The sequence below is a fragment of the Ranitomeya imitator genome, chromosome 4, assembly GCF_032444005.1.
Source record: "Ranitomeya imitator isolate aRanImi1 chromosome 4, aRanImi1.pri, whole genome shotgun sequence".
Lineage (NCBI taxonomy): Eukaryota > Metazoa > Chordata > Amphibia > Anura > Dendrobatidae > Ranitomeya > Ranitomeya imitator.
This window is the reverse complement of record NC_091285.1, coordinates 597,133,126-597,421,483: the sequence shown is the minus strand read 5'-3', so window position 1 is coordinate 597,421,483 and position 288,358 is coordinate 597,133,126.

Genomic DNA, 288,358 nt, shown 5'->3' with positions numbered 1-288,358 from the left:
GACCGCCATGTTACTGCTGCTGATCTGAGCTTAGGGAGAGGTTGCTGCCGCTTCGTCAGAAGCAGGGATAGCGTTAGGCAGGGTCCATTAACCACCAAACCGCTTGTGCTGTAGCGATTTCCACTGCCCAACACCACCTTCGGTGTGCAGGGACAGTGGAAGCTACATTTTTTTTTTTTCCCCCTCAGCGCTGTAGCTCATTGGGCTGCCCTAGAAGGCTCCCTGATAGCTGCATTGCTGTGTGTACGCCGCTGTGCAAACCAACTGCTTTTTTCAAAGCACAAATCCTCTTGTTCCTTCCTTTCTGCACAGCTATCTTTTTGGTTTGTACACACTTTTTATTTAATTTGTGCATCAGTCCACTCCTTATTGCTGCCTGCCATACCTGGCTGAGATTACTGCAGGGAGATAGTAATTGAAGGACACTCCCTGTTTTTTTTTTTTTTTTGTGGGAGATTAAGATTGACATTTCTGCTAGAGTGCCATCCCTGTCTGTGTCATCTCTCACTCAGTGGGCCATAGAAAGCCTATTTATTTTTTTGCTTGATTTGGGTTATAAAATCTACCTGAAAAAATCACTACATCAATCAGTGGGAGAAAAATATTGGCCTCAGGGCTTGTGTGCCACTCTTGACTCCTGTGTGCATCATCACTCACTCAGTGGGCCATAGAAAGCCTATTTATTTTTTTGCTTGATTTTGGTTCTAAAATCTACCTGAAAAAATCACTACATCAATCAGTGGGAGAAAAATATTGGCCTCAGGGCTTGTGTGCCACTCCTGACTCCTGTGTGCATCATCACTCACTCAGTGGGCCATAGAAAGCCCATTTTTTTTTTTTTTGCTTTATTTGGGTTCTAAATTCTACCTGAAAAAATCAATAAATCAATCAGTGGGAGATTAATATTGGCCTTTGGGCTTGTGTGCCAGTCCTAAGCGTGCCATCTCTCTCTCTCAGATAGTGGGCCATAGAAAGCCTATTTATTATTTTTTTTTTTTATTGGGTTTATAAATTTTCCCTGGAAAAAAAAAAAAAAGTGGGAGATTAATATTGGCCTCTGGGCTTGTGTGCCAGTCCTGAGCGTGCCATCTCTCTCACAAATAGTGGGCCATAGAAAGCCTATTTATTTATTTTTTTTTGGTTTTATAAATTCTCCCTTACAAAAAAAAGGGAGATTAATATTGGCCTTTGGGCTTGTGTGCCAGTCCTAAGCGTGCCATCTCTCTCTGTCTCTCAGATAGTGGGCCATAGAAAGCCTATTTATTATTTTTTTTATTGGGTTTATAAATTTTCCCTGGAACAAAAAAAAAAAAGTGGGAGATAAATATTGGCCTCTGGGCTTGTGTGCCACTCCTGACTCCTGTGTGCGTCATCTCTCACTCAGTGGGCCATAGAAAGCCTTTTTTTGTTTTATTTGTTTTCTAAATTCTCCCTGAAAAAATCATTTTATTTTCTTTGGTTTCTAAATTCTTCCTGAAAAAATCATTTTATTCTATTTTTTTTTTCCTAAAGTCTCCCTGAAAAAAAAACAAAAAAAAAACAAATCAGTGGGAGATTAATATTGCCCTTTCTGCTTGTGTGCCAGTCTTGACTCCTGGGTGTGCCATCTCTCTCTCTCTCTCCAATTGTGGGCCATAGAAAGCCTATTATTTTTTTAGCTTGATTTGGGTTCCAAAATCTACCTGAAAAAATCACTACATCAATCAGTGGGAGATAAATATTGGCCTCTGGGCTTGTGTGCCACTCCTGTGTGCGTCATCTCTCACTCAGTGGGCCATAGAAAGCCTTTTTTTGTTTTATTTGTTTTCTAAATTCTCCCTGAAAAAATCATTTTATTTTATTTGGTTTCTAAATTCTTCCTGAAAAAATCATTTTATTCTATTTTTTTTTTCCTAAAGTCTCCCTGAAAAAAACAAAAAAAAAAAACAAATCAGTGGGAGATTAATATTGCCCTTTCTGCTTGTGTGCCAGTCTTGACTCCTGGGTGTGCCATCTCTCTCTCTCTCTCCAATTGTGGGCCATAGAAAGCCTATTATTTTTTTTAGCTTGATTTGGGTTCCAAAATCTATCTGAAAAAATCACTACATCAATCAGTGGGAGATAAATATTGGCCTCTGGGCTTGTGTGCCACTCCTGACTCCTGTGTGCGTCATCTCTCACTCAGTGGGCCATAGAAAGCCTTTTTTTGTTTTATTTGTTTTCTAAATTCTCCCTGAAAAAATCATTTTATTTTCTTTGGTTTCTAAATTCTTCCTGAAAAAATCATTTTATTCTATTTTTTTTTTCCTAAAGTCTCCCTGAAAAAACAAAAAAACAAAAACAAATCAGTGGGAGATTAATATTGCCCTTTCTGCTTGTGTGCCAGTCTTGACTCCTGGGTGTGCCATCTCTCTCTCTCTCCAATTGTGGGCCATAGAAAGCCTATTTTTTTTTAGCTTGATTTGGGTTCCAAAATCTACCTGAAAAAATCACTACATCAATCAGTGGGAGATAAATATTGGCCTCTGGGCTTGTGTGCCACTCCTGACTCCTGTGTGCGTCATCTCTCACTCAGTGGGCCATAGAAAGCCTTTTTTTGTTTTATTTGTTTTCTAAATTCTCCCTGAAAAAATCATTTTATTTTATTTGGTTTCTAAATTCTTCCTGAAAAAATCATTTTATTCTATTTTTTTTTCCTAAAGTCTCCCTGAAAAAAAAAAAAAAATCAGTGGGAGATTAATATTGCCCTTTCTGCTTGTGTGCCAGTCTTGACTCTTGGGTGTGCCATCTCTCTCTCTTTCTCCAATTGTGGGCCATAGAAAGCCTATTATTTTTTTTAGCTTGATTTGGGTTCCAAAATCTACCTGAAAAAATCACTACATCAATCAGTGGGAGATAAATATTGGCCTCTGGGCTTGTGTGCCACTCCTGACTCCTGTGTGCATCATCTCTCACTCAGTGGGCCATAGAAAGCCTTTTTTTGTTTTATTTGTTTTCTAAATTCTCCCTGAAAAAATCATTTTATTTTCTTTGGTTTCTAAATTCTTCCTGAAAAAATCATTTTATTCTATTTTTTTTTTTTCTAAAGTCTCCCTGAAAAAAAACAAAAAAAAAACCAAATCAGTGGGAGATTAATATTGCCCTTTCTGCTTGTGTGCCAGTCTTGACTCCTGGGTGTGCCATCTCTCTCTCTCTCTCCAATTGTGGGCCATAGAAAGCCTATTATTTTTTTTAGCTTGATTTGGGTTCCAAAATCTACCTGAAAAAATCACTACATCAATCAGTGGGAGATAAATATTGGCCTCTGGGCTTGTGTGCCACTCCTGACTCCTGTGTGCGTCATCTCTCACTCAGTGGGCCATAGAAAGCCTTTTTTTGTTTTATTTGTTTTCTAAATTCTCCCTGAAAAAATCATTTTATTTTATTTGGTTTCTAAATTCTTCCTCAAAAAATCATTTTATTCTATTTTTTCTTTTTCCTAAAGTCTCCCTGAAAAAAACAAAAAAAAAACAAATCAGTGGGAGATTAATATTGCCCTTTCTGCTTGTGTGCCAGTCTTGACTCCTGGGTGTGCCATCTCTCTCTCTCTCTCCAATTGTGGGCCATAGAAAGCCTATTATTTTTTTTAGCTTGATTTGGGTTCCAAAATCTACCTGAAAAAATCACTACATCAATCAGTGGGAGATAAATATTGGCCTCTGGGCTTGTGTGCCACTCCTGACTCCTGTGTGCGTCATCTCTCACTCAGTGGGCCATAGAAAGCCTTTTTTTGTTTTATTTGTTTTCTAAATTCTCCCTGAAAAAATCATTTTATTTTATTTGGTTTCTAAATTCTTCCTGAAAAAATCATTTTATTCTATTTTTTTTTTCCTAAAGTGTCCCTGAAAAAAAAAAAAAAAACAACAAATCAGTGGGAGATTAACCCCTTCCCGACCTGTGACACAGCGTATGCGTCATGAAAGTCGGTGCCAATCCGACCTGTGACGCATATGCTGTGTCACAGAAAGATCGCGTCCCTGCAGATCGGGTGAAAGGGTTAACTCCCATTTCACCCGATCTGCAGGGACAGGGGGAGTGGTAGTTTAGCCCAGGGGGGGTGGCTTCACCCCCTCGTGGCTACGATCGCTCTGATTGGCTGTTGAAAGTGAAACTGCCAATCAGAGCGATTTGTAATATTTCACCCATTATAACGGGTGAAATATTACAATCCAGCCATGGCCGATGCTGCAATATCATCGGCCATGGCTGGAAATACTAGTGTGCCCCCACCCCACCCCACCGATCGCCCCCCCAGCCCCCCGATCTGGCCGGTACACTGCTCCGGCTCCCCTCCATCCAGTGCTCCGCTCCCCCCGTGCTCTTGTCCGCTCCCCCCGTGCTCCAATCACCCCCCCGTGCTCCAATCACCCCCCCTGCATTCAGATCCACCCCCCCGTGCTCCGTTCCACCCCCCCATGCTCCGTTCCAGCCCCCCCATGCTCCGTTCCACGCCCCCCGTGCTCCGTTCCACGCCTGCCGCGCTCCGATTCCCCCCCGTGCTCCGATCCCCCCCCGTGCTCCGATCCCCCCCCCCGTGGTCCACCCCCACCCCATCATACTTACCGATCCAGCCGGGGTCCCGTCCGTCTTCTCCCTGGGCGCCGCCATCTTCCAAAATGGCGGGCGCATACGCAGTGCGCCCGCCGAATCTGCCGGCCGGCAGATTCGTTCCAAAGTGCATTTTGATCACTGAGATAGATTATATCTCAGTGATCAAAATAAAAAAAATAATACATGACACCCCCCTTTGTCACCCCCATAGGTAGGGACAATAAAAAAATAAAGAAAATTTTTTTTTCCACTAATGTTAGAATAGGGTTAGGGATAGGGTTAGGGTTAGGGGTAGGGTTAGGGTTAGGGTTAGGGCTAGGGTTAGGGTTAGGGGTAGGGTTAGGGTTAGGGCTAGGGTTAGGGCTAGGGTTAGGGCTAGGGGTAGGGTTAGGGGTAGGGCTAGGGTTAGGGCTAGGGTTAGGGTTAGGGTTAGGGCTAGGGTTAGGGCTAGGGTTAGGGCTAGGGTTAGGGGTAGGGCTAGGGTTAGGGGTAGGGTTAGGGCTAGGGTTAGGGTTTCGGTATGTGCACACGTATTCTGGTCCTCTGCGGATTTTTCCGCTGCGGATTTGATAAATCCGCAGTGCTAAACCGCTGCGGATTTATGGCGGATTTACCGTGTTTTTTTCTGCGCATTTCACTGCGGTTTTACAATTGCGATTTTCTATTGGAGCAGTTGTAAAACCGCTGCGGAATCCGCACAAAGAAGTGACATGCTGCGGAATGTAAACCACTGCATTTCCGTGCAGTTTTTCCGCAGCATGTGTACAGCGATTTTTGTTTCCCGTAGGTTTACATTGAACTGTAAACTCATGGGAAACTGCTGCGGATCTGCAGCGTTTTCCGCAGCGTGTGCACATACCTTTAGAATTAGGCTATGTTCACACGGTGCGGATTTGGCTGCGGATTGGCCGCTGCGGATTCGCAGCAGTATTCCATCAGGTTTACAGTACCATGTAAACATATGAAAAACCAAATCCGCTATGCCCATGGTGCAGAAAATACCGCGCGGAAACGCTGCGTTGTATTTTCCGCAGCATGTCAATTCTTTGTGCGGATTCCGCGGCTTTTTACACCTGTTCCTCAATAGGAATCCGCAGGTGAAATCCGCACAAAAAACACTGGAAATCCGCGGAAAATCCGCAGGTAAAACGCAGTGCCTTTTACCCGCGGATTTTTCAAAAATGGTGCGGAAATATCTCACACGAATCCGCAACGTGGGCACATAGCCTTAGTGTTAGGGTTGGAATTAGGGTTGTGGTTAGGGGTGTGTTGGGGTTAGGGTTGTGATTAGGGTTATGGCTACAGTTGGGATTAGGGTTAGGGGTGTGGGGGGGTTAGTGTTGGAGGTAGAATTGAGGGGTTACCACTGTTTAGGCACATCAGGGGTCTCCAAACGCAACATGGCGCCACCATTGATTCCAGCCAATCTCGTATTCAAAAAGTCAAATAGTGCTCCCTCACTTCCGAGCCCTGAAGTGTGCCCAAACAGTGGTTTACCCCCACATATGGGGTATCAGTGTACTCAGGATAAACTGCGCAACAATTACTGGGGTCCAATTTCTCCTGTTACCCTTGTGAATCTAAAAAAATGCTTGCTAAAACATAATTTTTGAGGAAAGAAAAATGATTTTTTATTTTCACGGCTCTGCGTTGTAAACGTCTATGAAGCACTTGGGGGTTCAAAGTGCTCACCACATATCTAGATAAGTTCCTTGGGGGGTCTAGTTTCTAAAATGGGGTCACTTGTGGGGGGTTTCTACTGTTTAGGCACACCAGGGGCTCTGCAAACGCAATGTGACGCCCGCAGACCATTCCATCAAAGTCTGCATTTCAAAAGTCACTACTTCCCTTCTGAGCCCCGACGTGTGCCCAAACAGTGGTTTACCCCCACACATGGGGTATCAGCGTACTCAGGAGAAACTGGACAACAACTATTGGGGTCCAATTTCTCCTGTTACCCTTGGGAAAATAAAAAATTCTGGGCTAAATAATTATTTTTGAGGAAAGAAAACGTATTTATTATTTTCACGGCTCTGCATTATAAACTTCTATGAAGCACTTGGGGGTTCAAAGTGCTCACCACACATCTAGATAAGTTCCTTTGGGGGTCTAGTTTCCAAAATGGGGTCACTTGTGGGGGGTTTCTACTGTTAAGCCACATCAGGGGCTCTGCAAACGCAACGTGACGCCCACAGAGCATTCCATCAAAGTCTGCATTTCAAAACGTCACTACTTCACTTCCGAGCCCCGGCATGTGCCCAAACAGTGATTTACCCCCACATATGGGGTATCAGCGTACTCAGGAGAAAATGGACAACAACTTTTGGGGTCAAATTTCTCCTGTTACCCTTGGGAAAATAAAAAATTGCAGGCTAAATATCATTTTTGAGAATATAATTTTTTTTTTTTTTCATGGCTCTGCGTTATAAACTTCTGCGAAGCACTTGGGGGTTCAAAGTCCTCACCACACATCTAGATTAGTTCCTTTGGGGGTCTAGTTTCCAAAATTGGGTCATTTCTGGGGGATCTCCAATGTTTAGGCACACAGGGGCTCTCCAAACGTGACATGGTGTCCGCTAATGATTGGAGCTAATTATCCATTTAAAAAGCCAAATGGCATGCCATCCCTTCCGAGCCCTGCCGTGCGCCCAAACAGTGGTTTACCCCCACATATGGGGTATCAGCGTACTCAGGACAAACTGGACAACAATATTTGGGGTCCAACTTCTCCTATTATCCTTGGCAAAATAGGAAATTCCAGGCTAAAAAATCATTTTTGAGGAAAGAAAAATTATTTTTTATTTTCATGGCTCTGCGTTATAAACTTCTGTGAAGCACCTGGGGGTTTAAAGTGCTCAATGTGCATCTAGATAAGTTCCTTGGGGGGTCTAGTTTCCAAAATGGGGTCACTTGTGGGGGAGCTCCAATGTTTAGGCACACAGGGGCTCTCCAAACGCGACATGGTGTCCGCTAACAATTGGAGCTAATTTTCCATTCAAAAAGTCAAATGGCGCGCCTTCCCTTCCGAGCCCTGCCGAGTGCCCAAACAGTGGTTTACCCCCACATATGAGGTATCGGCGTACTCGGGAGAAATTGCCCAACAAATTTTATGATCCATTTTATCCTAATGCCCATGTGAAAATGAAAAAATTGAGGCGAAAAGAATTTTTTTGTGAAAAAAAAGTACTTTTTCATTTTTACAGATCAATTTGTGAAGCATCTGAGGGTTTAAAGTGCTCACTAGGCATCTAAATAAGTTCCTTGGGGGGTCTAGTTTCCAAAATGGGGTCACTTGTGGGGGAGCGCCAATGTTTAGGCACACAGGAGCTATCCAAACGCGACATGGTGTCCGCTAACGATGGAAATAATTTTTCATTCAAAAAGTCAAATGGCGCTCCTTCCCTTCCGAGCCTTACCATGTGCCCAAACAGTGGTTTACCCCCACATGTGAGGTATTGGTGTACTCAGGAGAAATTGCCCAACACATTTTAGGATCCATTTTATCCTGTTGCCCATGTGAAAATGAAAAAATTGAGGCTAAAAGAATTTTTTTGTGAAAAAAAAGTACTTTTTCATTTTTACGGATCAATTTGTGAAGCACCTGGGGGTTCAAAGTGCTCACTATGCATCTAGATAAGTTCCTTGGGGCGTCTAGTTTCCAAAATGGGGTCACTTGTGGGGGAGCTCCAATTTTTAGGCACACGGGTGCTCTCCAAACGTGACATGGTGTCCGCTAAAGAGTTGAGCCAATTTTTGATTCAAAAAGTCAAATGGCGCTCCTTCCCTTCCAAGCCCTGCCGTGCGCCCAAACAGTGGTTTACCCCCACATATGAGGTATCAGCGTACTCAGGACAAATTGGACAACAACTTTCGTTGTTCAGTTTCTCCTTTTACCATTGGGAAAATAAAAAAATTGTTGCTAAAAGATAATTTTTGTGACTAAAAAGTTAAATGTTCATTTTTTCCTTCCTTGTTGCTTCTGCTGCTGTGAAGCACCTGAAGGGTTAATAAACTTCTTGAATGTGGTTTTGAGTACCTTGAGGGGTGCAGTTTTTAGAATGGTGTCACTTTTGGGTATTTTCAGCCATATAGACCCCTCAAACTGACTTCAAATGTGAGGTGGTCCCTAAAAAAATGGTTTTGTAAATTTCGTTGTAAAAATGACAAATCGCTGGTCAAATTTTAACCCTTATAACTTCCTAACAAAAAAAAATTTTGTTTCCAAAATTGTGCTGATGTAAAGTAAACATGTGGGAAATGTTATTTATTAACTATTTTGTGTCACATATCTCTCTGGTTTAACAGAATAAAAATTCAAAATGTGAAAATTGCGAAATTTTCAAAATTTTCGCCAAATTTCCGTTTTTATCACAAATAAACGCAGAATTTATTGACCTAAATTTACCACTAACATGAAGCCCAATATGTCACGAAAAAACAATCTCAGAACCGCTAGGATCCGTTGAAGCGTTCCTGAGTTATTACCTCATAAAGGGACACTGGTGAGAATTGCAAAAAACGGCAAGGTCTTTAAGGTCAAAATAGGCTGGGTCATGAAGGGGTTAATATTGCCCTTTCTGCTTGTGTGCCAGTCTTGACTCCTGGGTGTGCCATCTCTCTCTCTCTCTCTCCAATTGTGGGCCATAGAAAGCCTATTATTTTTTTAGCTTGATTTGGGTTCCAAAATCTACCTGAAAAAATCACTACATCAATCAGTGGGAGATAAATATTGGCCTCTGGCCTTGTGTGCCACTCCTGACTCCTGTGTGCATCATCACTCACTCAGTGGGCCATAGAAAGCCCATTTTTTTTTTTTTTTGCTTTATTTGGGTTCTAAATTCTACCTGAAAAAATCAATAAATCAATCAGTGGGAGATTAATATTGGCCTTTGGGCTTGTGTGCCAGTCCTAAGCGTGCCATCTCTCTCTCTCAGATAGTGGGCCATAGAAAGCCTATTTATTATTTTTTTTTTTTATTGGGTTTATAAATTTTCCCTGGAAAAAAAAAAAAGTGGGAGATTAATATTGGCCTCTGGGCTTGTGTGCCAGTCCTGAGCGTGCCATCTCTCTCACAAATAGTGGGCCATAGAAAGCCTATTTATTTTTTTTTTTTTGGTTTTATAAATTCTCCCTTACAAAAAAAAAGGGAGATTAATATTGGCCTTTGGGCTTGTGTGCCAGTCCTAAGCGTGCCATCTCTCTCTGTCTCTCAGATAGTGGGCTGTTGTGAATTCTGTGGCTGAGTTCACTTCTGTGGTCACAAGTGGTATTGCAGTCTCTGGGCTTCCTCCCTCAGGTGTTTTGGTGAGCTCGTTGGCTGCCTTGCTATTTAGCTCCACCTGAGTCTGTCTTCCTTGCTCCTTGTCAATGTTCCAGTGTTGGATCTGAGCTACTGCATCTTTCCTTGGGCCTGCTGCTCTGCTAGATAAGTGCTTCTAGTTTGTTTTCTGTTTTTTTCTGTCCAGCTTGCTATTGTCTTTTGCTGGAAGCTCTGAGAAGCAGAGGGGTGCACCGCCGTGCTGTTAGTTCGGCACGGTGGGTCTTTTTGCCCCTTTGCGTGGTTTTCGTTTTAGGGTTTTTTGTAGACTGCATAGTTCTCTTTGCTATCCTCGCTCTGTCTAGAATATCGGGCCTCACTTTGCTGAATCTATTTCATTCCTACGTTTGTCTTTTCATCTTGCTAACAGTCATTATATGTGGGGGGCTGCCTATTCCTTTGGGGTATTTCTCTGAGGTAAGTCAGGCTCGTATTTCTATCTTCAGGCTAGTCAGCTCCTCAGGCAGTGCCGAGTTGCATAGGTAGTTGTTAGGCGCAATCCACTGCTGCTTATAGTTGTGTGAGGATAGATCAGGTACTGCAGTCTACAGAGATTCCACGTCTCAGAGCTCGTCCTATTGTTTTTGGTAATTGCCAGATCTTTGTATGTGCGCTGATTACTGCACGCTGTGTTGCCTGATTGCCAGCCATAACAGTACAAGGAGCCACACCAATGATTCCCAATAGAGGGAAAAAAGAAATCCTGACATCATTTTTTTTTCTTAGCTCTGTCTTCAGTCTTTTTTTTCCCCTAGACATTAGAGTGCTTCAGGACACAGCTGTGGATATGGATATTCAGGCTCTGTGCTCCTCAATGGATAATCTCGTTGTAAATGTACAAAAGATTCAAGATACTATTGATCAGAAATCGATGCTAGAACCAAGAATTCCGATTCCTGATTTGTTTTTTGGTGACAGAACTAAGTTCCTGAGCTTCAGAAATAATTGTAAGCTATTTTTGGCCTTGAAACCTCATTCTTCTGGTAATCCTATTCAACAGGTTTTGATTGTTATTTCTTTTTTGCGCGGCGACCCACAGGACTGGGCGTTTTCTCTTGCACCAGGAGATTCTGCATTGAGTAATGTTGATGCATTTTTCCTGGCGCTCGGATTGCTTTACGATGAGCCTAATTCAGTGGATCAGGCTGAGAAAAATCTGCTGGCTTTATGCCAGGGTCAGGATGATGTAGAAGTATATTGTCAGAAATTTAGGAAATGGTCAGTACTCACTCTGTGGAATGAATCTGCACTAGCGGCTTTGTTCAGAAAGGGTCTCTCTGAAGCTCTTAAAGATGTAATGGTGGGATTTCCTATGCCTGCTGGTTTGAATGAGTCTATGTCCTTGGCCATTCAGATCGGTCGTCGCTTGCGCGAGCGTAAATCTGTGCACCATCTGGCGGTACTGCCTGAGAGTAAACCTGAGCCTATGCAGTGCGACAGGACTATGACTAAAGTAGAACGGCAAGAACACAGACGTCTGAACAGACTGTGTTTCTATTGTGGTGATTCTACTCATGCTATTTCTAATTGTCCTAAACGCACTAGGCGGTTCGATAGCTCTGCCGTTATTGGTACTGTACAGTCCAAATTCCTTTTGTCCATTACCTTAATGTGCTCTTTGTCTTCGTATTCTGTCATGGCGTTTGTGGATTCAGGCGCTGCCCTGAATCTGATGGATTTGGATTATGCTAAACGTTGTGGATTTTTCTTGGAGCCTTTGCGGTGTCCTATTCCGTTGAGAGGAATTGATGCTACACCTTTGGCCAAGAATAAGCCTCAGTACTGGGCCCAGCTGACCATGTGCATGGCTCCTGCACATCAGGAAGTTATTCGCTTTCTGGTACTGCATAATTTGCATGATGTGGTCGTGTTGGGGTTGCCATGGCTACAAACCCATAATCCAGTATTGGATTGGAACTCTATGTCGGTAACCAGCTGGGGTTGTCAGGGAGTACATGGTGATGTTCCATTTTTGTCTATTTCGTCATCCATTCCTTCTGACATCCCAGAGTTCTTGTCGGACTTTCAGGATGTATTTGAAGAGTCCAAGTCTGATGCCCTACCTCCGCATAGGAATTGTGATTGTGCTATCGATTTGATTCCTGGTAGTAAATTCCCTAAGGGTCGTTTATTTAATTTGTCCGTACCTGAACACACCGCTATGCGCAGTTATGTGAAGGAGTCCCTGGAGAAGGGACATATTCGCCCATCGTCGTCACCATTGGGAGCAGGGTTCTTTTTTGTAGCCAAGAAGGATGGTTCGCTAAGACCGTGTATTGATTACCGCCTTCTTAATAAGATCACTGTTAAGTTTCAGTATCCCTTGCCATTGATTTCTGACTTGTTTGCTCGGATTAAGGGGGCTAGTTGGTTTACTAAGATTGATCTTCGTGGTGCGTATAATCTGGTGAGAATCAGGCAGGGAGATGAATGGAAAACGGCATTTAATACGCCCGAGGGTCATTTTGAGTATCTGGTGATGCCGTTCGGACTTGCCAATGCTCCATCTGTTTTTCAGTCTTTTATGCATGACATTTTCCGTGAGTATCTGGATAAATTCTTGATTGTTTACTTGGATGACATTTTGATCTTCTCAGATGATTGGGAGTCTCATGTGAAGCAAGTCAGAATGGTTTTCCAGGTACTGCGTGCTAATTCCTTGTTCGTGAAGGGATCAAAGTGTCTCTTCGGTGTGCAGAAAGTTTCATTTTTGGGGTTCATCTTTTCCCCTTCTACTATCGAGATGGATCCGGTTAAGGTTCAGGCCATCCAGGATTGGACTCAGCCGACATCTCTAAAAAGTCTGCAGAAATTCCTGGGCTTTGCTAATTTTTATCGTCGCTTCATCTGTAATTTTTCTAGCATTGCCAGACCATTGACCGATTTGACCAAGAAGGGTGCTGATTTGGTTAATTGGTCTTCTGCTGCCGTGGAAGCTTTTCAGGAGTTGAAGCGTCGTTTTTGCTGTGCCCCTGTGTTGTGTCAACCTGATGTTTCTCTTCCGTTCCAGGTCGAGGTTGATGCTTCTGAGATTGGTGCAGGGGCGGTTTTGTCACAGAGAGGTTCTGGTTGCTCAGTGTTCAAACCATGTGCTTTCTTTTCCAGGAAATTTTCTGCTGCTGAGCGTAATTATGATGTGGGCAACCGAGAGTTGCTGGCCATGAAGTGGGCATTCGAGGAGTGGCGTCATTGGCTTGAGGGTGCTAAGCATCGCGTGGTGGTATTGACTGATCATAAGAACTTGACTTATCTCGAGTCTGCCAAGCGCTTGAATCCTAGACAGGCCCGTTGGTCGTTATTTTTTGCTCGTTTTGATTTTGTGATTTCATACCTTCCGGGCTCTAAAAATGTGAAGGCGGATGCTCTGTCTAGGAGTTTTGTGCCCGACTCTCCGGGGTTATCTGAGCCGGCGAGTATCCTCAAGGAAGGAGTCATTGTGTCTGCCATCTCCCCTGATTTGCGGAGAGTGTTGCAGAAATTTCAGGCTAATAAACCTGATCGTTGTCCGGCCGAGAAACTGTTCGTCCCTGATAGGTGGACTAGTAAAGTTATCTCTGAACTTCATTGTTCGGTGCTGGCCGGTCATCCAGGAATCTTTGGTACCAGGGAGTTGGTTGCTAGATCCTTCTGGTGGCCATCTCTGTCACGGGATGTGCGTGCTTTTGTGCAGTCCTGTGGAATTTGTGCTAGGGCTAAGCCCTGCTGTTCACGTGCCAGTGGGTTGCTTTTGCCCTTGCCGGTCCCGAAGAGGCCTTGGACACATATTTCGATGGATTTCATTTCTGACCTTCCCGTTTCTCAAAAAATGTCGGTCATTTGGGTGGTCTGTGATCGCTTTTCTAAAATGGTCCATCTGGTGCCCTTGGTTAAATTGCCTTCCTCCTCTGATTTGGTGCCTTTGTTCTTCCAGCATGTGGTTCGTTTACATGGCATTCCTGAGAATATTGTTTCTGACAGAGGTTCCCAGTTTGTCTCGAGGTTCTGGCGAGCCTTTTGTGGTAGGATGGGCATTGACCTATCTTTCTCCTCGGCCTTCCATCCTCAGACTAATGGCCAGACCGAACGAACCAATCAGACCTTGGAAACATATCTGAGATGTTTTGTTTCCGCTGACCAGGATGATTGGGTGTCATTTTTGCCGTTGGCTGAGTTCGCCCTTAATAATCGGGCCAGCTCGGCTACCTTGGTCTCTCCATTTTTCTGCAATTCTGGGTTCCATCCTCGTTTCTCTTCAGGACAGGTTGAGTCTTCGGACTGTCCTGGTGTGGATTCTGTGGTGGACAGGTTGCAGCAGATCTGGACTCAGGTAGTGGACAATTTGACCTTGTCCCAGGAGAATGCTCAGCTTTTCGCTAATCGCAGACGCCGTGTGGGACCCCGACTTCGTGTTGGGGATTTGGTTTGGTTATCTTCTCGTCATATTCCTATGAAGGTTTCCTCTCCTAAATTTAAACCTCGTTTTATTGGTCCGTATAGGATTTCTGAGATTCTCAATCCGGTGTCTTTTCGTCTGACCCTCCCAGACTCCTTTTCCATACATAATGTATTCCATAGGTCGTTGTTGAGGAGATACGTGGCACCTATGGTTCCATCTGTGGAGCCTCCTGCCCCTGTTTTGGTGGAGGGGGAATTGGAGTATATTGTGGAGAAGATTTTGGATTCTCGTGTCTCTAGACGGAAACTCCAGTATCTGGTCAAATGGAAGGGTTATGCTCAGGAAGATAATTCCTGGGTTTTTGCCTCTGATGTCCATGCCCCAGATCTTGTTCGTGCCTTTCATGTGGCTCATCCTGGTCGGCCTGGGGGTTCTGGTGAGGGTTCGGTGACCCCTCCTCAAGGGGGGGGTACTGTTGTGAATTCTGTGGCTGAGTTCACTTCTGTGGTCACAAGTGGTATTGCAGTCTCTGGGCTTCCTCCCTCAGGTGTTTTGGTGAGCTCGTTGGCTGCCTTGCTATTTAGCTCCACCTGAGTCTGTCTTCCTTGCTCCTTGTCAATGTTCCAGTGTTGGATCTGAGCTACTGCATCTTTCCTTGGGCCTGCTGCTCTGCTAGATAAGTGCTTCTAGTTTGTTTTCTGTTTTTTTCTGTCCAGCTTGCTATTGTCTTTTGCTGGAAGCTCTGAGAAGCAGAGGGGTGCACCGCCGTGCTGTTAGTTCGGCACGGTGGGTCTTTTTGCCCCTTTGCGTGGTTTTCGTTTTAGGGTTTTTTGTAGACTGCATAGTTCTCTTTGCTATCCTCGCTCTGTCTAGAATATCGGGCCTCACTTTGCTGAATCTATTTCATTCCTACGTTTGTCTTTTCATCTTGCTAACAGTCATTATATGTGGGGGGCTGCCTATTCCTTTGGGGTATTTCTCTGAGGTAAGTCAGGCTTGTATTTCTATCTTCAGGCTAGTCAGCTCCTCAGGCAGTGCCGAGTTGCATAGGTAGTTGTTAGGCGCAATCCACTGCTGCTTATAGTTGTGTGAGGATAGATCAGGTACTGCAGTCTACAGAGATTCCACGTCTCAGAGCTCGTCCTATTGTTTTTGGTAATTGCCAGATCTTTGTATGTGCGCTGATTACTGCACGCTGTGTTGCCTGATTGCCAGCCATAACAGTGGGCCATAGAAAGCCTATTTATTATTTTTTTTATTGGGTTTATAAATTTTCCCTGGAACAAAAAAAAAAAAGTGGGAGATAAATATTGGCCTCTGGGCTTGTGTGCCACTCCTGACTCCTGTGTGCGTCATCTCTCACTCAGTGGGCCATAGAAAGCCTTTTTTTGTTTTATTTGTTTTCTAAATTCTCCCTGAAAAAATCATTTTATTTTCTTTGGTTTCTAAATTCTTCCTGAAAAAATCATTTTATTCTATTTTTTTTTGCTAAAGTCTCCCTGAAAAAAAAAAAAAAAAAAAAAACAAATCAGTGGGAGATTAATATTGCCCTTTCTGCTTGTGTGCCAGTCTTGACTCCTGGGTGTGCCATCTCTCTCTCTCTCTCTCCAATTGTGGGCCATAGAAAGCCTATTATTTTTTTAGCTTGATTTGGGTTCCAAAATCTACCTGAAAAAATCACTACATCAATCAGTGGGAGATAAATATTGGCCTCTGGGCTTGTGTGCCACTCCTGACTCCTGTGTGCGTCATCTCTCACTCAGTGGGCCATAGAAAGCCTTTTTTTGTTTTATTTGTTTTCTAAATTCTCCCTGAAAAAATAATTTTATTTTCTTTGGTTTCTAAATTCTTCCTGAAAAAATCATTTTATTCTATTTATTTTTTTTTTCTAAAGTCTCCCTGAAAAAAAACAAAAAAAAAAAACAAATCAGTGGGAGATTAATATTGCCCTTTCTGCTTGTGTGCCAGTCTTGACTCCTGGGTGTGCCATCTCTCTCTCTCTCTCCAATTGTGGGCCATAGAAAGCCTATTATTTTTTTAGCTTGATTTGGGTTCCAAAATCTACCTGAAAAAATCACTACATCAATCAGTGGGAGATAAATATTGGCCTCTGGGCTTGTGTGCCACTCCTGACTCCTGTGTGCGTCATCTCTCACTCAGTGGGCCATAGAAAGCCTTTTTTTGTTTTATTTGTTTTCTAAATTCTCCCTGAAAAAATCATTTTATTTTATTTGGTTTCTAAATTCTTCCTCAAAAAAATTATTTTATTCTATTTTTTCTTTTTCCTAAAGTCTCCCTGAAAAAAACAAAAAAAAAAACAAATCAGTGGGAGATTAATATTGCCCTTTCTGCTTGTGTGCCAGTCTTGACTCCTGGGTGTGCCATCTCTCTCTCTCTCTCCAATTGTGGGCCATAGAAAGCCTATTATTTTTTTTAGCTTGATTTGGGTTCCAAAATCTACCTGAAAAAATCACTACATCAATCAGTGGGAGATAAATATTGGCCTCTGGGCTTGTGTGCCACTCCTGACTCCTGTGTGCGTCATCTCTCACTCAGTGGGCCATAGAAAGCCTTTTTTTGTTTTATTTGTTTTCTAAATTCTCCCTGAAAAAATCATTTTATTTTATTTGGTTTCTAAATTCTTCCTGAAAAAATCATTTTATTCTATTTTTTTTTTCCTAAAGTGTCCCTGAAAAAAAAAAAAACAACAACAAATCAGTGGGAGATTAATATTGCCCTTTCTGCTTGTGTGCCAGTCTTGACTCCTGGGTGTGCCATCTCTCTCTCTCTCTCCAATTGTGGGCCATAGAAAGCCTATTATTTTTTTAGCTTGATTTGGGTTCCAAAATCTACCTGAAAAAAATCACTACATCAATCAGTGGGAGATAAATATTGGCCTGTGGGCTTGTGTGCCACTCCTGACTCCTGTGTGCGTCATCTCTCACTCAGTGGGCCATAGAAAGCCTTTTTTTGTTTTATTTGTTTTCTAAATTCTCCCTGAAAAAATCATTTTATTTTATTTGGTTTCTAAATTCTTCCTGAAAAAATCATTTTATTCTATTTTTTTTTTCCTAAAGTCTCCCTGAAAAAAAAAAAAAAAAAAAAAAATCAGTGGGAGATTAATATTGCCCTTTCTGCTTGTGTGCCAGTCTTGACTCCTGGGTGTGCCATCTCTCTCTCTCTCTCCAATTGTGGGCCATAGAAAGCCTATCATTTTTTTTAGCTTGATTTGGGTTCCAAAATCTACCTGAAAAAATCACTACATCAATCAGTGGGAGATAAATATTGGCCTCTGGGCTTGTGTGCCACTCCTGACTCCTGTGTGCATCATCTCTCACTCAGTGGGCCATAGAAAGCCTTTTTTTGTTTTATTTGTTTTCTAAATTCTCCCTGAAAAAATCATTTTATTTTATTTGGTTTCTAAATTCTTCCTCAAAAAAATTATTTTATTCTATTTTTCTTTTTCCTAAAGTCTCCCTGAAAAAAACAAAAAAAAAAACAAATCAGTGGGAGATTAATATTGCCCTTTCTGCTTGTGTGCCAGTCTTGACTCCTGGGTGTGCCATCTCTCTCTCTCTCTCCAATTGTGGGCCATAGAAAGCCTATTATTTTTTTTAGCTTGATTTGGGTTCCAAAATCTACCTGAAAAAATCACTACATCAATCAGTGGGAGATAAATATTGGCCTCTGGGCTTGTGTGCCACTCCTGACTCCTGTGTGCGTCATCTCTCACTCAGTGGGCCATAGAAAGCCTTTTTTTGTTTTATTTGTTTTCTAAATTCTCCCTGAAAAAATCATTTTATTTTATTTGGTTTCTAAATTCTTCCTGAAAAAATCATTTTATTCTATTTTTTTTTTCCTAAAGTGTCCCTGAAAAAAAAAAAAACAACAACAAATCAGTGGGAGATTAATATTGCCCTTTCTGCTTGTGTGCCAGTCTTGACTCCTGGGTGTGCCATCTCTCTCTCTCTCTCCAATTGTGGGCCATAGAAAGCCTATTATTTTTTTAGCTTGATTTGGGTTCCAAAATCTACCTGAAAAAAATCACTACATCAATCAGTGGGAGATAAATATTGGCCTGTGGGCTTGTGTGCCACTCCTGACTCCTGTGTGCGTCATCTCTCACTCAGTGGGCCATAGAAAGCCTTTTTTTGTTTTATTTGTTTTCTAAATTCTCCCTGAAAAAATCATTTTATTTTATTTGGTTTCTAAATTCTTCCTGAAAAAATCATTTTATTCTATTTTTTTTTTCCTAAAGTCTCCCTGAAAAAAAAAAAAAAAAAAAAAAATCAGTGGGAGATTAATATTGCCCTTTCTGCTTGTGTGCCAGTCTTGACTCCTGGGTGTGCCATCTCTCTCTCTCTCTCCAATTGTGGGCCATAGAAAGCCTATCATTTTTTTTAGCTTGATTTGGGTTCCAAAATCTACCTGAAAAAATCACTACATCAATCAGTGGGAGATAAATATTGGCCTCTGGGCTTGTGTGCCACTCCTGACTCCTGTGTGCGTCATCTCTCACTCAGTGGGCCATAGAAAGCCTTTTTTTGTTTTATTTGTTTTCTAAATTCTCCCTGAAAAAATCATTTTATTTTCTTTGGTTTTTAAATTCTTCCTGAAAAAATCATTTTATTCTATTTTTTTTTTTCCTAAAGTCTCCCTAAAAAAAAAACAAAAAAAAAAACAAATCAGTGAGAGATTAATATTGCCCTTTCTGCTTGTGTGCCAGTCTTGACTCCTGGGTGTGCCATCTCTCTCTCTCTCTCTCCAATTGTGGGCCATAGAAAGCCTATTATTTTTTTAGCTTGATTTGGGTTCCAAAATCTACCTGAAAAAATCACTACATCAATCAGTGGGAGATAAATATTGGCCTCTGGGCTTGTGTGCCACTCCTGACTCCTGTGTGCGTCATCTCTCACTCAGTGGGCCATAGAAAGCCTTTTTTTGTTTTATTTGTTTTCTAAATTCTCCCTGAAAAAATCATTTTATTTTATTTGGTTTCTAAATTCTTCCTCAAAAAATCATTTTATTCTATTTTTTTTTCCTAAAGTCTCCCTGAAAAAACAAAAAACAAAAACAAATCAGTGGGAGATTAATATTGCCCTTTCTGCTTGTGTGCCAGTCTTGACTCCTGGGTGTGCCATCTCTCTCTCTCTCTCCAATTGTGGGCCATAGAAAGCCTATTATTTTTTTTAGCTTGATTTGGGTTCCAAAATCTACCTGAAAAAATCACTACATCAATCAGTGGGAGATAAATATTGGCCTCTGGGCTTGTGTGCCACTCCTGACTCCTGTGTGCGTCATCTCTCACTCAGTGGGCCATAGAAAGCCATTTTTTGTTTTATTTGTTTTCTAAACTCTCCCTGAAAAAATCATTTTATTTTATTTGGTTTCTAAATTCTTCCTCAAAAAATCATTTTATTCTATTTTTTTTTTCCTAAAGTCTCCCTGAAAAAAACAAAAAAAAACAAATCAGTGGGAGATTAATATTGCCCTTTCTGCTTGTGTGCCAGTCTTGACTCCTGGGTGTGCCATCTCTCTCTCTCTCTCCAATTGTGGGCCATAGAAAGCCTATTATTTTTTTAGCTTGATTTGGGTTCCAAAATCTACCTGAAAAAATCACTACATCAATCAGTGGGAGATAAATATTGGCCTCTGGGCTTGTGTGCCACTCCTGACTCCTGTGTGCGTCATCTCTCACTCAGTGGGCCATAGAAAGCCTTTTTTTGTTTTATTTGTTTTCTAAATTCTCCCTGAAAAAATCATTTTATTTTATTTGGTTTCTAAATTCTTCCTGAAAAAATCATTGTATTCTATTATTTTTTTTTCCTAAAGTCTCCCTTAAAAAAAAAAAAAAAATCAAATCAGTGGGAGATTAATATTTACATTTGTGCTTCAGTGACAGTCCTGCGTGTGTGGCATCTCTCTCATTTGTTGCCACCAACAACAGAGTGTGTAACATTGTGCCTGATTTTCGTTGTGGTCTCACTCACCTGTAAAGGGGTAGCTAAATCATACTGAAGTTATAGCTCACTGTGTAATTTGTGTGACAGCAACAAATACCGTTAGTTTGTTTACGTTTTTAAAACAATGAGGAAGTATGGTGGAAGAGGTCGTGGCCGGGGGCGTTCATTGTCAGCTGGTAATGAGGGTAGTGGTAGTGGTGGAGCATCAGCTGGTCGTGGGAAAAAAAATATTGCACCTAAGTCTGGAGCTGTGGAGCCAGGTTCGTCGTCTGGCTACACAAGGCCTCGATCGCTCCCTTTTCTGGGAGTAGGAAAACCGCTTTTAAAGCCGGAGCAGCAAGAGCAAGTTTTGGCTTATCTTGCTGACTCAGCCTCTAGCTCTTTTGCCTCCTCTCGTGAAACTGGTAAATGTCAAAGCAGCGCGTCGTTAGTGGATGTTCACGGTCAGGGACAAGTCGCTTCCTTGTCCTCTTCAGCAAAAACAACAACAGAGAAGAATGCAGCAGGCGACACAACGGGTTACTCCATGGAGCTCTTTACACATACCGTCCCTGGCTTAGAAAGTGAAGCAGTTAACAGTCCATGCCCATTACAAGTTGAATCTGGCATGGAGTGCACTGATGCACAGCCACAGCCAGACTACTATGCTGGTCCTTTGACTCAGACCACAACATTGCCCTCGCAGGGTGCTGATCAAGAATCAGACCCTGATGAGACTATGTTGCCCCATCACGAACGCTATACCACCGACCGACACGGTGACACAGACGAAGTTGCACACGAGCTACAAGAAGAGGTAATAGATGACCCAGTTCTTGACCCCGATTGGCAGCCATTGGGGGAACAGGGTGCAGGCGGCAGCAGTTCTGAAGCGGAGGAGGAGGGGCCGCAGCAGGCATCAACATCGCAACAGGTTCCATCTGCCGGGCCCGTATCTTGCCCAAAACGCGTGGCAAAGCCAAAACCTGTTGGAGGACAGCGTGGCCATCCGGTTAAAGCTCAGTCTGCAATGCCTGAAAAGGTATCCGATGCTAGAAAGAGTGCAGTCTGGCATTTTTTTAAACAACATCCAATTGATCAGCGCAAAGTCATCTATCAAAAATGTTCAACTACCTTAAGCAGAGGACAGAATCTGAAAAGTCTCAATACAAGTTGCATGCATAGACATTTAACCACCATGCATTTGCAAGCCTGGACTAACTACCAAACGTCCCTTAAGGTTGTAGCACCCTCGGCCAATGAAGCTAGTCAGCAACGCAACATCCCTTCCGGCAGTGTAGGGCCACCATTTTCCGCACCACCTGCAGTATCTGTGCAGGTTTCTTTGCCAGGCCAAAGCAGTCAGGGTCAGGGAATCACCAGTTTCGTAGTAGGAAACACTGCATCTAGGGCACCGGTGGCAACAATACCATCTCCCACCGTCTCTCAGTCTGCCATGTCCACCGGCACCCCCGCTAGTTCCACGATCTCCAGCTCTCCAGTCCAGCTCACCCTACATGAGACTATGGTTAGAAAAAGGAAGTACTTAGCCTCGCATCCGCGTACACAGGGTTTGAACGCACACATACAGTGGGGCAAAAAAGTATTTAGTCAGTCAGCAATAGTGCAAGTTCCACCACTTAAAAAGATGAGAGGCGTCTGTAATTTACATCATAGATAGACCTCAACTATGGGAGACAAACTGAGAAAAAAAAATCCAGAAAATCACATTGTCTGTTTTTTTTAACATTTTATTTGCATATTATGGTGGAAAATAAGTATTTGGTCAGAAACAAAATTTCATCTCAATACTTTGTAATATATCCTTTGTTGGCAATGACAGAGGTCAAACGTTTTCTGTAAGTCTTCACAAGGTTGCCACACACTGTTGTTGGTATGTTGGCCCATTCCTCCATGCAGATCTCCTCTAGAGCAGTGATGTTTTTGGCTTTTCGCTTGGCAACACGGACTTTCAACTCCCTCCAAAGGTTTTCTATAGGGTTGAGATCTGGAGACTGGCCAGGCCACTCCAGGACCTGGAAATGCTTCTTACGAAGCCACTCCTTCGTTGCCCTGGCGGTGTGCTTTGGATCATTGTCATGTTGAAAGACCCAGCCACGTTTCATCTTCAATGCCCTTGCTGATGGAAGGAGGTTTGCACTCAAAATCTCATGATACATGGTCCCATTCATTCTTTCATGTACCCGGATCAGTCGTCCTGGCCCCTTTGCAGAGAAACAGCCCCAAAGCATGATGTTTCCACCACCATGCTTTACAGTAGGTATGGTGTTTGATGGATGCAACTCAGTATTGTTTTTCCTCCAAACACGACAAGTTGTGTTTCTACCAAACAGTTCCAGTTTGGTTTCATCAGACCATAGGACATTCTCCCAAAACTCCTCTGGATCATCCAAATGCTCTCTAGCAAACTTCAGACGGGCCCGGACATGTACTGGCTTAAGCAGTGGGACAAGTCTGGCACTGCAGGATCTGAGTCCATGGTGGCGTAGTGTGTTCCTTATGGTAGGCCTTGTTACATTGGTCCCAGCTCTCTGCAGTTCATTCACTAGGTCCCCCCGCGTGGTTCTGGGATTTTTGCTCACCGTTCTTGTGATCATTCTGACCCCACGGAGTGGGATTTTGCGTGGAGCCCCAGATCGAGGGAGATTATCAGTGGTCTTGTATGTCTTCCATTTTCTAATTATTGCTCCCACTGTTGATTTTTTCACTCCAAGCTGGTTGGCTATTGCAGATTCAGTCTTCCCAGCCTGATGCAGGGCTACAATTTTGTTTCTGGTGTCCTTTGACAGCTCTTTGGTCTTCACCATAGTGGAGTTTGGAGTCAGACTGTTTGAGGGTGTGCACAGGTGTCTTTTTATACTGATAACAAGTTTAAACAGGTGCCATTACTACAGGTAATGAGTGGAGGAAAGAGGAGACTCTTAAAGAAGAAGTTACAGGTCTGTGAGAGCCAGAAATCTTGATTGTTTGTTTCTGACCAAATACTTATTTTCCACCATAATATGCAAAAAAAAATGTTAAAAAAACAGACAATGTGATTTTCTGGATTTTTTTTCTCAGTTTGTCTCCCATAGTTGAGGTCTACCTATGATGTAAATTACAAACACCTCTCATCTTTTTAAGTGGTGGTACTTGCACTATTGCTGACTGACTAAATACTTTTTTGCCCCACTGTAGCTAGACTAATCTCGTTAGAGATGATGCCCTACCGGTTAGTTGAAAGCGAAGCTTTCAAAGCCCTGATGGACTACGCTGTACCACGCTACGAGCTACCCAGTCGACACTTTTTTTCCAGAAAAGCCATCCCAGCCCTCCACCAGCATGTTAAAGAGCGCATCGTCCATGCACTCAGGCAATCTGTGAGCACAAAGGTGCACCTGACAACAGATGCATGGACCAGTAGGCATGGCCAGGGACGTTACGTGTCCATCACGGCACACTGGGTAAATGTGGTGGATGCAGGGTCCACAGGGGACAGCAAGTTTGGGACAGTTCTGCCTAGCCCACGGTCTAGGAAACAATTGGCTGTAGCCGTTCGCACCCCCTCCTCCTCCTCTTCGTCCTCCTGCAGAAGCGAGAGCTCGTCCACAGACCGCAGTCGCACAACCACTCCATCCGCAGCTGCCACTGTTGCACACCAGGTCTCCCATTATGGGGCAGCTACTGGCAAACGTCAGCAGGCTGTATTGGCTATGAAGTGTTTGGGCGACAACAGACACACCGCGGAAGTTCTGTCCGAGTTCTTGCAGAAAGAAACGCAGTCGTGGCTGGGCACTGTAGATCTTGAGGCAGGCAAGGTAGTGAGTGATAACGGAAGGAATTTCATGGCTGCCATCTCCCTTTCCCAACTGAAACACATTCCTTGCCTGGCTCACACCTTAAACCTGGTGGTGCAGTGCTTCCTGAAAAGTTATCCGGGGTTATCCGACCTGCTCCTCAAAGTGCGTGGACTTTGCTCACATATCCGCCGTTCGCCCGTACACTCCAGCCGTATGCAGACCTATCAGCGTTCTTTGAACCTTCCCCAGCATCGCCTAATCATAGACGTTGCAACAAGGTGGAACTCAACACTGCACATGCTTCAGAGACTGTGTGAACAGAGGCGGGCTGTTATGTTTTTGTGGGAGGATACACATACACGGGCAGGCAGTAGGATGGCAGACATGGAGTTGTCAGGTGTGCAGTGGTCGAAGATTCAAGACATGTGTCAAGTCCTTCAGTGTTTTGAGGAATGCACACAGCTGGTTAGTGCAGACAACGCCATAATAAGCATGAGCATCCCCCTAATGCGTCTGCTGATGCAAAGTTTGACGCACATAAAGGATCAGGCGTCTGCAGCTGAGGAAGAGGAAAGCCTTGATGACAGTCAGCCATTGTCTGGCCAGGGCAGTGTACAGGACGAGGTAGCGGGCGAAGAGGAGGAGGAGGACGAGGAGGATGATGGGGATGATTATATTTTTAATGAGGAAGCTTTTCCGGGGCCACTGGAAATTGGTGGCGCGGCAAGGCCGGGTTCTGGTTTTTTGAGGGACACAAGTGACGTGGATTTGCCTGAAACTGCCCCTCAACCAAGCACAACCGCAGATTTGAGAACTGGAACTTTGGCCCACATGGCGGATTATGCCTTACGTATCCTCAAAAGGGACACACGCATAACTAAAATGATGAATGATGACAATTACTGGTTGGCCTGCCTCCTTGATCCTTGCTATAAAGGCAAATTGCAAAATATAATGCCACATGAGAACTTGGAACTAATATTAGCAACCAAACAATCAACTCTTGTTGACCGTTTGCTTCTGGCATTCCCTGCACACAGCGCCCGTGATCGTTCTCACACGAGCTGCAGGGGCCAGCAGACCAGAGGAGTTAGAGGGGCAGAAATCAGAAGTGGCATTGGCCAGAGGGGTTTTCTGACCAGGTTGTGGAGTGATTTTGCTATGACCGCAGACAGGACAGGTACTGCAGCATCAATTCAAAGTGACAGGAGACAACATTTGTCCAGTATGGTTACAAACTATTTTTCATCCCTTATCGATGTTCTCCCTCAACCGTCATTCCCATTTGATTACTGGGCATCAAAATTAGACACCTGGCCAGAATTGGCAGAATATGCATTGCAGGAGCTTGCTTGCCCGGCAGCTAGTGTCCTATCAGAAAGAATATTCAGTGCTGCAGGTTCAATACTAACAGAAAAAAGGACTCGTCTGGCTACCCAAAATGTAGATGATCTAACCTTCATTAAAATGAACCACAAGTGGATTTCAAAATCTTTTGCCCCACCTTGCCCGGCTGACACCTAGCTTTCCTATGAAAAGGTCTTGCCTGTGGACTATTCTGAATGCCTTTTCCAATCTCGTAATTTTCTGCACCTGATTGTCCAGCATACGACATGTTTACACCTCACTAAATGGCCAAACTCCCCACACGGGGCCGTGGTATCGACACTTGGCGACAGCACCCGTGAGAGTGCAGTTTGTCTGAAGAGGTGGGTGAGCCCGCTTTTGGTTGACGGCACTGCCACTGGGTCCCTCCTAGTACAATAAAGTGTCTCTGGCGGTGGTGGTGCGCACCCAACGTCAGACACACCGTTGTAATATGAGGGGCCCTGGGCCTGTACCGCCGGCCACAAGACAGTTTCCCCCCACCCCAGCTCAAACAGTGCTCTACCACTTGCAAAATTATCTCACAGCTCCACCAATGTTTAGTCTATGCGCTGACATCCTTCAATGCCTGCCACTGACAATACCATTGTATTGACATTTTTGTTATGTTAGGCCTTCGATGCCTGTCTGTGGTCACTCCTTCCACTAGGCCTCCACTGACCACACCACTGCTGCCCGTGTACCCCTGTAACCAATTTAAAATTGCCTACAGCCATGTGTTATTATTTTAGGCCTTCGATGCCTGTCTGCGGTGACTCCTTCCACTAGGCCTCCACTGACCACACCACTGCTGCCCGTGTACCCCTGGAACCAATTTAAAATTGCCTACAGCCATGTGTTATTATTTTAGGCCTTCGATGCCTGTCTGCGGTCACTCCTTCCACTCGGCCTCCACTGACCACACCACTGCTGCCCGTGTACCCCTGGAACCAATTTAAAATTGCCTACAGCCATGTGTTATTATTTTAGGCCTTCGATGCCTGTCTGCGGTGACTCCTTCCACTAGGCCTCCACTGACCACACCACTGCTGCCCGTGTACCCCTGGAACCAATTTAAAATTGCCTACAGCCATGTGTTATTATTTTAGGCCTTCGATGCCTGTCTGCGGTCACTCCTTCCACTAGGCCTCCACTGACCACACCACTGCTGCCCGTGTACCCCTGGAACCAATTTAAAATTGCCTACAGCCATGTGTTATTATTTTAGGCCTTCGATGCCTGTCTGCGGTGACTCCTTCCACTAGGCCTCCACTGACCACACCACTGCTGCCCGTGTACCCCTGTAACCAATTTAAAATTGCCTACAGCCATGTGTTATTATTTTAGGCCTTCGATGCCTGTCTGCGGTGACTCCTTCCACTAGGCCTCCACTGACCACACCACTGCTGCCCGTGTACCCCTGGAACCAATTTAAAATTGCCTACAGCCATGTGTTATTATTTTAGGCCTTCGATGCCTGTCTGCGGTCACTCCTTCCACTAGGCCTCCACTGACCACACCACTGCTGCCCGTGTACCCCTGGAACCAATTTAAAATTGCCTACAGCCATGTGTTATTATTTTAGGCCTTCGATGCCTGTCTGCGGTCACTCCTTTCACTAGGCCTCCACTGACCACACCACTGCTGCCCGTGTACCCCTGGAACCAATTTAAAATTGCCTACAGCCATGTGTTATTATTTTAGGCCTTCGATGCCTGTCTGCGGTCACTCCTTCCACTAGGCCTCCACTGACCACACCACTGCTGCCCGTGTACCCCTGGAACCAACATCAGAAAATATAAAAATAAGTATTTTGCTTATAAAAAAGAAAATACTGGAGAGATATCAAATGCAGACATTTTAACATTAAAAACAAACACATACAACAAAAATCTGGTACAGTACTAAAAATGGCCACCAGCTACAATAACTTTCTCCTGCAAGTAGTTAACTGAAAGGTTTTTTCAATTTTAAACACAGATATGGCATCCACCGAGTGTTGTCCTGTCGCGTCTTCTTTATATTATTGCCAAGAAGATGCAAAACAATGAAAATAATAAAATCATTATTTACCAAAAAAATAGAGTAAGTCAAAACCAAATTGCAAATAAACATTCATTACAAATAAAGAAGCAGGGCGCGTCCGAGGGTGAGTATATACCTAATAAGAATATAATCACCCTCGGACGCGCCCTGCTTCTTTCCGACAGCCTTCCTTCCTAAGAATCAGTCCTTCCGTGGTATAGAGAGAGGGTTTGTTACACTCCAAGGTGTTCCCCAGGTTGCCTTTCCTGAGCTTCGATCGTCCGGCTCTCGTTTAGTAGTTGTTGGAAACTACGCTGCATTGGGCCTACAAATTGGGTATGGGGTGTAGAGAGATGGTGTGTTCCACTCCAAGGTGTTCCCCAGGTTGCCTTTCCTGAGCTTCGATCTTCCGGCTCTCGTTTAGTAGTTGTTGGAAACTACGCTGCATTAGGCCTACAAATTGGGTATGGGGTGTAGAGAGATGGTGTGTTCCACTGTAGAGAGATGGTGTGTTCCACTCCAAGGTGTTCCCCAGGTTTCCTCGCCAATGCTTCGATCATCATGCTCTCGTTTAGTAGTTGTTGGAAACTACGCTGCATTAGGCCTACAAATTGGGTATGGGGTGTAGAGAGATGGTGTGTTCCACTCCAAGGTGTTCCCCAGGTTTCCTCTCCATTGCTTCGATCTTCATGCTCTCGTTTAGTAGTTGTTGGAAACTACGCTGCATTAGGCCTACAAATTGGGTATGGGGTGTAGAGAGATGTTGTGTTACACTCCAAGGTGTTCCCCAGGTTTCCTCTCCATTGCTTCGATCTTCCGGCTCTCGTTTAGTAGTTGTTGGAAACTACGCTGCATTAGGCCTACAAATTGGGTATGGGGTGTAGAGAGATGGTGTGTTACACTCCAAGGTGTTCCCCAGGTTTCCTCTCCATTGCTTCGATCTTCCGGCTCTCGTTTAGTAGTTGTTGGAAACTACGCTGCATTGGGCCTACAAATTGAGTATGGGGTGTAGAGAGATGGTGTGTTCCACTCCAAGGTGTTCTCCAGGTTGCCTTTCCTGAGCTTCGATCTTCCGGCTCTCGTTTAGTAGTTGTTGGAAACTACGCTGCATTAGGCCTACAAATTGGGTATGGGGTGTAGAGAGATGGTGTGTTCCACTGTAGAGAGATGGTGTGTTCCACTCCAAGGTGTTCCCCAGGTTTCCTCGCCAATGCTTCGATCATCATGCTCTCGTTTAGTAGTTGTTGGAAACTACGCTGCATTAGGCCTACAAATTGGGTATGGGGTGTAGAGAGATGGTGTGTTCCACTCCAAGGTGTTCCCCAGGTTTCCTCGCCAATGCTTCGATCATCATGCTCTCGTTTAGTAGTTGTTGGAAACTACGCTGCATTAGACCTACAAATTGGGTATGGGGTGTAGAGAGATGGTGTGTTCCACTCCAAGGTGTTCTCCAGGTTGCCTTTCCTGAACTTCTATCTTCAGGCTCTCATTAAATTGTGGTTAAACGGAACAACTGCATTTGGCGTACTAGTTGGTTTGGGGCCTACTATCGGTGTCTGCCGCTCCTTGCTGTTCTCCTGGTTTCCTGTCCTGAAATTCCGTTTTCAGGCGCTCGTTAAGCAGTTGTTAATGTTAGACTGCATTTGGCCTACTAGTTGGGTTGGGGCCTACTATCGGTGTCTGCCACTCCTTGCTGTTCTCCTCCACTGAACAAAGCTGTGCCGCCTGTTTACTACTGTTGCCAATTTTGAACTGCATTTCGACTACTTACTGATTTGGGCCTACTCTCTGTGTCAGCCTCTCATTCCAGTTGTCCTCCACTGCAATGCCCCCTGATTAGTCCTGTGTTACCAATTTTGAACTGCATTTAGCCCACTTTATTCTTTGGGCCTATATCTGTGTTTCCTCCTCATCCTGCCCATTGCCCAGCCAGTGATAGATGAGTCTGCTGGTACATTGACCCATAACGCAACATTTCCCGTGCACGCTACACTGCAAGATTGTGACCCTGCTGAAAGTCAGGTCCCCCTTCCCGCATACCATACCACCTTACACGGGGACAAACAGGAAGGTGCAGATGAAAGTGCAGGTTCCTTCATCAGGTGGGGGGAGGAATACTAGTTGGCGACGTCACTGGCACAGGGCCTCTCATGGTACGCAAAAGTGTTGCTGCCGGTGGGAGGCGCCCCCGCCGTGCAAACACACCGCTGTACTTTGAGGGGCCCTGTGCCAGTGCCAATGCCAACGAGTGGGCCCCCCCTGCTTGCTCAGGTTCACAGCACTTGCAAAGTTGAAATACTTACCTCTCCCTGCTCCACTGCCGTGACGTGGTCCAGATTTCCTGGGCCCACTAATTACTTGAACCAGCCCTACCCACCACAACTTTAGCCAAATGACCCCCAATTTCAAATGCCTTCCAATTATTATAAGGTAAATTACGCTTGACAAGCTTCATTAAGAAGAATGGATGGTTTTGACATTAAAATGGATACTCTAGGTGTTTTCCTGGCCCCCACTCACTGCCGACTATGCTGCCCCATTGACTTGCATTGGGTTTCGTGTTTCGGTCGATCCCGACTTTACGTCATAATCGGCCGATTTCACTCGACCCGACTTTTGAGATAGTCGGGTTTCGCGAAACCCGGCTCGACTCTAAAAAGGTCAAGGTCGCTCAACTCTACTCATCACTATTCACTATACACTGAAAGTATACAGGGTATTATACAAGCAAAAAAAGCTACTAAGCATGTGTGACCTCCAGCGCATTTGACCAATATTCTAAAAGAGAATCAAAAGATAGACAGTAAGTGCCATAACCAGTTCTTATAAAAATATATAGATACAAGAGTTTCCAGTTGAAAAATTGTTGTCTTTGGCTTCATCAGAGAGAGTGAAAAAATATACAACTGAAGGATAAGAATTGAGAGACATCCCACGGAGTAAATGACTTTTCCAAAATTAATCCCAAAGACAGGAAACCCCTGAAAGTTAAGTCATACTTGTTGTTTTGTAATATAAGAAGGCAAAAACTTACTTGCCAATCAGATTCCCAATTGTATAGCTCAATGGTTCCTAGCAGTTTGCGAGACCAGGTCTAAGTCTACTCTGGCTTATTCAACACAAACTAATATAGTAAATTACAGGGCAGCATAAAGATAAATATGCCAATCAGGAAAAAAATAACAAGAATAACAAGTATTGTACTGGAAATCATAAAACACATGAGAGCTCTGGCTTTCCAAATGTGCCTGAAATGTTATACTGCAATGCCATTAGAGAAAATAAACGAGCTTTCTGTGATGCTTGTCAGAAATAAATGCACTGAATTACTTTCTACATTAGACTTGGCTACAACAGGAATTGCAATCTGTTATTTAGAAGAGTGCAAATGGGGATTATGACTCACACATCCACATATATATATATATACAGTATATATATAGTAAGTCCCTACACTCAAGGTTTGTCTGAAGTCATAGGAGCAGAGTTTATAGTAGGATATTATCAGGCTTGGACTGGCCCACCGGAGAACCGGAGGATTCTCCGGTGGGCCCTGGCACTGAAACCTGCTGGCATACTGGCCAGCAGCAGCCTAGGGCCCCCACTGCTCCAGGGGCCCCCAGCCAGTGGCTATTGGGCCTTGAGTCAAGGGGTCCACCCTGTGAGAGTAGCAGCAGCTAGAGACAGGATACTGTTCCCGCTGCTAAAGCAAAATGAATATTCATGCTTCCCCACACCCCTATGGGTGTGGAGAGGAGTGAATACCATTTGTCTTTAATAGCGGGCAGTGTTAGCCACAGGATGCAGCTAACACTGCCCGCATATAAAGCCGCACCACACACACATACTCACAAAGTACCGCACACCCACACACACACAGCACTGCACCGCACACATACACACACGCAGGCACACAGACTCACAGAGCAGCTCACCTCCCGGCATCCTGCTTCCTGTCTGAGACAGCCCAGCTGGATGACATCATCATCCAGTGTGCTGCTGTCTCAGTCAGAAAGCTTTCAGGAATCCAGCAAAGAAAAGGCTGCTGGGATGAGCTGCAGCCTGCTGCTGCAGGGAGGTGAGCTGTGTTGTGTGCCTGCGTGTGTGTGTGCCTGCCTTTGTGTATGTGAGTGTGTGTGTGCCTGCGTGTGTGTGAGTGAGTGAGTGTGTGTGTGTGATTGTGAGCTGCAGTGAGCTGTGTGTATGTGTGTGGTGAAGGACAATGATATTGGTGGGGGGAGACAATGATGGAGGTGATGGGCAATGATGGTGGTGGGGGAAGACAATGATGGTGGTAATGGGCAATGATAGTGGAGGGAAGACAATGATGGAGTTGATGGGCAATGATGGTGGTGGGGAGGCAATGATGGAGGTGAGGGGAGGTAATGATGGAAGTGATGGGCAATGATGGTGGGGGAGACAATGATGGAGGTGATGGGCAATCATGGTGAGGAAGGGAATGATAGAGGTGATGGGCAATGAGGGTGAGGGGAGGCAATGATGGAAGTGATGGGCAATGATGGTGGGGAGGCAATGATGGAGGTGATAGGTAATGATGGAATGGGAGGTAATGATGGAGGTGATAGGCAATGATGGAGGTGATGGGCAATGATGGTGGTGGGAGGCAATGATGGAGGTGATGAAATGGGCAATGGTGGTGGGGGAGGCAATGATGGAGGTGATGGGCAATGATGAAGGTGATGGGTAATGATGGTGGTGGGGGAGGCAATGATGGAGGTGATGATGGAGGTGATGAAATGGACAATGATGGTGGGGGAGAAGGCAATGATGCAGGTGGTGGGCAGTGATGGAGGTGGGGGGGGAAAAGGCAATGATGGAGGTGGTGATGAGGACAATGATGGGGGTGGAGAGGGGCTACATTATTCTTTGTGGGGGGACTGTATTATTCTCAGGGGACTACATTATATTATGGGGGCTACATCATACTATGTGAGGGGGCTACTGTATACTCTATGGGGCGCTGCATTATTTTCTGTGGTGGGGCAGCATTCTCTCAGGGGACTACATTATATTTTGTGGTGGCTGCATTATACTATATGAGGGTGCTACATTATATTCTATTTTGGGGACTGTGTTATACCTGAGGGGGTTGCATTATATTTTGTGGGGTGCTGCATTATATTCTATGAGAGGGGACTGCATTATATTTTATGAGGGGGCTAAATTATATTCTGTGAGGGGGCTACCCCAACCCCTGCTACATAATTAAGACATGAACTACCTTATATTATATCAAAACACTTTTCGGACTGACAACCAGTCAGCCGAATAAATTGAAGAGATCCAGAATTTAAATTTAAAATAAGGCTTTATTCATGGACAACATATCCCGTGCCATAGTGCACAAGCACCAAAATTGAAGATGGGGGGGTCACATAAGTATAACAAGCTAAAAGCATATAGTGCCACATAGCAGAAAATAGTGCTGCATATAAACTTATTCCATCACACTTTAGCTGCCTAAGCATACACACAGTGGATCCAGATAAAATGAAAATATAGAGAACAGTAACAATAGCTACCTGTGGCTGACCCAGCGTCCCACCTCCCTAGGGGTGAGGTGGGACGCTGGGTCAGCCACAGGTAGCTATTGTTACTGTTCTCTATATTTTCATTTTATCTGGATCCACTGTGTGTATGCTTAGGCAGCTAAAGTGTGATGGAATAAGTTTATATGCAGCACTATTTTTTGCTATGTGGCACTATATGCTTTTAGCTTGTTATACTTATGTGACCCCCCCATCTTCAATTTTGGTGCTTGTGCACTATGGCACGGGATATGTTGTCCATGAATAAAGCCTTATTTTAAATTTAAATTCTGGATCTCTTCAATTTATTCGGCTGACTGGTTGTCAGTCCGAAAAGTGTTTTGATGTCTATTAGGAAGTGCCAGTAATATAAATGGGACAATGGTGATTTAATTACCTTATATTATACCCTGATATTAGCGTATTTTACTACACAATTGGTGGTCTTGTATCTATTTCTATGTAGCTACATAGTGGGCCCCAAGAATGTTTTTCTCTGGTGGGCCCAAGGTGCTCCAGTCCGACGCTGGATATTATCATAGAAAATAATCCAGAATATCTGATATTCTTGGACCTCTACATTCCTACTCATACCATAATAAAAGAATCTTAGAGTATTTGGGGTATATAATTAAAATAAGATTATAAAATGTATAATTCTCACTATAAACTGAAAGCACTTCTTCATGTCTTCCTCGTACCGCTCCAGCACTGGGCCACCATCGTATGACCACAACTTCTTTTTCCAAACATTTTATTGTTATTTTAACGTTTTAACTGGGAAGGGAAGACATGGGTGGGGAGGGGTGGTAGGGGTGGGATATAGGAGAGGGAGAAAGAAAACATAAGGACCTGCAAGTTCTTTTATAAGTTGCAAAATTTGTAACAGGTAATGAAAGCTTAGTATTGGGCAAATATAAAGTATAAGTTGCAAACTTTGTAACAGGTATACGACCACAACTTCTGACTGGAAATTAGAGGTAACAGTCACAAGCTGTTAATGCAAGTCTATGAGATCCTTGTTCTGGCTCTCATAGACTTAAATTGAGTTGTCGGAGCAAATGCTGGAGTGATTTGCAAGTCACAAACTGTAGGAAACTGATGGGAGAGCTGAATTCTGCAGCTGCTAAGTGTGGGTCTAAGTGCAGTAATCTTACATTAGAAGCAACACTCCAGTGCTACAAAAAAAAAACCTTTTTCATCAAGAACTACTCTCCACTAGGGTTGAGCGACCTTCACTTTTATAGGATCGGGTCGGGTTTCACGAAACCCGACTTTTGGAAAAGTCGGGTCGAGTGAAATCGGCCGATCCTATAAAAAAGTCTGGGTCGGGGTCGGCCGAAACTCGAAACCCAATGCAGTGCATTGGGTTTCCATGGTTCCCAGGGTCTGAAGGAGCGGAAACTCTCCTTCAGGCCCTGGGATCCATATTTAAGTGTAAAATATAGAATTAAAATAAAAAATATCCTTATACTTACCCTCTGACGCGCCCTGGTACTAACCGGGAACCTTCCTTCCTTAGAATCAGCCTTCCAGGACCTTCGGTGACGTCGCGGGTGACGTCGCGGCTTGTGATTGGCCGCGCGGCCGCCCATGTGACCGCTCGCGCGGCCAATCACAAGCCGCGACGTCACCCGCGACGTCACCGAAGGTCCTGGAAGGGCTGATTCTTAGGAAGGAAGGCTGTCGGAAGGAAGCAGGGCGCTTCCGAGGGTGAGTATATTCCTATTAGGTATATACTCACCCTTGGAAGCGCCCTGCTTCCTTCCGACAGCCTTCCTTCCTAAGAATCAGCCCTTCCAGGACCTTCGGTGACGTCGCGGGTGACGTCGCGGCTTGTGATTGGCCGCGCGAGCGGTCACATGGGCGGCCGCGCGGCCAATCACAAGCCGCGACGTCACCGCGACGTCACGGCAAGGTCCTAGAAGCGCGGATTCGAAGGAGGAAGGCTGCCGGTTAGTACCAGGGCGCGTCAGAGGGTAAGTATTGCAATATTTTTTATTTTAATTCTATATTTTACACTTTAATCTGAATTCCGATACCAATTCCCGATATCTTAAACATATCGGGAATCGGGATCGGAATTCCGATTCCAGATTCAAAAGATCGCCGACTTCATGGCCGACCCCCCACTGGGGTCGGGTCGGGTTTCATGAAACCCGACCTTGCCAAAAGTCGGCGACTTTTGAACAATTTCGACCCGTTTCGCTCAACCCTACTCTCCACCTAGGAGGTTTTTTCAGAGTAAATATTTTCTGTAACACCATGTCAATGTAAAGTGACAAAGAAGTTAGGATATAACAACGCTAAATTATTTTACAACTGGTTTATGGTATCAGTGAAGGTCTAAATCTCTATATCTGGCAACGATTAGCTTTTTAAAAGGGTTATGACTAGTGTTGAGCATTCCGATACTGCAAATATCGGGTATCGATCGATATTCGCTGTATCGGAATTCCGATACCGAGTTCTGATACTTTTGCGATATTGGATACCGGAATCAGAAGTTCCTATAGTGCAATGAGCAATATAATGGAGTGTGGGTGGTACGTGGGTGGAGACTGCGTGAGTGTGTGTGGGCAGGGTCTGTGCATGACCGTGGGGGGTCTGTGCATGCCTGCCGGGGGTCTGTGCAGCATTCGGGGCTCTGTGCGGCGTGCCAGGGCTCTGTGTGGCGTGCCGGGGCTCTGTGTGGTGTGCGGGGCTCTGTGCGTCTGTGCGGGGCTCTGTGTGGTGTGTGAGGCTCTGTGTGGTGTGTGAGGCTCTGTGCGAGTTTGCCGGGGCTCTGTGTCGCGTGACGGGGCTCTGTGCGGCGTGACGGGGCTCTGTGCGGGCTGCCGGGGCTCTGTGCCTGTGTGCAGGCATCGTCCGATGGGACTACAAGTCCCATCGGACGATGCCTACTACAGTGAGAGTGATTGACACATTAGCCAATGATGGGACAGTAGTAGTCCCATCATCCGGCTAATGTGTTGAATGAAAAAAAAAACATACTGTACATACTACATACATACTACATACATGCTACATACATGCTACATACATGCTACATACATACATGCTACATACATACAAAATACTACAAACATACATGCTACATACATACTACATACTACATACATACTACATACATGCAAACTACATACATACTACATACATGCGACATACATTCTACATACATACTACATACTACATACATACTACATACATGCTACATACATACAACATACTACAAACCCATAGAATGTAAATCCCATAGAATGTAAGTCCACAAGGACAGGGTGCTCTCCCCTCTGTACCAGTCTGTCAGTGTAAACCTGTTTACTGTATTCAATATCTATAACCCTGTATGTAACCCCTTTCTCATGTACAGCACTGTGGAATTAATGGTGCTATATAAATAAACAAATAATAATATAATAATAATAATAATAATAATAATAATACAAACATACATGCTACATACATACTACATACTACATACATACTACATACATTCATACTACATACATACTACAAACATGCTACATACAGTCTACATACATAATACATACTACATACATACTACATACATACAGTGCCTACAAGTAGTATTCAACCCCCTGCAGATTTAGCAGGTTTAATAAGATGCAAATAAGTTAGAGCCTTCAAACTTCAAACAAGAGCAGGATTTATTAACAGATGCATAAATCTTACAAACCAAAAAGTTTTGTTGCTCAGTTAAATTTTTATAAATTTTAAACATAAAAGTGTGGGTCAATTATTATTCAACCCCTAGGTTTAATATTTTGTGGAATAACCTTTGTTTGCAATTACAGCTAATAATCGTCTTTTATAAGACCTGATCAGGCCGGCACAGGTCTCTGGAGTTATCTTGGCCCACTCCTCCATGCAGATCTTCTCCAAGTTATCTATGTTCTTTGGGTGTCTCATGTGGACTTTAATCTTGAGCTCCTTCCACAAGTTTTCAATTGGGTTAAGGTCAGGAGACTGACTAGGCCACTGCAACACCTTGATTTTTTGCCTCTTGAACCAGGCCTTGGTTTTCTTGGCTGTGTGCTTTGGGTCGTTGTCTTGTTGGAAGATGAAATGACGACCCATCTTAAGATCCTTGATGGAGGAGCGGAGGTTCTTGGGCAAAATCTCCAGGTAGGCCGTGCTATCCATCTTCCCATGGATGCGGACCAGATGGCCAGGCCCCTTGGCTGAGAAACAGCCCCACAGCATGATGCTGCCACCACCATGCTTGACTGTAGGGATGGTATTCTTGAGGTCGTATGCAGTGCCATCCAGTCTCCAAATGTCACGTGTGTGGTTGGCACCAAAGATCTCAATCTTGGTCTCATCAGACCAGAGAACCTTGAACCAGTCAGTCTCAGAGTCCTCCAAGTGATCATGAGCAAACTGTAGACGAGCCTTGACATGACGCTTTGAAAGTAAAGGTACCTTACGGGCTCGTCTGGAACGGAGACCATTGCGGTGGAGTACGTTACTTATGGTATTGACTGAAACCAATGTCCCCACTGCCATGAGATCTTCCCGGAGCTCCTTCCTTGTTGTCCTTGGGTTAGCCTTGACTCTTCGGACAAGCCTGGCCTCGGCACGGGAGGAAACTTTCAAAGGCTGTCCAGGCCGTGGAAGGCTAACAGTAGTTCCATAAGCCTTCCACTACCGGATGATGCTCCCAACAGTGGAGACAGGTAGGCCCAACTCCTTGGAAAGGGTTTTGTACCCCTTGCCAGCCTTGTGACCCTCCACGATCTTGTCTCTGATGGCCTTGGAATGCTCCTTTGTCTTTCCCATGTTGACCATGTATGAGTACTGTTCACAAGTTTGGGGAGGGTCTTAAATAGTCAGAAAAGGCTGGAAAAAGAGATAATTAATCCAAACATGTGAAGCTCATTGTTCTTTGTGCCTGAACTACTTCTTAATACTTTAGGGGAACCAAACAGAATTCTGGTGGGTTGAGGGGTTGAATAATAAATGACCCTCTGAAAAGACTTTTCACAATTTAAACAAAAAATAAACAAAGAAATAACATTCTTTTTTGCTGCAGTGCATTTCACACTTCCAGGCTGATCTACAGTCCAAATGTCATAATGCCAAGTTAATTCCAAATGTGTAAACCTGCTAAATCTGCAGGGGGTTGAATACTACTTGTAGGCACTGTACATACTACATACATACTACATACATGCTACATACTTACTACATACATGCTACATACATGCTACATGCATGCTACATACATGCTACATACATGCTACATAGATACAATATACATACTGCATACATGCTACATACATTCTACATACATACTACATACATACATACATACATGCTACATACATGCTACATACATACACCATACTACATATATACTACATACATGTTACATACATGTTACATGCTGCACACATGTTACATACATGCTACATACATGCTACATACTACATGCATACTGCATACATACTACATACATACATACATACAAAATACTACATACATACTACATACATACATACATGATACATACATGCTACATGCATACTACATACATGCTATATGCAGTACATTCATACATTACATACAATACATACATACAGACATACAGTACATTAAACATAGAGTTAATACTCACCATTACTTGTCACTTTGTTCCCCGAAGCCAGTGTCATCTGTAAAAAAAATATGAAAATAACAAACAACCAATATACTCCCTGTCCGAAGAAATCCACGAGTGTCCCACGACGATCTCCCGTAGAGAACGGCAGCATCAGCTGATGCGACCGCTCTCTAGGGGCTCCAAGAACACAATGACAGAAGGAAAGTATCCTACCGCACTGTATTCCTCCACTGCTGTAAAAAAGTAGTCCCTAGTCTCACTTTTGGTATTGCTGTATGAGAAATTTTCCCACGCAGCAATTGCCATAAAGTGAGACTTTGTCCTAAGGTAACCTCAGTGATGCAGTGCAGGAGCCATTGTCTCCTGTCAGTGTGTCACTGAGGGTCCTATAGAGCAGTGACATCACTGACTATTAAAATAGGGGGACCCACCCAAAAAATGACATGGGTCCCCCTATATTTTATAGCCATAAAGGCTACACAGACAGCTGCGGGCTGATATTCATAGCCTAGAGAGGGAACATGGATATTGGCCCCCCCCCGGCAACAAATACCAGTCAGCAGCCGCCCCAGAAATGGCGCATCTGTAAGATGCGCCAATTCCGGCACTTAGCCCCTCTCTTTCCACTCCCATGTAGCGGTGGGATATGGAGTAATAAGGGGTTAATGTCACCTTGCTATTGTAAGGTGACATAAAGCCGGGTTAATAACGGAGAGGCGTCAATAAGACGCCTATCCATTATTAATCCAATAGTAATAAAGGGTTAATAAAACACACACACATTAGGAAAAAAGTATTTCAATATTCTTCATTTAACCATACTTACCATACTTCAGCGCCTGCAAAAAACTTAAAATAATAAACCGTATACTATCTGTTCGCCGTAGTCCAATTAATAATGAGTGTCCCACGATGATCTCCCCTATAGAACAGTGACATCGGGTGATGTCACTGCTCTATAGGACCCTCAGTGAAACACTGACAGGAGACAATGGCTCCTGCAGTGCATCACTGAGGTTACCTTAAAACAAAGTCTCATTTTATGGCAATTGCTGCGTGGAAAAATTTCTCATACAGCAATGCCAAAAGTGAGACTAGGGACTTTTTTTTACAGCGGCGAAGGAATACAGTGCGGATGGATACCTTCCTCCCGTCATTATGTTCCTGTAGCCCCTAGAGAGCGGTCGCATCAGCTGATGCTGCCTTTCTCCATGGGAGATCATCGTGGGACACTCGTGGATTTCTGCGGACAGGGAGTATATTGGTTGTTTGTTATTTTCATATTTTTTTACAGATGACACTGGCTTCGGGGAACAAAGTGACAAGTAATGGTGACTATGTACTCTATGTTTAATGTACTGTATGTCTGTATGTATGTACTGTATGTAATGTAGGAATGTACTGTATGTAGCATGTATGTAGTATGTATGTAGCATGTATGTAGTATGCATGTAGTATGTATGTAGTATGTATGTAGCACGTATGTAGCATGTAGATAGCATGTATGTAGCATGTATATAGTATGCATGTAGTAAGTATGTAGTATGTAGTATGTGTTATGATCCGGTGACCTTGGAGCCGCATGGAACTTTCTCTGAGTTGGTGGAACCTGTACTGACCGCAAATCCTGAACTTAACACCGCACCTAGAAGTAGCCGTGGGGTGTGCCTAACAAATCCTAGACACCACGACACAGCTGGAGGACTAAATACCCCTATAGATGGAAATAGGAAATCTACCCTGCCTCAGAGTAGAACCCCAAAGGATAGGCAGCCTGTTATGAACAGGTAATTCAGAACCACAATGGACCTTGAAGTTCAGAGCACACAAAGTGACCTGACAATTACCAAAAACATAGGACGAGCTCTGAGACGTGGGAACTCTGCTGACCGCAATCCCTAATCCTATCCAACCACACTAGAGGTAGCCGTGGAGCGCTCCTGACCAGACCTATGCGCCTCGAGCACAGCCTGAGAAACTAGCTAGCCCTAAAAAAGAAAAATAAGCCTAGCTTGCCTCAGAGAAATACCCCAAAGGAAAAGGCAGCCCCCCTCATATAAGGACTGTGAGTTGAGATGAAAATACAAACGCAGAGATGAAATAGATTTAGCAAAGTGAGGCCCAACTTACTGAACAGACCGAAGATAGGAAAGATTGCTTTGCGGTCAACACAAAACCCTACAAACAACCACGCAGAGGGGGCAAAAAGACCCTCCGCACCGACTAACGGTACGGAGGTGCTCCCTCTGCGTCCCAGAGCTTCCAGCAAGCAAGAAAAACCAATATAGCAAGCTGGACAGAAAAAATAGCAAGCAAAAATAACACAAGCAAAACTTAGCTTATGCAGGATAGACAGGCTACAGGAACGATCCAGGAGAAAGCAAGACCAATACTAGAACATTGACTGGAGGCCAGGATCAAAGCACTAGGTGGAGTTAAATAGAGCAGCACCTAACGACTTAACCTCATCACCTGAGGAAGGAAACTCAGAAGCCGCAGTACCACTCTCATCCACCAAAGGAAGCTCATAGACAGAACCAGCCGAAGTACCACTCACGACCACAGGAGGGAGCTTGGCCACAGAATTCACAACAGTACCCCCCCCTTGAGGAGGGGTCACCGAACCCTCACCAGAGCCCCCAGGCTGACCAGGATGAGCCACATGAAAGGCACGAACCAGATCGGCAGCATGGACATCAGAGGCAAAGACCCAGGAATTATCTTCCTGACCATAACCTTTCCACTTAACCAGATACTGGAGTTTCCGTCTCGAAACACGGGAATCCAAAATCTTCTCCACTATATACTCCAACTCCCCTTCAACCAAAACCGGAGCAGGAGGATCAATAGATGGAACCACAGGTGCCACGTATCTCCGCAACAATGACCTATGGAACACGTTATGGATGGAAAAAGAAGCTGGAAGAGTCAAACGAAAAGACACAGGATTAAGAACCTCAGAAATCCTATATGGACCAATGAAACAAGGCTTAAACTTAGGAGAGGAAAACTTCATAGGAATATAACGAGATGACAACCAAACCAAATCCCCAACACGAAGTCGGGGACCCACACAGCGCCTGCGGTTAGCGAAACGTTGAGCCTTCTCCTGGGACAAAGTCAAATTGTCCACTACATGAGTCCAAATCTGCTGCAACCTATCCACCACAGTATCCACACCAGGACAGTCCGAAGACTCAACCTGCCCTGAAGAGAAACGAGGGTGGAACCCAGAATTGCAGAAAAACGGCGAAACCAAAGTAGCCGAGCTGGCCCGATTATTAAGGGCGAACTCAGCCAAAGGCAAAAAGGACACCCAATCATCCTGATCAGCAGAAACAAAACATCTCAGATATGTTTCCAAGGTCTGATTGGTTCGTTCAGTCTGGCCATTTGTCTGAGGATGGAAAGCCGAGGAAAAAGACAAATCAATGCCCATCCTAGCACAAAAGGCTCGCCAAAACCTCGAAACAAACTGGGAACCTCTGTCAGAAACGATGTTCTCTGGAATGCCATGTAAACGAACCACATGCTGGAAAAACAATGGCACCAAATCAGAGGAGGAAGGCAATTTGGACAAGGGCACCAAATGGACCATCTTAGAGAAGCGATCACAAACCACCCAAATGACCGACATTCTTTGAGAGACGGGGAGATCCGAAATAAAATCCATAGAGATATGTGTCCAAGGCCTCTTCGGGACTGGCAAGGGCAAAAGCAACCCACTGGCACGAGAACAGCAGGGCTTAGCCCGAGCACAAATCCCACAGGACTGCACGAAAGAACGCACATCCCGCGACAGAGACGGCCACCAAAAGGATCTAGCTACCAAATCTCTGGTACCAAAGATTCCAGGATGACCAGCCAACACCGAACAATGAACCTCAGATATAACTTTATTCGTCCACCTATCAGGGACAAACAGTTTCTCCGCTGGGCAACGGTCAGGTCTATTAGCCTGAAATTTTTGCAGCACCCGCCGCAAATCAGGGGAGATGGCAGACAAAATTACCCCCTCTTTGAGAACACCCGCCGGCTCAAGCAAACCCGGAGAATAGGGCACAAAACTCCTAGACAGGGCATCCGCCTTCACATTTTTAGAGCCCGGAAGGTACGAAACCACAAAGTCAAAACGGGAGAAAAACAGCGACCAACGAGCCTGTCTAGGATTCAACCGTTTGGCAGACTCGAGATAAGTCAAGTTCTTGTGATCAGTCAAGACCACCACGCGATGCTTAGCTACATCAAGCCAATGACGCCACTCCTCGAATGCCCACTTCATGGCTAGCAACTCTCGATTGCCAACATTATAATTTCGCTCAGCAGGCGAAAATTTCCTGAAAAAGAAGGCGCATGGTTTCATCACCGAGCAATCAGAACTTCTCTGCGACAAAACAGCCCCTGCTCCAATTTCAGAAGCATCAACCTCGACCTGGAACGGAAGCGAAACATCTGGTTGGCACAACACAGGAGCAGAAGAAAAACGACGCTTCAACTCCTGAAAAGCTTCCACAGCAGCAGAAGACCAATTGACCACATCAGCACCCTTCTTGGTTAAATCAGTCAACGGTTTAGCAATACTAGAAAAATTATTGATGAAGCGACGATAAAAATTAGCAAAGCCCAGGAACTTCTGCAGACTCTTCAGAGATGTTGGCTGAGTCCAATCATAAATGGCCTGAACTTTAACAGGGTCCATCTCGATAGTAGAAGGAGAAAAAATGAACCCCAAAAATGAAACCTTCTGAACACCAAAGAGACACTTTGACCCCTTCACAAACAAAGAATTAGCACGCAGGACCTGGAACACCATTCTGACCTGCTTCACATGAGACTCCCAATCATCCGAGAAGACCAAAATATCATCCAAGTATACAATCAGGAATTTATCCAGGTACTCTCGGAAGATGTCATGCATAAAGGACTGAAACACTGATGGAGCATTAGAAAGCCCGAATGGCATAACCAGGTATTCAAAATGGCCTTCGGGCGTATTAAATGCTGTTTTCCATTCATCGCCCCGTTTAATACGCACAAGATTATATGCACCACGAAGATCTATCTTGGTGAACCAACTAGCCCCCTTAATCCGAGCAAACAAATCAGACAGCAGCGGCAAGGGGTACTGAAATTTGACCGTAATTTTATTTAGAAGGCGGTAATCAATACAAGGTCTCAGCGAACCATCCTTCTTGGCCACAAAAAAGAACCCCGCTCCCAATGGCGACGATGACGGGCGAATATGACCCTTCTCCAAAGACTCCTTCACGTAACTCCGCATAGCGGCGTGCTCAGGTACAGATAAATTAAACAGTCGACCCTTAGGAAACTTACTACCAGGAATCAAATCGATAGCACAATCACAATCTCTATGCGGAGGTAGGGCATTGGATTTGGGCTCATCGAATACATCCCGGTAATCAGACAAGAACTCTGGGACCTCAGAAGGGGTGGATGATGAGATAGACAGAAATGGAACATCACCATGTACCCCCTGACAACCCCAGCTGGACACAGACATTGATTTCCAATCTAATACTGGGTTATGGACTTGTAGCCATGGCAACCCCAACACGACCACATCATGCAGATTATGCAACACCAGAAAGCGAATATCCTCCTGGTGTGCAGGAGCCATGCACATGGTCAGCTGGGTCCAATACTGAGGCTTATTCTTGGCCAAAGGCGTAGCATCAATTCCTCTCAATGGAATAGGACACTGCAAGGGCTCCAAGACAAACCCACAGCGCCTAGCAAACTCCAAGTCCATCAAATTCAGGGCAGCGCCTGAATCCACAAATGCCATGACAGAATAGGAAGACAAAGAGCAGATCAAAGTAACGGACAAAAGAAATTTCGACTGTACCGTACCAATGGTGGCAGACTTAGCGAACCGCTTAGTGCGCTTAGGACAATCGGAGATAGCATGCGTGGAATCACCACAGTAGAAACACAGCCCATTCTGACGTCTGTGTTCTTGCCTTTCAGCTCTGGTCAAAGTCCTGTCGCACTGCATAGGCTCAGGTTTATGCTCAAATAATACCGCCAAATGGTGCACAGATTTACGCTCACGCAAGCGTCGACCGATCTGAATGGCCAAAGACATAGACTCATTCAGACCAGCAGGCATAGGAAATCCCACCATGACATCCTTAAGGGCTTCAGAGAGACCCTTTCTGAAAATAGCTGCCAGCGCACATTCATTCCATTGAGTGAGCATGGACCACTTTCTAAACTTCTGACAATAAATCTCTATCTCATCCTGACCCTGACACAGAGCCAGCAAATTTTTCTCTGCCTGATCCACTGAATTAGGTTCATCGTACAGCAATCCGAGCGCCAGAAAAAACGCATCAATATTACATAATGCAGGATCTCCTGGCGCAAGGGAAAATGCCCAGTCTTGAGGGTCGCCACGTAATAAAGAAATAATGATCTTAACTTGTTGAACTGGGTCACCAGAGGAGCGGGGTTTCAAAGCCAGAAACAGTTTACAATTATTTTTAAAATTCAAAAACTTAGCTCTATCTCCAGAAAATAACTCAGAAATAGGAATTTTAGGTTCTAACATAGGATTCTGAACCACTAAATCTTGAATATTCTGTACATTTATAGAGAGACTAGATTGTGGCCCGATTCTAACGCATCGGGTATTCTAGAATATGCATGTCCCCGTAGTATATGGACAATGATGATTCCAGAATTCGCGGCAGACTGTGCCCGTCGCTGATTGGTCGAGGCAACCTTTATGACATCATCGTCGCCATGGCAACCATTATGACATCTACGTCGATACTGTGCCCGTCGCTGAATCAGAAACGTGAGATGTCTACGTCCTTTATGACATCATCGTCGCTGTGCCCGTTGCTGATTGGTCGAGGCCTGGCAGCCTCGACCAATCAGAGACGCGGGATGTCTACGTCCTTTATGACATCATCGTCGCTGTGCCCGTTGCTGATTGGTCGAGGCCTGGCGGCCTCGACCAATCAGAGACGCGGGATTTCTACGTCGATGCTGTGCCGGTCTCTGATTGGTCGAGGCCGCCAGGCAACCTTTATGACATCATCGTCGCCATGCTGTGCCCGGCCTCGACCAATCAGAGACGCGGGATTTCCAGGACAGACAGACAGACAGAAAAACCCTTAGACAATTATATATATACTAGATTGTGGCCCGATTCTAACGCATCGGGTATTCTAGAATATGCATGTCCCCGTAGTATATGGACAATGATGATTCCAAAATTCGCGGCAGACTGTGCCCGTCGCTGATTGGTCGAGGCAACCTTTATGACATCATCGTCGCCATGGCAACCATTATGACATCTACGTCGATACTGTGCCCGTTGCTGAATCAGAATCGTGGGATTTCTACGTCCTTTATGACATCATCGTCGCTATGGCAACCATTATGACATCTACGTCGATACTGTGCCCGTTGCTGATTGGTCGAGGCCTGGCAACCATTATGACATCTACGTCAATACTGTGCCCCTCGCTGAATCAGAAACGTGAGATGTCTACGTCCTTTATGACATCATCGTCGCTGTGCCCGTTGCTGATTGGTCGAGGCCTGGCGGCCTCGACCAATCAGAGACACGGGATTTCTATGTCGATGCTGTGCCGGTCTCTGATTGGTCGAGGCCTGGCGGCCTCGACCAATCGGAGAGCCGGGATTTCCAGGACAGACAGACAGACAGACAGACAGACAGACAGACAGACGGAAAAACCCTTAGACAATTATATATATAGATTATCCATCAAAGAAAACAGACCCTGAATGTCCATGTCCACACCTGTGTTCTGAACCACCCTGATGTAAAGGGGAAAAGAAAGACAGAACACAGTGCAAAGAAAAAAAAATGGTCTCAGAACTTCTCTTTTCCCTCTATTGAGAAGCATTAGTACTTTGGGCCTCCAGTACTGTTATGAACAGGTAATTCAGAACCACAATGGACCTTGAAGTTCAGAGCACACAAAGTGACCTGACAATTACCAAAAACATAGGACGAGCTCTGAGACGTGGGAACTCTGCTGACCGCAATCCCTAATCCTATCCAACCACACTAGAGGTAGCCGTGGAGCGCTCCTGACCAGACCTATGCGCCTCGAGCACAACCTGAGAAACTAGCTAGCCCTAAGAAAGAAAAATAATCCTAGCTTGCCTCAGAGAAATACCCCAAAGGAAAAGGCAGCCCCCCACATATAATGACTGTGAGTTGAGATGAAAATACAAACACAGAGATGAAATAGATTTAGCAAAGTGAGGCCCAACTTACTGAACAGACCGAAGATAGGAAAGATTGCTTTGCGGTCAACACAAAACCCTACAAACAACCACGCAGAGGGGGCAAAAAGACCCTCCGCACCGACTAACGGTACGGAGGTGCTCCCTCTGCGTCCCAGAGCTTCCAGCAAGCAAGAAAAACCAGTATAGCAAGCTGGACAGAAAAAATAGCAAACAAAAATAACACAAGCAAAACTTAGCTTATGCAGGATAGACAGGCCACAGGAAAGATCCAGGAGAAAGCAAGACCAATACTAGAACATTGACTGGAGGCCAGGATCAAAGCACTAGGCGGAGTTAAATAGAGCAGCACCTAACGACTTAACCTCATCACCTGAGGAAGGAAACTCAGAAGCCGCAGTACCACTCTCATCCACCAAAGGAAGCTCATAGACAGAACCAGCCGAAGTACCACTCACGACCACAGGAGGGAGCTTGGCCACAGAATTCACAACAGCAGCCCCCCACAAATATTGACTGTGAGTAGTAGAGGAAAAGACACACGCAGGCAGGAAACAGGATTTAGCAAAAGAGGCCACTCTAGCTAAAATAGGAAAGGATAGGACAGAATACTAAGTGGTCAGTATTAAAACCCTTCCAAAAATATCCACAGCAGAAAATACAAAAAATTCCACCATCTAACTAAAGATGTGGAGCGTATATCTGCAACTCCAGAGAATCCAACAAGACTGAGAAAACACTGACACAATCTAAGCTGGACAAGAGAAAACAAATGAATAGCACAGAATTATTAAGCACACAGCATGTGTGCCACAGAAACAAAAACCAGACACTTATCTTTGCTGAATTGGCAGCAAGGCAGGAGGAACCAGACAAAGATCCAAAACCTCCCAGAACCATGGGCAACTGGAAAGGACTAATGAATCCTGCACACCTAAATATCCCAGTCAGAACTGCAATCAGCAGATACACCTGGCCAGGACTGCAATTCAGGGACAACTGCATTCCCACCTACAACCACTGGAGGGAACCCAAAAGCAGAATTCACAACAAGTATGTATGTAGCATGTATGTAGCATGTATGTAGTATGTATGTAGAATGTAGTATGTATGTAGCATGTATGTAGCATGTATGTAGCATGTATGTAGTATGTATGTAGCATGTATGTAGTATGTATGTAGCATGTATGTAGCATGTATGTAGTATGTATGTAGTATGTATGTTTGTTTTTTTTCATTCAACACATTAGCCGGATGTCCCATCATTGGCTAATGTGTCAATCACTCTCACTTGTAGTCCCATCGGACGATGTCTGCACACAGGCACAGAGCTCCAGCAGCCCGCACAGAGCCCTGGCATGCCGCACAGAGCCCCAGCACACCGCACAGAGCCCCCCACGCCGCACAGAGCCCCGACACCCCTCACTGAGCCCCGACACGCTGCACAGAGCCCTGCACCCCGCACAGAACCCCGGCACGCCGCACAGAGCCTCGCACGCCCCACAGAGCCCCGGCACACTGCACAGAGCCCCGGCACACATGCACAAAGCCCTGCACGCTGCACAGAGCCCTGCACGCCACACAGAGCCCCGGCACGCCGCACAGAGCCCAGCACGCCCCACAGAGCCCTGGTACGCTGCACAGAGCCCCGGCACACACGCACAGAGCCCCGCGCGCCGCACAGAGCCCCGCACTCCATACAGAGCCCTGGCAGGCCCGCACAGACTCCTGGAAGGCCCGCACAGACCCCCAGCAGCCCGCACAGACCCCCGGCAGGCCAGCACAGACCCCCGGGAGGCCCGTACAGACCCCCGGCAGCCCGCACAGACCCCCGAGAGGCCCGTACAGATCCCCAATAGGCCCTCAAAGACCACGCCCACACACACAGACACGCACACTACTACTGTCCCATCATTGACTAATGTGTTAATCACTGTCACTGTAGTAGGCATCGTCTGATGGGACTTGTAGTCCCCTTGGACGATGCCTGCACACACGCCCAGAGCCCCGGCACACTGCACAGAGCCCCGGCAGCCCGCACAGAGCCCTGGCATGCCACACAGAGCCCCGGCACACATGCACAGAGCCCCGGCACACACGCACAGAGCCCCGGCATGCAGCACAGAGTCCCGGCACACAGCACAGAGCCTCTTCACGCTGCACAGAGCCCCGACACGCATTCACAGAGCCCTGACATGCCGCACAGAGCCCTGGCACACACACACAGAGCCCCGGCACGCCGCACAGAGCCCCAGCACGCCGCACAGAGCCCCAGCACGCCGCACAGAGCCCCGGCACACACGCACAGAGCCCCAGAATGCCGCACAGAGCCCTGGCACACCGCACAGAGCCCTGGCACACACGCACAGAGCCCTGGCACACCGTACAGAGCCCCGGCAAGCACGCACAGACCCCCGGTAGGCACGTACAGACCCCCAGGAGGCCGATACAGATCCCCGGCAGGCCCGCACAGACCCTGCCCGCACACACAGACTTGCACAGTGTCCGCTTATGCATCGCCCACATTCTTCCCCCCTCTGGAACAGGATGTATAAGGGCAGAAAGGGCTTATTTACATTCCGATATTTGTGTCCCATTGACTTGCATTGGTATCGGGTATCGGTAGCGACGATATCAGATATTTTTTGGATATCGGCCGATCCAATCCGATACCGATACTTCTGGATATCGGAAGGTATCGCTCAACACTAGTTATGACTTGGACAACACTGAAAACTCTCGTATTAATTAATTGCACAATGTCTACATAGTCACAACAGTGTTGGGTATTGCAGTATTTAATGGAGCAATGCTGCAATGCCAAGTACAACTTCTATGTAGAGGGGAACATACACATGAAGCAAAAGAGCCCACAGCATCTGGAAAGCAATAAGTCCCATCCAAATAACTGAACCGTGCAAGTGGAAAAAGTCAGGACTTTACTGATTGGATACTGATGGCCTCTCTTTGGAAAATCTGTAAAATCTTTTATATATCTATTGTAGTTCTAGCAGCAGAATACATTTTAATACATTACAATAAATATTAAATAAAATGAGAGATGAGCAAACCAGTGAAAATTTGAATATGCCAGAGTCACACATATTTGAAAAAGAAATTTGACAAGACAGAAAAAATGTGCCTCGATAGTAGGTAAAAAGTTTAAAAAATAAAAATACATTATAGTCACTCACCCTTCACCTATTCCGCTACCACAGCCCCCTGTGTCATTCTCCATTGGATACTTCACTACAGCTTAGGTCTTTTTCTTTTTAGTTTTTACTCTCAAGCATCTCTTGTGCTAACTAGGCTTCACAAGACATCATAACTATAGATGAGCGAACCTCAACTTAAAATTTCAGAGGTTGGTACCAGACAATTGATGTGCAGTGCTAAATGTCAAACATTGACTTCTACCATTAGTTTGCTGCAATGTTCAAAGATCCTGGGTAAGTATGAGAAAGAGAACATTTTTCAGTCACCCAGGTGCACGAGAGAAGGAATCCGCCCTTCAAGGACAGGAAAACATCAAGATAAAAAGGGCGGCTCCTCTCTCCGCATCAGTTGGTTTCCTGTCCTTGATTGGAAACCCTCAGTAAAGGTGGCAGTAAAGATAGAAGAGGATACCTGGGCCTGAGACGGTCAGGGTTTGGGTAGACAAGGGTCTCCTGTGACCTTCATCAGTTACCGGTAGCACCTCAGAAGTCTCCATGGTGTGCCCTCCCTAAGTGAGTGTGTGTGGGCGTCTGCTAGCCACACTGCCCAGGGGCACATTGGTGCTCAGGGTGAATATAGGAAGAGGATGCCTGGGCCTGGAGTGGTCAGGGGTGGGCAGACAGAGGTCTGCTGTGGCTGCCGCCAGGTGCCGGTAGCACCACGGAGGTCCCGAGGGGTTCCCTCCTTGAGCTGGTGTGGGCTGGGCGCTGTTGTGGTTGTGCCTCCAAGCCAGGTATCCCCAGATGCATCATTATGCTCGCGGAGAAGAGAGAAGCAGTGCGAAGCTCAATAATCTTATTAAAAATGTCCCTACTAGTGGCACTTACTTCAGCCCGCAGGATTAGCGACATACACATTTTATCAGTGGATCCTCATTACACTCAGATCATGGAAGACAGGGTGATTTTAAGATTAGACCCAGCATATCTCCCTAAAGGAGTTACCAGGTTTCATAGGACACAGGAGATAGTATTGCTATCCTTTTGTTCCAATCCCAACAATCAGAAGGAGGAGAGGCTACACACCCTTGATATCAGGAGGTGCTTACTGTGGTATCTAGAAGTGACAGAAACCTGAAAGAAGCAAAAGGCCCTATTTGTATCTTTCCAGGGAGCTACAAAGGGCATTAGAGTGTCTAAACGGACCTTGGAAAGATGGGTTAGAAAGGCCGTCAAGCTAGCCTATGTTAGTGCAGGCAGGGCCATTCCTGAAAGTCTAAAGGCCCATTCCAAAAGAGTTGTGGCTGCATCCTGGGCGGAGAGAGCAGATGTCTTCATCGACCAGATCTGTAAAGTGGCCACATGGTCCTCTCTGTCCACCTTCTTCAAGCACTACAGGCTGAATCTAGCGGCCTCCTCTAACCTCATGTTTGGGAGAAGGATTCTACAGGCTGTGGTCTCTCCCTAAGAATATAAGTCTCTGTAATTGTCTCATGGTGCCGTCATGTGTGACTGAAAAAAAACGGATATTACTTACTGGTAATGTATTTTTTCTTAACCCATGATGGCACCCTGATATCCCCTCTCTATCTAATCACTCTTTTTGGCTCGGTGAGCCTTCATTTTATTCATTAACTCCCTTTAGGTTTTGGTGGTTAAGAATGAATTAGGATATATAGATGTAAGATTTATGTGTGTACACTAACCTGGAAGTTTCCTCTCGTGCTTTGCAAACTAACTGATGCAGAGAGAGGAGCCACCCTTTTTATCTTGAAGGTTTCCTGTCCTTGAAGGGCGGATCCCCTCTCTCGTGGTGCCGTCATGGGTTACATAAAAACACATTACCGGTAAGTAATATCCGTGTTTTCCAGCTGAAAAGTACAGGTCCCCATTGTTTTCAATGTGGTTTGGGTTCTGATTCAAGTTCGAATCCAGTTCTGGTACCCAAATAGAACTTTGGTTCATTACGTCACAGGGAGTTGCAAGTCATGACATTACAAGAGGTCTAGTCAGCGCTGGACGTGCCAAAGAGCAAAGGCTGAAAAGAAGAAGACGTGAGCTAGAGGGTAATGTGTAAAAGGGAAAAAATTAATTTTCTGCTCTGCTGGAATTAGAATGCAGATCCAGGGTACACACTGATAGGTTTGGGGTTTTTATTTAGATGATGCGTTTTGAAGTTTCTATACTTCTTCCTCAGGACAGAACCACAAACCTATATTCTGGATCTGCATTCCATCTACCAGCAGCATGGAACGTACATTTTTCCCTTTTACCCATTTCTCTCTGTTCTGTGGACCTGCAACAGCTGTAGCTGTATGTTGTAACATTGTTGTGTGAACACAACTTTACCAAGGTTAACATAACCTTTATTATCTTTTAATTTTTTAACAGCTAAAACCCTATTTACGCGCCTCTGCTTCCCAGTGAGCTACAGGATGGGAGCCTGTAAAAGACCACCTTGGAACTAGACACTGGTATGGTTGCCAACTTGACTTTTAATTTTTACTGGAGAGCTTATCAAAAAATCATAGACATACATTTTTTTATGGACACAACGGAAAACCACAATAAATCATTATGATTATAAGTGAGACATATATACACTTTATTGACCCCGAAGGAAATTATGGTATTGCAGCAGCATTCCAAACAGCATTCCAAACATTGCAACATTACAAACAGCATTACATAAAGTAATTCCTAGACATAGATCGATACTTAAATCTTAAGTATCTGATCATTGCTATTAGTGCACCAGCCATAGGTCATTGTCGTCTTTCACCCTTAGGAAATTGTTATATATCCCCAGAGCAGTGGGCACAAACGATTTCCTGAATTTCTCCTTCTTGCACCTAAGTAGGATGAGACTGCTGCTGAATGTGCTCTTCTGCTTCAAGAACAGCTCGTATAGTGGGTGTGTGTTAATGTTCATTATAGCCCAACACTTCTTCTGAATGCTATCTTCCACTACCTCGACAAAGGAGTCAAGATGGAGGCCAAAAGCCACGATTGCCTTACTGATAAGTTTGTTGAGCTTATTAGCACCAGCTACTTGCACACTACTGCCCCAGCAAATGATAGCAAAAAAATGGTGCTTGCCACAACAGACAAGTAAAACATTTAGAGCATTTAACTGTACACATTGAAATACTTGAGCTTCCATCGAAAGTACAGTCTGCTCATTCCCTTCTTTGTTTCTTTGTAAGCCTTCTTCGTATGACACCTCCAATCGAGTTTGCTGTCAAGATGGACCCCCAAATATTTGTAGCTCTCAACCATCTGCACCTCCTAGCCAGCAATAGTGATCGGTAAGTAATCATCCTTTTTCCTTATATAACTCACCACCATCGCCTTGGTTTTCTTCACATTTAGTTCTAGACAGTTAGTCTGGCACCAATCCACAAAGTCAGAAATCAACCTTCTATATTCCTTCTCCCCCCGGTCCCTCACAATGCCCCCTACAATCACTGAGTCATTTGAGAATTTTTGGAGGTGGCAAAGATCTGTTTATACCAAAAGTCAGCTGTATACAATGTGAAGGGGAAGGGCGACAGCACTGTATCCTGAGGGGCTCCAACACTGCTCCGTAGACTGCTAGATACCACCTCCCCCCATCCTTACAAACTGCAACCTGTCCATCAGGTAGTTGCTCATCCAGTTCACCATCCCCTCATCTACCTCCATATCAGTCAACTTATTTCGTAGTAAGGGCGGCTGTAAGGTATTGAAAGCACTTGAGAAGTCAAAGAAAATGGCATGCACTGACTGCTGTTCCCTCATTGTCCAAGAATGAATGTTCTGTATGTAGCAGAGACACTACCTGATCATCCACCCTCAATCTCTGCTGGTATGCAAACTGTAGGGGGTCAGTGTAGGCCCTCTCCCTCGGGCACAAGTAGGTAAGTACTATTCTCTCCAACGACTTCATAGCATGCGATGTTAAGGCCACTGGACGATAGTCATGTAGGGAAGTCAGAAAGGTAATCTTGGGAACCGGCACCAGGCAGGTGGTTTTCCACAGCATTGACACTCTCAGTAATTGTAGGCTCCTATGAAGCAGGAGTTGGAAGACTGTACAAAGTTGGTTTGCGCCCCCTCAAAGGATACTTGGACTGAGGCCATTAGGCCCAGCCACTTTTCCAATGCCTAGTTTTCTAATCTGGTATGCGCGCTGATATGACCCCTCTCAAATAAGTTTATAAAAGAAAATCCATAAAATAGGCCAACATAGAGTTCATGAAAAACAATCCAATAATGGAATGACTCGCCTGTGGAATAGTAGATGCAGATGCTCCTTGAAATTTCACATAAGTGATATGTAGGAACAGTGACAGGTGTAATGCTCTTACCACAAGCAGGCGGAATCCATGCAGGATTCCGCCTGCTTGTGGTAAGAGCATTACACCTGTCACTGTTCCTACATATCACTTATGTGAAATTTCAAGGAGCATCTGCATCTACTATTCCACAGGCGAGTCATTCCATCATTGGATTGTTTTTCATGAACTCTATGTTGGCCTATTTTATGGATTTTCTTTTATAAACTTATTTGAGAGGGGTCATATCAGTGCGAATACCTGGATGCACATTGGTGTATGACTCTTCTAATTTGTTTGCTTTTGCACAATCTTGGGTGGTGATTGTTTGTGTTCGCAGCAGATTCATTAACCCTACTATTTTAGCTATACTTTGCGCCACTTGAGATATATATATATATATATATATATATATATATATATAGTTTTCTAAACTGTTTACTCACATCGCTTGAGGAGACAGAGAAAGCAGACAGTTTATTCCCCAAAGTCAATGCTGCTAATCATTCCCCTGCTACATCCCATATTCTGATGACGCTGCGCATGTGTCAGTGAATCTGTAGAAAAACTTGTTTATTTCATTAGACATGGGCGGATGCACTTCCCCATGCTCTGGCCTTTCCTTAACCCCTTCCCGACCCATGACGCCACGTAGGCGTCATGAAAGTCGGTGCCATTCCGACCCATGACGCCTATGTGGCGTCATGGAAAGATCGCGTCCCTGCAGGCCGGGTGAAAGGGTTAACTCCCATTTCACCCGATCTGCAGGGACAGGGGGAGTGGTAGTTTAGCCCAGGGGGGGTGGCTTCACCCCCTCGTGGCTACGATCGCTCTGATTGGCTGTTGAAAGTGAAACTGCCAATCAGAGCGATTTGTAATATTTCACCTATTATAACGGGTGAAATATTACAATGCAGCCATGGCCGATGCTGAAATATCATCGGCCATGGCTGGAAATACTAATGTGCCCCCACCCCACCCCACCGATCGCCCCCCCAGCCCCCCGATCTGGCCGGTACACTGCTCCGGCTCCCCTCCGTCCAGTGCTCCGCTCCCCCCCGTGCTCTTGTCCGCTCCCCCCGTGCTCCAATCACCCCCCCGTGCTCCGATCACCCCCCTGCACTCCGATCCACCCCCCCGGTGCTCCGTTCCACCCCCCCGTGCTCCGTTCCAGCCCCCCCGTGCTCCGTTCCACGCCCCCCGTTCTCCGTTCCACCCCTCCCGCGCTCCGATTCCCCCCCGTGCTCCGATCCCCCCCCCGTGGTCCCCCCCACCCCATCATACTTACCGATCCAGCCGGGGTCCCGTCCGTCTTCTCCCTGGGCGCCGCCATCTTCCAAAATGGCGGGCGCATGCGCAGTGCGCCCGCCGAATCTGCCGGCCGGCAGATTCGTTCCAAAGTGCATTTTGATCACTGAGATAGATTATATCTCAGTGATCAAAATAAAAAAAATAATAAATGACCCCCCCCCTTTGTCACCCCCATAGGTAGGGACAATAAAAAAATAAAGAAATTTTTTTTTTCCACTAATGTTAGAATAGGGTTAGGGTTAGGGGTAGGGTTAGGGTTAGGGGTAGGGTTAGGGCTAGGGTTAGGGTTAGGGCTAGGGGTAGGGGTAGGGGTAGGGTTAGGGTTAGGGCTAGGGTTAGGGCTAGGGGTAAGGTTAGGGTTAGGGGTAGGGTTAGGGGTAGGGTTAGGGGTAGGGGTAGGGTTAGGGCTAGGGTTAGGGCTAGGGTTAGGGTTTCGGTATGTGCACACGTATTCTGTTCCTCTGCGGATTTTTCCGCTGCGGATTTGATAAATCCGCAGTGCTAAACCGCTGCGGATTTATGGCGGATTTACCGCGTTTTTTTCTGCGCATTTCACTGTGGTTTTACAACTGCGATTTTCTATTGGAGCAGTTGTAAAACCGCTGCGGAATCCGCACAAAGAAGTGACATGCTGCGGAATGTAAACCGCTGCGTTTCCGTGCAGTTTTTCCGCAGCATGTGTACAGCGATTTTTGTTTCCCGTAGGTTTACATTGAACTGTAAACTCATGGGAAACTGCTGCGGATCCGCAGCGTTTTCCGCAGCGTGTGCACATACCTTTAGAATTAGGCTATGTGCACACGGTGCGGATTTGGCTGCGGATTGGCCGCTGCGGATTCGCAGCAGTGTTCCATCAGGTTTACAGTACCATGTAAACATATGAAAAACCAAATCCGCTGTGCCCATGGTGCGGAAAATACCGCGCGGAAACGCTGCGTTGTATTTTCCGCAGCATGTCAATTCTTTGTGTGGATTCCGCAGCGTTTTACACCTGTTCCTCAATAGGAATTCGCAGGTGAAATCCGCACAAAAAACACTGGAAATCCGCGGAAAATCCGCAGGTAAAACGCAGTGCCTTTTACCCGTGGATTTTTCAAAAATGGTGCGGAAATATCTCACACGAATCCGCAACGTGGGCACATAGCCTTAGGGTTAGGGTTGGAATTAGGGTTGTGGTTAGGGGTGTGCTGTGGTTAGGGTTGTGGTTAGGGGTGTGTTGCGGTTAGGGTTGTGATTAGGGTTATGGCTACAGTTGGGATTAGAGTTAGGGGTGTGTTGGGGTTAGTGTTGGAGGTAGAATTGAGGGGTTACCACTGTTTAGACACATCAGGGGTCTCCAAACGCAACATAGCGCCACCATTGATTCCAGCCAATCTCGTATTCAAAAAGTCAAATGGTGCTCCCTCACTTCCGAGCCCTGACGTGTGCCCAAACAGTGGTTTACCCCCACATATGGGGTACCAGCATACTCAGGACAAACTGCGCAACAATTACTGGGGTCCAATTTCTCCTGTTACCCTTGTGAATCTAAAAAAATGCTTGCTAAAACATAATTTTTGAGGAAAGAAAAATGATTTTTTATTTTCACGGCTCTGCGTTGTAAACGTCTGTGAAGCACTTGGGGGTTCAAGTGCTCACCACATATCTAGATAAGTTCCTTGGGGGGTCTAGTTTCTAAAATGGGGTCACTTGTGGGGGTTTCTACTGTTCAGGCACACCAGGGGCTCTGCAAATGCAACGTGATACCCGCAGACCATTCCATCAAAGTCTGCATTTCAAAAGTCACTACTTCCCTTCTGAGCCCCGACGTGTGCCCAAACAGTGGTTTACCCCCACTCATGGGGTATCAGCGTACTCAGGAGAAACTGGACAACAACTTTTGGGGTCCAATTTCTCCTGTAACCCTTAGGAAAATAAAAAATTCTGGGCTAAATAATTATTTTTGAGGAAAGAAAACGTATTTATTATTTTCACGGCTCTGCATTATAAACTTCTATGAAGCACTTGGGGGTTCAAAGTGCTCACCACACATCTAGATAAGTTCCTTTCGGGGTCTAGTTTCCAAAATGGGGTCACTTGTGGGGGGTTTCTACTGTTAAGCCACATCAGGGGCTCTGCAAACGCAACATGACGCCCACAGAGCATTCCATCAAAGTCTGCATTTCAAAATGTCACTACTTCACTTCCGAGCCTCGGCATGTGCCCAAACAGTGGTTTACCCCCACTCATGGGGTATCAGCGTACTCAGGAGAAACTGGACAACAACTTTTGGGGTCCAATTTCTCCTGTAACCCTTAGGAAAATAAAAAATTCTGGGCTAAATAATTATTTTTGAGGAAAGAAAACGTATTTATTATTTTCACGGCTCTGCATTATAAACTTCTATGAAGCACTTGGGGGTTCAAAGTGCTCACCACACATCTAGATAAGTTCCTTTCGGGGTCTAGTTTCCAAAATGGGGTCACTTGTGGGGGGTTTCTACTGTTTAGGCACATCAGGGGCTCTGCAAACGCAACGTGATACCCGCAGAGCATTCCATCAAAGTCTGCATTTCAAAACGTCACTACTTCAACTCCAAGCCCCGGCATGTGCCCAAACAGTAGTTTACCCCCACATATGGGGTATCACCGTACTCAGGAGAAACTGGACAACAAATATTGGGGTCAAATTTCTCCTGTTACCCTTGGGAAAATAAAAAATTCTGGGCTAAATAATTATTTTTGAGGAAAGAAAACGTATTTATTATTTTCACGGCTCTGCATTATAAACTTCTATGAAGCGCTTGGGGGTTCAAAGTGCTCACCACACATCTAGATAAGTTCCTTTCGGGGTCTAGTTTCCAAAATAGGGTCACTTGTGGGGGGTTTCTACTGTTAAGCCACATCAGGGGCTCTGCAAACGCAACGTGACGCCCACAGAGCATTCCATCAAAGTCTGCATTTCAAAATGTCACTACTTCACTTCCGAGCCTCGGCATGTGCCCAAACAGTGGTTTACCCCCACATATAGGGTATCAGCGTACTCAGGAGAAACTGGACAACAACTTTTGGGGTCCAATTTCTTCTGTAACCCTTGGGAAAATAAAAATTTCTGGGCTAAATAATTATTTTTGAGGAAAGAAAACGTATTTATTATTTTCACGGCTCTGCATTATAAACTTCTATGAAGCACTTGGGGGTTCAAAGTGCTCACCACACATCTAGATAAGTTCCTTTGGGGGTCTCGTTTCCAAAATGGGGTCACTTGTGGGGGGTTTCTACTGTTAAGCCACATCAGGGGCTCTGCAAACGCAACGTGACTCCCACAGAGCATTCCATCAAAGTCTGCATTTCAAAACGTCACTGACTCACTACTTCACTTCCGAGCCCCGGCATGTGCCCAAACAGTGATTTACCCCCACATATGGGGTATCAGCGTACTCAGGAGAAACTGGACAACAACTTTTGGGGTCAAATTTCTCCTGTTACCCTTGGGAAAATAAAAAATTGCAGGCTAAAAGATCATTTTTGAGAAAATAATTTTTTATTTTTATTTTCATGGCTCTGCGTTATAAACTTCTGTGAAGCACTTGGGGGTTCAAAGTCCTCACCACACATCTAGATTAGTTCCTTTGGGGGTCCAGTTTCCAAAATGGTGTCATTTCTGGGGGATCTCCAATGTTTAAGCACACAGGGGCTCTCCAAACGTGACATGGTGTCCGCTAATGATTGGAGCTAATTTTCCATTTAAAAAGCCAAATTGCGTGCCATCCCTTCCGAGCCCTGCCGTGCGCCCAAACAGTGGTTTACCCCCACATATGGGGTATCAGCGTACTCAGGACAAACTGGACAACAATATTTGGGGTCCAATTTCTCCCATTATCCTTGGCAAAATAGGAAATTCCAGGCTAAAAAATCATTTTTGAGGAAAGAAAAATTATTTTTTATTTTCATGGCTCTGCGTTATAAACTTCTGTGAAGCACCTGGGGGTTTAAAGTGCTCAATATGCATCTAGATAAGTTCCTTGGGGGGTCTAGTTTCCAAAATGGGGTCACTTGTGGGGGAGCTCCAATGTTTAGGCACACAGGGGCTCTCCAAATGCGACATGGTGTCCGCTAACAATTGGAGCTAATTTTCCATTCAAAAAGTCAAATGGCGCGCCTTCCCTTCCGAGCCCTGCCGTGTGCCCAAACAGTGGTTTACCCCCACATATGAGGTATTGGCGTACTCGGGAGAAATTGCCCAACAAATTTTATGATCCATTTTATCCTACTGCCCATGTGAAAATGAAAAAATTGAGGCGAAAAGAATTTTTTTGTGAAAAAAAAGTACTTTTTCATTTTTACAGATCAATTTGTGAAGCACCTGAGGGTTTAAAGTGCTCACTAGGCATCTAAATAAGTTCCTTGGGGGGTCTAGTTTCCAAAATGGGGTCACTTGTGGGGGAGCGCCAATGTTTAGGCACACAGGAGCTATCCAAACGCGACATGGTGTCCGCTAACGATGGAAATAATTTTTCATTCAAAAAGTCAAATGGCGCTCCTTCCCTTCCGAGCCTTACCATGTGCCCAAACAGTGGTTTACCCCCACATGTGAGGTATTGGTGTACTCAGGAGAAATTGCCCAACACATTTTAGGATCCATTTTATCCTGTTGCCCATGTGAAAATGAAAAAATTGAGGCTAAAAGAATTTTTTTGTGAAAAAAAAGTACTTTTTCATTTTTACGGATCAATTTGTGAAGCACCTGGTGGTTCAAAGTGCTCACTATGCATCTAGATAAGTTCCTTGGGGCGTCTAGTTTCCAAAATGTGGTCAATTGTGGGGGAGCTCCAATTTTTAGGCACACGGGGGCTCTCCAAACGTGACATGGTGTCCGCTAAAGAGTGGAGCCAATTTTTGATTCAAAAAGTCAAATGGCGCTCCTTCCCTTCCAAGCCCTGCCGTGCGCCCAAACAGTGGTTTACCCCCACATATGAGGTATCAGCGTACTCAGGACAAATTGGACAACAACGTTCGTGGTTCAGTTTCTCCTTTTACCATTGGGAAAATAAAAAAATTGTTGCTAAAAGATAATTTTTGTGACTAAAAAGTTAAATGTTCATTTTTTCCTTCCATGTTGCTTCTGCTGCTGTGAAGCACCTGAAGGGTTAATAAACTTCTTGAATGTGGTTTTGAGTACCTTGAGGGGTGCAGTTTTTAGAATGGTGTCACTTTTGGGTATTTTCAGCCATATAGACCCCTCAAACTGACTTCAAATGTGAGGTGGTCCCTAAAAAAAATGGTTTGTAAATTTCGTTGTAAAAATGACAAATCGCTGGTCAAATTTTAACCCTTATAACTTCCTAACAAAAAAAAATTTTGTTTCCAAAATTGTGCTGATGTAAAGTAAACATGTGGGAAATGTTATTTATTAACTATTTTGTGTCACATATCTCTCTGGTTTAACAGAATAAAAATTCAAAATGTGAAAATTGCGAAATTTTCAAAATTTTCGCCAAATTTCCGTTTTTATCACAAATAAACGCAGAATTTATTGACCTAAATTTACCACTAACATGAAGCCCAATATGTCACGAAAAAACAATCTCAGAACCGCTAGGATCCGTTGAAGCGTTCCTGAGTTATTACCTCATAAAGGGACACTGGTCAGAATTGCAAAAAACGGCAAGGTCTTTAAGGTCAAAATAGGCTGGGTCATGAAGGGGTTAAACCCAGATAGCTGCTTTATGCCTGACCACACCTCCATGGAATTGTTGTGTGACAATTAATTTTCTAGTTTAATTCGGAACGCCTCACGGGCATTCTTAATTTTCCCTTTTTAGTCCCTTTGTATCAATTTCAGTTTCTTTGTATCCTTCATTTTAAATGCCAGTTTTTTCTTGTTTAGTAAGTATTTAAATTCTTTTGTAATCCAAGGCTTGTTATTTGCATAACATCAAATCTTTTTAACTGGTACTACAGTATCAGTACAAAATTTTTTATAATTTACTCTCCAGACCATATCATTTACATCATCATGCTCTCCCCTGTCGCATATCACCTCCCAGTCTGTGGTGTCAAAGTAGTCTTGCAGGGCCTCCTCAGCTGCTGGAGACCACCTCCTGATTAGTTTTATAGTCGCTGGTTGTTTGCTGACAACTGGTTGATAAGATTGTGACAATGGTATGAGGTTGTGGTCAGATTTCCCCAGGAGGGGTAGAGCAGATGATGAATAGGCATCTTTAACATTTGCATAGAGGAGATCCAATATACTGTTGTCACTTGTTGCACATTTAACATATTGATAGAACTTTGGAAGAGCCTTTGAGATCATGACCCAATTCCAGCTTTGCTGAAGCATCACTAGATCATCACCGATCCGCCACCAAATTTCACAGTGGGTGCAAAACACTGTGACTTGTAAGCCTCTCTGTTTAACTATTAGATGACCAGGTGTTGATCTGTGGATGCTTCAGCAAGGATGGAATTGGGCAGGTTAATCTTTGCGAAGGACATATGAATCAAGCCACATAAAGGTTATCCTTTAAAAACAGTTTATTCCTTCTGCTCAGGTACTGTTCCTTAACTCTGAGAACTCTTTTTTTCCAGCAGGACAATGCACCATGCCATACAGCTAGGTTAATCAAGGTGTGGATGAAGGACCACAACATCAAATCCCTGTCATGGCCAGCCCAATCTCTAGACCTGAACCCCATTGAAAACCTCTGGAATATAATCAAGAGGAAGATGGATAGTCACAAGCCATCAAACAAAGAAGGACCGCTTAATTTTTGTACCAGGAATTGCATAAGGTCACCCAAAAGCAGCGTGAAAAACTGGTGGAAAGCATGCCAAGATGTATGAAGGCTGTCATTAAAAAACATGGTTATTCCACAAATTATTGATTTATGAACTCTTCCGGAGTCAAAACATTAGTATTTTTGTTTTTAAATGATTAGGAACTTTTTTTTTTTTTTGCATTATTTGAGGTCTGAAAGCAATGCATTTTTTTGTTATTTTGATCATTTCTCATTTTCAGAAAATAAATACAAAATTATTTTCTTGGAACTTTGGAGACATGTTGTCAGTTGTTTATAGAATGAAAGAACAATTTACACTTTATTCATAAATATATCTATAAAGAGAAAAATCAGACAAACTGAAAATTTTGCAGCGGTCTCTTAATTTTTGCCAGAGCTGTATATATACAGTGGGGGAAATAAGTATTTGATCCCTTGCTGATTTTGTTCGTTTACCCACTGACAGAGACATGAACAGTCTATGATTTTAAGGATAAGTTAATTTTAACATTGAGAGATAAACTGTGCAGGAGGTGTGGGTTAAATTCTTCCTGAAAATGATTGCAAACACAAATTATTTGGCATTATTATCTTCATTTAATTTGTCTTAAATGAAAAAACACAAAAGAAAATGAAGCAAAAAACAAAACATTGATCATTTCACACAAAACTCCAAAAATGGGCCAGACAAAAGTTTTGGCACCCTCAGCCTAATACTTGGTTGCACAACCTTTAGCCAAAATAACTGCGACCAACCGCTTCCGGTAACCATCAATGAGTTTCTTACAATGCTCTGCTGGAATTTTCGACCATTCTTCTTTGGCAAACTGCTCCAGGTCCCTGATATTTGAAGGGTGCCTTCTAGTGTTGAGCATTCCGAAACTGCAAGTATCGGGTATCAGCCGATATTTGCTGTATCGGAATTCCGATACCGAGTTCTGATATTTTTGTGATATCGGAAACTGGAATCGGAAGTTCCCAGTCATCTTCGGCGTGTGCGGTGCATGTGGTTCCCAGGGTCTGGAGGAGAGGAAACTCTCCTTCAGGCCCTGGGATCCATATTCATGTAAAAAATAAAGAATAAAAATTAAAAATATGGATATACTCACCCCTCCGGCGAACCCTGGCTGTCACCGCTGCGAGCGTCTGCCTCCGTTCCTGAGAATGCAGAGAGTGAAGGACCTTCGATGACGTCGCGGTCACGTGAGCAGTCAGGTGACCGGTCACCTGATCGCGACGTCATCAAAGTTGAAATCTCTTGTCAATTTTTCTTTTCCGTCCACATCTAGGGAGGTTAGCCACAGTACCATGGGCATTAAACTTCTTGATGACACTGCGCACGGTAGACACAGGAACATTCAGGTCTTTGGAGATGGACTTGTAGCCTTGAGATTGCTCATGCTTCCTCACAATTTGGTTTCTCAAGTCCTCAGACAGTTCTTTGGTCTTCTTTCTTTTCTCCATGCTCAATGTCGTACACACAAGGACACAGGACAGAGGTTGAGTCAACTTTAATCCTTGTCAACTGGCTGCAAGTGTGATTTAGTTATTGGCAACACCTGTTAGGTGCCACAGGTAAGTTACAGGTGCTGTTAATTACACAAATTAGAGAAGCATCACATGATTTTTCGAACAGTGCGAATACTTTTGTCCACCTTCTTTTTTATGTTTGGTGTGGAATTATATCCAATTTGGCTTTAGGACAATTCTTTTTGTGTTTTTTAATTTAAGACAAATTAAATAAAGATACCAAATAATTTGTGTTTGCAATCATTTTCAGGAACAAAATGAGTATTATCTGACAGAATTGCAGGGGTGTCAATACTTTTGGCCATGACTGTAAATTATATAACTTTATTTTAATTTTGCAGTGAGAAATAAGTATTTTATCCCCTACCAACCATTAAGAGTTCTGGCTTTTACAGACCAGTTAGATGCTCCTAATCAACTCGTTACCTGCATTAAAGACAGCTGTCTTACATAGTCACCTTTATAAAAGACTCCTGTCTGCAGACTCAATTAATCAGTCAGACTCTAAACTCTACAACATGGGCAAGACCAAAGAGTTTTATAAGGATGCAAGGGACAAGGTCATAGACCTGGATAAAGTTGGAATTGGTTACAAAACCATAAATAAGACGCTGGGTGAGAAGGAGACAACTGTTGGTGCAATAGTAAGAAAATAGACAAAATACAAAATGATTGTCAATGGGCATCGATCTGTGGCACCATGCGAAATCTCACCTCGTGAGGTATCCTTGATCGAGAGAAAGGTGAGAGATCAGCCTAAAACTACACGGCAGGAAACTTGTTAATGATCTCAAGGCAGCTGGGGCCACAGTCACCAAGAAAACCATTGGTAACACATTGCACCTTAAAGGTTATAAATTCTGCAGTACCCGCAAGGTCCCCCTGCTCTAGATGGCACATGTGCAAGCCTGTCTGAAGTTTGCCATTGAACGACTGGATGATTCTGTGAGTGAAAGGGAGAAGTGTTATGATCCGGTGACCTTGGAGCCGCATGAAACTTTCTCTGGAGTAGGTGGAAACTGTACTGACCGCAAATCCTGAACTAACACAGCAACTAGAAGTAGCCGTGGGGTGTGCCTAACAAACCCTAGACACCTCGACACAGCCGGAGGACTTAATACCCCTATAGATGGAAATAGGAATTCTACCTTGCCTCAGAGCAGAACCCCAAAGGATAGGCAGCCCCCCATGAATATTGACAGTCAGTAGGAGAGGAAAGACACATGCAGGCAGAAAACAGGATTTAGCAAAAGAGGCCACTCTAGCTAAATAGGAAAGGATAGGACAGAATACTAAGCGGTCAGTATTAAAACCCTTCCAAAAATATCCACAGCAGATAATACAAAAAATTCCACCATCTAAGGCTGGTTTCACATTGGCGTTTTTTGGGGTGCGTTTTTGCGGTAAAAAACGCCAAAAAACACATGGTGGAAAAACGCATGTAAACGCGGGTAAACGCTGTATAACCCTAACCCTAACCCTAAAGGGATCCTACCCCTAACCCTACCCCTAACCCTAACCCTAAGGGATCCTAACCCTAACCCTAACCCTACCCCTAACCCTAACCCTAAGGGATCCTAACCCTAACCCTACCCCTACCCCTAACCCTAACCCTACCCCTAACCCTAACCCTAAGGGATCCTAACCCTAACCCTACCCCTAACCCTAACCCTACCCCTAACCCTAACCATAAAGGGATTAGGGTTAGGGTTAGGATTCCTTAGGGTTAGAAGTAGGGTTAGGGGTAGGGTTAGGGGTAGGGTTAGGGTTAGGATCCCTTAGTGTTAGGGTTAGGGGTAGGGTTAGGGTTAGGGGTAGGGTTAGGGTTAGGATCCCTTAGGGTTAGGGTTAGGGGTAGGGTTAGGGTTAGGGGTAGGGTTAGGGGTAGGGTTAGGTTCCCTGTATCACCTTTATGTTGGGGGGTGGCATATCAGTGTGTTTTCTGGTTTTTTAATAAAAAAACGCATGCGTTTTTTACCGCAAAAAACGCATGCACCAAAAAATGCATGCACCAAAAAACGCATGCGTCCCCATTGACTCCAATGTATTTTTTGACCCAAAAAAAACGCATGAAAGCGCATGCGGTTTTTTTGGTCCAAAAAACGCTTCTAAAAATACTACAAGTAGCATTTCAGAAAATGAACGCATGCAGTAAAAAAACGCATGCGTCAAAAAACGCGACCAAACGCGTACACAAAAAACCGCATGCGTTTTCAATGTTAAAGATAGGAAAAAGGAAGGAGAAAAAAACGCTGCAGACAAAAACGCAAGTGTGAAACCACCCTAACTAAAGACGTGGAACGTATATCTGCAACTCCTGAAAATCCAACAAGACTGAGAAAATACTGACGCAATCTAAGCTGGACAAGAAAAAACAAATGAATAGCACTGAATTATCAAGCACACAGCATTTGTGCCACAGAAACAAAACCAGACACTTATCTTTGCTGATTTGGCAGCAAGGCAGGAGGAACCAGACAGCGGTCCAACACCTCCCAAAAACCATGGACAACTGGCAAGGACTAATGAATCCTGCACACCTAAATACCCCAGTCAGAACTGCAATCAGCAGATACACCTGACCAGGACTGCAACCCAGGGACAACTGCATTACCACCTACAACCACCGGAGGGAGCCCAAAAGCAGAATTCACAACAGAGAAGGTGCTGTGGTCAGACGAGACAAAAATTGAGGTCTTTGGCATTAACTCAACTCGGCGTGTTTGGAGGAAGATAGGTGCTGCCTATGACCCAAAGAACACCATTACCAAAGTCAAGCATGGAGGTGGAAACATTATGTGTTGGGGGTGTTTGTCTGTTAAGGGCACAGAACTACTTCACCGCATCATGGGAGAATGGATGGACCCATGTACCATAAAATTCTGAGTGACCTAATCCTTCCCTCCACCAGGACATTAAAAATGGGTCATGGCTGAGTCTTCCAGCAAGACAATGACCCAAAACACACAGCCGAGGCAACAAAGGAGGGTTTCAAAAAGAAGCACATTAAGGTCATGGAGAGGCCTAGCCAGTCACCAGATATTAATCCCATAGAAAACTTATGGAGGAAGTTGAGCTCCGAGATGCCAAACAACAGTCTCAAATCTTAATGATTTAGATATGATCTGCAAAGAGGAGTGGACCAAAATTCCTCCATACATGTGCGCAAACTTCATCATCAACTACAAAAAACATCTGACTGCTGTGCTTGCCAACAAAGGTTTTGCCACCGAGTATTAAGTGTTGTTTGCCAAAGGGATCAAATACTTATTCCTCACTGTAAAATGCAAATAAATTGATATAATTTATACAATTTGAGTTTCTGGATTTTATTTTTGATGTTCTATCTATCAATGTTAAAATTAACGTACCCTTAAAATTATAGACTGCTCATCTTATTGTTAGTGGGCAAACTTACAAAATTAGCACGGGATGAAATACTTATTTCCCTCACTGTATATATTTTATTTTTATTTTTTGACCCCTCTCCATCCCTATATAGTATCAAGCGAATTTATGTCCATACATCATTATGCTGAAATTTGAATTGAATCGAATCACAAAATGTTCAAATCCAAATTTATTCTGAAATTTCCAGCAAATTTGATCTTCCTTAAATCGATTTGTTCATCTCTATTTGCCATAACAAGAATGCAATGGTAATATCTAGACACAGGAGAATTAATTTCTAAGGCTAGTTTCACACTAGCATTTACCTGATCTGCGGCGGGCTGCGGACTTCCTCTGTGAAGCCCCACCCTCGGCCGAACCTCCGCCGCTAGCTCCGCCTACTTCTGCATGCGGCCTGCGCACCTATCTTTTAATCGTACATTAGGTACGCCGGTTGTGCGGCTCTATGCGGATGCTGCCGCATGCGTTGTTTTGACGATGCTACAGGCTGCGTCTACACTGGTCGCCGCATCGTCAAAACGACACATGTGGCAGTATCCGCATACATCCGCATGACCTGCGTACCTAATGTTAAAGATAGGTGTGCAGGCCACATGCGGGCTGCATGCAGAAGTAGGCGGAGCTAGCGGCAGAGGTGCGGCTGAGGGCGGGGCTTCACAGAGGAAGTCTGCAGCCCGCCGCAGATCAGGTAAACGCTAGTGTGAAACCGACCTAAAATTCCAATTTAAAAATGTGTTTTGCTTTATATGATGTAACAGAATAAACATAGATTTGATTTAAGTGAGACCACATTTTATCATTATCATTCTTTAGATTCTTAAATAAACACTGCATTTTTTTCCATTTATCCTCTTAATATATTGCAATCATTATATTAAATGGCACTGTGTGTGTTTACAATTGCTCATTTTGACTTTCTACCCAGTAAATTCTCTTTTTCCACTCTATGTAGAAACAGGAAGTCTCTTGTCACTGCATTTATCATCCCCCTCTACAACTCCTGACCCAGCTGCTCCCTCGTCCCCCTGCCAGGGATTTTTGCAATGATTCATGACACATACCGGAAAATTGACTTCATATTTTTACATAGTTTAGAAGGATACATCAAGTCTGTTTCTAATTACATGATGTCATAGACCTAATAGAAAAGAGAATAATTATTTGGGTAGAAAGGCAAAGTGAGCAATTGTAAATGCATAGTGCCTAATAATGTGATGACTACAAAATATTAAGACGAAAAAAACTGTTGGGAGTGCTTCTTTGAAAACATTGAGACCCAGTGAAGCATTTCCTTTACCCTTTTCATCAGTTGAATCACTTCTTCTGTTTCATTTAATGCGGAAAATGCATTAATAACGTGAACTGCTCGATTACAACTGTGGATTTCCCTCCACCCTGCTGCCACTTTGTATACCATGGTGCTGTGACTCAAAATCTTGGCTTTTCAAAAAGAAGTCATCCAGCTAAGTCTTGAGGAATTCAATAGTATACTAGATATATATCTTAAACTTAAAGAGTAAGCATTGAATGGCAGCTAATTGGACGCTTGTACAGTTCAATGGCAGTGCCTGAAGAGCGACATGGAGTTGCATTATCATACATACTACAGCAATCATTTAAAGCTACGCAGTTTCAATTTCATTAAAATCAAAGAAGGAAAAAAAACTAAAATGTTTCATTTCCTCTCTCTGGGAATCATTTCTAATACTGTGGAGAGATTTTATTAGTGGATGAAAATCAATAGAACATGGAGCTCATATCTTTCAGCAGGTGACACCATGTAGAACCGCAGATTACGAATGCTGTGTATTATAGGTGTTACAAAGAACAAATGTCGCTGTTATAATAATATCCATTGTATAGGACCAAGGTGTAAGAATAGTAACTAAAAGGTATTCCAGCCAAATACGAAAACTACTCAATGAATACTAACTAGGGATGATCGAATAGCTTCGGATAATCACTTATCCGAATAGCTATAGTGCTTACTGAATAGCTGCAGTGGTAACCTGGATAACTGATGCGCATCCGAGAATCAGCTGTTCGGCGCCGCAGTTGTATGTGTTCCGACTAGTGTTGAGCATTCCGATACCGCAAGTGTCGGGTATCGGATGATACTTGCGGTATCGGAATTCCGATACCGAGATCCGATACTTTTGTGATATCGGGTATCGGGTATCGGTATCGGATCAATAGGGATGTGTAAAATAAAGAATTAAAATAAAAAATATTGATATGCTTACCTCTCCGGCGGCCCCTGGACATCACGCTGCTAACCGGGAGGCTTCTTTGTTTAAAATGCGCGCCTTTAGGACCTGCGAATGACGTCCCGGCTTCTGATTGGTCGCGTGCCGCCCATGTGACCAGCACGCGACCAATCAGAAGCCGTGACGTCATTCGCAGGTCCTCAATTCCTAGAATTAGGAGTTTAGTGAATGAGAATGACGTCGCGGCTTCTGATTGGTCGCGTGCTGCCCATGTGACCGGCACGCGACCAATCAGAAGCCGCGACATCATTCTCATTCACAAAAACTCCTAATTCTAGGAATTAAGGACCTGCGAATGACGTCACGGCTTCTGATTGGTCTCGTGCCGGTCACATGGGCGGCACGCGACCAATCAGAAGCCGGGACGTCATTCGCAGGTCCTAAAGGCACGCATTTTAAACAAAGAAGCCTCCCGGTTAGCAGCGTGATGTCCAGGGGCCGCCGGAGAGGTGAGCATATCAATATTTTTTATTTTAATTCTTTATTTTACACATCCCTATGGATCCCAGGGCCTGAAGGAGAGTTTCCTCTCCTTCAGACCCTGGGAACCATGAGAATACCTTCCGATACTTGATGTCCCATTGACTTGTATTGGTATTGGATATCGGTATCGGCGATATCCGATATTTTTCGGGTATCGGCCGATACTATCCGATACCGATACTTTCAAGTATCGGACGTTATCGCTCAACTCTAGTTGCGACTGTTTCACTGTCACAATACATGCATGGACAGCCCAACAAACATGCTCTCCTTGCATGTGTTGTATCGGTCACAGAGCCACACCAGCGACCACTGTTACCCCCCTGTCAACAGCGGGGACCAGAGAGAGACGGGCAGTGTGTGTCCAAGGACCCTTATAAAGCCAGGTGCCAGACGTTACAGGATCGTGAGTACTGAGTGTGTGCTGCCTGAAAGACACACGGAGCATGACCGTTATTTACATCCCGACTGTACTAGTGAATATCGGCCCAGAAATTTGTGACCTGACTTTGCCAGCATGTTAGCATAGCCGCGCTGGGCTCATACAGGACTGTGGCCCTCACCGTTAAGCAGCCACTACAGTGTATGGACTAGGGGCAGTGGAAGGTACCGGAGACCGACCACTATCACCAGAAGACAGGGTATTGTTGTTTGCTGAACCCCATTAGTAAAGACACCACACCAGCCATTGTTGGCACCAGTGAGTCCTCAGTAGGAGTTATAGTCTGCGGAGCTCCTGACACAACTTCGTCACAGGAACTGTTGTTACCAGAGCCGTCATTGATATTCTTGGACTCTCCTATGTTCATTGTACCCCTGTATTCCCTATTCTACCTAAATTTCACCTCATGTTTTCCCTATCTCCCTTCGTGGAGTAAAAACTTGTTTTTAAAACCTGGTAACCCTTTATCTGCCTCCTTTCCGTCTCTGCATCCCGCAACCTGCTTACAGCATCCTGGTGCGGTTGCCCAGAAGTACAGAAGTTAACGCCGCACCAGATTAGATTGAACCGTTTTGTTTCAAATTAAAACCTACAAACTTATGCAAATGCAGACGACGAGCTTAGAACTCTAACCCTTTAAAGGAAATCTTTTGATTAAAAGGTTACACATTTTTTAGTTTAATACAATTGTTCGATGTACTTTCTGTTTGATTTTTTTTATTTAGTTTTGATGATCTATGCTTGCTGTCGTTTTTTATGACCCCTCATTTTTTACTTCCAAGGTATAAAAGTCTGTCCACCTTTTGTGATAAACAGAAAGATATAGGGCTCGATAACAGTTTCTGCGCATTTGTGCAATTGTCTTGGAAATTCTGACACATTCACATTAAAAGCTGCATCCTACATCAGTATATTTTATCAGTGTTCTCTCTGATCATCTCAGGGTCAGCCAAAAATCCAATTTTTCCCTGAGTAATACCTTGCTTCTGATTTTGAGGGGGATAGTTAAGATTCTTAATTTCATTGAAGGAAATTAATCTACAAGGGTTGACTAGACCAGGACGTGTAGTTGGGGCCCTTAACATCAGTGAGTGTGTGTGATAATGTCCCTTTCCTTGATCTTATTATTATTATTATTATTATTATTATTATTATTATTATTATTATTTATTGTTATAGCGCCATTTATTCCATGGCGCTTTACATGTAAGGAGTGGTATACATAATAAAAACAAGTACAATAATCTTAAGCAATACAAGTCATAACTGGCACAGGAGTAGAGAGGACCCTGCCCGCAAAGGCTCACAATCTACAAGGGATGGGTGAGGATACAGTAGGTGAGGGCAGAGCTGGTCATGCAGTGGTTTGGTCGATCGGTGGTTACTGCAGGTTAAAGGCTTATCAGAAGAGGTAGGTCTTCAGGTTATTTTTGAAGGTTTCGATGGTAAGCGAAAGTCTGATGTGCTGTGGTAGAGGGTTCCAGAGTAGGGGTGATACGCGAGAGCAATCTTGTATGCAATTGTGGGAAGAGGAGATAAGAGGGGAGTAGAGAAGGAGATCTTGTGAGGGGTTGGAGCTTGCGTGCAGGAAAGTATCGGGAGACGAGGTCACAGATGTATGGAGGAGACAGGTTGTGGATGGCTTTGTACGTCATGGTTAGGGTTTCGTACTGGAGTCTCTGGGCAATGGGGAGCCAGTGAAGGGATTGGCAGAGGGGAGAAGCTGGGGAATAGCGGGGGGACAGGTGGATTAGTTGGGCAGCAGAGTTTAGAATAGTTTGGAGGGGTGGGAGAGTGTTCGAGGGGAGGCCACAGAGCAGGAGATTGTAGTAGTCAAGGCGAGAGATGATGAGGGCATGGACTAGGGTTTTTGCAGATTCTTGGTTGAGGAATGAACGGATTTGTGAAATATTTTTAAGTTGAAGTCAGCAGGAAGTGGAAAGGGCTTGGATATGTGGTTTGAAGGAGAGATCAGCGTCAAGGATTACCCCAAGGCAGCAAGCTTGTGGGACTGGGGAGAGAGGGCAGCCATGTACCTTAATGGAAAGGTTCGTTGGGGGGTCACGTGAGATGGGGGAAAGATGATGAATTCTGTTTTGTCCATGTTAAGTTTCAGAAATCTAGTGGAGAAGAAGGATGAAATAGCGGATAGACATTGAGAGATTCTGGTTAGTAAGGAGGTGATATCTGGTCCAGAGATGTAGATCTGTGTGTAATCAGCAAAGAGATGATACTGAAAGCCATGAGATTCTATGAGTTGTCCCAGGCCAAAGGTATAAATGGAGAAGATCAGGGGCCCTAGGACTGAACCTAGCATGTCTCAAAGGGGCCCTCCTCCATCTCGCTTCTTTTTTTAACTCCCTTTTGTGCAGCACTCATGCCCCAGCTTGGTAAGCTTATCCTTCACCAATGCTCCCAGGTCCGACATTTATTCTCCTTTACTGTCCCCAGGGTACCCACTAACCATAGCTATACCATCAGACCTCCAGTTCTCCTCCAATAGCAGATCTTTCAAGTCTATTCCTTCTTCCTTTACTGATAAGGCTTCCCGGTTTGCCTGCTGTTACCTTATCTTTCCTGATCTTTCTGTCAAGTTTCCTTCTTGTGTAGCCATACCTCCTTCATGAACACCCCCCCCCATAATCTGAAATATTACTCTTCTTGAGGCTGACTTCCTTTTTCTCTCAAAATAATGTAGCTACTCCTCTGCCACTAGCAACATTCCTCTATACTTCCTAATAACTCCTACTAACCACAGTGCCTGACTAAAAAAAAACTCTCCTCACCCTGTGCCTGCCACATTGGTTTGATTTCCCCAATCTCTTACACTTGGAGGACATTAAAATACTGTGCACAACTGCCAAGAAACATCACACATAGAAAATTCAGCAATATAACACATTTTAAACATGGAGGATACAGACTTCAGCACAAACCATATGGGTAAGAATCTCAATGCGTTTCTGGAGACTCATGATTAACCCCTTTACCCCCAAGGGTGGTTTGCACGTTAATGACCGGGCCAATTTTTACAATTCTGACCACTGTCCCTTTATGAGGTTATAACTCTGGAAAGCTTCAACGGATCCCAGTGATTCTGACAATGTTTTCTCGTGACATATTGTACTTCATGATAGTGGTAAAAATTCTTTGATAGTACCTGCGTTTATTTGTGAAAAAAATGGAAATTTGGCAAAAATTATGAAAATTTCGCAATTTTCCAAATTTGAATTTTTATGCAATTAAATCACAGAGATATGTCACACAAAATACTTAATAAGTAACATTTCCCACATGTCTACTTTACATCAGCACAATTTTGGAACCAAAATTTTTTTTTGTTAGGGAGTTATAAGGGTGAAAAGTTGACCAGCAATTTCTCATTTCTACAACACCTGTTGTGAATTCTGTGGCAGAGCTCCCTCCTGTGGTCACAAGTGGTACTTCGGCTGATTCTGTCTGTGAGCTTCCGTTGGTGGACGAGAGTGGTACTGCGGCTTCTGAGTTTCCTTCCTCAGGTGATGTGATGAAGTCGTTAGGTGCTGCTCTATTTAACTCCACCTGGTGCTCTGATCCTGGCCTCCAGTCAATGTTCTAGTATTGGACCTGTTTCCTCCTGGATCGTTCCTGTGGCCTGCTGCTCTGCATAGCTAAGTTCTGCTTTTGTTATTTTGTTTGCTGTTTTTTCTGTCCAGCTTGCTTATTTGTTTTTTCTTGCCTGCTGGAAGCTCTGGGACGCAGAGGGTGTACCTCCGTGCCGTTAGTTCGGTACGGAGGGTCTTTTTGCCCCCTTTGCGTGGTTGTTTGTAGGGTTTTGTGTTGACCGCAAAGTTACCTTTCCTATCCTCGCTCTGTTCAGAAAGTCGGGCCTCACTTTGCTAAATCTATTTCATCTCTACGTTTGTCTTTTCATCTTAACTCACAGTCATTATATGTGGGGGCTGCCTTTTCCTTTGGGGGATTTCTCTGAGGCAAGGTAGGCTTATTTTCTATCTTCAGGCTAATTAGTTTCTCAGGCTGTGCCGAGTTGCATAGGGAGCGTTAGGCGCAATCCACGGCTGCCTCTAGTGTGGTTGGAGAGGATTAGGGATTGCAGTCAGCAGAGTTCCCACGTCTCAGAGCTCGTTCTATGTTTTTGGGTTATTGTCAGATCACTTTATGTGCTCTGACTTCTATGTCCATTGTGGTACTGAATTACCTTATCATAACAAACACCATTTTTTTTTAGGGACCACATCTCATTTGAAGTCATTTTGAGAGGTCTATATGATAGAAAATACCCAAGTGTGACACCATTCTAAAAACTACACCCCTCAAGGTGCCCAAAACCACATTCAAGAAGTTTATTAACCCTTCTGGTGCTTCACAGGAATTTTTTGAATGTTTAAATAAAAATGAACATTTAACTTTTTTTCACAAAAAATTTAATTCAGCTCCAATTTGTTTTATTTTACCAAGGGTAACAGGAGAACATGGACCCCAAACGTTGTTGTACAATTTGTCCTGAGTACGCCAATACCCAACATGTGGGGGTAAACCACTGTTTGGGCGCATGGCACAGCTCGGAAGCAAAGGAGCGCCATTTGACTTTTCAATGCAAAATTGACTGGAATTGAGATGGGACGCCATGTTTCGTTTGGAGAGCCCCTGATGTGCCTAAACATTGAAACCCCCCACAAGTGACACCATTTTGGAAAGTAGACCCCCTAAGGATCTTATCTAGAGGTGTGGTGAGCACTTTGACACACCAAGTGCTTCACAGAAGTTTATAATGTAGAACCGTAAAAATAAAAAATCATATTTTTTCACAAAAATTATTTTTCGCCCCCAATTTTTTATTTTTCCAAGGGTAAGAGAAGAAATTGGACCCCAAAAGTTGTTGTACAATTTGTCCTGAGTACGCTGATACCCGATATGTGGGGGTAAACCACTGTTTGGGTGGATGGGAGAGCTCGGAAGGGAAGGAGCGCCGTTTGACTTTTCAATGCAAAATTGACAGGAATTGAGATGAGACGCCATGTTGCGTTTGCAGAGCCCCTAATGTACCTAAATAGTAGAAACCCCTCACAAGTGACACCATTTTGGAAAGTAGACCCCCTAAGGAACTTATCTAGATGTGTGGTGAGCACTTTGACCCACCAAGGGCTTTACAGAAGTTTATAATGGAGAGCCGTAAAAATAAAACAAAAATTTTTTCCCACAAAAATTATTTTTTAGCCCCCAGTTTTGTATTTTCCCGAGGGTAACAGGAGAAATTGGACCCCAAAATTTGTTGTCCAATTTGTCCTGAGTGCGCTGATACCCCATATGTGGGGGGAAACCACTGTTTGGGCGCATAGGAGGGCACGGAAGGGAAGGAGTGCCATTTGAATGCAGACTTAGATGGAATGGTCTGCAGGTGTCACATTGCGTTTGCAGAGCCCCTAATGTACCTAAACAGTAGAAACCCCCCACAAGTGACACCATTTTGGAAAGTAGACCCCCTAAGGAACTTATCTAGATGTGTGGTGAGCGTTTTGACCCACCAAGGGCTTCACAGAAGTTTATAATGGAGAGCCGTAAAAATAAAACAAAAATTTTTTCCCCAAAAAATTATTTTTTAGCCCCCTGTTTTGTATTGTCCTGAGGGTAACAGGAGAAATTGGACCCCAAAATTTGTTGTCCAATCTGTCCTGAGTGCGCTGATACCCCATATGTGGGGGGAACCACTGTTTGGGCGCATGGGAGGGCTCGGAAGGGAAGGAGCTCCATTTGGAATGCAGACTTAGATGGAATGGTCTGCAGGTGTCACATTGCATTTGCAGAGCCCCTAATGTACCTAAACAGTAGAAACCCCCCACAAGTGACACCATTTTGGAAACTAGACCCCCTAAGGAACTCATCTAGATGTGTTGTGAGAGCTTTGAACCCCCAAGTGTTTCACTACAGTTTGTAACGCAGAGCCGTGAAAATTAAAAAAAAAAATCTTTCCCCCCAAAATTACTTTTTAGCCCCCAGTTTTGTATATTTCCGAGGGTAAGAGGAGAAATTCGACCCCAAAAGTTGTTGTCCAATTTGTCCTGAGTATGTTGATACCCCATATGTTGGGGGAACCACCGTTTGGGCGCATGGGAGGGCTCGGAAGGGAAGGAGTGCCATTTGAATGCAGACTTAGATGGAATGGTCTGCAGGTGTCACATTGCGTTTGCAGAGCCCCTAATGTACCTAAACAGTAGAAACCCCCACAAGTGACACCATTTTGGAAAGTAGACCCCCTAAGGAACTTATCTAGATGTGTGGTGAGCGTTTTGACCCACCAAGGGCTCCACAGAAGTTTATAATGGAGAGCCGTAAAAATAAAACAAAAATTTTTTCCCCAAAAAATTATTTTTTAGCCCCCAGTTTTGTATTTTCCCGAGGGTAACAGGAGAAATTGGACCCCAAAATTTGTTGTCCAATCTGTCCTGAGTGCGCTGATACCCCATATGTGGGGGGAACCACTGTTTGGGCGCATGGGAGGGCTCGGAAGGGAAGGAGCTCCATTTGGAATGCAGACTTAGATGGAATGGTCTGCAGGTGTCACATTGCATTTGCAGAGCCATTAATGTACCTAAACAGTAGAAACCCCCCACAAGTGACACCATTTTGGAAACTAGACCCCCTAAGGAACTCATCTAGATGTGTTGTGAGAGCTTTGAACCCCCAAGTGTTTCACTACAGTTTGTAACGCAGAGCCGTGAAAATTAAAAAAAAAAATCTTTCCCCCCAAAATTATTTTTTAGCCCCCAGTTTTGTATTTTTCCGAGGGTAAGAGGAGAAATTCGACCCCAAAAGTTGTTGTCCAATTTGTCCTGAGTATGTTTATACCCCATATGTTGGGGGGAACCACCGTTTGGGCGCATGGGAGGGCTCGGAAGGGAAGGAGTGCCATTTGGAATGCAGACTTAGATGGAATGGTCTGCAGGCGTCACATTGCGTTTGCAGAACCCCTAATGTACCTAAACAGTAGAAACCCCCCATAAGTGACCCCATATTGGAAACTAGACCCCCCAGGGAACTTATCTAGATGTGTTGTGAGAACTTTGAACCCCCAAGTGTTTCACTACAGTTTATAACGCAGAGCTGTAAAAATAAAAAATCCTTTTTTTTCCCACAAAAATTATTTTTTAGCCCCCAGTTTTGTATTTTCCCAAGGGTAACAGGAGAAATTGGACCCCAACAGTTGTTGTCCTATTTGTCCTGAGTACGCTGATACCCGATATGTGGGGGTAAACCACTGTTTGGGTGGATGGGAGAGCTCGGAAGGGAAGGAGCGCCGTTTGACTTTTCAATGCAAAATTGACAGGAATTGAGATGAGACGCCATGTTGCGTTTGCAGAGCCCCTAATGTACCTAAATAGTAGAAACCCCTCACAAGTGACACCATTTTGGAAAGTAGACCCCCTAAGGAACTTATCTAGATGTGTGGTGAGCACTTTGACCCACCAAGGGCTTCACAGAAGTTTATAATGGAGAGCCGTAAAAATAAAACAAAAATTTTTTCCCACAAAAATTATTTTTTAGCCCCCAGTTTTGTATTTTCCCGAGGGTAACAGGAGAAATTGGACCCCAAAATTTGTTGTCCAATTTGTCCTGAGTGCGCTGATACCCCATATGTGGGGGGAAACCACTGTTTGGGCGCATAGGAGGGCACGGAAGGGAAGGAGTGCCATTTGAATGCAGACTTAGATGGAATGGTCTGCAGGTGTCACATTGCGTTTGCAGAGCCCCTAATGTACCTAAACAGTAGAAACCCCCCACAAGTGACACCATTTTGGAAAGTAGACCCCCTAAGGAACTTATCTAGATGTGTGGTGAGCGTTTTGACCCACCAAGGGCTTCACAGAAGTTTATAATGGAGAGCCGTAAAAATAAAACAAAAATTTTTTCCCCAAAAAATTATTTTTTAGCCCCCTGTTTTGTATTGTCCTGAGGGTAACAGGAGAAATTGGACCCCAAAATTTGTTGTCCAATCTGTCCTGAGTGCGCTGATACCCCATATGTGGGGGGAACCACTGTTTGGGCGCATGGGAGGGCTCGGAAGGGAAGGAGCTCCATTTGGAATGCAGACTTAGATGGAATGGTCTGCAGGTGTCACATTGCATTTGCAGAGCCCCTAATGTACCTAAACAGTAGAAACCCCCCACAAGTGACACCATTTTGGAAACTAGACCCCCTAAGGAACTCATCTAGATGTGTTGTGAGAGCTTTGAACCCCCAAGTGTTTCACTACAGTTTGTAACGCAGAGCCGTGAAAATTAAAAAAAAAAATCTTTCCCCCCAAAATTACTTTTTAGCCCCCAGTTTTGTATATTTCCGAGGGTAAGAGGAGAAATTCGACCCCAAAAGTTGTTGTCCAATTTGTCCTGAGTATGTTGATACCCCATATGTTGGGGGAACCACCGTTTGGGCGCATGGGAGGGCTCGGAAGGGAAGGAGTGCCATTTGAATGCAGACTTAGATGGAATGGTCTGCAGGTGTCACATTGCGTTTGCAGAGCCCCTAATGTACCTAAACAGTAGAAACCCCCACAAGTGACACCATTTTGGAAAGTAGACCCCCTAAGGAACTTATCTAGATGTGTGGTGAGCGTTTTGACCCACCAAGGGCTCCACAGAAGTTTATAATGGAGAGCCGTAAAAATAAAACAAAAATTTTTTCCCCAAAAAATTATTTTTTAGCCCCCAGTTTTGTATTTTCCCGAGGGTAACAGGAGAAATTGGACCCCAAAATTTGTTGTCCAATCTGTCCTGAGTGCGCTGATACCCCATATGTGGGGGGAACCACTGTTTGGGCGCATGGGAGGGCTCGGAAGGGAAGGAGCTCCATTTGGAATGCAGACTTAGATGGAATGGTCTGCAGGTGTCACATTGCATTTGCAGAGCCATTAATGTACCTAAACAGTAGAAACCCCCCACAAGTGACACCATTTTGGAAACTAGACCCCCTAAGGAACTCATCTAGATGTGTTGTGAGAGCTTTGAACCCCCAAGTGTTTCACTACAGTTTGTAACGCAGAGCCGTGAAAATTAAAAAAAAAAATCTTTCCCCCCAAAATTATTTTTTAGCCCCCAGTTTTGTATTTTTCCGAGGGTAAGAGGAGAAATTCGACCCCAAAAGTTGTTGTCCAATTTGTCCTGAGTATGTTTATACCCCATATGTTGGGGGGAACCACCGTTTGGGCGCATGGGAGGGCTCGGAAGGGAAGGAGTGCCATTTGGAATGCAGACTTAGATGGAATGGTCTGCAGGCGTCACATTGCGTTTGCAGAACCCCTAATGTACCTAAACAGTAGAAACCCCCCATAAGTGACCCCATATTGGAAACTAGACCCCCCAGGGAACTTATCTAGATGTGTTGTGAGAACTTTGAACCCCCAAGTGTTTCACTACAGTTTATAACGCAGAGCTGTAAAAATAAAAAATCCTTTTTTTTCCCACAAAAATTATTTTTTAGCCCCCAGTTTTGTATTTTCCCAAGGGTAACAGGAGAAATTGGACCCCAACAGTTGTTGTCCTATTTGTCCTGAGTACGCTGATACCCCATATGTTGGGGTAAACCCCTGTTTGGGCACATGGGAGAGCTCGGAAGGGAAGAAGCACTGTTTTACTTTTTCAATGCAGAATTGGCTGGAATTGAGATCGGACGCCATGTCGCGTTTGGAGAGCCCCTGATGTGCCTAAACAGTGGAAACCCCCCAATTATAACTGAAACCCTAATCCAAACACACCCCTAACCCTAATTCCAATGGTAACCCTAACCACACCTCTAACCCTGACACACCCCTAACCCTAATCCCAACCCTATTCCCAACTGTAAATGTAATCTAAACCCTAACTGTAACTTTAGCCCCAACCCAAACTGTAGCCCCAGCCCTAACCCTAGCCCTAACCCTACCCCTAACCCTAACCCTAGCCCTAACTCTAACCCTAGCCCTAACCCTAGCCCTAACCCTAGCCCTAACCCTAGCCCTAACCCTAGCCCTAGCCCTAACCCTAACCCTAGCCCTAACACTAACCCTAGCCCTAACCCTAACCCTAGCCCTAACCCTAGCCCTAATGGGAAAATGGAAACAAATACATTTTTTTAATTTTTCCCTAACTAAGGGGGTGATGAAGGGGGGTTTGATTTACTTTTATAGTGGGTTTTTTAGCGGATTTTTATGATTGGCAGCTGTCACACACTGAAAGACGCTTTTTATTGCAAAAAATATTTTTTGCATTACCACATTTTGAGAGCTATAATTTTTCCATATTTTGGTCCACAGAGTCATGTGAGGTCTTGTTTTTTGCGGGACGAGTTGACGTTCTTATTGGTAACATTTTCGGGCACGTGACATTTTTTGATCGCTTTTTATTCCGATTTTTGTGAGGCAGAATGACCAAAAACCAGCTATTCATGAATTTCTTTTGGGGGAGGCGTTTATACCGTTCCGCGTTTGGTAAAATTGATAAAGCAGTTTTATTCTTCGGGTCAGTACGATTACAGCGACACCTCATTTATATCATTTTTTTATGTTTTGGTGCTTTTATACGATAACAACTATTTTATAGAAAAAATAATTATTTTTGCATCGCTTTATTCTCAGGACTATAACTTTTTTATTTTTTTGCTGATGATGCTGTATCACAGCTTGTTTTTTGCGGGACAAGATGACGCTTTCAGCGGTACCATGGATATTTATATCTGTCTTTTTGATCGCGTGTTATTCCACTTTTTGTTCGGCGGTATGATAATAAAGCGTTGTTTTTTGCCTGTTTTTTTTTTTTTTTTCTTACGGTGTTTACTGAAGTGGTTAACTAGTGGGCCAGTTTTATAGGTCAGGCCGTTACGGACGCGGTGATACTAAATATATGTACTTTTATTGTTTTTTTTTATTTATTTAGATAAAGAAATGTATTTATGGGAATAATATTTTTTTTTTTTTCATTATTTAGGAATATTTTTTTTAATTTTTTTTTACACATTTGGAAAATTTTTTTTTTACTTTTTTACTTTGTCCCGGGGGGGACATCACAGATCGGTGATCTGACAGTGTGCACAGCACTCTGTCAGATCACCGATCTGACATGCAGCACTGCAGGCTTCACAGTGCCTGCTCTGAGCAGGCTCTGTGAAGCCACCTCCCTCCCTGCAGGACCCGGATCCGCTGCCATCTTGGATCCGGGCCTGGAGCAAGCAGGGAGGGAGGTAAGACCCTTGCAGCAACGCGATCACATTGCGTTGCTGCGGGGGGCTCAGGGAAGCCCGCAGGGAGCCCCCTCTCTGCGCGATGCTTCCCTGCACCGCCGGCACATCGCGATCATCTTTGATCGCGGTGTGCCAGGGGTTAATGTGCCGGGGGCGGTACGTGACCGCTCCTGGCACATAGTGCCGGATGTCAGCTGCGATAGGCAGCTGACACCCGGCCGCGATCGGCCGCGCTCCCCCCGTGAGCGCCGCCGATCGCGCTGGATATACTAACCCTGTCCGTGGTCATAGGGGCCCACCCCACCTCGACGGGATAGTACGTCCGATGTCAGAAAGGGGTTAAGGGAGCTTAGTCTCCAGAAACGTGTTGAGATTCTTACCCATATGGTTCGTGCTGAAGTCTGTATCCTCCATGTTTAAAGTTTGTGAATAAAGAAAACTCTTTTTTACGGATTCGGTGAAGCTGGACATTCATTTCTTTTTTTTACTTTATACGCCTGGACACAGCGGGTCTGTGCTCCCGAAGATTGGTTTATGCATCACGGGTGAGCTGGCTTATTTTTCTTAATACAGGTCCTTCTCAAAAAATTAGCATATAGTGTTAAATTTCATTATTTACCATAATGTAATGATTACAATTAAACTTTCATATATTATAGATTCATTATCCACCAACTGAAATTTGTCAGGTCTTTTATTGTTTTAATACTGATGATTTTGGCATACAACTCCTGATAACCCAAAAAACCTGTCTCAATAAATTAGCATATTTCACCCATCCAATCAAATAAAAGTGTTTTTTAATAACAAACAAAAAAACCAACAAATAATAATGTTCAGTTATGCACTCAATACTTGGTCGGGAATCCTTTGGCAGAAATGACTGCTTCAATGCGGCGTGGCATGGAGGCAATCAGCCTGTGACACTGCTGATATGTTATGGAGGCCCAGGATGCTTCAATAGCGGCCTTAAGCTCATCCAGAGTGTTGGGTCTTGCGTCTCTCAACTTTCTCTTCACAATATCCCACAGATTCTCTATGGGGTTCAGGTCAGGAGAGTTGGCAGGCCAATTGAGCACAGTAATACCATGGTCAGTAAACCATTTACCAGTGGTTTTGGCACTGTGAGCAGGTGCCAGGTCGTGCTGAAAAATGAAATCTTCATCTCCATAAAGCATTTCAGCCGATGGAAGCATGAAGTGCTCCAAAATCTCCTGATAGCTAGCTGCATTGACCCTGCCCTTGATGAAACACAGTGGACCAACACCAGCAGCTGACATGGCACCCCACACCATCACTGACTGTGGGTACTTGACACTGGACTTCAGGCATTTTGGCATTTCCTTCTCCCCAGTCTTCCTCCAGACTCTGGCACCTTGATTTCCGAATGACATGCAAAATTTGCTTTCATCAGAAAAAAGTACTTGGGACCACTTAGCAACAGTCCAGTGCTGCTTCTCTGTAGCTCAAAAGTGGCTTTACCTGGGGAATGCGGCACCTGTAGCCCATTTCCTGCACACGCCTGTGCACGGTGGCTCTGGATGTTTCCACACCAGACTCAGTCCACTGCTTCCTCAGGTTCCCCAAGGTCTGGAATCGGTCCTTCTCCACAATCTTCCTCAGGGTCCGGTCTCCTCTTCTCGTTGTACAGAGTTTTCTGCCACATTGTTTCCTTCCAACAGACTTACCATTGAGGTGCCTTGATACAGCACTCTGGGAACAGCCTATTTGTTGAGAAATTTCTTTCTGGGTCTTACCCTCTTGCTTGAGGGTGTCAATGATGGCCTTCTTGACATCTGTCAGGTCGCTAGTAGTGTTGAGCATTCCGATACCGCAAGTATCGGGTATCGGCCGATATTTGCGGTATCGGAATTCCGATACTGAATTCCGATACTTCCCGCGTATCGGATACCGGAATCGGAAGTTCCCAGAATTCAAATTGAACGCAGCAGCCAATGAGGAATGAATGAAAGTGTGGGCACATCCTGTTTAGCATGGTGGGCATGTAAGTACTGGCAAGGCTTGGATTGGCTGCTGAAATGATGTCACTCTGCACTATAAAAAAGCGCTGCCGCCATTTTGCGCTCACTCTGCTGTGATTTCAGTTAGGGACAGGACGCTGTGTTCTAACTGAGGGCCAGTTGAGCTAGCTAATTGCTTTATTTTCCTTTCCAAAGGCTAATTTAGCAAAACGCTGTGTGTTCTTCACTGTTCACCTTGCTCTTGCCTTGCAGCGCTGTTTTAACAGCGTTCTGCAAGGTCTCTGTGTGTGTGTGTGTGTGCAGCTCACTCTGTAGTCTGTGTGCAGCCATATACCCGGTTGTATTCAGCTCAGGGGGGGTTCACACTGCCTCACACAGTTGTTCTTTTTTGCTCTTAGTGCAGCCTGCTGCACATTTTTTCTCAAATTTCCTATTAGTGTTTTTCCACCAGTCTCCAGCTCTATTGTGGAAAAACACTACATAGGATAACCTAGAGGGGGGTTTTTGGGCCTTGCAGCGCCGTTTACGGCTGTCTGCACGGTCTCCGTGTGAGCCCAGCTCGCCCTGTAGTCTGTGTGCAGCCATAGCCGGTTGGATTCAGCTCAGGGTTCGTTACTGGCTCATACCTTGAGAAAAATTTTCCTTTTTTTCAAATAGTGCAGCCTGTTTAAAATTTGAAAAAAAAATTTCCTATTAGTGTCTTTCCACTCGTATCCAGCTAAATAGTGGAAAAACACTATATAGGATAACCTAGAGGAGGGTTTTTTGGCCTTGCAGCGCCGTTTACGGCTGTCTGCACGGTCTCCGTGTGAGCCCAGCTCGCCCTGTAGTCTGTGTGCAGCCATAGCCGGTTGGATTCAGCTCAGGGTTCGTTACTGGCTCATACCTTGAGAAAAATTTTCCTTTTTTTCAAATAGTGCAGCCTGTTTAAAATTTGAAAAAAAAATTTCCTATTAGTGTCTTTCCACTCGTATCCAGCTAAATAGTGGAAAAACACTATATAGGATAACCTAGAGGAGGGTTTTTTGGCCTTGCAGCGCCGTTTACGGCTGTCTGCACGGTCTCCGTGTGAGCCCAGCTCGCCCTGTAGTCTGTGTGCAGCCATAGCCGGTTGGATTCAGCTCAGGGTTCGTTACTGGCTCATACCTTGAGAAAAATTTTCCTTTTTTTCAAATAGTGCAGCCTGTTTAAAATTTGAAAAAAAAAAATCCTATTAGTGTCTTTCCACTCGTATCCAGCTAAATAGTGGAAAAACACTATATAGGATAACCTAGAGGAGGGTTTTTTGGCCTTGCAGCGCCGTTTACGGCTGTCTGCACGGTCTCCGTGTGAGCCCAGCTCGCCCTGTAGTCTGTGTGCAGCCATAGCCGGTTGGATTCAGCTCAGGGTTCGTTACTGGCTCATACCTTGAGAAAAATTTTCCTTTTTTTCAAATAGTGCAGCCTGTTTAAAATTTGAAAAAAAAAATTCCTATTAGTGTCTTTCCACTCGTATCCAGCTAAATAGTGGAAAAACACTATATAGGATAACCTAGAGGAGGGTTTTTTGGCCTTGCAGCGCCGTTTACGGCTGTCTGCACGGTCTCCGTGTGATTTAAACTAGCTCTGTAGCCCGATCTGCACCAAAAAAAAGGTTAAGTTCACCAAACACAACTTACACTTGTGTAGGCCACATTTGAAAAATAATAAAGTTTAGTCCACAATTTACAACATTAGTGTTTCTTACACCTGTTAGGAGGAGCATTACAGGAATAAGCACACTAAGGCCTTAGTACTTTTCTGCTTATCTTTATCTGTCAACCAAGATGAAGAGGGCAGGGAGTAAGGCACGTGGGCGTGGGCGCGGAGCAGGGAGAGGAGCAGGGAGAGGACGTGGTGATTCTGTGCCTGCTGCGGGCGCCGGTGACTCGTCGTCACTCAGTTTCAGCAGGGAACAGTCCTTCATGCGCAGCTTTGTCGGAGAGCGCCGTGCACCGCTGCTGCGTGAAGACCAAATTGAAGCCGTTGTCGGGTGGATGGCAGCTAACGCCTCGGCATCGACTTCAGTTAGTGCCACATCCTCTCAGGCACAGAGCACTGGAGAGCAGCCATCTGTCTCTTCACCACCTGCCAAATTGGCCAGGCAGTCAGAGAGCCCAGGACAGGAGCCGTCTCTACTTCTGTTCTCTGAATCTCTTGGCTTGGAAACAGGGGGCCAGCCAAGCAGCATTGGAGAAATGGAAGAAGAGGCAGTGTGCAGTGATGCCCAACACCTTTTTCTCTCTGACTCTGAAGAGGCAGGTGGGCCAGTGCCTCCGGTGACCACAGCGCAGTACGCATCTGATGATGAAACTCAGGTGCCGCTTTCTCGTGCGTACTGTGCTGCTGAGACTACCCAGGAGGAGCAGTTGGTGGCAGAGGGTAGTGGAGATGATGAGGTCCTTGACCCATCGTGGCGTGAGGAACAGGAAGGTGGTGGGAGCAGCTCAGAGGAAGAGCTTCCTCTTACGGGCCAAAGAGGGAGAGGGAGGGGGAAGACTGCGGAGCCTGTAGCCTCCACTTTGGCACCCGTTAGGAGCCTGTCTCTTTCCAAAGCCAAAAAGGGCGCTCCCAAGACTTGCAGTGCCTGGTCCTTTTTTGACACAGTTGCAGATGACATTTGTTTTGTCAAATGCAAGCTGTGTCATCATAAAGTAAAAAGAGGGAAAAATGTCAGCAACCTCAATACCACAAATATGTGGAAACATGTGCGGACCAGGCACGCGGTGGAGTTACAGAAACACACTGAAGATGTAGGCCAACCAACAGCGGCAGCTACCACCTCTTCAGCTCGTGTTGCCTCTTCCTCCAGCTCACGCACAGCTGGTTTGGCTTCCTCCCAGAGACCTTGTGTAATTCCACCCACAGCACCACCTTCCCAGTCATCCTCACACTCCCAGTCTACTCTACAGCCATCGGTAGTACAGGCATGGGAGAAAAGGCGGGCATTCTCGGCCAACCACCCCCGAGCACAGGCTCTGAATGCAGGCATTGCCAAACTGTTGTCCCTGGAAATGCTCTCGTTCAGGCTGGTGGAGACTGACAGCTTCCGTGACTTGATGGCATTGGCAGTCCCACAGTACAAGGTGCCCAGCCGCTTTTACTTCAGCAGGCAGGCTGTCCCTGCCCTGCACAGGCATGTTGAGGCAAACATAAAACATGCGCTACTGAACGCCGTCAGTAGCAAGGTCCACCTCACCACCGATGCGTGGACCAGTCAGCATGGACAGGGGCGATATGTTTCCCTCACTGCCCATTGGGTTAATGTTGTTGAGCCAGGTACAGATCGTGCGAGTGGCGCAGGACGTGTCCTGCCCACTCCAAGGATTGCAGGAATCCAGTCTGTACGCATCGACTCCTCCTCTTACACCAGTTCCTCTGATTCCTCTCTGCAGGATCCGTCACAGTCCACCCCCACATGGACCCGTGAACGTTTACCTATGACCGACATGAGCACAGCCGTGGCCAAACGTCAGCAGGCCGTCTTGAAACTAGTTTCATTGGGGCATCGAAGCCACACAGCGCAGGAGCTCTGGAATGCCATAAAGCAGGAGAGCGATGTGTGGTTACTGCCAGCGAATCTCCAGCCAGGCATGGTAGTGTGTGACAATGGCCGAAATCTGGTGGCAGCTTTGGCCCTTGGCAACCTCACTCACATCCCATGTCTGGCACATGTGCTCAATTTGGTTGTGCAGAGTTTTCTGAGGGACTATCCGGATCTTGATGCCCTGTTGCACAAGGTCCGCCTAGAGTGTGCTCACTTGCGGCGTTCCAGCTTGGCCAGATCCCGCATTGCTGCTCTGCAGCGCCGATTCCGCCTTCCGGAACACCGCATCATATGTGACCTACCTACCCGGTGGAATTCCACGTTACATATGTTGGAGCGGTTGTGTGAGCAGCAGCAAGCAGTTATGGAGTACCAGCTGCATCAGGCGCAAAGAAGTCGCAGTCAGCGCCGATCAGACTTCACAACCACAGAGTGGGCCACTATGAAGGACGTCTGCCAGGTTTTGCGTCCTTTTGATTATTCCACGCGGATGGCAAGTGCAGATGATGCACTAGTCAGCATGACTGTCCCCCTTATCTGCCTGCTTCAGCAAACTTTGCAAGGGTTAAGGGATGATGTGGTGGAAGAGGTGGAGGATGAGGAGTCACCTTTTCCATCAGCTTCTGGAGAGTCAGCGCCACGTGGTTCCTCACAAAGGGGTACGCAGGGGCCAATTTGTGAGGAGGATGAGGAGGAGTCAATGGAGGAGGAAGAGCTCCGTCCAGAGGAGGGAGCGACACAATTGTCCAGTGGTCAGTGTGTACAGCGAGGGTGGGGTGATGACGAGCGGGCAGAGATCATGTCTCAAGCAGGGGACAGCGTTTCTGGGCCGGTTGGCACTCTGCAGCACATGGTGGATTTCATGCTGCAGTGCCTGAGAAACGACCGCCGCATCGACCACATTCTCAACATGCCTGATTATTGGGTGTTCACCCTCCTCGATCCTCGCTACCGGGACAACGTCCAAAACCTCATCCCTGCGTTGACCCGGGAGCGTAAATTGCGGGAGTACCACGACACACTGGTGAATTCCATCATCTTCTCCTGTCCAACTGAGAGGAGTGCTGCTAGTGCTTTACAAAGCAGCTCAGTGCGTCGAGGCAGTGGGGGAGGCTCTGCCCAAAGAGGGAGCAGAAGCAGTGCCTCTGCCCAAGGCAAGCCCAGTATGGCACAACTCTGGCACACTTTTGTGTGCCCGCCCCAAATGTCTACACCATCACCGGCGGCTCCAGTCAGCAGGAGGCAACGGTTCCGTCAGATGGTGACAGACTACATGGCTTGCCCTCTTACTGTACTCCCAGACGGCTCTTCCCCGTTCAAGTTTTGGGTCTCTAAGCTGGATACATGGCCAGAGCTAAGCCAGTATGCATTGGAGGTGCTGGCTTGCCCTGCGGCTAGTGTCTTATCGGAACGTGTCTTTAGTGCCGCAGGTGGTGTACTAACAGACCGTCGCATGCGACTATCCTCCGATAACGTTGACCGGCTTACTTTCCTGAAAATGAACCAGGCCTGGATCTCGCAGGAATTTGCCACTCCTCTGCCTGATTAAGTAATTGGGTGTCATCCAGGTCTCCTGCTGTGTTCATCTTTCTACCACCTGAACTGCTATTCCTGGGCTCCAACACCGCCAGTTGCGGCTCAGAAGTGCAGGCTGCACAGTAAAAACATACGACCCAGTGTTATTGGGTTTCAGTAACGTCAGCTGATCCCCAGCTGTGTAGCCGGCAATGTGTCCTGCGACCGCCACGCTGGCACAACAACCTAAATGTAAGGGAACCTGTCCCCCCCCCCCCCCGTCGTTTGTTACTGAAAGAGCCATCTTGTGCAGCAGTAATGCTGCACAAGGAAAAGGTAGCTCTTTTTTTTTAGCTCTTTGCACACGCAGAACTTAACACTTATAAAATGTGTTCACTGATACCGTTATACCGTCCCGGAGCTGGGACTTTCCTTCGTAATGTGACGCAGCACAGCCGTCATTCCTACCCCCTTGGTGCCATGCGCTGCCTCCTCAGCGTTGTTTTAAGCTGTCACGGAGCCTGCGCTGTTCTGTTATCCCTTGGGCATGCCCTATTTGCGCTGCCTGTCTTCTGACATAATTTGGTGTCAGGCTGGCTGCGCCTGTGCGGCCGCGGTGCCCGAGATCCCGCCTCGCAGTGTCTTCTGATTGAGTCACACTGCGGGCCTGGGATCCATGGGCATGCGCAGTGCATATCTTCCCCTCGGGCTCTCGCTCATTTCCCTCCGCCTTCTTTAGACTGTGCGCCGTCAGCTGATCCCTAGCATGCCACGGCCGTGACACCGCACAGTCTGAAGAAGAGGGAAGGAGGGGAGTGAGAGTCGAGGTTATGCACTGTGCATGCCCATGGTTCCAAGGCCCGCAGTGGGATTACGTTAGATGAGACTGCGAGGTGGGATCTGGAGCAGCGTGGACGCACAGGCACTGACAGCCTGACACCAAATTATGTCAGAAGACAGGCAGCGCTAATTGGGCATGGCCAAGGGCTAACAGAACAGCGCAGGCTCCATGGCAGCTTAAAACAACGCTGAGGAGGCAGCGCACGGCATCAAGGGGATAGGAATGACAGCTGTGCTGTGTCCCATTACGAAGGAAATTCGCACCTCCGGAACGGTTTAACGGTATAAAGGGACACATTTTTAGTGTTTACTTCGGTGTTTGCAAGGAGCATAATTAAAAGAGCAACCTTTTCCTTTTGCATCCTTAGTGCTGCACAACATGGCTCTTTCAGCTACAAACGTCTTGGGGGGGGGTTAAAGGTTTCCTTTCAACTTGCTCCAATCAGGCTTCGGCCTACACTCTGTTCCTCTGCTCCTCCTGCTGTCCCTGGGCTCTAACACCGCCAGTTGGTGCCTGGAAGTGCTGTGTGCACAGTCAACAGTCGCTCCTCTGTTATTGGGGTTCAGTAACGTCAGCTGATCCCCAGCTGTGTGTGCGGCAATACCTCCAATCTGCTCCTCCTGCTGTCCCTGGGCTCTAACACCGCCAGTTGGTGCCTGGAAGTGCTGTGTGCACAGTCAACAGTCGCTCCTCTGTTATTGGGGTTCAGTAACGTCAGCTGATCCCCAGCTGTGTGTGCGGCAATACCTCCAATCTGCTCCTCCTGCTGTCCCTGGGCTCTAACACCGCCAGTTGGTGCCTGGAAGTGCTGTGTGCACAGTCAACAGTCGCTCCTCTGTTATTGGGGTTCAGTAACGTCAGCTGATCCCCAGCTGTGTATCCGGCAACGTGTCATGCGACCGCCACGCTGGCACAACTAAAATGTAAGGGGACCTGTCCCCCCCCCCCCCTAGGCGTTTGTTACTGAAAGAGCCACCATGTGCAGCACTAATACTGCACAAGGGAAAGGTCGCTCTTGAAATTATGCTCCTTGCAAACGCTGAACTACACACTCATGTAATGTGTCCCCTCACACCGTCCAACCGTCCCGGAGGTGGGACTTTCCTTTGTAATGTGACGCAGCACAGCCGTCATTGCTACCCCCTTGGCACCGTGCGCTGCCTCCTTAGCGTTGTTTGATTCCGTCATGGACCCTGCGCTGTTATGTTATCCCTTGGCCATGCACAGTTTGCGCTGCCCGTCCTCTGACATCATTTGTTGTCGTCCTGGCTGCGCCTGTGCGTCCACGCTGCCCGAAATCACACCTCGCAGTGTCGTCTAATGTGATCCCACAGTGGGCCTGGTATCCATGGCCATGCGCAGTGCATATACTAGCCTCTCACTCCCCTTCTTCACGCTTCTTCAGACTAGGCGGCGTCAGCTGATCCCTAATAGCATGCCACGGCCGTGACGCCGCACAGTCTGAAGAAGCAGGAAGGAGGTGAGTGAGAGGCGATGATATGCACTGCGCATGCCCATGGATCCCTGGCCCGCAGTGGGACTACATTAGATGACACTGCAAGGTTGGATCTCGGGCAGCTTGGACGCACAGGCACTGCCAGCCTGACACCTACATGATGTCAGAAGACGGGCACCGCTAACTGTGCATGGCCAAGGGATAACATTACAGTGCGGGCTCCGTGACAGAACCAAACAACGTTGAGGAGGTGGTGCCCGGCACCAAGGGGGTTGGAATGACGGCTGTGCTGTGTCACATTACAAAGGAAAGTCCCACTTCCGGGATGGTTTGACGGTGTGAGGGGACACATTATATGAGTGTGTACTTCAGTGTTTGCAAGGAGCATAATTTTCGGAGCCACCATTTTCCATGTGCAGTATTACTGCTGTACAAGATGGCTCTTTCAGCAACAAATGCCTGGGGGGGGGGGTTAAAGGTTCCCTTTCAACTTGCTCCACTGCAGGCTTCGGCCTACACTCTGCTCCTCTTTGATTCCCTGGGTTTCAACACTGTCAGTTGCCACCTGGAAGTGTTGTCTACACAGAAAAAAACACTAGGTGATGTGTCAGTGGGGTTCAGCACCGCCAGCTGTTCCCCTGCTGTGTAGTCGGCAACGTGTCCAGCACAAGCCACGCTGGCACAACAGAACAAAAGCTGCCACCAGTGCAGGCTTCGGCCTACACTCTGCTCCTCTCCTCCTCCTGCTGAACCTGGGCTCAAACACCGCTAGTTTTTGCCCGGAAGTGCTAGCTGCACAGAGAAAAACACCAGCCAATGTGTTAGTGGGGTTCAGCAACGCCAGCTGTTCCCCTGCTGTGTAGCCGGCAACGTGACCTGCAAACGCCATGCAGGCACAGGAACTGAAATTAAAAGGGAACCTGGCCCCACCCCCCCAGGTGTTTCTATGTATAACAGCCACCTAGTACAGCAGTACTGCTGCATTTGTACAAGGTGGCTGACTTTTTCTCCTTGCCCACGTGGAACTCAACACGTACAAAATGTGTCTCATTGAGACCATTCCACTGTCCCTGAGGTGTGACTTTCCTTTGTAATGATACGCAGCACCCCCCTTGGTAGCGTTTCCCGTCTTTTGTCATCATGGTTAGCTGGCTGCGCCTGTGCATCCGCCCTGCTAGAAACAACGCCCCTCGTTGTCATATTTATTTTGTCAGCGAGGGTGTGGTTTATGGGCACGAGCAGTGCATATGTTCGCCTGTCTTAACTCATCTCCTTCCGCCTTCTTCAGACTGTGCGGCCTCCTGGCCGTGGTAGGCGATAAGGGATCAGCTGAGGCCGCCCAGTCTGGAGCAGGTGTAAGGACATGTGTAAGCGGCAAACCTATTTACTGCACAAGGCCACGAATCCCAGCCACGCAGTGTGATTTTTTGAAAACACACTGTGGGTCTGGGATTCATGTCCATCGCTAACCGCAACGGCCGACATGAAATGAGGTCAGAAGACAGGAAGCGCTCACAGCGCATGGCCAAGGGATCACAATAGCGCAGACTCCTGTACAGCAAATAACAACGCTCAGGAATCTGCGCCCAGTACCTAGGTGCAAATTTTGACACCTGTGCTGCGTCTCGTTAAAAAGACAAGTCACGCCTCCACAACTGTTTCACAGTATAATGGGCTAAATAGTGTACGTGTTTTAGTCAGCGTGTGCAAGGAGCAAAACAAATAGAGCAACCTTTTACTTGTGCAGCATTAATGCTGCACAAGGTGTGGCTCTTGTACCTTGCAACACCTGAGGGGGGGGTTAAAGGTAACCTTTGAAATTGGTTCAACTAGGCTTCGGCCTACACTCTGCTCCTCTACTCCTCCTGCTGACCCTGGGCTCAAACAACGCTAGTTTTTGCCCGGAAATGCTAGCTGCACAGAGAAAAACACCAGCCAATGTGTTAGTGGGGTTCAGCACCGCCAGCTGTTCCCCTGCTGTGTAGTCGGCAACGTGTCCAGCACAAGCCACGCTGGCACAACAGAACAAAAGCTGCCACCAGTGCAGGCTTCGGCCTACACTTTGCTCCTCTCCTCCTCCTGCTGACCCTGGGCTCAAACAACGCCAGTTTCTGCCCGGACATGCTAGCTGCACAGAGAAAAACACCAGCCAATGTGTTAGTGGGGTTCAGCACCGCCTGCTGTTCCCCCGCTGTGTAGCCGGCATCGTGTCCAGCACAAGCCACGCTGGCACAACCGACCAAAAGCTGCCACCAGTGCACGCTTCGGCCTACACTTTGCTCCTCTCCTCCTCCTCCTGCTGACCCTGGGCTCTAACACCGCTAGTTTTTGCCCGGACATGCAATCTGCACAGAGAAAAACACCAGTCAATGTGTCAGTGGGGTTCAGCAACGCCAGCTGTTCCCCTGCTGTGTAGCTTGCAACGTGACCTGCAAACGCCACGCAGGCACATGAACTGAAATTGAAGGGAGCCTGCCCCCCACCCACAGGTGTTTCTATGTATATCAGCCACCTTGTACAGCAGTACTGCTGCATTTGTACAAGGTGGCTGACTTTTTCTCCTTGCCCACGTGGAACTCAACACGTACAAAATGTGTCTCATTACAGACCATTACAATGTCCCTGAGGTGTGACTTTCCTTTTTAATGACACGCAGCACCCCCATTGTTAGCGCTGCCCGTCTCCTGACATCATTGGTTGGCTGGCTGTGCCTGTGCGTCCCCCCTGCCCGACACAACGCCCCCCGTTGTCTCATATATTTTGACTGCGAGGGTGTGATTGATGGGCACGAGCAGTGCATATGTTCCCCTGTTTTCACTCCCCTCCTTCCGCCTTCTTCTGACTGTGCGGCCTCATGGCCGCGGCATGCGATAAGGGATCAGCTGAGGCCGCCCAGTCTGAAGCAGGTGTAAGGACATGTGTGAGCGGCGAACATATTTACTGCACAAGGCCACGAATCCCAGCACCGCAGTGTGACTTTAGGAAAAGCCACTGTGGGTCTGGGATTTATGGCCATCGTTAACCGCACCGGCCAACATGAAATGAGGTCATGAGACGGCCTGCACTAACAGGGTATTGCCAAGGGATAACACAAGAGCGCAGTTTCCTGTACTGCAAATAACAACGGTAAGGAATCTGCGCACAGCACCTAGGTGTAAATTTGTACACCTGTGCTGCGTCTCCTTAAAAAGACTAGTAGTCACGCCTCCACTACTGTTTGACAGTATAATGGGCTAAATAGTGTACGTGTTTAATTCAGCGTGTGCAAGGAGCAAAATTAAATAGAGCAACCTTTGACTTGTGCATCATTAATGCTGTTCAAGGTGTGGCTCTTGTACCTTGCAACACCTGAGGGGGGGGGGTTAAAGGTAACCTTTGAAATTGGTTCAACTAGGCTTCGGCCTACACTCTGCTCCTCTACTCCTCCTGCTGACCCTGGGCTCAAACTCCGCTAGTTTTTGCCCGGAACGGCTAGCTGCACAGAGAAAAACACCAGCCAATGTGTTAGTGGGGTTCAGCAACGCCAGCTGTTCCCCTGCTGTGTAGTCGGCAACGTGTCCAGCACAAGCCACGCTGGCACAACAGAACAAAAGCTGCCACCAGTGCAGGCTTCGGCCTACACTTTGCTCCTCTCCTCCTCCTGCTGACCCTGGGCTCAAACAACGCCAGTTTCTGCCCGGACATGCTAGCTGCACAGAGAAAAACACCAGCCAATGTGTTAGTGGGGTTCAGCACCGCCAGCTGTTCCTCTGCTGTGTAGTCGGCATCGTGTCCAGCACAAGCCACGCTGGCACAACTGACCAAAAGCTGCCACCAGTGCAGGCTTCGGCCTACACTTTGCTCCTCTCCTCCTCCTGCTGACCCTGGGCTCAAACAACGCCAGTTTCTGCCCGGACATGCTAGCTGCACAGAGATAAACACCAGCCAATGTGTTAGTGGGGTTCAGCACCGCCAGCTGTTCCCCTGCTGTGTAGCTTGCAACGTGACCTGCAAACGCCACGCAGGCACATGAACTGAAATTGAAGGGAGCCTGCCCCCCACCCACAGGTGTTTCTATGTATAACAGCCACCTTGTACAGCAGTACTGCTGCATTTGTACAAGGTGGCTGACTTTTTCTCCTTGCCCACGTGGAACTCAACACGTAGAAAATGTTTCTCATTAGAGACCATTACAATGTCCCTGAGGTGTGACTTTCCTTTTTAATGACACGCAGCACCCCCATTGTTAGCGCTGCCCGTCTCCTGACATCATTGGTTGGCTGGCTGTGCCTGTGCGTCCCCCCTGCCCGACACAACGCCCCCCGTTGTCTCATATATTTTGACTGCGAGGGTGTGATTGATGGGCACGAGCAGTGCATATGTTCCCCTGTTTTCACTCCCCTCCTTCCGCCTTCTTCTGACTGTGCGGCCTCATGGCCGCGGCATGCGATAAGGGATCAGCTGAGGCCGCCCAGTCTGAAGCAGGTGTAAGGACATGTGTGAGCGGCGAACATATTTACTGCACAAGGCCACGAATCCCAGCACCGCAGTGTGACTTTAGGAAAAGCCACTGTGGGTCTGGGATTTATGGCCATCGTTAACCGCACCGGCCAACATGAAATGAGGTCATGAGACGGCCTGCACTAACAGGGTATTGCCAAGGGATAACACAAGAGCGCAGTTTCCTGTACTGCAAATAACAACGGTAAGGAATCTGCGCACAGCACCTAGGTGTAAATTTGTACACCTGTGCTGCGTCTCCTTAAAAAGACTAGTAGTCACGCCTCCACTACTGTTTGACAGTATAATGGGCTAAATAGTGTACGTGTTTAATTCAGCGTGTGCAAGGAGCAAAATTAAATAGAGCAACCTTTGACTTGTGCATCATTAATGCTGTTCAAGGTGTGGCTCTTGTACCTTGCAACACCTGAGGGGGGGGGGTTAAAGGTAACCTTTGAAATTGGTTCAACTAGGCTTCGGCCTACACTCTGCTCCTCTACTCCTCCTGCTGACCCTGGGCTCAAACTCCGCTAGTTTTTGCCCGGAACGGCTAGCTGCACAGAGAAAAACACCAGCCAATGTGTTAGTGGGGTTCAGCAACGCCAGCTGTTCCCCTGCTGTGTAGTCGGCAACGTGTCCAGCACAAGCCACGCTGGCACAACAGAACAAAAGCTGCCACCAGTGCAGGCTTCGGCCTACACTTTGCTCCTCTCCTCCTCCTGCTGACCCTGGGCTCAAACAACGCCAGTTTCTGCCCGGACATGCTAGCTGCACAGAGAAAAACACCAGCCAATGTGTTAGTGGGGTTCAGCACCGCCAGCTGTTCCTCTGCTGTGTAGTCGGCATCGTGTCCAGCACAAGCCACGCTGGCACAACTGACCAAAAGCTGCCACCAGTGCAGGCTTCGGCCTACACTTTGCTCCTCTCCTCCTCCTGCTGACCCTGGGCTCAAACAACGCCAGTTTCTGCCCGGACATGCTAGCTGCACAGAGATAAACACCAGCCAATGTGTTAGTGGGGTTCAGCACCGCCAGCTGTTCCCCTGCTGTGTAGCTTGCAACGTGACCTGCAAACGCCACGCAGGCACATGAACTGAAATTGAAGGGAGCCTGCCCCCCACCCACAGGTGTTTCTATGTATAACAGCCACCTTGTACAGCAGTACTGCTGCATTTGTACAAGGTGGCTGACTTTTTCTCCTTGCCCACGTGGAACTCAACACGTAGAAAATGTTTCTCATTAGAGACCATTACAATGTCCCTGAGGTGTGACTTTCCTTTTTAATGACACGCAGCACCCCCATTGTTAGCGCTGCCCGTCTCCTGACATCATTGGTTGGCTGGCTGTGCCTGTGCGTCCCCCCTGCCCGACACAACGCCCCCCGTTGTCTCATATATTTTGACTGCGAGGGTGTGATTGATGGGCACGAGCAGTGCATATGTTCCCCTGTTTTCACTCCCCTCCTTCCGCCTTCTTCTGACTGTGCGGCCTCATGGCCGCGGCATGCGATAAGGGATCAGCTGAGGCCGCCCAGTCTGAAGCAGGTGTAAGGACATGTGTGAGCGGCGAACATATTTACTGCACAAGGCCACGAATCCCAGCACCGCAGTGTGACTTTAGGAAAAGCCACTGTGGGTCTGGGATTTATGGCCATCGTTAACCGCACCGGCCAACATGAAATGAGGTCATGAGACGGCCTGCACTAACAGGGTATTGCCAAGGGATAACACAAGAGCGCAGTTTCCTGTACTGCAAATAACAACGGTAAGGAATCTGCGCACAGCACCTAGGTGTAAATTTGTACACCTGTGCTGCGTCTCCTTAAAAAGACTAGTAGTCACGCCTCCACTACTGTTTGACAGTATAATGGGCTAAATAGTGTACGTGTTTAATTCAGCGTGTGCAAGGAGCAAAATTAAATAGAGCAACCTTTGACTTGTGCATCATTAATGCTGTTCAAGGTGTGGCTCTTGTACCTTGCAACACCTGAGGGGGGGGGGTTAAAGGTAACCTTTGAAATTGGTTCAACTAGGCTTCGGCCTACACTCTGCTCCTCTACTCCTCCTGCTGACCCTGGGCTCTAACAACGCTAGTTTTTGCCCGGAAATGCTAGCTGCACAGAGAAAAACACCAGCCAATGTGTTAGTGGGGTTCAGCAACGCCAGCTGTTCCCCCGCTGTGTAGCCGGCATCGTGTCCAGCACAAGCCACGCTGGCACAACCGACCAAAAGCTGCCACCAGTGCAGGCTTCGGCCTACACTTTGCTCCTCTCCTCCTCCTCCTGCTGACCCTGGGCTCAAACACCGCTAGTTTTTGCCCGGAAATGCTAGCTGCACAGAGAAAAACACCAGCCAATGTGTTAGTGGGGTTCAGCACCGCCAGCTGTTCCCCTGCTGTGCAGCTTGCAACGTGACCTGCAAACGCCACGCAGGCACATGAACTGAAATTGAAGGGAGCCTGGCCCCCACCCCCAGGTGTTTCTATGTATAACAGCCACCTTGTACAGCAGTACTGCTGCATTTGTACAAGGTGGCTGATGTTTTCTCCTTGCCCACGTGGAACTCAACACGTACAAAATGTGTCTCTTTGAGACCATTCCACTGTCCCTGAGGTGTGACTTTCCTTTCTAATGATACGCAGCACCCCCCTTGGTAGCGCTTCCCGTCTTCTGACATCATTGGTTGGCTACTTGCGCCTGTTCGTCCGCCCTGCCTGAATAAAATGCTCCTCGTTGTCTTAATTATTTTGACTGCGAGGGTGTGATTGATGGGCACGAGCAGTGCATATCTTCGCCTGTCTTAACTCATCTCCTTCAGCCTTCTTCAGACTGTGCAGCCTCATGGCCGCGGCATGCGAGAAGGGATCAGCAGAGGCCGCCCAGTCTGAAGCAGGTGTAAGGACGTGTGTGAGCGGCCAAAATATTTACTGCTCAAGGCCACGAATCCCAGCACCGCAGTGTGGCTTTATGAAAAGACACTGTGGGTCTGGGATTTATGGCCATCGTTAACCGCACCGGCCAACATGAAATGATGTCATAAGATGGGCAGCGCTAACAGGGCATTGCCAAGGGATAACACAAGAGCGCAGACTCCTGTACAGCAAATAACAACGCTCAGGAAGCTGCTCCAAGCACCAAGGCGTTATTTTGGACACCTGTGCTGCGTCTCATCAAAAAACCAAGTCACGCATCCACTACAGTTTGACTGTAGAATGGGGTAAATTGTGTATGTCTTTCATTCAGCGTGTGCAAGTAGACAAATTAATAGAGCAACCTTTCACTTGTGCAGCATTAATACTGCACAAGGTGTGTCTCTTGTACTTTGTAACACCTGAGGGGGGGGGTTAAAGGTTTCCTTTGAAATTGGTTCAACTAAGCTTCGGCCTACACTCTGCTCCTCTCCTCCTCCTCCTGCTTCAACACGGGCTCTAACATCGCTAGTTTTTGCCCGCAAGTGCTAGCTGCACAGAGAAAAACACACGCCATTGTGTTAGTGGGGTTCAGCAACGCCAGCTGTTCCCCCAGTGTGTAGCCGGCAAAGTGTCCTGCAAACGCAACGCAGACACAAAGCTGCCTCCAGTGCAGGCTTCGGCCTACACTCATCTCCCCCTGCTTACCCTTTGCTCCAACACCGCTAGTTGGGGCTCTAGGAAGACAATCTTTAATAGGCAAGGCAACGCATCTGGGTTCCAGCACCGCCAGCTGGTTCTCGGCAGTGTTCTTGTCACAGGTACTCCCTCGTGCCAAGCCTGGTTTCAGCACTGTCAGCTGTTTCCGGGTTGTGTCAACTTCACTGAGACGCCTATGCTTGCCCCGTCGTGGTGCGGTCGAGTTAGCCAACTCCAGGGTGCCTCCAGTTTAGGAGCTTCCTATGTGGGCTGCGTGAACTGGTAGTCAAGGCTGGTTCTGTAGTGCCAGTAGGCCCAGCTCCCCCTGTAGGACTGTTGGGGTTCGGTAACTGCGGCTGCCTCGCGGCCTAGCTGTTCTCTCCTCTCCTGTGGGCCTTGGGGTCCACCACCTGGTTCCAGCACCGTCAGCTGGTTCCGGGCCGAGCCTTTGGCTTAGGTGCCTCCTCCTGGGTATCCGAGTTCCGCCAACGCCAGGCGGTCCTTGGTAGTGCTTTTAAGCGCGGGCACCTACAGCTTAGTAACCGGGTTCCAGCACCGTCAGCTGGTCCTCGGTCGTGCCATTGGCTCTTGCACACTGGGGCAACGCATCCGTGTTCCAGCACCGCCAGCTGGTTCTCGGCAGTGTTTTTGTCACAGGTACTCCCTCGTGCCAAGCCTGGTTTCAGCACCGTCAGCTGTTTCCGGGTTGTGTCAAGCTCACTGAGACACCTATGCTTGCCTCGTCGTGGTGCGGTCGGGTTAGCCAACTCCAGGGTGCCTCCAGTTTAGGAGCTTCCTATGTGGGCTGCGTGAACTGGTAGTCAAGGCTGGTTCTGTAGTGCCAGTAGGCCCAGCTCCCCCTGTAGGACTGTTGGGGTTCGGTAACTGCGGCTGCCTCGCGGCCTAGCTGTTCTCTCCTCTCCTGTGGACCTTCGGGTCCACCACCTGGTTCCAGCACCGTCAGCTGGTTCCGGGCCGAGCCTTTGGCTTAGGTGCCTCCTCCTGGGTATCCGAGTTCCGCCAACGCCAGGCGGTCCTTGGTAGTGCTTTTAAGCGCGGGCACCTACAGCTTAGTAACCGGGTTCCAGCACCGTCAGCTGGTCCTCGGTCGTGCCATTGGCTCTTGCACACTGGGGCAACGCATCCGTGTTCCAGCACCGCCAGCTGGTTCTCGGCAGTGTTTTTGTCACAGGTACTCCCTCGTGCCAAGCCTGGTTTCAGCACCGTCAGCTGTTTCCGGGTTGTGTCAAGCTCACTGAGACACCTATGCTTGCCTCGTCGTGGTGCGGTCGGGTTAGCCAACTCCAGGGTGCCTCCAGTTTAGGAGCTTCCTATGTGGGCTGCGTGAACTGGTAGTCAAGGCTGGTTCTGTAGTGCCAGTAGGCCCAGCTCCCCCTGTAGGACTGTTGGGGTTCGGTAACTGCGGCTGCCTCGCGGCCTAGCTGTTCTCTCCTCTCCTGTGGACCTTCGGGTCCACCACCTGGTTCCAGCACCGTCAGCTGGTTCCGGGCCGAGCCTTTGGCTTAGGTGCCTCCTCCTGGGTATCCGAGTTCCGCCAACGCCAGGCGGTCCTTGGTAGTGCTTTTAAGCGCGGGCACCTACAGCTTAGTAACCGGGTTCCAGCACCGTCAGCTGGTCCTCGGTCGTGCCATTGGCTCTTGCACACTGGGGCAACGCATCCGGGTTCCAGCACCGCCAGCTGGTTCTCGGCAGTGTTTTTGTCACAGGTACTCCCTCGTGCCAAGCCTGGTTTCAGCACCGTCAGCTGTTTCCGGGTTGTGTCAAGCTCACTGAGACACCTATGCTTGCCTCGTCGTGGTGCGGTCGGGTTAGCCAACTCCAGGGTGCCTCCAGTTTAGGAGCTTCCTATGTGGGCTGCGTGAACTGGTAGTCAAGGCTGGTTCTGTAGTGCCAGTAGGCCCAGCTCCCCCTGTAGGACTGTTGGGGTTCGGTAACTGCGGCTGCCTCGCGGCCTAGCTGTTCTCTCCTCTCCTGTGGACCTTCGGGTCCACCACCTGGTTCCAGCACCGTCAGCTGGTTCCGGGCCGAGCCTTTGGCTTAGGTGCCTCCTCCTGGGTATCCGAGTTCCGCCAACGCCAGGCGGTCCTTGGTAGTGCTTTTAAGCGCGGGCACCTACAGCTTAGTAACCGGGTTCCAGCACCGTCAGCTGGTCCTCGGTCGTGCCATTGGCTCTTGCACACTGGGGCAACGCATCCGGGTTCCAGCACCGCCAGCTGGTTCTCGGCAGTGTTTTTGTCACAGGTACTCCCTCGTGCCAAGCCTGGTTTCAGCACCGTCAGCTGTTTCCGGGTTGTGTCAAGCTCACTGAGACACCTATGCTTGCCTCGTCGTGGTGCGGTCGGGTTAGCCAACTCCAGGGTGCCTCCAGTTTAGGAGCTTCCTATGTGGGCTGCGTGAACTGGTAGTCAAGGCTGGTTCTGTAGTGCCAGTAGGCCCAGCTCCCCCTGTAGGACTGTTGGGGTTCGGTAACTGCGGCTGCCTCGCGGCCTAGCTGTTCTCTCCTCTCCTGTGGACCTTCGGGTCCACCACCTGGTTCCAGCACCGTCAGCTGGTTCCGGGCCGAGCCTTTGGCTTAGGTGCCTCCTCCTGGGTATCCGAGTTCCGCCAACGCCAGGCGGTCCTTGGTAGTGCTTTTAAGCGCGGGCACCTACAGCTTAGTAACCGGGTTCCAGCACCGTCAGCTGGTCCTCGGTCGTGCCATTGGCTCTTGCACACTGGGGCAACGCATCCGGGTTCCAGCACCGCCAGCTGGTTCTCGGCAGTGTTTTTGTCACAGGTACTCCCTCGTGCCAAGCCTGGTTTCAGCACCGTCAGCTGTTTCCGGGTTGTGTCAAGCTCACTGAGACGCCTATGCTTGCCTCGTCGTGGTGCGGTCGGGTTAGCCAACTCCAGGGTGCCTCCAGTTTAGGAGCTTCCTATGTGGGCTGCGTGAACTGGTAGTCAAGGCTGGTTCTGTAGTGCCAGTAGGCCCAGCTCCCCCTGTAGGACTGTTGGGGTTCGGTAACTGCGGCTGCCTCGCGGCCTAGCTGTTCTCTCCTCTCCTGTGGACCTTCGGGTCCACCACCTGGTTCCAGCACCGTCAGCTGGTTCCGGGCCGAGCCTTTGGCTTAGGTGCCTCCTCCTGGGTATCCGAGTTCCGCCAACGCCAGGCGGTCCTTGGTAGTGCTTTTAAGCGCGGGCACCTACAGCTTAGTAACCGGGTTCCAGCACCGTCAGCTGGTCCTCGGTCGTGCCATTGGCTCTTGCACACTGGGGCAACGCATCCGGGTTCCAGCACCGCCAGCTGGTTCTCGGCAGTGTTTTTGTCACAGGTACTCCCTCGTGCCAAGCCTGGTTTCAGCACCGTCAGCTGTTTCCGGGTTGTGTCAAGCTCACTGAGACGCCTATGCTTGCCTCGTCGTGGTGCGGTCGGGTTAGCCAACTCCAGGGTGCCTCCAGTTTAGGAGCTTCCTATGTGGGCTGCGTGAACTGGTAGTCAAGGCTGGTTCTGTAGTGCCAGTAGGCCCAGCTCCCCCTGTAGGACTGTTGGGGTTCGGTAACTGCGGCTGCCTCGCGGCCTAGCTGTTCTCTCCTCTCCTGTGGACCTTCGGGTCCACCACCTGGTTCCAGCACCGTCAGCTGGTTCCGGGCCGAGCCTTTGGCTTAGGTGCCTCCTCCTGGGTATCCGAGTTCCGCCAACGCCAGGCGGTCCTTGGTAGTGCTTTTAAGCGCGGGCACCTACAGCTTAGTAACCGGGTTCCAGCACCGTCAGCTGGTCCTCGGTCGTGCCATTGGCTCTTGCACACTGGGGCAACGCATCCGGGTTCCAGCACCGCCAGCTGGTTCTCGGCAGTGTTTTTGTCACAGGTACTCCCTCGTGCCAAGCCTGGTTTCAGCACCGTCAGCTGTTTCCGGGTTGTGTCAAGCTCACTGAGACACCTATGCTTGCCTCGTCGTGGTGCGGTCGGGTTAGCCAACTCCAGGGTGCCTCCAGTTTAGGAGCTTCCTATGTGGGCTGCGTGAACTGGTAGTCAAGGCTGGTTCTGTAGTGCCAGTAGGCCCAGCTCCCCCTGTAGGACTGTTGGGGTTCGGTAACTGCGGCTGCCTCGCGGCCTAGCTGTTCTCTCCTCTCCTGTGGACCTTCGGGTCCACCACCTGGTTCCAGCACCGTCAGCTGGTTCCGGGCCGAGCCTTTGGCTTAGGTGCCTCCTCCTGGGTATCCGAGTTCCGCCAACGCCAGGCGGTCCTTGGTAGTGCTTTTAAGCGCGGGCACCTACAGCTTAGTAACCGGGTTCCAGCACCGTCAGCTGGTCCTCGGTCGTGCCATTGGCTCTTGCACACTGGGGCAACGCATCCGTGTTCCAGCACCGCCAGCTGGTTCTCGGCAGTGTTTTTGTCACAGGTACTCCCTCGTGCCAAGCCTGGTTTCAGCACCGTCAGCTGTTTCCGGGTTGTGTCAAGCTCACTGAGACACCTATGCTTGCCTCGTCGTGGTGCGGTCGGGTTAGCCAACTCCAGGGTGCCTCCAGTTTAGGAGCTTCCTATGTGGGCTGCGTGAACTGGTAGTCAAGGCTGGTTCTGTAGTGCCAGTAGGCCCAGCTCCCCCTGTAGGACTGTTGGGGTTCGGTAACTGCGGCTGCCTCGCGGCCTAGCTGTTCTCTCCTCTCCTGTGGACCTTCGGGTCCACCACCTGGTTCCAGCACCGTCAGCTGGTTCCGGGCCGAGCCTTTGGCTTAGGTGCCTCCTCCTGGGTATCCGAGTTCCGCCAACGCCAGGCGGTCCTTGGTAGTGCTTTTAAGCGCGGGCACCTACAGCTTAGTAACCGGGTTCCAGCACCGTCAGCTGGTCCTCGGTCGTGCCATTGGCTCTTGCACACTGGGGCAACGCATCCGGGTTCCAGCACCGCCAGCTGGTTCTCGGCAGTGTTCTTGTCACAGGTACTCCCTCGTGCCAAGCCTGGTTTCAGCACCGTCAGCTGTTTCCGGGTTGTGTCAACTTCACTGAGACGCCTATGCTTGCCCCGTCGTGGTGCGGTCGAGTTAGCCAACTCCAGGGTGCCTCCAGTTTAGGAGCTTCCTATGTGGGCTGCGTGAACTGGTAGTCAAGGCTGGTTCTGTAGTGCCAGTAGGCCCAGCTCCCCCTGTAGGACTGTTGGGGTTCGGTAACTGCGGCTGCCTCGCGGCCTAGCTGTTCTCTCCTCTCCTGTGGACCTTCGGGTCCACCACCTGGTTCCAGCACCGTCAGCTGGTTCCGGGCCGAGCCTTTGGCTTAGGTGCCTCCTCCTGGGTATCCGAGTTCCGCCAACGCCAGGCGGTCCTTGGTAGTGCTTTTAAGCGCGGGCACCTACAGCTTAGTAACCGGGTTCCAGCACCGTCAGCTGGTCCTCGGTCGTGCCATTGGCTCTTGCACACTGGGGCAACGCATCCGGGTTCCAGCACCGCCAGCTGGTTCTCGGCAGTGTTCTTGTCACAGGTACTCCCTCGTGCCAAGCCTGGTTTCAGCACCGTCAGCTGTTTCCGGGTTGTGTCAACTTCACTGAGACGCCTATGCTTGCCCCGTCGTGGTGCGGTCGAGTTAGCCAACTCCAGGGTGCCTCCAGTTTAGGAGCTTCCTATGTGGGCTGCGTGAACTGGTAGTCAAGGCTGGTTCTGTAGTGCCAGTAGGCCCAGCTCCCCCTGTAGGACTGTTGGGGTTCGGTAACTGCGGCTGCCTCGCGGCCTAGCTGTTCTCTCCTCTCCTGTGGGCCTTCGGGTCCACCACCTGGTTCCAGCACCGTCAGCTGGTTCTCGGCAGTGTCTTTTGCTCTTGTACCTTCTGCTCCCCATCCTGGTTCCAGTACCGTCAGCTGGTTCCGGGCAGAGCCTTTGGCTTAGGTGCCTCCTTCTGGGTATCCAAGTTCCACCAACGTCAGGTGGTCCTTGGTAGTGCTTTCAGGCACGGGTACCTCCTGCTTAGTAACCGGGTTCCAGTAACGTCAGCTGGTCCTCGGTAGTTCCATTGGCTCTTGGACCTTCGGCTACCCATCCGGGTTCCAGTACCGTCAGCTGGTTCTCGGCAGTGTCTTTTGCTCTTGTACCTTCTGCTCCCCATCCTGGTTCCAGTAACGTCAGCTGGTTCCGGGCAGAGCCTTTGTCTTAGGTGCCTCCTTCTGGGTATCCGAGTTCCGCCAACGTCAGGCGGTCCTTGGTAGTGCTTTTTAGCACGGGTACCTCCTGCTTAGTAACCGGGTTCCAGTAACGTCAGCTGGTCCTCGGTAGTTCCATAGGCTCTTGAACCTTCGGGTAGCCATCCGAGTTCCAGTTCCATCAGCTGGTTCTTGGCATTTTCTCAGCCTTCTTGTACCTTCTGCTACATTTCCAAGTTGAAGACCCTAACGTCGACGACCCGGAAGACCACCACGATGACGACGACACGGAAGACCACCCCGATGATGACGACGACGACGGCGGAGACGACGACGGCGGAGATGACGACACTGGAGACGACGACCCTGGAGACGACAACATGGAAGACCGAGAAGCAGAAGAACAAGAGGCTGCAGAACAAAGAGCAGAAGAACATTAAGCATAAGACTTAATATCAGAGCAAAAGATATTATCTAAATTATATGCAGAAGAAGACTAAGCAGTGTATGGGGGTGAGTCCGTTCCTCCTCGTGGTGCCCCTGGATAAAGCCTGATGCTGCAGGCCAAACTGAACGCGGACAAATGTAACTTTTGTGACTGGCAGAACGGAAGGTGTAATCTTCAAACTTTTATAGATAACAACTACGGGAATGCCTGTCACAAATGAGAATATGATGAAGAAGTAGAATAGGAAGAATAATAACAGTGGAATAAAAAGAATATGTAGAATAAGAAGAATAATAATAGTTGAAGAAAATGAATATGAAGAATGTAATAAAAAAAAAAAAATAGGTAGAAGATGAAGAAGAAGATGAATAAGGTGAAGAAGTTGATGTCAAAGATGCTGATGATGATGAAGATGAAAGTGTGGGAAAAGGAAAAAAAAGAAGGGGAAGGTCGTGGAATAGTGAAACATCAATATCTGACAAAATAAAAAAAAATTTACATAGTCAATATCTTTTTCAATCCGAACGTCTTTAAAAAAAAAAAAAATCATGCTATTCTATTTGATTGGACTAATCCTCATTGCCTTTAATGTCTCCGCCACCTCCCCCATACATCCTACATTATTCTTAGTTGTTTTCCTTCATGTAGAATGAACCTACAAGGAAAGAAAGGGTTTATTTTAATTCCGATATTTTGGTCCCATTGACTTGCATTGGGATCGGGTATCGGTATCGGCGATATCCGATATTTTTTGAATATCGGCCGATCCAAACCGATACCGATACTTTCCGATATCGGAAGGTATCGCTCAACACTAGTCGCTAGTCTTACCCATGATGGGGGTTTTGAGTAATGAACCAGGCAGGGAGTTTATAAAAGCCTCAGGTATCTTTTGCATGTGTTTAGAGTTAATTAGTTGATTCAGAAGATTAGGGTAATAGGTCGTTTAGAGAACCTTTTCTTGATATGCTAATTTTTAGAGACAGGTTTTTTGGGTTATCAGGAGTTGTATGCCAAAATCATCAGTATTAAAACAATAAAAGACCTGACAAATTTCAGTTGGTGGATAATGATTCTATAATATATGAAAGTTTAATTGTAATCATTACATTATGGTAAATAATGAAATTTAACACTATATGCTAATTTTTTGAGAAGGACCTGTATAACACATTACCTACTAAACATGATAAGGAAGTAGAGCCATAATGCTATCGTGATCGGAAAAAACTACATCTTTATTATTTCATATTAAAGCAAACACAATTCATACAGTAAAATCGTGGTCTACAGAGAAACGATCCTAATACAGAGTTGCAAAACAGTGAGAATTTAACACTTAACCCAACACATGAGAAATCGGACTTGCAAAATAAATGTGAAGGTTAGTGGCAACTTTACAATATAATTTAGTTGTGCATACAATGTATAAAAAACGTTATCATTATATATGATTCCTATTTATGGAAAACACCACAGAAAAAACAGGCAAAAGGTGCTTACCTGTCCAGGCCTCAAATCAAATGCACTAACATGGTGCAGTGGGCCCAAGTAAAGATGGCAACTGCACAGGTGTGGTAATACCAAATGGGACAGCCAGCCTACAATTAGGGATTGGCCGCTTGGCACACCAGTGCAAATAAATAATCTGCTGCAGTGTTCACACAGAGTATGCACAGCATCTGGATCACAGCCTATTTGTAACGCCCTGTGGCGGGCTGCCCAGTGCTAACAGTAATGCGTCCCATGTGAACAGAGGCCACAACTCACAAAGCCATCAGGGCCCAACAGCACCTCAAAAAGTAAAAATAAAAAAGTGCACAAGAACATATCAAAATATGTAAGGTATTAGCTAATATTATGGCCACAATACATAAGCTGGCAACCCACGTCACGGGTCCTCATGCTTGCCAGTCCATCTTTAAGGGCTCATACTCACATGCGAGAAACTCAGATGAGTTTTGCACGTCAATACACGGCACTGCACCCGGCACTCAAGAGCGGAGCGTACGTCCGCATGTATTGCTATGCGGCCGCACGCTCCGTTCCTGAGTGCCGGGTGCAGTGCCGGGTATTGACGTGCGAGACTCATCTGAGTTTCTCGCATGTGAGTATAAGCCCTAACAGCAAAAACCACAACAGGAAGAGAAAAAGGAGAAAAAAGCCTCCACTATTCTAGCGAAAACACCACAGAAAAAACAGGCAAAAGTTGCTTACCTCTCCAAGTGGTGTTTTCTCTAGAATAGTGCAGGTTTTTCCTCGTTTTTTTCCTCCTGTTGTGATGATTCCTATTTAGTATAATATTATGCACTTACACTTTCCCCTTTGGTTAAATATATTGCACTTTGTGAATAAGTGAGCATTGCCCTAATGCCTTATCTAGTGCAAGCACTGTTCCTCAACATACATACTTCTGTCTCCAAACACAGAATCATGCCTTCTCCTGCTCCCACATGCTAACACTTTCTCTGCATCTCCTCACTGCCGGTGATATTGCTCCAAATCCAGGTCCTACTCACCATATTCTCACAGTCATTTCTACCTCCCATCCACGCCCTATCACAAATTTCCGTAACCTCTCTAACCTTATACCCATTTGCCCAGCCCCTATGAAACGCTCACTCTGTCTGCAACAAACTTTACTTCATCCATGATCTTTTCATTACTCACAAGCTTTCCTTCCCCACCATCACCGAAACTTGGCTCATCCCCTCTGACCCAGCTTCTCCTGCTGCACTCTCGTATGGTGGATTCCACCTTTCTCACACCCCCCCACCCCAGCAACAAGCATGGCGGAGGGGTTTGTTTTCTCCTGTCAGGTAAGTTCTCCTTCACTCCAATCCCACTGCCACCCTCTGTTACCCTCCTTTCCTTTGAAGTGCACTCTGTGTGCATCTACTCTCCCTTTAATCTCCAACTGGCTGTCATTTACCATCCCCCCGGGCCACCCACCACCTTCTTTGACCACTTCACCACCTGGCTGCTTCATTTCCTTTCTGCTGACATCTCCACTATCATCTTGGGCGACTTCAGCATCCCCGTTGACAATTCCCTCTCAGCTGCTACTATACTTCTATCTCTCACTTCCTCCTTCACCCTCAATCAATGGTTTTCTGCAGCCACTCACAAAGATGGCCACACACTGGACCTCATCTTCACCCGCCTCTGCTCCCTATCTAACCTCTCTATCTCACCTCTTTTTTTCTGACCACAACCTGCTTAGATTCTCTTCCCTCTCCTCTCCAGGTCCACAATCCCCACTCCACAAACTAGCACACTCTCGCAGAAATCTTAAACACCTCGATGTACACTCACTCCCTGAATCCCTTCTCCCTCTTAGAGACATAAGTTTCCTACACAATTTGGATGCCGCTGCCGCTTTATATAACACCACAACTTCTCCACCATTACAGAAGATCGACTTTCCACACTACTTTCAAGATCACATCTTACCACCTGTGCACTTGACCCGATCCCATACCACTTCATCCCAATCCTTACCACAGTCTTCCTCCCAACCCTAACCCATCTCTTCAACCTATCACTAGCAACTGATGTTTTCCCCTCAATCTTTAAACATGCCTCAATCACATCTATCCTCAAAAAGCTCTCTCTTGAACCATTCTCTATATCAAGCTTTCACTTTATATCACTTCTCCCCTATGCCTCAAAACTACAGAAACAACACGTCCATCTTGATCTGTCCGCCCACCTCTCTTCTTGCTGTCTCTTCGACCGCTTACAAACTGGCTTTCAGCCACACCACTCCACTGAAACTGCCTTAACTAAGGTCACCAATGACCTATTAACCACCAAGGCCAAGTGACATTATTTTTCCCCCTCCTCCTGGACCTGTCCTCTGCCTTTGACTCAGTGGACCATTCCCTATTACTACAGACTCTCTCATCTCTTGCCATCACTGACTTGGCCCTATTTTGGCCCTACCTAACAGACCAGACATTCAGCATCTCCCACTCACACACCACCTCCTCACCTCGCACCCTATCTGTCAGAGTCCTGCAAGGTTCAGTCCTAGGGCCCCTGCTCTTCTCCATTTACACCTTCGGCCTCAGACAGCTCATAGAACCTCAAGGCTTTTAGTATGACCTCTATGCTTACCTCTATGACCTCTATGCTTATGACACACAGATCTACATCTCTGGACCAGATATCACCTCCCTACTAACCAGAATCCCACAATGTCTGTCTGCTATTTCATCCTTCTTCTCCGCTAGATTTCTAAAATGTAATATGGACAAAACATAATTTATCATCTTTCCCCCATCTCACTCCCCCCCACGGACCTATCCATTAAAGTAAATGGCTGCCAACTCTCCAAGTCCCACAAGCTCGCTGCCTCAGGGAAATTCTTGACACTGATCTCTCTTTCAAACCACATATCCAAGCTCTTTCCACTTCCTGCTGACTTCAACTCAATAATCCATATATTCCTCAACCACGAATCTGCAAAAACGCTAGTCCATGCCCTCCTCATCTCCCGCCTTGACTACTGCAACCTCCTGCTCTGTGGCCTCCCCTCTAACACACTCACACCCCTCCAGTCTCTTCTAAACTCTGCTGCCCAACTAATCCATATGTCCCCCGCTATTCTCCAGCCTCTCCTCTCTGTCAATCCCTGCACTGGCTCCCTATTACCCAAAGACTCCAGTTCAAAACCTTAACCATGGCATACAAAGCCATCCACAACCTGTCTCCTCCATACATCTGAGACCTTGTCTCTCGGTACCTACCAGCCTGCAACCTCCAATCCTCACAAGATCTCCTTCTCTACTCCCCTGTTATCTCCTCTTCCCACAATCACATACAAGATTTCTCCGGCACATCACCCCAACTCTGGAACTCTCTGCCACAACATATTAGACTCTCACCTACCATGGAAACCGTCAAAGAGAACCTGAATACCTACCTCTTCTGACAAGCCTACATCCTGCAGTAACCACCGGTCGACTAAGCCACTGCACGACCAGCTCTACCCTCGCCTACAGTATCCTCACCCATCCCTTGTAGACTGTGAGCGCTCGCGGGCAGTGTCTTCTCTCCTCCTGTACCATTGTGACTTGTATTGTTTAAGATTATTGTCCTTGTTTTATTATGTATACCCCTCCTCACATGTAAAGCGCCATGGAATAAATGGTGCTATACTAATAAATAATAATATATAATGAGTTACGTGGATTACAAGTAATATTCTGAGTGTTATGTTTGCAATGTTTTATTATGATAATATTGTTACTCTACTTGCTTTACTTGTTTGGTATATCAAAATAGAGCCTCTATCAGGATTATTTATTTCTCAATAATGTAAAAATACCTTGCACATCTTATGTATCTAATCCTTATATAGAAATGTTACCTGCCGAATTGTGTTTTAGAAAGAATCTGTCACCTCTCTGGACATACATGGGCATACAGATAATAGAAGTGTTACACTGATCCTATCTAAATGCTTCTTATTAGCGGTTTTGTTGTTGAGAAACTTTATATTCTTTCCTGATGCTAATGATTTCACCTTACGACCCAGAGCCTGGAAGAAATCCATGCCTCCTGTGTTCATTATAATGCTACCCCCATCCCATGTACGTCAGTTCTGTGCTGGAATCCTGCACCTGCACCCTGCACTCTCCACAAAAACGTACCAGATTCCTTTTAAATATAACACATTACATTGGTCACAACATCTTCACGCGGCTGCTGGACATCTTACTTTCCTTTACAAGACTATATTATTACTTTTTGTTCTTTTGAAAGCTGGCTTTTGATTGGCTAAAAGACTGTTCAACAAATAAATATTTTATGTGTATGTTCAAGGCCATAGACCCTTTTACCAATTAAAGTTCAGATACTTTTACTGCAACCTTAGCTTTAGTGGTTTTTCTAGGGCAGCAATCTATGTCCATATGCCTTACCAAGGAATATAGACATTATATAGGAAGTTCCATTAATTAGGCACCATTACAATGAGCTAGTTTACTATACAGGAGTAGCTATCCCTTTGTCGGGCTCAACCCGTCTACGTATCACATGGTCATTCATTCAATTACGCGAACAGCCAAACGCAGCTTCCAGCTGAAATTGGAGAAGATGGAAATATGGTGACCATCCAATCACGACAAGACCTCTACTTAAAAACATGTTGCATTCATGAGAACACTTCCTTAAAATATCAATTAGTTTTTGTTTATGGGATTTTGTTTTAACTCTTTTGATATATTGTACTATTGTCACACACTCTTTGTAGAATTTCCGCATTTGTGCATTACCTAAGTCAATATCTTTATGCTAGATATTGAGATATGGCTTACCACAGTCTACAACACCAGCACTGCTCCTTAGGCTATTTTCACACTAGCATCGTTTGACACACATCATGCGTCGTTTTGAAGAAAAAACGCATCCTGCAAAGTTGCCTGCAGGATGAGTTTTTTCTCCATAGACTTTCATTAGCGACGCATTGCGATGGATTGCCACACGTTGCATCTGTTGTGCGACGGATGCGACTTGTTTTTGCAGTGCGTCGGGACAAAAAAACGTTGCTTGCAACGTTTTTTTGTCCGTTGGGTCCGCTATTTTCCGACCGCGCATGCGCGGCCAGAACTCCACCCCCTCCTCCCCAGACCTTACAATGAGGCAGCGGATGTGTTGTAAAACTGCATCCGCTGCCCCTGTTGTGATTTAACTTCACAGCATGCGTCGGTACGTCGGCCCGAAGCACTGCGACGGGCCCGTACCGACGCTAGTGTGAAAGTAGCCTTAAGTAACACACAGCAGTGAACAAATATTGAACCTGAGTAGCTAGCTCTCATATTGTGCTCTATATGAGCTATATCACATGGAATAGAATACATTGCTCTTCAACACTACCTCGCAGCTTATAAATAAATGTATGCTTGTTGCAACATTAGAAAACATAGCTATAATGGTACATAACGTACAAATTAGATGATGAATTCCTACCGACCTCAAAAAGAAAGGGTGAGGGGGTTCTAGCATAGCAGAAATTCAATATATATGTTAATATAAAGAAGCAATATCATAACACATTAAGCTTTCTGTGGTAATGGCTTCCTGAGTACATACAGTAAGAAGTCACCCCTGAGTTGTAACTAAAGTAAATAAGTGGTGAGGTGCTTAGTGCATATGAAGATTGAGCAGTTGCTAGCACCTCTGGCAGAATCATTAATCTGGATAAGCAGGTCTATAGTAATAGTATGAGATCACCCAATGAGAACATCTGGAATATGAGAATATCAGAGGTCTACAGAGGATCATGACAGACATAGATCATATTGTTTCATTGGAGATTATATTTGGCCCGTCATTGTAAGGTTTCCATTTTTCAAGATTTTCCCAAGACAGTTATGGTTTTTGACATTAGTAATTTTCAAGTGTATTCATTAGAACGCGTTGTTACAAATGTGTTTTATGGTTTTAACACAAAGAGATGCCAGTATAGTTTATTCTGTCATGCCTCGTTCTCATCATCCATTTTTTTTTCAAAACAAATGTTGGGTATAGTTAAAAATATATACGGAATATATATTTTTTAATAAAGGATGAGAAGAAGTACTTACATAATTTTTCAATTAAATACAGACCAATGGTGAAATAAACATTTATTTGTTTAAAATACAATAAATAGTTATTATTAATACAGCTCTTCTCATGTCGTCATGGGTCAGGATGGACTATAACATTTGTATTCATCGTGCCCAGGAAGTTGCTTTTTCCACTCTTTGTCTCTGCTTGCTGAGTAATTCAATATATATGACCTGTCAGTAGGAAGAAAATGGGCAACTGACAAGTGGGTTTCATATTTAAACACTGACCTGTCAAACAAAGACAAGCTGATCTCCTGTCAAATTTCATAGTTTAATAGTTTTAACTAAGTTTGAAGGGAGTCTTGAGTTACATAGTTACATAGTTATTAAGGTTGAAGGAAGACTATAAGTCCATCTAGTTCAACCCATAGCCTAACCTAACATGCCCTAACATGTTGATCCAGAGGAAGGCAAAAAAAAAAACATGTGGCAAAGAGTAAGCTCCACTTTGGGGAAAAAAATTCCTTCCCGACTCCACATACGGCAATCAGACTAGTTGCCTGGATCAACGCACTATCAAGGAATCTAGTGTATATACCCTGTAACATTATACTTTTCCAGAAATGTATCCAGTCCCCTCTTAAATGTAAGTAATGAATCACTCATTACATCATCATACGGCAGAGAGTTCCATAGTCTCACTGCTCTTACAGTAAAGAATCCACGTCTGTTATTATGCTTAAACCTTTTTTCCTCCAATCGCAGAGGATGCCCCCTTGTCCCTAATCGAGTCCAGCCTGTAGCCTAAAACGTTGATCCAGAGGAAGGTAAAAACCCATGGGGATGATATTAATAGCTCGATATTGGGGGAAAAATTCCTTCCCCTTATGGCAATCAGACTAGTTCCCTGGATCAACACCCCATCATGGAATATAGAGCCCATATACTTTAATATTATATTTATCAAGAAAGGTATCCAGACCCTTCTTGAATTTCTGTAGTGAATCAACCATTACAGCATCAAGTGACAAGGTTCCATAAAAACACTGCTCTTACAGCAAAAATTCTGCATCTGTGATTAGCATTTCTTTCTATCTTTCCTCTAGACATAGAGGATCCTTTGAACCAAAACATAAATCCATATATTTGTCTCTGAGTTGAATCTCCTATTTATATGGCATTATTTTTATCCAATGCTTCATTTAAGATGCTGTCTTATCAAGAAAAGCCCTTTCCAGATGCACATGGACATTGTAGGGGATACCATACTTTGGATGCCCATACTAATCAGAATGAGGGTTTCTGAAATATGTTCCATGATAACTAGTGTTGAGCGATACCTTCCGATATCGGAAAGTATCGGTATCGGTTTGGATCGGCCGATATTCAAAAAATATCGGATATCGCCGATACCGATACCCGATCCCAATGCAAGTCAATGGGACCAAAATATCGGAATTAAAATAAACCCTTTCTTTCCTTGTAGGTTCATTCTACCTGAAGGAAAACAACTAAGAATAATGTAGGATGTATGGGGGAGGTGGCGGAGACATTAAAGGCAATGAGGATTAGTCCAATCAAATAGAATAGCATGTTTTTTTTTTTTTTTTAAAGACGTTCGGATTGAAAAAGGTATTGAGTATGTAAATTTTTTTTATTTTGTCAGATATTGATGTTTCACTATTCCACGCCCTTCCCCTTCTTTTTTTTCTTTTTTTTTTTTCTTTTCCCACACTTTCATCTTCATCATCATCAGCATCCTTGACATCAACTTCTTCACCTTATTCATCTTCTTCTTCATCTTCTACCTATTTTTTTTTTTTATTACATTCTTCATATTCATTTTCTTCAACTATTATTATTCTTCCTATTCTACATATTCTTTTTATTCCACTGTTATTATTCTTCCTATTCTACTTCTTCATCATATTCTCATTTGTGACAGGCATTCCCGTAGTTGTTATCTATAAAAGTTGGAAGATTACACCTTCCGTTCTGCCAGTCACAAAAGTTACATTTGTCCGCGTTCAGTTTGGCCTGCAGCATCAGGCTTTATCCAGGGGCACCACGAGGAGGAACGGACTCACCCCCATACACTGCTTAGTCTTCTTCTGCATATAATTTAGATAATATCTTTTGCTCTGATATTAAGTCTTATGCTTAATGTTCTTCTGCTCTTTGTTCTGCAGCCTCTTGTTCTTCTGCTTCTCGGTCTTCCATGTTGTTGTCTCCAGGGTCTTCGTCTCCAGTGTCGTCATCTCCGCCGTCGTCGTCTCAGCCGTCGTCGTCTCCGCCGTCGTCGTCGTCGTCGTCATCGGGGTGGTCTTCCGGGTCGTCGTCATCGGGGTGGTCTTCCGGGTTGTCGACGTTAGGGTCTTCAACTTGGAAATGTAGCAGAAGGTACAAGAAGGCTGAGAAAATGCCAAGAACCAGCTGATGGAACTGGAACTCGGATGGCTACCCGAAGGTTCAAGAGCCTATGGAACTACCGAGGACCAGCTGACGTTACTGGAACCCGGTTACTAAGCAGGAGGTACCCGTGCTAAAAAGCACTACCAAGGACCGCCTGACGTTGGCGGAACTCGGATACCCAGAAGGAGGCACCTAAGCCAAAGGCTCTGCCCGGAACCAGATGACGTTACTGGAACCAGGATGGGGAGCAGAAGGTACAAGAGCAAAAGACACTGCCGAGAACCAGCTGACGGTACTGGAACCCGGATGGGTAGCCGAATGTCCAAGAGCCAATGGAACTACCAAGGACCAGCTGACGTTACTGGAACCCGGTTACTAAGCAGGAGGTACCCGTGCCTGAAAGCACTACCAAGGACCACCTGACATTGGTGGAACTTGGATACCCAGAAGGAGGCACCTAAGCCAAAGGCTCTGCCCGGAACCAGCTGACGGTACTGGAACCAGGATGGGGAGCAGAAGGTACAAGAGCAAAAGACACTGCCGAGAACCAGCTGACGGTGCTGGAACCAGGTGGTGGACCCCAAGGCCCACAGGAGAGGAGAGAACAGCTAGGCCGCGAGGCAGCCGCAGTTACCGAACCCCAACAGTCCTACAGGGGGAGCTGGGCCTACTGGCACTACAGAACCAGCCTTGACTACCAGTTCACGCAGCCCACATAGGAAGCTCCTAAACTGGAGGCACCCTGGAGTTGGCTAACTCGACCGCCCCACGACGGGGCAAGCATAGGCGTCTCAGTGAAGTTGACACAACCCGGAAACAGCTGACGGTGCTGAAACCAGGCTTGGCACGAGGGAGTACCTGTGACAAGAACACTGCCGAGAACCAGCTGGCGGTGCTGGAACCCGGATGCGTTGCCCCAGTGTGCAAGAGCCAATGGCACGACCGAGGACCAGCTGACGGTGCTGGAACCCGGTTGCTAAGCTGTAGGTGCCCGCGCTTAAAAGCACTACCAAGGACCGCCTGGCGTTGGCGGAACTCGGATACCCAGGAGGAGGCACCTAAGCCAAAGGCTCTGCCCGGAACCAGCTGACGGTGCTGGAACCAGGTGGTGGACCCCAAGGCCCACAGGAGAGGAGAGAACAGCTAGGCCGCGAGGCAGCCGCAGTTACCGAACCCCAACAGTCCTACAGGGGGAGCTGGGCCTACTGGCACTACAGAACCAGCCTTGACTACCAGTTCACGCAGCCCACATAGGAAGCTCCTAAACTGGAGGCACCCTGGAGTTGGCTAACTCGACCGCCCCACGACGGGGCAAGCATAGGCGTCTCAGTGAAGTTGACACAACCCGGAAACAGCTGACGGTGCTGAAACCAGGCTTGGCACGAGGGAGTACCTGTGACAAGAACACTGCCGAGAACCAGCTGGCGGTGCTGGAACCCGGATGCGTTGCCCCAGTGTGCAAGAGCCAATGGCACGACCGAGGACCAGCTGACGGTGCTGGAACCCGGTTGCTAAGCTGTAGGTGCCCGCGCTTAAAAGCACTACCAAGGACCGCCTGGCGTTGGCGGAACTCGGATACCCAGGAGGAGGCACCTAAGCCAAAGGCTCTGCCCGGAACCAGCTGACGGTGCTGGAACCAGGTGGTGGACCCCAAGGCCCACAGGAGAGGAGAGAACAGCTAGGCCGCGAGGCAGCCGCAGTTACCGAACCCCAACAGTCCTACAGGGGGAGCTGGGCCTACTGGCACTACAGAACCAGCCTTGACTACCAGTTCACGCAGCCCACATAGGAAGCTCCTAAACTGGAGGCACCCTGGAGTTGGCTAACTCGACCGCCCCACGACGGGGCAAGCATAGGCGTCTCAGTGAAGTTGACACAACCCGGAAACAGCTGACGGTGCTGAAACCAGGCTTGGCACGAGGGAGTACCTGTGACAAGAACACTGCCGAGAACCAGCTGGCGGTGCTGGAACCCGGATGCGTTGCCCCAGTGTGCAAGAGCCAATGGCACGACCGAGGACCAGCTGACGGTGCTGGAACCCGGTTGCTAAGCTGTAGGTGCCCGCGCTTAAAAGCACTACCAAGGACCGCCTGGCGTTGGCGGAACTCGGATACCCAGGAGGAGGCACCTAAGCCAAAGGCTCTGCCCGGAACCAGCTGACGGTGCTGGAACCAGGTGGTGGACCCCAAGGCCCACAGGAGAGGAGAGAACAGCTAGGCCGCGAGGCAGCTGCAGTTACCGAACCCCAACAGTCCTACAGGGGGAGCTGGGCCTACTGGCACTACAGAACCAGCCTTGACTACCAGTTCACGCAGCCCACATAGGAAGCTCCTAAACTGGAGGCACCCTGGAGTTGGCTAACTCGACCGCCCCACGACGGGGCAAGCATAGGCGTCTCAGTGAAGTTGACACAACCCGGAAACAGCTGACGGTGCTGAAACCAGGCTTGGCACGAGGGAGTACCTGTGACAAGAACACTGCCGAGAACCAGCTGGCGGTGCTGGAACCCGGATGCGTTGCCCCAGTGTGCAAGAGCCAATGGCACGACCGAGGACCAGCTGACGGTGCTGGAACCCGGTTGCTAAGCTGTAGGTGCCCGCGCTTAAAAGCACTACCAAGGACCGCCTGGCGTTGGCGGAACTCGGATACCCAGGAGGAGGCACCTAAGCCAAAGGCTCTGCCCGGAACCAGCTGACGGTGCTGGAACCAGGTGGTGGACCCCAAGGCCCACAGGAGAGGAGAGAACAGCTAGGCCGCGAGGCAGCCGCAGTTACCGAACCCCAACAGTCCTACAGGGGGAGCTGGGCCTACTGGCACTACAGAACCAGCCTTGACTACCAGTTCACGCAGCCCACATAGGAAGCTCCTAAACTGGAGGCACCCTGGAGTTGGCTAACTCGACCGCCCCACGACGGGGCAAGCATAGGCGTCTCAGTGAAGTTGACACAACCCGGAAACAGCTGACGGTGCTGAAACCAGGCTTGGCACGAGGGAGTACCTGTGACAAGAACACTGCCGAGAACCAGCTGGCGGTGCTGGAACCCGGATGCGTTGCCCCAGTGTGCAAGAGCCAATGGCACGACCGAGGACCAGCTGATGGTGCTGGAACCCGGTTGCTAAGCTGTAGGTGCCCGCGCTTAAAAGCACTACCAAGGACCGCCTGGCGTTGGCGGAACTCGGATACCCAGGAGGAGGCACCTAAGCCAAAGGCTCTGCCCGGAACCAGCTGACGGTGCTGGAACCAGGTGGTGGACCCCAAGGCCCACAGGAGAGGAGAGAACAGCTAGGCCGCGAGGCAGCCGCAGTTACCGAACCCCAACAGTCCTACAGGGGGAGCTGGGCCTACTGGCACTACAGAACCAGCCTTGACTACCAGTTCACGCAGCCCACATAGGAAGCTCCTAAACTGGAGGCACCCTGGAGTTGGCTAACTCGACCGCCCCACGACGGGGCAAGCATAGGCGTCTCAGTGAAGTTGACACAACCCGGAAACAGCTGACGGTGCTGAAACCAGGCTTGGCACGAGGGAGTACCTGTGACAAGAACACTGCCGAGAACCAGCTGGCGGTGCTGGAACCCGGATGCGTTGCCCCAGTGTGCAAGAGCCAATGGCACGACCGAGGACCAGCTGACGGTGCTGGAACCCGGTTGCTAAGCTGTAGGTGCCCGCGCTTAAAAGCACTACCAAGGACCGCCTGGCGTTGGCGGAACTCGGATACCCAGGAGGAGGCACCTAAGCCAAAGGCTCTGCCCGGAACCAGCTGACGGTGCTGGAACCAGGTGGTGGACCCCAAGGCCCACAGGAGAGGAGAGAACAGCTAGGCCGCGAGGCAGCCGCAGTTACCGAACCCCAACAGTCCTACAGGGGGAGCTGGGCCTACTGGCACTACAGAACCAGCCTTGACTACCAGTTCACGCAGCCCACATAGGAAGCTCCTAAACTGGAGGCACCCTGGAGTTGGCTAACTCGACCGCCCCACGACGGGGCAAGCATAGGCGTCTCAGTGAAGTTGACACAACCCGGAAACAGCTGACGGTGCTGAAACCAGGCTTGGCACGAGGGAGTACCTGTGACAAGAACACTGCCGAGAACCAGCTGGCGGTGCTGGAACCCGGATGCGTTGCCCCAGTGTGCAAGAGCCAATGGCACGACCGAGGACCAGCTGACGGTGCTGGAACCCGGTTGCTAAGCTGTAGGTGCCCGCGCTTAAAAGCACTACCAAGGACCGCCTGGCGTTGGCGGAACTCGGATACCCAGGAGGAGGCACCTAAGCCAAAGGCTCGGCCCGGAACCAGCTGACGGTGCTGGAACCAGGTGGTGGACCCCAAGGCCCACAGGAGAGGAGAGAACAGCTAGGCCGCGAGGCAGCCGCAGTTACCGAACCCCAACAGTCCTACAGGGGGAGCTGGGCCTACTGGCACTACAGAACCAGCCTTGACTACCAGTTCACGCAGCCCACATAGGAAGCTCCTAAACTGGAGGCACCCTGGAGTTGGCTAACTCGACCGCCCCACGACGGGGCAAGCATAGGCGTCTCAGTGAAGTTGACACAACACGGAAACAGCTGACGGTGCTGAAACCAGGCTTGGCATGAGGGAGTACCTGTGACAAGAACACTGCCGAGAACCAGCTGGCGGTGCTGGAACCCGGATGCGTTGCCTTGCCTATTAAAGATTGTCTTCCTTGAGCCCCAACTAGCGGTGTTGGAGCAAAGGGTAAGCAGGGGGAGATGAGTGTAGGCCGAAGCCTGCACTGGAGGCAGCTTTGTGTCTGCGTTGCGTTTGCAGGACACTTTGCCGGCTACACACTGGGGGAACAGCTGGCGTTGCTGAACCCCACTAACACAATGGCGTGTGTTTTTCTCTGTGCAGCTAGCACTTGCGGGCAAAAACTAGCGATGTTAGAGCCCGTGTTGAAGCAGGAGGAGGAGGAGAGGAGCAGAGTGTAGGCCGAAGCCTAGTTGAACCAATTTCAAAGGAAACCTTTAACCCCCCCCTCAGGTGTTACAAAGTACAAGAGACACACCTTGTGCAGTATTAATGCTGCACAAGTGAAAGGTTGCTCTATTAATTTGTCTACTTGCACACGCTGAATGAAAGACATACACAATTTACCCCATTCTACAGTCAAACTGTAGTGGATGCGTGACTTGGTTTTTTGATGAGACGCAGCACAGGTGTCCAAAATAACGCCTTGGTGCTTGGCGCAGCTTCCTGAGCGTTGTTATTTGCTGTACAGGAGTCTGCGCTCTTGTGTTATCCCTTGGCAATGCCCTGTTAGCGCTGCCCATCTTATGACCTCATTTCATGTTGGCCGGTGCGGTTAACGATGGCCATAAATCCCAGACCCACAGTGTCTTTTCATAAAGCCACACTGCGGTGCTGGGATTCGTGGCCTTGAGCAGTAAATATTTTGGCCGCTCACACACGTCCTTACACCTGCTTCAGACTGGGCGGCCTCTGCTGATCCCTTCTCGCATGCCGCGGCCATGAGGCTGCACAGTCTGAAGAAGGCGGAAGGAGATGAGTTAAGACAGGCGAAGATATGCACTGCTCGTGCCCATCAATCACACCCTCGCAGTCAAAATAATTAAGACAACGAGGAGCATTTTATTCAGGCAGGGCGGACGAACAGGCGCAAGTAGCCAACCAATGATGTCAGAAGACGGTAAGCGCTACCAAGGGGGGTGCTGCGTATCATTAGAAAGGAAAGTCACACCTCAGGGACAGTGGAATGGTCTCAAAGAGACACATTTTGTACGTGTTGAGTTCCACGTGGGCAAGGAGAAAACATCAGCCACCTTGTACAAATGCAGCAGTACTGCTGTACAAGGTGGCTGTTATACATAGAAACACCTGGGGGTGGGGGCCAGGCTCCCTTCAATTTCAGTTCATGTGCCTGCGTGGCGTTTGCAGGTCACGTTGCAAGCTGCACAGCAGGGGAACAGCTGGCGGTGCTGAACCCCACTGACACATTGACTGGTGTTTTTCTCTGTGCAGATTGCATGTCCGGGCAAAAACTAGCGGTGTTAGAGCCCAGGGTCAGCAGGAGGAGGAGGAGAGGAGCAAAGTGTAGGCCGAAGCCTGCACTGGTGGCAGCTTTTGGTCGGTTGTGCCAGCGTGGCTTGTGCTGGACACGATGCCGGCTACACAGCGGGGGAACAGCAGGCGGTGCTGAACCCCACTAACACATTGGCTGGTGTTTTTCTCTGTGCAGCTAGCATGTCCGGGCAGAAACTGGCGTTGTTTGAGCCCAGGGTCAGCAGGAGGAGGAGAGGAGCAAAGTGTAGGCCGAAGCCTGCACTGGTGGCAGCTTTTGTTCTGTTGTGCCAGCGTGGCTTGTGCTGGACACGTTGCCGACTACACAGCAGGGGAACAGCTGGCGGTGCTGAACCCCACTAACACATTGGCTGGTGTTTTTCTCTGTGCAGCTAGCATTTCCGGGCAAAAACTAGCGGTGTTTGAGCCCAGGGTCAGCAGGAGGAGTAGAGGAGCAGAGTGTAGGCCGAAGCCTAGTTGAACCAATTTCAAAGGTTACCTTTAACCCCCCCCTCAGGTGTTGCAAGGTACAAGAGCCACACCTTGAACAGCATTAATGATGCACAAGTCAAAGGTTGCTCTATTTAATTTTGCTCCTTGCACACGCTGAATTAAACACGTACACTATTTAGCCCATTATACTGTCAAACAGTAGTGGAGGCGTGACTACTAGTCTTTTTAAGGAGACGCAGCACAGGTGTACAAATTTACACCTAGGTGCTGTGCGCAGATTCCTTACCGTTGTTATTTGCAGTACAGGAAACTGCGCTCTTGTGTTATCCCTTGGCAATACCCTGTTAGTGCAGGCCGTCTCATGACCTCATTTCATGTTGGCCGGTGCGGTTAACGATGGCCATAAATCCCAGACCCACAGTGGCTTTTCCTAAAGTCACACTGCGGTGCTGGGATTCGTGGCCTTGTGCAGTAAATATGTTCGCCGCTCACACATGTCCTTACACCTGCTTCAGACTGGGCGGCCTCAGCTGATCCCTTATCGCATGCCGCGGCCATGAGGCCGCACAGTCAGAAGAAGGCGGAAGGAGGGGAGTGAAAACAGGGGAACATATGCACTGCTCGTGCCCATCAATCACACCCTCGCAGTCAAAATATATGAGACAACGGGGGGCGTTGTGTCGGGCAGGGGGGACGCACAGGCACAGCCAGCCAACCAATGATGTCAGGAGACGGGCAGCGCTAACAATGGGGGTGCTGCGTGTCATTAAAAAGGAAAGTCACACCTCAGGGACATTGTAATGGTCTGTAATGAGACACATTTTGTACTTGTTGAGTTCCACGTGTGCAAGGAGAAAAAGTCAGCCACCTTGTACAAATGCAGCAGTACTGCTGTACAAGGTGGCTGTTATACATAGAAACACCTGGGGGGGTGGGGGGCAGGCTCCCTTCAATTTCAGTTCATGTGCCTGCGTGGCGTTTGCAGGTCACGTTGCAAGCTACACAGCAGGGGAACAGCTGGCGTTGCTGAACCCCACTGACACATTGACTGGTGTTTTTCTCTGTGCAGATTGCATGTCTGGGCAAAAACTAGCGGTGTTAGAGCCCAGGGTCAGCAGGAGGAGGAGGAGAGGAGCAAAGTGTAGGCCGAAGCCTGCACTGGTGGCAGCTTTTGGTCGGTTGTGCCAGCGTGGCTTGTGCTGGACACGATGCCGGCTACACAGCGGGGGAACAGCTGGCGGTGCTGAACCCCACTAACACATTGGCTGGTGTTTTTCTCTGTGCAGCTAGCATTTCCGGGCAAAAACTAGCGGTGTTTGAGCCCAGGGTCAGCAGGAGGAGTAGAGGAGCAGAGTGTAGGCCGAAGCCTAGTTGAACCAATTTCAAAGGTTACCTTTAACCCCCCCCTCAGGTGTTGCAAGGTACAAGAGCCACACCTTGTGCAGCATTAATGCTGCACAAGTGAAAGGTTGCTCTATTTGTTTTGCTCCTTGCACACGCTGACTAAAACACGTACACTATTTAGCCCATTATACTGTCAAACAGTTGTGGAGGCGTGACTTGTCTTTTTAACGAGACGCAGCACAGGTGTCAAAATTTGCACCTAGGTACTGGGCGCAGATTCCTGAGCGTTGTTATTTGCTGTACAGGAGTCTGCGCTATTGTGATCCCTTGGCCATGCGCTGTGAGCGCTTCCTGTCTTCTGACCTCATTTCATGTCGGCCGTTGCGGTTAGCGATGGACATGAATCCCAGACCCACAGTGTGTTTTCAAAAAATCACACTGCGTGGCTGGGATTCGTGGCCTTGTGCAGTAAATAGGTTTGCCGCTTACACATGTCCTTACACCTGCTCCAGACTGGGCGGCCTCAGCTGATCCCTTATCGCCTACCACGGCCAGGAGGCCGCACAGTCTGAAGAAGGCGGAAGGAGATGAGTGAACACAGGCAAACATATGCACTGCACATGCCCATCAATCACACCCTCGCTGTCCAAAAAAATAAGACACCGAGGGCCGTTGTTTCGAGCAGGGGAGATGCACAGGCGCAGCCAGCTAACCAATGATGTCAAAAGACGGGCAGCGCTAACAAGGGTGGTGCTGCGTGTCATTACAAAGGAAAGTCACACCTCAGGGACATTGTAATGGTCTCTAATGAGACACATTTTGTACGTGTTGAGTTCCACGTGGGCAAGGAGAAAAAGTCAGCCACCTTGTACAAATGCAGCAGTACTGCTGTACAAGGTGGCTGATATACATAGAAACACCTGTGGGTGGGGGGCAGGCTCCCTTCAATTTCAGTTCATGTGCCTGCGTGGCGTTTGCAGGTCACGTTGCAAGCTACACAGCAGGGGAACAGCTGGCGTTGCTGAACCCCACTGACACATTGACTGGTGTTTTTCTCTGTGCAGATTGCATGTCCGGGCAAAAACTAGCGGTGTTAGAGCCCAGGGTCAGCAGGAGGAGGAGGAGAGGAGCAAAGTGTAGGCCGAAGCCTGCACTGGTGGCAGCTTTTGGTCGGTTGTGCCAGCGTGGCTTGTGCTGGACACGATGCCGGCTACACAGCGGGGGAACAGCAGGCGGTGCTGAACCCCACTAACACATTGGCTGGTGTTTTTCTCTGTGCAGCTAGCATGTCCGGGCAGAAACTGGCGTTGTTTGAGCCCAGGGTCAGCAGGAGGAGGAGAGGAGCAAAGTGTAGGCCGAAGCCTGCACTGGTGGCAGCTTTTGTTCTGTTGTGCCAGCGTGGCTTGTGCTGGACACGTTGCCGACTACACAGCAGGGGAACAGCTGGCGGTGCTGAACCCCACTAACACATTGGCTGGTGTTTTTCTCTGTGCAGCTAGCATTTCCGGGCAAAAACTAGCGGTGTTTGAGCCCAGGGTCAGCAGGAGGAGTAGAGGAGCAGAGTGTAGGCCGAAGCCTAGTTGAACCAATTTCAAAGGTTACCTTTAACCCCCCCCTCAGGTGTTGCAAGGTACAAGAGCCACACCTTGTGCAGCATTAATGCTGCACAAGTAAAAGGTTGCTCTATTTGTTTTGCTCCTTGCACACGCTGACTAAAACACGTACACTATTTAGCCCATTATACTGTCAAACAGTTGTGGAGGCGTGACTTGTCTTTTTAACGAGACGCAGCACAGGTGTCAAAATTTGCACCTAGGTACTGGGCGCAGATTCCTGAGCGTTGTTATTTGCTGTACAGGAGTCTGCGCTATTGTGATCCCTTGGCCATGCGCTGTGAGCGCTTCCTGTCTTCTGACCTCATTTCATGTCGGCCGTTGCGGTTAGCGATGGACATGAATCCCAGACCCACAGTGTGTTTTCAAAAAATCACACTGCGTGGCTGGGATTCGTGGCCTTGTGCAGTAAATAGGTTTGCCGCTTACACATGTCCTTACACCTGCTCCAGACTGGGCGGCCTCAGCTGATCCCTTATCGCCTACCACGGCCAGGAGGCCGCACAGTCTGAAGAAGGCGGAAGGAGATGAGTTAAGACAGGCGAACATATGCACTGCTCGTGCCCATAAACCACACCCTCGCTGACAAAATAAATATGACAACGAGGGGCGTTGTTTCTAGCAGGGCGGATGCACAGGCGCAGCCAGCTAACCATGATGACAAAAGACGGGAAACGCTACCAAGGGGGGTGCTGCGTATCATTACAAAGGAAAGTCACACCTCAGGGACAGTGGAATGGTCTCAATGAGACACATTTTGTACGTGTTGAGTTCCACGTGGGCAAGGAGAAAAAGTCAGCCACCTTGTACAAATGCAGCAGTACTGCTGTACTAGGTGGCTGTTATACATAGAAACACCTGGGGGGGTGGGGCCAGGTTCCCTTTTAATTTCAGTTCCTGTGCCTGCATGGCGTTTGCAGGTCACGTTGCCGGCTACACAGCAGGGGAACAGCTGGCGTTGCTGAACCCCACTAACACATTGGCTGGTGTTTTTCTCTGTGCAGCTAGCACTTCCGGGCAAAAACTAGCGGTGTTTGAGCCCAGGTTCAGCAGGAGGAGGAGAGGAGCAGAGTGTAGGCCGAAGCCTGCACTGGTGGCAGCTTTTGTTCTGTTGTGCCAGCGTGGCTTGTGCTGGACACGTTGCCGACTACACAGCAGGGGAACAGCTGGCGGTGCTGAACCCCACTGACACATCACCTAGTGTTTTTTTCTGTGTAGACAACACTTCCAGGTGGCAACTGACAGTGTTGAAACCCAGGGAATCAAAGAGGAGCAGAGTGTAGGCCGAAGCCTGCAGTGGAGCAAGTTGAAAGGGAACCTTTAACCCCCCCCCCCAGGCATTTGTTGCTGAAAGAGCCATCTTGTACAGCAGTAATACTGCACATGGAAAATGGTGGCTCCGAAAATTATGCTCCTTGCAAACGCTGAAGTACACACTCATATAATGTGTCCCCTCACACCGTCAAACCATCCCGGAAGTGGGACTTTCCTTTGTAATGTGACACAGCACAGCCGTCATTCCAACCCCCTTGGTGCCGGGCACCACCTCCTCAACGTTGTTTGGTTCTGTCACGGAGCCCGCACTGTAATGTTATCCCTTGGCCATGCACAGTTAGCGGTGCCCGTCTTCTGACATCATGTAGGTGTCAGGCTGGCAGTGCCTGTGCGTCCAAGCTGCCCGAGATCCAACCTTGCAGTGTCATCTAATGTAGTCCCACTGCGGGCCAGGGATCCATGGGCATGCGCAGTGCATATCATCGCCTCTCACTCACCTCCTTCCTGCTTCTTCAGACTATGCGGCGTCACGGCCGTGGCATGCTATTAGGGATCAGCTGACGCCGCCTAGTCTGAAGAAGCGTGAAGAAGGGGAGTGAGAGGCTAGTATATGCACTGCGCATGGCCATGGATACCAGGCCCACTGTGGGATCACATTAGACGACACTGCGAGGTGTGATTTCGGGCAGCGTGGACGCACAGGCGCAGCCAGGACGACAACAAATGATGTCAGAGGACGGGCAGCGCAAACTGTGCATGGCCAAGGGATAACATAACAGCGCAGGGTCCATGACGGAATCAAACAACGCTAAGGAGGCAGCGCACGGTGCCAAGGGGGTAGCAATGACGGCTGTGCTGCGTCACATTACAAAGGAAAGTCCCACCTCCGGGACGGTTGGACGGTGTGAGGGGACACATTACATGAGTGTGTAGTTCAGCGTTTGCAAGGAGCATAATTTCAAGAGCGACCTTTCCCTTGTGCAGTATTAGTGCTGCACATGGTGGCTCTTTCAGTAACAAACGCCTAGGGGGGGGGGGGACAGGTCCCCTTACATTTTAGTTGTGCCAGCGTGGCGGTCGCATGACACGTTGCCGGATACACAGCTGGGGATCAGCTGACGTTACTGAACCCCAATAACAGAGGAGCGACTGTTGACTGTGCACACAGCACTTCCAGGCACCAACTGGCGGTGTTAGAGCCCAGGGACAGCAGGAGGAGCAGATTGGAGGTATTGCCGCACACACAGCTGGGGATCAGCTGACGTTACTGAACCCCAATAACAGAGGAGCGACTGTTGACTGTGCACACAGCACTTCCAGGCACCAACTGGCGGTGTTAGAGCCCAGGGACAGCAGGAGGAGCAGAGGAACAGAGTGTAGGCCGAAGCCTGATTGGAGCAAGTTGAAAGGAAACCTTTAACCCCCCCCCCCAAGACGTTTGTAGCTGAAAGAGCCATGTTGTGCAGCACTAAGGATGCAAAAGGAAAAGGTTGCTCTTTTAATTATGCTCCTTGCAAACACCGAAGTAAACACTAAAAATGTGTCCCTTTATACCGTTAAACCGTTCCGGAGGTGCGAATTTCCTTCGTAATGGGACACAGCACAGCTGTCATTCCTATCCCCTTGATGCCGTGCGCTGCCTCCTCAGCGTTGTTTTAAGCTGCCACGGAGCCTGCGCTGTTCTGTTAGCCCTTGGCCATGCCCAATTAGCGCTGCCTGTCTTCTGACATAATTTGGTGTCAGGCTGTCAGTGCCTGTGCGTCCACGCTGCTCCAGATCCCACCTCGCAGTCTCATCTAACGTAATCCCACTGCGGGCCTTGGAACCATGGGCATGCACAGTGCATAACCTCGACTCTCACTCCCCTCCTTCCCTCTTCTTCAGACTGTGCGGTGTCACGGCCGTGGCATGCTAGGGATCAGCTGACGGCGCACAGTCTAAAGAAGGCGGAGGGAAATGAGCGAGAGCCCGAGGGGAAGATATGCACTGCGCATGCCCATGGATCCCAGGCCCGCAGTGTGACTCAATCAGAAGACACTGCGAGGCGGGATCTCGGGCACCGCGGCCGCACAGGCGCAGCCAGCCTGACACCAAATTATGTCAGAAGACAGGCAGCGCAAATAGGGCATGCCCAAGGGATAACAGAACAGCGCAGGCTCCGTGACAGCTTAAAACAACGCTGAGGAGGCAGCGCATGGCACCAAGGGGGTAGGAATGACGGCTGTGCTGCGTCACATTACGAAGGAAAGTCCCAGCTCCGGGACGGTATAACGGTATCAGTGAACACATTTTATAAGTGTTAAGTTCTGCGTGTGCAAAGAGCTAAAAAAAAAGAGCTACCTTTTCCTTGTGCAGCATTACTGCTGCACAAGATGGCTCTTTCAGTAACAAACGACGGGGGGGGGGGGGGGACAGGTTCCCTTACATTTAGGTTGTTGTGCCAGCGTGGCGGTCGCAGGACACATTGCCGGCTACACAGCTGGGGATCAGCTGACGTTACTGAAACCCAATAACACTGGGTCGTATGTTTTTACTGTGCAGCCTGCACTTCTGAGCCGCAACTGGCGGTGTTGGAGCCCAGGAATAGCAGTTCAGGTGGTAGAAAGATGAACACAGCAGGAGACCTGGATGACACCCAATTACTTAATCAGGCAGAGGAGTGGCAAATTCCTGCGAGATCCAGGCCTGGTTCATTTTCAGGAAAGTAAGCCGGTCAACGTTATCGGAGGATAGTCGCATGCGACGGTCTGTTAGTACACCACCTGCGGCACTAAAGACACGTTCCGATAAGACACTAGCCGCAGGGCAAGCCAGCACCTCCAATGCATACTGGCTTAGCTCTGGCCATGTATCCAGCTTAGAGACCCAAAACTTGAACGGGGAAGAGCCGTCTGGGAGTACAGTAAGAGGGCAAGCCATGTAGTCTGTCACCATCTGACGGAACCGTTGCCTCCTGCTGACTGGAGCCGCCGGTGATGGTGTAGACATTTGGGGCGGGCACACAAAAGTGTGCCAGAGTTGTGCCATACTGGGCTTGCCTTGGGCAGAGGCACTGCTTCTGCTCCCTCTTTGGGCAGAGCCTCCCCCACTGCCTCGACGCACTGAGCTGCTTTGTAAAGCACTAGCAGCACTCCTCTCAGTTGGACAGGAGAAGATGATGGAATTCACCAGTGTGTCGTGGTACTCCCGCAATTTACGCTCCCGGGTCAACGCAGGGATGAGGTTTTGGACGTTGTCCCGGTAGCGAGGATCGAGGAGGGTGAACACCCAATAATCAGGCATGTTGAGAATGTGGTCGATGCGGCGGTCGTTTCTCAGGCACTGCAGCATGAAATCCACCATGTGCTGCAGAGTGCCAACCGGCCCAGAAACGCTGTCCCCTGCTTGAGACATGATCTCTGCCCGCTCGTCATCACCCCACCCTCGCTGTACACACTGACCACTGGACAATTGTGTCGCTCCCTCCTCTGGACGGAGCTCTTCCTCCTCCATTGACTCCTCCTCATCCTCCTCACAAATTGGCCCCTGCGTACCCCTTTGTGAGGAACCACGTGGCGCTGACTCTCCAGAAGCTGATGGAAAAGGTGACTCCTCATCCTCCACCTCTTCCACCACATCATCCCTTAACCCTTGCAAAGTTTGCTGAAGCAGGCAGATAAGGGGGACAGTCATGCTGACTAGTGCATCATCTGCACTTGCCATCCGCGTGGAATAATCAAAAGGACGCAAAACCTGGCAGACGTCCTTCATAGTGGCCCACTCTGTGGTTGTGAAGTCTGATCGGCGCTGACTGCGACTTCTTTGCGCCTGATGCAGCTGGTACTCCATAACTGCTTGCTGCTGCTCACACAACCGCTCCAACATATGTAACGTGGAATTCCACCGGGTAGGTAGGTCACATATGATGCGGTGTTCCGGAAGGCGGAATCGGCGCTGCAGAGCAGCAATGCGGGATCTGGCCAAGCTGGAACGCCGCAAGTGAGCACACTCTAGGCGGACCTTGTGCAGCAGGGCATCAAGATCCGGATAGTCCCTCAGAAAACTCTGCACAACCAAATTGAGCACATGTGCCAGACATGGGATGTGAGTGAGGTTGCCAAGGGCCAAAGCTGCCACCAGATTTCGGCCATTGTCACACACTACCATGCCTGGCTGGAGATTCGCTGGCAGTAACCACACATCGCTCTCCTGCTTTATGGCATTCCAGAGCTCCTGCGCTGTGTGGCTTCGATGCCCCAATGAAACTAGTTTCAAGACGGCCTGCTGACGTTTGGCCACGGCTGTGCTCATGTCGGTCATAGGTAAACGTTCACGGGTCCATGTGGGGGTGGACTGTGACGGATCCTGCAGAGAGGAATCAGAGGAACTGGTGTAAGAGGAGGAGTCGATGCGTACAGACTGGATTCCTGCAATCCTTGGAGTGGGCAGGACACGTCCTGCGCCACTCGCACGATCTGTACCTGGCTCAACAACATTAACCCAATGGGCAGTGAGGGAAACATATCGCCCCTGTCCATGCTGACTGGTCCACGCATCGGTGGTGAGGTGGACCTTGCTACTGACGGCGTTCAGTAGCGCATGTTTTATGTTTGCCTCAACATGCCTTTGCAGGGCAGGGACAGCCTGCCTGCTGAAGTAAAAGCGGCTGGGCACCTTGTACTGTGGGACTGCCAATGCCATCAAGTCACGGAAGCTGTCAGTCTCCACCAGCCTGAACGAGAGCATTTCCAGGGACAACAGTTTGGCAATGCCTGCATTCAGAGCCTGTGCTCGGGGGTGGTTGGCCGAGAATGCCCGCCTTTTCTCCCATGCCTGTACTACCGATGGCTGTAGAGTAGACTGGGAGTGTGAGGATGACTGGGAAGGTGGTGCTGTGGGTGGAATTACACAAGGTCTCTGGGAGGAAGCCAAACCAGCTGTGCGTGAGCTGGAGGAAGAGGCAACACGAGCTGAAGAGGTGGTAGCTGCCGCTGTTGGTTGGCCTACATCTTCAGTGTGTTTCTGTAACTCCACCGCGTGCCTGGTCCGCACATGTTTCCACATATTTGTGGTATTGAGGTTGCTGACATTTTTCCCTCTTTTTACTTTATGATGACACAGCTTGCATTTGACAAAGCAAATGTCATCTGCAACTGTGTCAAAAAAGGACCAGGCACTGCAAGTCTTGGGAGCGCCCTTTTTGGCTTTGGAAAGAGACAGGCTCCTAACGGGTGCCAAAGTGGAGGCTACAGGCTCCGCAGTCTTCCCCCTCCCTCTCCCTCTTTGGCCCGTAAGAGGAAGCTCTTCCTCTGAGCTGCTCCCACCACCTTCCTGTTCCTCACGCCACGATGGGTCAAGGACCTCATCATCTCCACTACCCTCTGCCACCAACTGCTCCTCCTGGGTAGTCTCAGCAGCACAGTACGCACGAGAAAGCGGCACCTGAGTTTCATCATCAGATGCGTACTGCGCTGTGGTCACCGGAGGCACTGGCCCACCTGCCTCTTCAGAGTCAGAGAGAAAAAGGTGTTGGGCATCACTGCACACTGCCTCTTCTTCCATTTCTCCAATGCTGCTTGGCTGGCCCCCTGTTTCCAAGCCAAGAGATTCAGAGAACAGAAGTAGAGACGGCTCCTGTCCTGGGCTCTCTGACTGCCTGGCCAATTTGGCAGGTGGTGAAGAGACAGATGGCTGCTCTCCAGTGCTCTGTGCCTGAGAGGATGTGGCACTAACTGAAGTCGATGCCGAGGCGTTAGCTGCCATCCACCCGACAACGGCTTCAATTTGGTCTTCACGCAGCAGCGGTGCACGGCGCTCTCCGACAAAGCTGCGCATGAAGGACTGTTCCCTGCTGAAACTGAGTGACGACGAGTCACCGGCGCCCGCAGCAGGCACAGAATCACCACGTCCTCTCCCTGCTCCTCTCCCTGCTCCGCGCCCACGCCCACGTGCCTTACTCCCTGCCCTCTTCATCTTGGTTGACAGATAAAGATAAGCAGAAAAGTACTAAGGCCTTAGTGTGCTTATTCCTGTAATGCTCCTCCTAACAGGTGTAAGAAACACTAATGTTGTAAATTGTGGACTAAACTTTATTATTTTTCAAATGTGGCCTACACAAGTGTAAGTTGTGTTTGGTGAACTTAACCTTTTTTTTGGTGCAGATCGGGCTACAGAGCTAGTTTAAATCACACGGAGACCGTGCAGACAGCCGTAAACGGCGCTGCAAGGCCAAGAAACCCTCCTCTAGGTTATCCTATATAGTGTTTTTCCACTATTTAGCTGGATACAAGTGGAAAGACACTAATAGGAATTTTTTTTTTCAAATTTTAAACTGGCTGCACTATTTGAAAAAAAGGAAATTGTTTTTCAAGGTATGAGGCAGTAACGCACCCTGAGCTGAATCCAACCGGCTATGGCTGCACACAGACTACAGGGCGAGCTGCGCTCACACAGAGACCGTGCAGACAGCCGTAAACGGCGCTGCAAGGCCCCCAAAAAAACCTCTAGGTTATCCTATGTAGTGTTTTTCCACAATTGAGCTGGAGACTGGTGGAAAGACACTAATAGGAATTTTTTTTTTTTTCAAATTTTAAACAGGCTGCACTATTTGAAAAAAAGGAAAATTTTTCTCAAGGTATGAGCCAGTAACGAACCCTGAGCTGAATCCAACCGGCTATGGCTGCACACAGACTACAGGGCGAGCTGGGCTCACACGGAGACCGTGCAGACAGCCGTAAACGGCGCTGCAAGGCCAAAAAACCCTCCTCTAGGTTATCCTATATAGTGTTTTTCCACTATTTAGCTGGATACGAGTGGAAAGACACTAATAGGAATTTTTTTTTTCAAATTTTAAACAGGCTGCACTATTTGAAAAAAAGGAAAATTTTTCTCAAGGTATGAGCCAGTAACGAACCCTGAGCTGAATCCAACCGGCTATGGCTGCACACAGACTACAGGGCGAGCTGGGCTCACACGGAGACCGTGCAGACAGCCGTAAACGGCGCTGCAAGGCCAAAAAACCCTCCTCTAGGTTATCCTATATAGTGTTTTTCCACTATTTAGCTGGATACGAGTGGAAAGACACTAATAGGAATTTTTTTTTTCAAATTTTAAACAGGCTGCACTATTTGAAAAAAAGGAAAATTTTTCTCAAGGTATGAGCCAGTAACGAACCCTGAGCTGAATCCAACCGGCTATGGCTGCACACAGACTACAGGGCGAGCTGGGCTCACACGGAGACCGTGCAGACAGCCGTAAACGGCGCTGCAAGGCCAAAAAACCCTCCTCTAGGTTATCCTATATAGTGTTTTTCCACTATTTAGCTGGATACGAGTGGAAAGACACTAATAGGAATTTTTTTTTTCAAATTTTAAACAGGCTGCACTATTTGAAAAAAAGGAAAATTTTTCTCAAGGTATGAGCCAGTAACGAACCCTGAGCTGAATCCAACCGGCTATGGCTGCACACAGACTACAGGGCGAGCTGGGCTCACACGGAGACCGTGCAGACAGCCGTAAACGGCGCTGCAAGGCCCAAAAACCCCCCTCTAGGTTATCCTATGTAGTGTTTTTCCACAATAGAGCTGGAGACTGGTGGAAAAACACTAATAGGAAATTTGAGAAAAAATGTGCAGCAGGCTGCACTAAGAGCAAAAAAGAACAACTGTGTGAGGCAGTGTGAACCCCCCCTGAGCTGAATACAACCGGGTATATGGCTGCACACAGACTACAGAGTGAGCTGCACACACACACACACACACACAGAGACCTTGCAGAACGCTGTTAAAACAGCGCTGCAAGGCAAGAGCAAGGTGAACAGTGAAGAACACACAGCGTTTTGCTAAATTAGCCTTTGGAAAGGAAAATAAAGCAATTAGCTAGCTCAACTGGCCCTCAGTTAGAACACAGCGTCCTGTCCCTAACTGAAATCACAGCAGAGTGAGCGCAAAATGGCGGCAGCGCTTTTTTATAGTGCAGAGTGACATCATTTCAGCAGCCAATCCAAGCCTTGCCAGTACTTACATGCCCACCATGCTAAACAGGATGTGCCCACACTTTCATTCATTCCTCATTGGCTGCTGCGTTCAATTTGAATTCTGGGAACTTCCGATTCCGGTATCCGATACGCGGGAAGTATCGGAATTCAGTATCGGAATTCCGATACCGCAAATATCGGCCGATACCCGATACTTGCGGTATCGGAATGCTCAACACTAATGATAACCAATTGATTGACAAACTTACATCAAATGAAAATGAGATCATGAAGATTTCGTGCCACTGCAGCCTCTGCTTTGTCACACATTAGACTTTCACCTACACTCTATGTTTGATCTTCAAATCAGATACTAATTTAATCCTCTCTTCATGTGAGCTTACCATTGAAAATAAGCATTACCTGCAACTTCACTTATTTGATAATATAGTTCTTACTCTCTTACATTTCCTACCTAATCCATCTAAACCTCTATCCCCAACCTATGATGTACCACCTGTTGCGATCTGCATCTCAGCTGTCTTATATAGTCACCTATATAAAAGACTCCTGTCCACAGACTCAATTAATCAGTCAGACTCTGATCTCAGCAACATGGGCAAGACCAAAGAGCTTTATAAGGATGTCAAGAACAAGATCAACTGCACAAAGCTGGATTGGGCTACAGAACCATAAGTAAGGCACTGGGTGAGAAGGAGACAACTGTTGGTGCAATAGTAAGAAAATGGAAGAAAAACAAAATGACTGTCTATCGACATTGATCTTGTGCAAAATCTCACCTTGTGGGGTATCCTTGATCATGAGGAAGATGAGAGATCAGCCTAAAACTACACAGGGGAATTTATTAATGAGCTCAAGGCAGCTGGGACCACAGTCACCAAGAAAACCATTGGTAACACAATACGCCATAAAGGTTTAAAATCCTGCAGTACCCGCAAGGTCCCCCTGCTCAAGAAGGCACAAGTCGAGGCCTGTCTGAAGCTTGGGAGATCAGCTTTCTGTGGTCAGATGAGGCAAAAATTGAGCTCTTTTGCAATAACTTAACTTGTCTGTCGTGTTTGAAGGAAGAGAAATGCTGCTAACACCGTCCCCACTGTCATGCAGGGATTTGGAAAAATTATGTTTTTGGGGTGTTTCTCTGCTAAAGATACAGGACTACTTAACCACATCAATAAGAGAATGGGTGGAGACATGTACCACAAAATCCTGAGTGACAACCTCCTTCACTCTACCAGGACATTAAAAATGGGTCGTGGCTGGGTCTTCCAGCAAGAAAATGACCCAAAACAAACAGCCAAGGCAACAATGGAGTGGCTCAAAAAGAAGCACATTAAGGTCATGGAGTGGCCTAGCCAGTCTCCAGACCTTAATACCATAGTGTTGTGAATTCTGTGGCTGAGTTCACTTCTGTGGTCACAAGTGGTATTGCAGTCTCTGGGCTTCCTCCCTCAGGTGTTTTGGTGAGCTCGTTGGCTGCCTTGCTATTTAGCTCCACCTGAGTCTGTCTTCCTTGCTCCTTGTCAATGTTCCAGTGTTGGATCTGAGCTACTGCATCTTTCCTTGGGCCTGCTGCTCTGCTAGATAAGTGCTTCTAGTTTGTTTTCTGTTTTTTCTGTCCAGCTTGCTATTAACTTTTGCTGGAAGCTCTGAGAAGCAAAGGGGTGCACCGCCGTGCTGTTAGTTCGGCACGGTGGGTCTTTTTGCCCCTTTGCGTGGTTTTCGTTTTAGGGTTTTTTGTAGACTGCATAGTTCTCTTTGCTATCCTCGCTCTGTCTAGAATATCGGGCCTCACTTTGCTGAATCTATTTCATTCCTACGTTTGTCTTTTCATCTTGCTAACAGTCATTATATGTGGGGGGCTGCCTATTCCTTTGGGGTATTTCTCTGAGGTAAGTCAGGCTTGTATTTCTATCTTCAGGCTAGTCAGCTCCTCAGGCAGTGCCGAGTTGCATAGGTAGTTGATAGGCGCAATCCACTGCTGCTTATAGTTGTGTGAGGATAGATCAGGTACTGCAGTCTACAGAGATTCCACGTCTCAGAGCTCGTCCTATTGTTTTTGGTTATTGCCAGATCTCTGTATGTGCGCTGATTACTGCACGCTGTGTTGCCTGATTGCCAGCCATAACAGTACAAGGAGCCCTTCAATGATTTCCAATAGAGGGAAAAAAGAAATCCTGACATCATTTTTTTTTCTTAGCTCTGTCTTCAGTCTTTTTTTTCCCCTAGACATTAGAGTGCTTCAGGACACAGCTGTGGACATGGATATTCAGGCTCTGTGCTCCTCAATGGATAATCTCGTTGTAAATGTACAAAAGATTCAAGATACTATTGATCAGAAATCGATGCTAGAACCAAGAATTCCGATTCCTGATTTGTTTTTTGGTGACAGAACTAAGTTCCTGAGCTTCAGAAATAATTGTAAGCTATTTTTGGCCTTGAAACCTCATTCTTCTGGTAATCCTATTCAACAGGTTTTGATTATTATTTCTTTTTTGCGCGGCGACCCACAGGACTGGGCGTTTTCTCTTGCACCAGGAGATTCTGCATTGAGTAATGTTGATGCATTTTTCCTGGCGCTCGGATTGCTTTACGATGAGCCTAATTCAGTGGATCAAGCTGAGAAAAATCTGCTGGCTTTATGCCAGGGTCAGGATGATGTAGAAGTATATTGTCAGAAATTTAGGAAATGGTCAGTACTCACTCTGTGGAATGAATCTGCACTAGCGGCTTTGTTCAGAAAGGGTCTCTCTGAAGCTCTTAAGGATGTAATGGTGGGATTTCCTATGCCTGCTGGTTTGAATGAGTCTATGTCCTTGGCCATTCAGATCGGTCGTCGCTTGCGCGAGCGTAAATCTGTGCACCATCTGGCGGTATTGTCTGAGAGTAAGCCTGAGCCTATGCAGTGCGACAGGACTATGACTAAAGTAGAACGGCACGAACACAGACGTCTGAACAGACTGTGTTTCTATTGTGGTGATTCTACTCATGCTATTTCTAATTGTCCTAAACGCACTAGGCGGTTCGATAGCTCTGCCGTTATTGGTACTGTACAGTCCAAATTCCTTTTGTCCATTACCTTAATGTGCTCTTTGTCATCATATTCTGTCATGGCGTTTGTGGATTCAGGCGCTGCCCTGAATCTGATGGATTTGGATTATGCTAAACGTTGTGGATTTTTCTTGGAGCCTTTGCGGTGTCCTATTCCGTTGAGAGGAATTGATGCTACACCTTTGGCCAAGAATAAGCCTCAGTACTGGGCCCAGCTGACCATGTGCATGGCTCCTGCACATCAGGAAGTTATTCGCTTTTTGGTACTGCATAATTTGCATGATGTGGTCGTGTTGGGGTTGCCATGGCTACAAACCCATAATCCAGTATTGGATTGGAACTCTATGTCGGTAACCAGCTGGGGTTGTCAGGGAGTACATGGTGATGTTCCATTTTTGTCTATTTCGTCATCCATTCCTTCTGACATCCCAGAGTTCTTGTCGGACTTTCAGGATGTATTTGAAGAGTCCAAGTCTGATGCCCTACCTCCGCATAGGAATTGTGATTGTGCTATCGATTTGATTCCTGGTAGTAAATTCCCTAAGGGTCGTTTATTTAATTTGTCCGTACCTGAACACACCGCTATGCGCAGTTATGTGAAGGAGTCCCTGGAGAAGGGACATATTCGCCCATCGTCGTCACCATTGGGAGCAGGGTTCTTTTTTGTAGCCAAGAAGGATGGTTCGCTAAGACCGTGTATTGATTACCGCCTTCTTAATAAGATCACTGTTAAGTTTCAGTATCCCTTGCCATTGATTTCTGACTTGTTTGCTCGGATTAAGGGGGCTAGTTGGTTTACTAAGATTGATCTTCGTGGTGCGTATAATCTGGTGAGAATCAGGCAGGGAGATGAATGGAAAACGGCATTTAATACGCCCGAGGGTCATTTTGAGTATCTGGTGATGCCGTTCGGACTTGCCAATGCTCCATCTGTTTTTCAGTCTTTTATGCATGACATTTTCCGTGAGTATCTGGATAAATTCTTGATTGTTTACTTGGATGACATTTTGATCTTCTCAGATGATTGGGAGTCTCATGTGAAGCAAGTCAGAATGGTTTTCCAGGTACTGCGTGCTAATTCCTTGTTCGTGAAGGGATCAAAGTGTCTCTTCGGTGTGCAGAAAGTTTCATTTTTGGGGTTCATCTTTTCCCCTTCTACTATCGAGATGGATCCGGTTAAGGTTCAGGCCATCCAGGATTGGACTCAGCCGACATCTCTAAAAAGTCTGCAGAAATTCCTGGGCTTTGCTAATTTTTATCGTCGCTTCATCTGTAATTTTTCTAGCATTGCCAGACCATTGACCGATTTGACCAAGAAGGGTGCTGATTTGGTTAATTGGTCTTCTGCTGCCGTGGAAGCTTTTCAGGAGTTGAAGCGTCATTTTTGCTGTGCCCCTGTGTTGTGTCAACCTGATGTTTCTCTTCCGTTCCAGGTCGAGGTTGATGCTTCTGAGATTGGTGCAGGGGCGGTTTTGTCACAGAGAGGTTCTGGTTGCTCAGTGTTCAAACCATGTGCTTTCTTTTCCAGGAAATTTTCTGCTGCTGAGCGTAATTATGATGTGGGCAACCGAGAGTTGCTGGCCATGAAGTGGGCATTCGAGGAGTGGCGTCATTGGCTTGAGGGTGCTAAGCATCGCGTGGTGGTTTTGACTGATCATAAGAACCTTACTTATCTTGAGTCTGCCAAGCGCTTGAATCCTAGACAGGCCCGTTGGTCGTTATTTTTTGCTCGTTTTGATTTTGTGATTTCATACCTTCCGGGCTCTAAAAATGTGAAGGCGGATGCTCTGTCTAGGAGTTTTGTGCCCGACTCTCCGGGGTTATCTGAGCCGGCGAGTATCCTCAAGGAAGGAGTCATTGTGTCTGCCATCTCCCCTGATTTGCGGAGAGTGTTGCAGAAATTTCAGGCTAATAAACCTGATCGTTGTCCGGCCGAGAAACTGTTCGTCCCTGATAGGTGGACTAGTAAAGTTATCTCTGAACTTCATTGTTCGGTGCTGGCCGGTCATCCAGGAATCTTTGGTACCAGGGAGTTGGTTGCTAGATCCTTCTGGTGGCCATCTCTGTCACGGGATGTGCGTGCTTTTGTGCAGTCCTGTGGAATTTGTGCTAGGGCTAAGCCCTGCTGTTCACGTGCCAGTGGGTTGCTTTTGCCCTTGCCGGTCCCGAAGAGGCCTTGGACACATATTTCGATGGATTTCATTTCTGACCTTCCCGTTTCTCAAAAAATGTCGGTCATTTGGGTGGTCTGTGATCGCTTTTCTAAAATGGTCCATCTGGTGCCCTTGGTTAAATTGCCTTCCTCCTCTGATTTGGTGCCTTTGTTCTTCCAGCATGTGGTTCGTTTACATGGCATTCCTGAGAATATTGTTTCTGACAGAGGTTCCCAGTTTGTCTCGAGGTTCTGGCGAGCCTTTTGTGGTAGGATGGGCATTGACCTATCTTTTTCCTCGGCCTTCCATCCTCAGACTAATGGCCAGACCGAACGAACCAATCAGACCTTGGAAACATATCTGAGATGTTTTGTTTCCGCTGACCAGGATGATTGGGTGTCATTTTTGCCGTTGGCTGAGTTCGCCCTTAATAATCGGGCCAGCTCGGCTACCTTGGTCTCTCCATTTTTCTGCAATTCTGGGTTCCATCCTCGTTTCTCTTCAGGACAGGTTGAGTCTTCGGACTGTCCTGGTGTGGATTATGTGGTGGACAGGTTGCAGCAGATCTGGACTCAGGTAGTGGACAATTTGACCTTGTCCCAGGAGAAGGCTCAGCTTTTCGCTAATCGCAGACGCCGTGTGGGACCCCGACTTCGTGTTGGGGATCTGGTTTGGTTATCTTCTCGTCATATACCTATGAAGGTTTCCTCTCCTAAATTTAAACCTCGTTTTATTGGTCCGTATAGGATTTCTGAGATTCTCAATCCGGTGTCTTTTCGTCTGACCCTCCCAGACTCCTTTTCCATACATAATGTATTCCATAGGTCGTTGTTGAGGAGATACGTGGCACCTATGGTTCCATCTGTGGAGCCTCCTGCCCCTGTTTTGGTGGAGGGGGAATTGGAGTATATTGTGGAGAAGATTTTGGATTCTCGTGTCTCTAGACGGAAACTCCAGTATCTGGTCAAATGGAAGGGTTATGCTCAGGAAGATAATTCCTGGGTTTTTGCCTCTGATGTCCATGCCCCAGATCTTGTTCATGCCTTTCATGTGGCTCATCCTGGTCGGCCTGGGGGTTCTGGTGAGGGTTCGGTGACCCCTCCTCAAGGGGGGGGTACTGTTGTGAATTCTGTGGCTGAGTTCACTTCTGTGGTCACAAGTGGTATTGCAGTCTCTGAGCTTCCTCCCTCAGGTGTTTTGGTGAGCTCGTTGGCTGCCTTGCTATTTAGCTCCACCTGAGTCTGTCTTCCTTGCTCCTTGTCAATGTTCCAGTGTTGGATCTGAGCTACTGCATCTTTCCTTGGGCCTGCTGCTCTGCTAGATAAGTGCTTCTAGTTTGTTTTCTGTTTTTTCTGTCCAGCTTGCTATTAACTTTTGCTGGAAGCTCTGAGAAGCAAAGGGGTGCACCGCCGTGCTGTTAGTTCGGCACGGTGGGTCTTTTTGCCCCTTTGCGTGGTTTTCGTTTTAGGGTTTTTTGTAGACTGCATAGTTCTCTTTGCTATCCTCGCTCTGTCTAGAATATCGGGCCTCACTTTGCTGAATCTATTTCATTCCTACGTTTGTCTTTTCATCTTGCTAACAGTCATTATATGTGGGGGGCTGCCTATTCCTTTGGGGTATTTCTCTGAGGTAAGTCAGGCTTGTATTTCTATCTTCAGGCTAGTCAGCTCCTCAGGCAGTGCCGAGTTGCATAGGTAGTTGATAGTCGCAATCCACTGCTGCTTATAGTTGTGTGAGGATAGATCAGGTACTGCAGTCTACAGAGATTCCACGTCTCAGAGCTCGTCCTATTGTTTTTGGTTATTGCCAGATCTCTGTATGTGCGCTGATTACTGCACGCTGTGTTGCCTGATTGCCAGCCATAACACCATAGAAAACGTATGGAGGGAGTTGAAGCTCCGAGTTTCCAAGCAACAGCCTCAAAATATTAATGATTTAGAGATGATCTGCAAAGAGGAGTGGACCAAAATTGCTCCTGACATGTGCGCAAACTGCATCATCAACTACAAAAAAGTCTGACTGCTGTGCCTGCCAACAACGGTTTTGCCACCAAGTATTAAAGGGACACTGTCACCTGAATTTGGAGGTAACAATCTTCAGCCATGGAGGCGGGGTTTTTGGGTTTTTGATTCACCATTTCCTTACCCGCTGGCTGCATGCTGGCTGCAATATTGGATTGAAGTTCATTCTCTGTCCTCCGTAGTACATGCCTGCACAAGGCAATCCCTTGTGCATGTGGCAGATATCACAGTTATACGTCTCCTCACATGAAATAATTGAAAATCAGAGATAAAGCCTGCAGAGTGTAAAACTGCAGGATACAGGTCATATAATAGCTAGAAATAATGTTATTCCTCATTTACACTGACATAACTGCTTGTTCTGGAAAGGTAGATGCAATGATGGGAAGGCTTTAAATGTCTCTGTTCTACCAACTAAGATGTTGGTAAGTGTGATCTGCTAAAATCTATCTATTCTCTTTCGATCAATCCACTCACATGATGTTTCCTTACAGTTCCTATTATATGGTGTGCTATATATTATATTATTTTTATTTTATTGTGTGCTACAGAAACTACAGTCAAACTGAATGGACAAGGAATTCTCCATTCTCATATGAATCATATTCTTCCCTTTTTTATTAAATGTGTAATTCATGGGTAAATATATATTTCTGTCCATCAAGTTGTGAATTATGAAAGTTGAAATCTTAGCTTGAAAACAAAGCGTCCACACAATTCCCAGTGTCACTAAAAAAGTGTTAAATGCATCAAGACAGAAAGGAAAAGGTGTGACTTAGGGTAACTCCGAAGACCCAGAGGGAAGATTGTGACAAGGACTTTCCAGCTGTGTGAGGTAACGCAAAGGTCAGACTAGTAGCAACTGTTTCGTTTCAGGATGTGCTGTGGTAGGATTTTCACAGGGAAACACATTCCTCGGGTTTCATCTGTCAGATCTCTCCTTTCCTTTGAAAAGATGAAACCACTCTCCCTCTCTTTTATTCATGCCAGTCTTTTTTTTTTAACTGTTATTTCTCTGAACTAAAGTTTGACAATTAAAATATATCAAGGTCCGTGAGGAGATGGTATAGCACAGGAGTGCCCAGGAAGTCTATGAGACAGGTTTGGTCCTAAAGGGCAATTTCATGATCAAGAGCATAATATTTCTTCTGAAATGGTTTTATTATAGAGTAAACATACTATACATTGTAGTCATTATAGAGTTAATATGAGCGAGTAGAGTTGATGCGCTTGGGAATTGCCTAAAATAGTTGTTGATATTGTACACATTGCAAAAAATTGCAGCAGCGGAAAAGGATCAAAATACCTCCCTATAATCCCTTGCAGCTATCACATCACATGGTATAGCGCATCCAATCAGTAAAGACTATGATAGCCTGTATAAAAGCATATGAGGGAAGTGCAGCAGCCATTTTATGGTGACTCTAGATAGTAAGAGGACATCACAGCTGACACTTAGCCATTGAGATAGAGAAGTCAGAAAACACTGAAGATACAGTTCAGTGTGCCTGACAGCATAACAGAGAAGAAGACTAATGTGTGAGGACAATAAAATGGAGTCATGTGCATCTTTTTTAGGACAATGGGATATACCCCAAATTTTGGAGAGGAAATAAGGAAAAAAAGTGTTTTAATAAAATAGCTTTGTTTCTTATAGTCCGCTTGTACGGTAGCTTACCAATGGAGCGGGGTTTCAGGAGGTGGGGTCACTGCTGCAGGAAGGTATGGCGATGTTACGGGCCCCAGGCTGGTAGGAGGGGGTGTTCAGCGGAGGCTGGAGTGGGGCGATGCTGCGGTGCCGAGATCTCAATCTGCGGATGCGTCACTTCCAGCTGCCATTTTACCAAATTTTCCCTAAATCCCAATTCGCCACATTGAAAACCATGGAATGTGTAGTAGCTCCTGGCTTTCACAAAACATCTCCTTCTACCAGCCTGGGTCCTGCATTATCGCCCCACTGCTGCTGCTACCAGATTTGTGCAGCAGCAACTCTGGAACCCCACTCCACCGCAACCAGAAAAGTGCATGCGGATTATAAGTCGCACCCCCATGTTCCCCTCAAACTTTGGGAAAAGTGCATCTTATAAATCGAAAAATATGGTGTACGCGAGATTTGATGATTAATTTTCCAAGTAAATTCAATTTGTAGAGAATTAAATTTACTCCAGTTATCCTGAAAAAAATATCACTGATATATATATATATATATATATATATATATATATATATATATATATATATTGTAAGGCAGTGACCGGTGTCATATGCGAGAGTCGCTATGTATTCCCCAGGATGTGCTTAGAAGCATATTAGATCCGCTGAAGTGCCCTGTGCTCACAGCAGGTTTGTCTGTGAGACACAGGGAAGAATAAAAGTGAGTGTGAACTGGATCAAGTTATCTGACCCAGAAATTATTCAGGAAAACCTGGTATGGGCTTTTATTTTTGAAACGGACTGCAGGAAGGTAGTGGGGCCGGTCCGTTTCCTCCAGCCCAGAACTTATAGTGGCCCATGGCCATAGAATCTGGAGGAAATAAAAAAAAAAAACCCTGCAAGAGAGTTTGGGTGTGTCAGTGTTGGTCTGGGAGTCAGACCTAGCAGGAGACATCTGAGGAGCTCCTTCCGTGTGGAGCAACACGGGTCAGGCAGAGCCTAAAAAGCCTGACACTCCAGAGCACACAGTGGTGTAATACGTCCACGGCAACGGATTGTGGACTGTCTTTGTTTTTCCTGGCTGCATACCAAAGGACTTGTTGCTTATGTTTTTGGTTTGTGAGTATGCTGTAAAATAAACAAGACTCTATTTTGAACTTTACATGGGTCACTGCCTATTCACTGCACAGCAAGGACATTGCTGCATCACAATATATATATATATATATATATATGTATATATATATATATATATATATATATAATGTGTGTGTGAACATATCGAAACATTGCATTTTATCGCAAGAGCTTCTTGTTTTGCTACTGTTTTTCTAAGGCCCACATTGCCTCATGTCTCATCTTTATATATCTGGAGTAGCATATTTGGACAAATGAGACTATGTGGCCCTAAAGTGCATTTTCTATGACCTAGAGTAAAAAAAAGAAAAACAATTTGATGCATGTGCTGCATAAGTAAAGTTTTTGATCGTCTAGTGCAATTAGCCCATGATATCTTTATGGAGCCTTAACCTAGGAGAGGCAGAAACGTGTTACTGAATGTGTAGACAGAAGTCAGAACTGCTACTTTCATCCACAGGGCCAGGATGAGGGGCAGGCAGGGTAGACACCTGCCTAGTGCGCTACCTCCTGGACACCAGAGGGGCCACATTTCAGAGTAAAAAAAAAACATGTCGTCGCTTCATGAATGCGGCTGCCTGTGACCTTCCTCTGGCCGCAGACATTCAGCACAGTGATGGATAGGGTGCATATGGGAGCAGTGTCAGTCACTGACACCATTCACCCCTCTCTTCGCCAATGCCCTGGCTGTCACTCCTTCCCTGCACTCAATTGTATTCGCATCTGTAAGATGCAAATAGAATTGATGTAGGTGCCACCTGGCACAAAAGTAGAGGAGCTGTAATATGGCAGAGGCAGAGGAAGTCAGACGTCGCGATGTCATCACGCCGTTCAGTGCCCAGTGCTGCACCAGATGGAAGAGGAAATAGAACGGCTCTGGATAGGATAACTGGATTAGGTGATTATAAGCTTTTTTAAATCTTTATTCCATTATTTTCCATCTAATAGAATGGAGGCTATTATACCTAGGAGTTTGCTATGGGGACATTCCAACAGGGGCTGGCTATAGGTACTTAAGTGGCTGGCTATGATGACATTCCAGGAGGGGCTGGCTATAAGGACATTAGAGGGTATGTGGTGACATCACAAGAAGGGATGACTATGAGGACATAATGGACTAGCTATGGGGGCTGTGGGTACATCACAAGAGGGGCTGGCTATGGAGACATAAGGACCTGACCATGGGGATATTACAAGAGGGGTTGGCTATCAGGACATAAGGGGCTGACCATGAGGACATTCCAAGAAGAGTTGGCTATGGGGACATAAGGGGCTGGCTATGTGGATATAAAGTGCTGGCTATGGGGACATACAAGGGATGTAGGGACATTCCAAGAGGAGCTGGCTATGGGGTACAAAAAGGGCAGGATATGGGGACATTATAAGAATGGGCTGGCTATGTAGACATATGGGGCTGGCTATAGGGACATTACAAGAGGGGGCTAGTTATGTGGATATAATTGGCTGGCTATGGGGATATTACAAGAGAGGTTGGCAATGGGGACATTACAAGAGGTTGCTGGCTATGTGGACATAAGGAGCTGGCTATGGAGACATAATGGGCTGGCTATGTGGACAAAAGGGGCTGGTTGTGGGGGACATTACAAGAGGGACAGGTTTTGGGACATAAGAGGCTGATTATGGAGACATTGCAAGAGGTACTGGCTGTGTGGACGTTAAGAACTGGGTATGGGAACATTACAAGAGAGGTTGGCTATGTGGACATTACGAGAGGGGCTAGCTGTGGTGACATTACAAGAGGGGCTGGCTATGAAGACATATTGAGCAGCCTATGGGAACATTACAAAGCTGCAGCCTATGGAGCCTTAAGAGGCTGGTTACAGGGACTTAAGCATCTGGCTATGGGAATGCTACAATAGGGACTGGCTCTGGAGACATAAGGGGGCTGGCTGAGGGGACATTAAATGAAGGGCTGCTATGGGGACATTGCAAGAAAAGCTGTGGGGACAGAACAAAAGGGTGAGTATACTGTATTGGGTGCTGTTGAGGACCTTATATTGGTGGCTGTCGTGACTATACGGTATGGGGTACTGTGTTAGACATTATACTGTACATTGGGGACAATGGTGGATATCTCACTGTATGGGTACTGTGGGGGATATTCTACTGTTTGTAAGGGGCTGTGGGGTCATTATACCATATTGTGGTTGGGGGCCATAATACTGTATGGAGTGCTTTGGGGGGCATCATCTTGTATAATAAAGGGCTGTGGTGAACATCATACTGCATGGGGGGCTTTAATGGACATAACAGTGTATATTTTTGCTGCCTGGGACATTATTCAGTATATTGGGGGAATGCAGTGGATATCATACTCTGTGAGGTGCTGTGGGGGACATTGTAAAAGGCCGTAGGGCCAATATACTGTATTGGTGGCTGGGGGGCCATAATATTGTATGGCATTCTGTGGGGACCATCATACTATACAATGGGGTGCTGTGGTGGACATCATACTGCATGGTGGGTTCTTATGGAAATCATAGTGTATATTGGGAACTGTTGTGGATATTATACAGTATGGGCGGTTTTGATGACCATCATACTGTGAAAGAGGACAGAGTGAAAATGGGGTACAGTTTGGAGAGGACAACATGGTGGGTAGGATGAGGACATAGTGTGAAAAAGGGACACAGTATGAACAGACCTCCCAACAGTCCCGGATCCAGTGGGACAGTCCCAACTTTGAGACTCTGTCCCGCTATCACAGTCGGGATCTTATTTTTCCCGCACTGCACTGTGATCCAATGGACTCGTTGCTAAGAGATGTTGGGAAACTTCCTCTGCAGCTTTTGTAAAACATCCAGATGGCTGCTCTGTGCGCAGAGGACCTGTGATGAAGTCACAGGAGGGGAAGAGTCAGGGGTCACATGATCAGGGGCCTCTGTGTATGCAGGACTCTCCTGTGCTTGTTGCCATGGTGCTGGATGAGGGTAAGTTTATGTGTGGGGTCAGGAGGGATTTACAGTATCGATGTAACAGAGCCGTGTGTGTACATAGTGTACGGAGCAGAGCCATGTGTGTACGAGGTGTATGGATCGGATCCGTGTGTTTATGAGGTGTACAGAGCGAAGCCGTGTGTGTACAAGATGTACCGGGCGGAGATGCTTGTGTACAAGGTATACGGAATGGAGCCGCATGTGTAAGAGGTGTATGGAGCAGAGCCATGTGTGTGTACGGTGCGGAGTCGCATGTGCATAACTCCAAACTGTCCTGGATCCAGCGGGACAGTCCCGATTTTGAGACTCTGTCCCGCTTTCCTGGCCAGGATCCTCCTTTTCCTGAATGGCCTCAGACCAAATGTACCACTGCTTTAAACTGCTAGCGTGATCGCTAGCTGTGTCGGGTCGGAGCAAACATTGCTCCTCACTCTGACACTGACTGGCACAGGAGACACGGAGAGGTCTTATCAGTGGCGTACTAGAGCTGCAGCAACATGAGTAGTCAGCGGTGCGGCTGTATGATGTCATTCAGTGCCGCAGGAGAGGAAACTGCTGGCTGCTGCAAGGGAGCGCGGTGAGAGGTGTGTATGTGTGTGTGGTGATGGAGAAGGCAATGATGGTGATTGTGGAGAAGGCAATGATGGGGGTGGGGTAACTGTGTGGCCCATCATGTGTGGCCATTATACATTATGGATCATCATGTGGGGCCATTATACTGTACGCAGCATCATGTGGGGCCATTATACAGTATGGAGCACTGTGTGGCCATTATACTGTATTGAGCATCATGTTTGGCCATTATACTGTAAGCAGCGTCATGTGGTCCCATTATACATTATGGAGCATCATGTGGAGCCACTATACAGTATGGATCACTGTGTGGCTATATTTTTTGCTTCTAATTATTGTTTATGAAAGTGTGCTAAATGGGTGTGGTTGGGACATGGATATGGGTGTCACTAGATGTGAAATGGGTGTGGTCAGAGGCATGGCCTAAAATTTGCTTTGTCCCTCTTTGTTTACAGTATTGAGCATCATGTTGGGCAATTATACAGTATGGAGCATCATTTGTGGCCATTATACAGTATTGAGCATTGTGTGTGGCCATTATACAGTATGGAGCACTGTGTGGCCATTATACACCATGCTCCAAATTATTATGCAAATTATATTTTTCTCGGATTTTCCTAAATGGTCAGTGCAAATGACAGTCAGTTTAATAAAAGTCATTACCTGTTAGAGTATATATCGAATTTTATTGAAGAAACCTCCCAATGATAACAGTATAATCTCCAAAAAGAATAAAAACTCAAAATGCACTATTCCAAATTATTAGGCACAGTAGAATTGCTCATTTGTGGAATTTGCAGCATTAGGAGTTCACATTCACAGAACAAAAAAGCTATTTAACTCCAAAACATCCAAACAGGCCAATTTACATGTTAACCTAGGAACCCTTCTTTGATATCACCTTCACAATTCTTGCATCCATTGAACTTGTGAGTTTTTGGAGAGTTTCTGCTTGTATTTCTTTGCATGAAGTCAGAATAGCCTCCCCAAGCTGTTGTTTTCATGTGAACTGCCTCCCACCCTTATAGATCTTTTGCTGGATGATACTCCAAAGGTTCTCTATAGGGTTGAGGTCAGGGGAAGATGGTTGCCACACCATGAGTTTATCTCCTTTTATGCCCATAGCAGCCAATGACTCAGAGGTATTTTTTGCAGCATGAGATGGTGCATTGTCATGCATGAAGATGATTTTGCTCCTGAAGGCACATTTCTGCTTTTTATACCATGGAAGAAAGTTGTCAGTCAGAAACTCTATATACTTTGCAGAGGTCATTTTCACACCTTCGGGAACCTTAAAGGGCCAGCTGTTTCCCCATGATTCCTGCCCAAAACATGACTCCTCCACCTCCTCGCTGATGCCGCAGCCTTGTTGGGATATGGTGGCCATCCACCAACCATCCACCACTCCATCCTTCTGGACCATCCAGGGTTGCTCGACACTCATCAGTAAACAAGACTGTTTGAAAATTAGTCTTCATGTACAGTATGTCTGGGCCCACTGCAACCGTTTCTGCTTGGGAACACTGTTTAGGGGTGGCCAAATAGTATGTTTATGCACCACAGCAAGCCTTTGAAGGATCCTACATCTTGAGGTTCGAGGGACTCCAGAGGCACGAGCAGCTTCAAATATCTGTTTGCTGGTTTGTAATGGCTTTTTAGCAGCTGCTCTCTTAATCCGATGAACTTGCATAGCAGAAACCTTCCTCATTATGTCTTTATCAGCACGAACACATCTCTGCTCAGATTCAGCCACAAATCTCTTAACAGTACGATGATCACGCTTAAGTTTTTGGGAAATATCTAATCTTTTCATCCCTTGATCAAGGCTTTGCACTATTTGATGCTTTTTGGCAGCAGAGAGATCCTTTTTCTTTCCCATGTTACTTGAAAACTGTGGCCTGCTCAATAATGTGGAACATCATTTTTAAGTAGTTTTCCTTTAATTAGAATCACATGGAAAAATAATTATCACATGTGTATAAGATTGATTTCAGTGATCCATTGAGCCCTGAGACACAATACCATCCATGAGTTTATTTGAAAAGCAAAATAATCTTTATGACACTCAAATCAAATTTGCAAAATAATTTGGAACACGGTGTACAGTATCGAGCATTATGTGTGGACATTATACAGTATATAGCACTATGTGGGGCCATTGTACAGTATGGAGCATTATGTGGGGCCATTATACAGTATGGAGCACTGTGTGGCCATTATACTGTCTTGAGCATCATGTTTGGCCATTATACAGTATGGAGCATTATGTGGGGCCATTATACAGTATGGAGCACTGTGTGGCTATATTTTTTGCTTCTAATTGTTTATGAAAGTGTGATCAGCTGTGCTAAATGGGTGTGGTTGGGGCATGGATATGGGTGTCACTAGATGTGAAATGGGTGTGGTCAAAGGCATCGCCTAAAATTTGCTTTGTCCCTCTTTGCCTTCAAAAGTTGGGAGGTATAAGTATGAATATGGAGAGGGGGCAGCTTGAAATTGAGATACAGTATGGATAGAGGTTAGCATGGCGGGGTGGAGCTATAGAGAGTGTAAGTGTCAAGAGGGTGTTATGTTCCCCTGAGAGACATAGAGTTGGAAGTTCACAATGGGTAATGAATCACAGGTCCTCTTTAGAGATGGTGTGATTTGCATACTATTTTAAATGGATTTACTTTTCAGCAGTGCTGAAAGGATAAAGGACTCTTTCCTTACTGGCTGGGACCATACAAGTTTGTTGATCTCTGCTGCAACTGCCAAAATCGTTTCCTCTCCTCACATATACTAACTTTGGATGTTTCTTCCTTGCTGGTGAAAGAATATTCTTCCTGAAAAGTGTTGAGATGAGTAGTTGATAGTAGTAGTTGAACTGTTCTGTGAGAAGTTTTGTCAGTGTTTATCTCTGTGTTCTTATTTCTACTTAGTTTGTTTGTTCCTCCCTTCCCCTATTGTTCCCCTATTTTTGGTGAAGGTTTAACAGGAGCATTGTAAGATCGGAGACCTAGGCTTCTCTACCCTCAAGAGTACCCCTGGGACAGGGATAATTAGGGTCCCAGTTCCAGGAAGTTTTAGGACCCTCTCTCTCATGCTTCAGACCCTCATACAATGACAGTAAGGAAAAACAGTGGATAGGGGACAGCCATATTATAGACCATGTTTCATAAGGGGCAGATGGTGTGAGATTTATAGCTGATTATGGTAGACAAAGGGGTGGTTATACCCCATTAAGGTGGAAAGTGTGACAGTGTAGCTCATAAGGGTAGACAATATGGAGGCTATATACCATAAGAGGCTTATTTAGGTCATAATATGGACAGATTTTTTATGCAGGGGACATTTTAATAACAATCCTATTTTTAAGAACCCCGTGTAGTGATGAGCTGCATACAACCGAAGAAGAGGGAAGTCTGTAGAGAAGATCTGTGGATGTGAACAGTCACCATGGCATCTGGACAAGATGGAAAGGAAAAATAAATAAACTACTCATTCAGAGAAAATGTCACCTATAAAGTACCTGGATGTAAATATTTATATGTTGATACTGACTAGTTCCTTTATGGTCCACAGTCAGGCTTACCCCTCTGATAGGACTCTAACCAAAAATGCCTCTCACTGAAAGCCTACAATTTCAAGGGAAGGCAGGATCCAACTTTAATTAAAAGGCTTTAGGCTAATGAGAGGAGTGCTTAGCCTACACTATACACTACAGCTGGTCCGAATAACTAAAGCAATTGTTACCATCCACCTCTCGTGTCTCCCCTTTTCCCCATAGTTTGTAAGCTTGCGAGCAGGGCCCTCACTCCTCCTGGTATCTGTTTTGAACTGTATTTCTGTTATGCTGTAATGTCTATTGTCTGTACAAGTCCCCTCTATAATTTGTAAAGCGCTGCGGAATATGTTGGCGCTATATAAATAAAATTATTATTATTATTATTATTATTATTATTAGCCTGAAGCAGTAAACTACAAATCTAAAGAAAAACTGACCAGAACCTCCAAACAGAATAAGACAAGTTTGAACAGGTGCAAGTCATCATGCGGAGGTGCATCTAGGTTTTATGGCACCCCGGGCAAGAATTAAGTTTAGTCCCCCCCCCCCCCACAAGCACATATGCGAATTGCACAACCTACTCACATGCCGACTAGCTGCTCTCCCTAATTCTCCTAATGTTCATTGAAGAACTGTGAGAAGCAGGAAGAAAAGATAGTTGTCAAGTGACCATAAATATGAAAATTGCATATGAGTGTAGTGGCCATGTGATAACTTCTGGAACCAGCAAGCAGAGCTGAATCCTGACAGTGAGGATATTGCACTCTATTAGGATTGGCATGCTACAGGGATTTATTTTCTAATTAAAGTGCTTGTCCAGGTTTGAGATTAAAGTCTGCAATCATTCTAGGTGACTGCAAGCTTCTGCATTCTCATACCGCATGCTCTACACTCTTTTTGGATTCTCCCTTGCTGGTGGCAAGAGTGGACAGCCATGTGAGCACAAGTATGCAATTTCTATACTTCTGGTCACATTCCGAATAGATGTGTCCAACCTCACTCAATTAATTTTCATTGAGTGAGACCATGCATGTCTTTTCGGCATGTGACTGCATGTATGACAATCTCTGGCATCAGAAAATCCTAACAGGGTGCAATGTGCACTGTGAGAATTCAGAAGTCTGCAGTCACATAGAATAACTACAGAGTCAGACTCATCACAAACTTGGGCAACCCCTTTTATGCTACTAACATAAAAAAATGGAAATTAGTATCACTAACACATATTTACATCTAGGTACCTGATAGATGACGATGTCTTTGATTGAAGTTGTTCTCTTTCTTTTCTTCATCTTGTCCAGACTCACTCTCCATACTGCCACCTCACAAATCTCCCACCTCCCCATACTGTGTCTGCACCACACATCCCATCACCCTCGCTCCCATTCTGTGTCCATATACATTTTCCCCTTGCTACTCTTACTGTTTTCACCCATTCCCTCTTACCATATTGTCTGCAGCCCCCACTCACTCCACATACTGTGTCTGCACACATTCCTCTCATTCACTCCCCATACTGCATTTGCACCAATCCTCCCCATTCTATGTCCCATGCCCCTGCTCACCATACTGTGTTTGCAGTGTTTTCACCCATCCTCCCACCTATCATACTCTGTTCACACCCATCGCCCTTACCATACAGTCTCTGCATCCACCCCCCCACTCACCATACTGTGTCCACACTCATCCCCCACTCATCATACTGCATTTGTACCCAAATCCCCACTCACCATACTGATTCTTCACCCATCCCCCTCTCACCATATTGTGTCCACACCAATCTTCCAGTCACCATACTGGGTCTGCACTAATCCCCCTGTACCATTTTCTCATACATGCCCCCTATCTCCACCCTTGCTCCCCATATTATGTCTGCCCCTGTTCCTTCTTTGCACCCCAAACTGTGTCCTCAAATCTCCCCCATACACTAAATCCTCCCATCCACACACTAAATCACCAAACACTAAAACCCTCATCCTAAATCACCCCACACACTAATTACCCCCATCACCACACAAAATTTCCCCTCATTACACTTAATATTTGGTGTCTTCAGCTCCACAGGAACATTTTTCACAGATGTTCTGTAATGTTCTGTGTTATAATGGTGAGTGACGTCAGCAGTGTGATAACATGACCTGATCTCGGTGCTGATCTCGTTCTGACCCAGCGGTCAGAGCTTCAATTTACGATTCATGACTGGGACCCAATGCACTGCACGTTCTGCGAGAAGACTGTCAGCTTGACAGCCAGTTTAGAGGGCAGCCGACTCCCAGTCCGGGGGTGTAGCCAGGGCCGGACTGGCCATTTGGCAATTCTGGCAACTGCCAGAAGGGCCGGTCTGGTTGTGGGCTGCCTTGTGTGCTACGTTGTTAACAGAATCAATGTTCTCAAGACACCCATACTGTTAACAGTTGTGATGGAGCACAAAGCCGGTCACTCCGTCACTTTCCTCCGCATGCCGTGGGTAAAATTAGAAATATTGGTCTCGTAGTAAATCTTCCTTTCCTCCATCCAGGGTAATATTAGTAATATATCCCATCTGGTTATTGGGGACGGGGACACCATGGGCCTTTGGGATTTTCAAATGCCAGGGCTGAAAGTCATCCCCAGTCCGTACCTGGGAGTAGCAAAATGCAGCTGCTGGAGATGGCACTTTTGACTGCCACATTAGGTGGCCCGATGACACTCCCCTGCCGCATGCACCCGGGGCAGGTACCCCGCCTGCCCTAGAGTCATGACTATTCAATATAACCAACAAAATATAGCTGCACTCTGAAATGCAATAATATATTAACAAGCGGTGCCCCCTTTCTGAGCTATGCATTTCATCTAAATAGCTTTCCCTGGGAGGTGTCTGAATAGTCGGGCCCCTGTCCTGTCCTGCCCTTGTCTACACTTAGGGTGGCTGACACAAAGTAAGGTTTTTATGTCAGAGACAGGATAATACCATCCACATTGGGTACACCTTTTCATTGTGCAATGGCTTTTACACTTTTTTGATCAAAATAGTGCTAAAAGGTCAAATGTGTTGACATATTCCCATCTAAATTATTACTATTAGTGTTGAGCATTCCGATACTGCAAGTATTGGGTATCGGCCGATATTTGCTGTATCGGAATTCTGATACCGAGTTCCGATATTTTTGCGATATCAGAAATCAGAATCGGCGTGTGCGGTGCGTATGGTTCCAAGGGTCTGGAAGAGAGGAGACTCTCCTTCAGGCCCTGGGATCCATATTCATGTAAAAAATAAAGAATAAAAATAAAAAATATGGATCGAAGGTCCTTCACTCACTACATTCTTAGGAACGGAGGCAGACGCTCGCAGCGGTGACAGCCAGGGTCCTTCGGAGGGGTGAGTATATCCATATTTTTTATTTTTATTCTTTATTTTTTACCTGAATATGGATCCCAGGGCCTGAAGGAGAGTTTCTTCTCCTTCAGACCCTGGGAACCATCCAGGATACCTTCCGATATTTGTGTCCCATTGACTTGCATTGGTATCGGGTATCGGTATCGGCGATATCCGATATTTTTGGGATATCGGCCGATACCATCCGATACCGATACCTTTGAATATCGGAAGGTATCGCTCAACACTAATTACTATGGTAACACAGGTTATAAACTGCTGAGAAACGTCCTACCTTCTTACCTATATGCCTTATACCAGATATTGTGTTGTTGAGAAAACATCTTTTCTCACTTTATATACATTACCTATTCCAGGCTATGGGGAGGATGTGGTCTGGAAGACAACTCTGCCTCCAGAGTTCGTTTTAAATATAAGGAAGAGTTACCAGTGTGATGTATAACAGCCTCTCTCTGCTCTCCTGATCTCACTACAGAGCTGTGTGTGATTATATCTGACACGTCTGCAGGTTCCTCTCAGCTTCAGCCCCCAGCTCACTGGCAGACAGCCCTGCAGTATTGTCGCAAAACAGACGAGCCGAGAGAGAAGCAAAAATATGTTTACAAGAAGTCAAACTTAATTTCTCCTGTTCTGAGTAGTTTGCTTGCCTCACTCTGATAACTTCCCCTTCATGTGAAATAAGCTCTGGAGGCAGACTTATCTGCCAGACAACATCCTCCCCATAGCCTCTAAGAGGTCATTTATATAAAGTAATAAAAGATTATTTCTCATCTCATCTTACCATGAGATTGCATAAAATAAAGAAGAATTGAGATATGAGCAGTCTAAATGTGTGGTTCACTTTTTTGCTCCCACATTCTGTTTTGTCCCATTCAAATTATTTCAAGACATGGCTTCTGTAAAACACTGTGACTGATCTAAAGCTTTGCAATGAATTATTCTGTAACATTCTGCATCAATCAGATTAAATTGTGATAAATGTACAATTACAAATGTATTTACATTTTTATCTCGCACTTATGAATTATTTATTTCAGCATAAATATAATGATTTAACTCTTCATGCATTTGCCAGATATTAATATACAGATGGTGTGGAATTAATCTTATCGCTTAAAAGATTATGGAAACTTCATCAGGCATCACTAATTTTATGTATAGGATATAAGCTTCTACAGCTCTGGCAAAAATTAAGAGACCACTGCAAAATGTTCAGTTTGTCTGATTTTTCTCTTTATGGGTATATTTTTGAGTAAAATATAAATAGTTTTTTTTATTCTATAAACTTCTGACAACATGGCTCTGAATTTCCAAGCAATCAGTTTTGTATTTTTGTTCTGACAAAGAAAAATGGTTATAATTAAAAAAAACTGTGCTTTCAGACCTCAAATAATGCAAAGAAAAGAAGTTCATAATCATTTAGAAATAGTAATGTTTTAGCTCAGGAAGAGTTCAGAAATCAATATTTTGTGGATTAACCATGATTTTTATTCACAGCTTTCATGTGTCTTGGCATGCTTTCCACCAGTCTTTCAAGCTGCTTCTGACACTAAAATGTAAGCAGTTCTTCTTTGTTTGAGGGTTTGTGACTATCCATCATCCTCTTGATTACATTCGAGGTTTTCAATGGGGTTCAGGTCTGGAGATTGGGCTGCCCATGACAGGAATCCACATACTACCTGGACCTAGGCAAAGTGCAACCCACATGTAAGGCTACTTTCACACTAGCATCGTACAACGCACGTCGCAATGCGTTGTTTTGCAGAAAAAACGCATCCTGCAAAGTTGTTTGCAGGATGCATTTTTTTTCTCCATAGGCTTGTATTAGCGACGCATTGCCACACGTCGCAACCGTCGTGCGACAGTTTCGTCGTGTTGTGGCGGACCGTCGGCACCAAAACACGTTGCTTGTAACGTTTTTTGGTGCGATGTGTCCTCCATTTCCTCCCCGCAACTCACAATGGGGCAGTGGATGCGTTGTAATAATGCATCCGCTGCCCCCGTTGTACTGCGTTGGCACAGGATGCGTCGGTACGTTGGCCCCGACGCACTGCGACGGGCCGACGCTAGTCTGAAAGTAACCTTAGAGTCCTGTCAGTAATAGGCGTTAATCGATGTTAAGCTGTGGGGCACAGGATGTTGTTGCCTCCTCCACTCTTCCTACCCAGAACTTAACATCGATTCCTGACAGAACTCTTACATGTGGGTTGCACTTTGCCTAGGTCCAGGTAGTATGTGGATTCTAAGACCCTTATTTCGACCATTGTTATCTTCATGCTATTGTCTCTCCTGGATCCTTGGATGTATACACCGGGCTGCACTGTAAGCCAACTTTATCTGGCCATACTTATTAACCATCTTTTTTGCATTTGTTTATGTTGCTCCGTGTACAACATCAGTTCACCTATCTCACGCCTTGCTTGACATTATATTATTCTGTTGATACTGTACTTCTCCACATGTTACCTCATTTTATGTTGTTTTCACGTATCACCTTTTTGTTATGCTTACCAACACAAATACTCAGCATAATTGGCCACAATAATGATTTTTGCATGTTTATGGTGTAGCCCCTGGGGGTTTGGCAAGGGCAGGGCCCTACTGTGGGCCTTTGTGTGTTTTCTTTGCTATATGCTATTTTAAATGTAACAGTGTTGTCCTGTTGTCACTTAAATAAAGATTTATTCATTATTTATTTGGTGATCCCCGTGATCTGCATGCTACTTTTTTTCTTTTGGACTCAGAAGGGAATAAGCGCCATAATTTAGTGCAGATTTTACTGTTTTGGTTTGTGAGTGCCATACTGGACACACTGGTGACACACTGGAAGAGCTCCTGAGGGGCCAGAACAGCTGAGCTTCCCCATAAGTGACCCCATTTTACAAACTACAGCTCTCAATGATTTCGTCTAAGCTTGCAGTGATCAGATTGACACCACGGGTGCATGACAGAATTTTATAACATTGGGCAGTAAAGGAAAAATAATTACATTTTTACAAAAAAAAAATTGTTTTAGCCCAAGATTTTACGTTTTCGCAAGGGGGAGTGGGTAAAAATGGCACTAAAATTTGTCATAAAATTTCTGCTTACCCCATATGTGGCTGTACAGTACTGCTTAGCTGCATGGCGAGACTCGGGAGAGACGTAGCGCTATCTGCCTCCTAGAGTGCAGATTTTCCTCGAATAGTTTGCAGACTCCATATGCAGAGTCACTAAGTGCTAGAAAGGCAGAATACCCACCCTCAAGTGACCCCATTTTGGAAATTATGACCCCTTTGGGAATTTATCTACAAGTGTAGTGATGATTTGACTCCATGGGTGTTTTCCAGAATCAAGCAGCAGTGGATGTTGAGAAGCACACAATAGGGTAAAACACTAATATAGGAAACAGTAAAAACAATAGATTTGCTCACCTTGGCTAGTTGTGTGAAGACACAACCACTATAGAGGTTTAGATAGCCAGTTGCCTTGTGGCCGGAGGAAGGATCCGCCAGAGAGAAACTACCAAACAGAAAAAAACACATTTAAAAATTGGCTGCACTGCTGGAAAGAAGTTTCTTGCTGTAATATTCATTAGAAGGTTTTTTATTGTCCACTACGAGTTTCAATGTCGTACTGGCATCTTTATCAAGTGTAAGAAAAAACCTGTTGGCTTCCAAAACTGAGGCCCAAGTGTTTACCTAGTGGCAAAATAAGTCATTGATGTCATTGATCAAATCTAAAAAAATCAGAATCAGACATTGACGTGAGTTGATGATGGGGATAACATGAAATAAGGGTAAAGTATTGGAGTGTTTCTGAATGCAGTCCATACCAGTCTAGAATTTCTATGCTTATTTGTTAGAAATTTTGTGTATATATTTCCTTAGCTTAATTGTCTCCCTTTTCAGACACTGGTGTGTGGATGTAATGTCTCATGGCCATTGGCTATGTTAGGTCTCTGTTTTGTATGCATGCTTAATACAGAGCCTTGAGCTTATCTTGTATCTCTGTAGGCCTACATTTTTTTTCTCAGTTTCTCATAAACTTATACTTGTGAAAAAGAAATGTCAAATGCCAGATATTCCTCCAGTCTAGAGAATATGTGCTTAAATATACAATGTCTAACAACACTGCAGCGCACAGTGCCCTGCGGGTCCATACAAGGCCTGTGCATGGGGCTCTTAAAAGATTTCCTGTATTGTCCACCTTATAAGAATAAATAAGTGTTTTTGCCACTTTTACAGCCCACCATTCCATAATGTCTCACCATCTGAACTATACTTATGTCTGAAAAAGCTTCACAACTATATAAGGCCATGTTCACACGTTCCTGATTTACCTCCTTTTTTTTTCAGCACTAAAAACCGCAGCTCTTGGCAGAAAACGCAGGTGCGTCTTTTGGTGCGTTTTTTATGCGTTTTTTAGTGCGTTTTTTTATGCAGTTTTGTCTGCAGATTGTCTGTGTTTGACACAAATAAAGTTTACTGCAGTGGGGGGAAAAAAAAAATGATGTCATTTCCTTGTCCAACCCTTTTCTTCTTCCATCCTCCATTTTGGAACTTACACACCAAAATGAGTGGACGTGTTTTTAATGACAGCGCTCTGCAGAGTGCTGAGCGTAGGCCAGATCACAGCCCGCGGATCCAGCTCCGCACACCACACCGGATTGCGATCCTGGGGTTGATGCTTCTAATCCTGAATGGACATGCACGTCAGGTAAGCAGATGTCTGTTTGTTTTATATATTGGGTTATGGGTACATGTCCACGTTCTGGAAACGCTGTGTGTTTGGCGCTGCGTGTGGCCGCAGCGCCAAACATGCAGCGTCCAGATGTAACAGCATAGTGGAGGGGATTTCATGAAATCACGTGTCCACTGTGTGTCATCCGTCAGCCCTGCGACTCCGGACATGCTGCGCGTCTTTTATGATCACAGCATGTCCGTGTTCCTTGCTGAGAAGCTGCGGCTCCGCAAGGAATAACACAGGGCCCTATGCGTGGGGTGCGATGATGCCGGATTTGTACAATGAACACATCTGGCATCATCGCGTCCCAGTAGGGGGTGGGGCTTTGCACATAGCGGCTTTGGCGCTCCAACGATAACTACGGCCATCCTGAACGTGGACACGTACCCTTACATAATCCGCATTGCTTTCCAGGCATGTTTGATATTTTTTTCTCATCGTTGTTTTACAAAATATATATATATATTTTTTATTTTAGAGGCAGCGGCGGCAGAGAAGGCGTGCGCAGAAAAGGATGTGGGTGCACCCTCTTGTAGCAGAGCGAACAGAGAAGGGGCACTTTTATGTGCTGTACAATGATTTGAGGAGGTAAGTAGAAATATATTGAATGACAAATTTACCTTTTTTTGCTAACAATACTTGTGAAGTAACCCTTTTTTGTGTTTCTTTTTCAATTTTAAGATATCCGGAAAAATTTATATCTTTTTGTCGGCTACCAATTCTGGCATTCGACAGACTGCTCACCATCCTGGCACCCCATTTGACACTGCAAGACACAGTGATGAGGAAGGCCATCTCTGCAGAGGAAAGGCTGCTCATCACATTGCGGTAAGTAACAATTTTTTGGGGGGAATGTCGTTAGGTCTCTATTTTACACGTCTCTGTGTCCAGTATGTGTGATTATACCCACCCACCCCTCTTGTTGGACAGGGAGCACACATACACACACACACACGTGAGATACGGGCGAGTGTTGCATGGTAATCCCCGGCCCTGCCGCCTGCACTCTGTAGCGGAGTATGGAGCCGCACGCTCCACAACGGAGTGCATGCAGCAGGTCCGGGGATTACCATGCAACACTCGGTCATATCTCGCATGCGTGTGTGCACAAGTCCCATCAGGCCTTTTATTAATGTTTTTTACACCCTTTGTGTTGTGCTGGGTGTTAATGCCATCATTATTGAATGGTGCTGGACGCATATTATAGCGGCCTTAATTTGTGACATGTTTTAATTACCTTTTTGTTCCTTGGCTAGATGAAGAGAATGGGGCATCAGACTGCGCTGCTCGCCTGTCAGGATAATGTACCAGAGAAGTCCAAATAGAAGTAGTAGAGAATAGACTTTATTTCTACGCGTTTCGTGGTGATCACACCACTTCCTCAGGACAGTCTATACACATACACATACAGGGCCTTGTATTTATAGCAAAAGAAGGCACATGGAGATGCCTTTCAAAGGAAGAAAAAAATAAATAAATAAATAAAAAACACAAACAAAAAACACCACACCCAGTGGGTGGGGAATCTGACTTAAAACACATATTCAAATATATATGTGCTATAAATACAAGGCCCTGTATGTGTATGTGTATAGACTGTCCTGAGGATGTAGTGTGATCACCACGAAACGCGTAGAAATAAAGTCTATTCTCTATTACTTCTATTTGGACTTCTCTGGTACATTATCCTGACAGGCGAGCAGCGCAGTCTGATGCCCCATTCTCTTCATCTAGCCAAGGATCATCACATCGGGGCTTGCAGCAGCCGCCAATGCTAAGTGCAGTGGTTGTGTCTTACACAACCATAATAGGTGAGTGAATTTATACTATCTCTCATGAATATTTCCTTTATCTCGGATAAGACCCTATGTGCGCTCTGTATTCCTTCTAGGTACCTAATTTCCTTTTTGTGTGACACTTCTAATTTTCTTTTTTGTTTCTTTCCAGATTTTTGGCCACAGGAGAGAGCTATACATCCCTGCACCTCCAATTTAGAGTTGGTAAATCTACCATCTCTAACATTGTGAGGTGTACATGTACCGTCATCTGGCAGAAGTTGCAGCCCATGGTGATGCCTTCCCCAACCGAGGAGACTTGGCTGCAGGTTGCAGCAGGCTTTCAGTCTGTGGCCAATTTCCCAAATTGCATAGGTGCAGTCGATGGTAAACATGTAAGGGTTCAGCAGCCACCACGATCAGGATCACGCTTCTTTAATTATAAGAAGTATTTTTCAGTGGTCCTGATGGCGGTGGCTGATGCCCATTACAAATTTGTTGCCATTGATGTTCGTGCCTATGGTAGTACTGGGGATTCTCGGGTGTTGCGAACGTCACAGATTGGGATGCAAATTATTCGAGATGGCGGCACGCTCCCAGCCCCAAGACCTTTGCCGGGCTCCACACATCCAGTGCCCTTTGTGATGGTATCGGATGCGGCATTTCCCTTAACGACAACCCTGCTGCGCCCATACCCACGAAGGGGACTGGATGCCCGACGGAGGATTTTTAATTATCGGCTGAGTCGTGCACGCAGATATGTGGAATGCACCTTTGGGATCATGACCAGTCAGTGGAGGATCTTTCACACTGCCATTCAGTTGGACACAGACACCGTTGATGCTGTGATAAAGGCTTGCTGTGTACTCCACAACTATGCTCGTGAGTACAACACTGACTTAGATGTGGAGTACCAGCAGCCAGTATTTAATCCAGTGGTCAACGGGGGTCTGGGCAGGCCGTCCAACTCTGGTGTGCATGTGAGAGAATCCTTCACTGACTACTTTATGAGTCCTCAAGGTGCCGTGCACTGGCAATACTCCTGTGCTGGTGTTGAGCAGCCTGACCAGCAGAGAAGGATGCATCTACACTGACCGTCCCCCAAAAGTTGCCGACATTGCTGCTAACTGTTGTGAAAATATCCCGAAGAATGATAAACGACAACAATCAGCACAAAATTTTGTAAAAAACAAAATTTTTTTTCATGTTACCCAAAAAAGAAAAAAAAATTTGATTGTAATTTAAATAAAAAAATTTTTTTGGGTTTAATTTCTTTTGTTTCTTTGTATGTCAAAAAATAGGGTTTTTTTCATAAATTAACAGCAGTATGAGATATACAATAGTTAACACATCAACCCCCAAACCACTAATCGATAGCCCATAAACCCAGGACAGCGTCCGACACAGAGGCCTTGTCCCCATTGTCTAAAAAGAAGAGAATATTTTTTGAAAAAAAATATTTATTGTAAAGAACACAAATTAGTGGTAATTTTTACAAATGATTTTTCAATTTGAAAAAAAAAATATAAACAGCCCCTTTCAAAGCCAACATGCAACTGGAGCTACAAACAAAAGCTCAGGTCCGGACACCATACTCATAGAAAAAAACACAAGAAAACCACAAGAAAAAAGAAGTACATTATCTCGGCTAATCCTTAAAATTGTCAGTTTTTTTTAAATATTAAAAATGACCAAAATATAACATAAAAACCGTTTTAATACTGAAATATTCGAATATTAGGGAACGGGTGCACCACAACATCCACTATCACATAATAGGAGGGGCGAAGGACAGGAGTTGTCAAAGGAGTTATGTGTCCCTGTACATCTCTATTGAGACCTCCAGTGCCAGTACTCAGTTATATTTTTTACTCCTTTGACAACTCATGTCCTTCTCCCCTCCTGTTATGTGATAGTGGATGTTGTGGTGCACCTGTTCCCTATTATTCGAATATCAATACGGTTTTTCTGTTATATTATGTTTTGTTCATTTTTAATATTTTCAATAAACTGATAAGTTTACCGATTATCAGATATGATGTACTTCGTTTTTCTTGTGGTTTTCTGTGCAACTGGAGCTGTAGCCCAATTAACTTTTAATGGAGAAAGGTGTACTCGGGAGAATATAGGAAATTGGTTCCCTCTGTTTGAGAAGTTGCTCCTCCCAGCTGCTGCGATCTTCCTCTATCTCCATAACTTCCTTGGCTGTTGGCCAAATACTGTGGTCTTGTTGCAGGTGTGTCCGGTGTTCTGTGTCGGGGCCTGAACAGTCCCAACACCCCTATCAGAACCTCATTGTATGGCAAAATAGGAGCAGGGTCCTCCAGAGCAGCGAGGGACATCTTGGACCATAGACATAAAAAGAGACTGTCTATGCGGTGGCAGGGAGCGGGTCTTTCTTGCGACTGTTATTGCAAACGAGTCACAATGGTCGTCGCTAGAAGATTTTTTGATTAAATCCAAGGTGTCAGAGGCAATTTGGACCGTTTGGTCCTCATTGTTCTTCTTTGATTTTTTTTTTTTTCTCTGCTGCCACCGGAGAGACAGCTCTCTTCTCCACTCTCACAGCTTCTGCGGAATCAGATGCTTCAGCAGCTGCTGAAGCAGATGTGAATGCAGCAGCTGCTGAAGTGGATGTTGATTCAGCAGAAGCTGTGGGAATGGATGGAGAGATGGTCCCTCCCACTCCAGAGGAACTGCCTGCTCCATCCTCATTGTCACTTTCCTCTACATCAGCTGCAGACATGTTTCCTTCCGTCCTGTGGGGGGAAAAAAAGATCATTAATAAAATTTTTAGCAACACATATTATATATAAATAATCTTGTGGAGTGGATTTTAACTTACTTTCTCAATGTCCGGCTGGTCAAAATGAATTGTAGCTCTTCGCTGAAGGGGAAAGTTTTTTTGCTCGGCGACGAGCCACTCTTTGAACAGTCATTAATAAATTTTATAAATCGGTCCGTGATGGAGCGCCACCGTTGCCTCACATCTTTATCTACCAAAAAAAGGTTCCAAAAAACAACAACAATTTTTTAGAGATCTAAAAAAATTATATTTGTTATAAACTCAAGGTTTGCTAAATAAATGTAATTATAATTACCTATTTTCTGTTGTGTTGCCCCAGGATATTTGTCCTAATCCGGGAACATGTCGCGAACAATTTTGGTCCACGCGAGTTCCCTAAAGTATTTATCCTTATAGGATTCATCCGAAGGGTCCCACAGGGCCGGATAATCACGAACCTACAATGAATACAATAGTGTCATCTCATAATCTATAGAACAACCAAGTAATGTGACACAAATGGTTTTAAAAAGTTAAAATATATCAAAGCAACCCCTAATAAATGAACACAAGCACAAACTGAAAACACAAACACCACTAAAAACGTTCGTGTGCAGTTGTTTTACAACTAGCTCTGGCGCCGTCAATCCTGAGCGGCACGTGCGCCAATCATCAAAATTAAGTAAAAAACACACTATAAACTGAACTAGTTAGGGTAGGGTTAGGGCTCATAACCCTAAGGACCCTACCCCTAAAGGGACCCTAACCCTAAAGAGATCCTAACCCTAACTCTACCCCTAAAGGGATCCTAACCCTAACCCTACCCCTAAAGGGATCCTAACCCTAACCCTAACCCTACCCCTAACCCTAAAGGGATTCTAACCCTACCCCTACCCCTAACCCTAAAGGGATCCTAACCGTAACCCTACCCCTAACCCTAACCCTATCCCTAACCCTAAAGGGATCCTAACCGCAACCCTACCCCTAAAGGGATCCTAACCCTAACCCTACCCCTAACCCTACCCCTAACCCTAAAGGGATCCTAACCCTACCCCTAACCCTACCCCTAACCCTAAAGGGATCCTAACCCTAACCCTACCCCTAACCCTACCCAAACCCCTAAAGGGATCCTAACCCTAACCCTACCCCTAACCCTACCCCTAACCCTAAAGGGATCCTAACCCTACCCCTAACTGTACCCCTAACCCTAAAGGGATCCTAACCCTACCCCTAACCCTACCCCTACCCCTAAAGGGATCCTAACCCTAACCCTACCCCTAACCCTAACTGTTGTGAAAGGCAATTCAGAATCACAATGGACATGGAGGTCAGAGCACATACAGTGAACTGACAATAACCCAAAATAATAGAACGAGCTCTGAGACGTGGGAACTCTGCAGACCGCAATCCCTAAGCCTATCAAACCACACTAAAGGTAGCCGTGGAGCGCTCCTGACCAGAACCTAGGCGCCTCGTCACAGCCTGAGAAACTAGCTAATCCTGAAGATTGAAAAATAAGCCTACCTTGCCTCAGAGAAATTCCCCAAAGGAAAAGGCAGCCCCCCACATATAATGACTGTGAGTAAGATGAAAACACAAACATAGAGATGAAACAGATTTAGCAAAGTGAGGCCCGACTAGCTGAACAGAACGAGGATAGGGAAGATAACTTTGCGGTCAGCACAAAAACCTATAAAAAACCACGCAGAGGGGACAAAAAGACCCTCCGCATCGACTAACGGTACGGAGGTGGTCCCTCTGCGTCTCAGAGCTTCCAGCAGGCGAGAAAAACCAATAAAGCAAGCTGGACAGAAAAATAGCAACAAAATAACATAAGCAAAACTTAGCTTTGCAGAGCGGCAGGCCACAGGAATGATCCAGGGAAAAAACAAGTCCCACACTGAAACATTGACAGGAAGCATAGATCAAAGCATCAGGTGGAGTTAAGTAGAGAAGAAGCTAACGAGCTCACCAGATCACCTGAGGGAGGAAACTCAGAAGCTGCAGTACCACTTTCCTCCACAAACGGAAGATCCCAGAGAGAATCAGCCGAAGTACCACTTGTGACCACAGGAGTGAACTCTGCCACAGAATTCACAACAGTACCCCCCCCTTGAGGAGGGGTCACCGAACCCTCACCAGAGCCCCCAGGCCGACCAGGATGAGCCACATGAAAGGCACGAACAAGGTCGGGAGCATGGACATCAGAGGCAAAAACCCAGGAATTATCCTCCTGAGCATAACCCTTCCATTTAACCAGATACTGGAGTTTCCGTCTTGAAACACGAGAATCCAAAATCTTCTCCACAATATACTCCAATTCCCCCTCCACCAAAACCGGGGCAGGAGGCTCAACAGATGGAACCATAGGTGCCACGTATCTCCGCAACAATGACCTATGGAATACGTTATGTATGGAAAAAGAATCTGGAAGGGTCAGACGAAAAGACACAGGATTAAGAACCTCAGAAATCCTATACGGACCAATAAAACGAGGTTTGAACTTAGGAGAGGAAACCTTCATAGGAATATGACGAGAAGATAACCAAACCAGATCCCCAACACGAAGTCGGGGACCCACACGGCGTCTGTGATTAGCGAAAAGTTGAGCCTTCTCCTGGGACAAGGTCAAATTGTCCACTACCTGAGTCCAAATCTGCTGCAACCTGTCCACCACAGTATCCACACCAGGACAGTCCGAAGACTCAACCTGTCCAGAAGAGAAACGAGGATGGAACCCAGAATTGCAGAAAAACGGTGAAACCAAGGTAGCCGAGCTGGCCCGATTATTAAGGGCGAACTCAGCCAAAGGCAAAAAGGACACCCAGTCATCCTGATCAGCAGAAACAAAGCACCTCAGATATGTTTCCAAGGTCTGATTGGTTCGCTCGGTCTGGCTATTAGTCTGAGGATGGAAAGCCGAGGAAAAAGACAAGTCAATGCCCATCCTACCACAAAAGGCTCGCCAAAACCTCGAAACAATCTGGGAACCTCTGTCAGAAACAATATTCTCTGGAATGCCATGCAAACGAACCACATGCTGGAAGAACAAAGGCACCAAATCAGAGGAGGAAGGCAATTTAGACAAGGGTACCAGATGGACCATCTTAGAAAAGCGATCACAGACCACCCAAATGACTGACATCTTTTGAGAAACGGGAAGGTCAGAAATAAAATCCATAGAGATATGTGTCCAAGGCCTCTTCGGGACCGGCAAGGGCAAAAGCAACCCACTGGCACGAGAGCAGCAGGGCTTAGCCCGAGCACAAATCCCACAGGACTGCACAAAAGCACGCACATCCCGCGACAGAGAGGGCCACCAAAAGGATCTAGCCATTAACTCTCTGGTACCAAAGATTCCAGGATGACCAGCCAACACCGAACAATGAAGTTCAGAGATAACTCTATTCGTCCACCTATCAGGGACAAACAGTTTCTCCGCTGGGCAACGATCAGGTTTATTAGCCTGAAATTTTTGCAGCACCCGCCGCAAATCAGGGGAGATGGCAGACACAATTACTCCTTCCTTGAGGATACCCGCCGGCTCAGATAAACCCGGAGAGTCGGGTACAAAACTCCTAGACAGAGCATCCGCCTTCACATTTTTAGAGCCCGGAAGGTACGAAATCACAAAGTCAAAACGGGCAAAAAACAACGACCAACGAGCTTGTCTAGAATTCAAGCGCTTGGCAGACTCGAGATAAGTCAAGTTCTTATGATCAGTCAATACCACCACGCGATGTTTAGCTCCTTCAAGCCAATGACGCCACTCCTCGAATGCCCACTTCATGGCCAGCAACTCTCGGTTGCCCACATCATAATTACGCTCAGCAGGCGAAAACTTCCTGGAAAAGAAAGCGCATGGTTTCATCACTGAGCAACCAGAACCTCTCTGCGACAAAACAGCCCCTGCTCCAATCTCAGAAGCATCAACCTCGACCTGGAACGGAAGAGAAACATCTGGCTGACACAACACAGGGGCAGAAGAAAAACGACGCTTCAACTCTTGAAAAGCTTCCACAGCAGCAGAAGACCAATTGACCACATCAGCACCCTTCTTGGTCAAATTGGTCAATGGTTTAGCAATACTAGAAAAATTGCAGATGAAGCGACGATAAAAATTAGCAAAGCCCAGGAACTTTTGCAGACTTTTCAGAGATGTCGGCTGAGTCCAATCATGGATGGCTTGGACCTTAACAGGATCCATCTCGATAGTAGAAGGGGAAAAGATGAACCCCAAAAATGAAACCTTCTGCACACCAAAGAGACACTTTGATCCCTTCACAAACAAAGAATTAGCACGCAGGACCTGAAAAACCGTTCTGACCTGCTTCACATGAGACTCCCAATCATCCGAGAAGATCAAAATGTCATCCAAGTACACAATCAGGAATTTATCCAGGTACTCTCGGAAGATGTCATGCATAAAGGACTGAAACACTGATGGAGCGTTGGCAAGTCCGAACGGCATCACGAGATACTCAAAATGACCCTCTGGCGTATTAAATGCAGTTTTCCATTCATCACCTTGCTTAATTCGCACCAGATTATACGCACCATGAAGATCTATCTTGGTGAACCAACTAGCCCCCTTAATCCGAGCAAACAGATCAGATAACAATGGCAAGGGGTACTGAAATTTAACCGTGATCTTATTAAGAAGGCGGTAATCTATACAAGGTCTCAGCGAACCATCCTTCTTGGCTACAAAAAAGAACCCTGCTCCTAATGGCGACGATGACGGGCGAATATGCCCCTTCTCCAGGGATTCCTTCACATAACTGCGCATAGCGGTGTGCTCAGGCACGGACAAATTAAACAATCGACCTTTTGGGAATTTACTACCAGGAATCAAATTGATAGCACAATCACAATCCCTATGCGGAGGTAGGGTATTGGACTTGGGCTCATCAAATACATCCCGGTAATCAGACAAGAACTCTGGGACCTCAGAAGGAGTGGATGACGAAATTGACAGAAATGGAACATCACCATGTGCCCCCTGACAACCCCAGCTGGAGACCGACATGGATTTCCAATCTAATACTGGATTATGGGCTTGTAGCCATGGCAACCCCAACACGACCACATCATGCAGATTATGCAACACCAGAAAGCGAATAACCTCCTGATGTGCAGGAGCCATGCACATGGTCAGCTGGGTCCAGTATTGAGGCTTATTCTTGGCCAAAGGCGTAGCATCAATTCCTCTCAATGGAATAGGACACTGCAAGGGCTCCGAGAAAAACCCACAACGCTTAGCATATTCCAAGTCCATCAAATTCAGGGCAGCGCCTGAATCCACAAATGCCATGACAGAATATGATGACAAAGAGCAGATCAAGGTAACTGACAGAAGAAATTTTGACTGTACAGCACCAATGGTGGCAGACCTAGCGAACCGCTTAGTGCGCTTAGGACAATCAGAGATAGCATGAGTGGAATCACTACAGTAGAAACACAGACCATTCAGACGCCTATGTTCTTGCCGTTCAACTCTGGTCAAGGTCCTATCACACTGCATAGGCTCAGGTTTAGCTCAGGTAATACTGCCAAATGGTGCACAGGTTTACGCTCACGCAAGCGTCGACCGATCTGAATGGCCAAAGACATAGACTCATTCAAACCAGCAGGCATAGGAAATCCCACCATGACATCCTTAAGGGCTTCAGAGAGACCCTTTCTGAACATTGCTGCCAGCGCAGATTCATTCCATTGAGTGAGCACTGACCACTTTCTAAATTTCTGACAATATACCTCTATCTCATCCTGAGCCTGACAAAGAGCCAGCAAATTTTTTTCTGCCTGATCCACTGAATTAGGCTCATCGTACAGCAACCCAAGCGCCAGGAAAAACGTATCGATATTACTCAATGCAGGATCTCCTGACGCAAGAGAAAACGCCCAGTCCTGAGGGTCGCCGCGCAAAAAAGAAATGACGATCCTAACCTGTTGAATTGGGTCACCAGAAGAGCGAGGTTTCAAAGCCAGAAATAGTTTACAATTATTTTTGAAACTCAGAAATTTAGTTCTATCTCCAAAAAACAAATGTGGAATAGGAATTCTCGGTTCAAGCAAAGAATTCTGGACCACAAAATCTTGAATATTTTGAACTCTTGCCGTGAGCTGATCCACACATGAAGACAGACCTTTAATGTCCATTGCTACACCTGTGTCCTGAACCACCCAAATATCTAGGGGAAAAAAAGACAAAACACAGTGCAAAGAAAAAAAAATGGTCTCAGAACTTCTTTTTTCCCTCTATTGAGAATCATTAGCACTTTTGGCTTCCTGTACTGTTGTGAAAGGCAATTCAGAATCACAATGGACATGGAGGTCAGAGCACATACAGTGAACTGACAATAACCCAAAATAATAGAACGAGCTCTGAGACGTGGGAACTCTGCAGACCGCAATCCCTAAGCCTATCAAACCACACTAAAGGTAGCCGTGGAGCGCTCCTGACCAGAACCTAGGCGCCTCGTCACAGCCTGAGAAACTAGCTAATCCTGAAGATTGAAAAATAAGCCTACCTTGCCTCAGAGAAATTCCCCAAAGGAAAAGGCAGCCCCCCACATATAATGACTGTGAGTAAGATGAAAACACAAACATAGAGATGAAACAGATTTAGCAAAGTGAGGCCCGACTAGCTGAACAGAACGAGGATAGGGAAGATAACTTTGCGGTCAGCACAAAAACCTATAAAAAACCACGCAGAGGGGACAAAAAGACCCTCCGCACCTACTAACGGTACGGAGGTGGTCCCTCTGCGTCTCAGAGCTTCCAGCAGGCGAGAAAAACCAATAAAGCAAGCTGGACAGAAAAATAGCAACAAAATAACATAAGCAAAACTTAGCTTTGCAGAGCGGCAGGCCACAGGAATGATCCAGGGAAAAAACAAGTCCCACACTGAAACATTGACAGGAAGCATAGATCAAAGCATCAGGTGGAGTTAAGTAGAGAAGAAGCTAACGAGCTCACCAGATCACCTGAGGGAGGAAACTCAGAAGCTGCAGTACCACTTTCCTCCACAAACGGAAGATCCCAGAGAGAATCAGCCGAAGTACCACTTGTGACCACAGGAGTGAACTCTGCCACAGAATTCACAACACCTAACCCTACCCCTAACCCTAAAGGGATCCTAACCGTAACCCTACCCCTAAAGGGATCCTAACCCTAACCCTACCCCTAACCCTACCCCTAACCCTAAAGGGATCCTAACCCTAAACCTACCCCTAAAGGGATCCTAACCCTAACCCTACCCCTAACTCTAACCCTACCCCCAACCCTAAAGGGATCCTAGGGTTAATGATAGGGTTGCTATTGTAAGGTGGCATTAAGCACGGTTAATAATGGAGAGGCGTCAATAAGACGCCTATCCATTATTAACCCTATTAAAGGGTTACTATAATATATGGGGACCCCCGAACAAAAAAATACGTAGTGTCCCCCTATATTTTTAGGCCAGAAAAGCTAGGCAGACAGCCGTGGGCCAATATTTGAGGCCCGGGAAGGGGTTAAAATACCCATGGCTGTTCCCAGGCCATGAATATTAACCCACGGCTGTCTGCGTAGCCTTTCTGGCACTAAAATATAGGGGGCCCCTAAAAAAAAAAGTGTTGAGGTCCCCCTATATTTTTAGGCCAGAAAGGCTAGGCAGACAGCTGTGGGCCAATATTTGAGGCCCGGGAAGGGGTTAAAATACCCCTGGCTGTTCCCAGGCCATGAATATAAACCCACAGCTGTCTGCGTAGCCTTTCTGGCACTAAAATATAGGGGGCCCCGAAAAAAAAAAGTGTTGGGGTCCCCCTATATTTTTAGGCCAGAAAGGCTACTCGGACAGCCGTGGGCTTATATTCATAGCCTAGGAAAGGGGCCATGGATATTTGCCCCCCCCCTGGCTACAAATATAAGCCCGCAGCCGCCCCGGAAAAGGCGCATCAAAAAGATGCGCCAATTACGGCACTTAGCCCCTCTCTTCCCACTCCCGTGTAGCGGTGGGATATGGGGTAATGAGGGGTTAATGCCACCTTGCTATTGTTAGGTGGCATTAAGCCCGGTTAATAATAAGAGGCGTCAATAAGACGCCTATCCATTATTAAGCCAATGAAAGGGTTAAAAAAAAACACAAAGACTAGAAAAAAATATTTTAATGAAATAAAGACACACACTTTTTGACAATTCCTTTATTGCACGCTCAATCCATCCTGAAGGCCCTCGACCTGAAAAAGATGCAAAATAAAAAAACAAATTCATACTCCCTGGCCCTGTCCGCAGAAATCCATCAAGGGTCCCACGAAGATCTTCCATGGAGAACAGACACATCCAGAGATGTGTCTGCTCTCCACGGCTGCAGCAACACACTGACAGGAGCCATAGTTCCTGTCGGTGTGTCACTGCGCATGCGCGAGCGAATTTACCGGCGGTCATTGACCCCGGCACTCTCGCTTAACGGCAGTGCTGCATTGGAAAGTTCAACGCAGCTGTACTGCCGTTAACCGAGACGCCGGGGCCATTGAACTCCGGGACAGTACGCGATACACTGCTAGGAGCTTCGCTCCTGGCAGTGTATCGCCGGAGAGCAGCCGATCGGCGTGGGACACTCGTTTTATGGATTCTGCGGACAGGGAGTATGAATTTGATTTTTTATTTTGGGATTTTTCCTAGGGGATCGAGGGCTTCGCCTACAAGTGTGCTGTTGGTGGGTATATACTCTGTGTTATATGTTGTATGTACTGTACTGTGTCATGTATGTGTATTGTGTATGTGTTTTGTGTAACTTTACAATTGTGCTAAGTCGCCGGACACAGGGACACCTCTCCCATCCTAATACCGGATGGGAGTAGTAGTCCCATACGGCGACTTAGCACAATGGTGGCACTATCGTCGCATGGGGACACACACACACACACACACACACACATACATACATACCAAATCAATCAGACGACCGACATCGATCCCCATGCGACGGTATGCCTCCATGTCTCTACGGGATCCAGGACAACACTCCGCCCACGCACTTCCACGCACCAACTTCCTCCCGCTTCCCCGCACTTCCTGCTGCAGCGGTTCTGCACCATAAACCGCAATAAAACCCGCAGATATATTTTTGATCTGCGGGTTTTACTGCGGGTTTGACCTCACAATGGAGGTCTATGGGTTCAGAACCACTGCAGTTCCGCACAAAGAAGTGACATGCTCCTTCTTTTTTACCGCAGCTATTCAGCGCGGCTTTTTTTGTGAATTTCAGGATCATGTGCACAGCGGTTCCTGTTTTCCATAGGGTACATTGTACTGTACCCTGCATGGAAAACAGCTGCGGACCCGCAGCGGCAAAATCGCTGCGGTTCCGCAGTAAAAAACGCACTGTGTGAACATGGCCTAAAAAGGTGAAAGCAATTCTCATACTAATTTTTGGAGCCAATCAGTTGAAATGGAAGCTTCGTATCACATTTTCTTTCGATATCTTAAAATGCATTTCAGATATAACCTTTACAGGGCTTTATCTATGAATTCCAGACTTACATAAGAATGTATTGTTTTTGAGATATGCTGCCTTTATCTCTCTATGAAGGTTTTTTCTTGCTTTTATCTTTGAGGTTGGAACTCAGATTTCACTCTGGATATAGCATTATCCTGCTCAGCTACTGGATGTAATGCATTGTCATCTATTACCTTATTTTGTTACTTTATATTAGTGCAATGTATCCTTAGAATTGAGAGGCGGTAGGATTTCAAGGATTTATCTAGTAATAACAATTATTCTGCCTATGACCATTGTATGAATTGTTGGTAGATGACAAGGTGTATGGTGTGTTTCACCAATAGTCATGCACATCCATATCAAGCATTGAGTTTAAAAGTATCAACATCCAAAACATTGATTTTTTTCTAATCATATATTTCTTTTTAAATCTAATCCAACATCTTTTGCAGTAGACCATTTCTGCTTTTGTGCTGAACGATTATTTAACTAAGAGTATAAATGTAGCATCTACAATTTAAAGTGGTTGTCCACTACTCGGTCAACCCCTTCTTCTTCAATCTCTATGATCCTCCCCAGTAAAAAACACCACACATATTCACGTTTGGTGCCAGTGATTTTGGCACTGGCTATCCTGGGGCTCCCGTGACATTGTTAATTCACGCTATCCCTGCTGCCAATCAACCCTGGCTACACTCTCTCCTCCTTCTGGCAAATAAGATATCCAGAGGAAAAGGAACATCTTACTTCCTCCGGGTGTCAATTATGTCCAAAGTAGAAGAGAATGAAGCCAATGTTGAGTGTCCCAGGGCTCGCATAACATAGTGTCATGTGAGCCCTGGGACAGCCACTGATGACAGGGCTGGAATGGCACCTGCAACAGTAATAGGTGAGTATATAAGCTATTATTTTACAGAGGAAACATGGGGATTGAGAAGGAGATTTCTGAGTAATGGACAACGCCTAAAGTGTACATTTACCATATCATCAGAAATGACCAGATCAACCAAAATTTGAATTTGCCTGTTCGTGCCCATTTTATCGGGAAATTCAATTTGCAGAATAGTTATACTTAGCAAATTTAATGTAACTTATTATGCATATCCCAGAGTATAAGAAACTTAAGATGTAAAACAAAGGAACAATATTTATGCTCACCTCACCGCTCACCTCTGCGGCCATTCCAACTTCTCCTTGTCCGATATAAGGACCTCGGCACCTCTATTGTGTAGAATCTTCAGCGTGATGTTCATTCTAGGCCAGGATTTACAGCCGCAAGCATGCCGCAGAATTAACTACACATGCACAGTGACCTGCGCGTCTGGTGTTCACTCAAGGCCTGGGATTCGGGCTACCAGTATGTCTTGGAGCATGCATAGTGAACTCTAGGGCCTGGGCATAAGCCCTGGCCTTGAGTGAACATATTGCATCAAAAAAGGAGGAAAGAACTGGAAGCTATATGTTAGACTGACGGAACGCACTAAGAAAGAGGGTATAGATGCGTTCGCAGTCCGGGGTCCACCGTACAGGTGAAAACCTGCTGCTAGTAAATTGCAGACTATATGGCGGTACTCTAAAGTACACACACGTGGGTTCAACCTCACCCAGCGTGGAGGAAGCAATCCTGTTACTTCACAGGACCGCGGTACCGCACATAAAGCGCGAGCAAGTAGTCAGCGAACTTTACCCCAACTGGGATTGAAGTTCGATTAGACCCTTGCTGGCACTACACCGCAACTGGGTGTGTAAGGAAACTGAATAGTTAATTATAGGCACAGAAGTGCGAGCAATGCCGCAGTGACGGACACCACTAACCACCCAGGCTTGGGTATGGAAAGCGCTAGACAAGCGCACGGTGCCGTACAGGCGGACACAGCAACAGGACGCTGTAATGTGTGTATTGCACAGATGGTTAGTCGGGCGCTAGATAGCTACCAACATCCGCGAGCAGTCAACAACTCTAGGGAGGAATATTTAGGAGCTTTCATCCATCGACATACATCCATCTACACACACACATATAATTTCAAAACAATACTAGCGCATGGCCGTGCGGTCATGCGCAGTTTATATAGTTGCAGGACAGGAAGTGGCTACAGAACTTTTGCCCTTCCAAGACCTGCCAAAAGGACCAATGGAATGTGGCGCAGAGCCTGACCACATGACCCTCGATCTCCAACGGGAGATCTTGCCCTGGGCATGCTCAGTGTGTGCAGACAAGGACTTAGTCCCAGAGAAGTCCGCTCGCTGCTGACCAGCACTGACTTTAATGGCAGAAGCTGGAGAAGCAGCAGCAACTCTTAGAACAGAGTGAGATTGAGCAAGACGCTGGGACCGATGTCTCTGCTGAGCAGACTCCACTGTGGCTGGATACGAATGGGAGACCGCAGCAGAGATGGCTCGAGATTCCCCCTGTGCAGAAGTGTGAACTCGACCCCTAACATTACCCCCCCTCCTAGGGCCCCCCCTCCTTGGGCCTCGCTACGTTCGAAGTCAGCAATGAGCTGCGGAGCCCGAATGTGCTCAGCAGGCTCCCAGGATCTATCCTCAGGACCGTAACCCCTCCAGTCCACCAAATAAACTTTTTTGCCACGAACCACCTTAAACCCCAAGATAGCGTTCACCTCGTAATCGTCCGTAGACGAACCCGACGTCCCAGTAGAAGACTCAGAAAACCGGGACATGTAGACTGGCTTAAGGAGGGACACATGAAAGGTGTCGGTGATACCAAGGCGTGGAGGAAGGGCCAGACAGTAAACCACAGGATTAACCTGTTCGAGGACCTTAAAAGGACCTAAGTAGCGAGGTGCAAACTTGGTAGACTCAACTCGCAGCCTGAGTTTACGGGCGGAGAGCCACACCAAATCGCCAGGAGCAAAGGTTGGAGCAGGGCGCCGATGTGCACCGGCGGAGGACCTCATTCTCTCCTTGGAAGCCCGAATGGCATCCTGAGTGCGATCCCAAATGTCCCGTGCCTCCACAGCCCAGTCTGCCACCCTGGAATCGGCGGAAGACACAGGCATGGGCACAGGTACCCGCGGATGCTGACCATAGTTAAGGAGGAATGGAGTCTGCGACAGCATTGTTAAGAGCAAACTCCGCCCACGGTAGCAAAGATGCCCAGTCATCTTGCTTAGCAGAGACAAAATGTCGCAGATATGTGACCAAGGTCTGGTTGGCTCTCTCCACCAACCCATTCGTCTCAGGATGATATGCCGAAAAGAGATTTAACTCGATACTGAGAAGACGACAAAGCTCTCTCCAGAACCGAGACGCAAACTGGGGACCCCGGTCACTGACAATTTTGTCTGGCATACCGTGAAGACGGAAGATGTGTTTAACAAACAGCGCTGCTAAGGCCCGTGCAGAAGGTAGCCGAGGAAGCGGCACCAAATGCACCATTTTAGAAAAATGGTCGGTGATTACCCAAATAATGGTACAGCCACGAGACTTGGGCAGACCCACTACAAAGTCTATCCCAACAATCTCCCAGGGCCTGTCTGCCACCGGCAGAGGATATAACAAACCAGCTGGCCGTTGACGGAGAGACTTATTCTTGGCACAAGAGACACATGCTCGAACATAGTCTCCGACGTCACGAACCATATGTGGCCACCAGTACATTCTCGCCAGCAACTCAGCTGTCCTCTTTGCCCCAAAATGTCCACCAACTCTGGACGAATGAGCCCAAGAGAGAACCTCCGGTCGCAAATTGATGGGAACAAAAGTCTTGCCCGGGGGCACAGACTCCAGCGAAACCGGAGCTACGGTTCTCAGACTCTCCGAAGGGACAATGAGCCGAGGCTCGTCCTCCTCCTCCTCAGATGACACAAAGGAGCGAGAGAGAGCGTCAGCACGAATGTTCTTCTCCCCGGCGAGATAATGTAGAGTAAAGTGGAACCGGGAGAAAAACAAGGACCATCTGGCCTGACGAGAATTCAGCCGCTGGGCTGTTTGTAAATAAACCAAATTCTTGTGGTCCGTGAACACTTGGAATGGAAATCGAGCACCCTCCAGGAGATGTCTCCACTCTGAAAAGGCCAACTTCATTGCCAGCAACTCCCTATCCCCGATGAAGTAATTTCTCTCCGCTGGTGTGAAAGTCTTTGAGAAGAAGAAGCATGGGTGCTTCCGACCCTGCGCATCCTTTTGATAGAGGACTGCTCCAGCACCAACGGATGAGGCATCCACCTCCAAAAGGAATGGCTTATCCACATCGGGACGATGTAGGATGGGAGCGCTAGCAAAATGAGACTTTATAGAAGTAAAGGCCTTGGAGACCCCTTCGGACCACAATTTGGGATTCGCTCCCTTCTTGGTGAGGGATACCAAGGGAGCTACCAAAGTTGAGAAGTGGGGAATGAACTGGCGATAGTAATTTATGAACCCCATAAAGCGCTGCACCGCTTTAAGAGAATGGGGTTCCTGCCAGTCCATCACTGCCTGTAGTTTGGCAGGATCCATAGCCAATCCCTGGGCCGAGATGATATAGCCCAGGAAAGGTAAGGACTCCTGCTCAAACACACACTTCTCCAACTTTGCATATAAGGAATTCGCCCAAAGGAGTTCGAAGACTCTGCCAACATCTCTCCGGTGGGAGTCAATATCTGGAGAGAAGATGAGAATATCATCCAGATAGACTACAACCGAGGTGGAAAGCATATCCCGGAAGATATCGTTGACAAAATCCTGAAAAACGTCTGGGGCATTACAGAGCCCGAAAGGCATCACTAGGTACTCATAGTGTCCATCCCTGGTATTGAAAGCCGTTTTCCATTCGTCCCCCTCACAGATGCGAATCAGGTTGTAAGCACCCCGCAGATCTAATTTGGTGAATATCTTAGCTCCCCTTAGTCTGTCAAAGAGCTCCGATATCAGAGGCAACGGGTATTTATTCTTAATAGTAATAGCATTAAGACCCCTGTAATCGATGCAAGGACGTAACTCCCCGTTCTTCTTCTGCACGAAGAAGAATCCCGCCCCTGCCGGTGACACCGACTTCCTTATAAACCCTCTTGCCAAATTCTCCTGAATGTATTGCGACATAGCCTCCGTCTCTGGGAGAGAGAGGGGATATACTCTTCCCCGAGGAGGTTCAGCCCCAGGCAAGAGGTCAATAGGACAGTCGTAAGGGCGATGAGGCGGTAGGATCTCACCAGCCTTCTTAGAGAATACGTCTGCATAACACCAATAGTATCTTGGAAGAGATGAAAGATCTGCGGGTACCTCGGTAGTAGAAACCTGTACACACTCACTCACACACCTGCCCATACAAGACTTACTCCAACCCAATATTCTCCCTGAGGACCACTCAATATGTGGGGAGTGGAAACGGAGCCAGGGTATTCCCAGCAAGATCTCATCCATTCCCTCGGGAAGAACAAGAAGGGAAATAATCTCCTGGTGGGAAGGGGACATGGACAGCGAGAACGGAACTGTTTGGTGTGTGATTTGCAGTGGAAGTGTCGCTCCATTCACGACTCTAACAGTTACTGGTTTGGCGAGCATGACTAGTGGTATAGCATGACGTGAGGCAAAAGCAGAGGACATGAAGTTCCCCTCTGCTCCAGAATCCACACAAAGCTCGACTGTTAGAGTGGAGGAGCCTAACAGGATTGTCCCTTTAAAGGACAGTTTGGAGGAGAATGCAGCTGTGTCTAGTGAACCTCCCCCAATGGTTACTAGACGCGATCGTTTCCCGACCGCCGCGGACACTTATTGGCGTAATGTCCAAGTTGTTGACAGTATTTACAAACCACGGGTACTCGAGCGGCCTGAGACTTAGGTCCCGCTCGAGAAACCTCAATGGCCTCATGGGAATCTGACGCCAAGACAGGAGATTCAAGAGGTCTGGCGAAGGTTGGAGCCAGCCGGAACCTCTGCCTACACTGGGTCCGCTCCAACCTCCGCTCGTGAAAACGGAGGTCGATGCGGGTAGATACTGAAATAAGTTCCTCCAGTGTGGCGGGTATCTCCCTAGTGGCCAAGGCGTCCTTCACATGGTCTGCCAGTCCCCTCCAGAACACCGGAATAAGAACTTTGTCTGGCCACTCTAACTCTGAAGCTAGAGTCCGGAACTGGATGGCAAACTGGCTGACCACGGACGAACCCTGTGTAATAGACAACAGTTGGAGTGCGGTGTCGTGGGTAACACGAGGTCCTAAAAAGACCTGCTTCAGAGTGTCCAAGAAGAGAGGAGCACTCTGTACCACACGATCATCTCGCTCCCAAAGTGGCGTTGCCCACTCCAACGCCCTGCCCGACAAGAGAGATAGGATAAATCCCACTCTCGCCCGTTCCGTAGGGAAACGTGACGCCAGGAGCTCAAGATGTATGGAGCACTGGCTCACGAATCCCCGACATTGTTTACTGTCGCCAGCAAACTTGTCAGGAAGCGGGAGACGGGATAAAGTCGGAGCAGGGGTGGCAGCGGACAGACTGGCTGCAGCTACACTTGCAGCCTGAACAGCTACAGCAGTGACATCCACAGCTGAGGTTGTACGCTCAAGAGCCGCCAACCTTCCCTCCAGCTGCTGGATGTACCTCTGTAATCGCTGGTCGTCTGCCATTTACTAGCCAGACCCTGGCGCTAGTATTATGTTAGACTGACGGAACGCACTAAGAAAGAGGGTATAGATGCGTTCGCAGTCCGGGGTCCACCGTACAGGTGAAAACCTGCTGCTAGTAAATTGCAGACTATATGGCGGTACTCTAAAGTACACACACGTGGGTTCAACCTCACCCAGCGTGGAGGAAGCAATCCTGTTACTTCACAGGACCGCGGTACCGCACATAAAGCGCGAGCAAGTAGTCAGCGAACTTTACCCCAACTGGGATTGAAGTTCGATTAGACCCTTGCTGGCACTACACCGCAACTGGGTGTGTAAGGAAACTGAATAGTTAATTATAGGCACAGAAGTGCGAGCAATGCCGCAGTGACGGACACCACTAACCACCCAGGCTTGGGTATGGAAAGCGCTAGACAAGCGCACGGTGCCGTACAGGCGGACACAGCAACAGGACGCTGTAATGTGTGTATTACACAGATGGTTAGTCGGGCGCTAGATAGCTACCAACATCCGCGAGCAGTCAACAACTCTAGGGAGGAATATTTAGGAGCTTTCATCCATCGACATACATCCATCTACACACACACATATAATTTCAAAACAATACTCGCGCATGGCCGTGCGGTCATGCGCAGTTTATATAGTTGCAGGACAGGAAGTGGCTACAGAACTTTTGCCCTTCCAAGACCTGCCAAAAGGACCAATGGAATGTGGCGCAGAGCCTGACCACATGACCCTCGATCTCCAACGGGAGATCTTGCCCTGGGCATGCTCAGTGTGTGCAGACAAGGACTTAGTCCCAGAGAAGTCCGCTCGCTGCTGACCAGCACTGACTTTAATGGCAGAAGCTGGAGAAGCAGCAGCAACTCTTAGAACAGAGTGAGATTGAGCAAGACGCTGGGACCGACGTCTCTGCTGAGCAGACTCCACTGCGGCTGGATACGAATGGGAGACCGCAGCAGAGATGGCTCGAGATTCCCCCTGTGCAGAAGCGGGAACTCGACCCCTAACACTATATGCCATAAAATTCAGAAAATGTATTAATGCAAATTAAAATACTAAAGGTAAAAAAAAAATATAGTCAAATAGGGACAACAATGCAAAAATAGCCACAATAAAAGACACAATGCCACAACGGTATATCACGTGTATAAGGAACCCTGGGTTATTCAACTACTATAGGACCAAAAACACATATATCCTTGTGCGCATAGAGCAGATTAACAGCTTCACCCAAACGATTATGATATATTCCTTGTCCAAGTATAACAAAGATCATATGTGCTGGGTCCAAAATAAATATATAAATATTTCCATACCCTGGTCAAAAAAACACTGATAGCGATTGTATTTAGATCAGTATTGTGCAAAAATACATACAGTATAAGTTAATAGAGATTCAAACAGTAATGGCTGGAGGGAGAAGGAGTGGTCGTTACTGGTATATGGGCGCTATACATTCAAGTGGCGATGGCACACCGATGCGCGTTTCGCATTTAGCTTTTTGCAGAGGAGGCGTGGAAAAAGCTAAACGCAAAATGCGAGTCGAGGTGAACAGTACATTTTTTTTTTATTTCTTTTTAATGTTTTGCATCCCTCAACTGTTCAGCAAGATGACGGCCAGAGCTGGCCACCATTTTGCTGAATTCACACAGAGCGAATTACAAAAAGTCTACTCAATTTCACTCACAGAAATTTGCCCATCTCTACATATCATAAATCCATATACTACCACTCACCATAATAAAAGACACATAGAATTCTTTTGCCCCAGCAGTGTGCCTATGATTATGTGGAGGCAATCTTTGTTTTATGTAATGGATTGGGTATCAATAAATAAGAAAAATATAGCACAATACCCTATACTCAGTATCCCAGCACCCCATAGTACACAGTATCCCAGAAAGTAGAAGAGTACCCCATACGGTTGTGCTAAAAAGCTTACATACCCTGGCAGAGCTTTTTGTTATGAACTGGTGGTTTAGAAACACAATGGACCTGGTGGTTAAGAGCACAAAAAGTGACCTGATAGTTACTAATAACATAGGACGAGCTCTGAGACGTGGGAACTCTGCTGACCGCAATCCCTAATCCAATCACACCGCACTAGAAGTAGCCGTGGAGCGCTCCTGACCAGACCTAGGCGCCTCGGCACAGCCTAAGAAACTAGCTAGTCCTGAAGATAGAAAAATAAGCCTACCTTGCCTCAGAGAGATTCCCCAAAGGAAAAGGCAGCCCCCCACATATAATGACTGTGAGTAAAGATGAAAATACAAACACAGAGATGAAATAGATTTTAGCAAAGTGAGGCCCGACTTACTGAATAGACCGAGGATAGGAAAGATAGCTTTGCGGTCAGCACAAAAACCTACAAACAACCACGCAGAGGGCGCAAAAAGACCCTCCGCACCGACTAACGGTACGGAGGTGCTTCCTCTGCGTCCCAGAGCTTCCAGCAAGCAAGACAAACCAAAATAGCAAGCTGGACAAAAAAAAAGCAAACAAAGAAACACAAGCAGAACTTAGCTTATGCAGGGAAGACAGACCACAAGAACGATCCAGGAGAGAGCAAGACCAATACTGGAACATTGACTGGAGGCAAGGAGCAAAGAACTAGGTGGAATTAAATAGAGCAGCACCTAACGACTTAACCTCGTCACCTGAGGAAGGAAACTCAGAAGCCGCAGCCCCACTCACATCCACCAGAGGAAGCCCATGGACATAACCAGCCGAAGTACCACTCATGACTAGAGTTGAGCGACCTTGACCTTTTTAGAGTCGAGCCGGGTTTCGCGAAACCCGACTATCTCAAAAGTCGGGTCGAGTGAAATCGGCCGATTATGACGTAAAGTCGGGATCGACCGAAACACGAAACCCAATGCAAGTCAATGGGGCAGCATAGTCGGCAGTGAGTGGGGGCCAGGAAAACACCTAGAGTGCCCATTTTAATGTCAAAACCATCCATTCTTCTTAATGAAGCTTGTCAAGCGTAATTTACCTTATAATAATTGGAAGGCATTTGAAATTGGGGGTCATTTGGCTAAAGTTGTGGTGGGTAGGGCTGGTTCAAGTAATTAGTGGGCCCAGGAAATCTGGACCACGTCACGGCAGTGGAGCAGGGAGAGGTAAGTATTTCAACTTTGCAAGTGCTGTGAACCTGAGCAAGCAGGGGGGGCCCACTCGTTGGCATTGGCACTGGCACAGGGCCCCTCAAAGTACAGCGGTGTGTTTGCACGGCGGGGGCGCCTCCCACCGGCAGCAACACTTTTGCGTACCATGAGAGGCCCTGTGCCAGTGACGTCGCCAACTAGTATTCCTCCCCCCACCTGATGAAGGAACCTGCACTTTCATCTGCACCTTCCTGTTTGTCCCCGTGTAAGGTGGTATGGTATGCGGGAAGGGGGACCTGACTTTCAGCAGGGTCACAATCTTGCAGTGTAGCGTGCACGGGAAATGTTGCGTTATGGGTCAATGTACCAGCAGACTCATCTATCACTGGCTGGGCAATGGGCAGGATGAGGAGGAAACACAGATATAGGCCCAAAGAATAAAGTGGGCTAAATGCAGTTCAAAATTGGTAACACAGGACTAATCAGGGGGCATTGCAGTGGAGGACAACTGGAATGAGAGGCTGACACAGAGAGTAGGCCCAAATCAGTAAGTAGTCGAAATGCAGTTCAAAATTGGCAACAGTAGTAAACAGGCGGCACAGCTTTGTTCAGTGGAGGAGAACAGCAAGGAGTGGCAGACACCGATAGTAGGCCCCAACCCAACTAGTAGGGCAAATGCAGTCTAACATTAACAACTACTTAACGAGCGCCTGAAAACGGAATTTCAGGACAGGAAACCAGGAGAACAGCAAGGAGCGGCAGACACCGATAGTAGGCCCCAAACCAACTAGTACGCCAAATGCAGTTGTTCCGTTTAACCACAATTTAATGAGAGCCTGAAGATAGAAGTTCAGGAAAGGCAACCTGGAGAACACCTTGGAGTGGAACACACCATCTCTCTACACCCCATACCCAATTTGTAGGTCTAATGCAGCGTAGTTTCCAACAACTACTAAACGAGAGCATGATGATCGAAGCATTGGCGAGGAAACCTGGGGAACACCTTGGAGTGGAACACACCATCTCTCTACAGTGGAACACACCATCTCTCTACACCCCATACCCAATTTGTAGGCCTAATGCAGCGTAGTTTCCAACAACTACTAAACGAGAGCCGGAAGATCGAAGCTCAGGAAAGGCAACCTGGAGAACACCTTGGAGTGGAACACACCATCTCTCTACACCCCATACCCAATTTGTAGGCCCAATGCAGCGTAGTTTCCAACAACTACTAAACGAGAGCCGGAAGATCGAAGCAATGGAGAGGAAACCTGGGGAACACCTTGGAGTGTAACACACCATCTCTCTACACCCCATACCCAATTTGTAGGCCTAATGCAGCGTAGTTTCCAACAACTACTAAACGAGAGCATGAAGATCGGAGCAATGGAGAGGAAACCTGGGGAACACCTTGGAGTGGAACACACCATCTCTCTACACCCCATACCCAATTTGTAGGCCTAATGCAGCGTAGTTTCCAACAACTACTAAACGAGAGCATGATGATCGAAGCATTGGCGAGGAAACCTGGGGAACACCTTGGAGTGGAACACACCATCTCTCTACAGTGGAACACACCATCTCTCTACACCCCATACCCAATTTGTAGGCCTAATGCAGCGTAGTTTCCAACAACTACTAAACGAGAGCCGGAAGATCGAAGCAATGGAGAGGAAACCTGGGGAACACCTTGGAGTGTAACACACCATCTCTCTACACCCCATACCCAATTTGTAGGCCTAATGCAGCGTAGTTTCCAACAACTACTAAACGAGAGCATGAAGATTGAAGCAATGGAGAGGAAACCTGGGGAACACCTTGGAGTGTAACACACCATCTCTCTACACCCCATACCCAATTTGTAGGCCTAATGCAGCGTAGTTTCCAACAACTACTAAACGAGAGCCGGAAGATCGAAGCAATGGAGAGGAAACCTGGGGAACACCTTGGAGTGTAACACACCATCTCTCTACACCCCATACCCAATTTGTAGGCCTAATGCAGCGTAGTTTCCAACAACTACTAAACGAGAGCATGAAGATCGAAGCAATGGAGAGGAAACCTGGGGAACACCTTGGAGTGGAACACACCATCTCTCTACAGTGGAACACACCATCTCTCTACACCCCATACCCAATTTGTAGGCCTAATGCAGCGTAGTTTCCAACAACTACTAAACGAGAGCCGGAAGATCGAAGCTCAGGAAAGGCAACCTGGGGAACACCTTGGAGTGGAACACACCATCTCTCTACACCCCATACCCAATTTGTAGGCCCAATGCAGCGTAGTTTCCAACAACTACTAAACGAGAGCCGGAAGATCGAAGCTCAGGAAAGGCAACCTGGGGAACACCTTGGAGTGTAACAAACCCTCTCTCTACACCACGGAAGGGCTGATTCTTAGGAAGGAAGGCTGCCGGAAAGAAGCAGGGCGCGTCCGAGGGTGATTATATTCTTATTAGGTATATAATCACCCTCGGACGCGCCCTGCTTCTTTATTTGTAATGAATGTTTATTTGCAATGTGGTTTTGACTTACTCTATTTTTTTGGTAAATAATGATTTTATTATTTTCATTGTTTTGCATCTTCTTGGCAATAATATAAAGAAGACGCGACAGGACAACACTCGGTGGATGCCATATCTGTGTTTAAAATTGAAAAAACCTTTCAGTTAACTACTTGCAGGAGAAAGATATTGTAGCTGGTGGCCATTTTTAGTACTGTACCAGATTTTTGTTGTATGTGTTTGTTTTTAATGTTAAAATGTCTGCATTTGATATCTCTCCAGTATTTTCTTTTTTATAAGCAAAATACTTATTTTTATATTTTCTGATGTTGGTTCCAGGGGTACACGGGCAGCAGTGGTGTGGTCAGTGGAGGACTAGTGGAAGGAGTGACCGCAGACAGGCATCGAAGGCCTAAAATAATAACACATGGCTGTAGGCAATTTTAAATTGGTTCCAGGGGTACACGGGCAGCAGTGGTGTGGTCAGTGGAGGCCTAGTGGAAGGAGTGACCACAGACAGGCATCGAAGGCTTAAAATAATAACACATGGCTGTAGGCAATTTTAAATTGGTTCCAGGGGTACACGGGCAGCAGTGGTGTGGTCAGTGGAGGCCTAGTGGAAGGAGTGACCGCAGACAGGCATCGAAGGCCTAAAATAATAACACATGGCTGTAGGCAATTTTAAATTGGTTCCAGGGGTACACGGGCAGCAGTGGTGTGGTCAGTGGAGGCCTAGTGGAAGGAGTGACCGCAGACAGGCATCGAAGGCCTAAAATAATAACACATGGCTGTAGGCAATTTTAAATTGGTTCCAGGGGTACACGGGCAGCAGTGGTGTGGTCAGTGGAGGCCTAGTGGAAGGAGTGACCGCAGACAGGCATCGAAGGCCTAAAATAATAACACATGGCTGTAGGCAATTTTAAATTGGTTCCAGGGGTACACGTGCAGCAGTGGTGTGGTCAGTGGAGGCCTAGTGGAAGGAGGGACCGCAGACAGGCTTCGAAGCCCTAACATAATAAATTGGGCTGGCTGTAGGCAATTTTAAATTGGTTCCAGGGGTACACGGGCAGCAGTGGTGTGGTCAGTGGAGGCCTAGTGGAAGGAGTGACCACAGACAGGCATCGAAGGCCTAACATAACAAAAATGTCAATACAATGGTATTGTCAGTGGCAGGCATTGAAGGATGTCAGCGCATAGACTAAACATTGGTGGAGCTGTGAGATAATTTTGCAAGTGGTAGAGCACTGTTTGAGCTGGGGGGGGGAACTGTCTTGTGGCCGGCGGTACAGGCCCAGGGCCCCTCATATTACAACGGTGTGTCTGACGTTGGGTGCGCACCACCACCGCCAGAGACACTTTATTGTACTAGGAGGGACCGAGTGGCAGTGCCGTCGACCAAAAGCGGGCTCACCCACCTCTTCAGACAAACTGCACTCTCACGGGTGCTGTCGCCAAGTGTCGATACCACGGCCCCGTGTGGGGAGTTTGGCCATTTAGTGAGGTGTAAACATGTCGTATACTGGACAATCAGGTGCAGAAAATTACGAGATTGGAAAAGGCATTCAGAATAGTCCACAGGCAAGACCTTTTCATAGGAAAGCTAGGTGTCAGCCGGGCAAGGTGGGGCAAAAGATTTCGAAATCCAGTTGTGGTTCATTTTAATGAAGGTTAGATCATCTACATTTTGGGTAGCCAGACGAGTCCTTTTTTCTGTTAGTATTGAACCTGCAGCACTGAATACTCTTTCTGATAGGACACTAGCTGCCGGGCAAGCAAGCTCCTGCAATGCATATTCTGCCAATTCTGGCCAGGTGTCTAATTTTGATGCCCAGTAATCAAATGGGAATGACGGTTGAGGGAGAACATCGATAAGGGATGAAAAATAGTTTGTAACCATACTGGACAAATGTTGTCTCCTGTCACTTTGAATTGATGCTGCAGTACCTGTCCTGTCTGCGGTCATAGCAAAATCACTCCACAACCTGGTCAGAAAACCCCTCTGGCCAACGCCACTTCTGATTTCTGCCCCTCTAACTCCTCTGGTCTGCTGGCCCCTGCAGCTCGTGTGAGAACGATCACGGGCGCTGTGTGCAGGGAATGCCAGAAGCAAACGGTCAACAAGAGTTGATTGTTTGGTTGCTAATATTAGTTCCAAGTTCTCATGTGGCATTATATTTTGCAATTTGCCTTTATAGCGAGGATCAAGGAGGCAGGCCAACCAGTAATCGTCATCATTCATCATTTTAGTTATGCGTGTGTACCTTTTGAGGATACCTAAGGCATAATCCGCCATGTGGGCCAAAGTTCCAGTTCTCAAATCTGCGGTTGTGCTTGGTTGAGGGGCAGTTTCAGGCAAATCCACGTCACTTGTGTCCCTCAAAAAACCAGAACCCGGCCTTGCTGCGCCACCAATTTCCAGTGGCCCCGGAAAAGCTTCCTCATTAAAAATATAATCATCCCCATCATCCTCCTCGTCCTCCTCCTCCTCTTCGCCCGCTACCTCGTCCTGTACACTGCCCTGGCCAGACAATGGCTGACTGTCATCAAGGCTTTCCTCTTCCTCAGCTGCAGACGCCTGATCCTTTATGTGCGTCAAACTTTGCATCAGCAGACGCATTAGGGGGATGCTCATGCTTATTATGGTGTTGTCTGCCCTAACCAGCCGTGTGCATTCCTCAAAACACTGAAGGACTTGACACATGTCTTGAATCTTCGACCACTGCACACCTGACAACTCCATGTCTGCCATCCTACTGCCTGCCTGTGTATGTGTATCCTCCCACAAAAACATAACAGCCCGCCTCTGTTTACACAGTCTCTGAAGCATGTGCAGTGTTGAGTTCCACCTTGTTGCAACGTCTATGATTAGGCGATGCTGGGGAAGGTTCAAAGAACGCTGATAGGTCTGCATACGGCTGGAGTGTACGGGCGAACGGCGGATATGTGAGCAAAGTCCACGCACTTTGAGGAGCAGGTCGGATAACCCCGGATAACTTTTCAGGAAGCACTGCACCACCAGGTTTAAGGTGTGAGCCAGGCAAGGAATGTGTTTCAGTTGGGAAAGGGAGATGGCAGCCATGAAATTCCTTCCGTTATCACTCACTACCTTGCCTGCCTCAAGATCTACAGTGCCCAGCCACGACTGCGTTTCTTTCTGCAAGAACTCGGACAGAACTTCCGCGGTGTGTCTGTTGTCGCCCAAACACTTCATAGCCAATACAGCCTGCTGACGTTTGCCAGTAGCTGCCCCATAATGGGAGACCTGGTGTGCAACAGTGGCAGCTGCGGATGGAGTGGTTGTGCGACTGCGGTCTGTGGACGAGCTCTCGCTTCTGCAGGAGGACGAAGAGGAGGAGGAGGGGGTGCGAACGGCTACAGCCAATTGTTTCCTAGACCGTGGGCTAGGCAGAACTGTCCCAAACTTGCTGTCCCCTGTGGACCCTGCATCCACCACATTTACCCAGTGTGCCGTGATGGACACGTAACGTCCCTGGCCATGCCTACTGGTCCATGCATCTGTTGTCAGGTGCACCTTTGTGCTCACAGATTGCCTGAGTGCATGGACGATGCGCTCTTTAACATGCTGGTGGAGGGCTGGGATGGCTTTTCTGGAAAAAAGTGTCGACTGGGTAGCTCGTAGCGTGGTACAGCGTAGTCCATCAGGGCTTTGAAAGCTTTGCTTTCAACTAACCGGTAGGGCATCATCTCTAACGAGATTAGTCTAGCTATGTGTGCATTCAAACCCTGTGTACGCGGATGCGAGGCTAAGTACTTCCTTTTTCTAACCATAGTCTCATGTAGGGTGAGCTGGACTGGAGAGTTGGAGATCGTGGAACTAGCGGGGGTGCCGGTGGACATGGCAGACTGAGAGACGGTGGGAGATGGTATTGTTGCCGCCGGTGCCCTAGATGCAGTGTTTCCTACTACGAAACTGGTGATTCCCTGACCCTGACTGCTTTGGCCTGGCAAAGAAACCTGCACAGATACTGCAGGTGGTGCGGAAAATGGTGGCCCTACACTGCCGGAAGGGATGTTGCGTTGCTGACTAGCTTCATTGGCCGAGGGTGCTACAACCTTAAGGGACGTTTGGTAGTTAGTCCAGGCTTGCAAATGCATGGTGGTTAAATGTCTATGCATGCAACTTGTATTGAGACTTTTCAGATTCTGTCCTCTGCTTAAGGTAGTTGAACATTTTTGACAGATGACTTTGCGCTGATCAATTGGATGTTGTTTAAAAAAATGCCAGACTGCACTCTTTCTAGCATCGGATACCTTTTCAGGCATTGCAGACTGAGCTTTAACCGGATGGCCACGCTGTCCTCCAACAGGTTTTGGCTTTGCCACGCGTTTTGGGCAAGATACGGGCCCGGCAGATGGAACCTGTTGCGATGTTGATGCCTGCTGCGGCCCCTCCTCCTCCGCTTCAGAACTGCTGCCGCCTGCACCCTGTTCCCCCAATGGCTGCCAATCGGGGTCAAGAACTGGGTCATCTATTACCTCTTCTTGTAGCTCGTGTGCAACTTCGTCTGTGTCACCGTGTCGGTCGGTGGTATAGCGTTCGTGATGGGGCAACATAGTCTCATCAGGGTCTGATTCTTGATCAGCACCCTGCGAGGGCAATGTTGTGGTCTGAGTCAAAGGACCAGCATAGTAGTCTGGCTGTGGCTGTGCATCAGTGCACTCCATGTCAGATTCAACTTGTAATGGGCATGGACTGTTAACTGCTTCACTTTCTAAGCCAGGGACGGTATGTGTAAAGAGCTCCATGGAGTAACCCGTTGTGTCGCCTGCTGCATTCTTCTCTGTTGTTGTTTTTGCTGAAGAGGACAAGGAAGCGACTTGTCCCTGACCGTGAACATCCACTAACGACGCGCTGCTTTGACATTTACCAGTTTCACGAGAGGAGGCAAAAGAGCTAGAGGCTGAGTCAGCAAGATAAGCCAAAACTTGCTCTTGCTGCTCCGGCTTTAAAAGCGGTTTTCCTACTCCCAGAAAAGGGAGCGTTCGAGGCCTTGTGTAGCCTGACGACGAACCTGGCTCCACAGCTCCAGACTTAGGTGCAATATTTTTTCTCCCACGACCAGCTGATGCTCCACCACTACCACTACCCTCATTACCAGCTGACAATGAACGCCCCCGGCCACGACCTCTTCCACCATACTTCCTCATTGTTTTAAAAACGTAAACAAACTAACGGTATTTGTTGCTGTCACACAAATTACACGGTGAGCTATAACTTCAGTATGATTTAGCTACCCCTTTACAGGTGAGTGAGACCACAACGAAAATCAGGCACAATGTTACACACTCTGTTGTTGGTGGCAACAAATGAGAGAGATGCCACACACGCAGGACTGTCACTGAAGCACAAATGTAAATATTAATCTCCCACTGATTTGATTTTTTTTTTTTTTTTAAGGGAGACTTTAGGAAAAAAAAAATAGAATAAAATGATTTTTTCAGGAAGAATTTAGAAACCAAATAAAATAAAATGATTTTTTCAGGGAGAATTTAGAAAACAAATAAAACAAAAAAAGGCTTTCTATGGCCCACTGAGTGAGAGATGACGCACACAGGACTCAGGAGTGGCACACAAGCCCAGAGGCCAATATTTATCTCCCACTGATTGATGTAGTGATTTTTTCAGGTAGATTTTGGAACCCAAATCAAGCTAAAAAAAATAATAGGCTTTCTATGGCCCACAATTGGAGAGAGAGAGAGAGATGGCACACCCAGGAGTCAAGACTGGCACACAAGCAGAAAGGGCAATATTGATCTCCCACTGATTTTTTTTTTTTTTTTTTTTTTCAGGGAGACTTTAGGAAAAAAGAATAGAATAAAATGATTTTTTCAGGAAGAATTTAGAAACCAAATAAAACAAAATGATTTTTTCAGGGAGAATTTAGAAAACAAATAAAACAAAAAAAGGCTTTCTATGGCCCACTGAGTGAGAGATGACGCACACAGGAGTCAGGAGTGGCACACAAGCCCAGAGGCCAATATTTATCTCCCACTGATTGATGTAGTGATTTTTTCAGGTAGATTTTGGAACCCAAATCAAGCTAAAAAAATAATAGGCTTTCTATGGCCCACAATTGGAGAGAGAGAGAGAGAGAGATGGCACACCCAGGAGTCAAGACTGGCACACAAGCAGAAAGGGCAATATTAATCTCCCACTGATTTGTTTTGTTTTTGTTTTTTTTCAGGGAGACTTTAGGAAAAAAAAATAATAGAATAAAATGATTTTTTCAGGAAGAATTTAGAAACCAAATAAAATAAAATGATTTTTTCAGGGAGAATTTAGAAAACAAATAAAACAAAAAAAGGCTTTCTATGGCCCACTGAGTGAGAGAGGACGCACACAGGAGTCAGGAGTGGCACACAAGCCCAGAGGCCAATATTTATCTCCCACTGATTGATGTAGTGATTTTTTCAGGTAGATTTTGGAACCCAAATCAAGCTAAAAAAATAATAGGCTTTCTATGGCCCACAATTGGAGAGAGAGAGAGAGATGGCACACCCAGGAGTCAAGACTGGCACACAAGCAGAAAGGGCAATATTAATCTCCCACTGATTTGTTTGTTTTTTGTTTTTTTTTCAGGGAGACTTTAGGAAAAAAAATAGAATAAAATGATTTTTTCAGGAACAATTTAGAAACCAAATAAAATAAAATGATTTTTCAGGGAGAATTTGAAAACAAATAAAACAAAAAAAGGCTTTCTATGGCCCACTGAGTGAGAGATGACGCACACAGGAGTCAGGAGTGGCACACAAGCCCAGAGGCCAATATTTATCTCCCACTGATTGATGTAGTGATTTTTTCAGGTAGATTTTGGAACCCAAATCAAGCTAAAAAAATAATAGGCTTTCTATGGCCCACAATTGGAGAGAGAGAGAGAGATGGCACACCCAGGAGTCAAGACTGGCACACAAGCAGAAAGGGCAATATTAATCTCCCACTGATTTGTTTTTTTTTTTTTTTTTTCAGGGAGACTTTAGGAAAAAAAAATAATAGAATAAAATGATTTTTTCAGGAAGAATTTAGAAACCAAATAAAATAAAATGATTTTTTCAGGGAGAATTTAGAAAACAAATAAAACAAAAAAAGGCTTTCTATGGCCCACTGAGTGAGAGAGGACGCACACAGGAGTCAGGAGTGGCACACAAGCCCAGAGGCCAATATTTATCTCCCACTGATTGATGTAGTGATTTTTTTCAGGTAGATTTTGGAACCCAAATCAAGCTAAAAAAATAATAGGCTTTCTATGGCCCACAATTGGAGAGAGAGAGAGATGGCACACCCAGGAGTCAAGACTGGCACACAAGCAGAAAGGGCAATATTAATCTCCCACTGATTTGTTTTTTTTGTTTTTTTTTTTCAGGGAGACTTTAGGAAAAAAAAAAAATAGAATAAAATGATTTTTTCAGGAAGAATTTAGAAACCAAAGAAAATAAAATGATTTTTTCTGGGAGAATTTAGAAAACAAATAAAACATAAAAAGGCTTTCTATGGCCCACTGAGTGAGAGATGACGCACACAGGAGTCAGGAGTGGCACACAAGCCCAGAGGCCAATATTTATCTCCCACTGATTGATGTAGTGATTTTTTCAGGTAGATTTTGGAACCCAAATCAAGCTAAAAAAATAATAGGCTTTCTATGGCCCACAAGTGGAGAGAGAGAGAGAGAGATGGCACACCCAGGAGTCAAGACTGGCACACAAGCAGAAAGGGCAATATTAATCTCCCACTGATTTGTTTTTTTTTGTTTTTTTTTCAGGGAGACTTTAGGAAAAAAAAATAGAATAAAATGATTTTTTCAGGAAGAATTTAGAAACCAAATAAAATAAAATGATTTTTTCAGGGAGAATTTGAAAACAAATAAAACAAAAAAAGGCTTTCTATGGCCCACTGAGTGAGAGATGACGCACACAGGAGTCAGGAGTGGCACACAAGCCCAGAGGCCAATATTTATCTCCCACTGATTGATGTAGTGATTTTTTCACGTAGATTTTGGAACCCAAATCAAGCTAAAAAAATAATAGGCTTTCTATGGCCCACAATTGGAGAGAGAGAGAGATGGCACACCCAGGAGTCAAGACTGGCACACAAGCAGAAAGGGCAATATTAATCTCCCACTGATTTGTTTTGTTTTTTTTTTTTTTCAGGGAGACTTTAGGAAAAAAAAAAAATAGAATAAAATGATTTTTTCAGGAAGAATTTAGAAACCAAATAAAATAAAATGATTTTTTCAGGGAGAATTTAGAAAACAAATAAAACAAAAAAAGGCTTTCTATGGCCCACTGAGTGAGAGATGACGCACACAGGAGTCAGGAGTGGCACACAAGCCCAGAGGCCAATATTTATCTCCCACTGATTGATGTAGTGATTTTTTCAGGTAGATTTTGGAACCCAAATCAAGCTAAAAAAATAATAGGCTTTCTATGGCCCACAATTGGAGAGAGAGAGAGAGATGGCACACCCAGGAGTCAAGACTGGCACACAAGCAGAAAGGGCAATATTAATCTCCCACTGATTTGTTTTGTTTTTTTTTTTTTTCAGGGAGACTTTAGGAAAAAAAAATAATAGAATAAAATGATTTTTTCAGGAAGAATTTAGAAACCAAATAAAATAAAATGATTTTTTCAGGGAGAATTTAGAAAACAAATAAAACAAAAAAAGGCTTTCTATGGCCCACTGAGTGAGAGAGGACGCACACAGGAGTCAGGAGTGGCACACAAGCCCAGAGGCCAATATTTATCTCCCACTGATTGATGTAGTGATTTTTTTCAGGTAGATTTTGGAACCCAAATCAAGCTAAAAAAATAATAGGCTTTCTATGGCCCACAATTGGAGAGAGAGAGAGATGGCACACCCAGGAGTCAAGACTGGCACACAAGCAGAAAGGGCAATATTAATCTCCCACTGATTTGTTTTTTTTTTTGTTTTTTTTTCAGGGAGACTTTAGGAAAAAAAAAATAGAATAAAATGATTTTTTCAGGAAGAATTTAGAAACCAAAGAAAATAAAATGATTTTTTCTGGGAGAATTTAGAAAACAAATAAAACAAAAAAAGGCTTTCTATGGCCCACTGAGTGAGAGATGACGCACACAGGAGTCAGGAGTGGCACACAAGCCCAGAGGCCAATATTTATCTCCCACTGATTGATGTAGTGATTTTTTCAGGTAGATTTTGGAACCCAAATCAAGCTAAAAAAATAATAGGCTTTCTATGGCCCACAATTGGAGAGAGAGAGAGAGAGATGGCACACCCAGGAGTCAAGACTGGCACACAAGCAGAAAGGGCAATATTAATCTCCCACTGATTTGTTTTTGTTTTTTTCAGGGAGACTTTAGGGAAAAAAAATAATAGAATAAAATGATTTTTTCAGGAAGAATTTAGAAACCAAATAAAATAAAATGATTTTTTCAGGGAGAATTTAGAAAACAAATAAAACAAAAAAAGGCTTTCTATGGCCCACTGAGGGAGAGATGACGCACACAGGAGTCAGGAGTGGCACACAAGCCCAGAGGCCAATATTTATCTCCCACATTTTTTTTTAATCCAGGGAAAATTTATAAACCCAATAAAAAAAATAATAAATAGGCTTTCTATGGCCCACTATCTGAGAGACAGAGAGAGATGGCACGCTTAGGACTGGCACACAAGCCCAAAGGCCAATATTAATCTCCCTTTTTTTTTAAGGGAGAATTTATAAAACCAAAAAAAAATAAATAAATAGGCTTTCTATGGCCCACTATTTGTGAGAGAGATGGCACGCTCAGGACTGGCACACAAGCCCAGAGGCCAATATTAATCTCCCACTTTTTTTTTTTTTTTTCCAGGGAAAATTTATAAACCCAATAAAAAAAAAAAAAATAAATAGGCTTTCTATGGCCCACTATCTGAGAGAGAGAGATGGCACGCTTAGGACTGGCACACAAGCCCAAAGGCCAATATTAATCTCCCACTGATTGATTTATTGATTTTTTCAGGTAGAATTTAGAACCCAAATAAAGCAAAAAAAAAAATAAAAATGGGCTTTCTATGGCCCACTGAGTGAGTGATGATGCACACAGGAGTCAGGAGTGGCACACAAGCCCTGAGGCCAATATTTTTCTCCCACTGATTGATGTAGTGATATTTTCAGGTAGATTTTAGAACCAAAATCAAGCAAAAAAATAAATAGGCTTTCTATGGCCCACTGAGTGAGTGATGATGCACACAGGAGTCAAGAGTGGCACACAAGCCCTGAGGCCAATATTTTTCTCCCACTGATTGATGTAGTGATTTTTTCAGGTAGATTTTATAACCCAAATCAAGCAAAAAAATAAATAGGCTTTCTATGGCCCACTGAGTGAGAGATGACACAGACAGGGATGGCACTCTAGCAGAAATGTCAATCTTAATCTCCCACAAAAAAAAAAAAAAAAAAACAGGGAGTGTCCTTCAATTACTATCTCCCTGCAGTAATCTCAGCCAGGTATGGCAGGCAGCAATAAGGAGTGGACTGATGCACAAATTAAATAAAAAGTGTGTACAAACAAAAAAGATAGCTGTGCAGAAAGGAAGGAACAAGAGGATTTGTGCTTTGAAAAAAGCAGTTGGTTTGCACAGCGGCGTACACACAGCAATGCAGCTATCAGGGAGCCTTCTAGGGCAGCCCAATGAGCTACAGCGCTGAGGGGGGGAAAAAAAAAAATGTAGCTTCCACTGTCCCTGCACACCGAAGGTGGTGTTGGGCAGTGGAAATCGCTACAGCACAAGCGGTTTGGTGGTTAATGGACCCTGCCTAACGCTATCCCTGCTTCTGACGAAGCGGCAGCAACCTCTCCCTAAGCTCAGATCAGCAGCAGTAACATGGCGGTCGGCGGGAACTCCCCTTTATAGCCCCTGTGACGCCGCAGACAGCAAGCCAATCACTGCAATGCCCTTCTCTAAGATGGTGGGGACCAGGACCTATGTCATCACGCTGCCCACACTCTGCGTTTACCTTCATTGGCTGAGAAATGGCGCTTTTCGCGTCATTGAAACGCGACTTTGGCGCGAAAGTCGCGTACCGCATGGCCGACCCCGCACAGGGGTCGGATCGGGTTTCATGAAACCCGACTTTGCCAAAAGTCGGCGATTTTTGAAAATGAACGACCCGTTTCGCTCAACCCTACTAATGACCACAGGAGGGAGCTTGACCACAGAATTCACAACAGTACCCCCCCCTTGAGGAGGGGTCACCGAACCCTCACCAGAGCCCCCAGGCCGACCAGGATGGGCCAAATGAAAGGCACGAACCAGATCGGCAGCATGAACATCAGAGGCAAAGACCCAGGAATTATCTTCCTGACCATAACCCTTCCACTTAACCAGGTAGTGGAGTTTCCGTCTCGAAATACGAGAATCCAAAATCTTCTCCACCACATACTCCAACTCCCCCTCAACCAAAACTGGGGCAGGAGGATGAACGGATGGAACCACAGGTGCCACGTATCTCCGCAACAATGACCTATGGAATACATTATGGATGGCAAAAGAAGCTGGAAGGGTCAAACGAAACAACACAGGATTAAGAACCTCAGAAATCCTATACGGACCAATGAAACAAGGCTTAAATTTAGGAGAGGAAACTTTCATAGGAATATAACGAGACGACAACCAAACCAAATCCCTAACACGAAGTCGGGGACCCACACAGCGCCTGCGGTTAGCGAAACGTTGAGCCTTCTCCTGGGACAAGGTCAAATTGTCCACTACATGAGTCCAAATCTGCTGCAACCTATCCACCACAGTATCCACACTAGGACAGTCCGAAGACTCAACCTGCCCTGAAGAGAAACGAGGATGGAAACCAGAATTGCAGAAAAACGGCGAAACCAAAGTAGCCGAGCTGGCCCGATTATTAAGGGCGAACTCAGCCAAAAGCAAAAAGGACACCCCATCATCCTGATCAGCAGAAACAAAGCATCTCAGATATGTTTCCAAGGTCTGATTGGTTCGTTCAGTTTGGCCATTTGTCTGAGGATGGAAAGCCGAGGAAAAAGACAAATCAATGCTTATCCTAGCACAAAAGGCTCGCCAAAACCTCGAAACAAACTGGGAACCTCTGTCAGAAACGATGTTCTCCGGAATGTCATGTAAACGAACCACATGCTGGAAAAACAATGGCACCAAATCAGAGGAGGAAGGCAATTTAGACAAGGGTACCAAATGGACCATCTTAGAAAAGCGATCACAAACCACCCAAATGACCGACATCTTTTGAGAGACAGGGAGATCCGAAATAAAATCCATAGAGATATGTGTCCAGGGCCTCTTCGGGACCGGCAAGGGCAAGAGCAACCCACTGGCACGAGAACAGCAGGGCTTAGCCCGAGCACAAGTCCCACAGGACTGCACAAACGAACGCACATCCCGCGACAGAGACGGCCACCAAAAGGATCTAGCCACCAAATCTCTGGTACCAAAGATTCCAGGATGACCAGCCAACACCTAACAATGAACCTCAGAGATAACTCTTGTCGTCCATTTATCAGGGATAAACAGTTTCTCCGCTGGGCAACGGTCAGGTCTATTAGCCTGAAATTTTTGCAGCACCCGCCGCAAATCAGGGGAGATGGCAGACAAAATTACCCCCTCTTTGAGAATACCCGCCGGCTCAGGCAAACCCGGAGAGTCGGGCACAAAACTCCTAGACAGGGCATCCGCCTTCACATTCTTAGAGCCCGGAAGGTACGAAACCACAAAGTCAAAACGGGAGAAAAACAGCGACCAACGAGCCTGTCTAGGATTCAACCGTTTGGCAGACTCGAGATAGGTCAAATTCTTGTGATCAGTCAAGACCACCACGCGATGCTTAGCTCCTTCAAGCCAATGACGCCACTCCTCGAATGCCCACTTCATGGCCAGCAACTCTCGATTGCCAACATCATAATTACGCTCAGCAGGCGAAAACTTCCTGAAAAAGAAGGCACATGTTTTCATCACCGAGCCATCAGAACTTCTTTGCGACAAAACAGCCCCTGCTCCAATCTCAGAAGCATCAACCTCGACCTGGAACGGGGGCGAAACATCTGGCTGGCACAACACAGGGGCAGAAGAAAAACGACGCTTCAACTCCTGAAAAGCTTCCACAGCAGCAGAAGAAGAATTGACCACATCAGCACCCTTCTTGGTTAAATCAGTCAACGGTTTAGCAATACTAGAAAAATTATTGGTGAAGCGACGATAAAAATTAGCAAAGCCCAGGAACTTTTGCAGACTCTTCAGAGATGTCGGCTGAGTCCAATCATAAATGGCCTGAACTTTAACAGGGTCCATCTCGATAGTAGAAGGGGAAAAAATGAAACCCAAAAATGAAACCTTCTGAACACCAAAGAGACACTTTGACCCCTTCACAAACAAAGAATTTGCACGCAGGACCTGGAACACCATTCTAACCTGCTTCACGTGAGACTCCCAATCATCCGAGAAGACCAAAATATCATCCAAGTATACAATCAGGAATTTATCCAGGTACTCTCGGAAGATGTCATGCATAAAGGACTGAAATACTAATGGAGCATTGGAAAGCCCGAATGGCATAACCAGGTACTCAAAATGGCCCTCGGGCGTATTAAATGCTGTTTTCCATTCATCGCCCTGTTTAATACGCACAAGATTATATGCACCACGAAGATCTATCATGGTGAACCAACTAGCCCCCTTAATCCGAGCAAAGAAATCAGATAGCAGCGGCAAGGGGTACTGAAATTTGACTGTGATTTTATTAAGAAGGCGGTAATCAATACAAGGTCTCAACGAACCATCCTTCTTGGCCACAAAAAAGAACCCCGCTCCCAATGGCGACGACGACGGGCGAATATGACCCTTCTCCAAGGATACCTTTACATAACTCCGCATAGCGGCGTGCTCAGGCACAGACAAATTAAACAGTCGACCCTTTGGAAATTTTATACCAGGAATCAAATCGATAGCACAATCGCAATCCCTATGCGGAGGTAGGGCACTGGATTTGGGCTCATCAAATACATCCCGGTAATCCGACAAGAACTCTGGGACCTCAGAAGGGGTGGGTGATGAAATAGACAGAAATGGAACATCACCATGTACCCCCTGACAACCCCAGCTGGACACAGACATAGATTTCCAATCCAATACTGGGTTATGGACCTGTAGCCATGGCAACCCCAACACGACCACATCGTGCAGATTATGCAACACCAAAAAGCGAATACCCTCCTGATGCGCAGGAGCCATGCACATGGTCAGTTGGGTCCAGTACTGAGGCTTATTCTTGGCCAAAGGCGTAGCATCAATTCCTCTCAATGGAATAGGATACTGCAGGGGCTCCAAGAAAAACCCACAGCGCCTAGCAAACTCCAAATCCATCAAATTCAGGGCAGCGCCTGAATCCACAAATGCCATGACAGAATAGGATGACAAATAGCAGGTCAAAGTAACGGACCTAGCGAAATGCCTGGTGCGCTTAGGACAATTGGAGATAGCATGAGTGGAATCACCACAGTAAAAACACAGCCCATTCCGACGTCTGTGTTCTTGCCATTCTGGTCAAAGTCCTATCACATTGCATAGGCTCAGGTTTATGCTCAGATAATACCGCTAAATGGTGCACAGTTTTACGCTCACGTAAGCGTCGATCGATCTGAATGGCCAAAGACAAAGACATAGACTCATTCAGACCAGCAGGCATAGGAAATCCCACCATGACATCCTTAAGGGCTTCAGAGAGACCCTTTCTGAAAATTGCTGCCAGAGCACATTCATTCCATTGAGTGAGCACAGACCACTTCCTAAACTTCTGACAATATATCTCTACCTCATCCTGACCCTGACACAGAGCCAGCAAGATTTTCTCTGCCTGATCCACTGAATTAGGTTCATCATAGAGCAATCCGAGTGCCAGAAAAAACGCATCAATATCACATAATGCAGGATCTCCTGGCGCAAGAGAAAATGCCCAGTCTTGAGGGTCGCCACGTAATAAAGAAATAATGATCTTCACTTGTTGAACTGGGTTACCAGAGGAGCGGGGTTTCAAAGCCAGAAACAGTTTACAATTATTTTTGAAACTCAGAAACTTAGCTCTATCTCCAGAAAACAAATCAGGAATAGGAATTCTAGGTTCTAACATAGAATTCTGAACCACAAAGTCTTGAATATTTTTTACTCTTGCAGTGAGATGATCCACACAAGAAGACAGACCTTTAATGTACATCACTACACCTGTGTCCTGAACCACCCAAATGTCTAGGGGAAAAGAAAGACAAAACACAGTGCAGAGAAAAAAAAATGGCCTCAGAACTTCTCTTTTCCCTCTATTGAGAAGCATTAGTACTTTGGGCCTCCAGTACTGTTATGAACTGGTGGTTTAGAAACACAATGGACCTGGTGGTTAAGAGCACAAAAAGTGACCTGATAGTTACTAATAACATAGGACGAGCTCTGAGACGTGGGAACTCTGCTGACCGTAATCCCTAATCCTATCACACCACACTAGAAGTAGCCGTGGAGCGCTCCTGACCAGACCTAGGCGCCTCGGCACAGCCTAAGAAACTAGCTAGCCCTGAAGATAGAAAAATAAGCCTACCTTGCCTCAGAGAAATGCCCCAAAGGAAAAGGCAGCCCCCCACATATAATGACTGTGAGTAAAGATGAAAATACAAACACAGAGATGAAATAGATTTTAGCAAAGTGAGGCCCGACTTACTGAATAGACCGAGGATAGGAAAGATAGCTTTGCGGTCAGCACAAAAACCTACAAACAACCACGCAGAGGGCGCAAAAAGACCCTCCGCACCGACTAACGGTACGGAGGTGCTTCCTCTGCGTCCCAGAGCTTCCAGCAAGCAAGACAAACCAAAATAGCAAGCTGGACAAAAAAATAGCAAACAAAGAAACACAAGCAGAACTTAGCTTATGCAGGGAAGACAGACCACAAGAACGATCCAGGAGAGAGCAAGACCAATACTGGAACATTGACTGGAGGCAAGGAGCAAAGAACTAGGTGGAATTAAATAGAGCAGCACCTAACGACTTAACCTCGTCACCTGAGGAAGGAAACTCAGAAGCCGCAGCCCCACTCACATCCACCAGAGGAAGCCCATGGACATAACCAGCCGAAGTACCACTCAAGACCACAGGAGGGAGCTTGACCACAGAATTCACAACAGCTTTTGCTTTCTTGGCCTTTTTTCTGAGAATATGAATTATAACACCAAAACTTTTTCTCCACTCATGGTTAGTGGTTGGGTGTAGCCATTTATTGTCAAACTTCTGTGTTTTCTCTTTTTAAATCATAATGACAACCCAAAACATCCAAATGATGCTGATTTACATACCCTGGTGATTTTGGCCTGATAACATGCACAGAAGTTGACACAAATGGGTTTCAAATGCTACTAAAGGTAACATCCTCACCTGTGACCTGTTTGCTTTATTAGAGTGTGTGCATAAAAGTTGAGTGAGCTTCTGGGATCCAGACAGACTCTTGCATCTTTCATCCAGCCACAGACATTTCTGGATTGTGAGTCATGGGGGAAGCAAAAGAATTGTCAATGGATCTACAGGAAAAGTTAGTTGAACTGTATAAAACAGGAAAGGTATACAAAAGCATATCATAGGAATTAATAATGCCAGTCAGCAGCATTCAAACTGCGACTAACAAATGGAAAATAAGGGGCTCTGTAAAAAGAAAACCACGGTCAGGTAGCCCATCAGAAATATCATCCACAACTGCCAGGAAAATTGTTCAGGATGTAAAGAAAAACCCACAAATGAAAGCAGCTGAAAAACAGCACTCTCTGAAAACTAGTGGTGTGGCTGTTTCAAGATGCACAATAAGGAGGCACTTGAAGAAAAATGGGCTGCATGGACGAGTCTCCAGTCATTACTGTGCAAGTGCCACAAAATATCTCACCTACAATACGCAAAACAGCACAGAGACAAGCCTCACAACTTCTGGAACAAGGTAAGTTGGTGTGATAAGACCAAAATTGAACTTTCTTGGCCACAACCATAAACGTTACATTTGAAGAGAGGTCAACAAGGCCTATGATGAAAGGAACAGCATTCCTACTGTAAAGCACAGAAGTGGATTGCTGATGTTTTGGGGATATGTGAGAAACAAAGGCATAGGAAACTTGGACAAAGTTGAAGGAAAGATGAATGCATGACGTTATCAGCAAATGCTGGAGGCAAATTTACACTTATCAGCCCGGAGGCTGCGCATGGGATGTACTTGGACATTCCAACATGATAATGATCCAAAACACAAGGTCAAGTCGACCTGTCATTGGCTACAGTAGAACAAAGTAAAGGTTCTGGAGTTGCCATCTCAGTCTCCTGACCTCAGTATCATTGAGCCACTCTGGGGAGATCTTAAGCGCGCAGTTCATGCTAGACAGCCCAGGAATTTACAGGAACTGGAGGCTTTTTGCCAAAAAGAGTGGGCAGCTTTATCATCTGAGAAAATTATAGAACCTCATCCACAACTGCCACAAAAGACTTCAAGCTGTCATTGATGTTAGAGGGGGCAATACACAGTATTACGAAATGGGGTATGTAAAGTTTAGATCAGGGTCATTTGGATGTTTTGGGTTGTCATTATGATTTAGAAAGAGAAACCGCAGTTTGACAGTAAATGGCTTCACCCAACCAGTAACCATGAGTGGAGAAAAAGTTTTGGTGTCATCATTCATATTCTCTGAAAAAAGGCCAAGAAAGCAAAAATTCGGCCAGGGTATGTAACCTTTTGGGCGCAACTGTAATACTCCTTTCAATATTATGGATGTACTTTCCCAGAGAAGCACTTTCGTAACCTATGGATAAGCAATATGAATGAGGGCCTTTTATACAGTAATAAATACATGCTTAAGCAGTTAGGTTGTTTTATTATTTTTTTAATATTTTATGCAAAGCTAGGTAATGTATTTTTTTAGCAAATATAGAAAAATTCATTAGCAAAAACTGTATATGCATTATTCAATACTTATTATCCCAAGAACGCTGAACAGCTTAGGGATCGTGACTTGATAATAAAAATAACTTGTAAAAAATCAAGAAAGTATTTTGTAAGGTTGTGTTGCAGTTATTTCACTTATTTCATTTTCAGAAGCAAATCTTTAATTTACTTTTATCTGAATAAACTGAATGCGTATGAAGCCTTAATCGTAAATCGCTTCAAATGCTTAAACACATTCATTTCAATTCAGCTATAGTAGAAAAAAAAGAATTCTGACTTTCCCCTTTGGTATGTAAACAAGCCGATCCTATTCTGTCTGCTTTTCTGACATCTTGAAGAGTCAAGGCCAGAAATCAGTAATTACTGGCAATATGGCTCTGAACATGCATGTGATTCTAGTCATTTACATCACCGCATGAGCACATGTCATTTCTCTTCTACACCTGACAAACTCCTCTGAAAATGTAACGCAAAACAATGATTGTATAATACCACGTAAAACAGAAGAAAATAGAAAAAAGTCCTAGTAGCACTAAGGGCTTTATATCATAACAATTGGTTGTGGTAGGAGAGTTATAGAGCATCTTTAGTCCAATCGTTTCTTTGTAAGCATTAAAAGGCATTCTATATAAGCCGCCATGCCGGGGGATGCAGGAAAACTGTGACATAATTACTTTTTCCTATGTGATTGCACGTAAAGCATCGCTGTACATTGGGTGCGTATTCTGTATATTTATCAACTGAAGCAAGAGTATTCCACAGACAATGAAGCAGGGTTTTCTTTAATTGATATACAACTTGTAAATCTGTGCAAAAATCTGCATTTTACACTTATGAATTCTGGTATGGAAAAACTGAAACATCTTAATATATGCTTAAAGGGATTTTCTATTTCACTTATGACTCATTTCAATAGCTAAGCCAGCCCTCTCACTCTCCCTATTCATCAGCAGTGTCAGAGAAGATGGCAGTCAGCCAGCCTCCTTCACCCCAGCGCTAACGAAGTGCACCAAAGACCAGCGCCAAAAGCTGAAGATCAGTACACCTGCAAAAATGTATGCCTGCTAGTAAATTTTTTACATTCTTAAAAAGTCTTAGAAAGCATCTAAAATCTTATTATCTTACAGTGTCAGATTGGGGTACCTAGTCCTCACAGGTAGAATTTACTCTAGGGGGTCACACTACAGTAATATGCATTTATCTGTTAGGTATTAACCCCAGTCGAGTGGAGTGTTGACTGCAGAATGCAGATGTCTCCTGACCATCTACTGGGCAAGCACCTTAACTGCGATGAACTGTGAAGCTCGTGCCCTGACTGGGTGGCGCGAGCGAGGATTTTGGCACCACTGTGTCACAAACCAGACTACCCTGGTGGGGCGTTACAAAGCAGCTACCTTGGTGTTCACTGGAGCCTCTAGTGGTGAGATTAGGCTTCTGCAGCAGGTAACTGCCAGGTACCACTCCAAGGCAGTGTCTGGCTGCAGCAGCTGATCCCACTGGGGGATGGAACACTAATGACAGGTGCGAGCAACTACAGACAGGCACGACTGGTTCTCTGGCGGGCACAGCTGGCACTCTGGTTGGCAGGTGGGCATAGCTGGCACTTTAGCCGGCAGGCGGGCATGGCTGGCACTCTGGCAGGCAGGTGGGCACGTCTGGCACTCTAGCAGGCGGGCATGGCTGGCACTCTGGCAGGCAGGTGGGCATGTCTGGCACTCTAGCAGGCAGGCGGGCATGGCTGGCACTCTGGCAGGCAGGTGGGCATGGATCAGACTGGAGGAATCGGAAGCACAATGGGTAGGACAGGAACATAGGCAGGTACGAGTAGGAATAGAGAACAGTTAGGAACCAGTTCAGACTGGAAGGACAGAAACTACTTTAGGAGGCATGGGAACACAGGCAAGTGCGAGTTGGATAAGGGAACAAGTAGGAACCAGTTCAGACTGGAGGGACAAAAAGCCACAGGGTACAGAGCGAGAGCAGAGCAGAACTGCAGGTTGCGGGACGGGAGCAGAGCAAAGCCGTATGATGTGGGACGGAAGCATAGCAGCAGGATTAGGGATGGGAGCAGAGCTGCAGGATGCAGGACGGGAGCAGAGCAGAGCCACAAGATGCGGGATGGGAGCAGAGCCGCAGGATGCGGATCGGGAGCAGAGCAGAGCGGCAGGCAGCAGGATGAGAGCAGGGCCACAGGATGCAGGACGGGAGCAGAGCGGAGCTGCAGGATGTGGGACGGGAGAAGGAATGGACACAAGGAAAAACACAGCTGAGTAGGGAAGGCAACAAACAAGGATACAAACAGGCAAAGGTATAGGGCGAAGTTCAGAGAAGGACAGACACAGGAACATGTACAGGACAAAGGATCCAGGCCTGGGTATACAGCCCCCAGGAAGGTGAAAATGTGGCACAAAGAATACAGATACGGGCCTGGGTATACAACCCCCCAGGGTGACAGAAGCAGAAGTAGAGAGAAGAGGACAGGACAGTAACAGAAAGCAGACTGAGAGAGTTGGCTGCTCAGGCATCTACCTATGGGTGGAGATGCATTAAGTACCTGTTACCTCTTGGCAATAGGCTGGGGACAAATTAGGAGTGTGCACACTATCTTTATAATACTTAGGAAGTGCTGGGGCCGCCTCCCTAAGCATACAGCCAGGAAGTATGCAACAAGCAAGGACATGAGGTTCACAGTATGGAACAGGCAGGGGACTGAACTCACAGCATGGCCTGGAGTTGTGAGTAAGATGGGAGTTGGGAAGCCATGCAGTGATGCCGGCAAGGATGTTACATGAACATTTACTGTGATTTACATTAAGGAGTTTCTTCACTAAACACAAATTCATAGGTCCACAGGATATTGCATAACCTACAGATCAGTGGAGATCAGTGGGAGACTGATTGCTGGTACCGGCAACAAATTTGAAGAATGAAGAACTTTTATCCCTGTTTCGAAATGGAATTGCAAGCCATATGTTTGGCCATCATACCACTCATTCTGTATGGGGCTGCCAGAAATTCCTGTGTGCAGCAGCTGCCATACAGGGATTGAATGTAGAACTGGTGGAACATGCCACTCCTTTTAAAAGTTCCCATTTCACTGATCAGTGCAGGTTCCAGCAGTTGGACAATCTGCTAATAGAGATGAGCGGTGTTTGAGTCGAACTGTTTGCCAATTTCAAATTCAAGCTGTTTTGGGCGGTGTTCGAGTCGTTTGACGAACCCGAACAATTTGCTTAAAATTCAGCTGTTTGAGTTTCTGTTCGATAACTGTTCGTTCACCAAAAGCCTAGCTTGATTTGCACATTAAAACTGTTTATCATTGTTAATAGACTGTTTCAGTGTATAGTGGGCGGGGGGGATAGATCTGATCTGAAATAATGCCGATCTCCATTTTTTTTCTCTTTCCCTCATTTACAGTGGGGTGGTGCAGTCTCTCAGCCTATCAGCAGTGCCCACACACAGCAATGTGCATGTGATGCACACAAGCAAGGGCATGTGTCATTGGCTGTGTATGTCACATGTCCTCCTTGCCCTATAAGAAGCAGCCATTTGCCCCGTTGCCACCATTTCCTCACTGCTGCAGCTTAGTGTTAGACGGCACCGCTGCTGCGGGCGCTATACAGACTAACAGTGTTTTTTTGGAGTGAATTGTCAGAGAGATAGGTTTAGGGAGTCGGGACTAGTTGTAATATCAGCCCTTTCCAGGGTAGGTTACAGCAGTTCATAGCACTGTTTGCCAGGCAGGTCTGTGCCAGTGCTGTGCAAGTGTTTGTCACAGCATTTGGTGTAATCTAGCTCAGCCAATCCTTTTGGGCTAGCAGCATTGTCTGATAGTCATCTGAGTAGCCCGCCTGTGAAGCTAGCTACACCGCCTGTGCATCTCAATTTTCACTGCATCTAATCCAGTTGATAGTTTAGGGCCTAGGAGCAGTGTCTGCACATCAGCAGAGTAGCCCGCCTGTGAAGCTAACTACACCGCCTGTGTATCTCAATTTTCACTGCATCTAATCTAGTTAATAGATTAGGGCCTAGAAGGTGTGTCTGCTCATCAGCAGAGTAGAACCAGAAACACATGGGCTACTTGCACATTGAACAAGTCTGTAGGAACATGTTCACACCACCAAGAAACTTGAAGACACAAAAGAGCACAGTGAGGTCAAAAATACTCTGTAGTAAAAAAATCACAGTAATAAGCAAGTGCTAGTCAAAAGATGGAAAAAAACGGGGTATTTAGGTGATACATTTTTTTGCAAAAAAATGTATACTAAGCTGCTCCACCAATCGTCAAGGTATACCCATGTAGAGCAATCCTAACTAATGAATATAATCCCTATCTGATGTATTTAAAAATCTGATGGCTGTTCGATGAACCCAACCGAACCCAAACACTAGGGAGGTGGCTTAACATTACCTGATAATCAAAAAGTTGTCATTATCCTGTGGCTATATTTTAACTTGTTTTCACTGGAAAATCCCTTTAAGTGCAACTCGGCCACTCTGTCATAATATGTTATAGGACAGTGAGGGGTTAAAATTTCAAGTATTTCAGCAGGATTTCACCCTCAAACTATTTATATGAGTATGTAGCAATTTCAAAGACGAGTCAAGCAATACCTTTACATGGGCAGTCCATTTCTCCATTACTAAGAAATAAGGGTCTGAATTGATATGCAAATCAGCTATTTGTAGATCGGAAGCCTCTGTCACTCCAGCTCTATTTCCTGCCCAGCAACATCTTCTGCTTGCCTGACAGCCTCTATGCTGTGTGACTTCAGGAAAATGAGTCATCATTCAAGCAGGGGGGTGCTAGAGCTGTAATGATTGAAGCTTAAGATCTATTAATCTTAAGATTTAATTAAGTATCAGCCTCCTGAATTGCCCACCAAATATATGGGGGAGTGAAACGCGTTGAGGCAATATCAAAGCAATTAATCTTACCAACACATGGATAGAAAGCATAAGAATCCCTGAACCACATATGCTTAAACAATAAAGGAGTGTTTAAATAGGGTAAATAAGTCCGGTTAATAATAAAACCTCTAAAACTGTGGAATAATATGTCAGGAGTGTTCAAGAATTGGATATGCTCAAGAGCTCCAATGGGCATAGTTTAATATCTCTGCTTAGGTAATAAAGGATTGTCTAGTGTGTGATCTATATGTAGTTTTGTCAGCCTAAAAGACCTATAGGACTGTGGATTTAATAGGTCAGGAATGCTCAATATTGGGGAATGCTTTAAATCATACATGGCATAGTGCAGTTTTGCTGGTAGGACACCACAAGGGACAATAGTGCAATATTCCTGGATCTGATTATAGTACAATATTCATGGAAGAATATCCTAAGGGACAATAGTTTAATAATATCATCAACCCTGATATATGAGGGATAATAGGGATCCGTAATATATCTATCCTATGGATATAGTCTAATTAATAATATATGGTGAGGGTTAGTTCCTGACATGTAGATAATACAAACTCTACCTATATCGTGAAGAAATATGTGATAGGAAATCTATATTAATATCTACCAGAGAACATAGATGTTTTAAATAATTATTAGTATCTTAGAAATGACACTATATTATAAAAGAGGGTTGTAGCGAATAGACTGGAAAACAATGTTGGATCTGAATATGAATTATTTTTACGGATTAATAATAAAGGTTACATTTATTTGTCCACCTCAGTCTCACTGATTTTATTTAATTAGTGGACATTTCAAGATTTTACTAGGTCCTGTAGCATTTCCCTTCCTTCGGGTCTTGGGGGACACTCGCCTTGCACGGGAATAACGCATACAGGCACAATTTTTCCACAAATTAAGTCTGTTCCGGTTTATTAAAGCGTCATAAACTGCACCGTAACCCAGGATACACACAGTCTGTTACTTTAACACGTGTGGCTTTACAAAACATTCAGTAGTCACGTCTTTTCTCTTCATTATATTACATGCATCAATGGAACATATTAAACCCCGACATTCTGTTCCAATGGCAGATACGTCTATGCCGTATATTACAGGTTTCATCCAATACCAGGGATTACCTCAGGAGCTTCGGCTCCACACACTGACTCCTGCCAGTGTTAGTTCACAGGGAAACTGCCTCACTGCGATCACCGTCCTTGTGCCCAGGGCCCTCGGATAGTCCAGACCCACAGTAGGAACTGTAGCTTCCCCAAACACAGAAACCGTCTCAGGCTCTGTAGAAGCAGCCTTTCCATGCGCTTCCAGGAAGTCCAATCACAGGCACTTCCAACACACAGGCCATCAGTCCATGATCTTACCAAGTGCTTACAGGACTCCAGTCCATCCGAGGACAATCCAACACTCTGACCATTCAAGGACTCACACTCTTATCAGGTGCTTGCAGGACTCCAGCCCATCCCAGGACAATCCAACACCCTCGAGCATTCAGTCCATAGCCTCAGCAGTGCTTCCAGGACTCCAGCCCACTTCAGGACAATCCAACACCCAGGTTATTGCAGGACTCACTCTACAGTGCTTCCAGGACTTCACTCCAACGCCAGGAGAATCCAACACTGACCATCCATTAGGTCCATGGTCTCAGGTGCTTGCAGGACTTCTCCAATGCCAGGAGACTCCAACACCGACTGTCCAGGACCTTGCACATGGAACAAAAGGATCCATACACAGGAACCCATGTGACCCACACCCTGGTCACATTATCTAGGTGTAACCACTCCCCTGGATGGGAGTGTGGGTGTGTGTGGCTAGTTTGACCCTCCCATCTCTCATAAGTAGCCCTGCCCATCTCCCTTTAGCATTTACACAATTAATTTTGGGACCACAGGTCCCAGCACACCAACTTAACTTCAGACTGACAGGGCAGAGTGTCTTCCTCTGCAACACATACAGCAGCCGTTTACACTCCTGTCGGATGTTGTCTCATCACATTTATGCCTCCAAGTGCATCTTGAAGCGCACACACAGTGCCCCCTGGCTGTAACGTGGGTCACCGCACCACAGTCCTCATTCAGTGAAATTTGAATGGTCAAGTGCCATCCTCTTCTCAAAGGTAAATCATGAATGATGCGATTGGCCAGAGAAAAAAAATCGAACATTTGTACAGCCCCATTAAATAACATGGGTACGAGCGCTATCTGTCAAAACCTCAGATAGCACTCATCCGATTTAGATGACTTATTCAACTGCACGTGCCGACTTACTCTCGTTTGCTATTGACTATATTGATATGTATCATATAATATACTGTGTCAAACATGCTGGAAACTCCATAATTTCTTAAAATATAGAAACCACAAGGCTATCAATAGTTAAAGGGAACCTGTCACCCCCAAAATCGAAGGTGAGCTAAGCCCACCAGCATCAGGGGCTTATCTACTTATCTTATTCAATATGTCACGATTCACACCGTGACTGTCACCCTTACGTCACGGATTGGGGTGACTTTAGGCCAACAGACGGCTATCACATGTGCAGGGGGCTTATCTTAGTTATCCCTCCACTGCTCCAATGTGATGAAAACACACACAAGGCTATTGGCCTCTTAGTTTACCGCAGGGGCTTAATTTAGTTATCCCACTGCTCTGCAATATAACACAAACTGTAGGGATTTATGTATATCCCGCTTTACAGTTCCGCTTGAAAACTTGCAGCTCTTTGGTGCCCCCCTTACCCTCAGGTCAGATTAGGTACTGCACCTAGGATAATTAGTCGCCAAAAAGGCTGCCTGCTATGTACTGGCTATTGGGCACGCTGCAGCGAGGCAATATAACTACTCCCACTCAGGCAGAAACAATAATTATCAACGCCGCCGTCGCTACAACGACTCCCAAATACACAAAACAAGGTATGCTGCCACCAGCTTTGATTAAACGGGTCTGAAGCTAACCCAAAACAGTAGCGTAATTCCCTTCAGAAGACTTAGGGTACGTTTTAGAGCAGGAAGAACAAAACTAGTAATTTAAATATTTTACTCCGAAAGATTAAGGCAGTGTTTATAAAAAGGTATACAAAGATGTTACAAAAGAGAATTACAAAAGAGAGTAACAAAAGTTACTCTCCACTCTACTCTCAAGATCGCATCTCACCACCTGTGCACTTGACCCGATCCCTTCCCATTTCATCCCAAACCTCGCCACACTCTTCATCCCAAACTCTAACCCATCTCTTCAACCTATAACTAACAACTGGTGTTTTCCCCTCAAACTTTAAACATGCCTCAATCACACCTATCCTCAAAAAGCCCTCTCTTGACCCATCCTCTGTATCTAGCTATTGCCCTATATCACGTCTCCCTTATGCCTGAAAACTACTGGAACAACATGTCCAACTTGAACTGTCCTCCCATCTATCTTCCTGCTTTCTTTTCGACCGCTTACAATCAGGCTTCCAGTCACACCCCTCCACTGAAACTGCCCTAACTAAGGTCACCAATGACCTATTAACGCCAAGAGCAAGCGACACTACTCTATCCTCCTCCTCCTGGGCCTGTCCTCTGCCTTTGACACAGTGGACCATTCCCTATTACTACAGACCCTCTCATCCCTTGGCATTACAGACTTGGCCCTATCCTGGATCTCATCATACCTAACTGACCGAACATTCAGCGTCTCCCATTCACACACCACCTCCTCAGCTCGCCCCCTATCTGTCGGAGTCCCGCAAGGTTTAGTTCTAGGGCCCTTGCTCTTCTCCATTTACACTTTTGGCCTGGGACAGCTCATAGAATCTCACGGTTTTCAGTATCATCTCTAAGCTGATGACACACTGATCTACATCTTTGGACCAGATATCACCACACTACTAACCAAAATCCCTCAATGTCAAGCCGCTATTTCATCCTTCTTCTCCGCTAGATTTCTAAAACTTAACATGGACAAAACAGAATTCATTGTCTTTCCCCCATCTCATGCGACCCCCCACAACGAAGCTATCCATTACAGTAAACGGCTGCCCACTCTCACCCGTCCTACAAGCTCGTTGTCTCGGGGTAATCCTTGACACTGATCTCTCATTCAAACCGCATATCCAAGCCCTTTCCACTTCCTGCCGCCTTCAACTCAAAAATATTTCACATTCCTAATCCAAGAATCTGCAAAAACCCTAGTCCATGCCCTCATCATCTCCCGCCTTGACTACTGTAGCCTCCTGCTCTGTGGCCTTCCCTCTAACACTCTTGCACCCCTCCAATCTATTCTAAACTCTGCTGCCCGACTAATCCACCTGTCTCCCCGCTGTTCCCCGACCTCTCCCCTCTGTCAATCCCTTCACTGGCTCCCCATTACCCAGAGACTCCAGTACAAAAGCCTAACCATGACATACAAAGCCATCCACAACCTGTCTCCTCCATACATCTGTGACCTCATCTCCCAGTATTTTCCTGCTCGCAACCTCCGATCCTCACAAGATCTCCTTCTCTACTCCACTCTTATCTCCTCTTCCAACAATCGCATACAAGATTTCTCTCGCGCATCACCCCTACTCTGGAACTCTCTACCACAACATATGAGACTCTCACCTACCATCAAAACCTTCAAAAAGAACCTGAAGACCTACCTCTTCCGGCAAGCCTACAACCTGCAGTAACCACCGATCGACCAAACCACTGCACGACCAGCTCTATCCTCACCTACTGTATCCTCACCCATCCCTTGTAGATTGTGAGCCCTCGCGGGCAGGGTCCTCTCTCCTCCTGTACCAGTTGTGACTTGTATTGATCAAGATTATTGTACTTGATTTTATTATGTATACCCCTCCTCACATGTAAAGCGCAATGGAATAAATGGTGCTATAATAATAAATAATAACAATAATCTATAGCATTCTGTAATGCTGTAGATAAGCCCCGATGTATCCTGAAAGATGAGAAAAAGAGGTTAGATTATACTCACCCAGGGACGGTCCCGGTACGATGGGCATCGTGGTCCTGCCCGGGGCCTCCCATCTTCTTACAATGATGTCCTCTTCATGTATTTACGCTGCGGCTCTGGCGCAGGAGTACTTTGTCTGCCCTGTTGAGGGCAGAGCAAAGTACTGCACTGCACAGGCGTCGGGCCTCTCTGACGTTTCCCAGCCCCGGACCGGACGAGACACCTATCGGACCGAACTGCAGCGGGACCGCCCCTGGGTGAGTATAATCTAACCTCTTTTTCTCATCTTTCAGGATACATCAGGGGCTTACCTACAGCATTACTGAATGCTGTAGATAAGCCCCTGATGCTGGTGGGCTTAGCTCATCTTCGATTTTGGGGGTGAGAGGTTTCCTTTAATTGTTTGAAACTCTGATGTAGTTACCTGCAAGATAGGTGGGTGGCAATTCTGCTGTGTGAGAAAAAGGCAGAGGAGACCTTTAGTTCCATCTTTCTCAGGAACTCAAGGGGTTCCTCATTGTACTATATAAGGCATAAATACTCCTTTAAATGGTGCTAGTTAATAGAAATGTCTACCATGATGACATTTTACATGATTGCTGATCTAATCATACTCACACTGAAACATCATTCTTTGACACCACACATGCAGTATCTCTTATTCTACGTGGAGTCGGGTTTATTTTAACACCTTGGAGAACTTATAAAGGCAAAACACATAAAATGACAGACAAGCTGGTGAGCATGAATGGAGAAGATGAAGAATGTTCATTGTGAAGAAGACAATGTAAATGCTTTATACTGTCACATTGTTATAATGGGAACCACAATACGCAGACTTTGTTTGAGATATCAAAGGGCAAATTTCTATTTCTCTGCAGAATTATATTCTTGGGCTTAGGCTGTATTATCAAAGGACACATCAGCAATACTAAAAAGTATTAAAAAAAACATTTACCATTCATCAAAATTATTGAATGAGAGTTTTTTTTGCTTTACACAAAATGCACGCCAACAAAACACAACTCAAAGTTAATTTCTTCCTACCTCCCACTAGTTTAAAAAAAAAAATCCCTCAGCTAAAAGGAATGAAAATCTGACATATTAGTTATGTTCTAATCATGCAGTGGTTGATTGTTATTAATAGGCTCAGAGTCAACTGGGGGCTTGTGTTGTATTGAAATACATTACTAATATATTCATAATATAACAAGTGGAAAGAGAAAGATTTGTGGTGCTTAAAGAATACAGTTTTAGATTTTGGGTGAATATTTAGGATAATTATTAAAAATTGCTTTGCACAATTTAAGGGGTTATATAGGATGAGAAAAACTTGTATGCTTCCTCCCACTAACAGTGCCAAATAACATGGTTGCGTATGTTATTGCAGTGTGAGCCGGCGATTGTGATGAGCAGTGATGTAATTAACTGGCAACTGTGAATAGCAGCAATGTTACTGCTATTCAGAGTCGCCTGGGCCAAATTCATTCTGAGGAGGCTGGACTACATCACACATGCGTATAAACATTTTTATTCAAAAATATTGGTGAATGAGAGACAGTGCTTTGTTTTTTCTCTCTTTTTATGTTTTTATGTTTCTCAGATATTTATTGGTGGGCTACAGTGATTTCTCTGGACTATTGCGAACCTGCGTGTCTTTTTTTATAAATTGGTGAACCAGTGAAAGTGTCGTTGACTGTTTTTCTAATAAAATCCATTTTTTCTGTGTGTGATTTTTTTCTTCTGATTACTGGCTTAGTAATGGGGGTGTATAATGTACACCTCTCCATTACTGATACCAGGGATTGATGCCAATGGTGATTTTTGAGGAATCACAGCTGTTATCAACCCCAAATACCACTACCCTGATTGCTACTGCACCGGGAAAGTCATGAAGAAATGAGCAAAAGCGCCAGAATTGGCGCATCTTCTTGGTTGGTATCTTTAGGTTGTTAAGGGCCCAAAAACCATGGACTTCCATAGCCTGATAATATCAGTCCGCAACTGTCTGATTTACCTTTGCTGGTTATCAAAAATAGGACCCCAAGTCATTTTTAAAAATTATTTATTTGTTTAATAGGTTAAATAAGGTCAAAAGCACTGTAGTGCGACAATAAAGTCCCTAAAGGGTGCAAGTTTATTATACGTAGAGGGCTTGTGAAATTATTTATCTGCAGGATATCTATCTATCCATCGATCTATCTATTCTGAGAGTTCTGTCTTGAAGGGGTTAAAGTGATTTTGAGGGGTGTATGTGACAGAAGATACCCAAAAGTTTCACCATTCCAAATGCTGCACCCCTCAACATGCTCAAAACCACATTCAAGAAGTTTATTAACCCTTCAGGTGCTTAACAGGATGTTTTGGAATGTGGAAAAAAAAGAACATTTAAGTTTTTTAAGTTTTTTATTTTCTCAAGGGTAACAGGAAAAACTGGACCCCAAAGTTTGTTGTACAATTTGTCCTCAGCATGCTGATACCCTACATGTGGGGAAAAACCACTGTTTGGGTGCACAGCAAATCTTGGAAGGGAAGAGCGCAATTTGACTTTTTGAATGCAATATTTGCTGGAGCATTTAGTGAACACCAAGTCCTGTTTGGAGAGAACCTAATGTGCCTAAACAGTGAAAATTCCCCAATAGTAACACCAATTTGGAAACTAGACCCTCAGGGAACTTTTCTACATGTATGGTAAGCACATTGATCCCTCAGCTGCTTCACAAAAGTTTATGATGTTGAGCCTTGAAAATAAATAATATCACATTTTTCCCACATTAATTATTTTTAGCTCCAAAGTTTGAATTTTCACAAGGGTAACAGGATAAATTGTACCAGACAATTTGTTGTGCAATTTCTCCAGAGTATGCTGATATCCCATTTGTGGGAAAAAACACTGTTTGGGCGCACAGTGGGGCTTGGAAGGTACGGAGCACCATTTGACTTTTTGAATGCAAAATTTGCTGAAACAATTAGTGAACACCATGTCGTATTTGGAGAGCCCCTGATGTGCCTAAACAGTGGAAACCTCCCACAAGTGAACCCATTTTGGAAACTAGACCCTTCAGGAAATGTCAAAATACAGGCAAACCAGGGACCTAGCTTTGTTAGGACCCCCACTACAAATAATGGGGCAATACTACACTATGTGTCCCTAGATGGTGAATGCAACTGTAGAATGTTATATTTGCTCTGAGATGTATCCTAAGTTGAGAGGAAAGCAAAGTTTAGAGGAATATGAACTTGTGAGTACATATAGCACTGTTTTAGTCATGTCTCAAGACAGGGGCGCTGTGTCATTTCCTGCCTATATGACGTGAATGGATAGAAGGAGATATGTGTTGTATAGATTTACCTTATGTGCTGTGAGTTCATCAAAGCTTCTGGAGTTTATAGTGTCAACATGTCTCGTCTTCCTGTGGTATGGAGGCATTGTTAGCTATGAGATAGTTGACTCTTCTGGGGTGCTGTCCCAGCCGGTGACAGGGGTCCCTTGATGTCTGGGGTCCGTGCGGCACAAGAGCCAGATACTGCTGAATTAGCCAATAAGGTACACTGAGCTTGCAGGACCTTACGTGACGTCATGGTCCAGTGATTGACTGTACTTTGGAATTTGCGGATTCCTTCATCAGGGATGGTCTAGTGTAAGCCATGGGCCCTTTTACATCTTGTGGCATTCCTCACGTATTAAAGGCGAACAGTTCCATCTCACTGTTGAGACCCATTGGCATTAAAGTTTCCAATTCAAAGATCCACCTACTTTCCTCGCAGGACATTTGGTGCATATAATTACCCTTTCTCCAACTTTTTTAAATATTTGAAGGCCTACGACAGTAGTGCCTTTAGCTGAGCCCCCATGATGTGTTAAAAAGTGGCTGGAAAGTGGGTGGCCAGTAAATTGCTTATTAATATTGCACAGATGCTCGCTTATTCTCACATATAGTGGACATTTCGTTCTTCCTATATATAGTTTGCCGCAGGGGCATTTCATGGCATAGACTACTCCTTCTGTGGCACATGTGATGAATTCCTTGATGGCGAATTCTCTAGTTCCATTAGAGACACTACTTTGTATTTTAGTATTACGTTTCATACACGGTTTGCACTTTCTGCATGGAAATAAAAGAACTTTGTTGGTTGAAAGTGTAGGATTGTTGGACAGGGGTGTTTAGGAATAGTTGGAGCTATTTTATTTCCCAAATTTCTTGCCTTTCTATAGATGAATTTGGGATGCTCAGAAAGAGATTCCCCAAAAATGTTGTTCTCTTTTAGAATATTCCAATGTTCATTTACAATTTTCATCAGAATGTGGTTATTAGCATTAAATTGAGTGACAATAGGGACTTCATCGGTTACTGTGTGGTCTTTTTCTTTCTCCCTATTTTGAAGTAGCTTGGTTCTTGGTAGATCTTCCACTATCTTTTTGGTTTGGATCAGGGATTTTTCATCAGATCTTTTCTCATGGAATTTTTCTGTCAGGAGATCAGCCTCCACATTGAAGTCCTGTATCTTGGAGCAATTTCTATGCACGCAAATGAGTTGTCTCTTTGGAATGTTTAGGAGCAAACTCGGAAGATGGCAACTGTTTAATGAAATGTAATTGTTTGAATCCTTAGGCTTATGAAACATCCGAGTCTGGATTGTTCATCCTTCTATGAATATAATCAAATCTAAAAAATTGATTGACATGTGCTGGTGGTTCCAGTAAACTTTAAAAAGTATTCATTTTTATTTAATTTAGTAATAAAGCCAGACAATAAATTAGGGCCACCAGAACATATAAAAATGATGTCATCAATAAAACGCTGCCAGAGGACAAGGTTCGTCCGTAGTGAGTCCTGTCTGTAGATGGTTTCTTGTTCCCATCTCCCCACACACAGGTTAGCATAACCCGGTGCAAACCTGGTCCCCATGGCAGTTCCCCATTGCTGGGAGTAGTGGTTCAACTCATAACGAAAATAGTTATGGGTCAGTATAAAGTGCATACTGTTAGGGCTGGCGGAACGCACTGAGTAAATAGAGAGATGTTATTTGGTGTGTTCGCAGCCCGGGGTCCACCGTGCAGGAGAGAACCTGCTGCTGGCAAATGGCGGCCCTATATGGCGGTAGAAGCGAACTCTGTTACTTCACTGAGTCGCCTAAAGAAAGCACTGTGTCCTGTTAACCTCACAGCAGTACACAGAGACTGCCGAGCAGGTGGCAGATGGTGGTTACGCAAACATACCATCTCCTCACCAGAAGAGCCGGTATTCTAGGGGCTTATTTCAGCCGGGGCCCTGAATCCATACACACAATCTCTTCACCGGAGGTGCCGGAATTCTAGGGGCTTATTTCAGCCAGGTCCCTGAAAACATACAAACGTAACCACACTGGCGCAAAGCACATAACTTAGATTTGATACTAGCGCATGGCCGTGCGGTCATGCGAACCTTTTATAGCTGCAGCAAGTACAGGATTTTCGTAGAAGGACCAATGAGAGGCTGCCGCAGAGCCTGAGTAACTTCAGGACCTTACAGGAGAACCAATGGGTTTTTCTGCAGTATCTTAGCATGTGACCTTCGATCTCAGAAGGGAAAAAGCAGGACTTAGTCCCAAAAGCATCTGCTCGCTGCTGCCCAGCACTGGCTTCAATGGCAGAAGCTGGAAAAGCAGCAGTAACCCTTTGCACAGTCAGACTGAGTGAGACGCTTGGACCAACATCTCCGCCGAGCAGGCTCCACTGCGGCAGGAGAAGAATGGGAGACCGCAGCGGAGATGGCCCAAGATTCCCCCTGTGCAGAGGCAGGAACTTGACCCCTAACACACACAGTCTACAATAAAAGAGATTTGGTTGCAAGGTAAAATCTGATCTTTCTCTAAAAAATATCTTGCTGCTCCACATCCCTTATCATGTTGTATAATAGTATACAATGAGGCGATGTCTAAAGTGCCCAGGATGTAATGTTCTTGCCATTATATTGTTTCCAAGATTTGGAAAATATGAGTGCTATCCTGGAGATAGGAGGTTAGCTTGGAGACTAGTTTTTGTAAATGGCAATCCACATATTTTGACATGTTAGCCATCAAACACCCGATTCCCTAGATGATAGGTCTACTTGGTGGATTAGTTAAATTTTTGTGGCTCTTGGGCAGGTAGTAGAAACATGGAGTTATTGGATATACTGTATTAATAAAATCAAATTCATGTTTTGTTAAAATGCCTTGATCCAGACGGTTCTTGATCAATTGCTTCATTTCAATAATATAGTTCTCTGATGGGTCACACGGTAGTAATTTGTAGGTACATGTGTCACCTAATAGGCGTAAACAATCTCTTTTATAGTCTGCAGAATATAAAACAACTATCCCCCCCCCCCTTATCTGCAGGGCGAATAATAATATCTTCATTGTTTTGAAGTTGATTAATAGCTTGACGTTCACTATTAGATAGGTTGTATTTGAATTTCAGAAACCGCTTGTCTGAAATTTTCCTGATATTCCTTATTACGTTATTTTGAAAGGCCTCAAATGATTCTGAATGTTCTTCAATTGGATTGAAGTTGGATTTCATTTTTAAAACAGTGTGTTCATAAGGATCAGAGCATTGCTGGAGGCTGGTGGAGTTGTATCTTATTGCTTTGTTGTTTTTTTAAGAAATGGTTTTTAATGGTCAACCTCCTCATGAATAGTTTAATGCCGATGAAGGCCTGAAACGTATCAAATATTAGCGCTAGGAGCATATTTGAGGCCATTATTTAATAGAGATATTTAATTATCCTTTACATTGTATTTGCTTAAATTAAAACATTTCTGTTGCGGTTGTTCCATATTTAATTCTTTTTGGGATTTCCTCTTTTTTTTGATAGACTTGTGACACGAGTCACAACTGTGCTATATGCACTCAAATGTTCACATTCCTCTAAACTTTGCTTTCCTCTCAACTTAGGGTACATCTCAGTGCAAATATAACATTCTAAAATTGCTTTCAGGGAATGTATTTAGATGTGTGGTGAGCACCTTGAACCCACAGGTGCTAAACAGAAGTTCATAACAATGAGCCATGAAAATAAAAAAATATATATTTTCTCCACAAAAAATGTTTTTAGCCCCATATTTTGCATTTTCATAAGGATAACAGGAGAAATTGTACCATACAATTTGTTGTACAATTTTTCCTGTGTACGCTGAAATTTTTTACAACAAACTGAGGTGCATTTTTTCCTGAGTATGCTTTTACCCCAAATGCAATTGGGAAATACTTTTCAGGCACAGTGCAAAGCTCAGAAGGGAAGGGGCACCAAACTATAGTGCAGTTACTATTGCATGGATCTGCTGCATATTGATCTCCTGGGTCATCACTGTGGACTGCATTTTTGTGTCTTGTCTGCCTTTTCTATTCTTTAATAAATTTGTTTCTACTTCTTTAAAAAAAAAAAAAACCTTTTGGAGTTTGACTCACAGTCTCTTATAGGTTATATACTATATTGGAGTGTCCTTTTACAATGTTGGCTATTTATTGATGCATAGTCGTAACATTGGTGATATATTACCATACCATGTTTTGTTTTGGATGATATCGATTATCCCATTAACAACCGCCGATACGCCTTTTGACGGCGGCAGTTAAGGGTACTTATTCCTCAGCACCGCTTTATAATGGGGCTGAGAAATAAGTGTATAGTGCTCCTCAGCATCGGAAAATGTCCAGGGTCTCAGCTACATGATTCAGGTCGGTTTTTACCGTCCCCAGTCGGCGACCGCAAAAAAAAAAATAGTCCGATTTCCCATTCATTTCTCTCTACTCTGATATGATCTAGATACCAGAAAAAAAAAAACAAGCACCCATATAGTCCCATAAAAAGTACAAATTTTATTAAATAACAATAAAAACTAGATGAGCAGTTACAAAGGATACTCACAGGGGAACATAAATGTGCTACAATGGCCCATAAGGGGGACCAGACCGCCCAAACAAACTTGCCATGCCAGGGATATAGGCCGCATATAATGTGGAATACATTAATTATTGGGCAAGTGCCGCAGCCACGATGCAGAAAATGTACAACAAGTAACGTAGGTGCATACCTAACTGGCGCAGGAACAATGGGAGACCAGGTCCAACCCCGACATGCGTTTTGGAGTGCGATGCTCCTTCATCAGGGGGAGGATCCCCCTGATGAAGGCACTTGCCCAATACTTTATGTATTCCACATTATATGCGGCCTAAATTCCTGGCATGGCAGGTTTGTTTGGGCGGTCTGGTCCCTCTTATGGGCCATTGTAGCACATTTATGTTCCCCTGTGAGTATCCTTTGTACCTGCTCATCTAGTTTTTATTGTTATTTAATAAAATTTGGACTTTTTATGGGACTATATGGCTGCTTGTTTGTTTTTTCTGGTATCTATATTGTTCGCAGTTTGTCTCATTATTAGTCCGCTATGCATGTCTTTTACTGTACAGTTATAGTACGACATAATTTATAATCATCTGAACATGCTTGCCTCAATATTACTCTGATATGATCTAGCATACCAGAGGAGAGAGAAATGGGTTCAATCGAGCCCCTCTGGGTACCTTCACAATCCCCGTACCCTCCGGCTCTGCTCCCGGCCCTCCGTGTCTTCTTCCTGGAAGAAAATGGTGGGCTCAAGCGCAGTACCCGGCAACAATAGAAGATTTTTCCTATTGGCTCATTTTGATCACTGTCATAGACCCGATTACAGTGATCAAAATAAAAAAAATAGTAAATCAAACCCCCCTTTGTCACCCCCTTAGTTAAATAAAAATAATAAAATAAAAAAATTGTATTTTTTTCCATTCTTTGCAGTTAGGGTTAGCGTTGGGGCTGGGGTTAGGGTTTGGGTTGGGGTTAGAGCTAGGGTTAGGATTGGGGATTGGGCTAGGGTTAGGGTTGGCCTAGGGTTAGTGTTGGGACTAGGGTTAGGATTGGGCTAGAGTTAGGGTTGGGGCTAGGGTCACAATTGGGGCTAGGCTTAGGGTTGGGGCCAGTGTTGAGGTTATGGTTGTGGCTTTGGGGTTATGTTTGTAGTTTGGGGTTAAGGTTGTGGTGTTGGGGTTATGGTGGTGTCGGGGTTAGTGTTGTGTTGGGGTTATGGTTTTGGTGTTGGGGTTAGGGTGATGTTTGGGTTAGGGTGGTGTTGGGGTTTGGTTTGTGGTTAGGGTTGTGTTAGGGTTATGATTGTGGCTTGGGTGTTGTGAATTCTGTTGGCAAGCTCCCTCTTGTGGTCATGAATGGTACTTTGGCTGGTTCTGTCCATGGGCTTCCTCTGGTGGTTGTGAGTGGAGCTGCGGCTTCTGAGTTTCCTTCCACAGGTGACGAGGTTAATTCGTTAGCTGGCTGCTCTATTTAACTCCACTTAGATCATTGCTCCATGCCACCTGTCAACGTTCCAGTATTGGTCTAGTTCTCTCCTGGATCGTTCTTGTGACCTGTCTTCCCAGCAGAAGCTAAGTTCCTGCTTGTTTTTCTCTGGTTTGCTATTTTTCTGTCCAGCTTGCTATTTTGATTTTTGGTCTTGCTTGCTGGAAGCTCTGGGACGCAGAGGGAGCACCTCCGCACCGTGAGTTGGTGCGGAGGGTCTTTTTGCGCCCTCTGCGTGGTCTTTTTGTAGTTTTTTGTGCTGACCACAAAGTTACCTTTCCTATCCTCTGTCTGTTCAGTAAGTCGGGCCTCACTTTGCTAAATCTATTTCATCTCTGTGTTTGTGATTTTCATCTTTACTCTCAGTCATTATATGTGGGGGGCTGCCTTTTCCTTTGGAGAATTTCTCTGAGGCAAGGTAGGCTTTATTTTTCTATCTCTAGGGCTAGCTAGTTTCTTAGGCTGTGTCGAGTTGCATAGGGAGCGTTAGGAGCAATCCACGGCTATTTCTAGTGTGTGTGATAGGATTAGGGATTGCGGTCAGCAGAGTTCCCACGTCTCAGAGCTCATCCTATATTATTAGTAACTATCAGGTCATTCCGTGTGCTCTTAACCACCAGGTCCATTATTGTCCTTACCACCAGGTCATAACAGTACAGGTGGCCTAAAGTATTAATGCATCTCAATAGAGGGATAAGAGAAGTTCTGAGACCATTTTTTTTTCTTTGCGGTGTGTTTTGTCTCTCTTTTCCCCTTTACCTCTGGGTGGTTCGGGATACAGGTGTAGATATGGACATTCAAGGTCTGTCCTCTTGTATGGATAATCTCACTGCAAGGGTACAAAACATTCAAGATTTTGTGGTTCAGAATCCGATGTTAGAGCCTAGGATTCCTATTCCTGATTTGTTTTTTGGGGATAGATCTAAGTTTCTGAATTTCAAAAATAATTGTAAATTGTTTCTTGGTTTGAAACCTCGCTCCTCAGGTGACCCTGTTCAACAAGTAAAAATCATTATTTCTTTGTTACGTGGCGACACTCAAGACTGGGCATTTTCCCTTGCGCCAGGAGATCCGGCATTGCGTGATGTTGATGCGTTTTTTCTGGCGCTCGGATTGCTTTACGATGAACCTAATTCAGTGGATCAGGCAGAGAAAATCTTGCTGGCTCTGTGTCAGGGTCAGGATGAGGTAGAAATATATTGTCAGAAGTTTAGGAAGTGGTCTGTACTCACTCAGTGGAATGAAGGTGCCCTGGCAGCAATTTTCAGAAAGGGTCTCTCTGAAGCCCTTAAGGATGTCATGGTGGGATTTCCCATGCCTGCTGGTCTGAATGAGTCTATGTCTTTGGCCATTCAGATCGATCGACGCTTGCGTGAGCGTAAAGCTATGCACCATTTGGCGGTATTATCTGAGCATAGACCTGAGCCTATGCTATGTGATAGGACTTTGACCAGAGCTGAACGGCAAGAACACAGACGTCGGAATGGGCTGTGTTTTTACTGTGGTGATTCCACTCATGCTATCTCCGATTGTCCTAAGCGCACTAAGCGTTTCGCTAGGTCTGCTACCATTGGTACGGTACAGTCGAAATTTCTTTTGTCCGTTACTCTGATTTGCTCTTTGTCATCCTATTCTGTTATGGCATTTGTGGATTCAGGCGCTGCCCTGAATTTGATGGACTTGGAGTTTGCTAGGCGCTGTGGTTTTTTCTTGGAGCCCTTGCAGTATCCTATTCCATTGAGAGGAATTGATGCTACGCCTTTGGCCAAGAATAAGCCTCAGTACTGGACCCAATTGACCATGTGCATGGCTCCTGCACATCAGGAGGGTATTCGCTTTTTGGTGTTGCATAATCTGCATGATGTGGTCGTTTTGGGGTTGCCATGGCTACAGGTCCATAATCCAGTATTGGATTGGAAATCTATGTCTGTGTCCAGCTGGGGTTGTCAGGGGGTACATGGTGATGTTCCATTTCTGTCTATTTCGTCATCCACCCCTTCTGAAGTCCCGGAGTTTTTGTCGGATTACCGGGATGTATTTGATGAGCCCAAATCCAGTGCCCTACCTCCTCATTGGGATTGTGATTGTGCTATCAATTTGATTCCTGGTAGTAAGTTTCCTAAGGGCCGACTGTTCAATTTATCTGTGCCAGAGCACGCCGCTATGCGGAGTTATGTAAAGGAATCCTTGGAGAAGGGTCATATTCGCCCGTCGTCGTCACCATTGGGAGCAGGGTTCTTTTTTGTGGCCAAGAAGGATGGTTCTTTGAGACCTTGTATTGATTACCGCCTTCTTAATAAGATCACAGTCAAATTTCAGTACCCTTTGCCGCTGCTGTTAGATTTATTTGCTCGGATTAAGGGGGCTAGTTGGTTCACCAAGATAGATCTTCGTGGTGCGTATAATCTTGTGCGTATTAAGCAGGGTGATGAATGGAAAACAGCATTTAATACACCCGAGGGCCATTTTGAGTACCTGGTTATGCCATTCGGGCTTTCCAATGCTCCATCAGTATTTCAGTCCTTTATGCATGACATCTTCCGAGAGTACCTGGATAAATTCCTGATTGTATATTTGGATGATATTTTGGTCTTCTCGGATGATTGGGAGTCTCACGTGAAGCAGGTCAGAATGGTGTTCCAGGTCCTTCGTGCAAATTCTTTGTTTGTGAAGGGGTCAAAGTGTCTCTTTGGAGTTCAGAAGGTTTCATTTTTGGGTTTCATTTTTTCCCCTTCTACTATCGAGATGGATCCTGTTAAAGATCAGGCCATTTATGATTGGACTCAGCCGACATCTGTGAAGAGTCTGCAAAAGTTCCTGGTCTTTGCTAATTTTTATCGTCGCTTCATCAGTAATTTTTCTAGTATTGCTAAACCATTGACTGATTTAACCAAGAAGGGTGCTGATGTGGTCAATTGGTCTTCTGCTGCTGTGGAAGCTTTTCAGGAGTTGAAGCGTCGTTTTGCTTCTGCCCCTGTGTTGTGCCAGCCAGATGTTTCGCTTCCGTTTCAGGTCGATGTTGATGCTTCTGAGATTGGAGCAGGGGCTGTTTTGTCGCAGAGAAGTTCTGATGGCTCGGTGATGAAACCATGTGTTAGGACTGGTGGAACGCACCAAGAGAGATGATATAGATGCGTTCGCAGTCCGGGGTCCACCGTGCAGGTGAAACCTGCTGCTAGGAAATGACAGACAATATGGAGGTATTCAAAAGTATACATGTGTGGGTTAAACCTCACCCAGCGTGAAGAAAGCGATCCTGTTGCGTCACAGGACCGCGGTACCGCACATAGAGCACGAGCAAGTGGTCAGCGAACTAAACCCCAACAGGGATTGTAGTCCGATTAGACCCTTGCTGGCACTACACCGCTACTGGGTGTGAAAGGAATAATATAATTAAGGCACCGAAGTGCGAACTGTGCCGTGCTGGCAGGCACCACTAAGCACCCAGACGTGGGTCAGGAAGCGCACACTGGCGCGTGGCACCGCACTGGCGGTCACAGCAGTAGACGCTGACACGTGTGTGACACGTTGAGTGATAAGTCGGGCGCTAGATAGCAGCCATACTCCATACGCGAACAATCATACAATAGGGTAGGGGTATTTAAAGAACGACTTGCACTCACAACAAACACACGTATTAAAATGTACACTAGCGCATGGCCGTGCGGTCATGCGCAGTTTATATAGTTGCAGGACAGGAAGCGGCCACAGAAACTTTGCCCTTCCAAGACCTGCCAAGAGGACCAATAGAATGCGCTGCAGAGTCTGAGCACATGACCCTCGATCTCCAACGGGAGATCTTGCCCTGGGCATGCTCAGTGTGCGCAGACAAGGACTTAGTCCCTGAGAAGTCCACTCGCTGCTGACCAGTATAGGCTTTACAGGCAGAAGCTGGAGAAGCAGCAGTAACTCTTCTTACAGAGTCAGACTGAGCGAGACGCTGGGATCGACGTCCCTGCTGAGCAGGCTCCACTGCGGCTGGAGGAGAATGGGAGACCGCAGCGGAGACGGATCGAGATTCCCCCTGTGCAGCAGAGGAAAACTCGACTCCTAACACCATGTGCCTTCTTTTCTAGAAAGTTTTCGCCTGCTGAGCGCAATTATGATGTTGGCAATCGAGAGTTGTTGGCCATGAAGTGGGCATTCGAGGAGTGGCGTCATTGGCTTGAAGGAGCCAAGCATCGCGTGGTGGTCTTGACGGATCACAAGAATTTGACTTATCTCGAGTCTGCCAAACGGTTGAATCCTAGACAGGCTCGTTGGTCGCTATTTTTCTCCCGTTTTGATTTTGTGATTTCGTACCTTCCAGGCTCTAAGAATGTGAAGGCTGATGCCCTGTCAAGGAGTTTTGAGCCTGACTCTCCGGGTGTTCCTGAGCCGGCGGGTATTCTCAAAGAAGGGGTAATTTTGTCTGCCATCTCCCCTGATTTGTGGCGGGTGCTGCAAAAATTTCAGGCTGATAGACCTGACCGTTGCCCAGCGGAGAAACTGTTTGTCCCTGATAAATGGACTAGTAGAGTTATCTCTGAGGTTCATTGTTCGGGTGTTGGCTGGTCATCCTGGAATCTTTGGTACCAGAGATTTGGTGGCTAGATCTGTTATGAACAGGTAATTCAGAACCACAATGGACATTGAAGTTCAGAGCACACAAAGTGACCTGACATTTACCAAAAACATAGGACGAGCTCTGAGGCGTGGAAACTCTGCTGACCGCAATCCCTAATCCTATCACACCACACTAGAGGTAGCCGTGGATTGCGCCTAACGCTCCCTATGCAACTCGGCACAGCCTGAGAAACTAACTAGCCCTGAAGATAGAAAAATAAGCCTACCTTGCCTCAGAGAAATTCCCCAAAGGAAAAGGCAGCCCCCCACATATAATGACTGTGAGTAAAGATGAAAATACAAACACAGAGATGAAATAGATTTAGCAAAGTGAGGCCCGACTTACTGAATAGACCGAGGATAGGAAAGATAGCTTTGCGGTCAACACAAAAACCTACAAACAACCACGCAGAGGGGCAAAAAGACCCTCCGCACCGACTAACGGTACGGAGGTGCTCCCTCTGCGTCTCAGAGCTTCCAGCAAGCAAGAAAAACCAATATAGCAAGCTGGACAGAAAAAATAGCAAACAAAAATAACACAAGCAAAACTTAGCTTATGCAGAATAGACAGGCCACAGGAACGATCCAGGAGGAAGCAAGACCAATACTAGAACATTGACTGGAGGCCAGGATCAAAGCACCAGGTGGAGTTAAATAGAGCAGCACCTAACGACTTAACCTCATCACCTGAGGAAGGAAACTCAGAAGCCGCAGTACCACTCTCATCCACCAAAGGAAGCTCATAGACAGAACCAGCCAAAGTACCACTCTCGACCACAGGAGGGAGCTTGGCCACAGAATTCACAACAGTACCCCCCCTTGAGGAGGGGTCACCGAAACCTCACCAGAGCCCAAAGGCCGACCAGGATGAGCCACATGAAAGGCACGAACCAGATCGGCAGCATGGACATCAGAGGCAAAGACCCAGGAATTATCTTCCTGACCATAACCTTTCCACTTAACCAGATACTGGAGTTTCCGTCTCGAAACACGAGAATCCAAAATCTTCTCCACTATATACTCCAATTCCCCTTCAACCAAAACCGGAGCAGGAGGATCAATAGATGGAACCACAGGTGCCACGTATCTCCGCAACAATGACCTATGGAACACGTTATGGATGGAAAAAGAAGCCGGAAGAGTCAAACGAAAAGACACAGGATTAAGAACCTCAGAAATCCTATATGGACCAATGAAACGAGGCTTAAATTTAGGAGAGGAAACCTTCATAGGAATATAACGAGATGACAACCAAACCAAATCCCCAACACGAAGTCGGGGACCCACACAGCGCCTGCGGTTAGCGAAACGTTGAGCCTTCTCCTGGGACAAAGTCAGATTGTCCACTACATGAGTCCAAATCTGCTGCAACCTATCCACCACAGTATCCACACCGGGACAGTCCGAAGACTCAACCTGCCCTGAAGAGAAAGGAGGGTGGAACCCAGAATTGCAGAAAAACGGCGAAACCAAAGTTGCCGAGCTGGCCCGATTATTAAGGGCGAACTCAGCCAAAGGCAAAAAGGACACCCAGTCATCCTGATCAGCAGAAACAAAACATCTCAGATATGTTTCCAAGGTCTGATTGGTTCGTTCAGTCTGGCCATTTGTCTGAGGATGGAAAGCCGAGGAAAAAGACAAATCAATGCCCATCCTAGCACCAAAGGCTCGCCAAAACATCGAAACAAACTGGGAACCTCTGTCAGAAATGATTTTCTCTGGAATGCCATGTAAACGAACCACATGCTGGAAAAACAACGGCACCAAATCAGAGGAGGAAGGCAATTTAGACAAGGGCACCAAATGGACCATCTTAGAGAAGCGATCACAAACCACCCAAATGACCGACATTCTTTGAGTGACGGGGAGATCTGAAATAAAATCCATAGAGATATGTGTCCAAGGCCTCTTCGGGACCGGCAAGGGCAAATGCAACCCACTGGCACGAGAACAGCAGGGCTTAGCCCGAGCACAAATCCCACAGGGCTGCACAAAAGAACGCACATCCCGCGACAGAGACGGCCACCAAAAGGATCTAGCCACCAAATCTCTGGTACCAAAGATTCCAGGATGACCAGCCAACACCGAACAATGAACCTCAGAGATAACTTTATTCATCCACCTATCAGGGACAAACAGTTTCTCCGCTGGGCAACGGTCAGGTTTATTAGCCTGAAAATATTGCAGCACCCACCGCAAATCAGGGGAGATGGCAGACAAAATTACCCCCTCTTTGAGAATACCCGCCGGCTCAGGCAAACCCGGAGAATCGGGCACAAAACTCCTAGACAGGGCATCCGCCTTCACATTTTTAGAGCCCGGAAGGTACGAAACCACAAAGTCAAAACAGGAGAAAAACAGCGACCAACGAGCCTGTCTAGGATTCAACCGTTTGGCAGACTCGAGATAAGTCAAGTTTTTGTGATCAGTCAAGACCACCACGCGATGCTTAGCTCCTTCAAGCCAATGACGCCACTCCTCGAATGCCCACTTCATGGCTAGCAACTCTCGATTGCCAACATTATAATTTCGCTCAGCAGGCGAAAATTTCCTGGAAAAGAAGGCGCATGGTTTCATCACCGAGCAATCAGAACTTCTCTGCGACAAAACAGCCCCTGCTCCAATTTCGGAAGCATCAACCTCGACCTGGAACGGAAGCGAAACATCTGGTTGGCACAACACAGGGGCAGAAGAAAAACGACGCTTCAACTCCTGAAAAGCTTCCACAGCAGCAGAAGACCAATTGAACACATGAGCACCCTTCTTAGTTAAATCAGTCAATGGTTTAGCAATACTAGAAAAATTAGCGATGAAGCGACGATAAAAATTAGCAAAGCCCAGGAACTTCTGCAGACTCTTCAGAGATGTTGGCTGAGTCCAATCATAAATGGCCTGAACTTTAACAGGGTCCATCTCGATAGTACATGGAGAAAAAATGAACCCCAAAAATGAAATCTTCTGAACACCAAAGAGACACTTTGACCCCTTCACAAACAAAGAATTAGCACGCAGAACCTGGAACACCATTCTGACCTGCTTCACATGAGACTCCCAATCATCCGAGAAGACCAAAATATCATCGAAGTATACAATCAGGAATTTATCCAGGTACTCTCGGAAGATGTCAGGCATAAAAGACTGAAACACTGATGGAGCATTAGAAAGTCCGAATGGCATAACCAGGTACTCAAAATGGCCTTCGGGCGTATTAAATGCTGTTTTCCATTCATCGCCCCATTTAATACGCACAAGATTATACGCACCACGAAGATCTATCTTGGTGAACCAACTAGCCCCCTTAATCCGAGCAAACAAATCAGACAGCAGCGGCAAGGGGTACTGAAATTTGACCGTAATTTTATTTAGAAGGCGGTAATCAATACAAGGTCTCAGCGAACCATCCTTCTTGGCCACAAAAAAGAACCCCGCTCCCAATGGCGACGATGACAGGCGAATATGACCCTTCTCCAAAGACTCCATCACGTAACTCCGCATAGCGGCGTGCTCAGGTACAGATAAATTAAACAGTCGACCCTTAGGAAACTTACTACCAGGAATCAAATTGATAGCACAATCACAATCCCTATACGGAGGTAGGGCATTGGACTTGGGCTCATCGAATACATCCCGGTAATCAGACAAGAACTCTGGGACCTCAGAAGGGGTGGATGATGAGATAGACAGAAATGGAACATCACCATGTACCCCCTGACAACCCCAGCTCGACACAGACATTGATTTCCAATCTAATACTGGGTTATGGATTTGTAGCCATGGCAACCCCAACACGACCACATCATGCAGATTATGCAACACCAGAAAGCGAATATCCTCCTGGTGCGCAGGAGCCATGCACATGGTCAGCTGGGTCCAATACTGAGGCTTATTCTTGGCCAAAGGCGCAGCATCAATTCCTCTCAATGGAATAGGACACTGCAAGGGCTCCAAGACAAACCCACAGCGCCTAGCAAACTCCAAGTCGATCAAATTCAGGGCAGCGCCTGAATCCACAAATGCCATGACAGAATAGGAAGACAAAGAGCAGATCAAAGTAACGGACAAAAGAAATTTCGACTGTACCGTACCAATGGTGGCAGACCTAGCGAACCGCTTAGTGCGCTTAGGACAATCGGAGATAGCATGAGTGGAATTACCACAGTAGAAACACAGCCCATTCTGACGTCTGTGTTCTTGCCTTTCAGCTCTGGTCAAAGTCCTATCGCACTGCATAGGCTCAGGTTTATGCTCAGTTAATACCGCAAAATGGTGCACAGATTTACGCTGGCGCAAGTGTCGACCGATTTGAATGGCCAAAGACATAGACTCATTCAGACCAGCAGGCATAGGAAATCCCACCATGACATCCTTAAGGGCTTCAGAAAGACCCTTTCTAAAAATAGCTGCCAGCACACATTCATTCCATTGAGTGAGCACGGACCACTTTCTAAACTTCTGACAATAAATCTCTATCTCATCCTGACCCTGACACAGAGCCAGCAAATTTTTCTCTGCCTGATCCACTGAACTAGGTACAGCAATCCGAGCGCCAGAAAAAACGCATCAATATTACATAATGCAGGATCTCCTGGTGCAAGGGAAAATGCCCAGTCTTGAGGGTCGCCACGTAGTAAAGAAATTATGATCTTTACTTGTTGAACTGGGTCACCAGAGGAGCGGGGTTTCAAAGCCAGAAATAGTTTACAATTATTTTTAAAATTCAAAAACTTAGCTCTATCTCCAGAAAATAACTCAGGAATAGGAATTTTAGGTTCTAACATAGGATTCTGAACCACTAAATCTTGAATATTCTGTACATTTATAGCGAGATTATCCATCAAAGAGAACAGACCTTGAATGTCCATGTCCACACCTGTGTTCTGAACCACCCTGATGTAAAGGGGAAAAGAAAGACAGAACACAGTGCAAAGAAAAAAAAATGGTCTCAGAACTTCTCTTTTCCCTCTATTGAGAAGCATTAGTACTTTGGTCCTCCAGTACTGTTATGAACAGGTAATTCAGAACCACAATGAACATTGAAGTTCAGAGCACACAAAGTGACCTGACATTTACCAAAAACATAGGACGAGCTCTGAGATGTGGAAACTCTGCTGACCGCAATCCCTAATCCTATCACACCACACTAGAGGTAGCCGTGGATTGCGCCTAACGCTCCCTATGCAACTTGGCACAGCCTGAGAAACTAACTAGCCCTGAAGATAGAAAAATAAGCCTACCTTGCCTCAGAGAAATTCCCCAAAGGAAAAGGCAGCCCCCCACATATAATGACTGTGAGTAAAGATGAAAATACAAACACAGAGATGAAATAGATTTAGCAAAGTGAGGCCCGACTTACTGAATAGACCGAGGATAGGAAAGATAGCTTTGCGGTCAACACAAAAACCTACAAACAACCACGCAGAGGGGCAAAAAGACCCTCCGCACCGACTAACGGTACGGAGGTGCTCCCTCTGCGTCTCAGAGCTTCCAGCAAGCAAGAAAAACCAATATAGCAAGCTGGACAGAAAAAATAGCAAACAAAAATAACACAAGCAAAACTTAGCTTATGCAGAATAGACAGGCCACAGGAACAATCCAGGAGGAAGCAAGACCAATACTAGAACATTGACTGGAGGCCAGGATCAAAGCACCAGGTGGAGTTAAATAGAGCAGCACCTAACGACTTAACCTCAACACCTGAGGAAGGAAACTCAGAAGCCGCAGTACCACTCTCATCCACCAAAGGAAGCTCATAGACAGAACCAGCCGAAGTACCACTCTCGACCACAGGAGGGAGCTTGGCCACAGAATTCACAACATAGATCCTTTTGGTGGCCGTCTTTGTCGCGGGATGTGCGTTCTTTTCATGAAACCCGACCCAACCCCTGTGTGGGGTCGGCCATGAGGTCGGCGATCTTCTGATCTGGGATCGGATTCCGATACCGATTCCTGATATGTTTAAGATATCGGGAATCGGTATCGGAATTCATATTTAAGTGTAAAACAAAGAATAAAAATAAAAAAATATTGATATACTCACCCTCGGACGCGCCCTGGTTCTCACCGGCAGCCTTCCTTCCTAAGACTAAGCGCCTGAAGGGCCTTCGATGACGTCGCGTCTTGTGATTGGTCGTGTGAGCGGTCACATGGGCGGTCACGCAGCCAATCACAAGCTGCGACGTCATCTAAGGTCCTTCAGGCGCTAATTCTTAGGAAGGAAGCGTCCGAGGGCGCGTCTGAGGGCGAGTATATTCCTAAAAGGTATATACTCACACTCGGACACGCCCTGGTTCTAACCCGCAGCCTTCCTTCCTAAGAATCAGCGCCTGAAGGACCTTAGATGACGTCGCGGCTTGTGATTGGTCGCGTGACGCCCATGTGACCGCTCACGCGACCAGTCACAAGCCGCGACGTCATCGAAGGTCCTTCAGGCGCTCATTCTTAGGAAGGAAGGCTGCCGGTAAGAACCAGGGCGCGTCCGAGGGTGAGTATATCAATATTTTTTATTTTGATTCTTTATTTTACACTTAAATATGGATCCCAGGGCCCGAAGGAGAGTTTCCTCTCCTTCAGACCCTGGGAACCATTAGAAACCCAATGCACTGCATTGGGTTTCGAGTTTCGGCCGACCCCGACTTTTCTATAGGATCGGCCGATTTCACTCGACCCGACTTTTGAAAAAGTCGAGTTTCGTGAAACCCGACCCGATCCTATAAAAAGAAAAGTCGCTCAACCCTAATCCTAACAAAAATAAATATAAAAATAAATGTTTCAAATATTTTTCTGATGGGAAATGTTATTTATGAACTATTTTGTGTGACACAACTCTCTGATTTAAGGGCACAGCAATTAAATTTTTGAAAATTGGTAAATTTTTGACAAATTACTGTTTTTTCATAAATAAATGCAAGTTATTTTGAACAAATTTTACCATTACCTTGAAGTACACTATGTCATGAAAAAGTAGTCTCAGAATCAGTGGGATCCCTTAAAGCGTTCCAGAGTTATATCCACGTAAAGTGACAATGGTCAGAATTGTAAAAATTTGCTCTGTCACTAAGGGGTCATATCTTCTATGTACTGTCTGTCTACTGTTTGCACAAAACTCTTATCTAATGGCTGGCAAACATCAATTGGAATTTAAGGGGGTTTCCTGTAAAGATGAGAAATGGAATCAAACACTAGCCTTATTTTGTGAATTTGTACATTTCCCTATAAATTTCAGAATCTTGTGTAAAAGGAAATGAAAGTGTATTTTTTAGGTTCCCAGATAATTTATGATAATCCATAGCTTGCTCTGCATATGTTCTTCAAGACACAGCGAAGAATGAGTCCATATGGAAACACCTATAGATCTCTAGAACTAGCGGGACCATTAAGGTTGGGTAATTTTCCTCTGGAAAATGAAATTGGTGTCTAATTATCTCAATAATACACTGATAAGTTTTATGGCAAGATTTGGGGTTTTTAACAAAAACATCTCCCTTTATGCTTTTCCAGCTCCTACTGCCGGCATATCCACGGCTTGCATAAGGTTTCATCTGTGAATATCATGTGAGGGAGCGTGAAAAAATGAAATGCAAAATTAGAATCCTATATCTGACCAGCTGCTGAGAACACATTGTAGATAATTTTGATCAACAGAGCGTGATAAAAATGGTTGATGTTTTTAGTCAACAGCTTGTAATTGAAATCACCAAGGAATTGCATGTGGTTATGCCCCCCACCTCATACCCTTTCATTAATAATTTCTCTCTCCACATATTTGTTAGGTGTTGCTGTTTATTTTGTAGTCACAGGGGAGTCAACAGTTCAGTTTTTCCCTCTGCCCTTAATAACTCCTTTACAGTATGTTCATTGTGAGATATTATATGTCTTGCATTCCACACAAAAATGAATATTCTATTTTCTGTATGGCAAAGGCGTCTATGTTTATTGTAATATTATCTCTTTATTAGGAAAGCTGAAGATGGCTTGAAGTAAATCACACAGGCTTTGTAAACTGAGAGTTTTTCTGTATGAAAAATAGTGAAAAACTAAACAAGAATTTGTAATAATGGATTTCGTCAATAATGTGTTAAGCCTTTAAGCATATAGAAGTGATTCTAGGTATAGTACTTAGTCACTAATAGGTTGCAGTCAATTCATTTACTACTAGTCAGGAATGTAGTTTCATGACCAGGATGATGCTGTTTATGTAATATAAAATTTCAAGATATAAAAAATTTCATTGAGCTAAAAGATGTTAGGTACTAGGTAAAATAAATCGTAACAAGATAAGGGAATCTACATAAGAGGATCTACAATCTCCTGAAAAAAATTACAGAAAAGGAGACCAAGATATAAAACCGCAACCTTTACCTTCTCAAACATTTACAAGTGTATATACTGTATATATATATATATAAATATATATATATATATATATATATATATATATATATATATATCTCTATATCTATCTATATATATATATATATATATATATATATATATATATATATATATAGACATATATATATATACATACACACATTATATATATATATATATATATAGACATATATATATATATATATATATATACATACACACATTATATATATATATATATAGACATATATATATATATATATATATATATATATATATATACATACACACATTATATATATATATATATATATATATATATATATACACATACACACACACACACACACACGAACAAAGCTATCTCAAATTACTGATAAAAATGTTGGTCTTTTAAGAAAAATGGAAAATTTAACCGTGAGCACTACTAGAGAAGGGGTGCTAAGGACACGTTCCAAAACCATACAGATTAATAGTAAGGGACCTAGCACTCAACTTTACGCAAGATGCAGCAGGAAAAATTTATTGCAGTAAATACAGGAAAACGTTTCGGTCAATTGTGACCTTCATCAGTTACAGGAGGTTAGAATCCAACTCCATGAGGATGGTCTGAGTGCCCGACGTCCACAGATGGGGGTTGTTCTCACAGCCCAACACTGTGTAGGACGATTGGCATTTGCCACAGAACACCAGGATTGGCAAATTCCCCACTGGCGCCCTGTGCTCTTCACACATGAAAGCAGGTTCACACTGAGCACATGTGACAGACTTGACAGTCTGGAGATGCCGTGGAGAGCAGTCTACTACCTGCAACAACCTTCAGCATGACCGGTTTGGCAGTGGGTCAGTAATGGTGTGAGGTGGCATTTCTCTGGAGGGCCGCACAGCCCTCCATGTGTTCACCAGAGGTAGCCTGACTGCCATTAGGTACCGAGATGAGATCCTCAGACCCCTTGTGAGACCATGGGTTGGCCATGGGTTCCTCCTAATGCAGGACAATGCCAGACCTCATGTGGCTGCAGTGTTTCAGCAGTTCCTGCAAGATGAAGGCATTGAAGCTGTGGACTGGCCCGCCCTTTCCTCAGACCTGAATCCGATTGAACACATCTGGGACATCATGTCTTGCACCATCCACCAACATTACATTGCACCACAGACTGTCCAGAAGTTGCCAGATACTTTATTCAAGGTCTGGGAAGAGATCACTCAGGAGACCATCCACTGCCTCATCAGGAGCATGCCAAGGCATTTTAGGGAGGTCATACAGGCACATGGAGGCAACACACACTACTGAATATAATTTTCTTGTCTTGAGGCATTTCTAGTGAAGTTGTATCAGCTTGTAATTTCATTTTCCACTTTGATTTTGAGTATCATTCCAAATCCAGACCTCAATGGGATATTCATTTTGATTCACATTGATCATTTGCATCTTTTATTGTTCTCAACACATTCCACCATGTAATGAATAAAGAGTTGCAACTGAAATATTTCATTCAGTGATATCTAGGATGTGGTTTTTTAGTGTTCCCTTTATTTTTTTGAGCAGTATATATATATATATATATATATATATATATATATATATGTATATATATACCGTATAAGCCGAGAATTTCAGCCCATTTTTTAAGCTGAAATTGCCCCTCTCGGCTTATACTCGAGTTATACCCAGGGGTTGGCAGGGGAGGTGGAGCAGCAGCTGTGTACTCATACTCACCTGCTCCTGGTGCAGTGCCTGGTTTCCCACGCTGGCAGCTTCTTCCTGTAGTGAGCGGTCACATGGTACCGCTCATTACAGTAATGAATATGGACCCCACTCCACTCCCATAGGGGTGGAGCCGCATATTCATTACTGTAATGAGCGGTAGCATGTGGCACTAACATTTAAAACAAGAAACACCAAATAATATCCCTAACAAGGTCATGAAGGAGACCATAAACGATACCAAAAAAAACACCACCCCTGGACGAAGCATTTCATTGCGAAACACGCGTCGGGTGTGGTGGGTCCCCGAGTTCCTCCTCCTGGTAATTATACGTATACTTTATATCATCCGCAGTATTGTGTATATGTTTAGGCTGCTTTATGCTCAGGTTTTGCACTTTATAGTGCCATTATTTAGGTGCTTTTTCCCTACTTATATTTATTTATATCTACACATTGAGCTTTACCTATCTTTGCATATTACTGCTATGTATATACATGTTGTTTATATTCAGCCGGTTATCTCTATTGCCATACTGCTTTTGTGAGGTTGGTTCTTGTGTGTGTCCCACTGTGTTTTTCCGCACCAGTGGTCACTGTCCCAGCATTTATGTTTTTAATGTGTTTTTCAATAAAGATTATGTATGCTATTTACTTTTTGGTCTTTTTGTGAAGGTTTTTTTTGGTAACATTTAAAACATTTAAAACATTAAATACACAAAGCCCATAAGAAGAGGGGACGGGAAGAAAAACATTAGACTCGACCAAAGAAGACCCAGGAAAACATACTCAGAAGGGAGGTAAGAACATTTCTAAAAAAAATCCACAGCAAGGAGATTGGAACAAAACAAAATCCTCTAAACTGCATGCTCGCAAACGCCAGAAGCCTGACAAACAAGATGGAAGAACTAGAAGCAGAAATATCTACAGGTAACTTTGACATAGTGGGAATAACCGAGACATGGTTAGATGAAAGCTATGACTGGGCAGTTAACTTACAGGGTTACAGTCTGTTTAGAAAGGATCGTAAAAATCGGAGAGGAGGAGGGGTTTGTCTCTATGTAAAGTCTTGTCTAAAGTCCACTTTAAGGGAGGATATTAGCGAAGGAAATGAGGATGTCGAGTCCATATGGGTCGAAATTCATGGAGGGAAAAATGGTAACAAAATTCTCATTGGGGTCTGTTACAAACCCCCAAATATAACAGAAATCATGGAAAGTCTACTTCTAAAGCAGATAGATGAAGCTGCAACCCATAATGAGGTCCTGGTTATGGGGGACTTTAACTACCCGGATATTAACTGGGAAACAGAAACCTGTGAAACCCATAAAGGCAACAGGTTTCTGCTAATAACCAAGAAAAATTATCTTTCACAATTGGTGCAGAATCCAACCAGAGGAGCAGCACTTTTAGACCTAATACTATCTAATAGACCAGACAGAATAACAAATCTGCAGGTGGTTGGGCATCTAGGAAATAGCGACCACAATATTGTGCAGTTTCACCTGTCTTTCACTAGGGGGACTTGTCAGGGAGTCACAAAAACACTGAACTTTAGGAAGGCAAAGTTTGACCAGCTTAGAGATGCCCTTAATATGGTAGACTGGGCAATATCCTCAGAAATAAGAATACAGATAATAAATGGAAAATGTTTAAGAACATCCTAAATAGGCACTGTAAGCGGTTTATACCTTGTGGGAATAAAAGGACTAGAAATAGGAAAAACCCAATGTGGCTAAACAAAGAAGTAAGACAGGCAATTAACAGTAAAAAGAAAGCATTTGCACTACTAAAGCAGGATGGCACCATTGAAGCTCTAAAAAACTATAGGGAGAAAAATACTTTATCTAAAAAACTAATTAAAGCTGCCAAAAAGGAAACAGAGAAGCACATTGCTAAGGAGAGTAAAACTAATCCCAAACTGTTCTTCAACTATATCAATAGTAAAAGAATAAAAACTGAAAATGTAGGCCCCTTAAAAAATAGTGAGGAAAGAATGGTTGTAGATGACGAGGAAAAAGCTAACATATTAAACACCTTCTTCTCTTCTTCACGGTGGAAAATGAAATGCTAGGTGAAATCCCAAGAAACAATGAAAACCCTATATTAAGGGTCACCAATCTAACCCAAGAAGAGGTGCGAAACCGGCTAAATAAGATCAAAATAGATAAATCTCCGGGTCCGGATGGCATACACCCACGAGTACTAAGAGAACTAAGTAATGTAATAGATAAACCATTATTTCTTATTTTTACGGACTCTATAGTGACAGGGTCTGTTCCGCAGGACTGGCGCATAGCAAATGTGGTGCCAATATTCAAAAAGGGCTCTAAAAGTGAACCTGGAAATTATAGGCCAGTAAGTCTAACCTCTATTGTTGGTAAAATATTTGAAGGGTTTCTGAGGGATGTTATTCTGGATTATCTCAATGAGAATAACTGTTTAACTCCATATCAGCATGGGTTTATGAGAAATCGCTCCTGTCAAACCAATCTAATCAGTTTTTATGAAGAGGTAAGCTATAGGCTGGAGCACGGTGAGTCATTGGACGTGGTATATCTCGATTTTTCCAAAGCGTTTGATACCGTGCCGCACAAGAGGTTGGTACACAAAATGAGAATGCTTGGTCTGGGGGAAAATGTGTGTAAATGGGTTAGTAACTGGCTTAGTGATAGAAAGCAGAGGGTGGTTATAAATGGTATAGTCTCTAACTGGGTCGCTGTGACCAGTGGGGTACCGCAGGGGTCAGTATTGGGACCTGTTCTCTTCAACATATTCATTAATGATCTGGTAGAAGGTTTACACAGTAAAATATCGATATTTGCAGATGATACAAAACTATGTAAAGCAGTTAATACAAGAGAAGATAGTATTCTGCTACAGATGGATCTGGATAAGTTGGAAACTTGGGCTGAAAGGTGGCAGATGAGGTTTAACAATGATAAATGTAAGGTTATACACATGGGAAGAAGGAATCAATATCACCATTACACACTGAATGGGAAACCACTGGGTAAATCTGACAGGGAGAAGGACTTGGGGATCCTAGTTAATGATAAACTTACCTGGAGCAGCCAGTGCCAGGCAGCAGCTGCCAAGGCAAACAGGATCATGGGGTGCATTAAAAGAGGTCTGGATACACATGATGAGAGCATTATACTGCCTCTGTACAAATCCCTAGTTAGACCGCACATGGAGTACTGTGTCCAGTTTTGGGCACCGGTGCTCAGGAAGGATATAATGGAACTAGAGAGAGTACAAAGGAGGGCAATAAAATTAATAAAGGGGATGGGAGAACTACAATACCCAGATAGATTAGCGAAATTAGGATTATTTAGTCTAGAAAAAAGACGACTGAGGGGCGATCTAATAACCATGTATAAGTATATAAGGGGACACTACAAATATCTCGCTGAGGATCTGTTTATACCAAGGAAGGTGACGGGCACAAGGGGGCATTCTTTGCGTCTGGAGGAGAGAAGGTTTTTCCACCAACATAGAAGAGGATTCTTTACTGTTAGGGCAGTGAGAATCTGGAATTGCTTGCCTGAGGAGGTGGTGATGGCGAACTCAGTCGAGGGGTTCAAGAGAGGCCTGGATGTCTTCCTGGAGCAGAACAATATTGTATCATACAATTATTAGGTTCTGTAGAAGGACGTAGATCTGGGGATTTATTATGATGGAATATAGGCTGAACTGGATGGACAAATGTCTTTTTTCGGCCTTACTAACTATGTTACTATGTTAATAAGGCGAACACCTGTGCTAGACTTACGGGGATGGTAATAAAATATTTTAGGCTTCTATATGGACATCATATTCATGGTGTGCAAAAAATGCCAATATCCCATATGTACGTATATGGACCCTACAGATGTAACCACAAGTAAATGTAGATGTAGTTACTACAAGAAAAAACGGATGTACACAGAATAAGTCAAACAAACTCTATAGTTGGATGACCTCGTGGCCTTTAGTACAGTGACCAGGTCTCTAATAGCATGGTGGAGAAATATCAAGCTGGGTCAACTGTATCATGTCATTAGGTTATAGTGCTAGATTCAACAAAAGGAAAATAGTCTATGTAACCAAGTTTGTTAACCACATAACGTGCACAGAACTAAGCACCAAGTTGTCCACCAACACCCAATTGTTATAAATAGACAATAGAGAAAATCACAATATTAGCACAAGTCCGTTTTGTGGACTAGACACGTGCACCTAATAAGCCAGCCTATACCATATCCCAGGAAAATCAGGTATGATAACCTGATCCTAACAAAGTCAAGCACAAAGAGAGCAGATGCCCAACGCGTGTCGTTACTCAGTGGTGGCTTCGTCCCCTGACGCTGCTCTGTCTGAGAAAGGCGTCCTAGCTTGCTTAAGATTTATCGTTCTCATCAGCACATCTTGTGTAAACAGGACATGTGCTACCAAGAACTCTTACAAGCTATGTGCATAAAATATTCTATTACTGACCATGCAAAGAGTTATTTAACCAGCTTTCATGTGTCCAGTTGTTTAACAACCACAGGTCATAGGATGTATGCATACGCTATCGGAAAAGTCCACTGTCATAGATCCACAATGCCTTATCTTTTTTGCTCCTGATAGCCAGTTTGCCACTTCCATATTAAATATTTGACCAATGTTGAGCAATACCTTGCCATGGTAACAAAATACAAGCAAATCAATTGTAGCCTGATCCTGCAGCCATGCTATTTGTTTCCAACAGTTCATCTTGCTAGTCATCTGAATATACTTTAGTAAAAAGTACCAAAAGAAGAATGATTACAGTATCTTACAATAGACTCCCGTACTTAAGATCTGCAGAAGATATATAGACAGGAAATAATAATAAAACTTTGTTCTATGGAGTTTATTTTAAATGCATTGAAACAATAATCAAAATATTGGCCAATGGAAACCAAGGTGTGAAAATGCTCATAGGTTTCTATAACTCTAATGTCTTGGAAATGATTTGTGGATGTGTGATGACATCTGTGCATAATGGAAATGCCCTAAAGATAAATCATAAAAAACCTTTTAAAAGATTTAAACATTATCCACATTCCAATGGATTTTCTTTAATTATGCACCAGTGAGTTAGTGTAAATAGCCCGGCGTGTAATGAACATCTGATATCAGTCATTGAATTCTTTTATGATTTATTGAAGTGCTTGTAATCTCTCCTATTGAAAGGTATGTCAATAAATAGTAGAGACAATTATAGAAATGCACATTTCATAATAATCAGCACCATGTTCTTTTATTCTATAAGTTTGTAGAAATAGCTTTAATCAGTTTGCTTTACTTTACTGTGGATCTTGGTACATGCTAGAAATAAGAATGAAGCAATGTTGTACAAATTGACCCTTGTTCAATACTAATTGTACTTCTCATTGACACTCGGCTGTCAGGTATAGAAATGCCTTCGAGACTAAATGTTATTCTAAATCTTTGCTTCCGACTTCTGTTGATAATATTGATTCATAGCCTGTCTATAAAAGTTATTACTCCTGGTATTACGATCAATGTGGATGCTGGATACAAGACTAGAAATACAATTGTCCAAGCTCCTTTTTGTGCAGAAACTTTACTTAAATAGTTGGTTACTGTACTTCATAATGAGGCCATGTTCACACTTCAGTGTTTGGTCAGTATTTTACATCATATTTTTAAGCCAAAACCTGGAGTATGTGAAAATTGCAGAAGTGGTGCCATGTTTCTATTATACTTTTCCTTTTTTTTCCTCTCCTAATTTTAGCTTCCAAATACTGATGTAAAATACTGACCAAATTCTGAACCCGTGAATGTGTCGTATCAGTATGTTTTCTAATAGGAATTGAAAAAACAGTGCCTGAACCATTGTATGCCTGCACCACCATGTGCTGCAACACAAAGCCGCCATATTAATGTATCATCATACAGTGCTCAGATAACACTATCATACAGTGACCAAATAGGAGCTCCGTGCATAAAGTGTGAAAGCAGTGTTATGTAAAGAGGGGATGTAGAATCCTTTTATTTGTAAACCACATTCTTTGGGTACAGAATCAGCATGCCACATTTTGGAGTTTTTTTTATTATGGCTTTATAAAATATGTTGTTTCATCATTATTTATGCATGATACCATGTTTTACTTACATTTCATTGAAGCATCAATGGGTGCTAAATATTCACTGTTGTTTGCTCATGTTTTCTTACAGTATGAGAAGAGAAATATATCATTGTAGTGTTAGCTAGTAGATGAAAAATATTAAAATTTGAGGGTCCTCGGCGGTTGATATCTTATAATGGCTAACTGAAAAGATAGTAACAAAAGACAAGTGTCATGGCTCAGTTTGGGAATTTGAATCGGTGACCTCTTGCACCATAGTCATTTCTTCTGTCTGTTGATTTATTGCCCTTTCTTCCTTGTCCTTATACTAATAGTTTCCATTGTATTTAATTTTCATTTCTGTGTTTGTTCTTCTTTAGGTGCTTTCCATTGTCCAATTTTGGTTGACCTATCACAATCTGAGTTGGACTATATATATATTATCCCTTCACTACACTTCCTTGCTTGCTATACTTCTCAATGGATTAATGTTAAGGAGCTCTGGGGGTTTACCATGCTAGGAAAACACTTTGCATTTCTGCTGTGTGTTTGTTTGTCTGCCTTCCCAGCACCTTCTTCGCCCTTGTCCTCAAGTAGGTTGGTGGGAGATTATTCTTGTTTCATTTATTATTCTCTTTAGTTGTTCTTATTTCGACTTCGTGCATGTGCTTTAAGTTTCCTCAAGAAATCTGAAGAGAAGTACGGCAACTCTCACCGGTCCAGTGTGGTGCAACAATCTTTATTCAAGCCTATAAAATGCCATCACATAGACGGCCCGGGACAGTGGAACAAGGGAGGAGGTGAGCAGGATGTGACGACGTCCGTTTCGCGCCTATGTCAGCGCTTCAACGGGAGACCCGCAAATTAGGTTGAACGAAAGTCTTGCCCAGGGTCACAGACTCTAGCGAAACCGGGGCCACAGTTCTCAGGCTCTCTGAAGGGGCAATTAACCGAGGCTCCTCCTCTGATCATGATGACACTACAGAGCGGGAAAGAGCATCGGGACAAATGTTCTTCTCCTGGAGAGAAAATGGAGGGTGAAATGGAACCGGGAGAAGAACAGGGACCATCTAGCCTGGCGAGAATTTAGCCGCTGGGCAGTCTGTAGATATACCAAATTCTTGTGGTCGGTGTAAACCTGGAAGGGAAAACGAGCCCCCTCCAGGAGGTGTCTCCACTCCGAGAAGGCCAACCTCATTGCTAGCAACTTCCTGTCCCCGATGGAATAATTCCTCTCCGCTGGTGTGAAGGTCTTGGAGAAGAAGAAGCAAGGATGCTTTCGACCTTGAGCATCTTTCTGGAAGAGGACTGCTCCAGCACCGATGAATGAGGCATCCACCTCCATGATAAATTGTTTATCAACATCGGGGCGATGTAAAATGGGAGCGCTAGCAAATGTGACTTATCAGAGAGAAAGGCCTTGTAGACCTCCTCCGACCACAATTTGGGATTTGCTCCCTTCTTGGTGAGGGCACCCAAGGGAGCTACCAAAGTGGAGAAGTGGGAAATGAACTTGGCGATAATAATTAATGAACCCCATAAAGTGCTGCACCGCTTTAAGAGAATGGGGTTCCTACCAGTCCGTCACAGCCTGTAGCTTGGCAGGATCCATGGTAAGTCGTTGGGCAGAGATGATATAGCCCATGAAAGGCAAGAACTCATGCTCAAACACACACTTCTCCAATTTGGCATAGAGGGAGTTTGCCCATAAGAGGTCGAAGACTTTGCTAAAATCTCTCTGGTGGGAGGCTATATCTGGAGAGTATATGAGAATATCATCCAGATAGACTACGACCAAGGTGGTGAGTATATCCCGGAAGATATTGTTCACAAAGTCTTGGAAAACGGCAGGAGCATTACAGAGCCCGAAGGGCGTCACCAGGTATTCATAGTGCCCATCCCTGACGTTAAATGCCGTCTTCCATTCGTCCCCCTCATGGATGCGAATCAGGCTGAAAGCACCCCAAAAATCCAGCTTAGTAAATACCCTCGCTCCCTGCAACCTATCGAAGAGCTCAGATATCAGAGGCAGAGGGTATTTCTTCTTAACAGTGATGGCATTAAGACCACTGTAATCAATGCATGGATGTTGTTCTCCATTCTTTTTCTGCACGAAGAAGAACCCCGCCCCCGTATTGGGTCATCGCCTCCATCTCGTGGAGAGAAAGATGATAATCTCGACCCCGGGTAGATTCTGCACCAGGCAAGAGGTCAATAGGACAGTCATAGGGGCAGTGGGGTGGAAGGGTCTCCGCAGCCCTCTTGGAAAACACTTCCACATAGGGCCAATAGTGCTTGGGGAGAGAGGAAAGATCTGTGGGTACATCAGTAATAGCAACCTGAACGCACTCCCTCAAACATTTACCCTCTCAAGATTCACTCCATCCCAGAATTCTCCCTGAGGACCACTGTATATGAGGAGAGTGGTAGCGTAGCCATGGTATCCCTAACAGGCCCTCATGAATTCCCTCTGGAATGACTAACAGGGAGATAATCTCCTGATGGGATGGAGACATGGATAAAGTAAATGGAATGGTCTGATGTGTTATCTGTGAGGGCAGTGTTGACCCATTTACCACTCGTACGGTCACAGGTTTGGCGAGCATCACCAGGGGTATTGCGTGCTTTTGGGCGATGGCAGACAACATAAAACTGCCCTCTGCCCTGGAATCCATGCAAAGCTCTACCATAAGAGTGGATGGGCCTATGTTAATTGTTCCCTTGAAGGACAGTTTGGAGGAAAACATTGCCATGTCTAGTGTACCTCCTCCTTCCACCACTAGATGCTGACGTTTTCCGGACCGCTGGGGACATCTGGAGGCAAGATGTCCTGGCTGACGGCAGACATGACAGACCTTGAGTGCACGAACGGTCTGGGACCTAGATCCCACTTGTGACACCTCCATGGCTTCATGTGGCTCGGATGCCTTGACCGGAGATTCCAGAGGTTTGGCGAAGGTGGGAGCCAGCCGAAAGCTCTGCCTACACTGGGCTCGCTCCAACCTTTGCTCGTTAAAATGAAGGTTGATGCGAGTTGATACAGCTATTAGCTCCTCCCATGTGGCGGGAATCTCCCTAGTGGCCAAAGCAAACTTTACATGGTCAGCCAGCCCCCTCCAAAATACATGGATGAGGGCTTTAGCTGGCCTCTCCAGCTCTGATGCTAAAGTCTGGAAGTGGATGGCAAAATGGCTGACCATGGATGAGCCCTGTATCAATGCCAGCAGCTGGAGCGCCATATCATGGGTGACTCAAGGTCCTAAAAAGACCTGGTTCAGAGTGCTCAGGAACTGTGAAGCACTGTGCACCACATGATCGTCGCACTCCCACAGCGGCATAGCCCACTCCAACACCCTGTCCAAGAGAAGGGATATAATGAATCCCACCTTTGCCCGCTCTTTGGGAAAACGTGCAGCCAGGATCTCGAGGTGTATTGCGCACTGGTTCACAAATCCCCTACACAGCTTTCTGTCGCCAGTAAACTTATCTGGCAATGGGGGGTGGGATAAGTTCAGAACAGGGGGGGCAGTGGGCAAACTAGCTGCAGCCAAGCTAGCAGCCTGAAAAGCTACTGCGATAACATCCACAGCTGAGGTTGTGTGCTCGAGAACCGCCAACCTGCCCTCCATAGTATAGTGTTAGGGCTTGCGGAATGCGCCCAATAATATAAAGGGAGATATGAGGTGTGTTTGCAGCCCAGGGTCAACTGTGCAGAGATGGAACCTACTGCTATGTAATGGCGGTACAAGATGGTGGATGAACACTTGCTCACACGTGGGTTAGACTTCACCCAGTGTGAATGGAAGTGAATTCTGTGGCTTCACAGACTTGCTAACGGAATGCTGTGCCCTGTTAGCAGTCATAGGATGCAGCTGGCAGAGGCTAGTGGGATCCCTATTATTCACCCCCACTATACTGCTCATTGGACTCGCTCTGACCCTCGATGGCTTTTGAGCCCACGCCTGAGGACACCCTGAGTTAGATGCTGAGTCCAAGCGGGAATTCCCACCCTACAGTAACTGGAGGTATAAACGCATCTGTGCCGCCTAGATATGGCGCTGACATTTGCTCCACTCACCCTAATACCCAAACAAAAACCAGATGGATGGGGATCATTAAGGATCTTTCACCAGTCTAAAACACACATCACTCACACACCTAGTCGGGTTTATACTAGCGCATGGCCATGCAAACCTTTTATAGCCGTAGCCTTCCAGGACCTTCCTTGTGGTCCAATTGGAGCTGCTACAGGAGCTGAGCATGTGACCTCTAACCTCCAATGAGAGGTCTTCCCACGGGCATGCTCCGTAGATGAAAAGCAGGACGTAGTCCCTGGAACGTCTGCTCGCTGCTGATCAGTGCTGGTTACAAAGGCTAAACCTGGGATGGCAGCTGTAACCAGATGCACAGCATCAGCTTGAGCCAGATGGTGGGACCGACATCTCTGCTGAGCAGACTCCACTGCAGCTGGAGAAGAATGGAAGACCGCAGATGACATGGTTCGAGATTCTCCCTGTGCAGTGGCGGGAACTCGACACCTAACACTCCTCTCCTCATTAGTAACTTATGCATACTCATACTCCAAGCTGCTTGAAAAACAGCTATACAACATAAAGGATAACATATGTAATTGCAGCAAAAAGTAAGCAGATAGAAAAAGCTAGCCAATTGCAAACTTGCTCATTTCTTGTGATGGCCGGACCCAAGGATGTTCAGGTATGTTCAAAAAAAGTTTAGTTCTGGTACCAGAACGATACCTGAACTCAAACCTGAACCCAGACCACATTCAAAAGAACAGGAGGCCCAAACATCCAGTGTTTCCCATGCTGTCATCTGTTTGACAGCACAGGAAACATCGACCCTGATCAGTGGTAACTAGTGTTGAGCGATACCGTCCGATACTTGAAAGTATCGGTATCGGATAGTATCGGCCGATACCCGAAAAGTATCGGATATCGCCGATACCGATATCCGATACCAATACAAGTTAATGGGACACCAAGTATCGGAAGGTATCCTGATGGTTCCCAGGCTCTGAAGGAGAGGAAACTCTCCTTCAGGCCCTGGGATCCATATTAATGTGTAAAATAAAGAATTAAAATAAAAAATATTGATATATTCACCTCTCCGGCGGCCCCTGGACATCACCGCGGGTAACCGGCAGGCTTCTTTGTTTAAAATGAGCGCGTTTAGGACCTGAGAATGACGTCGCGGCTTCTGATTGGTCGCGTGCCGCTCATGTGACCGCCACGCGACCAATAAGAAGCCGCGACGTCATTCGCAGGTTCTAAATTCCTAGAATGAGGAGTTTAGTGCCTGAGAATGACGTCGCGGCTTGTGATTGGTCGCGTGCCGCTCATGTGACCGCCACGCGACCAATAAGAAGCCGCGACGTCATTCGCAGGTTCTAAATTCCTAGAATGAGGAGTTTAGTGCCTGAGAATGACGTCGCGGCTTGTGATTGGTCGCGTGGCGGTCACATGAGCGGCACGCGACCAATCAGAAGCCGCAACGTCATTCTCAGGTCCTAAACGCGCTCATTTTAAACAAAGAAGCCTGCCGGTTACCAGCGGTGATGTCCAGGGGCCGCCGGAGAGGTGAATATATCAATATTTTTTATTTTAATTCTTTATTTTACACATCACTATGGATCCGATACCGATTCCCGATACCACAAAAGTATCGGAACTCGGTATCGGAATTCCAATACTGCAAGTATCGGCCGATACCCGATACTTGCGGTATCGGAATGCTCAACACTAGTGGTAACTTTGCTACCACCGGTTAGAGCGCTGCAGTTCCCACACTGTCACATACATGACAGCAAGTGACCACCAGCTGTGACCGGCAGTAAAAAGGTTACCGTCAGTCACAGGCGTCAGCTGATGAGTACTACTCTCATCAATGTATGCCTGGTCCTGCTGACAGCAGTGAGAGCAGGCGTATGATGATGAGAGTATTTACCACCCTGCGCTCGTGCAATAAATTAATTTAATAAGATTAAAAAATGGGGTGGGGACACTTCTATTTTTGCTAACCAGTTCAGATAAAACTGACAGAAATATTCTGCTGTATCCAATGTACATGTATAATCTGCTTGCATGTCAGGAGAAAATAACAAATTAAATTTAATTTATGCACTGAGCTTAGAGAAACGACCTCGCACAGGAGGAGGAGCTATGGGAATGATGAAGGTGTCAGAGAGGTGAGTATAGAAGCCAGGACCAAAGCAATGACGCTAAGCTGGACAGTTCAGCTGAATCCAGGATGGTTGGAAGGTGAAGGTAGGTAGGTAGGAAGGCAGAACTGTAGATTGCACGCAGGTGAAAAATTGGCACTGGTGCCATCAGTGGGTTTGATCACTGTGTCTATTTTTACCATCAGTGTTTTTCTGGTATGGGTAAAGAAAGAAAGAAATTTCAAAGCTTCTCCTGTATTTTGCAGTGATAAACACATGCAGCACAAGGACTGTACACCGATGCCATGCGTGTTTTCACAGACCTCTAAACTTGTGTTGACCCTTGTCATCTGTGCTGCCTGAAAAAAAAACATTATTTCTCCATGTGGTATACACAGATACACAGTCCGTGTAAAAACAGGGACATGTGTATAGCACTAGAGATGAGTAAACCTATTAAGGTTTGGTTCGGCTGGGATTGGCGAACTTCCCGATGATTGCTGAACCATTTGCCAAACTTATCCGAACCCCATTGAATTCAATGGGAGGCAAAACCAAATACAAAGACAACACCTTCAGGGGGATCCAATAGCTGACAAGACAGCTCAAATTAAGGGCAGACACCAGGAAAAGTACAGACCATGCATATGCCATCCAATTTTTAAAAACCCATGTACTTGAAAACTATACATTTCATCTGCCGTGTATAGTAAAATCACAGCGTGACCTAACAGTATAGAAAAGATAGCATACATTTATACACATAGAATAGATAGATATAAATATGTCAGTGACATATGTAATTAGTACAGTGCTTGCATAGCTTACTGTACTTGTATTTTATTACTAAATATTTTTTTTCTGAAAAAAATGCTTGTGGGATCCCTGGAAATTTTATCAATCAGCAGAGGGAAAGCAGACAGCTGGGGCAGATTTCTATAGCCTAGAAATGGGGTAATACCCATGGAGCTTTCCAGGCTATTACTATCAGCTCACATATGTGTACTGAGCCTTTTGTGGTTATTAAATTGGGGGACCACCAACAAATTGATGTAGGGTCCCCTATAACTAATAATCATCAAAAGCTAGGCAGAAAGCAGTGGGATGATGTTAATAGCCTGGGAAGGGGCCATGGATATTGTCCTCATCCTAAATTAAAAATCATCAGCTCTCAGCAACCCAACTAATGACATCTATAAGATGAGCCATATCTGGCACTTAGCCATGCTCTTCCCAGTTGCCCTGGTGCGGTAGCAAGTGGGGTGATAGTTGGAGGGGTTGATGTCACCTTTGTATTGTAACGGTACCTTCACACTGAACAACTTTTCAATGAGAACAACAGCGATCCGTGACGTTGCAGCGTCCTGGATAGCGATTTCGTTGTGTTTGACACGCAGCAGCGATCGGGATTTTGCTGTGACATCGCTGGTCGTCGCTGAAAGTCCAGAACTTTATTTGGTCGTTAGGTCGGCGTGATTCCTCCTGTTTGACAGCAAAAGCAACGATGCCTGCAATGTTTTTTCATGGAGCAAAAGCCACCTATGCCAAGCATGGTATCCATCCACAGACAGCTGTTTCAGGGTTTTTGCCCCTCATCAGTGTGGAGTAGGAAACTGGCTATCAGGAGCAGTGCCTAGTAGAAAGTCTATAAAGGCACGGATGATTGACCTCGTGGAGACCAAAACATCCAACACCGCGGAGACACCATCACGTGTTTCTCAACGCAGTGATCCAGAACACTGCCCCCAAATATGCAAATGCATGTAGAGGAGCTGCGGAGACACCATCACGTGTTTCTCAATGCAGGCAGTGAATAGCTAGGCCTTTCCCTGGGAAGGAACAACCAGTAGGAAACTGGCTATCAGGAGCAGTGCCTAGCCTTTATTGGATGCTGCCCTTCCCTTGGTTGTTCCTTCACCACGTGATGGTGTCTCTGCAGCTCCTCTACATGCATTTGCATATTTGGGGGCAGTGTTCTGGATCACTGTGTTGAGAAACACGTGATGGTGTCTCCGCGGTGTTGGATGTTTTGGTCTCCACGAGGTCAATCATCCGTGCCTTTATAGACTTTCTACTAGGCACTGCTCCTGATAGCCAGTTTCCTACTCCACACTGATGAGGGGCAAAAACCCTGAAACAGCTGTCTGTGGATGGATACCATGCTTGGCATAGGTGGATTTCTTTTATTGGATGTTTTCCTTTATTGGATGCTGCCCTTCCTTTGGTTGTTCCTTCCCAGGGAAAGGCCTGGCTATTCACTGCCTGCGTTGAGAAACACGTGATGGTGTCTCCGCAGCTCCTCTACATCAAGCCCAAAGGTCACAATGGTGATATTGTATAAATATGACACACGTGCACAGAATAAAGTCCTTTATTTGAACAAATGACAAACTCCCTTATTGACTCTAAATGAAACACTCACATCATCGCCTACTGAAGCCAATATCCCCTGTAAATTAAGTAAAATAATAAAGCAACCATATTACTCACCTATCTGAAGTGAACTGATAATCCATAATATCCAACAATGATCCTGATTAATTTGATGTGACTACTCTCAATGGCAGCTGGCTACTCACTGACGCAGGGGTTAATCGTTCCTGCAGTGTGTAGCACTGAGCTGCAGTGAGAAAGTTCACCAGAATTCACCAGCTGAAGAGCCCCAGTGATCTCACTGACAGCAGTGCTGTGTGAGAACTTTTGTCACACTGTGGTGGTGCGATAAGTCAGATCACCAGGGCTCATCAGCTGATGAACTTCAGTGAACTTTCTCACCACAGCTCAGCGTTACACATTCCAGGAGCGATTATACGCTCTTGTCAGTGTGTGTCAGGCTGCTGGGTAGAGCAGTTGCATCAGCTGGTGTGACTGCTCTACAAGTGATCTGAATCGTCATGACACAGTATAGATTGCAGTGGATAGCTGATGGATATGGTGTTTTTTATTTTTTTTTTCTCTTTTCCAGGTGACATGGGCAGCGAGGATAAGACATTAAGGTCAGTATATGGTGTTTTTTTTATTTTTTAATATAGTTCTGGGATAAGGTGTAAGGTGGGACAGTTTCATTAGACCCTCCAAATGCCCACACCCTGATTTGGGGAGTACTCTAACATCTAGGTAAAAGTTTTGGAAGATGGTGGAGTACTCAGCCAACCGTACCAGCTTCCTTCGTGATTCCCTTGTGCTGAACAACTATAAGGCATCCAAGCTGGACACGTGGCATAAACTGTATCTCTAAACCTTTGAGGTGCTGGCCTGCCTTGCTGCTAGCATTTTGTCAGAGTGGGTTTTTAGTGCTGCCAGGGGCATAATCACTGATAGGCGCACCCATCAGTCAACTGAACATGATGACATACTGACTATTATTAAAATGAAAAAGGCCTAGATTCACCCAGACTTCTCAACCCCACTGGATGATAGCAGCAGAACATAAAGTCTAATAAAGTGTTTCTTTTTTTAGTGTATTCGCATGCACCTCTTCCAACCCAAACAAGAGTATACAATTCTTGTTTAATTATTTTTTTGTTTTCTGAGGATCTCCTCAACGTCTCTTCCAGGGTGTACCACAGTGCCTCCTACTAATTTCTGGCATCCCTTGCACATAGTGCATCGGCTTTACCACTCTAGGTCTACCAATCCTTCAAATGGTAAAAAAATGAATTCTGAGACCCTCCTCTATGTCTCTTCTAGAGTATATGCAGTGTCTCATTCTACTTTTTGGCATCCCTTGCACATAGTGCACCAGCTTTACCATTCTAGGCATTTTTTCACATTTGGATTTTTTTTCCCATTTTCCAGTTCATTGAATGATAAAATAAATGGTGCCTTTCAAAACTACAACTCGTCCCACCCAAAATCAGGCCCTCATATGGCTACATTCATGAAAAAAATAAAAAAGTTATGACTTTTGCTAACATGGTAAAAAAACATTTAAGCGCAAAAACAAAAAACTTCCAGACAAGGAAGGGTTAATATATCAGTAGATTAAGGCCGGAGTCACACTAGGCGTATGAAAATACGGTCCATTTTTTACGGCCGTAATACGCAGAAATGTTCCCAAAATAGTGATCCGTATGTCATCCATAGGCAGGGTGTGGCAGCGTATTTTGCGCATGTCATCCTCCGTATCTAATCCGTATGGCATCCGTACAGTGAGATTTTCTCGCCGGCTTGCAAAATGGACATACAATAGATCCATGGGCTCAAATATTCGTTAAAACATATATGCAGTATATATATATATATATACAGTGGGGCGAAAAAGTATTTAGTCAGTCAGCAATAGTGCAAGTTCCACCACTTAAAAAGATGAGAGGCGTCTGTAATTTACATAATAGGTAGACCTCAACTATGGGAGACAAACTGAGAAAAAAAAATCCAGAAAATCACATTGTCTGTTTTTTTATCATTTTTTTTGCATATTATGGTGGAAAATAAGTATTTGGTCAGAAACAAACAATCAAGATTTCTGGCTCTCACAGACCTGTAACTTCTTCTTTAAGAGTCTCCTCTTTCCTCCACTCATTACCTGTAGTAATGGCACCTGTTTAAACTTGTTATCAGTATAAAAAGACACCTGTGCACACCCTCAAACAGTCTGACTCCAAACTCCACTATGGTGAAGACCAAAGAGCTGTCAAAGGACACCAGAAACAAAATTGTAGCCCTGCACCAGGCTGGGAAGACTGAATCTGCAATAGCCAACCAGCTTGGAGTGAAGAAATCAACAGTGGGAGCAATAATTAGAAAATGGAAGACATACAAGACCACTGATAATCTCCCTCGATCTGGGGCTCCACGCAAAATCCCACCCCGTGGGGTCAGAATGATCACAAGAACGGTGAGCAAAAATCCCAGAACCACGCGGGGGGACCTAGTGAATGAACTGCAGAGAGCTGGGACCAATGTAACAAGGCCTACCATAAGTAACACACTACGCCACCATGGACTCAGACCCTGCAGTGCCAGACGTGTCCCACTGCTTAAGCCAGTACATGTCCGGGCCCGTCTGAAGTTTGCTAGAGAGCATTTGGATGATCCAGAAGAGTTTTGGGAGAATGTCCTATGGTCTGATGAAACCAAACTGGAACTGTTTGGTAGAAACACAACTTGTCGTGTTTGGAGGAAAAAGAATACTGAGTTGCATCCATCAAACACCATACCTACTGTAAAGCATGGTGGTGGAAACATCATGCTTTGGGGCTGTTTCTCTGCAAAGGGGCCAGGACGACTGATCCGGGTACATGAAAGAATGAATGGGGCCATGTATCGTGAGATTTTGAGTGCAAACCTCCTTCCATCAGCAAGGGCATTGAAGATGAAACGTGGCTGGGTCTTTCAACATGACAATGATCCAAAGCACACCGCCAGGGCACCGAAGGAGTGGCTTCGTAAGAAGCATTTCAAGGTCCTGGAGTGGCCTAGCCAGTCTCCAGATCTCAACCCTATAGAAAACCTTTGGAGGGAGTTGAAAGTCCATGTTGCCAAGCGAAAAGCCAAAAACATCACTGCTCTAGAGGAGATCTGCATGGAGGAATGGGCCAACATACCAACAACAGTGTGTGGCAACCTTGTGAAGACTTACAGAAAACGTTTGACCTCTGTCATTGCCAACAAAGGATATATTACAAAGTATTGAGATGAAATTTTGTTTCTGACCAAATACTTATTTTCCACCATAATATGCAAATACAATGTTAAAAAAACAGACAATGTGATTTTCTGGATTTTTTTTTCTCAGTTTGTCTCCCATAGTTGAAGTCTACCTATGATGTAAATTACAGACGCCTCTCATCTTTTTAAGTGGTGGAACTTGCACTATTGCTGACTGACTAAATACTTTTTTGCCCCACTGTATATACCCAGAGAGAGAGAGAAAGAGAGAGTCTAAGAAGTCAAAGGCAGCACACCATTGCAATTGAGTTCAAAAAGTGTTCAAGTTTAATAGCCCATCATGGCGACATTACAGCTCATGGAGAGCCTTTTTCAAGCCTCTCCATGAGCTGAAACACTTTTTGAACTCATTTGCAATGGTGTGCTGCCTTTGACTTCTTGGACTCTCATTATAAGGTTTGGTACATGCCTGAGGGGCTTTGCTCCCAGAATTTGTTTTTTTCTGTGCTGCTCTCACTTTTTGATATATATATATATATATATATATATATATATTTATATATATATTTCACACAGCGCTAGATAGCAGAAAAGCCGGTAATTCAATTGCCGGCTTTTGCTATCTCCTTCCCAAATCTGACAGGATATGAGACATGGTTTACATACAGTAAACCATTTCATATCCCATATTTTTTTACATATTCCCCACTACTAATGTTAGAAGTGTATGTGTGCAAAATTTGGGGACTCTAGCTGTTAAAATACAGGGTTAGGCCGGCTTCACACTCAGCGTATGAAAATACGGTCCGTATATTACGGCCGTAAAATACGCTGAAATGTCCCGAAAATAGTGGTCCGTAGCTCCTCCGTAGACAGGGTGTGTCAGCGTTTTTTGCGCATGGCATCCTCCGTATGTAATCCGTATGGCATCCGTACTGCGTGATTTTCTCGCAGGCTTGCAAAACCAACATACCGCTATAGAAATGATCCATGTGTCCCAAAAAGAAAAAAATATATATATATATACTGTCTATATATATATATATATATATATATATATATATATATGTCATTAGACACATATATGTATATATATAAATATTTTTTCCAGCGCTATACAGCTTGAAAGCCGGTAATTCAATTACCGGCTTTTTCTTTCTCCTTCCTAAAACCCGACATGATTTGAGACATGGTTTACATACAGTAAACCATGTCTTCTCTCCATTTTTTTTGCAGATTCCACACTACTAATGTCAGTAGTGTGTATCTGCAAAATTTGGCCGTTCTAGCTCTTAAAATAAAGGGTTAAATGGCGGAAAAAATTGGCGTGGGCTCCCGCGCAATTTTCTCCGCCAAAGTAGTAAAGCCAGTGACTGAGGGCAGATATTAATAGCCTGGAGAGGGTCCATGGTTATTGCCCCCCCCCTGGCTAAAAATATCTGCCCCCAGCCACCCCAGAAAAGGCACATCTGGAAGATGCGCCTATTCTGGCACTTGGCCACTCTCTTCCCATTCCCGTGTAGCGGTGGGATATGGGGTAATGAAGGGTTAATGCCACCTTGCTATTGTAAGGTGACATTAAGCCTAATTAATAATGGAGAGGCGTCAATTATGACACCTATCCATTATTAATCCAATTGTAGTAAAGGGTTAAATAAAACACAAACACATTATTTAAAATTATTTTAATGAAATAAAAACAATGGTTGTTGGAGTATTTTATTCTACGCCCAATCCAGTCACTGAAGACCCTCGTTCTGTGAAAGAAAAAACATAATAAACCAACAATATACTTACCCTCCGCAGATCTGTAACGTCCAACGATGTAAATCCTTCTGAAGGGGTTAAAACATTTTGCAGCAAGGAGCTTTGCTAATGCAGGCTGCTCCTTGCTGCAAAACCCCGGGGAATGAGTCTAAATATAGATCAATGAGCTATATTTAGCTTCATTTGCGGTGAGGCGCCCTCTGCTGGATGTTCATAGATCGTGGGAACTTTCCCAGGCTCCCAGCATTGATTCTACTGTAAGCTGTCAGTGTGATTTTACTGTACACCGCACTGAATTACCGGCTTTTCTCTCTAACAGCACTGCGTATTTCTCGCAAGTCACACTGCTTGTCCGTGTGTAATCCGTATTTTTCACGCTTCCATAGACTTTCATTGGCGTATTTCTTGCGCAGTACGGTGACAAACGCAGCATGCTGCGATTTTGTACGGCCGTAGAAAGCCGTATAATACTGATCAGTAAAATACGGCAGATAGGAGCAGGGGCATAGAGAATAATTGTGCCGTATTTTTTGCGAGTTTTACGGACGTAGTTTCTGCGCTCTTACGTCTGTAAAACTCGCAAGTGTGAAGCCGGCCTTATATCGTGGAAAAAACTGGCGTGGGAATTTTTCTGAAAATTTTCTCACGTTCGAGTTCATCTGAGGTTATGCCAGCAGGGGGCGCAGCAACGCAAGCCTAGGTAGCTCCGATCCCCTGCTTTCCATTCATTCCCCATTTTTTACAGGCAGGGGCAGCTGCATTAGCAGGCTCCTGCTTGTAAAATTATTTAACCCCTTCAGATGGATTTACAGCGTGGGACAAGACTGAACGACGGAAGGTATGGTATATTGTTGGTTTTTTATTTTAACTTTGTTTCAGGTGACAAGGGTCTTCAATTGGATTGAGAGTATAATAAAGTATTACAACACCCTGTGTCTTTATTTCAATAAAATACTTTATTCCTAATGTGTGTGTGTTTTATTAACCATTTACTACTATTGGATTAATAATGGATAGGTGTCTTTTTGACGCCTCTCCATTATCAACCTTTCTTAATGTCACCTTACAATAGGAAGGTGACATTAACCCTTTATTACCCCATATCCCACCTCTACACTGGAGTGGGAAGAAAGTGGCCAAGTGCCAGAATAGGCACATCTTACAGATGTGCCTTTTCTGGGGTGGATGGGGGCAGATGTTTTTAGCCAGGGTGGGGGGGGAGTCCTATAACCATGGTCCCTCTCTAGGCTATTAATATCTGCCCTCAGCCACTGGCTTTACCATTCTGGCGGAGAAAATTGCGCGGGAGCCTACGCCAGTTTTTTCCTTGATTTAACCCTTTATTTTAACAGCTAGAATCCCCAAATTTTGCACATACACACTACTAACATTAGAAGTGAGGAATATGCAAAAAAAAAAGGTATATGAAAAGGTTTACTGTATGTAAACCATGTCTCATATCCTGTCGGGTTTGGGGAGGAGATAGCAAAAGCCGGCAATTGAATTGCCGGCTTTTCTGCTATCTAGCTATGTATGAAATATAAATATATATATATATATATGTGTGTGTGTGTGTGTGTCTCACTGACATATATATATATGTATGTATATATATATATATACAGTGGGGCAAAAAAGTATTTAGTCAGTCAGCAATAGTGCAAGTTCCACCACTTAAAAAGATGAGAGGCGTCTGTAATTTACATAATAGGTAGACCTCAACTATGGGAGACAAACTGAGAAAAAAAAATCCAGAAAATCACATTGTCTGTTTTTTTATCATTTTTTTTGCATATTATGGTGGAAAATAAGTATTTGGTCAGAAACAAACAATCCAGATTTCTGGCTCTCACAGACCTGTAACTTCTTCTTTAAGAGTCTCCTCTTTCCTCCACTCATTACCTGTAGTAATGGCACCTGTTTAAACTTGTTATCAGTATAAAAAGACACCTGTGCACACCCTCAAACAGTCTGACTCCAAACTCCACTATGGTGAAGACCAAAGAGCTGTCAAAGGACACCAGAAACAAAATTGTAGCCCTGCACCAGGCTGGGAAGACTGAATCTGCAATAGCCAACCAGCTTGGAGTGAAGAAATCAACAGTGGGAGCAATAATTAGAAAATGGAAGACATACAAGACCACTGATAATCTCCCTCGATCTGGGGCTCCACGCAAAATCCCACCCCGTGGGGTCAGAATGATCACAAGAACGGTGAGCAAAAATCCCAGAACCACGCGGGGGGACCTAGTGAATGAACTGCAGAGAGCTGGGACCAATGTAACAAGGCCTACCATAAGTAACACACTACGCCACCATGGACTCAGACCCTGCAGTGCCAGACGTGTCCCACTGCTTAAGCCAGTACATGTCCGGGCCCGTCTGAAGTTTGCTAGAGAGCATTTGGATGATCCAGAAGAGTTTTGGGAGAATGTCCTATGGTCTGATGAAACCAAACTGGAACTGTTTGGTAGAAACACAACTTGTCGTGTTTGGAGGAAAAAGAATACTGAGTTGCATCCATCAAACACCATACCTACTGTAAAGCATGGTGGTGGAAACATCATGCTTTGGGGCTGTTTCTCTGCAAAGGGGCCAGGACGACTGATCCGGGTACATGAAAGAATGAATGGGGCCATGTATCGTGAGATTTTGAGTGCAAACCTCCTTCCATCAGCAAGGGCATTGAAGATGAAACGTGGCTGGGTCTTTCAACATGACAATGATCCAAAGCACACCGCCAGGGCACCGAAGGAGTGGCTTCGTAAGAAGCATTTCAAGGTCCTGGAGTGGCCTAGCCAGTCTCCAGATCTCAACCCTATAGAAAACCTTTGGAGGGAGTTGAAAGTCCATGTTGCCAAGCGAAAAGCCAAAAACATCACTGCTCTAGAGGAGATCTGCATGGAGGAATGGGCCAACATACCAACAACAGTGTGTGGCAACCTTGTGAAGACTTACAGAAAACGTTTGACCTCTGTCATTGCCAACAAAGGATATATTACAAAGTATTGAGATGAAATTTTGTTTCTGACCAAATACTTATTTTCCACCATAATATGCAAATACAATGTTAAAAAAACAGACAATGTGATTTTCTGGATTTTTTTTTCTCAGTTTGTCTCCCATAGTTGAAGTCTACCTATGATGTAAATTACAGACGCCTCTCATCTTTTTAAGTGGTGGAACTTGCACTATTGCTGACTGACTAAATACTTTTTTGCCCCACTGTATATATATATCTATATATCTATATATATATATATATATATATATAGATATATAGATATATATATACACCTATGCGTAGACATTTATTATAGCTATTCTATTCTAACCTGTCAGTGTGATTTTACTGTACACCGCACTGAATTGCTGGATTTTCTCTAGAACACCGCTGCGTATTTCTCCCAAGTCACAGTGTTGGTCCGTGTGTAATCCGTATTTTTCTCGCCCCATTGACTTTCATTGGCGTATTTTTTGCGCAATACACTGACAAAAGCAGCATGCTGTGATTTTCTACGGCCGTACAATACCATATAATACGGATGCGTAAAATACGGCAGATAAGGGGGGCGTGGCTATGTAGCTGAAGAAGAAGGAGGCATCCTAGGAGAGCTCCATACATCCTGAGCTGATTTTTGCTATAAATATTGTGCGTGACCGAGCGGTACTAACCCGGATCGGGACCCCATGCACCGGAGAGTCTGGTGGACCTTCTGGGAGACCGCTGTGGAGATTCGTGGAGCCGGGAGCTGCAGAAGCCAAAACAGGCAGGAGAACCCCATGTGCAGCGGCGGCCATCTTGGGAGCGCACGCTAGGGAGCACAAGACACCGCGCTGTTTATTGCCGGAGCTGGACCTCCTACCATCTCGGAGGCAGCGGTGACCGACCGCACTGGTGGGCGCGACGAGGGACCTGCAAGGGGAAGCAGGAAAGACATACGGGATGCGGTGCTGCTCTCTGCTAGAGCTGGGTCCCCCTCATCTTGGAGGCGGTGGCGGTGGATAGTGCCGGTAAGCCGTGAGGACTGACACAAGTGGCGGTACGTGCCTGGGGCAGCGGCCATCATATCAGTGCACACCCTGACAGATAGGGAAAGTGCGCTTCTAATCTTATCAGCGGCGCTGGGCGGTGAGTGTACGCCTGAAGAAGTAGGGGTGGTGCAGTGTGTGCCCTGAGAAAGTGGGACCTGCGCCCCCCTGTCGGGTGGACATTTTCCCTGCTAACACCATAACATTACAGGGATTAACCCCTTTTCAGCTGCTCCCCTTATGGTAACTGTGGAATTGCACGGCTTGAGTGTTACAGTGGCTATCTTTATATACCGGATACCCTAAGCTGCCTGCCCAGTGGACTCCTGTCTTATAACCTCGGGCTCCATAATACAAGTCTCAAAATCGGAATACAGCTTATCCATAATTACTCCTTGGGTCGCTTTGTGAAATCCCCTTGTGAGTATCCATCATGCAGCACCCTAGAGGAGCATCGGCTGCTGAAAAATTAAAAAAATATGCCAAAGATGATCCTCATGATAATGTGCGCAATCTTAGAAATAATCCTACACCGTCTCAACGTAAAGGACGCCCCTCTGACAGCAATGAGGAGGGAGGAGAGGATGAACTGACTCTTAAACAGGCATCAGAGCAGTTGATGCAGGCTATCTCCCTCACTAGATCAGCTCTTACGGAGAAAATAGAAGATGTGCATACTGAGGTGGGACGCCTGCGTCATGAGATGCAAACTATGAGAGGGCGCATCACGGAAGTTGAAACAAGGGTGTCTCATATTGAAGACACTATCACCCCTATAGAGGCTAAACTGACCAAAGCTGCCGGATCCGTAAATGCCTGGAAGCAAAAGGCAGACGACTTGGAAAATAGACTGCGCCGCAATAATATCCGAATTATAGGTCTCCCGGAGCGGTCGGAGGGTCAGCAGCCTGAACAGTTTCTGGAGGAATGGCTCAAGTCATCACTGGGAGATGGATTCTCCTCGACATTCGCGGTGGAAAGGGCCCATAGGGTCCCGACCAGGCCTCTTCCTCCTGGAGCCCCGCCGCGGCCTTTCCTGGCGCGTCTCCTTAATTGTAGAGACAGAGATATCATCCTCCGCTTGGCACGACAGAAGGGCCTCATCAAATTCGATAATGCTACCATATCGATTTTTCCAGATTTTTCCATGGAACTTCAAAAGCAGCGAGTACGATTTATGGATATCAAGAAACAACTTAGAGATAAGAACATCGTTTACTCCATGCTTTATCCGGCCCGGCTTCGTATCGTTCATAAGGGCTCCTCCTTATTCTTCACGGATCCAGCGGAGGCGACCGAGTGGTTGCGGTCTCGCGGGGGGTCGAATGCAGAAGACTCCTAACCTGAGTTCCCTGATTAATGGCAACATAGATAGAGCTTTCTGCCTGGGTGCGGAAAATATCAACATTACCGGACACTGAGTCCAGTGAGGGTATCCCCTATTCAATTTGACTGTGGGAGTATGGAAATATGCTCCCCTACTGTTCAAGTTTTGTTTAGTTTGGTTTTATATACTAGTTTTGGATGTTTACTAAGCATGGTTGCCTCTAATGCTAACTCTTTGCTCTGTGTGATGCCGCTAGACTGCACCCGAATGATAATGATATGTATCAATGCTTCCTTTAAGAGTAAATATAGGGGCTGAACTTATATGTATGACCTGGAACATACGAGGTATAAAAACTCCTCGAAAGAAAATTAAGGTGTTTTCGCAGATTAAAAGATATCACCCTCAAGTTGTAGCTCTGATAGAGACACATTTGACAAGAGACACGGCTCGATGTATGCAAAAGCCATGGGTACAATGGTCCCTACACGCATTCCACACTAGCTATTCAAGAGGGGTCTCTCTGCTGATACACAAAGAGGTCAGATGGGAGGCTAAAGAGGCGAGACGTGATCCGGAGGGTCGTTTCGTCTTTGTGCATGCATTTATTAACTCACGAGAGTATGTGTTGTTGTGTATCTATAACCCCCCTCCTGCTAACATGTCAATCCTACGTATGGCTCTGGGCTTCTCCTTAAAATATCCGGAAGCCAATGTTATCTGTATGGGAGACTTTAATTTAATAATGAATCAGTCCATGGATAGATTGAGATTGGACGATGTGGACTCAGGGGAAGCTGTGCCTCAACACCCCTCACAATTAGCACTGTTTATGGAAGGGAGTGGGTGGCTAGATTTATGGAGAATAAACCATCCAGAAGTTAAGGGGTACACCTGCCACTCGTCTACTAGGCAGTCTTTATCTCGAATAGACTATATATTTGGGTCGGGTGGCTTGGCGTTACGGGTGGATAGCATTGAACATGGTAACCGGGGGATCTCAGATCATAGCCCGATCATTCTTAAACTTAAATATGGACAATCCGATAATAGCAATAGGTCCTGGAAATTAAATCCCTTTTGGTTAAAATTGATAGACTCTAGTGATAGGACAGTTGATCAGTTGAATAGCTTTGTGCTGACACATTCGGAAATCCAAAACCTTGGTCTATTCTGGGATACCCTGAAGGCATACTTGAGAGGTTGCTTGTCTTCTACTATTTCCTATATTAAGAGGGTGACGGCGAGGGAAGACGAGGAGATAGAGCAAAGACTAAAAGACTCGGAGGCCACTTACAGTGGGGCAAAAAAGTATTTAGTCAGTCAGCAATAGTGCAAGTTCCACCACTTAAAAAGATGAGAGGCGTCTGTAATTTACATCATAGGTAGACCTCAACTATGGGAGACAAACTGAGAAAAAAAAATCCAGAAAATCACATTGTCTGTTTTTTTATCATTTTATTTGCATATTATGGTGGAAAATAAGTATTTGGTCAGAAACAAACAATCCAGATTTCTGGCTCTCACAGACCTGTAACTTCTTCTTTAAGAGTCTCCTCTTTCCTCCACTCATTACCTGTAGTAATGGCACCTGTTTAAACTTGTTATCAGTATAAAAAGACACCTGTGCACACCCTCAAACAGTCTGACTCCAAACTCCACTATGGTGAAGACCAAAGAGCTGTCAAAGGACACCAGAAACAAAATTGTAGCCCTGCACCAGGCTGGGAAGACTGAATCTGCAATAGCCAACCAGCTTGGAGTAAAGAAATCAACAGTGGGAGCAATAATTAGAAAATGGAAGACATACAAGACCACTGATAATCTCCCTCGATCTGGGGCTCCACGCAAAATCCCACCCCGTGGGGTCAGAATGATCACAAGAACGGTGAGCAAAAATCCCAGAACCATGCGGGGGGACCTAGTGAATGAACTGCAGAGAGCTGGGACCAATGTAACAAGGCCTACCATAAGTAACACACTACGCCACCATGGACTCAGATCCTGCAGTGCCAGACGTGTCCCACTGCTTAAGCCAGTACATGTCCGGGCCCGTCTGAAGTTTGCTAGAGAGCATTTGGATGATCCAGAGGAGTTTTGGGAGAATGTCCTATGGTCTGATGAAACCAAACTGGAACTGTTTGGTAGAAACACAACTTGTCGTGTTTGTAGGAAAAAGAATACTGAGTTGCATCCATCAAACACCATACCTACTGTAAAGCATGGTGGTGGAAACATCATGCTTTGGGGCTGTTTCTCTGCAAAGGGGCCAGGACGACTGATCCGGGTACATGAAAGAATGAATGGGGCTATGTATCGTGAGATTTTGAGTGCAAACCTCCTTCCATCAGCAAGGGCATTGAAGATGAAACGTGGCTGGGTCTTTCAACATGACAATGATCCAAAGCACACCGCCAGGGCAACGAAGGAGTGGCTTCGTAAGAAGCATTTCAAGGTCCTGGAGTGGCCTAGCCAGTCTCCAGATCTCAACCCTATAGAAAACCTTTGGAGGGAGTTGAAAGTCCGTGTTGCCAAGCAAAAAGCCAAAAACATCACTGCTCTAGAGGAGATCTGCATGGAGGAATGGGCCAACATACCAACAACAGTGTGTGGCAACCTTGTGAAGACTTACAGAAAACGTTTGACCTCTGTCATTGCCAACAAAGGATATTTTACAAAGTATTGAGATGAAATTTTGTTTCTGACCAAATACTTATTTTCCACCATAAAATGCAAATAAAATGTTAAAAAAAACAGACAATGTGATTTTCTGGATTTTTTTTTCTCAGTTTGTCTCCCATAGTTGAAGTCTACCTATGATGTAAATTACAGACGCCTTTCATCTTTTTAAGTGGTGGAACTTGCACTATTGCTGACTGACTAAATACTTTTTTGCCCCACTGTATATAGCTAATCAGTCCAGCAGTAACAGAATTGAGTGGCTTACTTCCCAGAGATTGTATACCCAACATACAGATGCTAAGTCAAAGCGCAAATTATTTTTTACTCGTCAGTCCTACTTTGAGCTAGGGAATCAGGCCAGCACACTCCTGGCCTTCTTGGTGCGCCAACATAGCACCTCCAACACAATATTGCAAATCCGGGTGTCCGATGGCTCATTGTTGTCCTCTACTGATGGAATACTTCAGGGCTTTTATGATTATTATACTTCGTTGTATAAGTCTAAGAGTGGTTTAGATGTCGACGAATGCCTGGATTATTTATCGGATATAACATTCCCCTCGCTGAGTCCATCCCAACGAGCTCTTATGGAGGCTGAATTTACTCTGGAAGAGGTAGAACATGCTATAGCAGATATGGCTACTGGGAAGGCCCCGGGACCTGATGGATTTCCCATTGAATTTTATAGGAAATACCGTGATAAATTAGCACCTATATTGCTGAAGGTACTTAGGGGAATATGGGAGGGAGAATCGGTACCCGAATCGTTTTATGATGCTAATATTATCGTGCTTAGGAAGGAGGGGAAGGATCCTCTGGATTGTGGATCATATAGACCAATTTCTTTAGTGAATGTGGACTACAAAATTTTCACTAAAATTCTGGCTACTAGATTGAATGCGATCATATTAGATCTCATACACCCAGATCAAACTGGCTTTATGCCCGGGAAAAATACCTCTATTAATATTAGAAGAGTGCAATCGGTCATTCAATACAGTTCATTAGAGCCGGACAATAAGTGGGCATTGGCTTCGTTGGATGCAGCTAAGGCTTTTGACTTCCTTGAGTGGTCCTTTTTAACTGCATGCCTACGGAAATATGGGTTTGGGAATAAATTTCTAAGAGGGATAGGTACACTATATGCGAAACCTGGGGCACGTATGGTGGTAAACGGTTCTGTATCTGCACCATTTTCCTTGCATAGGGGAACTCGCCAGGGATGCCCTCTCTCCCCAGCTCTATTTGCCTTGGCTATAGAAGCCCTGGCAATACGGATGAGGTCCTCTGTAGACATTAAAGGGATACATATTGCTGATCGGGTGGACATTATTGGTCTTTATGCAGACGATATGGTGGTGTTTATGGACCAGACAGAAGATACATTACCAAAAGTAATAACGATGATTGATAAATTTAGTAAATTTTCTGGTCTATATATAAATTGGGATAAATCTGCTTTGATGCCTCTCTCCCATACCCCAATGCCATGCCTTGAAACCCTCTCGCTGCTGCCCATTGTCTCCAATTTTAAGTACCTTGGAATACATATGTCTCAATGCAGTCACCAAGATTTGTATCTCAATATATATCCACTACTGGACGTGGTTAAATCTAAATTTGCTACCTGGGACAAACTCCCGCTATCTGTGGGTGGTCGTATTAACCTGATCAAAATGATATTACTCCCAAAATTGAGCTATTGTCTTCAACATAGTGCCGTTTTAATACCTAAATCTTTCTTTGCAACCCTGAACTCCCTTACCACATCCTTCATATGGGAGAAGGCTAGGCCTAGACTTAAATTATCCACTCTGCAGAGACCCAAACAGGGGGGTGGGGCGGCCTTGCCGGACTTCTATCTGTACTACCTTGCTGGGCAGGCTAAAATGATAAATAAGTGGATGCCCGGGGAGTCTCTTCCCAACTCTGAAAGCCATGTATTACATTCAGCTCAAATTGATTGCCCGCTGGGTTTTTTGGAAATGGAGAAAATTACTGTCCCTCGTTTGCTTCCTTTGCTCCGATTGGCTCGATCGATATGGAGGCAAATTAAAAAAGTTTCAAAATCTGTTGATATAGCAGCCGAAATGCCACTGTGGAACAATAGCTATTTCCCGGGATTATTAGGCCATCCATCTACTGAATTTTGGATATCGTATGGTGTCCTCATAGTGAGTGATATACATAGCCAAGGAATTTTTGTTTCTTTTGAACAATTACAAAATACTCACAATATACCGAGATCTCAATTTTTCCGCTATTTACAATTAAGATCTGCTTTCCAATCATATGTACGGCATACGGGTGCAGGTAGAACTATTTCAACTTTACCATTAATAGGAATTCTCAAATCACAAGGGCCTCAGGGACTCATCTCCTCTTTATATACCTATATGTTATCCATAGGCGAAGAATCCACCTTAGATTTAATTAAGGGAAAATGGGGGAGGCTACTTCCAGATACACTAGGAGAAGAATGGGATGAAATCTTGGAATCCCCAACTAAGGTCTCCCCATCAATCAATAATAGGATGACCCAACTGTATATTATATATCAATCCTATTTGACCCCGACTCGTCTATTTAAAATGGGCCATCTTCATTCATCAGACTGCTTGAGGTGTCATTCCAGTGACGCAGATTTCATTCATATGATATGGAAATGTCCTGTTGTTTTTCAATTTTGGAGAGAGGTAACGGTACTATTGACATCCTTGGTGTTGATCCCTGTTCCACTTGAGCCACTGGTATGCCTGTTTGGGGTGTGGGGGGCAGAGATTTGGGATTACCACACGGGAATCTTTCTGAGAGAATCGCTATTTATGGCACGAAAGGTGTTAGCAATGCGTTGGATGGGAGGTTCCTGTCCATATCTTAGAGCATGGATTGACTTAGTGAACTCAATTATTCCATATGAGCGGACGCTGTATCAAAACAGGGGTTGTCCAGCCAAATTTGAGAAGATATGGGGAAGATGGAACTCATCCTGTCATACTGTTTAGGTCAAGATAACTCAGTATACGCATAAAAAAGGGTATATGATTATGCAGACACTATTCACTCACAGGGCGGAGTCTATTTAGAACTCTCCTGCAAGAGGCACTATGTTATGTTAGTTTTGGAGGCTTTATTAGAAGTTAATGTAGTTAAGGTTCAAATAAGATGTTAATGATTAACATACACAGTTTATTATCTTTATAATATTTTATACATGGCTATGTATGGTAATTTTCTGTAACTAACTAATGGATAATGATGAATACAAGCAAATGTGTGTATGATCTGTCCTGTAATTAATAAACGAATTTAAAAAAAAAAAAAAATACGGCAGATAGGAGCTGCCCCATAGAAAATCATTGGTCCGTGTGCAATGCGTATTTTCTGCTCCTCTAATACGTCTGTAAAACTCGCTAGTGTGACACCGGCCTAATAATCATTATGCAAATAACTTTATTTTAAATAATGTTGTCTTACACTCTGAAACACTCAGAAACCCACTCCAAAATGTCTTCCACCAGTCTGACTTGCTGTCCACTGCCTGTTGGTGGCAGATCTTTGTTCCACAGATCCTGCATTACTGTTTTTGAAATTGTTTAAATGCATAATATAGAAGTGGGCTTGTATATGAGACCAGGCAACCCGCTGGACAATGCAAGAACATTTCTGGTACTGTGAAAATAAGATCCAGATCCTATAGTCCTATCAGAATGATGATGATGATGACTTACAATGTGGACTTGTATTTTATTATTTTTAAGAATCGGCATAGTTTCTGAGTATATTAAACAGGTATTTATGACAAAAACCGTTTTAACTTGTTGTGTGGATGAGGGTAGCAAAATCATGCTTTTCTACAGAATGTGTCAAAGCGCAGGTATGCATCGGATCAGAGTTTTGTACCTTTCACTCATCGTCTGTTGTAACAGATCTATAAGCAAAGTTTTAATTAGCAAAGCTGATGATATCTTATAAAAATTCATAGCAACGTTCAATTCCAAAGGATGAACAGAAGTCTTTACATATGAATAAGGTAATGAGTGGAAGAAAGGTGGGAAAGGGCCACTGACTGCCTGAAGTATAGCCCTTTGTTGGTAATCGGTCAGCAATTTTACAGCAAAGTATCTGTATTGAATAGAAAATGCAAAAAAAAAAAACCATCAGGAGAAAATAAAACTAGTCTCAGCTTCTATCAGCATTTCACCATTTAGAATCTATACTTTATTGTCGCATGCAAAATTTAGACATCAGATTTGGTGATTGTCATAGCTTGTCATTTTCCAATGACTTACGTAGCTGAGCACTTTTTACTGACAAGTCTAGTGCTGTAGTTACCTTCTTGGCAACATGACAGGTACTTACAATCGAACACAAGAAATATTGTCAGCCATGCATATTACCCATATTTTATTTTTAATAATGTCTATTGTTCCGATTTTTTTTTTGAGTGACTGCCATATGTGCAAGAACAGAGAGAAAGGAAGTGAAAGCTCTGCCTGCAATTTCATCTGATGGCTGGGCACATGATAGCTAAATTGTAGTGGAAGATATTGAGAAGCAGGTACTCAAATCAAGCAATTGTCCCACTAAGATTACATTTGGGAAATTAGAGCATGAAAAGACAGATTCATATGAAACATTTGATGTACAGTTTGCCATAATGCAGCTCTACACAATAGTCAAATATTCAGTTAAAATCAAAATTATTCAACTTCAATTGCAAATTAGGTTTATTAGCAACATATTCAAACTTTCTGCTATTTGCAAAGAGCTAATTAAACAATGTAAAAAGCTCACAACGACTAATATAATAAATGCATGAAAAAGATCAAGGGGATCAAATTCAATGGATCAATGAACTAATTGTCCTCAGGAAAACAATATATTAATATCAAAAGGATCAATCCGAGGACATCAGAAAAGTCAATAATTCTGAAGAAATCATTGGTTTGTTTATTGAAGACCAGACATACAGTCAAAAAAGCCAACGTTTCGGCCACAATTGGCCTTTATCAAGGCAAAGATCTATAAGGTGTAATAACAGAAAATTAATATAAACCACACAATCATAAGTCAAAAAGCAGATACATAACATACCATTGTAAATGTGCTGGTCTAAGACAATCTTACAGCAGACAGTCCATATGTATATAAACAATAGGTCCAAACTATGTACCATTACATCATGTGCAAAACTCAATATAAATAGATGGCAACCTCACTAGCGGTATAACCAAGCAGAGTAGATAAATGATATAACCCTCTACGATCAATACTGACCCTGGTCAGCATGACACATCCGAGTGGGATCCTATAAAGTAAGAAAGTACACCAAATTACCTGTATGGTGGTATAAGAAGGAGAACTGAAAGACAATAAAAAGTATTGAGAAGTAAGACCTTAGTGAAAGAGCAGCAAGTGCAAGCTAAAGGCAGCCCTGTAGCATGCGGGAATAATGTTACCTCATGAGAATGGAGCGCGGGGTCCAGGATACAGCCGCCGTGTGGAAGGTGTGCGTCCCTACTGAAGACCGGAGTCTATATATGACGAGAACGTCGCGCGCAAACCGGAAAGGGGAAACCCGGAAGAAGGGAAGAAAATACCATAGGAGCTCCCTTCCCTGAGTGGTTTAGACCACTATACCTTTATCTTCCCCTCCTTTTCTTTTCCTTTCGTTTCCAATTCTATTTTGGCTTTAGCGCTGTTGCCCCACTTCCGTCCAGCCTTTGATTACTGCGCATGCGCGTTTCGGCTAGTCGGCGCGTGCGCTGTAGCTTTATTGGTATTTTCTTCCCTTCTCAAACTAGTGAATAGTGGACTAAGAAAGTAAAAAAAAAAATAATCATTGCCTCGCAGAAACAAGGTAAAGTTGAGATACAGTAACACAGCCTTATTTCATGGTCCATGTGTAGACCACAATGTCCAGACTGATATCTGAGGCAGGTGATAAAAAATTCTTGAACCACTGAAAAAAAACATGTAGAAAAATATAGTGTGCTTGTAAGGCATACTTTAAAAGCTGAAGATTTCCATGTACCAACTCTAAGACATACCCATCTACAGAAGCTGAAGAAATGAAAAATCTAAATCAATCAATAATTGGTGTGACTGCCCTTTGCCTTCAAAACAGCATCAAAATATCAATTCTTCTAGGTACACTGGCACAAAGGTTTTTTGAAAGAACTCAGGAGACAGGTTGTTCCAAACAATTTGGAGAACTAACCACATCTGTGGTGCAGGCTTTTGCAAATCCATCTGTCTCTTCATGTAATCCTAGACAGACTTGAGTCTTATCATCATCAGGAATCTTTGAGGTTCTTTACGCTGAAGATATGACAAAGACATTAGATGTATGTTTGGAATCATTGTCTTGCTCCAGAATATATATAAAGCCAATCAGACATCTCCCTTATAGTATTGCATGATGGATAAGTATCTGTGTGTATTTCTGAGCATTGAGGACACCAAGAAATGTTTGATGTTGAGAACCAAAGACATAGTGGTCGGCCAAGGAAACTTAGTGCAGCAGATGTGTAAGAAGAGAGACCATGCCGCGGGTACCTATTTTGTGCCGGGTCCAGAACAGTCGGGGCTGTCTCCTCTGTTGCCCGGTGGAAAGCTTCAGAGAACGGACCAATCATTGCAGGTGGAAACAGGGGGTGTGGCTAAGCACTTACAGACTCAGCGCATGCGGAAACGGGCAGACTGAGCGGGAAGAGACAGCGTGCAGAAAGGAGACACGACTGCTCTGGCCCTCGAGCATCAATATAGCACAGGCCCGCACTCAAGCTTCCCTGCCACCACTGACAAAGACTGTGAGGAGAGACATGCAGTGTGCCCGTTGGTCACCAGAAAGTGCGGTGCTAAAAGTTCCGAGCTACTGCTCGCAGGCTGCCAGAGAGAGACCGGGTGCAGGACTGTCTCCTGCGCCTTGATTCACCAATTTATGTTTGTAAGGTCCCGTCGAGCTCAGACAGTGCCGTGGCCCACGCTCCTCCGCCCTCATCAGTATATGGACTAAGGGCTCAGCAGAAGGTACCGGAGACCGACCACTGCCACAAGAAGATGGATCATCGTTACAACCAGGACCATATTGGACAAGCGCCGCATCAGCCGTTGTTGGCACCATCACCTGCTCCAGGACTACCATGTCTTGATAAACATCTGACAGGATAAGTTAACCCCCAGTATCTGTTAATATCTTTTTCTTTTCCACTGTTCCCTAACCCCTGCACATTATCTATACTTTGAACTGCCTGCCCAACCCCCCCAGTTAACCTTTAACCTCCCTGCGAGGAGTACCTTATTGTGAATTAAAATTGTTATCCATTGTTCTTTCTCCTGTCCGTCATTGCTTACAGATGCAAGACACATAATGCTAATTTCCTATTAAATTTGAAAGATGTCCTGCAGTGCCATCAGCTCAGACCTTTCAATAACCTGTGGGACCCAGATTAATCTACTATTCAGAGAAGTTAGTCAACAAGGAATAAATAAGGCAAAAAATCATTCCTTCCACGTGGAAACAAGCCCAAGTGACACAACTATGCAGAAAACAAATGAAATATAGTGCAGAAAAATGGCAGCAACTTTTGTGGACTGATTAGTCAAATTTGATATATTTTTATTTAGAAAAGAATAATGTTTCCACTTATAATGTCAGCTATACAATATTCCCATTAGCACCTAAATACATAGTAACATAGTAACATAGTTAGTAAGGCCGAAAAAAGACATTTGTCCATCCAGTTCAGCCTATATTCCATCATAATAAATCCCCAGATCTACGTCCTTCTACAGAACCTAATAATTGTATGATACAATATTGTTCTGCTCCAGGAAGACATCCAGGCCTCTCTTGAACCCCTCGACTGAGTTCGCCATCACCACCTCCTCAGGCAAGCAATTCCAGATTCTCACTGCCCTAACAGTAAAGAATCCTCTTCTATGTTGGTGGAAAAACCTTCTCTCCTCCAGACGCAAAGAATGCCCCCTTGTGCCCGTCACCTTCCTTGGTATAAACAGATCCTCAGCGAGATATTTGTATTGTCCCCTTATATACTTATACATGGTTATTAGATCGCCCCTCAGTCGTCTTTTTTCTAGACTAAATAATCCTAATTTCGCTAATCTATCTGGGTATTGTAGTTCTCCCATCCCCTTTATTAATTTTGTTGCCCTCCTTTGTACTCTCTCTAGTTCCATTATATCCTTCCTGAGCACCGGTGCCCAAAACTGGACACAGTACTCCATGTGCGGTCTAACTAGGGATTTGTACAGAGGCAGTATAATGCTCTCATCATGTGTATCCAGACCTCTTTTAATGCACCCCATGATCCTGTTTGCCTTGGCAGCTGCTGCCTGGCACTGGCTGCTCCAGGTAAGTTTATCATTAACTAGGATCCCCAAGTCCTTCTCCCTGTCAGATTTACCCAGTGGTTTCCCGTTCAGTGTGTAATGGTGATATTGATTCCCTCTTCCCATGTGTATAACCTTACATTTATCATTGTTAAACCTCATCTGCCACCTTTCAGCCCAAGTTTCCAACTTATCCAGATCCATCTGTAGCAGAATACTATCTTCTCTTGTATTAACTGCTTTACATAGTTTTGTATCATCTGCAAATATCGATATTTTACTGTGTAAACCTTCTACCAGATCATTAATGAATATGTTGAAGAGAACAGGTCCCAATACCGACCCCTGCGGTACCCCACTGGTCACAGCGACCCAGTTAGAGACTATACCATTTATAACCACCCTCTGCTTTCTATCACTAAGCCAGTTACTAACCCATTTACACACATTTTCCCCCAGACCAAGCATTCTCATTTTGTGTACCAACCTCTTGTGCGGCACGGTATCAAACGCTTTGGAAAAATCGAGATATACCACGTCCAATGACTCACCGTGGTCCAGTCTATAGCTTACCTCTTCATAAAAACTGATTAGATTGGTTTGACAGGAGCGATTTCTCATAAACCCATGCTGATATGGAGTTAAACAGTTATTCTCATTGAGATAATCCAGAATAACATCCCTCAGAAACCCTTCAAATATTTTACCAACAATAGAGGTTAGACTTACTGGCCTATAATTTCCAGGTTCACTTTTAGAGCCCTTTTTGAATATTGGCACCACATTTGCTATGCGCCAGTCCTGCGGAACAGACCCTGTCGCTATAGAGTCACTAAAAATAAGAAATAATGGTTTATCTATTACATTACTTAGTTCTCTTAGTACTCGTGGGTGTATGCCATCCGGACCCGGAGATTTATCTATTTTAATCTTATTTAGCCGGTTTCGCACCTCTTCTTGGGTTAGATTGGTGACCCTTAATATAGGGTTTTCATTGTTTCTTGGGATTTCACCTAGCATTTCATTTTCCACCGTGAATACCGTGGAGAAGAAGGTGTTTAATATGTTAGCTTTTTCCTCGTCATCTACAACCATTCTTTCCTCACTATTTTTTAAGGGGCCTACATTTTCAGTTTTTATTCTTTTACTATTGATATAGTTGAAGAACAGTTTGGGATTAGTTTTACTCTCCTTAGCAATGTGCTTCTCTGTTTCCTTTTTGGCAGCTTTAATTAGTTTTTTAGATAAAGTATTTTTCTCCCTATAGTTTTTTAGAGCTTCAATGGTGCCATCCTGCTTTAGTAGTGCAAATGCTTTCTTTTTACTGTTAATTGCCTGTCTTACTTCTTTGTTTAGCCACATTGGGTTTTTCCTATTTCTAGTCCTTTTATTCCCACAAGGTATAAACCGCTTACACTGCCTATTTAGGATGTTCTTAAACATTTCCCATTTATTATCTGTATTCTCATTTCTGAGGATATTGTCCCAGTCTACCAGATTAAGGGCATCTCTAAGCTGGTCAAACTTTGCCTTCCTAAAGTTCAATGTTTTTGTGACTTAAATGCTTGATTAAAGCACCAAGCACCACTCCAGAATCTTTTATACCCTTTATGAGGGATCAGATATGTGAGTGCAACACATTTAGTCACATACTCACTGGTTTTCACGCATTTTAAGCACCATGGAAATTACCAAATCACACAGTGGTTGTGTCACCCGCGGACTTGGAATGTCCGGCGGATGGCACAACACACACACAAAAACAGGATGAAAAGAGGGAGAGGAAGGTCCTAACAGTAGGGAGTGAGGGATAGGGCACCTCAGAACAACAACCTGTGCCTATCCCTAAGCTCCTATGACTCCCTATGTGGGTCATTCCCCCCACCGTCACATGCTTAATCAGCTATCACCTCACAATACCCTGGCTAGTGCACTGGCCGGCAAGGGCACTAGCCTCACCACTGCCTATGGTATCAACACAGGGGGTAGTGACAAACACGAGACAGACAGGGAAAGGAAAAAAGAAACTTAGCTACAGCCTCTGCTGCCAAGCTCCACACCGCAGAGGATACAGAATCAGGAAACTGAGCTCCACCGGAGCAGCAGACACACTACTGGCACCAGAGAGCTGCAAAACTCCTGAGCTGGTCTTCATAAACAAACTCTATTACCATCAGTCAGCTCATGTGACTATTTAAAGTATGGTGGGGAGTGGTCACCACTCACATCAGCTGACCAGCAACAGAGCAGCTGCCAGCAAGGAAACTGACATTAACCCTTGCTAGCCTAAAAGTAAAAACCACATTTAAATTTAAGCAGAACCTGAGCTGTCACGACTCCAAAAATGAGTCGTAACAGGTTGCTATGTGAAATGGAGTTCACTTTTTTAAATTTTCTTAATGTAAGGCTATAGGAATTTATATAGAGGCTCTGTAGCCTTGTTCTGGGTCCCATAGATTTGTAATGACAGTAGTGATTTCTGGAACACAGAATGATCTGGCGGCTTGCAATAATCATTTTGTGGTGCTGGAGCAACACGGGTGGGGCTGACAATGGATGACCATGCTGATCAGTGAGAATTCTCATTACACTAACATATCTGATCCCTAACAAGTGGGTCACAAAAAGCCTGGAGTGTGTCTTTAACTCTAGATTAACAAGTTACATTTATTAAGAAATATCTCTACATTTCCTGTTTTGCTCTCAACGGACATACAGTAAGTTGAGGAACATGGATTTACACCATGTAGTAACCCAACGTGACAACATAATATGTAACACATTTTTAAGTCATGTATAGTAACTTTGTGTCCCTTTTGATAGGATTACACGACACAATGGCTTTGCTGTACACAAGACTATGGGACATGATTCAGCTCCGAGTTTTACTGCAATATCAAGACTGTCCCAGTGTAACAATAAACATATCTGTTACAGGACTTTCTGCTCGGCTGACTCTGCACAAATCACCTGGAGAGTAATTGCTACAAGTTCCTTTTATCAATACACCCCAGAGGTTTTTGTGCATTTATTTGATACAATGTGTGTGACTGTTCTTCCATGTAACAATTTAATGTCCCCGTCAGGATCCCTGACCTTTGTGTCTGTTCAAATTTCCTGAACTGCGAATAACCAAATAAAGAATATTTCATAGGTTTTCTGTGGAACATGAATGGCACCAGTCGACATAAGACAAAATATTTCTTATATTTTCAACATTTTTTCAAAGACACTGGGAAAATTCAGACATTTACTCTGAATAACATTTCTAAAATTTGGTTTTCTATTATCAGAGAAAGCCACATCTACTGTAGACTGTAAGTGCTGGACCCCCGAGGAGACATGCTACAGTCATTATATTGGCTTTTTATACAGCACCTCTGACATCTCTATGGTGTCGGAGTGTCTAGCTGAGCTCCTATTTCCAGGCTAAATATGGAAATGTCTGTTAAAGACCTGGTGTTCATGAGCAAAGTGTATTCTGATACATGCCTAGACAGTCTGTATTAAAATCTTGGTGAAATGTCTTTTACGGAATTTTCTTCTATTTTTAACTGTTTCAACATGAGGTCCTCAGATTTACTTATAGGAAATATTTATTTTGCTTTATTTAATCTATGCCAAAATGTTTGTTCATTCTGAGCATTCTTTTTGAAGATATGCTGATGGCTTTCATAAAAAACAGGCTGAGACTCAACCACCTCATAAGCCGTATGACTATCCTATTGACCTCCAATCAGACACTTCTTCCCATTGAGGCCAAATCTATTTCCTGTCACAGGCTAAGACTCGTGCCATGTCTGAATATATTGAAGATAACATTGCCAGGGGATTTATCCGAAAATCTTCCTCCCCTGCTGGAGCAGGTTTCTTTTTTGTGAAGAAAAAGGATGTTTTTCTGCAATCTTGTATGGATTACAGAGTTTCTATCCAAATGACTGTTAAGAATAAGTACCCTCTGCCTCTCATTTCTGAGTTGATCTATTGACTTAATGGTTTTCATGATGCTCCAACTCTGCAACGAATACATTCGTCAACGAGATGAATGGAAGACAATACCAGAGTTGGCCATTATGAGTATCGAGTAATGCCTTTTGAACTCTGTAATGTCCCCACCATCTTTCAAGAATATCATCTTCCCGGGACTTTCTCTACATGTATGTGGTATTATTCCTAGATGACATCTTGGTGTTCTCTTTCAATCTGCCTTCACACAGAAGGGATGTTTGAAAAGTCCTGCAGAGGTTAAGGAAGAACTATCTGTACGCTAAATATGAAAAGCGTGTTTTTGAGAAAACCTCTGTTTCATTTCTTGGGTATATCATCTCTGAGCCCGGCTTGAAAATGGACCCCTAGAAGGTTTCTGCAGTTTTAAAGTGGCCTCTTCAAGATAGTCTGAAAGTCATCCAGCGGTTTTTCAGGTTTGCAAATTATTAGTGCAAGTTTATTCCACATTTTTTCTAATTTTTTACTCCTATTTCTGCCCTGACCCGTAAGGAGGCCAATTCTAAGATTGAGTCTTTAAAACAGGCCTTCTCCTCAGCTCCTGTGCTGCATCATCCTGATAATAACAAGCAGTTCTTTCTGGATGTGGATGCTTCCTCTTTAGGGGCTGGAGCCGTTCTAACTCAGAAGTCTTCTTCTGCTGCAATGGTGACCTGTGGCTTATTTTTGAAGATCTTATCTACTCTAGAAGGCAATTATTCTATATGGGATCAAGAACTATTGGTGATTAAACTGGCTCTGGAGGAGTGGAGCTTTTTCAGGAAGGCGCTATGCACCCAGTGATTATATACACGGACCACAAAAATCTTGCATATCTGCAATCCGCACAGCGACTTAACCCAGGACAAGCCAGGTAGTCTGTTCTTCTCCCACTTCAACTTTAAACTTAATTTTCAGCTGGCAGATAAGAATGTCAAGCCGAGCACTCTCTCTAGATCCCTCCAGTCTTCCGACCAGGAGGAGGAGCCCCAATACATCATTGAGCCCTACAAAAATTTTAAGGTGTTCCATTGGATTTGTCTTGTCTCCCCAGAAAGACTTATGTTGCTGAACCTGATACGAAGCTGGTCCTTCTCTAGGGTCACTCGTCTAAGTTGGCTGGCCATGCTGGACAAACGAAGATGGCTTTCCTCATATCTCGACACCATTGGTGGCCATCCTTGTGCAAGGATATTGTGGATTTCGTCTCTTCCCGACCCTCTCGTGCCCAGAACAAAACAAAACTCTGAAACATGTTCTTACTGGTTGGTTACTTCCTTTGCCCATACCATCTGTTCTTGGCAGCATATTACAATGGATGTTATCACCGATCTTCCAGTATCATCCGGGTGTACTTTCTATGGCACTTTGTCAATGTCCACCACAGAGACTGGCCCGATCTCCTATTGTGGGCCAAATTCTTGTACAACAACCATGTTAGTGAATCTTCTGTCAAATTTCCATTTTTTGTAGTCTACGATCAACATCCCAATATTTCGTTCCCTGTCTCTACTTCCTCTGATATTCCAGCTGCTGAGTCCCTTGTCAAGAGTTTTCTAAAATCTGGAAGGACACCACATCCACATTATTGAAGTCCTCAGAACAAATGGAAAGACAAGAGATGTCTGGATCCACCTCTGTTTTGTTTTGGGGCAAGGTCTGGCTGTCCTTTAAGTATGTACGACTCAAGGTACCATCCTGTAAACTAGGTCCTCAGTTCATCGGATCGTTCGAGGTTCTAAAACAGATCAATCCAGTAGCTTACAAGCTCAGACTTCTGGCCTATTTATGGATTTCCAATTTTTTTCATGTGTCTCTACTCAAGCCAGTTATCCTTAGTCTTATTTTCAAGGATCCCCATACCACTCCTTCTCCAGTCATCACTGAAGATGTTTTTGAGGTAAAGATCATTCTGGCCATCAAGAGAGTAAAAGGAAAGACCCTATTTCTTTTGGATTGGAAGGAGTTTGGTCCTGAGCCGAGGTCTTGGGAGCCTAGGGTGAACATCCATGCCCCCTTCTTCCTGGAGAGACTCCTTGCAAGCTTGCAAAAGAGAGGTTGTAAAGCAGTGCACTGTACCGCCGGCATCTCTGTCCTCTGCCTCCAGTACTTGCTAAATCTACCATTCCTGGCCATTCCTGCCTCCTGTAAATTGGGGGTCGGCTGCCATCTACCCGAGATCAATCGTGGTGTTTCACCTGTTTCCGTCTCCCTCCTCTCTCCTTGGATCACGGTATTGCCAGCTGTCGTGCATCCGAGATCGGACTAAGTGAGGAACCTAGTCATGCGCCTCCGGGCTCTCCTTAAATCACGGCACAGTGATTCCATCACCCAGTCCGTTACACCTTTTAATTTATTTTATTTTTTAAAGTTGGATAACTCCTCACTGAAAAATATTGCATGATCATTGTATTTACTGTATATATTCGCAGCTATGACAAAGAACGCCGGAGTCGCTTTCGAAATGCATTGCATTGGCCTTTCCCTCCCCCTTTTACCTTTCTATTTTTTCATGACAAGGATGTATTTTTTAAAAATCTATTTTTTCAAATAAACGCATTGGTTTTATCTGGAGCTGGACTTTCCTCTTTGTTTCTGCCATTCTTACATCTGGCCAGTACGACACCCGAGCTCCACACACGAACTATGGCAGGTGAGCTAGCTTTTCCTTTTTGCAATACTTATTTTTTGTGAGTCAGTGCAGATGCATGTACTCTGAACCACACGTATATAATTTCCTGGGCAGCCTATGTAAAATTAGAAGATAAAATTAGATAGAATAATCCATCACCATTTTTCCATAATGCTTCTTTTCAGAAGGGAGCTAAATAAAGCACATAAATGTATTGTAATGGTTCTTTCTACACAATAAAGTAAGTGAATGTTTCTGTTCTTTCAAGCAAAAATGTATGCTTTTATTTTCAGCAATACATGCAATTTTAATATTAATGATACTTTACACGATACAAAAACTGGATTAAACATTAACCCACACATAAGATTACAAGAACAGAGAATTAACTGCATATTGCAAAATAAATGCCTTTAGCTTCCAGTCAATGCATTAAGTAGTTTGTGAAGAGTGATTGTGGCAAATTAAGAGTTTTTTTCAATTTCGCAAAATTTATGAAATAATTTGCAAGAATCTGTGTTTTATAAGCAGTCATAATAGTCTGAAGAGAGGTTGACTGCAGCGTTCTTGAAAGGTTTTTCATATAGGCACATCTTGTTGGCGTCAAGTTCTGAGATCCTATTAGAAACTTTTGCAAACAGAGTACACTATAAGGATGAAAGTATTGGGACACCTACGCATTACACCTACAATGGTATTTATCATTTTGGATTTCAAATCCATAGGAATTAATATTTAGTTACCCACCCTGCTTTGGTTTTCTTCAATCAAATAAATAAGGCAGCACACTGCGGCCCTAAAACATGCAAACTTGAAACATGAAAATTGAACTACATTACTGCACTAGAAATATGAAAAAATGAGAGCATTTAGTGCATAAATTGGCCAATTGATGTAGCCACATTAAGGCATCTCTTATATACCAGGACCTAGACTTTCCTTTCCTCATTGAGAATAAACATCTACATCTGAATGGGAACCTACTGTGAATCCTCTTCTTAGACTAAATTTCTCTCTCTGTGTGGAGGGGTAATGGTCCTGCTACGATTAAAACACCTGTGGCTAAGAGGTGGAGTGCTCAGTCATAAGGCTAATGAATACAAATTTTAAAAAACTGACTGTCACATCCAAACATAGACTAAGTGTGAACAGGTGCTGAACCTAGAGTCACCAACTCGTATACAGTCAAATAAATAAGGCAGCACACTGCGACGCTAAAACCTGCAAACATGACACATGAAAATTGAACTGCAATATGAAAAAATGAGAACATTTAGCGCATAAATTAGCCAATTCATATGTACCTGGTAGCCACATTAAGGCATTTCTCGTATACCAGGACCTCGTATACGAGAGATGCCTTAATGTGGCTACCAGGTACACATGAATTGGCCAATTTATGTGCTAAACGCTCTCATTTTTTCATATTTCTAGTGCAGTAATGCAGTTCAATTTTCATGTTTCATGTTTGCATGTTTTAGCGTCGCAGTGTGCTGCCTTATTTATTTGACTGTATACGAGTTGGTGACTTTAGCTTCAGCACCTGTTCACACTTATTCTATGTTTGGATGTGACAGTCAGTTTTTTTAAATTTGTTTTTCTTCAATGTGCTGGAGTGTGTCTGTAGAAATTTTTTCCCCTTCCGGCTCTCAATCTTTGTTCTAGATTATCCCAAATATGCTTAATTTGGAAGGAATAAGGTTGAGGCTTTGCATGGGTCATTGAAGTTCTTCCACATCTCCCAATCACTCAATGTGCTTTGCGCACTGTGGCAGAGGCATGCTGGACCAGAAATGTGCCTCCCTCAAACTGTTTTCACAAAATTGAAATCTACGATTGTCTAAAGTATTGTAGTATCTGATTCCTGAAGCATCAAGATTTGACTTAACTGGAACTAAGATGCCATGGCCGACCCCAGAGAAATCATAGCATTATCCCTCCTCCACCAAACTGTACAGCTGGCAAAATGCAGTCAGGCAACTAATGTTCTACAGGCACTCACCAAACCTAGTGGCTTCCCTCATACTGCCAGAAAGAGACGTGTTATTTGTCACTTCACAAATCAATGTTTCCACTGCTTCGTAGTCTAGTGATGGTGTGCTTTCTAACACTCCGTTCAATACTTGACATTGTTAAATTTTATTAAATCACATTTTCTCCCTGTCTCACAAGCAGTCCAAACAACACATCCAAGCAATAATCACATCCTACTGCCTCCAACTCTTCATAGTTTTATTTATTTTCATAGTTTTTAAGGTTGAAGGTAGACACAAGTCCATTTCATGCAACCTATAGCCGAACATGTTGTTCCAGAAGAAGGCAGCTGTTGCACCTCTCAAATCCATCTTTAACCCCTTAATCCCATATGACGTACTATCCCGTCCAGGTGACCTGGGACTTAATTCCCAGTGACGGGATAGTACGTCATATGCGATCGGCCGCGCTCACGGGGGGAGCGCGGCCGATCGCGGCCGGGTGTCAGCTGCCTATCGCAGCTGACATCCGGCACTATGTGCCAGGAGCGGTCACGGACCGCTCCCGGCACAATAACCCCCGGCACACCGCGATCAAAGATGATCGCGGTGTGCCGGCAGTGCAGGGAAGCATCGCGCAGGGAGGGGGCTCCCTGCGTGCTTCCCTGAGACGATCGGTACACGGTGATGTACTCACCGTGAACCGAGCGTCTTCTCCCTGCAGTCCCCGGATCCAAAATGGCCGCGGGGCTGCATCCGGGTCCTGCAGGGAGCACTTCCGGGTCAGAATCAGGCTGCAGCTGCAGCTCTAATCTTGCCCGGCTGTATGTAAGATCACCGATCTGACAGAGTGCTGTGCACACTGTCAGATCGGTGATCTGTGATGTCCCCCCCTGGGACAAAGTGAAAAAGTAAAAAAAAAAATGTCCACACGTGTAAAAAAAAAAAAAAAAAAATTCCTAAATAAAGAAGAAAAAAAAAAATATTATTCCCATAAATACATTTCTTTATCTAAAAAAAAAACAAAAAAACAATAAAAGTACACATATTTAGTATCGCCGCATCCGTAACGACCCAACCTATAAAACTGGCCCACTAGTTAACCCCTTCAGTGAACACCGTAAGAAAAAAAAAAAAAAACGAGCCAAAAAACAACGCTTTATTATCATAACGCTGAACAAAAAGTGGAATAACACACGATCAAAAAGACGGATATAAATAACCATGGTACCGCTGAAAACGTCATCTTGTCCCGCAAAAAACGAGCCACAATATAGCATCATAACCAAAAAAATAAAAAAGTTATAGTCCTCAGAATAAAGCGATGCCAAAATAATTATTTTTTCTATAAAATAGCTTTTATCGTATAAAAGCGCCAAAACATAAAAAAAAATGATATAAATGAGGTATCGCTGTAATCGTACTCACCCGAAGAATAAAACTGCTTCATCAATTTTACCAAACGCGGAACGGTATAAACGCCTCCCCCAAAAGAAATTCATGAATAGCTGGTTTTTGGTCATTCTGCCTCACAAAAAATCAGAATAAAAAGCAATCAAAAACTGTCACGTGTCCAGAAATGTAACCAGTAAAAACGTCAACTCGTCCCACAAAAAACAAGACCTCACATGACTCTGTGGACCAAAATATGGAAAAATTATAGGTCTCAAAATGTGGAGACGCAAAAACTTTTTTGCTATAAAAAGCGTCTTTTAGTGTGTGACGGCTGCCAATCATAAAAATCCGATATAAAAAACGCTATAAAAGTAAATCAAACCCCCCTTCATCACCCCCTTAGTTAGGCTAGGTTCACATTGCGTTAATGGGTTTACGCTAACGGACAGCGTTGCACGGCGAAATGTCACAATTAACGCCGTGCAACGGGTCCGTTAGCACACCCATTGACAGCAATGTGATTTTCGGGTGTAGCGCATCGCTAGAGCGTGCCATTTTCGGCTCGCGCTAGCAAGGTGCCGTTCTTTTGTGGCGCGCCTCGGACGCTGCTTGCAGCGTCCGCGGCGCGCCCGAGGTCCGATCCCCGATCTTCCAGAGCCGGGACGTTAACGCGACCACTAAACACGACACCTAAAAAGACATTGCGTTAGCGCAATCCGCTAGCGCTAAACGGATTTCCCTAACGCAATGTGAACCTAGCCTTAGGGAAAAAAAATAAAATTTAAAAAAATGTATTTATTTCCATTTTCCCATTAGGGTTAGGGCTAGGGTTAGGGCTAGGGTTAGGGCTAGGGTTAGGGCTAGGGTTAGGGTTTGGATTACATTTACGGTTGGGATTAGGGTTGGGATTAGAATTAGGGGTGTGTCGGGGTTAGGTGTGTGGTTAGGGTTACAGTTGGGATTAGGGTTAGGGGTGCGTGTGTGGTTAGGGTTACAGTTGGGATTAGGGTTAGGGGTGCGTTTGGATTAGGGTTTCAGTTATAATTTGGGAGTTTCCACTGTTCAGGCACGTCAGGGGCTCTCCAAATGTGACATGGCGTCCGATCTCAATTCCAGCCAATTCTGCATTGAATAAGTAAAACAGTGCTCCTTCACTTCCGAGCTCTCCCGTGCGCCCAAACAGGGGTTTACCCCAACATATGGGGTACCATCGTACTCGAGACAAATTGGACAACAACTTTTTGGGTCCAAGTTCTCTTGTTATCCTTGGGAAAATAAAAATTTAGGGGGCTAAAAATCATTTTTGTGGGAAAAAAAAGGATTTTTTATTTTCACGGCTCTGCGTTGTAAACTGTAGTGAAACACTTGGGGGTTCAAAGTTTTCACAACACATCTAGATAAGTTCCGTGGGAGGTCTAGTTTCCAATTTGAGGTCATTTGTGGGGGGTTTGTACTGTTTGGGTACATCAGGGGCTCTGCAAATGCAACGTGACTCCTGCAGACCAATCCATCTAAGTCTGCATTCCAAATGGCGCTCCTTCCCTTCCGAGCTCTGCCATGCGCCCAAACAGTGGTCCCCCCCCAGATATTGGGTATCAGCGTACTCAGAACAAATTGGACAACAACTTTTGGGGTCCAATTTATTCTGTTACCCTTGTAAAAATACAAAGTTGGGGGCTAAAAAATCATTTTTGTGAATAAAAAAAAGAATTTTTATTTTCACGGCTTTGCTTTATAAACTGTAGTGAAACACTTAGGGGTTCAAAGTTCTCACAACACATCTAGATAAGTTCCTTGGGAGGTCTAGTTTCTAATATGGGGTCACTTGTGAGGGGTTTGTACTGTTTGGGTACATCAGGGGCTCTGCAAATGCAACGTGACGGCTGCAGTGCAGACCAATCCATCTAAGTCTGCATTCCAAATGGCGCTCCTTCCCTTCCGAGCTCTGCCATGCGCCCAAACAGTGGTTCCCCCCCACATATTGGGTATCAGCGTACTCAGGACAAATTGGACAACAACTTTTGGGGTCCAATTTATTCTGTTACCCTTGTAAAAATACAAAGCTGGGGGCTAAAAAATCATTTTTGTGAAAAAAAAAAAGAATTTTTATTTTCACGGCTCTGCGTTATAAACTGTAGTGAAACACTTAGGGGTTCAAAGTTCTCACATCACATCTAGATAAGTTCCTTAGGGGGTCTAGTTTCCAAAATGGTGTCACTTGTGGGGGGTTTTAATGTTTAGGCACATCAGGGGCTCTCCAAACCAACATGGCGTCCCATCTTAATTCCAGTCAATTTTGCATTGAAAAGTCAAATGGCGCTCCTTTCCTTCCGAGCTCTGCCATGCGCCCAAACAGTGGTTTACCCCCACATATGGGGTATCGTCGCACTCAGGACAAATTGCACAACAACTTTTGTGGTCTAATTTCTTCTCTTACCCTTGGGAAAATAAAAAATTGGTGGCGAAAAGATCATTTTTGTGAAAAAATATGATTTTTTATTTTTACGGCTCTGCATTATAAACTTCTGTGAAGCACTTGTTGGGTCAAAGTGCTCACCACACCTCTAGATAAGTTCCTTAAGGGGTCTACTTTCCAAAATGGTGTCACTTGTGGGGATTTCAATGTTTAGGCACATCAGGGGCTCTCCAAACGCAACATGGCATCCCATCTCAATTCCAGTCAATTTTGCATTGAAAAGTAAAATGGCGCTCCTTCCCTTCCGAGCTCTGCCATACGCCCAAACAATGGTTTACACCCATATATGGGGTATCAGCGTACTCAGGACAAATTGAACAACAATTTTTGAGGTCCAATTTCTTCTCTTACTCTTGGGAAAATAAAAAATTGGGGGCGAAAAGATCATTTTTGTGAAAAAATATGATTTTTTATTTTTACGGCTTTGCATTATAAACTTCTGTGAAGCAATTGGTCGGTCAAAGTGGTCACCACACATCTAGATAAGTTCCTTAGGGTGTCTACTTTCCAAAATGGTGTCACGTGTGGGGTGTTTCAATGTTTAGGCACATGAGGGGCTCTACAAACGCAACATGGCGTCCCATCTCAATTCCTGTCAATTTTGCATTGAAAAGTCTAATGGCGCTCCTTTCCTTCCGAGCTCTGCCATGCGCCCAAACAGTGGTTTACCCCCACATATGGGATATCAGCGTACTCAGAACAGATTGTACAACAACGTTTGGCATCCATTTTATCCTGTTACCCTTGGTAAAATAAAACAAATTGGAGCTGAAATAAATTTTGTGTGAAAAAAAGTTAAATATTCATTTTTATTTAAACATTCCAAAAATTCCTGTGAAACCCCTGAAGGGTTAATAAACTTCTTGAATGTGGTTTTGAGCACCTTGAGGGGTGCAGTTTTTAGAATGGTGTCACACTTGGGTATTTTCTATCATATAGACCCCTCAAAATGACTTCAAATGAGATGTGGTCCCTAAAAAAAAATGGTGTTGAAAAAATGAGAAATTGCTGGTCAACTTTTAACCCTTATAACTCCCTAACAAAAAAAAATTTGGGTTCCAAAATTGTGCTGATGTAAAGTAGACATGTGGGAAATGTTACTTATTAAGTATTTTACGTGACATATCTCTGTGATTTAAGGGCATAAAAATTTAAAGTTGGAAAATTGCGAAATTTTCTAAATTTTCGCCAAATTTCCATTTTTTTCACAAATAAACGCAAGTTATATCGAATAAGTGTTACCACTAAAATGAAGTACAATATGTCACGAGAAAACATTGTCAGAATCGCCAAGATCCGTTGAAGCGTTCCAGAGTTATAACCTCATAAAGGGACAGTGGTCAGAATTGTAAAAATTGGCCCGGTCATTAACGTGCAAACCACCCTCGGGGCTTAAGAGGTTAAAGGAATCTGTCACCAGGTTTTTGCTATATAATATGAGAGCAGCATGATGTAGGGGCAGATACCACTTATTTTTACTCTAGCCATCTACTGCCATTTTCTACATTTTGTAAATTCACTTTTATTTCATAATTGCGCACTTATAAATTTGAATTAAAAAACAAATTAAATAACAAAAAATCATTATACTCCCAAGACAAATATCATAAGGAAAAAAGTACAAAAAATCATACTATACCTCTAGATGAATAATACAATGAGAAAAAACTAAAATAACAAAATAAATTGTGACTATAGCCCTTTATGGCTACCATGAGGGAAATGACCTCAAAATAAAAAATACATTCTCAGTATACTCCTTGAAGTATAGTATCAGAGATAAACCTCACAGTGAAAAAAAATCTCTGTATACCTCTAGATGGGTAGACTTTACTTCTATGAAAGAAAAATCCTAATATTAAGAAGTTAATTCTTAGTCCACACGCAAATGAATACTCTGAGGGGAATTTGCAGAAATTACATACTTGTGTAAAAAAATATTTCTAGTTTTTCAAAAGTTATGACTATACCGTGCCCTCTAAGCATTCGTTTTTAGCGATGAGCGAATATACTGGTTACTTGAGATTTCCCGAGCGCGCTCGGGTGTCCTCCGAGTATTATTTAGTGCTTGGAGATTTAGTTTTCATCGCTGCAGCTGAATGATTTACATCTGTTAGCCAGCATAAGTACATGTGGGGGTTGCCTGCTTGCTAGGGAATCCCC